Source organism: Dendrobates tinctorius, unplaced genomic scaffold (genome assembly GCF_039654945.1).
Source record: "Dendrobates tinctorius isolate UK_male_01 unplaced genomic scaffold, ASM3965494v1 ptg000103l, whole genome shotgun sequence".
In the NCBI taxonomy this organism is placed as follows: Eukaryota; Metazoa; Chordata; class Amphibia; order Anura; family Dendrobatidae; genus Dendrobates; species Dendrobates tinctorius.
Window position 1 is genome coordinate 44,566,147 of NW_027361771.1, and position 276,140 is coordinate 44,842,286.

The 276,140-nt window shown below is 46.9% G+C and overlaps 4 protein-coding genes and 1 long non-coding RNA gene across 13 annotated transcripts; 3 read left to right on the top strand and 2 right to left on the bottom strand.

The window, feature by feature from the left end:
- Positions 1-13,457: 13,457 nt before the first annotated feature.
- On the bottom strand, positions 13,458-14,727 carry LOC141100115 (uncharacterized). Its single transcript, XR_012234601.1, has 2 exons — positions 13,992-14,727; positions 13,458-13,560 (listed from the first exon to the last, which is right to left on the bottom strand). It is a non-coding gene; the product is annotated as an uncharacterized lncRNA (long non-coding RNA).
- Positions 14,728-15,185: 458 nt separating this feature from the next.
- On the bottom strand, positions 15,186-25,069 carry LOC141100114 (glutathione S-transferase P 1-like). The gene is made up of 7 exons (XM_073588354.1): positions 24,929-25,069; positions 21,120-21,155; positions 20,388-20,494; positions 17,040-17,127; positions 16,838-16,941; positions 16,645-16,752; positions 15,186-15,517 (listed from the first exon to the last, which is right to left on the bottom strand). Coding segments are annotated over exons 1-7 (633 nt in total). The 5' UTR covers positions 24,930-25,069; the 3' UTR covers positions 15,186-15,328.
- Positions 25,070-107,620: 82,551 nt separating this feature from the next.
- LOC141100116 (uncharacterized) lies at positions 107,621-159,086 on the top strand. 6 transcript variants are annotated; one of them, XM_073588355.1, is made up of 9 exons: positions 107,621-107,861; positions 113,819-113,907; positions 140,630-140,685; positions 141,578-141,872; positions 144,956-145,087; positions 145,171-145,377; positions 154,904-155,092; positions 155,178-155,307; positions 156,967-159,086. In XM_073588355.1, exons 4-9 carry the CDS (start codon positions 141,738-141,740, stop codon positions 158,106-158,108), a joined length of 1,935 nt encoding a protein of 644 aa, XP_073444456.1. In that variant the 5' UTR covers positions 107,621-107,861; positions 113,819-113,907; positions 140,630-140,685; positions 141,578-141,737; the 3' UTR covers positions 158,109-159,086. The 6 variants fall into 6 exon arrangements, with proteins under 6 accessions (XP_073444456.1, XP_073444457.1, XP_073444459.1 ...); XM_073588356.1 differs by lacking the exon at positions 140,630-140,685; XM_073588358.1 differs by lacking the exons at positions 140,630-140,685; positions 141,578-141,872 and adding an exon at positions 128,123-128,318 and having other exon boundaries at positions 107,623-107,861.
- Positions 159,087-182,474: 23,388 nt separating this feature from the next.
- On the top strand, positions 182,475-235,158 carry LOC141100118 (uncharacterized). Of its 4 annotated transcripts, none has more exons than XM_073588363.1 (8): positions 182,475-182,619; positions 187,994-188,087; positions 188,179-188,370; positions 195,389-195,512; positions 195,594-202,826; positions 217,828-217,884; positions 228,959-229,038; positions 231,181-235,158. In XM_073588363.1, exons 2-5 carry the CDS (start codon positions 188,016-188,018, stop codon positions 197,558-197,560), a joined length of 2,355 nt encoding a protein of 784 aa, XP_073444464.1. In that variant the 5' UTR covers positions 182,475-182,619; positions 187,994-188,015; the 3' UTR covers positions 197,561-202,826; positions 217,828-217,884; positions 228,959-229,038; positions 231,181-235,158. The 4 variants fall into 4 exon arrangements, with proteins under 4 accessions (XP_073444464.1, XP_073444462.1, XP_073444463.1 ...); XM_073588361.1 differs by lacking the exon at positions 182,475-182,619 and adding an exon at positions 182,670-182,722; XM_073588364.1 differs by lacking the exon at positions 182,475-182,619 and adding an exon at positions 184,319-185,636.
- Positions 235,159-261,647: 26,489 nt separating this feature from the next.
- Positions 261,648-270,411, top strand: LOC141100119 (uncharacterized). The gene is made up of 5 exons (XM_073588365.1): positions 261,648-261,791; positions 262,054-262,099; positions 262,187-262,226; positions 262,307-262,350; positions 267,552-270,411. The coding sequence occupies exons 1-5, from the start codon at positions 261,663-261,665 to the stop codon at positions 268,433-268,435; spliced, it is 1,143 nt and encodes a 380-aa protein (XP_073444466.1). The 5' UTR covers positions 261,648-261,662; the 3' UTR covers positions 268,436-270,411.
- Positions 270,412-276,140: the final 5,729 nt, after the last annotated feature.

Consider the following 276,140-nt stretch of genomic DNA (forward strand, 5'->3'; position numbering starts at 1 on the left):
TGCCTCTGTGCATCATACTGCATTATATTGCTTCATAGTTCCTTTGTGCATCATAGTGCCTCTATGCATCACATTGTTTCATAGTGCCCCATAGTGCTTCTGTACAGCGTAGTGCTTCTGTGCATCATATTGCGTCATAATGCTTTGGTGCCTCTGGGCCTCAAGGTGTGTCATTTGTGTCATAGTACCTCTGTGCTTCATAGTACCTCAGGTGTTGTGCCTCTGGCTTAGACCTTCTGACTTTTGCCTTGTTGCGGACTGCACCTTGTATGGTCCGCCTACCACTTCACATTTTGTCTCAAGCCCCAACTCCGGTCCTTGTGTTTCGGGATCCAGATCCAGCTTGTTGCTTCATTCTTTGCAACTGGGCTTAGCCAGACAAACAGCTATGCTCGAATTGGCCTAGTAACTTAGCATTTCTTCTGTTTGGAACAGAACTCTCAAGTGAGTTACTGCCTTGAGTGCTAAAGGCAGGTCTCTTTCATAGTTAGCTTTTAAAGGGCGACATATGTCTTTGGGGTTCATCCTATAAATGGACATACTACTATTCTGGGTGCAGGAAATCCCATGAGGTGGAAGAAAAGAATCCTTCCCGACTCCACATAGAGCAGTCGGACTAGTTTCCTTAATCGACACCCGGTGGACAGATTCTTTTCCCATAAATCCATTGTATTATGTTTAGCAGGGATGGCATCACTGCTTTTTGCACCTTGTGGTGAATCAGCAGCATTGCGTCATGTGGCAGAGGATCCCATACCCACTGCTCTTACAGCAGTGAAAGAAGCTGTATAAAGCTGTATACAGGACTTACAGTTGAGAACCCATAGTCCTTCTGCCTCGCAGTAGACAGTATCCTCTGTGATGGGAGGGAACCTACTTCCCTCTAGTTACAGTGTGGTTCCTCCCACCATGGCAGTCGGAGGTATAAATATCTCTAAGATTGCCTTTTAGGACTTAATATGTAAATAAGTTGACACATTTACAATGTCTGGACTAATGACTTGTATAGAGGCAGTTTCAAATAATAAAATATCTTGTGTCAAAGGATTCTTACCAACAACCAAAGTCCCCCCCCCCCTTCACACACACACCACTTACTCTCCTTATTTGCAGTCTCCCTGTGTCTAACATCCGTAAAACAGGAGGGAGGATCCACATTTCCCTTTCAACGCTTCTAACGAGAAGCCCGATGTTGGTAGTGGCAGGAGATATTACCTGCCAGATGTAGTATTTCCTTAGTTTCAAATAATATCTAACCCTTACTTGGGGTTTAGACATGTAAAGGATTCAGAATACACATGATCTCCTGAATGAGTAGGGTACATACGTCCCAATGTTCCGCTATTTTCCATGAAATAACTGTTATTGCTTTGATCTTCCAGCAGTCCAGGGTCTCTGTCCTGCAGGTCTCCTTGTAGAATGGTAAGCTGGTCTCTAACCAAGGTTTAATCAGAGCCTAGGAAGACTGATGACTAGTGTTGAGCGATACCATCCGATACTTAAAAGTATCGTATCGGATGGTATCGGCCGATCTAAAAAAAATATCGGGTATCGCCGATTCCGAAAGTCCCATTCAAGTCTATGGGACTTCCGGTATCGGAATAAGAAAAACCCTATTTTTGCCTTGTACAGCCTCTCTGGGGTCTGTACGGGCCTTTCGGGGGGCTGTGCCGGCCTGCCGGGGGGCTGTGCAGGCATCGTCCGATGGGACTACAAGTCCCATCGGGCGATGCCTGCTACCATGACAGTGATTGACACATTAGCCAATGATGGGACAGTAGTAGTCCCATCATCCGGCTAATGTGTTGAATGTAAAAAAAAAAAAAAAAAACAATACATACAATACATACAATACATACAATGAAATTCCCACGCAGCAATGGCATAAAGTGAGACTAGGGACTTTTTTTTTTTTTTTACAGTGGTGGAGGAATACAGTGCGGAAGGATACCTACCTTCCGTCATTGTATTCCTGGAGCTGGTAGAGAACGGTAGCATCAGCTGATGCTGCTGTTCTCCACGCAAGATGGACGTGGGACCCTCGAGGACTTCTGCGGATCGGGGTAAGTATATTGGTGTTTTTTTATTTTGATATTTATCCCTCAGGTGACAATGGCTTCGGGGATCAAAGTGACAAGTGACGGTAAGTATGTACTCTGTTATATGTACTGTATGTCTATATGTATGTATTGTATGTAGTATATATGTATGTTGCATGCATGTAGTATATATGCAGTATATATGTAGTATGTATGTATGTTGCATGTATGTAGCATGTAGTATATATGTAGTATGCATGTTGCATGCATGTAGTATATATGTAGTATGTATGTAGCATGTATGTATATATGTTACATGTAGTATACACTCACTGGCCACTTTATTAGGTACACCTGTCCAACTGTGTGTTAAGACTTAATTTCTAATCAGCCAATCACATGGCGGCAACTCAGTGCATTTAGGCATGTAGACATGGTCAAGACAATCTCCTGCAGTTCAAACCGAGCATCAGTATGGGGAAGAAAGGTGATTTGAGTGCCTTTGAACGTGGCATGATTGTTGGTGCCAGAAGGGCTGGTCTGAGTATTTCAGAAACTGCTGATCTACTGGCATTTTCACGCACAACCATCTCTAGGGTTTACAGAGAATGGTCCGAAAAAGAAAAAAAATCCAGTGAGCGGCAGTTCTGTGGCCGGAAATGCCTTGTTGATGCCAGAGGTCAGAGGAGAATGGGCATACTGGTTCGAGCTGATAGAAAGGCAACAGTGACTCAAATTGCCACCCGTTACAACCAAGGTAGGCAGAAGAGCATCTCTGAACGCACAGTGCGTCGAACTTTGAGGCAGATGGGCTACAGCAGCAGAAGACCACACTGGGTACCACTCCTCTCAGCTAAGAACAGGAAACTGAGGCTACAATTTGCACAAGCTCATCGAAATTGGACAGTAGAAGATTGGAAAAACGTTGCCTGGTCTGATGAGTCTCGATTTCTGCTGCGACATTCGGATGGTAGGGTCAGAATTTGGCGTAAACAACATGAAAGCATGGATCCATCCAGCCTTGTATCAACGGTTCAGGCTGGTGGTGGTGTCATGGTGTGGGGAATTTTTTCTTGGCACTCTTTGGGCCCCTTGGTACCAATTGAGCATCGTTGCAACGCCACGGCCTACCTGAGTATTGTTGCTGACCATGTCCATCCCTTTATGACCACAATGTACCCAACATCTGATGGCTACTTTCAGCAGGATAATGCGCCATGTCATAAAGCTCGAATCATCTCAGATTGGTTTCTTGAACATGACAATGAGTTCACTGTACTCAAATGGCCTCCTCAGTCACCAGATCTCAATCCAATAGAGCATCTTTGGGATGTGGTGGAACGGGAGATTCGCATCAGGGATGTGCAGCCGACAAATCTGCGCCAACTGTGTGATGCCATCATGTCAATATGGTCCAAAATCTCTGAGGAATGCTTCCAGCACCTTGTTGAATCTCTGCCACGAAGAATTGAGGCAGTTCTGAAGGCAAAAGGGGGTCCAACCCGTTACTAGCATGGTGTACCTAATAAAGTGGCCAGTGAGTGTATATGTAGTATGCATGTTGCATGCATGTAGTATATATGTTGTATGTATGTTGCATGCATGTAGTATATATGTATTATGTATGTAGTATGTATGTAGCATGCATGTAGCATGTATGTAGTATGTATGTTACATGTAGTATATATTGTATATATGTAGTATGCATGTTGCATGCATGTAGTATATATGTTGTATGTATGTTGCATGCATGTAGTATATATGTATTATGTATGTAGTATGTATGTAGCATGCATGTAGTATGTAGCATGCATGTAGTATGTAGCATGTATGTAGTATGTATGTTACATGTAGTATATATAGTATATATGTAGTATGCTATATATGTACTCTGTTATATGTACTGTATGTCTATATGTATGTATTGTATGTAGTATATATGTATGTTGCATGCATGTAGTATATATGCAGTATATATGTAGTATGCATGTAGTATGTATGTATGTTGCATGTATGTAGCATGTAGTGTGTATGTTGCATGTATGTAGCATGTAGTATATATGTAGTATGCATGTTGCATGCATGTAGTATATATGTTGTATGTATGTTGCATGCATGTAGTTTATATGTATGTAGCATGTATGTAGTATGTAGCATGCATGTTACATGTAGTATATGTTGCATGCATGTAGTATGTAGCATGCATGTAGTATGTAGCATGTAAATTTTTTTTTTTTTACATTCAACACATTAGCCGGATGATGGGTCTACTACTGTCCCGTCATTGTCTAATGTGTCAATCACTGTCATGGTAGCAGGCATCGCCCGATGGGACTTGTAGTCCCATCGGACGATGCCTGCACAGACCACCGGAGCCTGCACAGACCACCGGCAGGCCGGCACAGACCACCGGAGCCTGCACAGACCACCGGCAGGCCGGCACAGACCACCGGAGCCTGCACAGACCACCGGCAGGCCGTCACAGACCACCGGAGCCTGCAGACCACCGGAGCCTGCACAGACCACCGGCAGGCCGGCACAGCCCCCCGGCAGGCCGGCACAGCCCCCCGGCACAGACCACCGGCAGGCCGGCACAGACCCCCGGAGCCTGCACAGACCACCGGCAGGCCGGCACAGACCCCCGGACAGTCGGCACAGCATGATGACGTCATTTCGGCAGCCAATCAGAGCCACAAAAGTGGCTCATTGCATTTTGGACTTCTGATTCCGGTATCCGATACGGAAAAAGTATCGGTACTCTGTATCGGAATTCCGATACGGCAAATATCGGCCGATACCCGATACTTGCGGTATCGGAAAGCTCAACACTACTGATGACGGAAGAGTCCTGTTATAAGGACATACAGCCGATTACTGGTCTGCACAGTCCTCATTGTATTGTGGCTGTGGTTATCACCATACTTTCGCTGGGCAATAAGGTTTTCTTTATCGCCTCACTGGGGGACACAGATTACCATGGGTGTATGCTGCTGCTAGGAGGCTGACACTATGCAAAACAAGAAAATTAGCTCCTCCCTGACAGGCACCAAGTACCTTAGTTAATGCTTAGTGTCTGTACGAGGCGGACCGGGATCTCCCCAGATCCGCATTTAACTTCCTGTTTTCCTTTTCAGGGTTTTGTTGTGTGTATTAATGTTTTCCATTGATTTTTCAGATTCAGCATTGGGAAACAGGGTGTAAGTTCATCCTGCTTTCCCATATCAGGTGGCTGAGCGAGCAGTGTGGTGTTACCCACATCGCAACTCTCAGGACCGCAGGCTGGACCTTTCCCCTATCACCCTCGGGTGATAGGGCTGATGACAGGTGGCGGTCCTAGCCGATTCCCCTCCTCACCCCTCTCCCGGGACAGGACTGAGAGGAAGACGGCGGTCACCAGCGGTGACGTTTCCCCTCCTAACAAGAGATTGGCGCCGTCTTCTGCACCATGCGGACATGGTGCGGGTACAGAGGATTCTCTCTCCCAGCGGCCTGCTCTCTACTCGTGGGCCCCTGCGGTTATCCTCTTCAGGGACATCAGGTAAGCTGTCTGAATGTCCCCGCCAGCCCCGATTCAAGCATGGACCAAATCTGAATCCCTGCAGCGTCCACAGGCACCTCTAGTAGTCCCCCACCCTGCATTCATTCCACTGGCTGGGGGGGGGGGGGGGGGGGTTCAGCGGTGGGGTCTGCGGGTAGCGGTGGTCCCGTTGTCTTTATTAGCTCTGCGGCCTCGCGGGCCCCGGGTGCGTCGCCGGTTATTGGACTCTGGTAGGAGACGCGGTGTTCACTTTCGCTTTCACTTTGAAAGCTCCCTCCTCCCGCTCTGTGTGCGCTTCCTTCGCTCCTGTTTTAGGCCATCACAGGGCTTTCTCCTTGGCGCCGTCAGGCTTTTCCTCCTAACCGCGCCTCCTCGGGCCTTCATCCATTAACGCAGCGCTGCCACTAAGCCCCGCCCACCGCTATCGGTAACCTGGTGCTCGGCAGATATCGCTCTCTCCCTTCACGGATCTCTGCTTGGGGGACACAGCGGCGTCCTGCTGCACATCTGAACCTCGGTAGGCCCTGCTCTGCTATTTTCCTGAGGCCACTATTAGCTCCCCACGGCAGTTCCTTATCAGATTCTTGCGCACATACTGCCTCAGAGTACACATATACCCAACCCTGCAAGGTGGCTCTATTCCAGACCCACCGCTATTCACTACGCCTGAGCGCGCTGTAAAAAGTGGGCATCAGGTCAGTCTCCCTTCTGTCCGTCCTGCAGCCCTTCTATTATGTCTGCCCCTCAGGAGCACTCCCCCTCTCCCAGAGTGGGCTATTGCTATGTCTCAGTCAGTCTCTGACCTGACTAAAGTTTCTCAGTCCCTGGTCCAGGTCTTAGAACGTTTACCTCAGCTATCTACAGCCACCTGTGCGCCGACCGCCTCTCACGGTGAGTCGCCCGCACCTGACCGCGACCTTCAGACGGACAGACCGGGTAGGAGTTCTAGGAAGCGGGCTCTGTCCGGCTCTTCTTCCAGCTCACAAGGTCCTTCCGCTTCTCCCAGGCTACGTTCCTCGTCTCCTTCATCAGAAGGCGACCTTAGGTCAGACGATGATTCCCAATCGGGATCTGACTCAAGAGGCAGACAACATGTCTAAAACATGAGACATGGTTGATAGTCTCATATCGGCTATTTTCCAAACCCTCAAAATAAAACAGGAAAAAGCACCGCTTCAGGAATGCTCTGTTTCCTTTAAGCGAGCGAAACCTCCCTCTCGAACCTTTCCTAATCACAAGGAGTTCGATATTTCCCAATCCAAACACTAGGAACACCCCGAGAAACGTTTTTCAGGTCGCAAGTACTTTTCATGTGCTATATCCTTTCGATGAGGATCTACTCACAAAATGAACTAAAGCTCCCAAAGTAGATCCACCAGTTTCCCGTCTCCCCTCTAAGACGGTTCTGTCCCTTCCGGACGGGGCTTCACTTAAAGATCCAACAGACAGACAAATAGAATCGCTGGCGAAGTCAATTTTTGAGGCATCTGGCGCCTCTCTCTGTCCCATTTTCGCCTCTGTCTGGGTGGCGAAAGTCATTTCAGCTAGGGCCAAAATTCTTTGCAAGGATATCTTAGCTGCAGCCCCGCAGGATGAGCTGGCAGATCTAGCAGACCAAATTGATCATGCGGGTAAATATCTTCTGGCCGCCTCCTTGGACGCGGCCGGGTGCTTAGCAAGAGCTAACAGCAACATAGTAGCCATACGCCGCATCCTTTGGTTGAAGTTCTTTGGTTCTAAGAAGTCGCTCACCAATCTGGCATTTCACGGCTCTAGGCTCTTTGGCGCCAAGCTGGATCAGATAATTTCGGATGCCACTGGTGGTAAAAGTACCTCCCTTCCTCAGTCCCGGCCTAGAAGGTTTTTCAACAGGAAAGCTTCTCGGCCGTTTAGGTCCTTTCGCCCCTTCTCTTCCACAGAAGGTTCATCCCAGCAGGACCGGTCCTCCGCTTCCAGAGAAAACCATCACATAAACCCGCTCCCCGCTGGAGATCAAGAGGTCAGCCCTCAAGGTCTTCAGGCTCCCAGTCCGGCAGATATTCATCCAAGTGACGGGTCACCCCCAAGTGGAAATTCTTCCAGGGTGGGAGGCAGACTTTCCTCTTTCAGGGACGCATGGCTATCCGTGATCGACAACACTTGGGTCAGGGAAATCATCGTATCCGATTACAAGATAGAATTTTCCTCCCCCCCAAACAGACGCTTCTTTCTGTCTCGTCCCCCAAGACAGCGGTCCCAGATTCCAGGGTTCCTTCAGGTCATCTCCCTTCTTTCCGCCGGAGTTATCGTTCCCGTTCCTTCGAACGGTTTTCAGGTTTTTACTCAAATCTCTTCGTAGTCCCGAAATAAGACGGCTCCCTTCGTCCAAACTTGGACCTCAAGTTGCTCAATCTCCACGTGAGAATCATCCACTTCAAAATGGAGTCCGTGCGCTCAGTGATAGCCTCAATGGAACCCGGAGAGTTCCTTTGCTCTGTGGACACTCAGGATGCCTATCTTCACATTCCTTTTTGTTTGCAACATTAAAGATTCCTCCGCTTCGCAATTCAGGAAAATCACTATCAGTTCACGGTCCTTCCCTTCGGCCTAGCCTCCGCTCCCCGGGTTTTCACGAAGGTGATGGCGACAGTCATGGCCATCCTTCGCTCCAGGGGGATCCTCATCATCCCTTATCTGGACGATCTCTTGATCAAGGGCTCTTCTCACCAAGACTGCCTGCAGAGTCTTCAGATAACCCTGGATACTCTCGACCGCCTCGGATGGCTAGTCAACAAAGAGAAGTCCATCCTGCTCCCTACTCAGCGTCTGACCATTTTGGGCATGGAATTCGACACGAATCTAGCCCGGGTGTTTTTACAGAGGGACAAAATTTTCAGCCCTTTGCAAGGGAATCCGATCTCTGAAACCCTCAAGGCCCATATCCCCTTCGGTCCTGCATGAGGACCCTGGGTAAGATGATAGCCTCCATGGAAGCAGTGCCTTACGCACAATTTCACACTCGCCCTCTCCAGCGGTCCCTTTCAACCTGGGACAAGACCTCTGCATCTCCCCGTTCTCCTGCCTCTCAGAGTAAGGCAGTCCCTGACTTGGACATTACCGACGTCAGTTCTCCAGGGAAGGTCCTTTCTACCGCCTCAGTGGCAAGTCATCAACACCGATGCCAGTCGCCTAGGGTGGGGGGCGGTTTTCCATCGGAAAACGGCCCAAGGGCGCTGGTACGCCCAGGAGTCTCTGCTTCCCATCAACCTTCTGGAGATCAGAGCGATCTTCCTTGCCCTACTCTGCTGGCAGCCTCTTCTCATGGGCAAACCAGTCCGCATTCAAATCGGACAACGCCACGGCCGTGGCGTACATAAACTATCAGGGTGGTACTCACAGCAGGCAAGTAATGACAGAAGTGGCGAAGATTCTGCGTTGGGCAGAGCGTTATGTTCTGGCGATCTCCGCCGTCCACATTCCAGGGGTGGAAAATTGGGCAGCCAATTTTCTAAGTCGCCAGGGCCTAGCGTCAGGCGAGTGGTCCCTTCACCCCACAGTCTTCAATCAGATTTGCCAGCGTTGGGGCACCCCGGATGTCGATCTCATGGCATCGCGGATGAATCACAAAGTTCCTTGCTTCGTAGCCAGGTCCAGGGATCCTCTAGCCGTCGGTTGCAATGCCCTAGTAATTCCGTGGTCTCAGTTCCAATTTCCTTACTTGTTCCCGCCCCTTGCCATGATCCCAAGGGTGGTCAAGAAGATAAAATCAGAAGGCATCCCAGTAATTGTAGTGGCTCCAGCCTGGCCAAGACGCCCTTGGTACGCTGAACTGGTGAACATGCTCGCGGACATCCCCTGGAGGCTTCCAGATCTTCTCTCTCAAGGCCCCCCTTTACCACCAGAATTCTCAGTCTCTGAGTTTAACGGCATAGCCGTTGAGGCCGCGATTCTGAGAGACTCAGGTTTTTCCAGCCAGCTTATCCAGACCATGATTAGAGCTAGGAAACCAGCCTCCTCTCGCATTTACCATCGGTACTGGAAGGCTTTTTTCCGTTGGTGCGATGACAATAATGTTTTTCCATTGTCTTTCTCCTTTCCATCCATTCTTGGCTTCCTCCAGTCCGGCTTAGATGCGGGCCTGTCCCTCAGTACCCTCAAGGGCCAGGTATCGGCGTCGATCCTTTTCCAGAGGGATCTGGCCCCCTTGCCGCAAGTTAAAACATTTCTCCAGGGTGTCGCCCACGTGGCGCCTCATCATTCTCCGATAAATCCGTGGGACCTCAATCTCGTTCTTGGCACTCTTCAAAAGGCGCCGTTCGAGCCTATTCAGGACATCCCTCTGTCCCTTCTCTCATGGAAGGTAACCTTTCTGATTGCCAATACATCCATTAGGAGAGTTTCTGAGCTGGCGGCTCTGACCTGTCGTTCCCTGTACCTAATCCTCCATCAGGATAAGGTCGTTCTCAGGCCAGTTCCTTCCTTCCAAAGGTGGTATCCCCTTTCCACATTGATATCGCACTTCCTTTTTGTCCTGTGCCGGTCCACCCTCTGGAAAAGTCGCTCCACAACCTGGATGTAGTGAGAGTCTTGCGGGTCTACCTTGCCAGGACCGCTTCGTTTCGTCAATCCGATTCCCTGTTTGTCATCTCTGAAGGTCGCCGAAAAGGGCTTCCGGCATCCAAATGCACAATTGCTCGCTGGATTCGTTCTACCACTCTGGAAGCTTACCGCCTTCAGGAGAAACGGCCCCCTCCGGGAGAGCCCACTCCACCCGGGCTGTAGGGGCTTCTTGGGCAGTTCGACACCAGGCTTCGGCTTTACAACTTTGCAGAGCCGCGACCTGGTCGTCTTTGCACACGTTTGCGAGGTTCTACAGGGTTCATACCCATGCCTCATCTGATGCAGCTCTTGGTAGGAAGGTGCTGCAGGCGGCGGTAGCTCATCGGCCGACCTAAGCCCTTCCTTCTCGTTCCTTATTGCTGTTCCCACCCTCGGGACTGCTTTGGAACGTCCCATGGTAATCTGTGTCCCCCAATGAGGCAAGAAAGAGGGATTTTTGGGTTCTTCGCAAAGGATTACTGGGACCGGGAGCATGGAGAGAGGCGCGAAGGCTGCGCGGGACGTTGGAAGGCGAGTAACTATTTTTATTTTTTACATTCTTTTGCTATTAATGCCGCATAGGCAGCCTCAATAGTAAAAGGTTGGTCACACTCGTCAAACACTGTTTGACGCGTGACCAACCTGTCAATCAGTTCTCCAAGCGATGCTACAGATCGCTTAGAAAACGCTAGCAATTCTGCAAGCTAACAACACTTGCAAAATGCTAGTTTTTCCGTGGGCATTTAAAATGCTAATTTTTTTTTTTTCCCCATTTCCCCCCCCCCCCCCCCCCCTCCTGCAGAATGGAATTCTTGCAGTAATTTCTGAGTTCCGCTACGTCTGAACCCAGCCTTAATCTAGTTTTTATATTTCCACCCCACCGGGTGGTATGTAATCTGTAAAAGGGAATCAATTTTAATAAATTTTAAAACTATAGGGTGGATATTGCTCTTAGGATTGTCCTAAATGTGGTATGAATATTTTCCCATTGGGTGCTCACATACTTATTTCAAGTAAAAGTGTTTTATTGCTCACTGATCCCTAGTGAAGACCCCTGCTTTTTTTTTTTTTTTTTTTTAATATATGGACAGAATACATTTTTTCCATCCTCTGGAAGTCATCCCTCTCAAGAGGAGTCTCCTGCAGTAGTGGTGATGTAAAATCATCATGGTCTTTGTGGGCAGCATAGCCCCCTTAACATTCCAAGGTGATAACTTGCATAGTTTTCTTCCAGATGATGCACTTAACATATTACTCTAAGCAATATAGCTTTCTGATTAGAACACCTTTTTACATTAGTTTGCCTCAATATGTCACTTAGGCCAGTGTCACAATTGCAAGATTCTTGCATCTCAATACCTGGCACTGACACCGGCACTCAGGACCAGAGTGTGCAGCTGCATGTATTTCTATGCAGCCACACACTCCATTCCTGAGTGGCAGTGCTGGGTATTGAGATGTGAGTTTCTTGCAATTGGGACCCTGGCCTTAGTTTGTGGAAAGCTATTCATAGCAAGCCCTGTTTATCCAACTATTGGCTAAAAAAATAAATGTAGCATCAACTAACTTTAATGTGAACTTTAACCCCATTCTGATCTTAGATGTAGCCATACATCCCTATGGCCTGGTACTTTATTGACTTTGGAAACCCATGTGGTTTTGAGCACATAGATACTGTGCAAGCGTGATGGCCACCAGGTCTCAGCTGACTTCTGACAGCTTACTACCATTAATCTGTGCCAGGAGCTCTTGACATTTTAACACCCTAAATGCTGCAATTGAACTTGATCGCAGCATTTTGGGGGTAGGCAGAGGGAAGTAAGGCCCTTTGAGCAGAGACCCTGCAACGCATTCGCAGGGTCCCGATCTTTACTGTGGTGACCTGGTGTTGCCATGATGACATCTGGGTCACCAGAGCTAGCAAAGTTGCTCAGCATGATGAATCAAGTTTGACTGTCACTGCAGCACTGACAGCTCGCATAGCATAGGGATGTTCCTGCAAAAAAATTAAAGTACCATAGTGGGACAAAATTAAAAGTGTATATATTAGTGCGCATATTTGGTACCGCTGAGTCCATAATGACTAGACCTATAAAACTGTCCCACTTATTAATATCTGCACCAAACTACACTAACAATCTCCTTTCCCTTATTTCATGCATTTCAGATGTGAAGGTGTGTTTTTTTTTTTTTTTTTTTATTTATAGTGCAGAAAAGCTTTGATTCTACAGGGTTTTTTTTCTTTTCAACTCTACATAGAAGGCATGAGAGTACCAAAACGCATAGTTCAGCAGCATCTTTGGGCTTACAGTGGGCACAGGTTCATGCACTTTGCTTGGACAGTTGTGCGATGATGTCGCACGAATAACCGCAAGACTTCGCGAGAACGGACGTCATCGCTTGCAAAGGCTTACTGGGACTGGGAGCATGGAGAGGTGGGAAGGCTGAGCGGGATGTCGGAAGGCGAGAACAATATTTTTTGTTTTAAGGTCTATTTTTTTTTTTTTTTTTTACAGAGATATGGTGCCCACAGCCCAGAGGACAGTCTCCTCTCCTCCAGACCGTGGGTACCATCCGCAAATGTTCCGCTTACTTTTCGCATGGTGTGCACAGCCACATGCTGAAAGTAAGCAGAACAATGCATTCCTATGGGTGCGGGATGGCCGTGATTCTGCGAAATTAATGAGCATGCTGCGTTTACCGCAAAGCAATTCCACCGTGGTAAAAACTGCAGAATTAGCACAGCGGAATCCCATAGGAATGCTTATTTTTTGTGGTAAAATCCGCCGTGGAAATGTGAAAAAAATGCCACGTGTGAACCCAGCCTTAAGCTTAGAGGGTATGAAAGTGCCATTTTAAATGCAGCAGAGAAAAGAAAAAGGCATTGTATAGAACCTGTTCTTGCCATAACATGAAACCCAAAGAGAGAGGAGAAGAAAAAAAAAAAAAAAAAAAAAAAAAAAAAAAAAAACTGATCTGCTTAGATTTCTGCTATGTACACAATATGCAGAAGATTCCTGCCTGAAAACCGGACTCCTTCCTTCGCAAAAAAAAAAACGCGTGTTTTCCGGAGCGTCCCCCAGTCTCATAGAAAAATCGCTAGAAATGCGGATTTTTCTGCAAAATTGATGAGCATGCTGTGTTTTTTTCCTGTGGAAAAAAAAAAATAAACACATCCATATGCACAAAGTGCAGAATTCATTATGAATGGGATACTTCTTTTAAGCGTTTGTTTCGGTAAAAACGTGAAGAAATGCTTACGTGTGCACATAATCTACAACAAAGTAAAAGAGTACTAAATATGCAGGTTTTTCACTTTAATCACATTGTTTAATAAAAAGGCGTTGTATATTTTGCACAATCTGTTGTATTTAGGCTACTGTAGTTTTTCCATCACCCTGAAAACTGGCACCCCCCCCCCCCAAAATGTACCGAAGCTGGCATGATATGTCCACTGCTTCTGAATGCTTAATATGGCTAGTGAGAGCTTTTATGATAATATGAATGACAAATAACAGTCTGCAAAAGGATAAACTAACTACATGTGCATTTGTTTGGTTTCTGAATGCAAGTAGAGAGCCCATGTGTTAGATTTCTCTCAGTTCCATCTTTGTGTCCTTTCCAATTATTGCTTGATGCTCTTGAGGACCGACTTTCCTGGCAAACAGAACCCTTTATTTCTTACATAAGGCATAGTTTATGCTTACCTACTTTCTTAATAGAAGGTTGAACTAGACTTTTCTTAAGTAGGTCACATTTCCATATGACTGGTTTAGACATTGTGAGAAGGGGTAAATAACCTACCACCCACTAACAATGGCCAACCAGAAAGAAACCTACTAGGCTGGGGGGGTCCATGCTAAGTTCTGCACTTCCAAGATTGACAAGTCACCCTCACTCAAGTTCAGCCATGATGAGACAATTAAACACAATACCATCCTACCTTAAAAGGTTTTCTGCAGACAGAGTCATTTATAGGCAGTGTTGCCAGATGTACAGGAATTACAGGTCAAAAATACACCACAAGACAAAGTTGGCAACCCCATGTCCAGGTAATTGGGATTTGCTGCCCCAAGTGAGTTAACTTGTGCCAACTCATTGCATGCAATTCAGTTTTCACCATGTCGTTTACTAGGAAAGCCACTCCATAGTAGCATTTGGATACAGAAAACTACCATCCTCACCATTGCAGGACAGGAACAGTGCTCCACTTTGAGCTGAATGGCAAGATGGAAAAAAAAAAAAAAAAAAAAAAAAAAAAAAAAAACCTGGAAGCACATCTGGGACCTTGATCCATACTAAATGGAACGCAACTGGATGTCACATCCAGGACGATTCCAGTGTGGGCCAAGGTGGAGACCATATAAGTGGACTCCACCATGGAAAGCAAGGAAGGCATTTGAGCTCCTAGCCAGTGGTCTGCTCTAGGAACAAAAAGCCAATTAACCATCTCAGCACTAACAAAGGCACAGGAGATGGAAAATATTTTTTTGGAGCCCAATGAGACAAGATCAGCTGGAAAGAAGGAAGGAGAGTTGGTTCCAGCCACCTGCTAAAGGGGGGGGAGAAAAAAAAAAAAAGGGGGGGGGGGAACCTGAACCCCACAAGACTATCTGCAACCATCTATCCACATGCTTGATTAATAACCTCAAGCCCAATAGATACAGAAAAAAAAAAAAAAAAAAAAAAAAAAAAAAAAAAATGAGCCTTGAAATACACACACTTGACATCTCACCAAAACACTGTCTTAGAATGTACCATTATTTGATTCTACAGCTTGAGTCTGTAGCTAGAAACCCTTTAGTTGCTTTATACAGTTACTAGCAGCTTACACCACTAGGATGAGTTACTGCAAACTGTTTCTGGGTTGAAGGCATGAACAGTAGGTAATAGCTGCTGAAGCACCCCCTAGTGGTGACTGCTGGAATACAGCTGTGTAATACAGATTTAGTTAGGAAATTGTATCTGACAGATACCCCCCCAGCCACTAAATTTATATTGAGGCATGAAATAGACTTACAAGACAGTGCTCTGCTCAAAACTATTTACTTTTGAATAATTCAGGAGTAACCATTTTACAGAACATATATCTAGTTGTGACCTACAAAAGGCATCAAAGTTATTGATAGTGGCAACATTGTCAGGTTCACTTCTAGCTTCTGCTTTTCAGCACTCACTGCTTGCCATTTCCATTGATTGGTCTGTTCTTGTGGGCATCACTGGAGAGATAGGCTTCGAGTTTGGGACGGCTGCTGATGCGCTTAACGTAGGCAGAGAGGAGTGGAGAGCCTGAAAGGCAGTCAGGAGCCAAGACAAGATGGTTGCGCAGAAGATCCACCAAGTTATAATCGGCAAAGGAAATCTAAAAATCAGGGAATAATGACCATACCTGTTAGTCTAGTCTTTAAGTAAACATGGATGTGGCACACAACTTCCAACATGGAAACAGACTGTGTAGTCTGGTCTTGGATGTCTCATTTGTCCCCTGCACCCCACTAAACTACTGAACGCATGTCAGCAAGAGTTAGGCCTGACAGTCGGGTCAGACTACACAGGGTTTACATGTCATAGATCATGAGCACATTACTTGGGGGAAACAGTCAAAACAGGTTTGATAAAGATTTACAGGGTCAGATCATCCTTCATTTCAGAAACCTTAAAGCCATAAAAACAGATGCCTCTTCACTAGAAACGAGTGGATCCACACTGGTCCAGTGCCCAGATCTGTTGTATTTGGCAACTGGACAGGAGGCCTGCAAATCTTTTACCTACTGATGTGGTTTGATTAGTCAGGGCTGGTGTAACATTATCTTTGTCAGGTTAGCCTTGACAAGTCAGAAGCTGTGCTGGGGACACCAGAAGGCAGTTGTATGTCTAGCCACAAGGTAACATTTACTTGGATCGGCTCATCTCTACTTTTTACCCCTTTAAGAATTCCCTCTCCTCACAATCTGAAAGCCAAAAACATTGCTTTTCCATTGAATAGTTGTATAAGCCATTTTATTTTGCATAAGACATTGTCAATACCACCATTTTAAGTTGCATATAACATTTGTATTAAGAGGTAAGGGTTGCTGGAAAACAGCCAAGGTAGTATCCCAGCATTTGCACCAGGAGTCTGCACCTTTACCTGCACATGACAGCTGACCTATATTTGGTATCTGCATACTCACACTGACTTGGAGAATCATTGGCTGGTCAGTTTAATAATTTAGTGGACATAGTTAAAAATAAATAGCACAAGAAAAAAAAAAAAAAAAATATTGCACAGTGGTGAAGGCGTTAAAGACTTATCTAGCTGGAGACTAGTCCAGCACTGTCACTTGATTGACTGGTTTCTCCCATGGGCAAAGACTTGCTACAGTACCTTTCAAATGTCCGTGACTGGATTAAATTGGATGTTACATAGCACTTTAAAACAGGGCCCCCCCCCCCCCCATTAAAAAAAAAAAAAACACAACATGATAACTTTAACAAATCAAGTCTCACCTCCCCTCCTACAATGAAACCCTTCCCCTCATCATTGGATGCAAGCAGACATTCAAAGTGACCAACTTCAGCAGCCAGAGCCTTAATGTACTCATCTTTCCCATTTTCCTGAAAAAGTAATTATATAGGAAGTCACATGTAAATCAATGAAGAGCAAGACAGATTGTAATCCAGACTTCTGGCTGCTACTCACGTAGTTCTGATAGATTAGTCGTGCATATTTAATCCGAAGGTCTTCCACCCCATCATTTACCATGTCTATGAGTGTTGCCTCTCGATTATTTTTTCCATAGAGACCTACAGGTAAGTTATAGTTAAAGGAGTAAATAAATAGAAAAGGCGATTAGGGAGTTCAGTGTATCACCAAGCTCATGACTAGAAGGACATGCAGATACCATGATTCCTCGCAAGATGGCGCAAAATGGCGTTGGACTGATATAGGGTTAGATCTCCGTCTTTAAATCCTGGAAGTTGGCCAAACACCTAAGGAAGAAAAAAGGAAGTCAACTATAGGTTCCTATTAACTCCATAAAATCAGAGCTAAAAAACAAGCTAACTATAGTGACATGGAGACTTAGCAAGTGCAGATTGTCAGATATGAAGGACTAGTAAACAAAAAGAAAAAAAAAAAAAAATTAAAAGCCAAACTCACATGTACAACCACCATTCTGGGATACTTAACAGGGCCAAGGATATTGTGGGACTGAAAAGCTGCTCAGAATTACTCAACTGTACATCTCAAGTTAACAGGTGGAGAGATGAGACAGTACTTTATACAGTATAGCCTTCAGTTTAGTTATAAGAGAATACTAACATATCCTCATTTCATGGAAGATACTATTCTGTGAGGTTCTGAGCTCAGGGAGGCAAAAAGGGAAAAACCCTGGGATATAGTTTATCACAGCCTCTTAACACCAAATCTTATCGGTATACTTGGCTCAATTGTAAAGGCTTTTTCAGATATGGAGAAAAAAAAAAAAAAAAAGTCTGTAGAATCTGTGAATTTGTACAAGTGACTAAGAATTATGTTAATTCAGATGGTTCAAAACACTGCAATCAAGCAATATCTGGACTGTAATAGGGATAATGCACTACATGCAATAAGACTGGATATTTACAGCACTTCATTCTTTCCAGGCATCCAGACATCTTGTTCAACAGCAACAAACGGGACACCACATCACTTTGGATACATGCAATTGAAAGTTCCATCTTCAAGGGGAGGTGATCTCAGGAGGTGCCTCTGTGAGAGAAGCATCTTGGATGTTCAACTTAAATCTATGCATTCCCAATGGACTAGGCTTGCGTAGAGAACTGCCATTTCACCATTAACCTAATAATTCAGAGTATTTCCTGCTAGTATGTTGCAGGGTGGTGTCCCTGTGTGAATGCCATTTTATCATAGTTTATACGGATTTGCCTACAGTGAGGAAATTGGCGGGTTGGTTCGGTGGGCACCCAAAAGTCTGCTAGCGGAGACTGCATGGTCCTGGGATCGTCCCACCGAACACATGCTCGGCTGTTATCGTGGGCATAATGCTACTCAGACAACGCAGGGGTGAGGGTAAAAATAGTATGGCAATGCTTTATTGAACCACAAAACAGGCAGATAACAGACCAGTCACAGCACAGTTCCCAAGATGGTGCGAATTACAGAGTCTCACCCTTCTGCTGACTTGCGGGGATAATGGCAGATGTTACGTCAGTTGCCAGGGTCAGCTACCCCACTTGTGACACAGGAGGTAACGACAAGCCTAGGAAGATAATACATACAAGGTCCAAAGCCAGTTGACACGAGAGTCACCTACTGGCTTATCCAAACATCACCATGGAACCAGCAGGTCTCAAACCAGGCTCTCGAAATGTATCCATGGTTCAGTGATGGTCAATGAAGTAGATCTGTATTCTTCCAACCAGAGCCGAAAACCCCTAGGTTGTTTCCTACAGAATGATGGCGCCATCATGAGGGACATGGATCTATTATAAATTGGCTGCAGTCCTGTCTCGTTATTTGGGTGTTTTGCAGAATGTCTGGCTGTGTCGCTCTCCTTGTCTGAGTCTCTTTATACCCGAGGCATGTAAACTATTTACATTTACCCAGTGGCCTTCAGTCCAGCATCAAAATAGGGGAAAAACGGTGATGACATCAAGTAGCATTACTCAAGCATTCAATTTGCAGTCTTTTACCTCTCTGCTTTCACAGTCAAACTGGTTCCATAATACAATGTACAATTAGCATATCAGCAGTCATCAATAGTCAAAGATAGGCACACACTGTTATATGAGATAACAGCTTACAAGTCACTGTTAAGGTACTGTCACACTTAGCGATGTACCAGCGATCCCGACCAGCGATATGATGCGGTCAGGGTCGCTGGTACATCGCTAAGTGGTCGCTAGTGAGCTGCCACACAGGCAGATATCACTAGCGACATCGCTGGGGTCGCTACTTACCTGTCACACCAGGCGATCCTGCGTCCTCCCGCCCGGCTCCACGCGTCGCTCGTCCTCACAGCAGGAAGCGCCGCAAGAAGCTGACGACGAGAAACAGTCCTGAACGTTCTCGCGCGATCAGCGATAACCAGCGGGGGAGCCGGTTGTAGGCAAGTATCAGACACAGCGATGTCGCTAGCAATATCGCTATAACGTCACTAGTTATAGCGATATCTCTTAGTGTGACAGGCCCAAACAAAAATCTGTTTTCTTGACCCACCACAAATCACTTAAATCCAAAAGCCAACATACAGATAAGAGTCAATTCTTCTTAGTTTGCAAAACAGTTGTCTGGGTAATTAAGATACAATCTGGTTTCTTCACACCTGTGTTCCCTTAATCTTAAGAAAATGCAATTAGTGTATTTGTATATACTAATTTTGCTTGTGTTTTTAACTCATCTGTGGAGTTGGTTTTAGAAGGCCATGTTACTTTTGGGAGGGGTGTCCTTTGTGTGCAAGTTGTTAAAAGATCATTGGGAATGCAGCTTTGACAAAGAACACTGGCAATGTTCAAAAGGTGCTGCTATGGTCATCGATACCTTGCCATTTTAAATATTTTTCAATAAGTTCAAGCAGGACACTTCATTTTCATTTCTTCATGGGTTTCCTCTCAGACAGTCCCTTGGAGTCCTTGCTTCCCTTATACAGGGGGAGCTGCTTCTCTTATACAGGGGGAGCTGCTTCTCTTTTCCCCTGTCCCCATTTTGGATTTGTGTTCCTAAATATTACATGCAGGATTACTTATTTCTTTAAGTCACTGACTTTGTGCCAAATTAACCAAAGTGGAGCAGTTGCGCATGGTTTATAGATTTTGCAAAAATGCTCTTGATTTTGATCTGTTCTGGGACTTACTAGCATGTTTTGGGCCTTAAATGTGCAGCTACAGAATTGTATAAGCGTCTAGGCTGAGAGATTGTAACCTCTTTATGGAGGTCAATACACGTACCCAAAACACTGGCGGGGAAATCCTGACCACATCACTAATTGAGAATTTGCCACCTGAATTCACATTACAAGAATTGTATACATTATAAAAGATATCTGATGCTGGTGTACTTGTAGAGTCCATGCAAGAATGATTGTTTAATACTTCAAAGAGTTTTCAAGCCAGATATTAAACATTTTAAAATGAGTTCTGTTTTATCAGGATTATACAAGACACAAGTACACCAGCCTCAAAAGGTCCAAGATCTACTCAATGTTTGTGGGTTATTTTGCAAGATCAGGCGATGAGGAATTTCATCTCACCGCCTTGCTCTTCAGCTCTCCCTTAAGCCAAGTGTCATGTGTTACAACTTCCTCTTTCCACTCTGCTCCTTGGTCAGCCATGAGCATACGCATGGCTTCACAACGACCTGTTGAGAACATCAAACAATTTTATATACAGTTTACCCCCAAAATCCCCCTTACAGTTCCTAGCCACAGTGTAGTTCCTCACCTCCCCCAACTCTAAAGGGAATCTGTCACCCCCTGGGACATATACAAGTGACAAACCAGTGCTATCTGTATGCCTCTGCCTACTTCCATTGCAATGACCTCTGGCATGTGAGATAAGGTGCTCTCACCACCATGCATACATGGGTGACAGGAGCATGTAAAGTTCTTAACTATATTGGGGGGGGGGGGGGGGGGGGGGGGAGTGGATAGAGCACCTTAATAGCCATGCATGCTGGCACAGAAGAACATTAACACCAATACCTATAGAAGGGTGTAAAAGGTACTGCAGGGCACAGGCATGGGATTCAAGGACCACCATTACATGCCACAGGCACTGGTAATGGTGGTATGGTATAATGAGGATGGGAGGCAGAGATTTCTTCCAGGCACCACTAACCCCAGAAGAAGTTGTTAGCATACAAATTTCACAAGACCATTAATATGAGGCATACAGGTATAATTAGTTTAACATTTCTATCACCGGTATGCCAATATTGATAGTTTATATACATCCATCCCCCTTAAAGAAAAAGCTCTACTTACCTCTTACATTAAAATAAGTGATAGTGTATTCAGGCACTAGGGAGAGAAAAAAAAAAAATGCAAATTGTTAAGATGGTGTATATTAGATTTATTCTACCGTCAATGGTCTCATACTGAGGACAGAGGTAGAAGTTTAATATATGTATCGTAGTGTATGGGTCTCTGAAGAACAGCAAGTAATGAACATGAAGTTGAAGCTTGCAACAAGGACAAAGGAGGGGGGGGGGGACCCATAATGTAGTTGTGTGCAGTCATGCTAGTCTGGTCCATGATCTAAGTGGCATAGCAGTGGCATAACTTGGCAGTACCTCTGTTATCCCCATATTGCCCTCACACTTATGTAGTAAATTGGATTCAGAGAGTGCCCTTCAGTGACTGCTCCCAAGCAGTTTCCATGCCAGCAGAAAAGGACCACAAACACCTCATCCTTAATTTTGCATACATTTCTTCTTTAACCTTCTTTGAATATGAGTTATACAGTAAACACAAAAAGATATCATGCTATGGCCTCATGCACCATCCCACAGGCAGATCACAAGTGTCAGATATGAGTGGGTTCACCCATCAAAATATCATACGGTCACCATTTATGGCCACCTTGCCTCCATCACTTTGAAGACAAAAAAAAAAAAAAAAAAAAATAGTGAGCAGGAGAGTTCTCATTGGGTTCACAGTGTAGCCTTCAGTCCAAAGACAACCTAGCCATATGAGCAAAGCAGTGACACCTCAGTAACATCTCAGACATGACATCAGAGGATCACCATCCTGTGACATTTAAAAGGGTAGAAACACATGGCTACCTTGCTCCAGATTCAGCCCCTTGCCAGTTATAAGCCTTGTGCGTTAGCCTCCTGTAAGGCCAATCACCTCTGGCCTATTCTTCTTACAGCATTGGGGATTAACATTTGTGGGGCAGAGTGACCCCGCCAAGGCTCAGGAACCTTCCAGCACACAGAAACTGCCCACATAAGTGTTTAATGTAACTGTTAGAAGTCTGTAGGTTCCACATAGGCTGCCCTCCAGTACAGAAGTTAAAGGCAGGGGTGGTAGCAATACTTGCCTTGCAGTTACTCTTCTCCCAGCTTGCGTAGCAGGTCCTAGTGGTGGCTACATTTGGCAGAATTCCACCATGTTTACCACTGTGTAATATGCAAACTTTCCACTTACAGAATAACTACCGCAGTAACATTTTTACTGCAAATCATTCTTGCCAATAAGCGTAATGAAGATATTCACGCACAGTTATGCCAGAGGTCACTCTCCTGTAAGGTTAATCTTCAAGTGAAAAAGGCAACACATTACTTTTAAGGGCTCTGGTGCAGAACGACTCATTTACAGACTGTAGAATCCTAGAGACTCTGCAACAAATGAGACAGGGCAACTGTACAGAACCACCCTCAGCACTATCTATAGTAATATCCAACTAGACCTACAGCCCAAATCCGCTAATTCAGAGGAATCTATCATTAAAAGCGCCACCAAGTCTGCAGACAGTATTTTAGAGCAGATTAGTATATTGATATATAGTTTTGAAAGAAAAGATTCAGCATAACTAGAGCTGTAATCTTTAAATCTTCTGCTCCTTCTGGGATGTCGGGTCCAATGGGCAGTCCCATCAGTGACTGACAGCACTCTTCCCAGAAGTGTTCTTACCTAGAAAGCTGTCAGTCACTGACAGGACCCAAAACCCCAGAAAAAGCATTCTTTGGCAGGGGGGGGGGGGGGGGGTCACACTTGCATGTGTAATGTGAGAAACTCACATCAATACCTGGCACTCAGGACCTGAGCACTCAACTGCATAGAAATACATGCAGCCGCACACTCTGATCCCGAGTGTCAGCTATTGATGCGCAAGTTTCTCGCATTACACACGCGAGTGTGACCCCGGCCTTAAAGTCATTGTTTCCCCTAACTGAGGTGCAGCTGGAGGGGGCAGTATTCACAAACGGGATCATAAGCAGAGGAGTCCTTATTTCACTCTTCAGCAGTCTGGTGTTGCTGTAATAGCAATTCATTTTCTACTTCATTCCGACCTTGAGATGTTTTGGAGTCCTAGCTTCTGACTAGGAGCGCGACCAGTGGCGTGCACCTCACCACAGATCCTACTCCAGTCCCTGTTGGAGTAAGGTTTGTGGCATAGCGAATGCTGCAGCTCGTCATACCACAGCTCCATCCAATTTGTTGGAGCTGGGCGAAAAGGAAATGAGAATATGAAAATTAGCAGTTTGAAGACTCAATATAGAGCTAACAACTTGAGGTTACTCAATAGATGGCGCAAGTCTGATGACTTCCCTTCTCGCAATCTCCCACTCACAGCTGTACGCAGGCAAAGACTAGGATTACTAGTTCATATAGCACAAACTATTCAGCATAAAACAGCTTTGCCCACTTTGATGCCAGTTCTAATGCCCAGAACCCACTTGGGCCAGGCTGGAGTGACCTCAATTTGATGTGGGCCATCAATATTTTTGCAATGTCGTGAGATGGGTGGCCCAAAGACATTTAACCCCTTAAACCAACAGTTATTCAAATTGTTAAAATTGACTGTCCACTTCAATGCCCAGATCCCATGTGGGCCAGGCTGGAGTGACCTCATGTGGGCCATCAGTGTCTGCAGTGGGAGATAAGTGGCCCAATGTCATTTAAGGGTGTGCGCACACACTGTGGATTCTGCTGCGGTTCCGCAGCAAAAATTGCTGCGGTGTACAGTACCATTATTCCCTGTGGGAATAAAAAAAAACTGCAGTGCAGATTTTTCTGCGGTTTTGAAACTGCAGAAAGAATTGACATGTCAATTCTTTCTGCGGATTCCGCTGTGGTTTGCCATCTCCTCCACTGAGATGAAAAACCGCAGGGCAAAACCGCAGAGCAATCCGCAGGTCTTTTGACCTGCAGATTTACCAGCGGATTTTACGAAATCCGCACGGCCAAATCCGCACTACAATCCGCAGCGTGTGCATGTACCCTAACCCTCTTAAACCTGCCAGTTTCAGTATTGTAGTTTACTGTATAGTAAGCATCACATACCAGAAAAAATAAGAGGCTAACAAAAAGTGGGCACTGCAGGAAAGGGGTTAGCTCATTGATTAAGCAGGTCACGACTCCGCAGCCAGGATTAGGCGCCAACTGTGCCCCAGCAATCCCGGCCAGCTTCAGGGCAGAGTTACAAGCTCTATAGAGCTTTTGAGTAGTGGCAGATTATGCACAATGCAAGTAACAAGAGAAGGGTGGGGGAGGGGGAATAAAAAAAAAAAAGAAAACACCACACCCCATTAGGGATAACTTTCATCTCAAGTGCAGTGCAACCTGCGGTCAACAGCAACACAGATGGTGGGGCATTACTATGGAAGCCTGCGAATGTGGCCTCACAGGTCGCTCAGAAGCACACAAACGTCTGATATAAGAAACAGAAGTAAGACATACAAAAGGCCACAGATACTGATGGCACAAGGATGAAGAGTGGTTTTCTTGACGTAAACCAGCATTGTGCACATGCATGTGTGAACGCGGCCTTACAAGCGCTGCCCTCAGCCTTTGGGCTCACACAGAGCTGACAGGTAGGATACAGACATTTATCAGTCAGCCATACAGGATAGGAAGGCGATAAGAGACCAGGTAACAATCTGCCCATCAGTCACACATACGGTACTGCAGCTCCTCAGGAAAGCCTCCAGGATCAGGCGTCATCCTCCTGGCGCCCTGCCTGCTATGGCTGACACCGTTATAGACACAGTGCACACACGCCGCCCGCCAGCGAGAAGAGCAGACACCGTGCAGTCGTGCACACACACACACACACAATGGCCTACTTTTGTCTCCAGGTGCAACGGCAAAAGACCAAGAACCAGTCACAAGTTCACCGAGACGGAGCAAGTGTGGCACAGCCCAGAGAACTGAGGCTTTATAGGTCGTGTGACGCGATGAGCTGACTGGAAGCCCCTCCTACCACTAGAGCCGGGGAGGGAGGTGGACACTGGGCAGTGTGAGACGTGTGCACTGCGTCAGTCACAGAAATGGCGGCAGCGGGCGTGTGATTTCGGTTGGCGCTTCTCTGACAGTGGCAAGAGACCAAAATGTGCCTGCCGTGTGGTCTGGCCCCCCCAGAGATTACATTTTGGCAAAGACCTCTTAGTACCTTTTAATTATAACAAGTAAGAGGCAAATGCGGTTTTTACACAAAATATAAAAAATGTCTCGTGAATACACCCACAAGAAATAGCGGGTGAGGAAAGTTCACCAGCTGTACACACTGCACAGAACGCTAGGTGTACATGAGATATATATATGTATTCTTATTTTACAAGCTATGTAGCATGCGCCGGTGTCTGAGCAGAGCTGGTCTTTTTAGGGGGCACAATACTGGGGCGAGGGGCACAATACTGGGGCGAGGGGGCACAATACTGGGGCGAGGGGCACAATACTGGGGCGAGGGGGCACAATACTGAGGCGAGGGCTTCTGTGTCACCTCAGAGCATTAAAAGATTAGGTCTCTTTCTTGTCAGTGTGTCCAGTACGTGGTGCCGGTTTTCACACATACCGGAGACAATTACATAGGCTGGAGTCACACGACGTATAAAAAAATCAGTCCGTTTTCACAGACCAGAATCGCACAAATGTTTCATGAACAGTGATCCATATGTCATCCGACTGTCATGCGAGGATGCGATTTTCTCACATGTAAGCATCCGTGTGACATCCATATGACAAGATTTTCTCGCAGGCTTGCAAAATGGACATATATTGGATCCTAATGACAGGTTAAAACACAAATGAAAGAATAGCTATATACACATAGAATACATATATATATATATATACATGTCATTGACACACATATATATATATGCCGTATATATATATATATTATAGTTCATAGAGTTCTACAAAGCATAATAGCCGCTAAATCAATTGCTGGCTTCTGTAAAATCATTACAAAACCTGACATGAAATGAAACATGGCTTACATACAGTAAACCATTTCATTTCATTTACTTTTTATATGTCTTTGATTAATAATTAGATTACGGTATTTGTGTAAAATTTTGGACATGTAGGTGTTAAATTAATGGGTAAATTTGTTGAAAACAATTGTGTGGGCTCCCGCGGTAATTTCTCCACCAAAGAGGGAAAGTGAGTGAGGGCAGATATTAATAGCCTAGAGAGGGACCATTGTTGCCTCCCCCCGGCTTAAAAAAATCTGCCCCCAGACACCCCAGAAAAGGCACTTAGCCTCTCTATTCCCATTGCCTTTAGCAGTGGCTCATGGGTTAATAATAATGGGTTACTGAAAGGTGACATTGAGCCGGGTTAATAATGGAGAGGTGTCCATAGGACACATATCCATTATTTAATTCTATAGTATTGTTCTGTCTCCGACATTTAATTCATAATCCCTGATTAACTGCTTGTTAACGTTTACAGTGTTTTCTGGCTCCATCTAGTGACCAGAGTCATAACCACAGTTATTGTGTGTTTTACTTTCACTTTCTATTTCCCTCCGTTTACAGTGCATTCAGGTAAGGTTGCAATGCATCCTGGTAGCCTTTTGCAAAGGATTATGGTTAGTTCAGCCCCCATTTTCCCTCCAGTCCACCATTTTCCTTCTGCCTGCATTCAGGAAGCATCTCATTTCTCTTCTCCCCTTGTGACAGCATCGCTGGTATGTATTTATGTTTCCTGTATCCAATTTTTATCTCATATTAGCCTGCTTAGTTAGTTCTCCCCTGGTTAGCTATTAGTGCAGATGATGTATTATGTACAGTGGGGCAAAAAAGTATTTAGTCAGTCAGCAATAGTGCAAGTTCCACCACTTAAAAAGATGAGAGGCGTCTGTAATTTACATCATAGGTAGACCTCAACTATGGGAGACAAACTGAGAAAAAAAAATCCAGAAAATCACATTGTCTGTTTTTGTTTCATTTTATTTGCATATTATGGTGGAAAATAAGTATTTGGTCAGAAACAAAATTTCATCTCAATACTTTGTGATATATCCTTTGTTGGCAATGACAGAGGTCAAACGTTTTCTGTAAGTCTTCACAAGGTTGCCACACACTGTTGTTGGTATGTTGGCCCATTCCTCCATGCAGATCTCCTCTAGAGCAGTGATGTTTTTGGCTTTTCGCTTGGCAACACGGACTTTCAAATCCCTCCAAAGGTTTTCTATAGGGTTGACATCTGGAGACTGGCTAGGCCACTCCAGGACCTTGAAATGCTTCTTACGAAGCCACTCCTTCGTTGCCCTGGCGGTGTGCTTTGGATCATTGTCATGTTGAAAGACCCAGCCACGTTTCATCTTCAATGCCCTTGCTGATGGAAGGAGGTTTGCACTCAAAATCTCACGATACATGGCCCCATTCATTCTTTCATGTACCCGGATCAGTCGTCCTGGCCCCTTTGCAGAGAAACAGCTCCAAAGCATGATGTTTCCACCACCATGCTTTACAGTAGGTATGGTGTTTGATGGATGCAACTCAGTATTCTTTTTCCTCCAAACACGACAAGTTGTGTTTCTACCAAACAGTTCCAGTTTGGTTTCATCAGACCATAGGACATTCTCCCAAAACTCCTCTGGATCATCCAAATGCTCTCTAGCAAACTTCAGACGGGCCCGGACATGTACAGGCTTAAGCAGTGGGACACGTCTGGCACTGCAGGATCTGAGTCCATGGTGGCGTAGTGTGTTACTTATGGTAGGCCTTGTTACATTGGTCCCAGCTCTCTGCAGTTCATTCACTAGGTCCCCCGCGTGGTTCTGGGATTTTTGCTCACCGTTCTTGTGATCATTCTGACCCCACGGGGTGGGATTTTGCGTGGAGCACCAGATCGAGGGAGATTATCAGTGGTCTTGTATGTCTTCCATTTTCTAATTATTGCTCCCACAGTTGATTTCTTCACTCCAAGCTGGTTGGCTATTGCAGATTCAGTCTTCCCAGTCTGGTGCAGGGCTACAATTTTGTTTCTGGTGTCCTTTGACAGCTCTTTGGTCTTCACCATAGTGGAGTTTGGAGTCAGACTGTTTGAGGGTGTGCACAGGTGTCTTTTTATACTGATAACAAGTTTAAACAGGTGCCATTACTACAGGTAATGAGTGGAGGAAAGAGGAGACTCTTAAAGAAGAAGTTACAGGTCTGTGAGAGCCACAAATCTTGATTGCTTGTTTCTGACCAAATACTTATTTTCCAACATAATATGCAAATAAAATGAAACAAAAACAGACAATGTGATTTTCTGGATTTTTTTTTCTCAGTTTGTCTCCCATAGTTGAGGTCTACCTATGATGTAAATTACAGACGCCTCTCATCTTTTTAAGTGGTGGAACTTGCACTATTGCTGACTGACTAAATACTTTTTTGCCCCACTGTATATATGAATCCCTGATGAACCCCGTATTGATTGTATCCATATATGTTTTTGTTTGTAGTTTCACTGCATCAATATACCATCACGTTCAATAAAGCACAGATTCAACCTACAGTCTTCTTATTGGACCCCGGTATAGCGGTTTAGCTGCCTGTATAAGCTACATGAATTCTGCTTCATTTAGTGAGAACAGAACAGTGAAACAGCGGCTATCCAGCTAGTGGGAACTCAGAGAAAGAAGAGTCTTCCATCCTGCAAGGGCCAGTGAAACAGCGGCCATCCAGCTAGTGGGAATTCAGTGAAAAGACAGTCTTCCATCCTGCAGGAACTAGTGAAACTGCAGAAATCAACCTAGTGAGTGTCACGGTCCATTTTTGGAGCCGTGGCAGAATGTGGATTCTTATAGAAACCTTTTTCCCCCGGTGGCCGCTGGGTTTTACTACAATTGTAGTTGTTTTGGTGCTGGTATTGCCCCCGGTGGCCGCTGGGGTTATAACACTTTTGAATTAACCAACAGGTGATGACTACTCCCCCCTCCTTCCTATAAAAGGTCGTCATGTGCAGTAAATCACTGTTGGTAATATTATTTTCCTTTGTGAGTTATTGGGTGCAGTTCACTTTATTCCCTGTCTCACCTCCTGGGGAGGGGGTTGGTGGTTTAGCTCAGGGCTAAACAGGAGATAGGGACAGGTCGGAGACTTGGGCCTCACTAGCTTCAAGTGTACCCCCAAGTTAAGGTGAGTCAGGGCCCCCCTTAGCCTGAGGGGCAGTTCAGGGGCCCAGGTTCCATGTCTCCTGCTTTGTCCCAACTTCCCCGTGACAGTGAGATTCAAGTCACCGGCTACACAGAGACAACACAGTTGCAGCAATCTCTGCACAGCCAAGCGTTTCCCCCAAGGCACCATGTCCCACAAATCACACAGGACAAAATCTGTTACTTCCATCTCCTCAAAGACTATCCATTAGCAGCACGGTCGCCATTGCCCGCGCAAATGCTGAAGCCGCCAAAATGCGGGCAAGCTATGCTGAAGAAGAAATGCGACTTAAGTTAGAGAAGGCACGCTTGGATGCTGCCTTAGAGAGCCTAGCAGCAAAAAGAAGCTGCTGCAGCCCTAGCTGAAGCAGAATTGCTAGAAGCCGCGCACAACCCTGAGGCGCATAGCTGAAGCAGTATGTCAAGTCTGAAGTTGCCACTGCAAGATTCGCCACAACGCACATCTCAGTATGTTAATGAACTTCCTGATCCAAACTATAACCAAGAACACGACACATCCAGTGAAGGGAGTGAGAGTCATCATGAGGCTCAGCTCCAGGAAAACGTGGAGCAAAACAACTCTGCTAATGACCACCTTGCCCCTCGCAAGGTAACCAACGTGAATCACCTTGCTGACACACCGCACGTCAGACCGAAGCAATATGACACCGGCTGGCGCCACCCTGAGGATACTAACAGGTATGAACGCACATCACTATCAGGGTGACCCATCACCAGTATACTCTGCTGACAACCGGTTCACAACAGAATTTGCTATGTTCTTCACACAACGTGATCTGGTTGCCAAGGGACTCATGAAATTCACTGACCACACTGAAGGTTACAGAGCTTGGAAAGCTTCCTTCCAAAATGTCACTAGAGACGTGGGGCTACAACACAGGGAAGAGATAGACCTCTTAGTCAAATACCTGGGAGAAGAGTCAGTCAAACACGCAGTAAGGATCAGAGACATTAATATAAACCACCCTCAAATTGGCCTCAAAGAGATCTGGAAGAGGCTGGATGAGTGTTACAGCTCAGCAGAGGTAATAGAGAGAGCCTTGTTCAAAAGAATCGATGACTTTCCTAAAATATCTAACAAAGGTCTCCAGAAACTTAGAGAACTAGGTGACCTGCTAAAGGAAGTCCTAGTTACCAAATGTGAAGGTGACCTACAGTACAGACCAAAAGTTTGGACACACCTTCTCATTCAAAGAGTTTTCTTTATTTTCATGACTATGAAAATTGTAGATTCACTCTGAAGGCATCAAAACTATGAATTAAGGCCGGTTTCACATTCGCGCTTTTGAGTGCAGCGACGGCCTGCGCACGGCCGCCGCTAAGCCCCGCCCCCTGCCCCGCCTCCACCAGTATCTCCGCCTCCGGGCGCATGACGTTGCATGCGTCGTGCGTCCCCTATCTTCATCACAGAGGGCGCAGTCTGCGCACAGTCTGCGTTTGGCGGCGCATGCGTCCTTTTGACGGTGCGCCGAGCACAACCAAAATGCAACAGGTTGCGTTTGGCGCTGCTCGGCACACCGTCAAAAGGACGCATGCGCCGCCAAATGCAGACTGTGCGCAGACTGCGCACGGCCTGCGCCCTCTGTGATGAAGATAGGGGACGCATGCAACGTCATGCGCCCGGAGGCGGAGATACTGGTGGAGGCGGGGCAGGGGGCGGGGCTTAGCGGCGGCCGTGCGCAGGCCGTCACTGCGCTCAAAAGCGCGAATGTGAAACCGGCCTAACACATGTGGAATTATATAATTAACAAAAAAGTGTGAAACAACTGAAAATATCTTATATTCTAGGTTCTTCAAAGTAGCCACCTTTTGCTTTGATTACTGCTTTGCACACTCTTGGCATTCTCTTGATGAGCTTCAAGAAATAGTCACCGGAAATGGTTTTCACTTCATAGGTGTGCCCTGTCAGGTTTAATAAGTGGGATTTCTTGCCTTATAAATCGGGTTGGGACCATCAGTTGTGTTGTGCAGAAGTCTGGTGGATACACAGCTGATAGTACTACTGAATAGACTGTTAGAAATTGTATTATGGCAAGAAAAAAGCAGCTAAGTAAAGAAAAACAAGTGGCCATCATTACTTTATGAAATAAAGGTCAGTCAGTCCAAAAATTTGGGAAAACTTTGAAAGTGTTTCCAAGTGCAGTGGCAAAAACCATCAAGCGCTACAAAAAAAACTGGCTCACATGAGGACCGGCCCAGGAAAGGAAGACAAAGAGTCACCTCTGCTGCGGAGGATAAGTTCATCCGAGTCACCAGCCTCAGAAATCGCAGGTTAACAGCAGCTCAGATTAGAGACCAGGTCAATGCCACACAGAGTTCTAGCGGCAGACACATCTCTACAACAACTGTTAAGAGGAGACTTTGTGCAGCAGGCCTTCATGTTAAAATAGCTGCTAGGAAACCACTGCAAGGACAGGCAACAAGCAGAAGAGACTTGTTTGGGCTAAAGAACACAAGGAATGGACATTAGACCAGTGGAAATCTGTGCTTTGGTCTGATGAGTCCAAATTTGAGATCTTTGGTTCCAACCACCGTGTCTTTTTGCTACACAGAAAAGGTGAACGGATGGATTCTACATGCCTGGTTCCCACCGTGAAGCATGGAGGAGGAGGTGTGTGTCAGGAACACCGCACTGAACTTGCTCACTGAGCCAGTGCGCGTGTCCTGAGTAAAGCAAACTGCTCAGAGATACCTGTGGAGCGGGCAGCAGCAGAGAAGGTGCGTACTTCAGAACAGCAGGACCTGAAGCACGTGACTACTAGGGGCGTGGCCTAAACTTCAGAGAGCTAGGAGCTGCAGGAAAACTTCTAGCAGGGTAACTGCGGGACAAAGTTACCAAGGGGCATAGACAGGGAGGATAGTCAGGGTGTAGCCAATTAATCATACACGGAGATAGCTGCAAAGTACAAGAGGGGCGAGCAGAGAGTAGTCAGATCACAGGCAATGAGTCATACACAGAGAGGGTAGCGCAGTACAGAATCAACAGGCAAACTCACAACGGGGAACAGAACAGGGTCAGAACCACATAAGCAAGCTATAAGGCAAAGAACAGGCACAGTCAGGCACACGGGTCAACGCACTCGGCCAAAGGCAAAAGTATAATTGACGGGGATTGGAGTTTCCCAGGGGTTTAAGAAGCTCTCCCTGAACCAAAGTGAGGCCAAAATAATTAACCCCAGGCGTGCAGGTCAAAGTCTGCACTGGGCTCCAGACATTAACCCATTGTCACGTCGCCGTCAGACTCGGGGCCTGCTGTTCCGGCCTTGGCCACTAGGAGGCGCCGGCCTGTCACGTCGCCGTCAGACTCGGGGCGTGCTGTCCCGGCCTCGGCCACTAGGAGTCGCTGGACTGTCTCATCGCCGTCAGACTTGGGGCCTGCTGTTCCTGCCTCAGCCACTGGGAGGCGCCGTGGTTCGCCCCCGAGTGATGGTGGCGACAGAGAAGGGGCTCCTGCGCAGACATCTGATGGACGCAGGCTCCGCTCCTCTGTCGGTCATGGAGGGGTTGGTGCATCGCCATCTGGCCTGGTCCTGGGGGGCGGTCCTGATGACATCATCAGTTCGGGAGCCTGTGAGGGATGACCTGATCCCTCAAATTCCTTGGGACTGGTCTTGCAAGCCACCAGATATATTCTTGGTTCCCCTATGTGCTACTGTGTGATTTGCTATTGTTTGACTCTGACCTCAGCCTGAATTTCTGACCCCTCTACTGGCTGACGATTTTGCACCTCTGCTATTCTCCTGGTTTGTGACCTTGGCCTGGATATTCGACTCTGCTACTGCCTGCCGTTTTTGTACCTTTACCGCCCTCCCGTTTTGTGACCTTGGCCTGGACTCTCGACTCTGCCACTGCCTGCCGTTTCTGTACCTCCGCTGCTCGCCTGGTTTCTGACTACGTTTTTGGTTCCCTGCCTTCTTCCCTATTGGCGACCGTCCTGCTCTGGCGCACTGCTTCTAGACAGCCACCCCCTGGGCCTTGCTACAATTCCAGATCCCTGTATAGGGGTTAAGGGTCTCGGGGTTTCTCGGAGTGCTGTCCCTACTGCAGCCCAGATCCGCGGACGGACGTCACACCCATGAGGTGCAGGTCAAAACCTGCACTGGGATCGTGACAGTGTGATGGTGTGGGGGTGCTTTGCTGGTGACACTGTTGGGGATTTATTAAAAATTGAAGGCATACTGAACCAGCATGGCTACCACAGCCTCTTGCAGCGGCATGCTATTCCATCCGGTTTGCGTTTTGTTGGACCATAATTTTTTTTTTTTCAACAAGATAATGACCCCAAACACACCTCCAGGCTGTGTAAGGGCTATTTGACCAAGAAGGAGAGTGATGGGGTGGTACGCAAGATGACCTGGCCTCCACAGTCACCAGACCTGAACCCAATCGAGATGGTTTGGAGTGAGCTGGACCGCAGAGTGAAGGCAAAAGGGCCAACAAGTGCTAAGCATCTCTGGGAACTCCTTCAAGACTGTTGGAAGACCATTTCCGGTGACTACCTCTTGAAGCTCATCAAGAGAATGCCAAGAGTGTGCAAAGCAGTAATCAAAGCAAAGGGTGGCTACTTTGAGGAACCTAGAATATAAGACATATTTTCAGTTGTTTCACACTTTTTTGTTAATTATATAATTCCACATGTATTAGTTCATAGTTTTGATGCCTTCAGAGTGAATCTACAATTTTCATAGTCATGAAAATAAAGAAAACTCTTTGAATGAGGTGTGTCCAAACTTTTGGTCTGTACTGTACAAGGACTTGCATTCAAAAGTTGCCCTACAATCTACAGGATAGGTGGCTCACACATGGTTCCACGTACAAATACAAACACAGTGTTACATTTCCTCCCTTCTCCGTTTTAGTAGACTTTATACACGAACAAGTGAAAATCAGAAATGATCCCAGCTTTGATTTTGCAATGTCATATTCCACACCGTCACCAGCTGCAAACCCACGCAGAACATCTGTGGCAGTACACAAGACTTATGTTTCTTCTGAAAGTTCAAATTACAGGTCTGCTGGCCGCTCTCAATCAGAGACAAAGGTACAGGAACCTGACAAGCAGTGTCCGCTCCATCAGAAGCCTCATCCTCTCCTGAAATGCAGAGCCTTCAGGGGAAAATCTATGCCAGATCGCAGAAGCTTCCTGAAAGAGAATAGCATCTGCTACAAGTGCTGCTCATCCACAACTCATCTCGCCAAGGATTGCAAGGTCAGTGTAAAATGCAAAGTGTGGCACCACAGATTATAACACTGCTCTACACCCTGAAACTGCTCCATGGAGTGCACAAAACACGCCAGCTGACAGTCAGCATGGCGGGGAGGAAAGGAGCACCGATGCAGCTATGCCAGAGATCATTTCACAATGTACTGAAGTCTGTAAAGGGAAAATAGACAGTAGGTCCTGTTCAAAAATATGCCTCGTCAGTGTGTATCCAAGACTGTATGCTATCTTGGATGATCAAAGTAATCGATCCTTGGCTAGATCAACATTCTTTGACCTATTCAACATCAAAGGACCAAGCACCCCCTACTCATTAAAGACATGTGCAGGTACTATGACAACAGCTGGCCAAAGCCATTTACTACCAAATTGAGTCCTTCGACAGTCAATTCTGCCTACCATTACCTACAATCATCGAGTGTAGCCAGATCCCAGACAATAGATCTGAAATACGTACGCCAGATGTGGCAATTCATCACACTCACTTGAAACGCATAGCACACCTTATACCGGAATTCGACCATCAGCCAAAGATAATACTGCTGTTGGGAAGAGACATCCTACAGGTTCATAAAGTGAGACGTCATATCAATGGACTCCACAATGCTCCCTATGCCCAAAGGCTAGACCTAGGATGGGTCATAATAGGAAATGTATGCTTGGGACATATGTACGCCCCATCTTCTGTGACAAGTATGCTAAAAAATACATTGGAGAAAGGACGCACATCTCTGTTTCAACCTTGCAAGAACGAGTTCCATGTCAAAGAACTACCACACAGCATCCAACTACCCAATCATTTAATTAGACTTTACTCATGACAGCAGTATGGTGTCAGGAAGGTATGAGGATCAGTTGGGGTTCACAGTCTTCCTGAGAACTAGGCAAAACAACCAAGTAGCAATGTCGGTAGAGGACAAGATGTTCTTAGAGGTAATGGACAAAGGACTTGTAAAAGATGAGACCAACAGCTGGGTCGCAACTCTTCCCTTCAGAACCCACAGACCACGTCTACCGAACAACAGAAATCAAGCATTAAAACATTTCTCCTCTCTCAAACATAATCTTCAAAAGAAACCGGAAATGAAAGATCACTTTTTATCCTTCATGTCAAAGATGTTTGAGAACTGCCATGCAGAACTAGCTCCCACTCTCAAAGCCTCTGAAGAATGCTGGTTCCTACCCGTGTTTGGAGTATACCACCCTAAGAAACCGGGCCAGATTAGAGTGGTGTTTGACTCCAGTGCAAAGTTTGATGATGTCTCCCTGAATGATGTTCTACTGACAGGACCAGACCTCAATAACAAACTGCTGGACTTATGCGCTTCCGTAAGGATTCCATTGCCTTCATCGCTGACATCCAGCAAATGTTCCATTGTTTCCTTGTGAGAGAGACAGGAACGTCCTAAGATTCTTCTGGTAGAGATCCTACTAATGAGGTCACAGATAGAGTTGAGTGAAACGGGTCGGTCAAATTAAAAAATCACCGACTTTCATGAAACGAAACCCGACCATAGCGTGAGTTCGGCCATGAGGTCGCCGATCCGCGCGCCTAAGTCGCGTTTCAAATGATGCGTCCAGCGCCTTTATTCAGCCAATGATGGAGGACGCACACTGTGGGCAACGCGATGACATGTGCAGCGGCCACCACCATCTTAGAGAAGGGCATTGAAGTGATTAGCTGGCTTTGTGTGGGGTCACAGGGGCTATAAAAGGCAGTGACCGCCGACCGCCATCTTACTTCTGCCGATCTTAGAACAGGGAGAGGTGCTGCTGCTGATGCTGAATAGGGAGAGCGTTAGGCAGGGAAGAAGAAAAAAAATAGCTTCTGCAGCTAGCGCTTTTCACTTTACAGTTAGTGTGCAGTGAAAGTGGAGGATGTTAGTCGTGTGCAGCAGCGCTGGTGGTGATTAGGCTGCCTTTTAAGGCTACCTGATAGCTGCATTGGGGTGTGCAAACTGCTGTTCAAACTGCTGTTTTCAAAGCACTCCAACTTTTATTATTTTGTTCTGCTCATTTACCGAGCGTTCATTTTTTCACACACCGTATAGCGGTGTACGCTCCTCACACAGTACCGTGTACCGGCTGGGATCACAGACAAATACAAGCTATCTGGGTGTGACTCTGGAAAACCAAGCCGAGGCGATATGCCAGTTTTCCAGACCTACACCGTATAGAGCTGTCGGCTTTGCAAACAGTTTAGTATATGTGCTCACACCTATCCTCAAAAAGCCCTCTCTTGACCCATCCTCTGTATCTAGCTATCGCCCTATATCACTTCTCCCATACGCCTCCAAGCTACTGGAACAACACGTCTACCTTGAACTGTCCTCCCATCTCTCTTCTTGCTCCCTCTTCGACCGCTTACAATCTGGCTTCCGGTCACACCACTCCACTGAAACTGCCCTTACTAAGGTCACCAATGACCTCTTAACTGCCAAGAGCAAGCGACACTACTCTGTCCTCCTCCTCCTGGACCTGTCGGCTGCCTTTGACACAGTGGACCATTCCCTATTATTACAGACCCTCTCATCCCTCGGCATCACAGACTTGGCCCTCTCCTGGATCTCATCATACCTAACAGACCGGACATTCAGCGTCTCCCACTCACACACCACCTCCTCACCTCGCCCCCTATCTGTCGGAGTCCCACAAGGTTCAGTCCTAGGGCCCCTGCTGTTCTCTATTTACACCTTTGGCCTGGGACAGCTCATAGAATCTCATGGCTTTCAGTATCATCTTTATGCTGATGACACACAGATCTACATCTCTGGACCAGATATCACCTCCCTACTAACCAGAATCCCTCAATGTCTGTCCACTATTTCATCCTTCTTCTCCACTAGATATCTGAAACTCAACATGGACAAAACAGAATTCATCATCTTTCCCCCATCTCACGTGACCCCCCCTACGAACCTATCAATTACAGTAAATGACTGCCCACTCTCCCCAGTCCCACAAGCTCGCTGCCTCGGAGTAATCCTTGATGCTGATCTCTCCTTCAAACCACATATCCAAACCCTTTCCACTTCCTGCCGACTTCAACTCAAAAATATTTCACGCATCCGTTCATTCCTCACCCAAGAATCTGCAAAAACCCTAGTCCATGCCCTCATCATCTCTCGCCTTGACTACTGCAACCTCATGCTCTGCGGCCTCCCCTCAAACACTCTCGCACCCCTCCAATCTATTCTAAACTCTGCTGCCCGACTAATCCACCTGTCCCCCCGCTATTCCCCAGCTTCTCCCCTCTGTCAATCCCTTCACTGGCTCCCAATTGCCCAGAGACTCCATTACAAAACCCTAACCATGACATACAAAGCCATCCACAACTTGTCTCCTCCATACATCTGTGACCTCGTCTCCCGGTACTTTCCTGCACGCAACCTCCGATCCTCACAAGATCTCCTTCTCTACTCCCCTCTTATCTCCTCTTCCCACAATCGCATACAAGATTTCTCTCGCGCATCACCCCTACTCTGGAACTCTCTACCACAACATATCAGACTCTCACCTACCATCAAAACCTTCAAAAAGAGCCTGAAGACCCACCTCTTCCGACAAGCCTATAACCTGCAGTAACCACCGATCGACCAAACCGCTGCACGACCAGCTCTACCCTCGCCTACTGTATTATCACCCATCCCTTGAAGATTGTGAGCCCTCGCGGGCAGGGTCCTCTCTCCTCCTGTACCAGTTATGACTTGTATTGTTTAAGATTATTGTACTTGTTTTTATGTATACCCCCCTCACATGTAAAGCGCCATGGAATAAATGGCGCTATAACAATAAATAATAATAATAATAATAATAATAATGTGCTGTTTGATAACGGTCCAAACTATACAGAGACAGCGTGTGTCACTCCGTATAAACATAGCCTGAGATTTACAATCTTCCATACAGACACCGGATAGCAGTGTACGCTCCTCACACAGTATCGTGTACCGGCTGGGATCACGGACGAATACAAGCTATCTGTGTGTGACTCTGGAAAAACAAGCCGAGGCGATTTGCCAGTTTTCCAGACCTACACCATATAGAGCTGCCGGCTTTGCAAACAGTTTAGTATATGGGCTGTTTGATAACGGTCCAAACTATACAGAGACAGCGGGTGTGTGTGACACTCTTTAAATACATATACGGAGATTGTTAGTTACACAAAAAACGTATCCAGCTGTACACTTCTGATACAGTACCGTATATCTGCTTGTTGTATTACGGTCAAATACATACTAGGAGAGCGTCTGTGACTAACAAAAATATGCGTAGATTTAATTTTTTTAATACACCTTACACAGCTGGATGCTCCTCATACAGTACCATCTCTCTGCTGGTATTTTGGGTACATTTTCCCAAACATGAGGAAGTATGGTGGAAGAGGCCGCGGACGTGAGCAGGGGGGCGCGTCTGGTACTGATGGTGGTGGTGCATCGGCTGGTTCTGGCAAAAGCACAATAGCAGCTAAGGCAGGAGGTGTTGAGGCTGCGTCATCATCTGGCCCAAGAAGGCCTGTAAGGTTACCTTTTCTTGGAGTAGGAAAACCGCTTTTAAAGCCGGAGCATCAGGAACAGGTTTTGGCGTACATTGCCGAAACAGCCACCAGCTCTATTGCCTCCTCTTCTGAACGTTCCAAACCTGCAAGCAGGGAGTCGTCAGTGCAGGGTTCTGGTCAGGAAAAACACCTTTCCTTGTGTTCTTCACTCCCACCAAAAGTGAAGGATGCGGCAGCCGACACTTCAGATTACTCTATGGAGCTCTTTTCGCATACCATGCCTGGGTTATCCAGTCAGATCCTGAATTCCCCAGTCCAAGGTGAATCTGACATGGAGGGCACTGATGCACAGCCACTGCTAGATGATTCTGCTGGTACATTGACCCAGAGCACTACATTGCCCTCGCACTCTACTAAGCCAGAATCTGACCCTGACAAAACTCAGGTGCCCCTTCCCGCATACTATACCACCTTACACGGTGACACAGAGGAAGGTAAATAGGAAGGTGCAGATGACTTTGAAGAGGAAGTGATGGATGACCCAGTTCTTGACCCGGATTGGCATCCATTGGGGGAGGAGGGTGGCGCTGGCAATAGTTCAGATAAGGAGAAGGATCCGCAGCAGGCATTGACATCGCAGCAGTGGTTATCTGGCAGGCCCGTAGCTGTCCAAAAACGTGGACCAAAAAATAAAAGAGTTGCAGGACAGCTTGGCCAGAGGGTCAAGTTACCAGAGCGTGCAAGGCCAAAAAATGTCTACCATAGTAGGAAGAGTGCAGTGTGGCACTTCTTTGTCCAAAATCCTACTTATGAGGCAAAGGTTACCTGTAAGAAGTGCGGAAGGACCTTTAGCCGAGGTAAACAACTCAGAAATTTGAATACCAGTTGCATGCTTAGACATTTAACCAACATGCACTTGTAAACGTGGACGGACTACAAAACGTCAGGTAGCACATGTGCACCTGCTCCAACTAAAGGAAGCCAGCAACGCTTCATCACTTCCCCCACTGTAACACCACTGCCACCGTTAAGCACACCACCAGCACAAAATGTTGAGGTGTCGTCGCAAGGCCAAAGCACTCAGGGAATCACAATGGTTTTGCAACACAACACTCAATCTAGCCCATCAACACCAATAACATCACCAACCCCCTCTCACTCCGTCCGGTCCACCGCTAGTTCCCCCATATGCAGCTTTCCAGTACAGCTCACCCTACCAGACACTCTGAATAGGACAAGAAAGTACTCATCCTCTCATCCGCGTACACTGTGTTTGAACGCCTACATTGCCAAACTAATCTCGTTAGAGATGATGCCCTACCATTTGGTTGAAAGCGAAGCTTTCCGCGAGCTCATGGCCTACGCTGTCCCACGCTATGACCTACCCAGTCGGCACTTCTTTTCTCGAAAAGCCATCCCAGCCCTCCACCTGCATGTGAAAGACCGCATTGTTCATGCCCTCAAGCAATTGGTGAGTGGAAAGGTGCACCTCACAACAGATGCATGGTCCAGTAGGCATGGCCAGGGCCGTTACGTGTCCATCACTGCGCACTGGGTTAATGTGGTGGATGCAGGCTCCACAGGGCACAGCGGCAGTGGAACAGTGCTGCCTAGCCCACGGTATAGAAAACAGTTGCCTGTAGGCTTTCGAGCCTCCTCCTCCTCAATAAGCGAAAGCTCGTCCACAGAGCGCAGTCGCACGAGCACTCCATCCGCAGTTGGCAGTGTTGCACACGAGGTGTCGCACTATTGAACAGCTAGTGGTAAGCGTCAACAGGCTGTGTTAAAGATGATGTGTTTGGGCGACAACAGACACACCGCGGAGGTACTGGCCGACTACTTGCAGCAAGAAACTGAGACATGGCTGGGCAGTCTACATCTTGAGGCAGGCAAGGTAGTGAGTGATAACAGCCGTAATTTTGTGGCAGCCATAGGCCTTGCAAAACTCACACACATACCTTGCCTGGCTCACACTTTGAACCTGGTGGTGCAGTGTGTTAGGAACGGCGGAACGCACTAAATAAAATTAATAATAAAGTGCGTTCGCCGCTCGGGGTCCACCGTGCAGTAGGTGATATACCCACTGCTAAGTGGTGGCAGGAGCAAAATGGCGGTAATGCGCACAGGGTTAAACGTCACCCAGGTGCGCAGAGCAATCTCGGTTAAGTCACAGAGATGCCAAATAAACACAAATACAAAGACTGAGCCTGTTGAGGTCACAGTACTCAGTATAAATACACACACGGTATCAGGTCACAGGAGTAGCCCAAGACGGCGGCACTACGTCCGTCTAGACCTACCTTGTGTGCAGCGTCGTGGCTGCGGACTCTAAGGAGGGCTGCTACTGCAGCGCGGCGTGGACACTGCCGCCAAGCGACAAAGCTATGACACAAGCGCAATGTCGGACGCTAGCAGCTGTGGATGTTGCAGCAGAGGACCGCTGGCGCTGATTCTAAACTCAGTCCCTAACCACTTACGTAATATCAGAGGGAAGGGGTTTTATAATGAGTCATTCACCAGAATCATACATCCGTCCTCATACACACAGCAGCAAGTAAGTCTATACTAGCGCATGGCGGAACAGCCATACGCGCCTTTTATAGCAGCCGGGACCTTCCGCAAGCTTCCAGATCTCTGAGATGGACCAAGGAGACCTGGAGTGGGACCTGAGCACATGACTCACGATCTCCAATGTGAGATCGTCTTATGAGCATGCTCAGTAGGAGGACAGAAGGACTTAGCCTCAGGAGAGATTTGCTGCAAGGCAATCTCCTCTGCAATCTCCTCTGCAGTAGATAAACAGCAGGAGACTGCAGAATGTGAGGGTTTGGATCCCTGCGGAGTAAGCGCAGAAATCCGACGCCTAACACAGTGCTTCCTCAATAATTATCCGGAGTTAACATCCCTGCTCCATAAGGTGCGAAGACTGTGCTCGCACATCCGTCGCTCGCCTGAACACTCCAGTCGTATGCAGAAGCTGCAGTGATTGCTCCACCTCCCCAAGCACCGCCTAATCATAGACGTTGCAACAAGGTGGAACACCCTGCACATGGTTGAGAGGCTGTGCGAACAGAGGCAGGCTGTTATGCATTTGTGGGAGGATACACGGGCAGGCAGTTTGAGGGCAGACATGGAATTGTCGGGTGTGCAGTGGTCAAAGCTGAAAGACCTCTGTAAAGTCCTTCAGTGTTTTGAGGAATACACACGGCTGGTAAGCGCTGATGATGCCATCATTAGCATGAGCATCCCACTTATGCGTCTGCTCATGCAAAGTTTGACGCACATTAAGGAACAGGCGTCTACAGTGGAGGAGGAACAGGAGGAGGAGGGAAGCCTTGCTGGCAGTCAGCCATTGTCTGGTCAGGGAACTGTCCTGGACGAGGTGGAGGAAGAAGAGAAAGAGGAGGAGGATGAGGGGGATGATTATTTTGGGCAGGAGGATGCTTCTCATGGGGCAAGAGAAAATGTTGGCGTGCCAAGGTCAGGTACAGGGTTTGTGCGTGACTGTAGGGATGTGGATTTTCCAGAAAGTGCTCCTCCACCCAGCAGTGGCAGTGCATTATTGACACCTGGAACATTGGCCCACATGTGCGATTATGCCTTGCGGATCCTTAAAAGGGACCCCCGCATTGCCATAATGATGAAGGATGACGACTACTGGCTGGCCAGCATCCTCGATCCACGCTATAAAGGCAAATTACACAACATCATGCCACAGGAGAACCTAGAGATAATATTGGCTAACAAACAAGCAACTCTGGTAAACCGTTTGTTTGAGGCTTTCCCAGCACACAGCAGCGCAGCGGTGCTGTTTCTCCCACGAGCCGTAGTGGGCACAATGGAAGAGGTGTTCGTGGTGCACACAGCCGAAGTGGCGTTGGAGACAGGGGTTTCATGACCATGTTGTGGACTGATTTCTCAAGTACCACTCACAAGACAGCTAATACAGCATCGATTCAAAGTGACAGGAGACAGCAGTTGTCAACTATGGTTACAAACTACTTATCCTCCCATATCGATGTTCTCCCTCACAGGTCATTCCCCTTTGACTATTGGGCCTCTAAACTGGACACCTGGCCTCAATTGGCAAAATATGTCTTACAGGAGCTCGCTTGCCCTGCTGCTAGTGTGTTATCTGAAAGAGTCTTCAGTGCTGCTGGATCAATCCTGACAGAAAAAAGGACCCGACTGTCGACACAAAATCTTGATGATCTAACCTTTATTAAAATGAACCATGCATGGGTTTCCAAGGATTTTGTCCCACCTTCCACTGATGACACCTAGATTGCCAGAAAACTGCCTCGCTTTTGTTCTCCTCTTCCTCTGACTTGCCCAATTCTGCCATTTACAGCTGCTGAATGTCCAGCCTACACATCAACATATGCCATTTTTTAAACCTCCCTAACTGGGCTGCCCACCCCCTCCCCCAAGGGCTGGGGTCAACACCTGGCGCACCCGGGCAAGTGCCATTGTTCTGAACAGGTGGATGGGCCCACTGATGGCCGACTGCCCTGGCACAGGGCCCCTCATAGTACAACAATACAGACACACCAGCATACTATGAAGGACCCTGTGCCAGTACCGTCACCCACGAGTGTGCCCCCCCTGCTTGGTCATGGTCACAGCACTTGCAAGTTGCAATACTTACCTCTCTGTGCTCCACCGCTGTGTAGTCTGGGCAGTTAAATCCTTCACAGGGACGGCCAATAGAAATTTGGTGTATTGATCGATGATGGTTAAGATGTAGCTATGGCCTGTCCTGCTGGCCTCTACCTTCAGATGATCATTGGCTACCATTTGTAATGGACGTCAACTCACAATCGGATGCAGTGGTGCTTTATGATCAGCTTTCACAGTTTTCCTACTCACAGACGTGTGACATTCCTGCCACCATTTTCGAATGTCTCCTGTGATGGTGTGATATGTTATGTGGATGTCATTTTTTGTATATTCCTATTTTTACCAATTCCAGTTATTTTCATAGTGTTTTTCTTATTACATTGTAAGTCTACAGCCTCACTGTATCTGTCTCTTGATGACCCCCTGTAGTGCATTAATCCCTAAGGCCCTTTGTTCTCTTCTGGGAGGCAACTTGTTTGACTACCCCTGGGAAGGAAGGGGGTGGGGGGAAGAACGGCAGCTGGACAGGTCAGTTCCGGTAGAGACAAGATGGTGAAAAGGCTGCATTTCAGAGAGAAGGATCCATTTTTATCCTCTGGTGCTAGACTTTGGGAATCTCGTTTCCCTGGACATTTTATCCTGATACTGGACTGCATTCTTATTCTGGACTATCTTATCCTTTGTGTGGTGGACTGAATATGGACCTTTTCGTATTTTTGCCTGAATAAAGGTCTTGGAATTGTTCACTCTTCGCTTGCTCTGTTGATCGTGTGATACCAGAGAAGGACCCCGTGACGACTGGTGGCAGCAGTGGGATCAACAGAGCGTCACCCAATGGAGAACCACCCACAGAGTGAGTACAGAAATTGGACTGTATGCAGTTTACAGGAGAGAGCCAGAGACCTGGGCCTGAACTACCAGGGACTGACTAAAGAGGCCTTAATCGATCTACTGGTGGGCGCTAGCCCGGCCACCTCCTCCCAGATGTCTGAAGGACGAGCACTGGAGACAGGGATCCCCAACCAGAAAAGCCAGTGGTTGGTGTGGTATGAAGAAGAGATGGCGGTTCTGGGCCCTGGCGTCTCTCAGGAGTACAAGGAGGAGGCTGCCCGCCGGGCACAGCGGAGACAGGAAGCAATGGAGCTTGAAAGAGGGAGTAACGCAATGTGGAGTGTAACCCCAACAATCCGGGAGCCTGTACGGATCACCCGGACAGAGTTTAAGCCATTTGATGAGGCTTCTGGAGATGTGGAGGGGTTCTTCAAAGACTTTGAGCAGCAGTGTGCTGTGATGGAGGTGCCCCACTCTAGCTGGATGCGTTTGTTAGTGGGGCTCCTGAACGGAAGCTTGGCAGAGGCTTACCGAACCATTGATGCACTGCGGAATCGGGATTATAACATTGTAAAGCGGACTATCCTGGATTACCATGCTATCACCCCTGACTCATATAGGGCCAAGTTTCGAGACCTCCCGTGCACCACGGGGGGATCGTTTAGGTTGTATGCACATAAGATGTCCGAGGCATGTCGGAGATGGCTGGAAGCAGAAAACGCCTTTACTGTGGAAGATGTTATACAGGCGTTCCTTATAGAACAATTTCTTGCCAAGTGCCCTGCAGAGGTACGGGAATGGGTCCGGGAGCGCAAGCCGTGTACCGTGGATAGAGCTGCGGCCCTGGCCGACGAAGCCCTTACTATCCGGCCGCAATGGAGGAGGCTTCTGGACAATGAACCACGGCCTGTTCCCGCGCCCCGTCCCCCTCCAATTATATCTGCCCTTCCACCTAGTCGCAAGCCGATGACAATCACGCCTCACAATCCTAGGCCCCAACAGTTCCGACCACGACCTGGGGGTATCACAGAGAGGAGGTGTTATGAGTGTGGGCAACCTGGACATTTGCAGTCTGGCTGTCCCTCCAGGATTCGGAGGGAGCCCCACGCAGCCCCACCTCGTCCAGTGCATCTTGTACATTCCACCACACCTGAGGAAGAGCTACCACCACCCCCACCAGAGTGGACCACCGACCACGGCACCATAGATACCCCTCCTGGAGTGTACGGACTCTGGCCTCTGTCCTTTAGCTACTCAGAGCAACGGCAACGCCACCTGCAGGATGTCTTTATTGATGGATACAAAGTGTCAGGATTTAGAGACACGGGGGGCATTCTTGACTATTGCTGACCCCCGTGTGGTTCGACCCGAGGCAATTTACCAGGGTCCGGGAATTCCCATTGTCCTGGCGGGGGGTGCCCGCAAATATATACAGCAAGCTTCTGTGCGTTTGGATTATGGTTGTGGAGAAAAACTGTGTTGGATTGGAGTTATGGGAGGACTTCCTGCAGATATCCTCCTTGGGAACGACATTGGGGAGTTACAGTGCCAGTTTGTGGGAGCAGTCACCCGACTACAGGCCCTTCAAGCACTACGTCCTCCGGACCCCACCGGGGAGCAACCACCACGAACCGCATCAGAGTCGGTAAGCAATACTTTAGTTGCTACTACATTGGGAGAGTCTTGGGACAAAGAGGAGTTTAGGAGAGAAATAGAGGTGACACTACCTTAGCAGCCCTTAGGCGAAAGGCAGAAACTGGGCACATGGGAGATAATGGGGATGGCTTCACTCGAGAAAACGGACTGTATTATCGTGTAACAAAGGGCAGTGACCAGGGCAACCCTGACGCAACGACCAGGCAACTCATTGTCCCTCAGAAGTACAGGGCACAGCTACTTCAACTGGCCCATGACATCCCCTTGGCTGGGCATCAAGGGAGAAAAAAGACTGAAAAGAGACTCACCCAAAGTTTTTACTGGCCGGGCGTCTCGCAGTCGGTAGCCCATTATTGCCGCACCTGTGATGTGTGCCAGCGAATGCGGCATCCAGGAGCTCGACATAAGGTACCCCTGCAATCCCTGCCCATAATTGAGGAACCATTTCAACGTGTAGCCGTCGACATCATAGGTCCTCTGGCCCACCCCAGCAGGTCGGGGAAAAAATATATCCTGACCGTGGTGGACTATGCCACTAGGTATCCTGAAGCTGTGGCCCTGTCCAGTATTACAGCAGTAAAGGTAGCCGAGGCCCTTGTTACCATCTTTACCCGGGTAGGGTTTCCTAGTGAAATATTGTCGGATCAAGGCACTCAGTTCATGTCAGATCTGGTCCAGTCCCTATGGCATACCTGTGGTGTTCTAGCCATTCGCACCACCCCTTACCACCCTCAGACCAACGGACTATGTGAACGCTTTAATAGAACCCTAAAAAATATGCTGAGGGCTTTTGTTGACGTTGAAAAAGACTGGGAAAAGTACCTGCCACATCTCCTCTTCGCCTATCGGGAGGTTCCCCAAGAGTCCACAGGGTTCTCTCCCTTCGAACTACTGTTTAGCCGGAAGGTCCGTTGGCCTCTCACTCTTCTGAAAGAACATTTGGAGGGAGACATCTCAGATACCGGAATGCCCATCGTTCCCTATGTTCTAGAGCTCAGTGACCGTCTCGCCCATCTAGCTACCTTCGCTAAAGAACATCAGCGAATGGCCCAGTTCAGACAAAAAACCTGGTATGACCGTAATGCCAGGAACCGGAAATTTATGGAAGGACAGCAAGTGCTCATGATTACTGCTTCCCCTGCCAACAAGCTTCAAGCAGTGTGGGAAGGCTCTTATCAGGTTGTCAAGAAAATTAATGACACTAACTATGTTATTGCCCTGGACTCTAGTGGTCGACGACAGAAAACCGTCCACATTAACATGCTGAAAGACTACCACGACCGATCTCTGCCTGTTCTAGCTGTCTGCCACCCCCCTAGTGATACCGCCGACGACGAGTATCTTCCAGATCTCCTCCAGGTTGCCCAAGTAGGAGGATCACTGGAACAAGTGCCCCTGGGCTCCCATTTATCGGATATACAAAAGGACGATATTGTCGCCGTACTAAGGTCGAGGGCTGCTGCTTTCTCCTCAAAGCCGGGGAAGACTACTCTCACCAGTCACCATGTGGAAACCCCCGGACAACGCTCCATCCAGCAGGCTGCCTACCGGGTTCCAGAGGCTGTTCAAGGCATGATAAAGAACGAATTGGAGGAGATGAAACAACTGGGAGTTATTCAGCCATCTCACAGTTCTTGGGCCTCTCCTGTCGTCCTGGTCCCCAAGAAGGATTGTACAACACGATTCTGCGTAGATTACAGACTAAATGATGCCACCAAGAGTGATGCTTATCCCATGCCCGGGATTGATGACCTATTGGATCGTCTGGCCAGTGCCCAATTTGTGACCACGTTAGACTTGAGCAAGGGATACTGGCAGATACCCCTAACGGAGGAAGCTCGTGAGCGCTCAGCCTTCATTACTCCATTTGGGCTTTATGAGTTTCTGGGAATGCCCTTTGGGATGAAAACTGCCCCTGCTACTTTCCAGAGACTGGTGGATCGACTGTTACAACAATGTCAGGACTTTGCCTGTGCTTACTTAGACGACATCGCAATTTTTAGCACAACCTGGGAGGAACATCTTAAACACTTGGGCATAGTGCTGAACTGTATCCTTACTGCAGGACTGACCATTCGCCCTGATAAGTGCCAAATAGGGATGGCTGAGGTGCAGTACCTTGGGCATAGAGTAGGGGGTGGGACACTAAGGCCTGAGCCTGCCAAGGTGGAAGCCATTAGCAACTGGTGTAGACCCCAGACTAAAAAGCAGGTACTTGTGTTTTTAGGAACTGCTGGTTACTATCTCAAATTTGTTTCTAATTTCAGCACCTTGGCCAAGCCCCTAACTGACCTGACCCGCAAGAACATGCCTAGGAATGTAATGTGGATGACGGCATGTGAGGATGCCTTTTCAGCGTTAAAGACTGCCCTCGTCACTGCTCCTGTCTTGGCTGCCCCGGATTATAAACGCAGGTTCCTCGTGCAGACAGATGCATCCACCTTTGGGATTGGGGCAGTACTTAGCCAAGTGAACGCCGCCGGAGAACATCCTGTTGCTTTTGCCAGTCAGAAACTACTGGATCGGGAAGTTGCCTATGCCACTATTGAAAAGGAGTGCCTTGCCATCGTATGGGCACTAAAAAAATTGCAGCCTTACTTGTATGGCAGAGACTTCACAATTGTTACAGACCACAACCCCCTCACATGGCTGAATCGCGTATCAGGGGACAATGGAAGATTGCTGCGGTGGAGCTTGTCCTTACAACCCTACAGCTTCTCCATCCAATACAAGCGGGGAAGCCAACACCAGAACGCCGATGGACTGTCTCGACAAGAAGAACCATAGGCTCCCCAGGCCGACATACCCCTGCCACTGTACAAGGAATTATAAATAACTGAGCAATGTGGACTAAAGTGAGCAGGACAGAGGTCTGTGTAGACCTCATGGCGTGCTCACTTATTATGGGGGGGAGAGGTTGTGATGGTGTGATATGTTATATGGATGTCATTTTTTGTATATTCCTATTTTTACCAATTCCAGTTATTTTCATAGTGTTTTTCTTATTACATTGTAAGTCTACAGCCTCACTGTATCTGTCTCTTGATGACCCCCTGTAGTGCATTAATCCCTAAGGCCCTTTGTTCTCTTCTGGGAGGCAACTTGTTTGACTACCCCTGGGAAGGAAGGGGGCGGGGGGAAGAACGGCAGCTGGACAGGTCAGTTCCGGTAGAGACAAGATGGTGAAAAGGCTGCATTTCAGAGAGAAGGATCCATTTTTATCCTCTGGTGCTAGACTTTGGGAATCTCGTTTCCCTGGACATTTTATCCTGATACTGGACTGCATTCTTATTCTGGACTATCTTATCCTTTGTGTGGTGGACTGAATATGGACCTTTTCGTATTTTTGCCTGAATAAAGGTCTTGGAATTGTTCACTCTTCGCTTGCTCTGTTGATCGTGTGATACCAGAGAAGGACCCCGTGACATCTCCTCTCATGCCAATCTAATAGAATCTCCTACGGCCTGTTGTTTCTGTCTTTTGCCCTCCAAAATGCCCAGACACATCATGATAGGCAGTGAGGACCATGTGTACATCTCTCCAACAATTTGAAGGAGATGAGTAACGGTGATGTGATCCACGCTACTGCGATAAAGCTATCCTTTCTTCTCAAAGAAGCGTTTTCACTGTCTCCACAGACACAGAAATTGAGGGCCTGCATTGCCTCTGCAACATCTACCGTGAGGTTTTCCCGCGATGAGTAATTCCCAAATCTCTGCAAACAATCGACTTTCCGTCTGTACTTTTATCCACATAGTTTGCAGTAGCGGAAAGTCTGGACTGGCTTACTGAAATTGAAACATATACGAAGAAGTACCACAACACTGTATACTGGTGTACGCCTCAAATACCTTTCCCTTTTTCTACTTTTTAAATTATGGTGCAATACATACTGAGCCTGTGAGAGTCTGTGTCTGACTCCGGAAGTGTAGACGGAAATTTACAATTACCCCTAGACTGGATACACCTGGCATGTGCTGATACAGTACCTTTGTTCAAAATGTTTTAGTACGGTATCCTCCATAGTGAGTGAGCACGTGTGGTTTCCGCCTTCTATATAGACGGTGAATCGGAGATACCAATTTTTACTCTATACTCGATACAACTTGTTTCTTGTTATACAGTACCTTTGGTCGACATTTAGTGTTAGGTCACATCCATACTGAGTAAGCGTCTGAGAGTGACTACGGGACTATGTATACGGAGATTTTAATTGTACCCTATATTATATATACTTGATATCTTGGTATCCAGTACCTTTTTAACAACATTTTTTATTATGGTCAAACCCTGACTGAGTGAGCGTGTGAGGGTGACTCCGGAAATATATACGGAGATTTCAAATTTGGCCAACACTGATTACAGCAGTACACTTCTGATGCAGTAACCTTTTTTGCTATTTAGTTTCAGGTTACTCCGAAAATATATTTGGAGATTTAAGATGACCCCAACAATGTATACAGCTCTACACTGGTGTTAGATTACCCATTTACAGCTTTTCATATTCTTGTGTCATCCATACTGGGCCTGAGAGCGTTTGTGTCTGCCTCTTGAAATATATACGGAGATTCAGAATGTTTACACTATACTATATAGACCTTGTATCTGGTGATACTGAACCCTTTTTCAACATGTTATTTTATTGGGTAATCCATACTGAGCCTGTGAGCGTCTGTATATGACTCATGAAATATTTACGGAGATTTACTGTTATCCGTTGACTGTATAGAGCTGTACGCTTCTGATACAGTACCATATATCTGCTGGTATTTTTGGTCCATTTTAAAAAACATGAAGTATGGTGGAAGAGGACACGGACGTGGGGGTCACCTGTTAGTGATGATACATGTTAGGCGTCTGATTTCTGTCGCTGAACAGCGAGAATCCCGACCCTTACTTCCAGCGGTCTCCCATTCCTCTCCAGCCGCAGAGGAGCTTGCTCAGCAAACTCGTCGGTCCCGGCGCTCTGCCCAGACCAGCTCAGTGGGTTTGCTTGCTGCTGCCACCTCTGGCACAGCTATGGCAATGCATGCTGCTCAGCAGCTAGATTCTCCAGGGACTAAGTCCTCATGTCGGGCCACTGAGCATGCCCGTGGTGTGATCTCCCATTGGAGATCGAAGGTTACATGCTCAGGTCCTGCTCGTGTTCAGATTGGCCCATCCGAGAAGCCAGGAAGGTCCCGGACGCTCGCGGCTATAAAAGGTTCGCATGGCCGCTCGGCCATGCGCTAGGATAACCAGTATTTTCTGACTATAAGGAGTGAGTGATGGATGAACGTATGAATGTCTCTGGTGACTGACTCATTATGAAACCCCTACCCTTGGTACGCATGTGTTGTGCAGCCTAGCCTGCTAGCGCCCAGGCTTAGACGTAGGTAGGACAGAGTTGAGTCCGATATTAGTCACTATCAGTGACTCGGCACGCCTCAGAGCAAGTGCTCCGCACTCCTTAGCCAGCGTCTATAGCGGCGTTCGTGGCAGCGACGCCGCGCGCTCAGTGGCCTAGAAGGACTCTAACCCCCTGCCTTGGGGTGGAGTTCTGTGGCTGTTTGCTGTGTGCTCTGTGGCCGGGCTCTGTGAGATTAACAGGCTCTGGCATTCACTTTCAAGCGGCTGTGCTGTTCTGTGAAGTAACAGAATCCGCTCTTGTTCACACTGGGTGACGTAACCCACGTGTGACTGTTTTCACGCCGCTCTTCCCTTCCGCCATTACCTAGCAGCAGTGTACCACCTCTGCACGGTGAACCCCGGGCTGCAAACGCACTCTCTACTATTTTATAATCTGGTGCGTTCCGCCAGCTCTAACATTATCCTAGCGCCAGGGTCTGGCTAGTAATGGCGGATGAACAGCGACTGCATAGATACATCCAGCAGCTGGAGGGTAGGTTGGCAGCGCTAGAGCGTTCCACCTCAGCTGCGGATGTTACTTCGGTCGCCGTCCAAGCAGCTACAGAGGCTGTCGCCCGTGTCTGCACAGCCAGTCCTGCCCCGACCTTGTCCCGCCTCCCGCTGCCCGAGAAGTTCTCGGGCGATAGTGCTTCATGCAGGGGTTTCGTGAGTCAGTGCTCCATTCACCTGGAGTTGCTGGCCACACGATTCCCCTCCGAGCGGGCCAAGGTGGGGTTTATCATCTCCCTCCTGTCGAGCAGGGCCCTGGAGTGGACCACCCCACTGTGGGAGCGCGGGGATCCCCTGGTACAGAGTGCCACCCATTTTCTGGTCACTCTGAAGCAGGTGTTCCTGGGTCCTCGGGTCACGCACGACACCGCACTTCAGTTGCTGGCTCTGACCCAGGGTGCGTCTTTGGTCAGCCAATATGCCATCCTCTTCAGAACTCTGGTCTCGGAGTTGGAGTGGCCAGATATGGTTCTCATACCCATATTCTGGAGAGGCCTGGCTGATCACGTCAAAGACGCCCTGGCCACCAGGGAGGAGCCCATTACGGTCGCTACCCGAATAGACATTCGCTTCACGGAGCGAGGGTTGGAGCGCTCCAGGTCCCGCTAACGTTATAAGTTGGCTCCAAATTTCGCGAGACCTCTGGAACCTTCCGGTCAGCCTCCCGAGCCTCCAGAGGCCATGGAGGTGTCCCGCACGGGGTCCAGGACCCGGTCTGCATGGGTACCTTCAGTCCGCTTCCGCTGTCGGCAGTCTGGGCATCTTGCTAACCAGTGCCCACAGCGCTCGGGAAACGCTCCCGTCTAGTGATTATCGGAGGGGACCTACTAGACACCGCGACTTTCTCCTCCAAGCTCCTGTTTAAAGGGGCATTAGAATTTAATTCCTCCACTCTGATGGTGGAGGTTTGTGTGGACTCAGGGGCGGAGGGCAATTTCATGTCATCTGCCTTCGCTCAACAACACGCAGTCCCCCTGGTCTTGCTACCTCAACCAGTCACCATCAGAGTGGTGAATGGGGTGACACTCCCGTCCCAAATCACCCACCAGACGGCTCCATTGAGACTCTCTTTGTCCCCTTCTCATCAGGAGATGCTGTCTCTCCTTGTGATGCCCGAAGGGATCGATGAGGTCCTCCTAGGGGTTCCCTGGTTGCCATCTCACTCTCCCCATATAGAGTGGTCTTCGGGAAAAATCCTCAGTTGGAGCAAGGCCTGCGAGGGTAAGTGTCTGAGGGACTGCGTACAGGTCGCCACTTCTGAGGTTCCTGCAGATCTCTCCTCGCTTCCCAAGCCATATCGACAGTATGCAAAAGTATTCTCCAAGAAGGCGGCAGAGACCCTTCCACCGCACCGCCCATACGACTGTCCTAATGACCTCTTGCCCGGTGCTGAGCCTCCCCGGGGTCGAGTATATCTACTATCTCTCCCAGAGACAGAGGCCATGTCTCAGTATATCAGGGAGAATCTGGCAAGAGGATTCATTAGGAAGTCGGTATCTCCGGCGGGTGCGGGATTCTTCTTTGTCCAAAAGAAGAATGGAGAATTACGTCCATGCATCGATTACGGGGGTCTTAACGCTATAACCGTTAAGAACAAGTATCCTTTGCCACTGATATCGGAACTGTTTGATAGGCTATGGGGAGCGAGATTGTTTACTAAGCTCAATCTGCGGGGAGCCTATAACCTGATTCGCATCCGTGAGGGGAACGAATGGAAGACGGCTTTTAACACCAGAGACGGGCACTATGAATACCTAGTGATGCCCTTCGAGCTATGTAACGCGCCAGCCGTCTTCCAAGACTTTGTGAACGACATCTTCCGGGATATGCTTACCACCTCGGTTGTAGTCTATCTGGATGATATTCTCCTTTACTCTCCAGATATTGACTCCCACCGGAGAGATGTTCGCAAAGTTTTCGATCTCCTGCGGGCCAACTCTCTTTATGCCAAATGTGTGCTTGAGCAGGAGTCCTTGCCTTTCCTGGGCTACATCATCTCAGCCCAGGGTTTGGCCATGGATCCTGCCAAGCTACGGGCAGTGATGGATTGGCAGGAACCCCATTCTCTCAAAGCGGTGCAGCGCTTTATGGGGTTCATAAATTACTATCACCAATTCATTCCCCATTTCTCAACTTTGGTCGCGCCCTTGGTTGCCCTCACCAAGAAGGGTGCAAATCCCAAACTGTGGTCGGAGACTGTCTCCTAGGCCTTCGCCTCCATTAAGTCCCACTTTGCTAGCGCTCCCATTCTACATCTCCCTGATGTAGATAAGCCCTTCATCCTGGAGGTGGATGCCTCCTCCGTCGGTGCTGGAGCGGTCCTTTTTCAGAAGGACTCGCAAGGTCGGAAGCACCCATGCTTCTTCTTCTCTAAGACCTTCACACCGGCGGAGAGGAATTATTCCATCTGGGACAGGGAGTTGCTACCAATGAAGCTGGCCTTCTCAGAGTGGAGACACCTCCTGGAGGGGGATCGCCACCCATTCCAGGTGTTCACCGACCAAAAAAATTTGGTCTATTTACAGACAGCCCAGCGGCTGAATTCTCGCCAGGCCAGATGGTCCTTGTTCTTCTCCCGATTCCATTTCTCGCTGCATTTTCTCGCCGGGGAGAAGAACGTCCGGGCCGATGCTCTTTCCCGCTCCGTGGTGTTATCGGAGGAGGAGGAGCCTCGGTTGATAGTCCCATCAGAGAGCCTGAGGACCGTGGTTCCGGTTGCTCTCGAGTCTGTACCTCCGGGAAAGACTTTAGTTCCTGCCCATCTGCGACCGGAGGTCCTCTCTTGGGCCCATTCATCCAGGGTGGGTGGCCATTTTGGGATCAGACGGACCTCTGAACTCCTGGCGAGGATGTACTGGTGGCTGCATATGGTCCGTGACGTCAGGGACTATATTCCGGCGTGCGTCTCTTGCGTCCAGAATCGGTCCTCTCGGCAGCGGCCCGCTGGGTTACTCTATCCTCTTCCGGTTGTGGACAGGCCCTGGGAGATGGTCGGTATGGACTTTGTGGTGGGTCTGCCCAAGTCCAGCGGCAGCACTGTCATTTGGGTGGTCACCGATCATTTCTCCAAGATGGTGCATCTGGTACCACTCTCTCGGCTACCATCGGCACGGGGTCTGGCAGCGTTGTTTATTAAACATGTTTTCCGCCTGCATGGCATGCCGGATAAAATTGTCAGCGACCGGGGTCCTCAGTTTGCATCTCGGTTCTGGAGAGAGCTCTGTTCTCTGCTCAGCATTGAGCTAAATCTCTCCTCGGCCTATCATCCCGAGACGAATGGGTTGGTTGAGAGAGCCAACCAGACCCTGGTGACATATCTGCGACATTTTGTCTCGGCCAAGCAGGATGATTGGGCATCCTTGCTGCCATGGGCGGAGTTTGCCTTAAACAACGCTGTGGCCGACTCCACCGGTCAGACCCCATTCCTTTTAAATTACGGTCAACATCCGTGCGTCCCCGTGCCCATGCCCGTGGCAGACTGGGCGGTGGAGGCACGTGACATTTGGGATCACACGCAGGATGCTATCCGGGCCTCCAAGGAGAGAATGAGGTCCTCCGCTGATTCTCGCCGGCGCCCTGCTCTGACCTTCGCTCCTGGCGACTTAGTGTGGCTCTTCGCTCGAAACATCAGGCTGCGGGTGGAATCTGCTAAGTTCGCACCGCGCTATATTGGCCCTTTCAAGGTTCTCGAGCAGGTTAACCCTGTGGTCTACCGTCTGGCCCTTCCACCACATTTGGCTATCTCGGACACGTTTCATGTGTCTCTCCTTAAGCCGGTTCACATGTCCCGGTTTTCTGAGCCATCTGCCAGGACATCAGACCTGTCGTCTGACGAGTTTGAGGTCAATGCCATCGTGGGAAGCAAGGCAAAAAGTTTTACTTGGTGGATTAGAAGGGTCATGGTCCAGAGGCTCGGACCTGGGAGCCAGTGGAGAACATCCACACTCCTCTTCTCATTGCAGAGTTTGAGCGGAGTGAGGCTCAGAGGATGGGGCCCTAGGAGGGGGGTAGTGTTAGGCGTCGGATTTCTGTCACTGCACAGTGAGAATCCCGACCCTTACTTCCGGCGGTCTCCCATTCCTCTCCAGCCGCAGAGGAGCTTGCTCAGCAAACGCGTCGGTCCCGGCGCTCTGCCCAGACCAGCTCCGTGGGTTTGCTTGCTGCTCCCACCTCTGGCACAGCTATGGCAATGCATGCTGCTCAGCAGCAAGATTCTCCAGGGACTAAGTCCTCATGTCGGGCCACTGAGCATGCCCGTGGTGTGATCTCCCATTGGAGATCAAAGGTCACATGCTCAGGTCCTGCTCGTGTTCGGATTGGCCCATCCGAGAAGCCAGGAAGGTCCCGGACGCTCGCGGCTATAAAAGGTTCGCATGGCCGCTCGGCCATGCGCTAGGATAGCCAGTATTTACTGTCTATAAGGAGTGAGTGATGGATACACGTATGAATGTCTCTGGTGACTGACTCATTATGAAACCCCTACCCTTGGTACGCATGTGTTGTGCAGCCTAGCCTGCTAGTGCCCAGGTTTAGGCGTAGGTAGGACAGAGTTGAGTCCAATATTAGTCACTATCAGTGACTCGGCACGCCTCAGAGCAAGTGCTCCGCACTCCTTAGCCAGTGTCTATAGCGGCGTTCGTGGCAGCGACGCCGCGTGCTCAGTGGCCTAGCAGAACTCTAACCCCGTGCCTTGGGGTGGAGTTCTGTGGCTGTTTGCTGTGCGCTCTGTGGCCAGGCTCTGTGAGCTAAACAGGCTCCGGCATTCACTTTCAAGCGGCTGTGCGGTTCTGTGAAGTAACAGAATCCGCTCCTGTTCACACTGGGTGACGTAACCCACGTGTGACTGTTTTCACGCCGCTCTTCCCTTCCGCCATTACCTAGCAGCAGTGTACCACCTCTGCACGGTGGACCCCGGGCTGCGAACGCACTCTCTACTATTTTATAATCTGGTGCGTTCCGCCAGCCCTAACAATGCATCTGCTGGTAGTGCCAAAAACACAATAGCAGCTAGGGCAGGAGGTGTTGAGCCTGCGTCATGGTGTAGCTCCGGAAGGCCTGTAAGGCTCCCTTTTATGGGAGTAGGTAGACTGCTTTTAAAAAAGGAGCATCAGGAACTGATGTTGCCTTACATTGGTGAAACAGCCTCCAGCTCTATCGCCTACTGTTCTAAAGTTTAAAAAAAAACAAGCACTGAGTCGTCAGTGCAGGCTTCTGGTCAGGAGCAACCCCTTTCCTTGTGTCCTTCACCCACAACAAAAGTGAAGGATGCGGCAGCACACCCTTAACTCCATGGAGATCTTTTCACATACAATGCCTCGGTTCATTAAAAATGGGGCCCATCATATCCTGGAACATTCCAAATGGGGGACATCAAACACTGGAGCAGCATTTACAGGGCCCATTATGCACTGAAGAATTAGAAATGGAGCACATTATATATGGAGCAATAGTAGGGCCCATCATACACTGGAGCATCATCCATGAGGTACATCATATACTGGAGCATTCCAAATGGGGGACATCAGACACTGGAGCAGCATTTACAGGGCCCATTATACACTGGAGAATTAGAAATGGAGCCCATTATATATGGAGCATTATTAGGGCCCATCATACACTGGAGCATCATCCATGAGGCCCATCATATACTGGAGCATTCCAAATGGGGGACATCAGACACTGGAGCAGCATTTACAGGGCCCATTATACACTGGAGCATTACAAATGGAGCCCACTATATATGGAGCATTATTAGGGCCCATCATACACTGGAGCATCGTCCATAGGGACCATCATATACTGTGGCATTATGTGGAGCTCATCATATACTGTATGGAACATTATATGTGACCAATTATTCTGTATGGAGAAATATATGGGGCTCAATATTCTGTATGGCGCACAATGTGGTGGCCATAATACTGTATGGAGTAATATACTGTCCTTTTTTTGAGCTATTGTAGAATTTAAAATAGATCAGTCATGTCATGTAAGCAGTGAAGTATTTGTCATTGTACTATACCTATATTTCTGTGCCGTATCGGAGCATCATGAGTTGTGGTATGTGTTAAAGGGGCGCACTGACACTCTTTGGCCCAGGGCACACGAAAACCTGGAGCCAGCCCTACCCCCCCACATCTTTAGCCAAATAACCCCCAGTTTTCAATGCGTAACTATTATTATGAAGTAAATTAAGGTTGACAAGCTTCAGTAATAAGAATTGATGTTTTTGGCATTGAAATGGGCACTGTAGGTGTGTTTACTGTCCTTCACTCCCTGCCGACTTTGCTTCCCCATTTACTTACATTGGGTTTCGTGTTTCAGTCGGACCTTTTCCCTATAGTCGGCCGATTTCGTTCGACCCGACTTTTGCGAAAGTTGGGTTTCATGAAACCCGACTCGACCCTAAAAAAGGCAAAATCGCTCATCTCTAGTCACAGAGTATCGCATGAGAGTGCACATCTTTGGCAATAGTCCTTCACCTGCAGTCACCATTTATGGGCTCAAAAGGTCGGCTCAAGAAGGAGAAACAGAATACGGATCAAATGTCAGATAATTCATAGAAAAAGACTTTTATGTTGATGACTGTCTGAAAGCCATGCCTTCAAATGAGACTGCCATCAGTCTTCTCAGGAGAGCCCAAGAGATGCTTGCTTGCTCTAACCTCAGGCTTCACAAAATAGCCTCAAACAGCCAAGAACTCATGAAAGCATTCCCTTCACAAGACTTGTGTAATGGTCTCAAAGACCTGGACCTGGGGTCAGACCCCACACCAATGCAACGCAGCCTCAGACTTTGGAATCTACAGTCAGACACTTTTACCTTTCAGGTCAGCCAGGAAGAAAAGCCTTTCACACGCAGAGGTGTCCTGTCTACCATCAACAGCCTGTGCGATCCCTTGGGTTTTGCAGCTCCTGTTACTATACAAGTCAAAGCCTTACTAAGAGACTTTACTAAGGAAACATCTGACTGGGATGCACCTCTGCCACCTGATAAGAGAATACAGTGGGAAGTATGGAAGAACTCTTTTGCAGCCCTCTCCAACCTGAATGTGCCACGACCATACACCCCTGTGCCATCCACAGAAATACAAAGCCAAAGACTGTACGTATTTGTAGATGCTTCTGTCAAAGCAATTGCTGCTGTTGCCTTAATCTGAACTGTAGACTCCAAATGTCAGAGCCACATTGGATTCATTATAGGGAAGGCCAAACTTGCTCCACAACCAGAGCACACTATACCCAGGTTAGAACTTTGTGCAGCAGTTCTAGCCGTCGAGTTAGAGTTCATCGCATCCGAGATGGACATCGACCTGACACAGGCCAAGTTCTACTCATACAGCAAAGTAGTCCTGGGATACATCCACAATGAAACTGTTAGGCGTCGGGTTCCGGGCGCTGCACAGTGGGAATCCCGAGCCTTGCCATCAACAGTCTCCCATTCCCCTCCGGCCACAGTGGAGCCTTCTCAGCAGACTTCTCCCGGCGTTCTGCCCACACCAGCATTGTGGGTTCGGTTGCTGCTGCCAACTCTGGTCCAGCTATGGCAATGCAGCCTGGCCAGCAGCAAAAGACTCCAGAGTCTAAGTCCTTCCTTCGGTCCACTGAGTATGCTCATGAGACGATCTCCCATTGGGGATCTGGAGTCACATGCTCAGGTCCTTCTCCAGTTCTGATTGGTCCATCTGGAGGATCAGGAAGGTCCCGGAAGGATATGGCTATAAAAGGTTTGCATGGCCGCCCCGCCATGCGCTGATAGACTCTGAGGCTACAGTATTTAGTGTATGTGTGATGATGGATGAATGAGCATGGTGACTGACGCATTATAATTCCCCCTCCTTGGATATTACGCATGTAAGGGTTAGAAATTGGAGTCAGCACTGCAGCTCTGACACTGCATAGCGCCACAGTGTTCCTCATCGTTTTCCTCTTGTGCCTTGGGCGTCGGCCAGTGCAGGCCTTCTGGACCACCGCTACTGCAGTGTCCGCCTAAGTAACGCCGTGCGCCTCTGGATCGCTTCCCAGCTCAGTTGTTAGGCTGGTTAGTGTCGTCCGTCAGGGCGGACAGTGCACCCGTACAAAGCGGTGGTTCACACTACCGTGACTTGTTGCGCTAACAGGTTGCGGTTGTTTGCCGGCTGGCATGCGCCTCGTGAAGTAACAGGGTTCGTGCCTGTTTGCACCAGGTTAGTGTTTTCTCACTGGTGTCCGGCTCTCTCCTACACGCTGTTAGGAGTCAGGTTCCTGCGTCTGCTCTGCAGGAATCCAGACCCTTACATTCTGCGGTCTCTTGCTCTTTATCTACCGCAGAGGAGATTGCCTTGCAGCAAATCTCTCCAGGGGCTATGTCCCTCTGTCCTCCTACTGAGCATGCTCATGAGACGGTTTCCCATTGGAGATCGGGAGTCATGTGCTCAGGTCCTGCTCCAGATCTCATTGGTCCATCTCGGAGATCTGGAAGCTTCCGGATGGTCCCGGCTGCTATAAAAAGCGCGCATGGCCGTTCCGTCATGCGCTTGTATAGACTATACTGCTATGTGTGAATGGTGACGGATGTATGATTCTGGTGACTGACTTATTATGAAACCCCTTCCCTCTGATATTACGCATGTGGTTAGGGAATTAGTTCAGTAGTCTGCGCCAGTCTGAGGCAAGCCTTAGGCCACTGTGCACACCGCACCTCTGCGCTTGTAACACCTACTGCACGGTGGACCCCAAGTGGCGAACGCGCTTTATTATTATTTTTATTTAGTGCGTTCCACCGTTCCTAACACACGCTGTGGTGTAGTGACCACTGTGTCCACTAGGGGGTGCTGTATGGAGGTCCTAGGAGAGAGGATGAATGGCAGAATCCTGAATGACCGTTATGTATCTCAAGGTGGGTGGCCTTGAGATGGAGACTTATATGTGTGTTGATCAGCAGTGATACTGCTGAGGTGCTGTTTCAATGTGTCAGGGAGAAGTCTCCAGGTAACTGGGGAGACAGGCAGCCCAAGTTACCTACAAACCCACCCAGGGAGTGTGTTTAAGAACGTTATTGTAAAGTTTGCATGAGTGGTTGAAGGACCTGTGATGAGGTCATAGCCATGTGACCCGGTGGGCGTGGCTACGGACCATATAAGGTGGCCAGGGTAGGTCACATGAAGTGAATGCAGGGACCTGGTTGGTCCGTTTTGGAAGGTGCCGTCTGAGAGAGATGGGGCTGCCTTATGACAGCAAGTGAACGCTGTGTGTAATGGCTGCACGTGCCTGGTAGTTCCCTGGAGGGAGTGGACGTCTGCAGCGTGGTGAAGGAACCATGAGTGAACCCTGACGGGTGAGATAACTGAGGCTGAAGAGCCTGTGTATGCACAACCTGTGTGACCACAGGGATTACAGAGCTGAACTCTGTCATGGACGCTATGCTGAATCTATGAAGTTTATGTTACTGCTGTGGGTTTATGACGCCTAATAAACCGCATGGACTATGCTTGTTTTATGGAAAACCCATGCCGGATCTGGTTTTGTGGCTGCTAAGCGAGTATCCCCTACTTGAATGACAGTGCTACAATTGGTGGAGAATGCTATAGACAGTGTTGTAGCCTTGTTGCTAGGAGCAACAGAAGAGGACTGCAAGATTTGGTTGCTAAGGGCAACGGTTTCCAAAAACGCATGTTTCGGTGCTGGCAACGCTGAGCCAGGAGGGTGACTGCCGTAAAAGCCGTGTTGTACTAACCGGGGTCAGTAAGAAAGAGACTGGTGATTGCAATAGGGTGCCTCTGTGGAGAAGAGGTACCCAAGGACCTGTGTGGCCGACACAGGTAACGGACAGGTGTTCGTGTTGTACTGACCTGGGTCAGTGAGAGAGACTGTGTACCTGGAGGGTTCAGTGAGCAAGGTCCTGGAGGGTCAGTGTTGGGAGGTTCTGGGAGAAGAATCGGATCCCTGGAGCACGTGGTATGACCTTGGACCTGGTGAGGTGTGAGTGTTGGGCAGTCTCAGGCGGAGACAGATGTCCTGAAGAGCACCCGCTGAGCCCCTGGACCTGGTGAGGCCGGTGTGTTGGGACACCCTGGGAGGAGGGTCACTCCCTGAATAGCACTAGATGCGCTCTGTGTGTTGGACGGTCTCAGATGGAGACGGAACGTCCTGAATAGCACACAGACAGGACACGTGAGTTTTGTGTGGTGTGTTTTTTTTCTTTTCTCAGCTTAGCCTGCTGTGGCTCAGTGGGAGTCAAGAAGGTGACAAGCGGCTTGCTGTAACTCGGCGGGGTTACGAAGGGGACAAGCGGCTTCCGGTAACTCGGCGGGGTTACGAAGGTGACACCAGCCACTGTGTGTGAACGGCAGCCGATGGGGTCGAAGACCGGTGACAGCAGGAGCTGTGGTGGTGCCAGCAAGGACTTGTGTGGTATCGTTAAAAGGACATAACCTGTGTTGTGTGAACTGTGGTCTGAGAAGACCTGTAGAACGGACATGGGGAGATCCCGAAAGGGGGCGGTGGCCCAAATCGGGGTGGTAGCCCAAAAGGGGGTGGAGTCCCAGAGGGGGCGTTACCCAAATCGGGGTGGTAGCCCAAAAGGGGGTGGAGTCCCAGAGGGGGCGGTGACCCAAATCGGGGTGGTCCAGAAAGGGGCCGGTGTGTCAAAAGAGGAACAGCAATGTTCATGTATGTTGTTTTCTGAATGTGGAATATTCTTTCCGGATAATGACGGGCCACAGGTGTGTACCGTAATGTTGCACCGAGAAGGAGTCTCGGGTTGGCTGGACTCAAAGTGTCAGGTGACTCTGACAGGATCTCCTCTCACTTTCTGTCTGACCGAGAGAATGGTCCAGGTTCGCTGTAAACATGGGGTCACGGTGAACTATACGGTAGACAGAGTGATGTTTGAGGGGCCTATAGGTGGTGAGTGCCAAGGGGGCGGGATACCACGGGACTTAGTCTATGCCTTGGAGAGGGGCCGGGACTTTGTCGTGTTTGATGACATATGGCAGGAGGTTGGAGACGTTTCTACTGTTGGGCTAACAGGTATTGAGACGGTGACTGCTCCTGACGTGGACAGAGGTAGATGTGACCGGACGAAGGGGTATGTTTGCCCAACGAAAGGATCTGACGTTTCATGACAGGACTGACGGTGACCTGATTGATAAGACATCTGAAGTATTCACACGGTTAGTGGGTAACTGGAAGGATTACTCGACAGGCCGGGATGACTCAGACTCTGGGGGTAACTGTGGCTCTGAGAGAGAAAGGGAGCACAGAATAGAAGAGCTAGAGAAAGAAGTCTCTGAGCTCAAAGGTCACCTGTCAACGTGGCAAAACGTGAACAAGACCCTTAGGGAAGAGATGGAAGAACTCAGAGGAGTAGTAAAAGGTCTTCTGCGGGAGAAGAGCTTGGACAGAGATGTACAGCGGCCGGGTCCGACTGGTGGTGGGACGGTGCTGCCGGTGCCCGTCTTGGTAGAGGGTCGTGAAGAGATAAAATCTTGTGAAGTTGATGAGCTAAGAACTGAAGAAGACAGTCGGGTCAACTGTAGTGAGGGGAGTGTCCGTGGTAAAGCCGGAGTCTCCTGTCCAGGAGGAGAGCAAGACCACGACCTTCAACTCTGTGATTGATGTACCAGAAGACATGCAAGAAGCCTGTGCTGAGGAAGGTGTGCATGAGGCTTTCAAAGAGGCGGCCAAAGCGTGTAAGGTGCAGGCCAAGTGACCTACAAACGCACCCAGGGAGTGTGTTTAAGAACGTTATTGTAAAGTGTGTATGAGTGGTTGAAGGACCTGTGATGAAGTCATAGCCATGTGACCCGGTGGGCGTGGCTACGGACCATATAAGGTGGCCAGGGTAGGTCACATGAAGTGAATGTAGGGACCTGGTTGGTCCGTTTTGGAAGGTCCCGTCTGAGAGAGATGGGGCTGGCTTCTGACAGCAAGTGAACGCTGTGTGTAATGGCTGCACATGCCTGGTAGTTCCCTGGAGAGAGTGGACGTCTGCAGCGTGGTGAAGGAACCATGAGTGAACCCTGACGGGTAAGATAACTGAGGCTGAAGAGCCTGTGTATGCACAACCTGTGTTACCACAGGGATTACAGAGCTGAACTCTGTCATGGACGCTATGCTGAATCTATGAAGTTTATGTTACTGCTGTGGGTTTATGATGCCTAATAAACCGCATGGACTACGCTTGTTTTATGGAAAACCCGTGCCGGATCTGGTTTTGTGGCTGCTAAGCGAGTATCCCCTACTTGAATGACAGCGCTACCTTACAACGCCTTCTCCCCATTGTTTTAGCTGCAGTTGGTCACCTCTGCACAGTGGGCCCTGGGCTGTGAATACACCTTACTGTATATATTATTATATTATTTCATCTTTATTATTTGGTGCGTTCAGCCAGCCCGTACCATTATCATAGCGCCAGGGCCTGGCTAACAATGGTGGATGAGCAGTGCCTACAGAGATATGTCCAGCCGCTGGAGGGCAGTTAGTCCGCTCTCGAGCACTCAACTTCAGCTGCGGACATCACTGCAGTCGCCGTCCAGGCGGCAGCGGAGGCAGTCTCCCGCGCCTCCATATACAAGTCTGCCCCGACATTGTCCCGTCTCCCGTTGCCCGACAAGTTCTCGGGTGACAATACCGCCTGTAGGGGTTTCGTGCACCAGTGCTCTATTCAGCTTGAGTTACTGGCGACGCGATTCCCTTCAGAGCGGGCTATGGTGGGGTTCATCATCTCCTTACTGTCGGGCAGGGCTCTGGAATGGGCCACTCCACTATCGGAGCGTGGTGACCCTGTGGTTTTGAGTGCTGCTCAGTTCCTGACATCTTTAAAGCAGGTCTTCTTGGGGCCGACACATCTCTCCAGCTATTGGCATTAGCACAGGGTTCCCTCTCGGTCAGCCATTATGCCGTCCGTTTTTGGATATTGGCTTCCGAGCTGGAATGGCCTGATAAGGTACTCATCCCTGTGTTCTGGAGAGGTTTGGCGGGGCACGTTAAGGATGCCCTAGCGACCAGGGAGGTTCCTGTTAGTCTGGAGAAGCTGATTACCGTCTCCACCCACATTGATCTCCGTTTTACGGAGCGCGGGTTGGAGCGTTCACACTCCAGACCGAGGATTAGGTTGATTCCCGCCTTCTCTAGACCTCTGGACCAACCCGATCTGGGAGTCACGCCCCCGGAGGCCTTGGACGTGTCTCGCACCGGTTCCAAGTCTCGCCCGGTGCGAACCTCCACGCTTTGTTTCCAGTGTCGACAGCCTGGTCACCTGGTCAGCAGGTGCCCTCTGCGGCCGGGAAACGACCGTATCTAGTGGTAGTCGGAGGAGGTATACTAGACACTGGAGCTTTCTCCTCCAAACTGTCCTTCAGAGGGACGTTAGAGTGCGGTATTTCCACCAGGGAGGCAGAGGTTTGCATGGACTCCGGGGTAGAGGGAAACTTTATGTCCTCTGCCTTCACCCAACGGCACGCAATTCCCTTGGTGCCACTTCCTCACCCCGTGACCATTAGGATGGTGAACGGTTCGACCTTACAATCCCAAATAACACACCAGACAGCTCCTCTGGGGCTCTCGCCGACTCACCATGAGACGTTGTCTCTCCTCGTTATGCCCGAGGGAATTGACCAGGTCCTCCTAGGAGTTCCTTGGTTGCGTTGCCACTCTTCCCATATAGAGTGGTCCTCGGGGAGAATACTGGGTTGGAGCAAATCCTGTGAGGATAGGTGTGTGAAGGACCGCGTTCAGATAGCCTCCACCGAGGTTCTCGCGGATCTCTCCGCACTCCCAAGTCACTACCAGCAATAAGCGGATGTGTTCTCAGAAAAGTCCGCTGAGACCCTTCCGCCCCATCGTCCTTACAACTGTCCTATAGACCTCTTGCCAGGCACGGAGCCTCCTCGAGGTCGCGTATATCCTCTGTCCATCCCGGAGATGGAGGCCATGTCACAGTACATCCGTGAGAACCTGGCAAGGGGGTTTATTAGGAAGTCGGTGTCACCGGCGGGGGTGGGATTCTTCTTCGTACAGAAGAAGAGTGGAGAGCTGCGTCCTTGCATTGATTACAGAGGTCTCAACGCAATAACCGTCAAAAACAAGTATCCTCTTCCCCTGATCTCTGAGTTGTTCGACAGGTTACGTGGGGCCCGGATCTTCACTAAGCTAGATCTACGGGGGGCTTACAACCTGATCCGCATACGTGAAGGGGACGAGTGGAAGACAACCTTTAATACCAGGGATGGCCACTATGAGTATCTGGTCATGCCCTTCGGCCTCTGTAACGCACCAGCTGTCTTCCAGGACTTCGTGAATGATGTCTTTTGCGATATGCTCTCCACCTCGGTGGTGGTCTATCTGGATGACATCCTCATCTTCTCTCCACATTTGGCCTCTCACCGTAGAGACGTCTGCAAGGTCTTCGACCGCTTGCGGGCGAATTCTCTCTTCGCCAAGTTGGAGAAGTGTCAGTTTGAGCAGGAGTCTTTGCCTTTCCTGGGCTATATAATCTCGGCCCAGGGATTGGCTATGTATCCTGCCAATTGCAGGCAGCAATGGACTGGCAGGAGCCCCACTCTCTTAAAGCAGTGCAGCGCGTTTTGGGGTTTGTTAATTACTACTGTCAGTTCATCCCCCACTTCTCCACACTGGTAGCTCCTTTGGTTGACCTCACCAAAAAGGGAGCCAATCCTAAGGTTTGGTCGGAAGCGGTCTCTGCGGCCTTCTCTTCTCTTAAGACCCATTTTGCTGGCGCTCCTCTCCTCCATCGTCCCGATGTGGATAAACACATTATCCTAGAGGTAGATGCCTCGTCTGTCGGTGCAGGAGCAGTCCTTTTCCAGAAGGATGCTCAAGGTCGGAAGCATCTCTGCTTCTTTTTCTCCAAGACCTTCTCACCAGCGGAGAGAAACTACTCCATCAGGGACAGGGAGCTGCTGGCAATGAAGTTGGCCTTTTCCGAGTGGAGACATCTCCTGGAGGGAGCCCGGTTCCCCTTTCAGGTGTACACCGACCATAAAAACCTGGTCTACTTACAAACGGCCCAGCGGTTGAACTCTCGCCAAGCCAGGTGGTCGCTCTTCTTCTCCCGCTTCACCTTGCACTATCTGTCCGGTGAGAAGAACGTCCGGGCTGATGCTCTCTCTCGCTTGGTGGTGTCAGCGGAGGGGGAGGAGGCTGAGCCTCCGCTAATCGTCCCCTCTGAGAGTCTGAGGACCGTGGCCCTGGTCGCTCTTGAGTCAGTGCTGCCGGGCAAGACCTTTGTTCTTCCCCGCCTGCGGCCAGAGGTTTTCGCGTGGGCGCACGCATCCAGGGTGGTTGGTCACATTGGTACTAGGCGGACCACGGAACTCCTGGAAAGGACTTATTGGTGGTCGTACATGGCTTGGGACATGAGAGAATACATTCAGGCAGGCGTCTCCTGTGCCCGGAACAGATCCTCTAGGCCAGTGGTCCCCAACCTTTTTTTGCACAAGGGACCGGCTTCAAGCAAGACCATTCTTCCATGGCCCAGCAGAGCGGGGATGGAGGTGTGTCAGGGGAGGGGCTATGGACAGGGTTGTAGTTTAGTAGTGCATACTTATCATTTAATTATAACATTTATAATGTGAATGTGACTCAAATCACCATAGGTTTTGAATGAGTGGGAGCACCGGGCTTGTTTCCCTGTATCAGTGGGAGCACTGGGCTTGTTTTCCTGCAACAAGACGGTCCCATCTAGGGGTGATGGGAGACAGAGACACCCTTGTATGCATGGCTCCACTCCCACCCTTGTATGCATGGCTCCGCTCCCACCCTTGCATGCATGGCTCCGCTCCCACCCTTGTATGCATGGCTCCGCTCCAACCCTTGTATGCATGGCTCCGCTCCCACCCTTGTATGCATGGCTCCGCTCCCACCCTTGTATGCATGGCTCCGCTCCCACCCTTGTATGCATGGCTCCGCTCCCACCCTTGTATGCATGGCTCCGCTCCCACCCTTGTATGCATGGCTCCGCTCCCACCCTTGTATGCATGGCTCCGCTCCCACCCTTGTATGCATGGCTCAGCTACCACCCTTGTATGCATGGCTGGGCTCCCCCCGTCCTCCCCCATCAAACTTACCCTCACACCATCACTGAACTTCCCTACATCTCTTTCCTGACGCGTCAGATTCTTCCTGTGCGAAGCGGTCACGTAGTACCGCTCATTAAGGTCATGAATATGGATGCCACACCTGTGGGAGTGGAGTCGCGTCCATATTCATGTCCTTAATGAGTGGTACTACTTGACTGCTCAGCACTGGATGAAGCTGCTGCACCCGACAGGGATGCTGGAACTGAGGGTGAATATCGATGTCTTCTTGAAGCCGGTGGTTGCAGCTGTCACTACAGTGCTACAGCCGCTGGTTCCCTTTGTGTCCAGCATTCTGAGCCGTGGCTCCGCAGACCGGCAACAGAACTGCAATGGCCCGTTCCTGGGCCGCGGACCGGTGGTTGGGGACCCCTGCTCTAGGCAGAGGCCGGCTGGGTTACTGTACCCCTTGCCGATGGCAGGCAGACCCTGGGAGATGGTCGGCATGGATTTTGTAATCGGCCTGCCCAAATCCAGTGGCAGCACGGTCATCTGGGTGGTCACCGATCATTTTTCTAAAATGGTGCATCTGGTGCCACTCGCGCGGCTGCCTTCTGCCCGTGGTCTCGCCGCGCTGTTCATAAAGCATGTATTTCGTTTACACGGTATGCCAGACATGATAGTTAGTGTCCGGGGTCCCCAATTTGTGTCTCAGTTTTGGAGGGAGCTCTGCAGTCTGCTCAGCATTGAGCTTAACTTGTCCTCCGCCTATCACCCCGAGATGAACGGGTTGGTTGAGAGAGCTAACCAAACTATGGTCACATACTTGCGACATTTTGTCTCGGCCAGGCAGGATGACTAGGCATCCTTACTCCCGTGGGCAGAATTTTCTCTGAACAACGCGGTAGCTCACTCCACTAGTCAGACCCCGTTTCTCCTTAATTACGGCCAGCATCAGCGTGTCCCCATCCCGATGCCAGTGTCTTCCACGGATTCCAGGGTGGCAGACTGGGCAGTGGAGGCTCGCAACATTTAGGATCGCACTCAGGATGCCATTTGAGCCTCTAAGGCGAGAATGAGGGCGTCCGCCGACCCGCATCGGTGTCCCGCTCCAACTTTTGCCCCTGGCGACTTGGTGTGGCTCTCTGCCCGGAATATCAGGCTGCGGGCTGAGTCCACCAAGTTTGTGCCGCGATACATTGGTCCCTTCCAGGTCCTGGAGCAGGTCAACCCTGTGGTCTATCGCCTTCCTCCCCACTTGGCCATTTCTGACAACTTTCATGTGTCCCTCCTTAAGCCTGTTCACTTGTCCCGGGTTTTCCGAGTCATCTGCTGGGATGTCCGACCTTTCTTCGGACGAGTTTGAGGTCAATGCTATCGTGGGATGTAGGGTGGTGCGTGGCAAAAATTTTTATTTGGTGGACTGGAAGAGTCAGGGTCCTGAGGCTCGGACCTGGGAGCAAGTGGAGAATATCCACGCCCTGCTCCTTATTGCTACATTTGAGCGCAGCAGACTCCAAGATCCCGGCATTCTGCCCACACCAGCATTGTGGGTTCGGTTGCTGCTGCCAACTCTGGTCCAGTTATGGCAATGCAGCCTGGCCAGCAGCAAAAGACTCCAGAGTCTAAGTCCTTCCTTTGGTCCACTGAGCATGTTCATGAGACGATCTTCCATTGGGGATTGGGAGTCACTTGCTCAGGTCCTTCTCCAGTACTGATTGGTCCATCTGGAGGACCAGGAAGGTCCCGGAAGGGCACAGCTATAAAAGGTTCCCACAGCCGCTCTGCAATGCGCTATGATAGACTCTGAGGCTATAGTACTTAGTGTATGTGTGATGATGGATGAATGAGCCTGGTGACTGATGCATTGTAATTCCCTCTCATTGGTTATTACGCATGTGTTAGGGTTAGGAATTGGAGTCAGCACAGCCGCTCTGACACTGCATTGCGCCACAGTGTTCCTCATCGTCGTCCTCTTGCGCCTTGGGTGTCGGCCAGTACAGGCCTTCTGGACCACCGCTACTGCAGCGTCTGCCTAAGTAATGCCGTGCACCTCAGGAGCGCTTTCCATCTCAGTTGTTAGGCTGGTTAGTGGCATCCGTCAGGGCGGACAGTGCACCCGTACTAAGCGGTTCACACTACCGTGACCTGTGATGCTAACAGGTTGCGGTTGATTGCCGGCTGGCACGCGCCTCGTGAAGTAACGGGGTTCGCGCCTGTTCGCACCGGGTTAGTGTTTTCTCACCCGTGTCCGGCTCTCTCCTACACACCATCTCCCCATTGTTTTAGCTGCAGTTGGTCACCTCTGCACGGTGGGCCCTGGGCTACGAACGCACCTTATATATTATTTCATCTTTATTATTTGGTGCGTTCCACCAGCTCGTAACAGAAACTAGACGATTCTACGTTTATGTCAACAACAGAGTGCTACGAATTAGGAGATCAGTTCATCCAAAACAGTGGCATTACATTCCCAATGACCAAAATCCTGCAGATCATGCAACTAGAGTAGTTGACGCAAGTTGAATAGGAAGCAAAACATGGCTCTCAAGACAAAAATTATTGCACATTAAGGAACGTTTTGCAGACACCTTTCAACTAGTGGGAAAGGACTCAGATGCTGAAATCCGCCCTCAGGTGTCTACACTTCATACAATGACTCCAGCTACTCTCCTCACCCAGAAACCAGGACTATCCAGTGCTCCTCCAGGAGGATTCCTCGCTAAGGACCTCTACAAGCGCCAATGGAGACAGATATAAAGTCTTGCAAATACTTTCTGGGACAGGTGGCGCAAACAATATTTGTCTACCCTGCAGCCACGGACAAAGTGGCAATCTACCAGGCCTAATCTGAGGATTGGTGACATACTCCTTGTGAAAGACTGTCAAGCCCATCAAAACCAGTGGACACTTGGTCTAGTGACCGCGACATTCCCGAGTAAGGATGGCAACGTCCGCAAAGTCGAATTGAGTATAGCCAAAGGGAATGAACTTAAGACATTCTCCAGACCAGTAACTGAACTGGTCTTATTTTCTTCGGAGAAAAAGAATAGTGACATCCGTTTGATGCCAAACGGGGAGTGTTCTGTCTCCAACATTTAATTCATAATCCCTGATTATCTGCTTTTTAATGTTTACAGTGTTTTCTGGCTCCATCTAGTAACCGCAGTGTTATTGTGTGTTTTACTCTCACTTTCTATTTCCCTCCTTTTACAGTGCATTCTGGTAAGGTTGCAATACACCTGGTAGCCTTTTGGAAAGGATTATGGTTAGTTCAGCCCCCATTTTCCCTCCAGTCCACCATTTTCCTTCTGCCTGCATTCAGGAAGCATCTTATTTCTCTTCTCCCCTTGTGACAGCATCGCTGGTATGTGTTTCCTGTATCCAATTCCTGTCTCATATTAGCCTGCTTAGTTAGTTCTCCCCTGGTTAGCTATTAGTGCAGATAATGTATTATGTATTATGAATCCCTGATTAACCCAGTTTTGATTGTATGCATATATGTTTTTGTTTGTAGTTTCACTGTGCCAATATACCATCATGTTCAATAAAGCACAGATTCAACCTACAGTCTCCTTATTGGACCCGGTATAGCGGTTTAGCTGCCTGTATAAGCTACATGAATTCTGCTTCATTTAGTGAGGACAGAACAAGTATTAAAGGGTTAAAAAAACACACACATATTAAAAATTATTTTAATTAAATAATCACACAAAGTTTTTGACCACATTTATTATTCTGCTAATCCAACAGAATCCCTTGTTGTCCTGAAAAAAAAATAAAAAAACAACTATATCCATACCTCTCAGTCAGGTCCCCCGCTGTAATCCATCACAAGGGGTTAACAATAGGGACCAGTGCTAATGCTATCGGCCCCGCTCTAAACCACTGCAGACAGTATTAATTCATCTCTGCGCATGCGCCCCGGCTGACTAGGGATGAACTAATAAGCGTGGGAAAGTTTCAGATCTTTTTCCCACTCTCCTGAGTTCACCTCCGGTCAGCCAGGGACTCCGCACAGCCTCACTGACGTCAGCGGCTGACCGGAGGTGAACTCAGTAGCGTGGGGAAAAGTTCAGAAACTTTCCCACACTTATTAGTTCATCTCCAGTCACCCGGAGCGCCTGTGCAGACATGATTTAATTCATTCTGCAATGGTTTACAGAGGGGCCGTAGCATTAGCACGCCGGCCTCAGACTTAGGCTGGTTTCACAATAGCATTCGGCAGAGCTTCGGAGGGCTGCATAGTTCCTCCGTGAAGCTCCCCCCACTGCCGCACCTCCTCTGGTGAGCTCCTCCTATGCCTATATGCGGCCTACGTAACCTATCTTTAACTTTGGGTACACAGGCCATACGGATGTATGCGGATGCGTCCACAAGCATCGTTTTGACGATGCGGTGTCCGCAACAAATTGCAACACATTGCGTTCAACGCGGGTCACCGCATCGTCAAAACGACACATGCGGACGCATCCGCATACATCCACATGGCCTGCATACCCAATGTTAAAGATCGGTATGCAGGCCGCATGCAGATGTTGGCAGATCTGACCGGAGGAGATGCGGCAGTGGGCGGAGCTTCACGGAGGAAGTCCGCAGCCCTCCTTAGCTCTGCCAAACACTAGTGTGAAACCAGCCTTAGTCAAGTGTATGAATCTGTGCTCATATCAAGTGTTTCCAGGGACCATGTGTCAGGTGACAAAATACGCTGACATGTCCGTTTTTAGCAGCAGCATGGGCCGCAAGACATCCCGCACATGTGCACACAGATGACACACAGGGATGTCATCAGTGTGACACACAGCAGTGCTGGGAACAGCATTAACTACCACTGATTCCCAGGCATCAGTGCGTGTCACACTGATGTGTGTTAGCGCTGTTCCCAGGCACCAGGTGCTGAAGACGGCTCGCATCATTGACCCCTGCTATCAGTGTGATGAGGAGACAATGGTGAGAGTTGTAATCAAGTGTAGAATTAAGAAAATAAGAAATCACATTATACTCACCTTAAGGGCAGAGAGACACTGCCATATTTCTCGTACGAGAATCACATCGTAAAACTTGTCCTGGCTGTCGGCTCTCCTGACCTGAGCTTGACAGCTGCATAGTAATCCATCATGCTGTCATGCTCAGGTCAGGAGAGGTGCCGGGCCAGTCCGTGCAGTGCGATGCGATTATTGCACGAGAAATACAGCAGTGTCTCTCTGCCCTAACACCAGGGTCGGACTGGGGTGTCTGGTGCCCACCAGGGGAATGGACTCTAGGGGCCCACCCTACAGCTATATGCAAATATCTGTCAGTCGTTATCCCCATTATAGTGGAGTCGGCTGTAAAACACAGGCAGCTCCTGCACATCTACTGTGTGCCACTATAACTGGGATGTATAATTACGGTAGTTTACATTAATGGGGTTCTTTGGTTAAAACAAGTTATCACCCATCCATGGGCTTCACAGGATAGGTGATCGCTTAGGTCCGACCATTAGAAACTGCACCGATCGGAAGAATGAGGACGTTTTATCGTTGATAGGACACTTATCCCCATTTTAAAATGCAGCAGCAGGTGGGATATCTGACCGCAGCTCCATTTACCCTCTTTGGGGCTTCCATAAAAAAACAAGTGCAGACACTTTTAGAATGAATGGATCAGTGGTCAGAGTTGTACATGCCACTCCAGTCTAATGGGGATAAAAGCTCCACATTCTGCCGATTTGGTCCCAGCAGTCAGACCCCCACCAATCAATACCTTATCACTTATCCTGTGGAAAGGCAATTACTTTATTCCACAGGAAAACCCCTGTAAGTGCATCTCTGCCTCTATGTTCCAAGTATCTAATTTCTAATGGAAATAAGAATCTTCTAAGTAATATCAGAGAGAACAAATGACCGCCATACACAGCACAATCCCCTATACTAAGACCAATAATACCACATACAGGGAGAAATACCACCACACCATGACCAGACCACATAGTGACTGAATAATACCACATACAAGGAGAAATACCGCCACACCATAACTGGACTACATATTCCACCTCATAGTGACCGAAAAATACCACATACTAGGGGCAAATACCGCCACACCATGACCAGACCACAAATTACCACCACACAGTGATTGAATACTACAATACTGATAATGAATACAAACCACAATACTAACAACACTGTTATTACCACCAGTGCCATTATACACAGAAGCTCTGCATATAGTGTATTGGTAATACAGTGATCACCAGTGACATTATACACAGAAGTTCTGTATATAGTGTACAGGTAATACAGTGTAATACAGTGAGCACCAGTGACATTATACATGGGAGCTCTGTATATAGTGTATAGTGTACAGGTAATGCATGAATCACAGTGACATTATACACAGGAGCTCTGTTTATAATGTACAGGTAATACAGTGATCATCGGTGACATTACACATAGGAGCTCTGTATAATGTCAGTGTTCAGGTAATACAGTGATCAACAGTGACAATATAGACAGGAGCTCTGTGTATAGAGTCAATGTACAGGTAATACAGTAATCACCAATGACCTTATACACAGAAGCTCTGTGTATAGTGTCAGTGTACAGGTAATACAGTGAACACCAATGACATTATACACAAGAATTCTGTAAACAGTGTAAGTGTACAGGTAATACAAGAATCACCAGTGACATTGTACACAGGAGCTCTGTTTATAGCGTGTAGTGCACGTGTACATGTAATACACTGAACTCACCAGTGACGTCTGTAGTTGAAGTCCTTCGTTTTCACTTTTCTTCGTCCAGCACAGACCATCACTTCTTGCAGCCAGGGCTCATCTCACCACCCCCGGTATTCAAAAAACTAACCCCCCACCTCCCCCCCCCAATATCTTGGGAACGAAAGGAGATGTAACGTTAATTTTTGCTGATCAAATCGGATCTAACGAATATCTATCAGAATCCATCCAAAAAACGGCAAATTTCATAGTTGGGGGGGCTAGCTACGGGTTAGCCCCCCCTGGAAAAGATCGTAAATATCTCATTTTGTAGGGGTGATCTAACGTTAGTTTTGGTTGATCAAACCGGATCTAACGAATGTAATCATTTTTTACCCAAATTCTCACTAAGGGGGGGGGCTAACCCAGGGGTGGTGCTCGTCTCTGCAAAATATAGCACACAGTTATTAATAGGTGATCGCTTCCAGAGCACTTTCACAACTTTTTTCCCCGACTTCAACACTATGTCAGATGAAAAAAAAAAAAAAGTGACATAGTGCTGCACTGTACAGTAACAGGACCCCCATTTTGCTCCCTCCATGGAAAACAGTTTCCTAAAAAGTAAATTATATGACAGTAGTAATAATATCCCTAATTGGATCCTAAAGAAATTATGTTCTCCACTTGTAACCATAAACTAATACAGCATGTTCCTCATTCTGGCCCCTTAACAGTAATTAAGTCCTTCTTTATTTAATAATCTCGCCCAGCCTCGCCACCCTTTATTTTATAATATGCCCCATCCTGGCCCCCCATGTCCCTTGTCTAGCCTGGCCCCAATATCTGCAGCCTGGGCCCCAGATATCCATCCTGCCCCCCAGCTATCCATACAGGCCCCCATATATGTCCATTGTCCTTGTTCTGTCTCCGACACTTAATTCATGATCTTTAATTGTCTATCAGATAATATTACTAGTGAATATCCAAAATGTTCAGTTTCTTCCATAGATTTAATGTTTTCATTGTTTCTGGCTCCATCTAGTGGCCAGAGTCATAACTGCAGTGTTATTCTATTTTACTTTCATTTTTGCTTCTATTTTCCCTCCATTCACAATGTATTCTGGGAAATTTGCAAGGCACCCTGGTAAGTTTTTCAAAGGATCATGGTTAGTCCAGCCCCCATTTTCCCTCCAGTTCTCCATTTTCTATCAGTCTGCATCCTGGAAACATCTCATTTCTCTCCTCCCCTTGTGTCAGCATCGCTGGTAAGCAAACAAGCTTCCTGTGTCTAATTCCTGTCTCAGATCAGCCTGCTCAGTTAGTTTCCCCTCCTCAGCTAGTAGTGCAGATGTTGATTCATAATGTATTATGTATGATATGTATCCCTGATGTACCCTGTATTGACTCAGTGTATGTATATGTTTTATTTGTAGTTTCACCGCATCAATATACCACCACGTTCAATAAAATACAGATTCAACTTACAGTCTCCTTATTGGACCCCGGTATAGCGGTTTAGCTGCCTGTATAAGCTACCTGAAGTCTGCTTCATTTAGTGAGGACAGAACAGTCTTCCTCCCCCCAATATATATGTCCCTTGTGCTGCTCCCCCCCATATATCAATCATGGGCCCATGTGCTGCTCCCCTTATATATACATCCTGGTCCTTTGTGCTGCTCCCCCCCGTGTAACAATCACAGGCCCATGTGCTGCTCCCCCCAAATATCCATTTTAGTCCTTTGTGCTGCCACCCCCCATATATCCATCCTGGTCCCTTGTGCTGTTCCACCCCATATATCAATCATGTGCTCTTGTGCTGCTCCCCCCATATATCCATCCTGGCCTTTTGTGCTGCCACCCCCATATATCCATCCTAGTCCCATGTTCTGCTCCTCCATATATCCATCCTAGTCCCTTGTGCTGCTCCCCTCCATATATCCATCCTGATCCCTTGTGCTACCACCCCCCCAAATATCCATCCTGGTCCCTTGTGCTGCCACCCCCTGTATATCCATCCTGGCATTTTGTGCTGCTCCACCCCATATATCCATCCTGGTGCCATATATATTTAATATATTTATTAATGATCTAGTGGATGGCTTACACAGTAAAATATCAGTATTTGCAGATGATACAAAACTATGTAAGGTAGTTAACACAAAGGATGACAGTTTGCAACTACAGACAGATTTGAGTAAATTGGAGAATTGGGCTGAAAAATGGCAAATGAGGTTTAACACAGATAAGTGTAAGGTTATGCACATGGGAAGGAGAAACAGATGCTACAATTACTTACTAAATGGGAAACTGCTGGGGAAAACAGACATGGAAAAAGACTTAGGCATCTTAGTCAATAAGAAGCTAAATTGGAGTGCCCAGTGTCAGGCAGCTGTCACCAAAGCAAATAGGGTCATGGGATGCATTAGAAGAGGTCTGGGGACACAAGATGAAAACATAATTCTCCCTCTGTACAAATCACTCGTCAGACCACACTTGGAGTATTGTGTGCAATTTTGGACGCCGGTGCTCAAGAAAGACATTACTAAACTTGAAAGGATTCAAAGGCGGGCTACTAAAATGATAAACGGAGTTGGTTCACTACAATACCCAGAAAGGTTATCAAAATTAGGTCTATTTACTCTAGAAAAGAGAAGATTTAGGGGAGATCTAATATATATGTACAAGTATATCAGAGGGCAATACAGAGATCTCTCCAATGAACTGTTTGTACCAAGGACTGTGACAAGAACAAGGGGGCATTCTCTTTGTTTGGAGGAAAGGCAATTTCTGCACCAGCATAGAAGAGGGTTCTTCACGGTAAGAGCAGTGAGGCTCTGGAATTCTCTTCCTGAGGAAGTGGTGATGGCCAACTCACCGAATGAATTTAAGAAAGGAATGGATGCTTTTCTTGTGAGTGACAGTATGGAAGGTTACGAATAACATAATATTATAGGTAGATGGTTGACGCAGCTTAGGGGAAGGAATTCTTTTCCCTATGGAGAAAATTGGCTTCTACTCTGTGGATTTTTTGCCTTCCCCAGGATCAACAATGCAGAACAGCTGCACTAAAAATAGTTTGAACTAGATGGACATAAGGTCTTCCTTCAGCCTTCAAAACTATGTTACTATGTTATATATGCATCCTGGCTCTGCCATATGTATGCATCCTGGCTCCCCCATACGTCCATCTTGGCCACCATATACCCATCTTGGTCCCTTGTCCTGCCCCCCATATGTATCCATACTGGCACCTTGTCCCACTGCCCCATGTGTCTCCAGCCTGGTCCCCCCCCAAGTGTCTCCAGCCTCGTCCCCCCCCAAGTGTCTCTCAGCCTGGTCACACACATGAGAAAAAAAAATCCTCTTACCTTCCTGCGCACCCAGCGCTGGGCGGCATCCTCCTCCTCCTTTCTACAGGTCCGGCGCGCACAAGGTAAAATGGCCGCCGGTGAATGTGTGTGCCCGTCGCACGACACTGACCTCATACGCCGTTCGCACACTTGCTGGAATACATTGGGATGCGCGACGCGGCGGCTTAGATAATGAGCGCTGCGTGCGCGCGCCCCTGTACATACGCGGCCTGTGCTTTTAAAGGGGCTGCGCCCCTTAAAACCGTAGACCTTTTTTTTCTCCTCCTCTTCTCCTTTCCTCAGCCAAGAGCCCATCGGGAGAATCCCCGGTACCCCGCCAGGCCAGACCGACTCTGGATGGGGCATTAATTGCCCCAGACTAGTCAGCCCTCTTTTTATATTATCACGTCCATGTGGGCGTGATAACATATTTTGCATGAGCGGTATCATCGCCACTCATGCAAATCTGGTGCATGCACGCTGCTCTCTGAAGCCGGGTATATGCTTCACAGCTTCAGAAACGCACTGCGCATGACCGGAAGCTACTTTTTAAACTTCCGGACATGCACAGTGCGCTCGTCTGAAGCTAGTTAGCTGCTCCTCTTCCCGCTGCGATTCATGTGACCTGAGATTGTAACGTGACCCAAATACATAAGCTGAAGAGTGGAGGAAATATCTGATGGCTGCCTGTTACACCATTATATTGAGCTATATCTGTGACCTTATGCTAGTCAGTGGGACAGTCTTGATTTGAGGGAGCTGTCCTGGGAGGTCAAAGCTATGTTTCAACTTTTGCTCACTATAGGTCTTCGTTAGCTCATCTCCTCCCCATAGGTGTTTGATTGGGTTCAGATCAGCAGACATACTTGGCCACCTACTCACTTTCACCCAGTTATCTTCTTCAGAAATGCAACAATGGCCTTAGATGTGTGTTTTGGATCATTCTCATGTTAGAAAACGGCACGTCTATCAAGTGTTTGGTAACATCTTCTCTTTCAATATAGAGCAGTACATCTGTGAATTCATGATACCATCAATGAAATGTAACTCCCTGGCATCAGCAGTACTCATGCAGCCCCACATAAGGACACTATCACCACCATGTTTTACTGTAGGCACCATGCATTTTTCTTTGTAATCCTCACCTTTGCGACACCATCCAGTTTTGAACCATCAGTACCAAAAACATATTTTTTCAGCATGGGCCCTAGAAAATTGTATATGGGCTTTTTTTGTGCATGGGCTTTACGAGAGGCTTCACTCTGACACCCATACATGCCATTACTCTGCAGTGTATGCCGTATTAAGTCACATGAAACACTCACCTCAACTTTGCTTTCTAATTTTTTAGCTAACTGCAGTTAACTTGCATGTTGATTTTCTTCAACCTTTCGTGGTCAGCCTGGACGTCACTGTGAGATGGTTTCAGTTCCATCTTGGTTAAATTTTTTTTTTTTTTATTTAACTGCTTTTATTAAATTTTGTAACATGAAAGAAAAAAGCATATACAGTTATAGTATGCTCATGACATTGAATAATAGTCCCACCCTCCCCCTATTGCCTCACCTCCCTTCCCTGTGTGTGTCATCATTTGAAGAGTCTCCTTAAATTGGTGCATGTCCTCCAATGCTTTGTAGTATGTACCAATTGGTGCCTTCGAATTGCTTCTTAAGTCTATTCTTAAGGGCCTGTCACACTAAGCGATATTGCTAGCAATATCGTTATAACTTGTGACGTTATAGCGATATTGCTAGCGATATTGCTGTGTGTGATATTTACCTACGACCGGCTCCCCCACTGGTTATCGCTGATCGCGCGAGAATGTCCTGGGCCGTTTCTCGTCGTCAGCTTCCTGCGGCGCTTCCTGTGGAGAGACGAGCGACGAGCGTGGAGCCGGGTGGGAGGACGTCAGGATCGCCTAGTGTGACAGGTAAGTAGCGACCCCCGACCCCTGCGATGTCGCTGGTGAGATCTGCCTGTGTGGCAGCTCACTAGTGACCACTTAGCGATGCACCAGCGATCCTGACCGTGTCATATCACTGGTCGGGATCGCTGGTGCATCGCTAAGTGTGACAGTACCTTTAGACTCTGTGTCTATAGAGGGAATAAAGAATGACCATCTAGTGAACAATTTCACTATCAACTTTTCTTTGTTGGTCAATGTCTCCAACCAGTCCATTTTAAACAGAAAATGAATTTTTGTTAATATCAATGAATTCAACAGAACATTTGAATTTAACCATTGATGTAATATATTTTTCCTTACCGCTGAGGCCCAAATCACCAACATGGCCTTAATGTGCTTAGGTAATGCTCTTTGAGTCTCCACCAAGACATTAAAAATTGCCCATTGTGTGGTAATGTGGTAAAAGAGGGAATTCAATCCCACGTAATTGTTGCAATCCAGATTATATATAATTCCATAACTTTTGAATTTTAGCACAACCCCACATATGGTGAAAAATGTCAGTATTATATAAACCACATATTGTACATTGATAAGAATTCATGGGAGACATTCTGGATTGGACGTAAGGGGTAATATAAGCCCTAGGTAATAATAGTAAAGCCATATCGGTATAACTATTATATGGAATAACTTTCCTTTGTGCCCTAGTAGCTTCTAAGATATCTCTAACCTCCAAGCCCCCATGTCTTTTATCCATATCGCCGGACCTGAGATTTTAGCATACCAAGACCAATCCTTACGCAAAGTGGAATATATGGTACTAGTTGACATCAATTGAGACCTGCCTGTTCTAAGGAGAATGTCTAATTTATCACCCATACCCCCTCCCTGTCTTCTAGATATATATTTAAGAACTAAACTGGGTGCCTGCAGAAACAGGAACGGTCGTCCGCCAAACAAGGGATAACGAGGTACTGCCTCGTCAAAAGTGATTATAGAGAAACAGGAAAGATGTATATCTTCGTACCGTGTTAGCCAGTAGATGGAAAAATATTCAGGATTGAGAGTCCTAAGTAGTTGATACCTTTTAATGGCTAACTGAAAAGATGGTAATACATTGCAAGCTTTCGAGACTACTCAGGTCTCTTCATCAGGCTAGACTAATCCAAAATCTGAAGTCACATATTTATGCACAATACAGCCTAGAAAAAATGCAATAGATAAGACAAGTGACATGAAGCAGAACTATCAATATGGGAGAGGGAGAAACATAAATATAAACATTGGACCAGTTCATACATAAGGAGTCCGGATGTTTTATGGTCCTCTGATTGGGGTCTAGTTCTGTGTTGTGATGCCCCACAAGATTTTAAAAGGAAATTCCTTAATTGATGTAAAAAGACATAAATCCATGCGACACATGCATTCCAGCACTGAGAGTGTCAAAGTTCGTCATAAATTTGTACTCCCAAACTCGTCTCTCTCTCTGAGAATTGAAGTTACCTTTCAATACCAGTAATTTCATATCCACGTTGCTGTGATCAGGGATACAGAAATGTTTGGCCACAGGTAGATCCATTCTTTTTTCTCTTATTGTGTGACGGTCAGACTGAAAAGGTGACAGTTTACCTCCCAGATTACACAGTTTCCTTCCTCTTCTCCAAGACAAAATAGTTTGTCATAGTATCGGATGATCTCTGATTTCACCGGGGAGTTCCTCATTAGTCAGATGTAATGGCAGCATCTGATGAGCTGAGCTCCCCACACGCAGTTCACGGGCAGGTCAGCTCCTCAGACGCTGCCGAGGGAGGAAAGAGAAAGAGAAGGAGGGAGATGGGGCAGGCACAGCTATAGATGCTCACTGCGCAGGTGCCAGATTCCCAGCCCTGGAGTGTGAATATACAGTGGGGCAAAAAAGTATTTAGTCAGTCAGCAATAGTGCAAGTTCCACCACTTAAAAAGATGAGAGACGTCTGTAATTTACATCATAGGTAGACCTCAACTATGGGAGACAAACTGAGAAAAAAAAATCCAGAAAATCACATTGTCTGTTTTTTTTTCATTTTATTTGCATATTATGGTGGAAAATAAGTATTTGGTCAGAAACAAAATTTCATCTCAATACTTTGTGATATATCCTTTGTTGGCAATGACAGAGGTCAAACGTTTTCTGTAAGTCTTCACAAGGTTGCCACACACTGTTGTTGGCCCATTCCTCCATGCAGATCTCCTCTAGAGCAGTGATGTTTTTGGCTTTTCGCTTGGCAACACGGACTTTCAACTCCATCCAAAGGTTTTCTATAGGGTTGAGATCTGGAGACTGGCTAGGCCACTCCAGGACCTTGAAATGCTTCTTACGAAGCCACTCCTTCGTTGCCCTGGCGGTGTGCTTTGAATCATTGTCATGTTGAAAGACCCAGCCACGTTTCATATTCAATGCCCTTGCTGATGGAAGGAGGTTTGCACTCAAAATCTCACGATACATGGCCCCATTCATTCTTTCATGTACCCGGATCAGTCGTCCTGGCCCCTTTGCAGAGAAACAGCCCCAAAGCATGATGTTTCCACCACCATGCTTTACAGTAGGTATGGTGTTTGATGGATGCAACTCAGTATTCTTTTTCCTCCAAACACGACAAGTTGTGTTTCTACCAAACTGTTCCAGTTTGGTTTCATCAGACCATAGGACATTCTCCCAAAACTCCTCTGGATCATCCAAATGCTCTCTAGCAAACTTCAGACGGGCCCGGACATGTACAGGCTTAAGCAGTGGGACACGTCTGGCACTGCAGGATCTGAGTCCATGGTGGCGTAGTGTGTTACTTATGGTAGGCCTTGTTACATTGGTCCCAGCTCTCTGCAGTTCATTCACTAGGTCCCCCCGCGTGGTTCTGGGATTTTTGATCACCGTTCTTGTGATCATTCTGACCCCACGGGGTGGGATTTTGCGTGGAGCACCAGATCGAGGGAGATTATCAGTGGTCTTGTATGTCTTCCATTTTCTAATTATTGCTCCCACAGTTGATTTCTTCACTCCAAGCTGGTTGGCTATTGCAGATTCAGTCTTCCCAGCCTGGTGCAGGGCTACAATTTTGTTTCTGGTGTCCTTTGACAGCTCTTTGGTCTTCACCATAGTGGAGTTTGGAGTCAGACTGTTTGAGGGTGTGCACAGGTGTCTTTTTATGCTGATAACAAGTTTAAACAGGTGCCATTACTACAGGTAATGAGTGGAGGAAAGAGGAGACTCTTAAAGAAGAAGTTACAGGTCTGTGAGAGCCAGAAATCTTGATTGCTTGTTTCTGACCAAATACTTATTTTCCACCATAATATGCAAATAAAATGAAAAAAAAACAGACAATGTGATTTTCTGGATTTTTTTTTCTCAGTTTGTCTCCCATAGTTGAGGTCTACCTATGATGTAAATTACAGACGCCTCTCATCTTTTTAAGTGGTGGAACTTGCACTATTGCTGACTGACTAAATACTTTTTTGCCCCACTGTATCATAACACACCGCGGGGCGGGATCTGGGGCCTCCACAACACGCAGGCGCGATAGCCTGATGTCAGTTCCCGGGCAGCGCACACTGCGCATGCCCGAGTACTGTTGGCACAGTGCAGGCGCCGGGCATGTGTCACGTCGCCATCAGATACAAGGACTGTTGTTCCTGCTTCGGCCACTAAGAGGCACCAGACTGGCACGTCGCCGTCAGACCCGAGCTCTGCTATTCCGGTCTCGGCCTCTGGGAGGCGCCTGACTGTCATATCACGGTCAAACTCGGAGACGGCTGTTCCTGCCTCAACCACTGGGAGGCGCCGTGGTCCACCCGTGGGTACTGCTAACAGGGAGGAGGCTCCTCTGCAGGCATCTGGCGGTCGCAGGCTGCGCTCCTCTGTCGGTCATGAAGGGGTTGGTGCATCACCATCTGGCCTGGTCCTGGGGGCGGTCCTAAGGACGTCATCAGACCGTGAACCTGTGAGGGATGATCTGATCCCTCAAATACCTTGGGGCTGGTCTTGCAGGCCGCCAGATATAGTCTTGGTTTCCCCAGTGTGCTAGTTTGTTATTTGCTATCTTTGATTCTGACCTTTGCCTGGATTTCTGACTCTGCTCCTGCCTGATGATTTTGTACCTCTGCCGCCCTCCTGGTTTATGACTCTGACCTTGGCCTGGATTTGACTCTGCTACTGTCTGCCGTTTTTGTACCTCTGCTGCCCACCTGGTTTAGACTTGGATTCCTGATTACGCTTTTGGTCCCGTTTTTTAACCCCTTTCTGGAGACCGTCCTGCTCTGGTCCGCTGCTCTTATTCAGACAGCTACCTCCTGGGCCCTGCTGTAAATCCAGATCCCTGTATACGGGTAAAGGGTATCAGGGTTGCTCGGGGTGCTGTCTCACTGCCGCCCAGACTCGCAGACGGAAGTCACATTATATCTGGCCTAAAAAATAAAAGAAAAAACGTTTTTGTATATATACAACCTATATAAAAGCGGTGTCCCTGAACTTTTTTTTTCTTCTCCCTTCTCCTGCCTGAGCTGATTATTTGACCTAACACCTGTTACCTGCTTCAGTGCACAGCCTGGAGGAACACTCCTATCCTCCTTCACAAGCATGCTGCAGTCTGGAGACTTCAGGGAAAATGCCAGACGTCAGAGATCCACAGTCCTGGGACATCGCCCCTGGGCAGCTCTGGTCAAACCTGCCCGGGGTCTCAGGTATTGCCCGAAAATGCGGCTAAAGTTTTGTTACCCGTCTCTCTCTCATTTTGTAAGAAATCTCTGTGTTTGAAGGCTTATGTGGATAGTGGCTCTGAGGGAAATTTCATGGATTCTTTGGTTGCCAGGAATCTTGGTATACCGTTACTGAGGCTTAATGCCCCTATTAAAACCACTGCTATCAATGGCACATCTATTCTCCAGGGTGGAGTGGAATTTGTTACTCCAGGAATTGCAATGTCAGTGGGGGCATTACATACTCAACATATGTCATTTTTTGTGATTGATAATTTATCAGACGCAGTTGTTTTGGGTATGCTATGGTTACGCAAGCACAATCCTGTAATTGACTGACACTTTGGTGATATTTTGCGCTGGAGTCCACAGTGTCAGGATAACTGCATTTCGCTTGCAGTAAACCGGGTTAATGTTAAAACCCCCTGCATACCTTATGCTTTCAGGGACTATGAGGATGTCTTTTCTAAAGTGGAATCTGAGAAATTACCCCCTCATAGAGAATATGATTGCCCTATAGACTTGATTCCGGATGCCCGTCTCCAAAAGCGGAGAATATTTAATCTCTCCGGTCCAGAGCGTCAGGCCATGAATGACTACATAGCGGACAGTTTACGAAAAGGCTTTATTAGATCGTCCACTTCACCAGTTGGAACCGGGTTCTTCTTTGTGGAAAAGAAAGATGGGGGTCTCAGACCTTGCATTGATTACCGGGAATTGAACGCAATCACTGTAAAAAAACAGTATCCGCTTCCACTCATCACTGATCTTTTTAATCAGCTTACGGGGGCCCGTTGGTTTACTAAACTTGACCTCCGGGGGGCATATAATCTAGTCCGCATAAGAGAGGGGGATGAGTGGAAAACCGTGTTAAACACCCCCCTTGGCCACTTTGCGTACCTTGTAATGCCGTTCGGACTCAGTACCGCACCTGCCATGTTTCAAAATTTTGTGAATGATATTTTCAGAGACATTTGTGGGGTGTATGTAGTCGTGTATTTGGATGACATCCTGATTTACTCTGCTGACCCTGTGACACACGCTCAACACGTCTGTTCTGTGCTCCAAAGACTGCGAGAACATTCTTTATTTGCTAAACTAGAGAAATGTGTTTTTTTTTGTTGAGGAGGTACAGTTTCTGGGGTACATGGTCTCAGGCAAAGGTTTCCGCATGGATCCTGACAAGATCCAACCCATTAAAGCATGGGTACAACACAAATCGCTAAAAGCGCTGCAGCGATTCTTAGGGTTTGCCAATTACTACCGCAAATTTATCAAGGGTTTCTCAGAGATTGCCAAACCACTCACGGATTTGACCCGGAAGGGGGCAGACGTGGCTAATTGGAAACCTGAGGCACTTCAGGCATTTTCTACTTTAAAAGAGTGTTTTGTGGCTAATCTGGTACTAATCTAGCCTGACCTGGATCGGCCGTTTGTGGTAGAAGTGGATGCCTCTGAGGTTGGAGTAGGGTCAGTGCTTTCACAAGGCACGGCATCCCTTATGCAATTTCTTCCATGTGCTTTCTTTTCCCAAAAGTTCTCTCCCTCGGAGAGAAATTATGATATAGGGAATCGGTAATTGTTGGCCATAAAATGGGTCTTCGAGGAATGGCGTCACTTCCTCGAAGGTTCTAAACATAAAATTACAGTGATCACAGATCACAAGAACTTGACCTACCTGGAGTCAGCCAAAAGACTGAATTCTAGACAGGCAAGGTGGGCCTTGTTTTTCTCGAGGTTTGACTTTGTAATCACCTTTCGTCCAGGTACTAAAAACGTAAGGGCTGATGCCCTCTCTCGCAGTTTTTGCCCCTCACAAGCCGAGGACTCTGAACCAGTTCCAATATTGGCCAATGGGATTGTTGTTTCGGCTGTGTCATTGGACCTTCTGGAGGCGATCCGTAGGTCCCCAGAACAAGCCCCTGACATGACGCCCCCCCAAAAATTGTTCATTCCGGCCACATTTCGCCTGCAGGTTCTGAAGGAGTCGCACGACTCTGTTCTGGCAGGCCATCCTGGTGTCAATAATACCACCAGACTGGTGACTAGGAATTTTTGGTGGCCGACGGTGGTTAAGGATTGTAAAGATTATGTGTTAGCTTGTGAAATCTGTGCCCGCGCCAAGTCCCCCCATAATCGCCCTGCCGGCTGGCTCCAGTCCTTGCCCACCCCTGAGAGCCCATGGACCCACATCTCCATAGATTTCATTACTGACCTGCCGCCCTCAGAAGGGAAGACGTGTATCTGGGTGGTGGTGGATAGGTTCAGTAAGCAATGTCATCTTGTTCCCATCTGGTTGACCTAATTCTGAAACTTTGAGTAAGCTCTTCATTGTTCATGTTATACGATTGCACGGCGCTCCGGTGAATATTGTGTCCGACAGGGGTACCCAGTTTGTTTCTAAGTTCTGGAGGGCGTTCTGCAAACGCATCGGCGTTGAATTGTCCTTCTCCTCTGCCTATCACACTGAGACCAATGGTCAAACTGAACGCACCAACCAGGCTCTGGAGCAGTATCTCTGCTGTTACGTATCGGAGCATAAATCCGATTGGGTGGAACATCTGCCGTTAGCTGAGTTCGCCCTGAACAACCAATACCAGGAGTCCATCAAAACTACCCCTTTCTACTGCAATCACGGACTGCACCCACGCTTTGGTTCATTTTCGGCCAGGTTGTCGGAGCTCCCGGGGGTAGAAAAATCTATACATCGGTTAAAGACTATCTGGTCGGAAGTAAACACAAACTTGAAGGGGTCCCAGGTTAGACAAGCTTTGGCTGCAAATAGACGGCGATCCAAGGGACCGCACCTGAGAGTTGGAGACAAGGTCTGGCTTTCCACCAAGAATATCAAGCTTAAAGTGCCGTCTGCCAAACTGGGTCCCAGATTCATTGGTCCATATGAAATAATGGAAGTGATTAACCCGGTAGCTTTTCATTTAAAACTCCCTCAGTCTTTCAAATTGCCCAATGTTTTCCACAAATCTCTCCTCAAGTTGTACCGCTCCCCAATCCATCCTGTCCGGTCCTCTCCTCCAGTTTTGGTCAGGGGCACCTTGGAATACAAAGTCCAGGGTGTTCTTGACTCCCGCTTAGTGAGAGGTTCCGTGCAGTACCTGGTGCACTGGAAGGGCTACGGCCCAGAGGAGAGGTCCTGGGTTCCCGCTAGTGACATCCACGCCAAAGGTTTTATTAGAAAATTTCACCTCCTTCACCCTAACAAACCCGGTTTTGAGGGTCCGGAGGCCCCTCTTAGAAGGGGGGTACTGTCACGTCACCATCGGATACAGGGACTGTTGTTCCTGCTTCAGCCACTAGGAGGCACCAGACTGGCACGTCGCCGTCAGACCCGAGCTCTGCTATTCCGGTCTCGGCCTCTGGGAGGCGCCAGACTGTCATGTCACGGTCAAACTCGGGGATGGCTGTTCCTGCCTCGACCACTGGGAGGCGCCGTGGTCTGCCTGTGGGTACTGCTAACAGGGAGGAGGCTCCTCCGCAGGCATCCGGCGGTCGCAGGCTGCGCTCCTCTGTCTGTCATGAAGGGGTTGGTGTATCACCATCTGGCCTGGTCCTGGGGGCGGTCCTAATGACATCATCAGACCGTGAACCTGTGAGGGATGATCTGATCCCTCAAATACCTTGGGGATGGTCTTGGAGGCCGCCAGATATAGTCTTGGTGTCACGCCGCCGCACGCTCCTGTCGCGCCGCCGCCTCCCGTGCCCCGTCATACTCACCAGACCGTGGCTTCCCGGCACGTCCCCGTTCCCGTCCATTCTCCTGCCCTGACGATGGCGCTTGCTTCCTCTCGGGCGCGCGTTCACTGCAGGCCCCGCCGCGCACGCGCACTTTCTCCCTTGTGAGCCGGCCGCTCCTCCCGATCCACTCTATGGCTAGGAGGACCCTGACCCGGAAGCTCCTCCTCACTCTCCCTTATCAGGCTGCTGCTCCCTAGTAACGCTGCCTGATCGTCACTTGTATTTCCTGTGATTCTGGCCCCATACTTGCTGGCGTACTCCGCTGCCTCCTCCGCACCCTTCGGTCTTGTATTTACTCCCATCCGTGTGACCTTTATCATCCTGTGTTTCAGTGTTCCAGCGTGACATCCTGTGTCTTCATCCAGCCTGTGTTCCTGTCGTGCCATCCTGTGTCTCCATACTGCCTGTGTTCCTGCCGTGCCTCCCTGTGTCTCCATCCTGCCGGTGTTCCAGCCGTGCTATCCAGTGTCTTTGTCCAGACTGTACTCCGATGTTCCAGCCGTGCCACCGTGTGTCTCCGTCCAGCTCGAGTTCCTGTTTTTCCCGCTGTGCCTGCCCATATCTCCACATTTCCTGATTCTGGTCTCACCGCTCCTTCTGGCTGCCTAGCCTACCACCTGCTTGGTCTCCCCTGTCTGCCCGGGGTACCAGCTGCCGCGGTAATAGTTTATCCTGGGCCTGTCCCTAACACTCCCTGTATAGGGGGTGATCCACCTGGTCCGCTCGCCCAGGGGAGGTTCGTTGCCGTAGTCCAGTGGGTTCACCCTTGGGGATCCTTACAGTACGATCAGGCCATGAACCCCGCTGGTACCTCAGCGACCACCCAGAAGGAACTTGCGATCCTACGAGACAACCAGGCCCGGATCATGGCTTTCTTAAAGACCATGAAATCCCGGCTATAAGCACTACAGCCCTCTGACCCTGGAAGTGTATCCCAGCTGGCCAGTCTCCAGCAGGAACTCGCCCAGCAACGCGACACTCAGGGTCATATTCTAAACTATATGGCCTCGGTGGATAACCGACTCCTCTCTCTCCAGTCTGCCGTGGCTGCCCCTGTTCAGGCGCCGGTTCCACATTCGCCGCCCCGTTTAGCTAAGCCAGGGTACTCTTTCTGTGGGCCAATAGGCCATTCAGTTTCGCACCCTGTCCTCGGAGCTCGGGTGGAACAACGAGGCCTTGGTGGGAGCATTTTGGCGGGGTTTGTCTGCTCGTATTAAGGACGAGCTGGCGGGTCGGGATACACCAACGTCCCTGGAGGATCTCATTTCCCTGGCGACTCGCATTGACTTGCGCTTCCAGGAGCGCTCCCGCGAGTCTGCCAGGGAGAGAAGACTCCCCCGCGTTCCCCTAGCAACACGCAGTTCCTCCGGTTCGCGATTTGGCTCTACCTCCGCTGCCCCGGCGCATGAACCTATGCAGGTAGATCGCCTCAAACCAGCAGAACAGCGCCGCCAGGAGAGGTTTGACAAGAGTCTCTGTCTTTACTGCGGAAGTTCCTCCCATCTTCTGAGCTCATGTCCGGTGAGGCTGGGAAACGCCTCCGCTTAGGACAGGTAAGAGAGGCCTCCCTAGGTGTTAGTGATACCTCTCTACCCTTGACCCTTTCTGTCCTATTGAATCTTGGTTCCACCCGCGTCTGTGAGCTGGCCTACATTGACTCAGGAGCCACCGGGAACTTCATCCAGCTCGAGGCGGTCAAAAAGTTGCGGATACCTGTCAGATCCTTGGCGTCTCCTCAGCAGTTAGCTTCTGTCGATGGCGCTCCCCTGTGGGAGGTCGTTACCTTGGTCACCGAAGAGGTAGAATTACAAGTCGGAGCTCTACATCGGGAGAAGATTGCCTTCTTTGTATTGCCCTCGCTGTCCCATACGCTCCTGTTGGGTCTTCCGTGGTTAAGGACTCGTGAGCCCGTCCTCGATTGGCGAGCTTAGGATATTCTTCGATGGGGTCAGTCGTGCCACTCTACGTGCCTACTTCCCGTTCTGCCAACCAAGTCACCTAGGACTCCTGCGGCGCCCATGGGTTTGCCTTCAGCCTATTGGTCCTTCGCGGACGTTTTTAACAAGAAAGAGGCAGAGAGTCTACCCCCGCATCGTCCATATGACTGCCCTATCGATCTTGTTCCAGGCTCTACTCCACCCCGGGGCTGAATTTCCTGTGTTCCTGCCGTTCCTCCCTGTGTCTCCATCCTGCCGGTGTTCCAGCCGTGCTATCCAGTGTCTTTGTCCAGACTGTACTCCGATGTTCCAGCCGTGCCACCGTGTGTCTCTGTCCAGCTCGAGTTCCTGTTTTTCCCGCTGTGCCTGCCCATATCTCCACATTTCCTGATTCTGGTCTCACCGCTCCTTCCGGCTGCCTAGCCTACCACCTGCTTGGTCTCCCCCGTCTGCCCGGGGTACCAGCTGCCACGGTAATAGTTTATCCTGGGCCTGTCCCTAACACTCCCTGTATAGGGGGTGATCCACCTGGTCCGCTCGCCCAGGGGAGGTTCGTTGCCGTAGACCAGTGGGTTCACCCTTGGGGATCCTTACAGTACGATCAGGCCATGAACCCCGCTGGTACCTCAGCGACCACCCAGAAGGAACTTGCGATCCTACGAGACAACCAGGCCCGGATCATGGCTTTCTTAAAGACCATGAAATCCTGGCTATAAGCACTACAGCCCTCTGACCCTGGAAGTGTATCCCAGCTGGCCAGTCTCCAGCAGGAACTCGCCCAGCAACGCGACACTCAGGGTCATATTCTAAACTATATGGCCTCGGTGGATAACCGACTCCTCTCTCTCCAGTCTGCCGTGGCTGCCCCTGTTCAGGCGCCGGTTCCACATTCGCCGCCCCGTTTAGCTAAGCCAGGGTACTCTTTCTGTGGGCCAATAGGCCATTCAGTTTCGCACCCTGTCCTCGGAGCTCGGGTGGAACAACGAGGCCTTGGTGGGAGCATTTTGGCGGGGTTTGTCTGCTCGTATTAAGGACGAGCTGGCAGGTCGGGATACACCAACGTCCCTGGAGGATCTCATTTCCCTGGCGACTCGCATTGACTTGCGCTTCCAGGAGCGCTCCCGCGAGTCTGCCAGGGAGAGAAGACTCCCCCGCGTTCCCCTAGCAACACGCAGTTCCTCCGGTTCGCGATTTGGCTCTACCTCCGCTGCCCCGGCGCATGAACCTATGCAGGTAGATCGCCTCAAACCAGCAGAACAGCGCCGCCAGGAGAGGTTTGACAAGAGTCTCTGTCTTTACTGCGGAAGTTCCTCCCATCTTCTGAGCTCATGTCCGGTGAGGCTGGGAAACGCCTCCGCTTAGGACAGGTAAGAGAGGCCTCCCTAGGTGTTAGTGATACCTCTCTACCCTTGACCCTTTCTGTCCTATTGAATCTTGGTTCCACCCGCGTCTGTGAGCTGGCCTACATTGACTCAGGAGCCACCGGGAACTTCATCCAGCTCGAGGCGGTCAAAAAGTTGCGGATACCTGTCAGATCCTTGGAGTCTCCTCAGCAGTTAGCTTCTGTCGATGGCGCTCCCCTGCGGGAGGTCGTTACCTTGGTCACCGAAGAGGTAGAATTACAAGTCGGAGCTCTACATCGGGAGAAGATTGCCTTCTTTGAATTGCCCTCGCTGTCCCATACGCTCCTGTTGGGTCTTCCGTGGTTAAGGACTCGTGAGCCCGTCCTTGATTGGCGAGCTTAGGATATTCTTCGATGGGGTCAGTCGTGCCACTCTACGTGCCTACTTCCCGTTCTGCCAACCAAGTCACCTAGGACTCCTGCGGCGCCCATGGGTTTGCCTTCAGCCTATTGGTCCTTCGCGGACGTTTTTAACAAGAAAGAGGCAGAGAGTCTACCCCCGCATCGTCCATATGACTGCCCTATCGATCTTGTTCCAGGCTCTACTCCACCCCGGGGCTGAATTTACCCTTTGAATCCTCTCGAATCCCAAGCCATGTCCAAATACGTCCAGGAAAATCTAGCTAGAGGCTTTATCCGGAAGTCTTCTTCACCCGCAGGCGCAGGCTTCTTCTTCGTGAAGAAGAAGGATGGGGCTCTTCGCCCTTGCATTGACTACCTCAATGATATCACTATCAAGAACAAGTACCCACTCCCTCCTATTCCGGAGCTGTTCGATCGGTTGCGGGGGGCACAAATTTTCACCAAACTGGACCTTCGTGGGGCCTACAATCTCATCCGTATTCGCCATGGTGATGAATGGAAAACCGCTTTCAACACCAGGGATGGCCACTATGAATATTTGGTCATGCCCTTCAGCTTGTGCAATGCCCCCGCAGTATTCCAGGAATTCATGAATGACATTTTCCGAGACCTCCTGTACTCTTGTGTGGTAGTGTATCTGGACGATATTCTTGTCTTTTCCCCGGATTTGTCTGCCCATAGAAAGAGTGTCCGGCTAGTCCTGTCGCGCCTGAGGGAGAATCACCTGTATGCGAAACTGGAGAAATGCTCCTTTGAACAAACCTCTCTTCCGTTCCTGGGATACATCGTGTCTGATTCTGGCTAAAGCATGAATCCAGAGAAAGTGTCAGCCGTACTCAACTGGCCACAACCTCATGGAGTCAAGGCAATTCAACGATTCCTGGATTTCGCCAATTACTACCGGCAGTTCATCCCTCATTTTTCTTCCTTGACCGCTCCAATCTCCTCTCTGATTCGTAAGGGGGCCAACCCTCACGTTTGGTCCTCAGAGGCCGAAGGATCCTTCCTTGCCCTGAAACAAGCCTTTGCTTCCGCCCCCGTCCTTCACCGCCCAGTGACTAACAAACCTTTCATTTTGGAGGTGGATGCCTCTGCCTTCGGGGCCGGAGCCGTACTCTCTCAGAGATCTCCTTCCGGGCGACTGGTCACCTGCAGCTTCTTCTCAAAGACGTTCTCTACTCCAGAGCGAAATTATTCCATTGGTGACAGGGAGCTCTTGGCCATCAAAATGGTGTTGGAAAAATGGCGGTACCTATTGGAAGGAGCTGTGCATCCTTTTAAGATCTACACGGACCATAAGAATTTGGCATACATTCGATCGGCACAGAAACTTAATCCACGACAAGCGAGATGGTCTTTATTTTTCGCCCGTTTCGATTTTGAATTGCACTTTTGCCCGGGTAGGAAGAACCTCAAGGCTGATGCGTTGTCCAGATCCTTTCTTGCCGTCGATTCAGAGGAGGTTCCTACGCATATCCTGGACCCCTCCAAGATTATCACGGTGGCACCCCTCAGTTTGTCTACCCTACCTCCGGGTAAGACCTTCGTCCCAGAGACCAACCGGAAGCGAGTCTTGCATTGGGGCCATGCCTCCAAAATTGCAGGCCATGTGGGTTTTAAAAAGACCCTTCGTCTTGTGTCACGCTACTATTGGTGGCCTACTCTTCCTTAAGATGTTTGAAGTTTTTTAGCCTCGTGCCCATCCTGTGCCAAAAACAAAGTCCCCAGGCAATTACCTTCTGGACTCTTGCACCCGCTTCCAGTCCCTTCAGCTCCCTGGCAGCACGTAGCTATGGACTTTATCACTGACCTGCCTCGTTCTTCTGGATGCACTGCAATCTTAGTAGTTGTGGATAGATTCTCCAAGATGGCTCATTTCATTCCTCTGCCTGGATTACCCTCGGCTCCTGAATTGGCGAAGATTTTTATCCGTCATATTTTTCGTGCCCATGGTTTCCCTCAAAGTATAGTCCCCAATAGGGAAGTCCAGTTCTCCTCCCGATTTTGGAGAGCGCTCTGCAAGTTTATGAACATCACGCTGGATTTTTCCTCCGCATATCACCCTCAGACCAACAGTCAAGCAGAGCGTACTAACCAAATTTTGGTTAATTACCTCCGATATTTCTCCAACGCTCACCAGGACGACTGGTCTGATTTACTCCCATGGACCGAGTTTGCGTATAACAATCACGCCAACGAATCTGCTGCCAAGTCTCCCTTCTTTATCGTCTACGGCTTACATTCAGGCATGCCTCTACCGGTCCCTCCTGTCTCGGGTGTGCCGGCCGCTGATCTTCTGTCTGGGGAGTTCTCCAGGATCTGGCAGGAGACCAAAACCGCCCTCAAACAAGCACGTATTAAGATGAAGAAACACGCAGACAAAAGGCGTTTGGATTCACCTCTCTACCACCCTGGCGACAAAGTGTGGCTATCCTCTAAGTACATCTGCCTTAGGGTCCCTTCGCACAAATTAGGTCCCCGGTATATTGGACCCTTTGAGGTCTTGACTCACATCAATGACGTCTCTTACAAGTTAAAGCTCCCTGCCTCGCTTCGCATCCCCAATTAGTTTCATGTCTCTCTTCTGAAACCAGTGGTCCTCAACCAATTCCATGCCACTACTACCCGTACTCCCCAGCCTGTTTCTGCCAATGATGTCTTTGAAGTTAAAGACATTCTCGCTATGAAAAAGCTAAGGGGAAAGACCTTTTTCCTGGTGGATTGGAAGGGTTTTGGCCCAGAGGAGAGATCTTGGGAGCCTCGGGAGAACATTCAAGCTCCCCGGATTCTGGCAAGATTTCTTTCCAGCCTTAGGAGGGGGGCACGTAAGGAGGAGGGTACTGTCACGCTGCCGCTCGCTCCTGTCGCGCCGCCGCCTCCCGTGCCCCATCATACTCACCAGACCGTGGCTTCCCGGCGCGTCCCCGTTCCCGTCCGTTCTCCTGCCCTGACGATGGCGCTTGCTTCCTCTCGGGCACGCGCTCACTGCAGGCCCCGCCGCGCATGCGCACTTCCTCCCTTGTGAGCCGCACACTTCCTCCCTTGTATTTACTCCCATCCGTGTGACCTTTACCATCCTGTGTTTCAGTGTTCCAGCGTGCCATCCTGTGTCTTCATCCAGCCTGTGTTCCTGCCGTGCCTCCCTTTGTCTCCATCCTGCCGGTGTTCCAGCCGTGCCATCCAGTGTCTTTGTCCAGACTGTACTTCGGTGTTCCAGCCGTGCCACCCTGTGTCTCCGTCCAGCTTGAGTTCCTGTTTTTCCCGCTGTGCCTGCCCGTATCTCTGCATTTCCTGATTCTGGTCTCACTGCTCCTTCCGGCTGCCTAGCCTACCACCTGCTTGGTCTCCCCTGTCTGCCCGGGGTACCAGCTGCCGCGGTAATAGTTTTCCCTGGGCCTGTCCCTAACACTCCCTGTATAGGGGGTGGTCCACCTGGTCCGCTCGCCCAGGGGAGGTTCGTTGACGTGGTCCAGTGGGTTCACCCTTGGGGATCCTTACACTTGGTTTCCCCAGTGTGCTAGTTTGTTATTTTCTATCTTTGATTCTGACCTTTGCCTGGATTTCTGACTCTGCTCCTGCCTGACGATTTTGTACCTCTGCCGCCCTCCTGGTTTATGACTCTGACCTTGGCCTGGATTTGACTCTGCTACTGTCTGCCGTTTTTGTACCTCTGCTGCCCACCTGGTTTAGACTTGGATTCCTGACTACGCTTTTGGTCCCGTTTTTTAACCCCTTTCTGGCGACCGTCCTGCTCTGGTCCGCTGCTCTTATTCAGACAGCTACCTCCTGGGCCCTGCTGTAAATCCAGATCCCTGTATAGGGGTAAAGGGTATCGAGGTTGCTTGGGGTGCTGTCTCACTGCAGCCCAGACTCGCAGACGGACATCACAGCATGTAACAGCATTGCTTGCTTGCTTTTACATCATGCATGTCATTCAAATCTACTCCAGTTCAGTTTTTTTGTTTTTTCTTCATCATTTTTGTATTCAGTACAAATAGGGTGTGGCCTCCTTTCTACTGAGCTGTGTAGTTTACTTATAGTCCCACTGAAGCTGGGTGTCCATTTGGGACCCAGAGACTCTGCCACTATTCACACTAGGTAGGTTTTAACCGTTAGTGTAGTTACTGTCTCAAATGGGTACACCTTGCCATGGTGGGACAGCTTTATACTTTTTTGATCAAAATAGTGTTTACCAAGTACCCTATGTTATTTAATGCACTTGCTTTTTTACTTATTTATTTTCATTAGGGTATATACACACATTGTTTTTTCCTTTGGTTTTGCTTGCTTTTATGGCCAGTGTGAACATGCTTTTACATCATGCATGTCATTCAAGCATTCTGTATTGCTGTAGATAAGCCCCCGATGTAACCTAAAAGATAACAAAAACACGTTAGATTATACTCACCGGAGGGGGCGGTCCGGTCCGACACCTCCCATTTTCATACAATGTCGTCCTCTCCTTCCCTTCCTGTAGTAGCTCCGGCGCAGGCGCATTGCTCTGCCCTGTTGAGGGCAGAGCAGAATACTGCAGTGCGCAGGCGCTAGACCTCTCCCGGCGCCTGCGCACTGCAGGACTCTGCTCTGACCTCAACAGGGCAGAGCAGTGCGCCTGCGCCGGAGCCACTACAGGAAGGGAAGAAGAGGACGGCATCGTATGAAGATGGGAGGCACCGGACCGGACCGCGACACCCATCGGTCCGGACCGCCCCCTCTGGTGAGTATAATCTAACGTGTTTTTCTTATCTTTCAGGTTACATTGGGGGCTTATCTACAGTATTACTGAATGCTGTAGATAAGCCCCTGATGTCAATGCCGGCAGCTGATAGTCAAAAAAAAGGTGACAGATTCCCTTTAATACCCGACAATACATGAAATACATGCAGCCACACGCTTCTCTCCCAAGTGCCAGCGGCAGTGACTGGTATTAACCCCTTCCTTACATTGGACGAACTATTACGTCCATGTGACCTGGGACTTAAGTCCCATGGACTGAATAGTACGTCACACGCAATTTGGCCAGGTGTCAGCTGATTATCACAGCTGACACCCTGCACTATGTGCCTGGGGCGGTCACGGACCGCCCCCGGCACATTAACCTTTGGCACACTGCGATCAAACATAATCGCAGTGTACCGAGGGCATAGGGAAGCATCGGGCAAGGAGGGGGCTCCCTGCGTGCTTTCCTGAGCCCCTCAGAACAGCACTGTTCCGAGGACCTCCTCCTGCAGGGAGGCGACTTTCTCAGTGCCGGCTGAAAGCAGGCGCTGAGAAAGCCTCCTCAGTGCCTATCGGATCACTGATCTGACAAAGTGCACTGCAAAGTGTCAGATCTGACAATGTAGTAATGTCCCCCCGGGGACCATATAATAAAGTGAAAAAAAATGTGTAAAAATAATTTTTTTTAAATTCCTAAATAAATAAAAAATTCCCCTAAAACTGTCCCACTAGTTAACCCCTTTAGTGAACCCCTTCAAAAAAAATAACAAGGCAAAAAACAATGCTTTATCATCATACCTGTCACGTCGGCGGCGACCACCGCTGTTCCATCAGCGGCGGGGCCCGCTGCCACCTCCACTTACCCACCCATGGTCCGGCGCGCTGTGCCCACCTCCTCCTCCTCGCTCCCGTCCTCCCGGCGCGTGGCTGTCCCTCACAGGCGACTTAGGCCGCGGGCGCGCGCTCTGCAGGTTTCTTAACCCTGCAGTGCCCGCCCAGTGGTTCTGGCCACCCAATCATCCAGCGGCCTATGGTATATCAGGCGTCTCCAAGATAGTGGAGATGCCTGATTATCGTGTGCTAACCTTTGCGGTATTCTGGCCGAGTTGTAGGGGTTCTCCCTACAACTTCTTTCCTGTACTCCGTCCTGTACTCCGTACCCCATCCTGTACTCTGTACTCAGTTCTGTACTCTGTCCTGTACTCTGTATTCCGTACTCCGTCCTGTACTCAGTCCTGTACTCCGTCTTGTACTCGGTACTCTGTCCTGTACCCCGTACCCCGTCCTGTACTCTGTACTCAGTCCTGTACTCCATCCTGCACTCCGTACTCTGCCCTGTGTTCCTGATCCGTCCTGTATCTCCGGTCCTTCCTGTGCTCTGGTTCCTCCAGTTGTTCTCTGGTCCTTTGAGACGCCCCTCTTGGTTCTAGCTGTCGCGGTATCTGTCTTCTGAGGGTCTGCCCCTTACGGTCCCTGTATAGGGGTCGGCTCCACCTGGCGCGCTCGCCCCCGGGAGCTCCAGTTCCGCGATCCAGAGGGTCCACTCTCGGACGTTGCCTTCCTTGGTCGTCACAGCATAATCAGGCCATAGACCCAGCTAGTGCCTCGGCGGACACGCAGAAAGAATTGCTCTTTTTGCGGGAGAACCAGACTAGAATAATGTCCTTCATGAAGTCCATGGACACCCGGCTTTCCGCCTTACAAACTGTTGACCCTGGGAACGCCTCATTGCTAGCTGGGCTCCAGCAGGAGCTCGTGCAGCAGCGTGATGCTCAGTCCCACATTCTGAATTACATGGCGTCCGTAGATGACCAACTTCTGTCTCTTCAGTCCTCTGCGGCCGCTTCAGCTCCACCTTGGGACCCCATATCTCACCAGCCACCACGCCTAGGAAAGCCCCCCAGGTATAGTGGTGATCCCAAGTTATGTCGGGGGTTTTTAATTCAGTGCCAGTTACACTTAGAGCTCCTGCCCCAGCAATACCCCTCCTATCGAGCCAAAGTATCGTTTATTGTGTCCCATCTTGAGGAGGAGGCCTTGGCTTGGGTGAATACCCTGTGGGAGAGAGATGACCCGGTGGTATCTAGCATACAGAACTTCTTGGATACCTTCCGCAGGGTATTTGACGAGCCTGGACGCATGGCCTCTACCACTGAGGCTCTTTTCAACCTCCGTCAGGGATCTCTCACCGTAGGACAGTATGCCATCCGCTTCCGACACTATCCTCTGAGCTAGGGTGGAATAATGAGGCCTTGGTTGGGGCCTTTTGGATGGGACTCTCGGGCAAAATAAAGGATGAGCTTGCTGGCCGAGACACTCCAACCACCCTGGAGGATCTCATATCACTTGCCACCCGTATAGATTTACGGTTTCAAGAACGCTCCCGAGAGTCGGTTAGGGAGAGGAGACCCTTTAGGCTATATCAAGCGCCCATTCCCCGCTCCTTGGCATTCCCTCTGCTAGTAATTCTGCTCCTGAGCCCATGCAGGTGGACCGAGTAAAGTTGTCCGAGCAATGACGCAGGGAGAGGATGACGCAGGGGTTATGCCATTACTGCGGCAGCCCAATCATTTTGTGCATACCTGCCTGGAGAGGCCGGGAAACGCCTCCACCTAGGCCAGGTAAGAGAGGCCTCCCTAGGTGATACTGATTCCTCTCTGCCCCTTACCATTTCAGCTCTAATTGTTTTAGGTCGGGAGCGTAGATCTGTGGAGGCGTATGTGGACTCGGGTGCGGCTGGTAACTTCATCCGGCTCAAGGAAGTGGATCAGTTCCGGATTCCTGTGGTTACTCTAGAGAATCCACGCACAATCGCCTCTGTGGATGGCAAACCGCTATCTGAACCCATCACCATGGTCACCGTCGAGGTGGAAGTTGGAGCACTTCACTGGGAGAAGATTGCTTTTTACGTCCTGCCTAAATTGTCCCACGCCGTGCTCCTCGGTCTACCCTGGCTACGCTTACATGAGCCCGTTCTGGACTGGCGCTCTGGGGAGATCCTACGCTGGGGACACTCCTGCCATGAACACTGTTTGTTGTCAGTACCTCGTCCTGGATCACTGCAAGCTCCGGTCGATCTTCCTGGACTTCCTACGTCTTATCATCTGTACGCTGATGTCTTCAGCAAGAAAGAGGCAGAGACCCTGCCGCCGCATCGGTCCTACGATTGCCCAATAGAGTTGATTCTGGGAGCTACTCCTCCCAGGGGGACAACCTATCCAGTATCTCCAGCAGAGACCTTGGCCATGTCTGAGTATATTCGGGAAAACTTTGCCCGGGGTTTTATTCAGAAGTCTTCCTCTCCTTCTGGAGCTGGGTTCTTCTTCGTCCGGAAGAAAGATGGATCCCTGCGGCCGTGTATTGACTACCGAGGCTTGAACAGTATCACAGTCAAAAATAGGTATCCCCTCCCGCTAATCCCTGAACTCTTTGACCGTTTGAGAGGGGCCCTTACCAAATTGGATCTACGGGGAGCCTATAACTTGATCCGAATCCGTGCCGGGGACGAGTGGAAGACAGCCTTCAATACTCGGGATGGCCATTACGAGTATTTGGTCATGCCTTTTGGTCTCTGCAATGCCCCGGCGGTGTTCCAGGAGTTCGTTAATGAGATCTTCCGAGACCTGCTGTACTCGTGTCGTCGCATATCTAGATGACATCCTCGTCTTTTCACCTGACTTATCCTCCCATCGGAGGAGTGTTCGGCTGGTCCTGCAACATCTACGGGAGAAACGACTCTATGCTTAACTGGAGAAATGCCTGTTTGAGCAGACTTCATTGCCCTTCTTAGGGTATATTGTCACAGACGGGGTGAAGAAGGACCCTGAGAAATTGTCTGCTGTTCTCAATTGGTCACGTCCGGTCGGAGTAAAAGCCATCCAACGGTTCCTGGGTTTTGCCAATTACTACAGGCAGTTCATCCCTCACTTTTCTTCCGTGACCAAGCCCATCTCCGCTCTGACCCGAAAAGGGACAAAAGCAAACGTTTGGCCTTCTCTTCGTCAAGATGTGACAGATTTAGTAGCCTCCTGCACGACTTGTGCACGGAACAAAGTACCAAGGAGTCTGCTGTCCGGTCTACTTCACCCTCTGCCTCCCCCTGAGGCCCCTTGGCGACAGATCGGTATGAACTTCGTTACTGATTTACTTCGCTCTTCCGGGTGTACTACTATCCTGGTAGTGGTTGATCGCTTCTTCAAGATGGCCCATTTTATCCCGTTGCCCGGATTACCTACGGCACCTGAGTTGGCCAAGGTCTTCATCCACCAGATCTTTAGACTTCATGGACTCCCTCAACGAATTGTCTCTAATCGAGGGGTCCAGTTTACCTCCCGATTCTGGAGAGCACTCAGCAAACTCATGGGTATATCGCTGGATTTCTCCTCCGCCTATCATCCTCAGTCCAATGGGCAAGTGGAACGGACCAATCAGGTATTGGCAGCCTACCTACGTCACTTTTCTAACGCCCATCAAGACAACTGGGTATCCCTCCTGCCGTGGGCAGAGTTCGCCCATAACAATCTTCCTAATGAGTCCACCACTAAAACACCATTCTTTGTGGTTTCTGGCCAGAACCCTGGTGTTCCGCTACCTCTCTCCACGCCTTCTGGTGTGCCCGCAGCAGATGCCCTCGCTTCTGAGTTTTCTCTGGTCTGGAGGGAGACCAGAGAGGCACTTGAAAAATCCAGTATCCGGATTAACAGACATGCTGACAAGAGACCTGGCGACAAAGTCTGGCTTTAGACCAAGCATATCCGCCTAAAGATGCCTTGTTACAAATTGGGGCCCCGGTACATCGGCCCGTTTGAGGTTCTTGGACGCATTAACAACGTGGCTTACAAATTGAGGTTACCAGTTTCACTCCGGGTCCCTAACGCCTTCCATGCCTCGCTCCTTAAACCTGTAGTTCTTAATCTGTATCGCCCTGTACCACCTCCTTCCCTTCAGCCAGTAGGGGCCGATAACATCTTTGAAGTAAGAGATATTCTAGCCATGAAAAGAGTTCGGGGGCGAACCTTTTTCCTTATCGATTGGAAGGGTTTTGGTCCTGAGGAGAGGTCCTGGGAACCTAAAGAGAATGGTAATGCTCCACTTATTTTAAGGAAGTTTTTGTCCAATCTCAGGAAGGGGAGACATAAAGGGGGGGTACTGTCACGTCGGCGGCGACCGCCGCTCCTCCTTGCTCCCGTCCTCCCGGCCCGTGGCTGTCCCTCACAGGCGCCTTAGGCCGCGGGTCCGCGCTCTGCAGGTTTCTTAACCCTGCAGTGCCCGCCCAGTGGTTCTGGCCGCCTAATCATCCAGCGGCCTATGGTATATCAGGCGTCTCCAAGATGGTGGAGACGCCTGATTATCGTGTGCTAACCCTTGCGGTATTCTGGCCGAGTTGTAGGGGTTCTCCCTACAACTTCTTTCCTGTACTCCGTCCTGTACTCCGTACCCCATCCTGTAATCAGTTCTGTACTCCGTACTCCGTCCTGTACTCCTCAGTCCTGTACTCCGTCTTGTACTCCGTACCCCGTCCTGTACTCTGTACTCAGTTCTGTACTCCGTCCTGTACTCTGTACTCCGTACTCCATCCTGTACTCCTCACTCAGTCCTGTACTCCGTCTTGTACTCATACTCCGTCCTGTACCCCGTACCCCGTCCTGTACTCTGTACTCAGTCCTGTACTCTGTCTTGTACTCCGTACTCCGTCCTGTACTCTGTACTCAGTCCTGTACTCCGTACTCCGTCCTGCACTCCGTACTCCGTCCTGTACTCCGTACTCCATCCTGTACTCCGTACTCTGCCCTGTGTTCCTGATCCGTCCTGTATCTCCGGTCCTTCCTGTGCTCTGGTTCCCCAAGTTGTTCTCTGGTCCTTTGAGCTGCCCCTCTTGGTTCTAGCTGTCGCGGTATCTGTCTTCCGAGGGTCTGCCCCTAACGGTCCCTGTATAGGGGTCGGCTCCACCTGGCGCGCTCGCCCCCGAGAGCTCCAGTTCCGCGATCCAAAGAGTCCACTCTTGGACGTTGCCTTCCTTGGTCGTCTCAGCAGCACCGATCAAAAAGTGCAATAACACGCAATCAAACAGAAGGATATAAATAAACATGGTACCACTAGGAACGTCATCTTGTCCCGCAAAAAAACGAGCCGCCATACAGCGTCATCCGCGAAAAAATAAAAAAGTTATAGCTCGCAAAAAACTCGTCCACGGACTCTAATGATGGAGAATCGTCCGGTAGGGAGAAGGCCTAGGATTGGGGATCCCCTTTAAGAAGGGACATAATGATTCCCACCCGTTGCTTTTCACTCCCTGATCAACAAGGGCGCAGCCTGAAATATAATTTACAGGCTTGCTGGAATACCAAGATTTGATCTCTCCAACCAGAAAATCTGTCAGGGAGGGATATCTTGGGTTCCGGCTGAGCCTGTTCCTGAACCAAGCCCCCAGAGCCCACCAACAGCCGCAGCTGCCGCACCAACCCTCCGCGCAGCCCCCTAATCTCATTAGTAAGGGTCTGCAGGATTTGGGCAACGGGCTGAACTGGGTCCATGGCTCAGCAGAAAAAAAAAGTTGTAGGTTGGTGATAATGTTACGTGGACCTGTCCTGTGTGACGCGACCCGCAGGCCGGTAACTGAAACAACACGACGCGGCACGTGAAGCTGTCCTGTGTGACACGGCCCGTAGGCCGGTAACTGTAAACAACAAGACAAGGGGGAGGGACAACAGTAACAATGGTGGGCCCTGCGATAGGGAAAGGGGACGTGGAGACCTCCTGCACTCCCCTGAGTCAGTGTCCCTAACGCTCCTAACGTTCCCTATGCCGGTTCCGCACCGGGCGTCGCTCAGGATACCTGTCGCCCTAGCACACCCTACACCTATCCCTTGCTAGGGAGCTGGGTGGCGCAGGCACTGGCCCCACCGCTGTACTAATACACACGAAGGGAAAACACAAACAGGGGAACACCACTTAGCTTTACTCTGTGCACTTTCTCCCGGCAAAAGAGTCCACCACCAGAATGCAGCTCTCCTCCTGAAATGCTGCCACAAAGCTCTGTCAGAGCTGCAAGGAAATCCCCTTTGACTCCTTCCACTCCAGGGCTCAGACCATGCTGCAAGGAGCTCTCTCCAGCTCCTTCCTCCACCAGGGATGGTTGGAAATGAATACTATCACCAACGCTGATTGCAACACCTGTGACTCTTTTATAGCAGAGCAGCAATCACACCTGCATTATAAATGTGCACTTAACTAAAGAAACAGAGTGCAATGACGCTCACCACCACCGGGGCAAACTTAGAACAAACGACACCACGGTGCAATAATCCTAATGGACACCGGGGGCAAAAACCAAACCTAAGCACAGAAAAAAAAGGTTACCTGTGCTTTTATCTGTCCTGATCCCGCATGGATCATGACAATAAAGTGATGCAAAAACAATTATTTTTTATATAAAATTGTTTTTATTGTATAAAAGCGCCAAAACATAAAAAAAATATAATCAGGTATGGCTGTATTCGTACTGACCCGAAGAATAAAACCGCTTTATCAATTTTACCACACACGGATCGGTGTAAACGCCTCCCACTAAAAGAAATTCATGAAATGCTGGTTTTTGTTTATTCTGCATCTCAAAAATCAGAATAAAAAGTGATCAAAAAAGTCACATGCCTGAAAATGGTACCAACAAAAACGTCAACTCGTCCCACAAAAAATAAGACCTCACATGACTCTGTGGGTCAAAATATGGAAAAATTATAGCTCTCAAAATGTGGTGATGCAAAAACTATTTTTACAATAAAAAGCGTCTTTTAGCGTGTGACAGCTGCCAAACATAAAAACCCGCTATAAATAGTAAATCAAACCCCCCTTTATCTCCCCTTAGTTAGGGAAAAATAATAAAATAAAAAAAATCTATTTATTTCCATTTTTTCCCATTAGGGCTAGGGTTAGGGCTAGGGCTAGAGCTAGGGTTAGGGCTACGGTTAGGGTTAGGGTTGAGATTAGGGTTAGGTGTGTGTTGGGGTTAGGGTTAGTTAGAATTGGGGGGTTTCCACTGTTTAGACACATCAGGGGCTCTCCAAACGCAACATGGCGTCTGAGCTCAATGCCAGCCAGTTCTACGTTGAAAAGTCGAACGGTGCTCCTTCCCTTCCAAGCACATATGGGATATCAGCCTACTCAGGACAAATTGCACAACAACTTTTGGGGTCCAATTTCTCCTGTTACCATTGGGAAAATAAAACATTGGGGGCAAAAATATCATTTTTGTGGAAAAACCATATGATTTTTTTATTTTTTGGCTGTACGTTATAAACTTCTGTGAAGCACTTGGGGGTTCAAAGTGCTCACCACACATCTAGATAAGTTCTTTTGGGGGTCTAGTTTCCAAAATGGGGTCACTTGTGGGGGGTTTCCACAGTTTAGGCACATCAGGGGCTCCTCAAACGCGACATGACACTCGCAGACCATTCCATCAAAGTCTGCATTCCAAAACGTCACTAACTCCCTTCCGATCCCCGATGTGTGCCCATACAGTAGTTTTTTCCCCACATATTGGGTATTGACGTACTCAGGAAAAATTGGACAACAACATTTGGGGTCCAATTTTTCCTGTTACCTTTGGGACAATCAAAAATTGGGTGCTAAAAGATCATGTTTGTGGAAAAAATATGATTTTTTTTTATTTTCCGCCCAGGCATTATAAACTTCTGTGAAGCACTTGGGGGTTCACAGTGCTCACCACAAATCTAGATAAGTTCCTTGGGGGGGTTTAGTTTCCAAAATGGGGTCAATTGTGGGGGGTGTCCACTGTTTAAGCCCATCAGAGGCTCTCCAAACGCGACATGACACCCGCAGACCATGCCATCAAAGTCTGCGTTACAAAACGTCACTACTTCCCTTCCGAGCCCTGACTTGTGCCCATACAGTAGTTTTCTCCCACATATGGGGTATCAGCGTACTCAGGACAAATTGGACAACAACTTTTGGGGTCCAATTTCTCCTGTTACTCTTGTGAAAATAAAAAAATTGGGGACTAAAAGATCATGTTTGTGGAAAAAATATGATTTTTTTTATTTTCACGCCCGGGCATTATAAACTTCTGTGAAGCCCTTGGGGGTTCAAAGTGCTTACTACACATCTAGATAAGTTGCTTGGGGGGTATAGTTTCCAAAATGGGGTCACTTGTGGGGGGTTTCCACTGTTTAGGTACATCAGGGGCTCTCCAAACGCGACATGACACCCGCAGACCATTCCATCAAAGTCTGCATTCCAAAACGTCACTACTTCCCTTCCGAGCCCCGACGTGTGCACATACAGTAGTTTTCTCCCACATATGGGGTATCAGCGAACTCAGGACAAATTGGCCAACAACTTTTGGGGTCCAAATTCTTGTTACCCTTGGGAAAATAAAAAAATTGGGGACTAAAAGATCATGTTTGTGGAAAAAAAATATGATTTTTTTTTATTTTCACGCCCGGGCGTTATAAACTTCTGTGAAGCACTTGGGGGTTCAAATTGCTGATGTAAAGTAAACATGTGGGAAATGTTACTTATTAAGTTTTTTGTGTGCCATATCTCTGTGATTTAGGGGCATAAAAATTAAAAGTTGGAAAATTGCGAAATTTTCACAATTTTTGCCAAATTTCCGTTTTTTCCACAAATAAACGCAAGTTATATGAATGAAATTTTACCACTAACATGAAGTACAATATGTCACGAGAAAACAATGTCAGAATCACCGGGATCCATGGAAGCGTTTCAGAGTTATTACCTCATAAAGGGACAGTGGTCAGAATTGTAAAAATTGGCCCGGTCATTAACCTGCAAACCACCCTAGGGAGTAAAGGGGTTAAAATGCGAGACTTGTCAGAGTTTCTCGCATGTGTGATTCCAGCCTTACTCTTCACGTTCAATTCAACAGGACTAGGGGATAGTGACGCCAGTGCAGATTGGGTGCCAGGGTCATGTGTCACAACAACAGCTCAGGGAGCCCCGAGAGAGCAAGTGCCGACAACGCAAAAATAGCGCTAACACGGGAGGTGAGTATAAGCCTTATTATTTTATCGGGGTCAAGCGAGGGGTTTGAGAAGTTGCCCCAGTAGTGGACGACTTGATTTAAGATTTTGTATTCTAAACTTAGATTTGCTCCTAATGCTTTCATTGGGGTTTACTCATTTTTGCAACATGGTCTTGAATGAATTTGTTAGGAAGATTACTTTTAGGGTGTGCAAAATAATAAATCTTGTTTGCAATCAATGTCCGGCATTTGTGGGAGTATTTTGTAGTACTGTATCCCATAGAAAATGTTGATTCTAAGTAAGCTAAGATCTCATTCACATCAGTATTTTGCATCAGTGTTTGTATGACAAGGGCAGGAGTGGAATTTCCAGAAAAAAATATACTTGAAAGATTGGCGCCTGTTCTGTGTTTCGGATACACTCCTCCTACTGATAAAATTCTGATGTAAAAATACTGACATGTGAATGAGGCCTACACGCTGGCAGACAAATCTGTTGGGGTGTACTCATTTATGCTGGACATTGAAAAATCAGAAAATGGATATATAGGGAAAAAAACACAGCAAGGTTTGGATTATTGATCATACGCTGGAACATCACACCCCACTGTGCAACAATCAATTGAGAACAGGAGTCAAGAGTTTGTGTGGGTTGTAAAAAATGGACACATAAAGAGGTTCTGGGAGATTACTGGTTGGTAATCACCAACCTAGGTCCTTGTTCAGGCAGACAAAAAGTAAAGATAGCAAAGGGCACAGCTCAGGTTCAGAGCTCCCTGAAGGTGATCAGTGAGGACAGGACACAGGACTCCACCTCACAAGATTGCCAGTGGCTGTGATGTTGGAGCAGACTGATCGGCACTCTATTGCTCCGGCTTTGCTGCAGTGCACACAAGTACTACACAGGACAGACAGTGGAGGGCAGATCGCATCGTCAGACATCGCTGGTGACTTGTCTCTGGTTTGCAGCAATGTCCTGGGGAAAGTTCTCCAGAGCTTCAGGTGGGTCTGTCTGTCCTGTCACCTTTTCCCCAGACATATCCCAGCTTCCTACATGTACCAATATTTCACTACACATGCCAGCACCCCAAGGAATGGCAACTTTGTTGCCCAGCATTGTGTGCCTACTCCTTACCTCCCACTCGTGCACTTTCCAGAATGCTGTAGATAAGCCCCTGATGGCGGTGGCCACATCTCATAGGGCAAAAGAGAGGAGACAGATTCCCTTTAATAGCGTTACAATACTGTCCTGCCGCCGTACAGAAAGTGCGGCTACCTGGAGAAAATGAACTTTATTCCTCCCGGAGCCACTGGCTTTCAGTCATGGAGGATAGCCCGTGGTACCGCAGTCGCCACTTACAGCAGTATAAGCACTCCAGTGCTGTGATCGACATCTTGCTCTGCACAGATGTGCCACAGAGGGCTGTCAGAGTGCCGGGACATGCGTGCAACTGCCGCCTACTGTGCGGTGACTGTAATTGCTTCATCCTAGGAGAGGATTCACATTAGATAGGCTTCCAAAAAACGGAAATCGCCTTGTTGTCTGCTGGGAATGCATGAATTGACCAAATTACCTGCTAAGCGTCTCCATTTTTTTTCTATTATCTAGGGCAGTATTGCTATTCATAGTTCATTTTTACAGGCAATAGCACTACAGAGTGAAACTTTTTTGCTTATGTATAGAGATGGCTACTCCTAGTATGCACGTGTTCACACCAGTTTTTCTGTTTGAAAGTGACAGTCAGACTTTTGTTATTTTTAATTGCTCTGGTTATACATGTACTAGCTGCTGGCCTGATTCTAAAGCATCGGGTACTCTAGAATATGAACTACTAAAGTATGTCACCCAAATGTGAATAAGATGCATAAAAAATGCCAATCTGATGGGTGGCCCCTAGAAACAAAGGGAACCACCTAGATGCATAAAGGATATAGATTGTCACCTGATAATCTGTTGCATAGGTGAACAAAATATCTAAAAGGTACAGCAATGAATAACAATTCAACACATAAATGCCATAACCTAATTGCACATATATAAGATACAAAGTACCAAAAGGGTCTTTTATGACCACATAAACATGCAATCAGGTGAGATGGTAATAAAAGAGGAACAATCTCACCAAATAAGATGATGGGTCGGGAGTCTCCAAAGATCCTCTGTTCGGTCAATGGAAGACAATACCCTGTCAAATCCCTAAGGGGCTAGCAATCCTCTAATCCCCAAACTCCCACCCTAACAAGGGCAGTCCACAGCTCACCCTAAATTGCACATGCCCTGCACTTTCCCTAAAGGCCCTTTTACATTTAGGGATGCACCAGCGATCCGACCCGGTCAGGATCGCTGGTGCATCGCTAAATGATCGCTAGTGAGCTGTCACACAGGCAGATCTCACAGCGATGCAGCAGCGACGCAGCGCACGATACTCACCTTTCACACACAGCGATCCAGACGTCCTCCCGCCCGCCTCCACGCGTCGCTCGTCTCACACAGCAGGAAGCGCCCGACGAGAAATGGAGCCGCCCGATCTCGCGCGATCAGCGATGGACAGCGGGGGAGCCGGTCGGAGGTAAGTATCACACATAGCGATATCGCTAGCAATATCGCTATAACGTCACAAAACCGGTGACGTTTTAGCGATATTGCTAGCGATATCGCTTAGTGTAAAACCCCCTTAAGGGTGTTAGGGTGAGATTGTTCCTCTTTTATTACTATTTCGTCTGACAGGTAAGTAACGACCGCCGACCGCTGCATCGCTAGTGAGATCTGCCTGTGTGGCAGCTCACTAGCGGCCACTTAGCGATGCACCAGCGATCCTGACCGGGTCATATCGTTGTCGGGGTCGCTGGTGCATCGCTAAGTGTGACAGTACTGACAGTACCTTGAGACTAGTAAAGCCTGGGCTGCCACTAGGAATTTCAGGAATTTATTTACCCTTCATGTGCTTCACCGGAATTTTTGGAATGTGGGGAAAAAATTAACATTTAACTTCTTCTTTAAATTTTTTACTTTAGACGTAATTTTTTATTTTACAAGGGTATCAGGAAAAAATTAGTCCCAAAATTTCTCCTGAGCACACCGATACCCCATATGTGGTGGAAAACCACTGTTTGGGCGCACGGCAGAGCTTAGAAGGGTTAAGAAGTTGATCAGCAATTTGTGAAAATAACGGAACATTTTGAAAATGTTGAAATTTTCAAAGTTTTTATGCCCTCAAAAGAAACGTGCCAGCAGGTTTGTGCACAGTATCCTACAGACAGTGTCAGGTTGGCGCTGTTATACTGATTAAAATTATACCTTCGTTGATGAAATCCGTCTTGTGGTTGTTGTTTAATCTGTATTTGTAGTTTTTAGTTAATGATATGCTTGTGTTTCGGGGCGGCCTGTGGGGGGCTTCATGTGGTGCTCTGATTAGATATTCATCAGTATGGGCTTGGGCTTATGACAGGTCAGTGATCCCTCAGCGGCCTGCCCCTTAGTTTACATAATGAATATTATATGTACATACTGGAAAAAAATACATATATAAAAATCTTCTTTCTGACGTTGGGCATAATAGTACGCCCACGTCGGAATTCCCTCCCTTTGATGTGGGCTCCGGCGCCGAACCCACATTTTTCCCGACACATGTCAGCTGTTTTGTGGTTAATAGGCGCAGGTGGAATTGCAATCCACCCACAGCTGTTAACCCGTTAAATGCCGCTGTCAATCTAACAGCGGCATTTAACTCGCACTTCTGGCAAGTGCGATGGAAATCCCGCCCAGCGGTGATCGTGATCACCGATGAGTTGGCATAACAACCAGAGGGCTCCAGCAGACCTCTATGGTTGTCATAGCCAAATTGCTATTAGCGCCAACCGGTGGTCGGCGTTCCAGAACGTCCACATTATGTGGTGACTACGTTGTAAGGATGAGTCAAATGAGGCTGGTTCCCATTTTTGCTTTTCTTTTTTTTGTTTACTATTGCAGCTTAATTTGACCTCTACCCCGGGAGGTAAATATGCATTAAAAAACAGGGAAAACAAGTCTCTGTTCCAGCTCCTTGGATAAAAATCCAATCAGAATGCTGTAGATAAGCCCCTGATGGCGGTGGCCACATCTCCTATTGGAAAAATGAGGTGACAGATTCCCTTTAAAAAAGGAGGGGACCTCTCTCTGTACTTTCCTCCACTTTCTGTGTCGTGTACTTCTGGCTGTGTCACAAGATTCACCATTACGTAAATTAGTACACATGCGTAGTAAGCTGCGTTCCCGCACTTAATACGCATGTGATTAGGAAGATAATGCGGTTTTACTGCATCTATTGAAAGTCTATGGGTAATTTACGCAGTGCCTGCTACATAAATTAACATGCTGCAGTCTGGAAAGACGCCACATGTCCGTCTCTGCGGGTGAGCCGTGGGCGTCTGTGTACGCATAGTGGGCATGGGATTTCTTGAATACCATATTAAAAGCCAATAATTAGTATGTCTTCACCCCCAATCAGATTATTTTTTGGGGTTAGGGGATGGGCTTATAGGGTTGGTGTTGGGGTTAGGGTTTTTTCAAAAGTAAAAAAAAAAAAAATGACGATATGATGGCTATTGTTGAGCACAAGTGCTCGCTACTCGAGTTTCCATTGGGGTGTTCGGGTATGCACCAAGTCTGGCGGGTAATTGAGTGACATGCTCGAGTTGCATGTTTTGCGGCTGTTAGACAGTCAAAAAAAACATTTGGGGATTGCATGCCATAAACGGGCAATCCCTGCATCTTTTATTTTTCCTATTTTGGGGGGGGTGTCTTAACAGCCGCAAAACATGCGGAACGGGGACTCGAGTACGTCACTCAAGCACTCGCAATACTGTGAACCCATCTAAATTCCTAACAAAAAACAATTACCATATATACTCGTGTATAAGCCGAGATTTTCAGCCCATTTTTTGTTAGTGCGCTCCGCGCCCTCTGCTGGCTGAACAGTCACTGACAGAGGACACGCAGAAAGTGGTGAGCAGCGATGGACCCCGGACCGGTGAATATCACAGGTCCTGAGCAGGAGAGGGGAGTATGGCTTTTTTTTTCTTTTTTTTTGCAGCAGCATATGGGGGCATAATCTATGGGGCAGCATACATATGGGGGCATATTCTATGGGGCAGCATACATATGGGGGCATATTCTATGGGGCAGCATACATATGGGGGCATAGTCTATGGGGCAGCATACATATGGGGGCATAGTCTATGGGGCAGCATACATATGGGGGCATAGTCTATGGGGCAGCATACATATGGGGGCATAGTCTACGGGGCAGCATACATATGGGGGCATAGTCTACGGGGCGGCATACATATGGGGGCATAGTCTACGGGGCGGCATACATATGGGGGCATAGTCTACGGGGCGGCATACATATGGGGGCATAGTCTACGGGGCGGCATACATATGGGGGCATAGTCTACGGGGCGGCATACATATGGGGGCATAGTCTACGGGGCGGCATACATATGGGGGCATAGTCTACGGGGCGGCATACATATGGGGGCATAGTCTACGGGGCGGCATACATATGGGGGCATAGTCTACGGGGCGGCATACATATGGGGGCATAGTCTACGGGGCGGCATACATATGGGGCATATTATTCTATGGAGCATCTTATGAGACCATTATTAACCTTTGTGCAGCATTATATGGGGTGTATTTTGTATGGAGCATCTTATGGGGCCCATCATGAACTGTATGAAGCATTATATGGGGCTCCTGATTCAATATGGATATTCAAAAACATTTAACCTACTGATGTCTCAATTAATTTTACTTTTATTGGTATCTATTTTTATTTTTGAAATTTACCAGTAGCTGCTGCATTTTCCACCCTAGGCTTATACACGAGTCAATAAGCTTTCCCAGTTTTCTGTGGCAAAATTAGGGGGGGTCGGCTTATACACGAGTATATACGGTATGTTGTAAAAATTATGCAGACGAAAAAGTAGACGTGGGAATTGTTAGTTATATTACACACAATTGCTAATATAAAGGCATAAAACTTACAATTTTGAAAATTATGAAAATTTTCACTTTTAAAAAAATTTTTTTTATATTTTTAATAAATATATGCAAATCACATTAGCCAAACTTTACTATTAACATGAAGTGAATGTCACAAAAAACAATCTCAGAATCACTGGCATCTATTGAAGCATTCCAGAGTTATTACCACAAAGTCACATTAGTCAGATTTAAAATATTTAGCCTGGTCATTAATGTCAATATTAGCTCAGTCACTCAGGGGTTAAAAACTCAAATTTTTTGAAAATCGGGAGGATCTTTAATGAGAGAGCTTGAAGAGTTGATTGTTTGTTACAGCACCTTTTGATATTGTAACGATTTCACTTGAAGCAACCCTATCCGTATTATTTATTAATAAACTAGACTTCTAACTTAAAGAAAATCTATCACCAGGTTCTTGCTATGCAATCTGGGAGCAGTATTATGCAGGGACAGAGACCCTGATAACAGCAATGTGTCACTTACTAGACTGCTTGCTGCAGTTTTGATAAAATCACTGTTTTCTCTGTTTCACCTCTACCTGTTCTCTGAATGCTGACTTCTGTATAATCTCACCCACATCAATGATAGCTTGTACAGAAAGCTGGAAATCAGTGGTTGGAGCATGGCTACACAGGAGGAGGACTATATGACAGGAGACAACTAGTACTCTAATGAAATTTTCCTGCTGATAAAACTGATTTTATTGAAACTACAACACATAGCCCAGTGAGTGATACATTGCTGGAATCCGGCTCTTGTATATCATGCTACTTTCAAATTCTAACGCAAAGATCTGCTGACAGACTTCCTTTAAGACCATGATGCCACTTCAGCAGAATGTTTTACTCTGTGATATTGGTTTGTCGTTAAGTGGGAAATGCTTTTTTTTCTGTTTTTGAGGCTTATTATTCATTTTATCTCTTTCTTGTAGTTGTAACGATTTGCTAAAGAATGAGGAGTGACACAACTAAGAGGATACTAAACCTCATCTTGGAAATAACCCATCTGCTGACTGGAGAGGTGAGGCATTCTAGTAAAACTAAGTAATTAGACCTCAAATGAACAACAGCACATGACAAATTACACATGCCATTATTTGTCAAAAACAAGGCCAAAATGCAGAACCAGTGGGTGAAAAAAAATAAGTACCGTATATACTCTAGTATAAGCCGACCTGAATATAAGCCGAGGTACCTAATTTTGCCACGGAAAACTGGGTAAGCTTATTGACTTGAGCTTAAGCCGGGTATGCATTGTCCCCTCATCCCTGTCCTGGTATGTGTTTTTTTTTTTTTTTTTTTTTTTTTTTCCCTCGCTGTCCTGGTATTCGTGGCTCCCCCCCCCCCATCACTGTCCTGGTATGCATGGCTCCCCCCATTACTGTCCGGGTATGCATGCTTTCTATTGCAAAAAAATAAAAAAATCCTACTCGCCCTCGTAGCATCTCTTTGGTCCTGGTGCTTTCGCAGCATCTTGTTGGTGCCGGCTTCCTGCAGCTCTTCCTGTGCCGAGCAATCATGTGGCACCGCTCATTAAGGTAATAAATATTTCCTCCATGCCTATGGGAGTGGAGACGCGTGCATATTCATTACCTTAATGAGCTGTGTCACGTGATCGCTCAGCACAGGAAGAGCTGCAGGAAGCCGGTGTAAAGAGAAGAAGCAAGCCAGGCTTGTCTCATCTGTAACGTGTCCAAAACCGTCGGGTCTGTCACCTAAGTTACAGGGTGGAGCGCTTAGAGTAACTGGATGTTCCCTGTGCTTGAGAAAATGAGGCTAAGCAGGCAGAAAATGCACGCCCAGAAATTGAAACTGTTGAGGCGGAAACGCTGAGCGCTTATCAGTCCTGTGAGGTAAAGTTAGCTGTGAGGCGAGGGGGCGGAGCTAAGAAACCAGGGACGAGAGGACGCGCTGACAGGAACTGACGACGGGGTCCCGCTGACACACCACATGTACCGCTGTCCCCGCCTACATCAAGGACCTTAACAAGACTGCGAACTTGGCTGATGACTCTGACACAACTGCCCTGGCCAATCAAAAATTATAAGTTAAACCGCACTTCATATAGCCAAGGTCCTACGGGACACTAATTAAGACGCACGTCACACTCAGGGAGTTCGTCCCGGAAAAACGTCCATACCAAATAGTAGAAAAGACAGCGCCTCAAACGTTGGTGAAAAAGAATTCACATTTTATTCTGTCTCCTGTGGCAACGTTTCGATCCAAAGATCTTTCTCAAGCTTGAGAAAGATCTTTGGATCGAAACGTTGCCACAGGAGGCAGAATAAAATGTGAGTTCTTTTTCATCAACGTTTGAGGCGCTGTCTTTTCTACAACTGCCCTGGCCGACGGTACTGACCGGGGAATGCAAGGTCTGTGTAAGGCTGGTTTCACACTAGCGTTTTTTAGTGTAGTGCATTGTGCGCGTCCATGCGCATGCGCCATGCTCCCCTTTGTTTGACATGGGGGCGCATGGTCTAGCGTTTGTATGCGTTTTCGTGCACATGCGTTTTCTGTAGTGTGCGCCGGATGCAACCTGTTGCATTTTTGGTCCGTCCAACGTGTCAAACGCATCTGCACGGTATGCGCCAAAAAATCACATTACAGTCTATGGGAACGCAAGCGTGCGCATGGACATGCACACGCCTGCGTTTAAAATCGCATGCATTTTAAGAGTTAACATGGCTCGAAACTGGTTAAAACGCATGCGCCTAAAAAAAGCAAACGCATGCAAAACGCATGATGCATTTTTTGCATGCGTCTCTATTGCGCACAAAGCGCTGCGCTAAAAAACGCTAATGTGAAACTACAGTCATGGCCAAAAGTATTGACACCCCTGCAATTCTGTCAGATAATACTCAGTTTCTTCCTGAAAATGATTGCAAACACAAATTCTTTGGTATTATTATCTTCATTTAATTTGTCTTAAATGAAAAACACAAAAAGAATTGTCCTAAAGCCAAATTGGATATAATTCCACACCAAACATAACAAAGAGGGTGGACAAAAGTATTGGCACTGTTCGAAAAATCATGTGATGCTTCTCTAATTTGTGTAATTAACAGCACCTGTAACTTACCTGTGGCACCTAACAGGTGTTGGCAATAACTAAATCACACTTGCAGCCAGTTGACATGGATTAAAGTTGACTCAACCTCTGTCCTGTGTCCTTGTGTGTACCACATTGAGCACGGAGAAAAGAAAGAAGACCAAAGAACTGTCTGAGGACTTGAGAAACCAAATTTTGAGGAAACATGAGCAATCTCAAGGCTACAAGTCCATCTCCAAAGATCTGAATGTTCCTGTGTCTACCGTGCGCAGTGTCATCAAGAAGTTTAAAGCCCATGGCACTGTGGCTAACCTCCCTAGATGTGGACGGAAAAGAAAAATTGACAAGAGATTTCAACGCAAGATTGTGCGGATGTTGGATAAAGAACCTCCACTAACATCCAAACAAGTTCAAGCTGCCCTGCAGTCCGAGGGTACAACGGTGTCAACCCGTACTATCCGTCGGCATCTGAATGAAAAGGGACTGTATGGTAGGAGACCCAGGAAGACTCCACTTCTTACCCCGAGACATAAAAAAGCCAGGCTGGAGTTTGCCAAAACTTACCTGAAAAAGCCTAAAACATTTTGGAAGAATGTTCTCTGGTCAGATGAGACAAAAGTAGAGCTTTTAGGGCAAAAGCATCAACATAGAGTTTACAGGAGAAAAAAGAGGCATTCAAAGAAAAGTACATGGTCCCTACAGTCAAACATGGCGGAGGTTCCCTGATGTTTTGGGGTTGCTTTGCTGCCTCTGGCACTGGACTGCTTGACCGTGTGCATGGCATTATGAAGTCAGAAGACTACCAACAAATTTTGCAGCATAATGTAGGGCCCAGTGTGAGAAAGCTAGCTCTCCCTCAGAGGTCATGGGTCTTCCAGCATTACAATAACCCAAAACACACTTCAAAAAGCACTAGAAAATGGTTTGAGAGAAAGCACTGGAGACTTCTAAGGTGGCCAGCAATGAGTCCAGACCTGAATCCCATAGAACACCTGTGGAGAGATCTAAAAATGGCAGTTTGGAGAAGGCACCCTTCAAATATCAGGGACCTGGAGTAGTTTGCTAAAGAAGAATGGTCTAAAATTCCAGCAGAGCATTGTAAGAAACTCATTGATGGTTACCGGAAGCGGTTGGTTGCAGTTATTTTGGCTAAAGGTTGTGCAACCAAGTATTAGGCTGAGGGTGCCAATACTTTTGTCCGGCCCATTTTTGGAGTTTTGTGTGAAATGATCAATGTTTTGCTTTTTGCTTCATTCTCGTTTGTGTTTTTTCATTTAAGACAAATTAAATGAAGATAATACCAAAAAATGTGTGTTTGCAATCATTTTCAGGAAGAAACTGAATATTATCTGACAGAATTGCAGGGGTGTCAATACTTTTGGCCATGACTGTAGGCTAAGAAATACCGGTGCTCAATGGTACAACACAGCAGACCGAACAGGCCGTTGTGAACTGTGTCGGAACCGTGTGCAAGGATTCTTACGCTGACGGAAGAATCTATCCTCCCTTCTTCCCTGTATCCGTTGGGGCCAGTGCCCGTGCTAGAACCACGGGCAATCATCGCCTTTGTCAGGATCGAAAGAAGACACCGTCATCGCCAGTATTAGGCTAGTTTTACACTAGCGTATGGAGGAATGCAGACTTCCTCAGTGAAGCTCCGCCCACTGTCGCGCCTCCTCCGTTCAGTTCCGCCTTCGTCGGCATGTGGCCTGCGTACCCTATCTTTAGCATTGGGTACGCAGGCCATGTCGATGTATGTGTATGCTTCCACATGCGTCTTTTTGACAGTGCGGCGACCGCAACAAAATGCAACACGTTGCGTTTGGCGCCGGTCGCCGCACCGTCAAAACGACGCATGCAGAGGCATCCGCATATATCGGCACGGCCTGCGTACCCAATGCTAAAGATAGGGTACGCATGCCAACGGAGGCGGAGCTGAGCGGAGGAGGCGCGGCAGTGGGCGGAGCTTCATTAAGGAAGTCCGCATCCCTCCGCAGCTCCTCCATGCGCTAGTGTGAAACTAGCCTTATAGAGGCCATCGACACCGTCAGGACCACAAGAGGACATTCTCAACGCCAGAAAAGATTCCCCCATTTTCCACAGGACTGTAACAGATCCCCGTTGTGGCTCATTCCAAGTGGCCCCAGTTAAAGAGAGGGACACTTATGTAACTGGAGTCCAAAGGGATAAGTGTATAATTTACCGTATTTTTCGCTATATAAGACGTTCCGGATTATAAGACGCACCACAAATTTTGAGGAGAAAAATAGGAAAAAACTTTTTTTAATAAAATGGTGGTGCCTCTTATAATCCAGGTGTCTTATTGTTTACTGGGGGTGGTGGCTGCGGTGAAGTGGGGTCCCAGGGTCGCTGCTGGAGGAGGCAGGAGTGGGGTGATACTGCAGGCCGCAGGAAGGGATGAGAGGGTGCTCCGATGTGCAGCGCGCTGCCAGGGGGGGGGGCTCGTGCTGCTGCCAGGGGGGGGGGCTCGTGCTGCTGCCAGGGGGGGGGGCTCGTGCTGCTGCCAGGGGGGGGGGGCTCGTGCTGCTGCCAGGGGGGGGGGCTCGTGCTGCTGCCAGGGGGGGGGGCTCGTGCTGCTGCCAGGGGGGGGGGGGCTCGTGCTGCTGCCAGGGGGGGGGGCTCGTGCTGCTGCCAGGGGGGGGGGCTTGTGCTGCTGCCAGGGGGGGGGCTCGTGCTGCTACCAGGGGGGGCTTGCGCTGCTGCCAGGGGGGTGTGTGCAGCAGCCCGGGGCTCTGCCCACATTTACCGGGTGTCCGTCGGCGCTGTGGGTGTCTCCGGGTGCCCAGCCGTGTCTCCACGTGCCCATCGGTGTCTCCGGTTCCAGTCCCGGGACTGTGGCGACATTTTGCGACAGGCCAGAACCCCGGGGCTCCCTCTCGGTTCCCTCTATTTTGGGCTCCGGCAATATGGCGGCCGCTGCCGGGGGCGGCGCATGCGCTGATGGTGATCTCGGGACTGAGATCTCGAGAGATGAGATTTCAGCGAGATCTGTCCCGAGATCACCATCAGCGCTTGCGCTGCCCCAAGTTTGGGGGGAAAAAAGTGCGTCTTACAAAGCGGAAAATACAGTATATTATCTTCCCCTATTTGTTCTTCCCTAATACAAAGAATACTTCCAAGTGGGTTTTAACTATCTCCCTCATTTAAATATCTCCCTGCGAGGAGTAACCTCCTGTTAATTGAACCCTTTGTTAACCCTTGGTCTGCCTCTTGTCCGTTACTGCATCCCGCTACCTGCTTACACTTGGCGTAGTCGGCAGGATGCAGTCCACACATATGAACATGGCAGACCAAGCGTCTGGGGAGGGTCCTAGATCTAGCATTTCTTTGGGGACAATGTTGAATAGCCTCCCAAAGTTTAATGGTATTAACACCATGTTGTGGAGCTGGACTGAGCGTATAAAGGGGATGATGAGAATGCACCTTATGGTTCCAACCTTGCAGGCGGAGGTCGCTGTGATGGCCTTAGACGGGGAGGCAAGAGATTGTTATATTGCGGACATCCGGTGAATGAGATACCCTTGACAAAGTACTGCAGATACTAGAGGGGACCCCCCAGAGACGTAGGGAAACTACGCATGCGGCTGTTTCGCGGGGGCAAATAGATGGGGAGACAGTGACCCAATATATGAATGCGTTGTAAGGAATCCATACCGTCATAGTCAGAAAAGACGGCTTGGGAGTATGGCCTACTGATGTGGTATTGTGCGACCAATTAGTGACTGGGATGAGAGATGCGTAGCTTAAGCAGGCTCTACGAGAGTGCTTCCGCGTGAATCCACATTTGATCTTTGCAGAGGTGGGAAGTGAGGCACGCGAACAGTAACAGGGGGTGACAGTGCCGGCAGCACAAGTCCGGAGTCAGGAGGCGGCCGTGAAAGCAACTGCTGAACCAGGATGGGTGGAAGATTTAAGAAAAGAGATCCAACTAAAGAGGAAGGATCTGATTGAGACTAAAAAGGTGACCTTGATAAGTACACCCAGTAACAAAACCCCCTCAGTGCCACGTTGGGATGAAAGAGGGTCTCGTCGGAGAGAGCCCCTAACGTGCTATCTTTGTGGAGAATTGGGTCATATGGCCGGTTGCGGCCCCCAAAACATCCCCCGTTAAACAAAAAGGCTCCGAGGCTGGGGGACGCTGTCCAGAGCAAGATCAGCCCGAAAGGAATACCGATAGTCCCACCAATTTAGTGTCAGTGAGTCCATTGGTATGGGCCGAAATAGATGGACGGGCCGTACACTGCCTTGTAGACACGGGCTCTCAAGTAAGCATGATGCCCGAGACATACTTTAAGACACTTTCCAAAAGATGTGAGGCCAGAGTGGGATCCAGTGATTAAGTTGACGGCCGCCAATCAACTACCCATACCAGTCGCATGTGATGCAGATTAAAGTAAGATCTGGGCCGTAAAGGAGTAGTGTTGACCGCTGGTGACCCCGTACAGGGACATACCATTACACCTGGAATGAATGTACTCAGAGTTCGGAAGTCTTCTGATTAGAGCATCTCCGAACGCATTCCTGAAACAATGGGGCCCGCATACTCCACAAAGGAAAGTATTTCAGCAATTGATCCGGATGGCCCAGGCACAAGAGGTCTTTTGTGAAGGAAAGGTGTTGGGGAAGGTGATCATACCAGCCACCACCAAGCTTGACTTACCTCCGGGTCAAAGTGTACTGTCACTACCTGTCCGAGCGTGTACCCCGTTAGAAGGGGTTGAAGTTCAACTGGAACTAGCGACTGTGGAGAATCTACCATCGGGGCACTTAATAGCCAAGACATTAGCTACCGTGTGTGAAGGTAATACCCGTGCCGTGTGTGAACCAAGGGAAGACACTCTGACGCTTACCCCCAAAGGTGAAATCAGGAAAATAATAGGCATGTCAGAGGAGCTTATACCATCACAGGTCGTCCAATTAAAGGTAAAAAAGGAAGACCCCTGGACTGTAGCTGTAGAGACAACACCTGTATTCGAACGTCAATCACAAAAAAGGGGACGCCACATCCTAGAACAAACTCGTGCTGAGTTGGCAGAGTTCACACCGCAGCAGGTGAAACAAGTCGAGACCGTGTTGGAGTGTTATCAGGAAGTGTTCGCTAGACACGAGGATGATTTCGGTTGTGTGACTGCCATCACCCATGAGATTCCGACAGGTAACGCTGCACCTGTGAGAGAACGTTACAGACAGATTCCCCCGCAAATGTACAAGGAGTAAAAAAACAGGAGAATACCAGAGTCCAGAACTATTTTAATGAATATAAATTTTTATTAGTGCAAAAAGACACACATGAGAAACAGGATAAGTATGATTGTCAATAGATAAGGTACTCTATGGGTTAGTAGCCCAGAACCATAAAAAGAAACAGACCAGCAACCAAATAGTTAAAAGAGCCAAGTGGAACAATATTCCTGTAGATGTCCAATGAACAATGAGGGGTTTTAATCGAGCAAAAAGGACAAACCGATTAAATCTCCTGCATCCAACACCCAATAAAAAACAAAAGGGCACCGTTAGGTTTATCTCGACATTTAATGGGGAATGGGACAAGATGAGGGACGTTCTCAATAAACATTGGAACATTCTAAAAACAGAACCCTGACTATAATTAACCTTTTTTTGTGAGACAATATCTTGTAATGTGCATTTCTTTTGTTTGTTTTTTTTTTATGACTTATGCAATTCTATCTTATGCATGTTTATATTAGTATAGGATTTCATATATCGGAGCCATTCAATAAGTGTTCACATTTACTTACTTTTTCTATGACTTGTTGCTGCCCCTTATTGATTGCCGTGGTGTTTCCCCCCTTGCCCGGGTGATGGCCAGGCGACGGCCGTCCCTTCGTGACGTTGGCACACTCTGGTTGTTTTCCTCTGTGTCTCTGGTGTTGCCAGGGAGATAGCTAGGCGCCGGCTGTCCCTAGATGACTTCAGCACACTTTGGATCAACTCAAGGGAAGCTGTTTCCCCCACCCGCGGTACACATGCGCTACTCCTCTCACTTAATTGGTCTAGCTTTACCATGTGAGTGGACTTGGCCGGATATATAATTGGGTTCAGTCTACATCTTAACCCACGCCCCCGAGGAAGCAACATTCATACCGCGAAACGCGCGTTGGGGTATCCAGACCAGCGCACCTCTTAGACTACGTCATGATGGGTATGTTCTTGTAGCGGTCATTCTACTTTTTTGTGGGCTTTGTGCAATACACATACAGTATGTAGATTTATTCTGTGGAGTCCCGGTTTCACATGTTGCCATTTGGCCTCTAATGTTGTACATTAGTTCAGGGGTCCCCAACCACCGGTCCGCGGCCCAGCACCGGGCCGTTTCAGTGCCCTTGCTGGTCCGCGGACACAAGGGGAGCAGGCGGCGGTGCAGCAGCTGATACTCACCTAGCGGTCCCTGTCGGCGCGGCGGCTTCATCCAGCGCTGAGCGGTCAAGTGTGCCGCTCATTTAAGGTCATGAATATGGACGCCACTCATCTCCCATAGGCGTGGCGTCCATATTCATAGACCTTAATGAGCGGTAGCACGTGACTGCTCCGCACAGGAGCTGAAGCACCGCGAGATGCATGGAGGGAAGTTCAGCGACGGGAAGGAAGGTCAGCGATGTGAGGGTAAGTATGATGGGGGGAGGATGGGGGAGCCGAGCTGAGCCATATATATACAAGGGAGGGAGAGTGGGAGCGGAGCCATATATACAAGGGAGGGAGAGTGGGAGCGGAGCCATATATACAAGGGAGGGAGAGTGGGAGCGGAGCCATATATACAAGGGAGGGAGAGTGGGAGCGGAGCCATATATACAAGGGAGGGAGAGTGGGAGCGGAGCCATATATACAAGGGAGGGAGAGTGGGAGCGGAGCCATATATACAAGGGAGGGAGAGTGGGAGCGGAGCCATATATACAAGGGAGGGAGAGTGGGAGCGGAGCCATATATACAAGGGAGGGAGAGTGGGAGCGGAGCCATATATACAAGGGAGGGAGAGTGGGAGCGGAGCCATATATACAAGGGAGGGAGAGTGGGAGCGGAGCCATATATACAAGGGCGGGAGAGTGGGAGCGGAGCCATATATACAAGGGCGGGAGAGTGGGAGCGGAGCCATATATATATATATATATATATATATATATATATATATATATATAAATAATATACACTCACTGGCCACTTTATTAGGTACACCTGTCCAACTGTGTTTTAAGACTTAATTTCTAATCAGCCAATCACATGGCGGCAACTCAGTGCATTTAGGCATGTAGACATGGTCAAGACAATCTCCTGCAGTTCAAACCGAGCATCAGTATGGGGAAGAAAGGTGATTTGAGTGCCTTTGAACGTGGCATGATTGTTGGTGCCAGAAGGGCTGGTCTGAGTATTTCAGAAACTGCTGATCTACTGGGATTTTCACGCACAACCATCTCTAGGGTTTACAGAGAATGGTCCGAAAAAGAAAAAAAATCCAGTGAGCGGCAGTTCTGTGGCCGGAAATGCCTTGTTGATGCCAGAGGTCAGAGGAGAATGGGCAGACTGGTTCGAGCTGATAGAAAGGCAACAGTGACTCAAATTGGCACCCGTTACAACCAAGGTAGGCAGAAGAGCATCTCTGAATGCACAGTGCGTCGAACTTTGAGGCAGATGGGCTACAGCAGCAGAAGACCACACTGGGTACCACTCCTCTCAGCTAAGAACAGGAAACTGAGGCTACAATTTGCACAAGCTCATCGAAATTGGACAGTAGAAGATTGGAAAAACGTTGCCTGGTCTGATGAGTCTCGATTTCTGCTGCGACATTCGGATGGTAGGGTCAGAATTTGGCGTAAACAACATGAAAGCATGGATCCATCCTGCCTTGTATCAACGGTTCAGGCTGGTGGTGGTGGTGTTATGGTGTGGGGAATTTTTTCTTGGCACTCTTTGGGCCCCTTGGTACCAATTGAGCATCGTTGCAACGCCACAGCCTACCTGAGTATTGTTGCTGACCATGTCCATCCCTTTATGACCACAATGTACCCAACATCTGATGGCTACTTTCAGCAGGATAATGCGCCATGTCATAAAGCTCGAATCATCTCAGATTGGTTTCTTGAACATGACAATGAGTTCACTGTACTCAAATGGCCTCCTCAGTCACCAGATCTCAATCCAATAGAGCATCTTTGGGATGTGGTGGAACGGGAGATTCGCATCAGGGATGTGCAGCCGACAAATCTGCGCCAACTGTGTGATGCCATCATGTCAATATGGTCCAAAATCTCTGAGGAATGCTTCCAGCACCTTGTTGAATCTCTGCCACGAAGAATTGAGGCAGTTCTGAAGGCAAAAGGGGGTCCAACCCCTTACTAGCATGGTGTACCTAATAAAGTGGCCAGTGAGTGTGTGTGTGTGTATATATATATATATATATATATATATATATATATATATATATATATATATATATGAGGGTGGGAGCGGAGCCATACATATATATTATATATGGGAGGGTGGGAGCGGAGCCATACATATATATTATATATGGGAGGGTGGGAGCGGAGCCATACCTGCTGTTTACCATGGATACCAGCGTGCAACTAAGAGCCGCGCGGCTCTTAGTTACCCGCTGTTTACCCTGGATACCAGCTCCCAGCATCGCTGATCGTTGGTCTCTCGCTCTCACAGGCAGCGATGTGTGCTACCCAGCGGGAGACCAACGACAGAATTATGGCCCAGAGCATTAAGCAACGAATAGCCATCTGATCGTTGCTACATGTCACACGCAACGATGTATGTTATGATTGAGTGACCGAAGGAGGAAAAAACAAAAATACAAGCTAAGTCCAGTAAACCGGAGAGGTTGGTAGCTATCGGATTGCAGACCCCTGATCCTATCCACAACAACTAACAGTAGCTGTGGGGGGTTCCTACGATGCCCTAGACCCCTCGATCACAGCCGGAGAACTAAATAGGCCTAAAGAAATAAAGGGGAAATCTAAACTGCCCCAGAGCAGACCCCAAAGCAATAGGCAGCCCCCAACATATAATGACGGTGAAGCAAGATGAAAACACTAACACAGATAGAAAGATAGGTTGAGCAAACGATGGGGCCCAAGCTAACTAAAAAGGACAGGATAGAAAAGCTGCTGTCTGCAATCCGCAAAAAACCCTACCAAAAAATGTCCCAACCGTCTGATAGGAAAAACAGGCCCTGAAGTCGCTAGGACTTCAAAATGACTATATCAGCACTCTGAATTCTGAAGACAGAGCAAAGAGACAAACTGATCAGAGACAAAAATGGAACTCAGCACACCCCGACCGGGGATGGCTGAACTCCAAAAAACAAGGTAAACAAAACAAAACTAATAAGTTCAATAGCAGAGCAAAAACTTATCTTTGGGAAGCAGGAATCAGACTGGTCTCCAAGAATCCAGCAGAGAAATCACCAGCGACTCAGAAGGGCGTCGGCTGCCTTATATCCAGTCAGCAGTTCCTGTTACCCAGTCATCATCTACCAGATCAGGTGTTTGGTAATCATCCTCACTACCTTCCTTCACCAGAAGAGGGAGTTCATCAGACATCGACGGTGAAGGGGAAAATGAACTCACAACAGATGTAGTTTCGACATCGCTGCAACGTCACCAAACTGGCGACGTTGCAATGATATCGTTCACAATATCGTTGTGTGTAACGGCCCCCTTAGGGATCCCTTTGTGAGATTATTGTTTAGCCCTATTGTTCATTGGACATCTACAGGAATATTTACCTTTCATGAGGTTGTTCCACTTGGCTCTGTTAACTATTTGGTTGCTGGTCTGTTTCTTTTTATGGTTCTGGGCTACTAACCCATAGAGTGCCTAATCTATTGACAATCATACTTGTCCTGTTTCTCGTGTGTGTCTTTTTGCACTAATAAAAATTTATATTCATTAAAATAGTTCTGGACTCTGGTATTCTCCTGTTTTTTATTACAATTGAGATTCGTCTCTATTGATCTATATTTGATGAGGAATAATTAATATATTTATATGTAAAGGAGTAAAAATGTCTTTTTGGAGATTTTTCTTCAAATGTACAAGGAGGTAAAAGGAATGTTAGCTCAAATGTTACAGAATGGTGTCAGCCGAGAAAGTCAGAGCCCATGGGCTGCGCCCGTCGTCCTCGTACGGAAAAAGGATGGCACTCTACAGTTCTGTGTGGACTATCTCAAATTAAACGCCTGTACGGTGCGAGATTCATACCCAGTGCCCCGTATTGAAGTGCCCCGTTGTCTGCTCTGGGAAACCCCAGATACTTTTCCACCTTAGATCTGACTAGTGGGTACTGGCAAGTGCCAATGTCCGAACACGATCGAGCAAAGATGACCTTTATACTAGCTATGGGCCTGTACAAGTTCAACAGAATGCCTTTTGGATTTGCTAATGCTCTCGGTACTTTTCAATGACTCATGGAGAGGTGCTTGGGGGATCTGAACTTTGAAGCCACTCTCATCTACCTGGATGACCTAATTGTATTTGCCCCCACTTTCGATGAACACTTACAGTGTTTTGAGCAAGTACTCAGCCAGCTACAGAAGCATGGGCTTCGAGTGAAACCATCCAGATGTCACCTTTTCCACACCCAGATTGGTACCTGGGGCATGTGGTCTCTGCAGAAGGTGTACGTCCATCTTGTGAAAAGATTGCAGCAGTGCAAGACTGGCCAACCCCGAAAACTGTAAAAGATGTTCGAGCCTTCTTAGGACTGACTTGATATTATCAATGGTTCGTGAAAACTTCACCCACATTGCGAATCCGTTACTAGAACTGTTGAAAGGAATATCAGCAGGAGCAAAAAATTGAAAGATCCAGTGGGGAGAGTGCCAGGAGAAAGCGTTCCAAACCTTGAAGATGGCTCTGACAAAGGCCCTGGTCCTGGCCTATGCCGATTTCTCTCAACCCTTCATTTTTCATACAGATGGAAGCTTACATGGACTTGAAGCCGTGCTGTCGCAGATCCAAGATGGGAAAGAGAGGGTGATTGCCTATGCATGCCCCACTTCTCAGTTTTTGAATTTCCACAAAAATTTAAAATACCGTATATACTCGAATATAAGTCGAGATTTTCAGCCCAAAAAATTGGGCTGAAAGTCCCCCTCTCGTCTTATATTCGAGTCATATACAAAGGGGGTCGGAGGGGGAGGGGGGCGGGGGTGTCAGGTCATACTTACCCGTCCTGACGCTGTTTCTTGAGCCCCCAGCTTCTACACGTGCTCTCTCTTCCTGCCTTCAGCGGTCACGTGGTGCCGCTCATTAAAACTCATGAATATGCTCATATTCATGAGTTTTAATGAGCGGTACCACGTGACCGCTGAAGGCAGGAAGAGAGAGCGCGGAGAAACTGGGGGCTCAAGACACAGCGTCAGGACGGATAAGTATAGCGATACTCACCTGTCCTGCGTCCATGGCTGCTTGCTGCTGTCTGTGTCTGTCATCGGTCAGTGACTTCAGACAGCAGAGGGCGCGGTGACGTGGTTAGTGCGCGCCGCGCCCCCTGCAGTCGAACGTCACTGACTGATGACGTGGCAGATAGCGGTGAGCAGCCATGGACGCAGGACAGGTGAGAATCTGACACCCAGCGACGGAGAGGTGAGTATGTCATTTTTTTATTTTTACATGCAGCGGCAGCACATGGGGGAATAATCTTAAGGAGCTTCTAATGGGGGCAGTATATGGGGGAATAATCTATGGAGCTGCTTATGGGGGCAGTATATGGGGCAACAATATGGAGCTTCTAATGGGGGAATAATCTATGGAGCTTCTTCTGGGGACACCATATGGGGAAATAATCTATGGAGCATTTCCCACCCTAGACTTATACTCGAGTCAATAAGTTCTCCCAGTTTTTTGTGGCAAAATTAGGGGGGTCGACTTATACTCGGATCGACTTATACTCGAGTATATACGGTAACCAATAAATTTCATTCAACTTCACAATTGTGTCCCACTTGTTGTTGTTTCTTCACCCAAAATTTACATTTGGTATCTTTTATGTTTGACGCATGATCTGTGGGAAAAGGTTAAAAAGTTCCAGGGGGCCGAATACTTTCGCAAGGCACTGTATGTAGCAGAGCTCATATGGGTGTATAACAATCGGGTACATAGCACCACCGGATACATGCCCTATACTCTACTTTACTTTTCAGCGGGCCAGGTCAAGAGATCACCGAGTTGGAGTTGGACCCTGAGGAAGACTACCCACGGACGGGGGTGTCAACCTGGGTCTGAGAACATCGTCATCGACTACAGACTCTACATCGTCTGGTGCAGACCTGTTTCCGAGAGTTGGAACATCCAGGGATGACTCTTTTACGAGGGACAGCTCTACAGGCCGGAGACTGGGTACTAGTTAGAGAGAAGCGTCCTCGACACAAATTAGATCATCAATGGGAAAAAACACCGTACCATGTACGGCGACGAGTCAATTCTGAAGGACCTGTTTACGAGGTTCAGCTCAAAGGGGAAAACGATGCCCCTACTCGTGTTATGCACCGAAACATGTTACGCTCTTGAGGATTCTTTACCCTTTGCTAGTGATGAAGAAGATGACGAGTACTCTGAGTCTACATGTATAGAATCAGAAAAAGAACAAAGATCTGAGACTTCTGAGATTCCTACAAGGGTTGTTTCTCCAGGGTGGAGTGAACCTTCACCTTTGCTTATTCAGCCGGATTCGGGTACCCAAACAGAACAACTGAAATCCCCAGTTTACAACGTTCTGAACGTTCAACAGCAGGAAAACCCCTTAACCGATTTGACCAGGATAATTTTATTTGGCAACCAGTTGTTCGAAACTTAAAAGAATGTCAACGCATATTGCAAGAACTCTCACCTGTGGAATGGCGAGTACAAAGAGGGGGGGAATGGGGGAGGGGCCTGGAGGTTGAGGGGAGCAGACGTGCAGAGGAGAGCAATATTCCATCCACCTCTAATCATAGAATCGTAGAGTTGGAAGGGACCTCCTGGGCCATCTGGTCCAACCCCCTGCTCAAAGCAGGATTCGCTAAATCATCCCAGTCAGATGTCTGTCCAGCCTCTGTTTGAAGACTTCCATTGAAGGAGAACTCACCACTTCTCGTGGCAGCCTGTTCCACTCATTGGTCACTCTGTCAAAAAGTTTTTTCTAATATCTAATCTGTGTCTCCTCCCATTCAGCTTCATCCCATTGCTTCTAGTCTTTCCTTGTGCAAATGAGAATAAAGTTGATCCTTCTACAATGTGACAGCCCTTTAGATATTTTTAGACAGCTATTAAGTCTCCTCTCAGTCTTCTCTTTTGCAAACTAAACATTCCCAAATCCTGCAACCTTTCCTCATAAGACAGGGTTTGCAGACCGGTCACCATTCTGGTCGCTCTTTTCTGAACTTGCTCCAGTTTGTTGATGTCTTTTTTAAAATGTGGTGCCCAAAACTGGACACAATATTGCAGATGAGGTCTGACCAAAGAGGAGTAGAGGGAAATAATGACTTCACGTGATCTAGACTGTGTGCTTCTGTTAATACATCCTAGAATTGCATTTGCCTTTTTTGCTGCTGCATCACACTGTTTACTCATATTCAGTCTGTGATCTTAGTATACCCAAGTCTTTTTCACATGTGCTGTCACTTAGTCCTATTCCTCCCATTTTGTATATGCTTTTTTCATTTTTATTGCCCAGATGTAGTACTCTGCATTTCTCCCTGTTAAAAACCATTCTGTTAGTTGCTGCCCACTTCTCCAGTTTATTTATATCTTTTTGAATCCTCTCTCTCTCTTCTCTAGTATTAGCTATCCCTCCTAGCTTTGTGTCATCAGCAAATTTAATCAGTTTACCCTCAATTCCTTCATCTAAATCGTTGATAAAGATGTTGAACAATACAGGGCCCAGGACAGAGCCCTGTGGTACCCCACTTGAGACATTCTTCCAACTGGATGTGCAGCCATTTACGACCACTCTTTGGGTCCGATCACTAAGCCAGTTATGAATCCACCTAACAGTTGCCTTGTCCATTCCATACTTAGTCATTTTTTCAATATGGATTGTATGAGAGACTTTGTCAAATGCTTTGCTGAAGTCAAGATATACTATATCTACAGCATTTCCTTGATCCACCCAATCAGTGATTCCGTCATAGAAGGAAATTAAGTTAGTCTGACATGACTTATTAGTTACAAACCCATGCTGACTCTGTTTAATCACTTCATTCTTATCCAGGTACTGACATACATGTTGTTTAATAATTTGTTCAAAGATCTTTCCTGGTATAGAAGTCAGACTCACCGGCCTATAGTTGCCTGGGTCCATCTTCTTCCTCTTTTTGAAGATAGGAACAACATTTGCTCTTCTCCAGTCTTCTGGCACTTCTCCTGTTCTCCAAGAATTTTCAAAGATTATGGAGAGGGGTTCAAATATTTCTTCTGCTATCTCCTTCAGTACTCTGGGGTGTAATTCATTTGGACCTGGAGACTTGAATTCATTTAGGTTAGCTAAGTGTTTCCTCACTATCTTTCTGTTTATAGATATCCTGGATTCTTATATTCCCTTAATAGGACAGTGAATAACAGTTGATGTTACATTTCCTTTCTGAGAGAAAACAGATGCAAAATAGGAATTTAAAAGTTCGGCCTTCTCAACATCCTGTCTTACCATTTCATCATTTTCATCCTGTAAAAATCCTATAGCATCTTTGACTTTTCTTTTACTTTTGACATATCCCCAAAATCCTTTATTATTGCTTTTGACATCTCTTGCAAGCCTCAATTCATTTTCAGCTTTAGCTAATCTGATGTGCCCTGCAGGTTCTGCAGACAGCATTATATTCTTCTTTAGATATGCCTCCCTCTTTCCATTTTATAAACATTTTTTTCTTCCTTTTTAGCATGTGCTTAAGTTCTGTGTTCATCCATCCTGGTTTCCTTAAATGCTTCCTATTCTTCCCTCTTTTCGGAATTGTTAACAACTGTGCTTTGAGAATTTCATTTTTCAAGATTTCCCATCCTTCCTGGACATTTTTGTCTTTAAGGATATCCAGCCATTGGATCCCTCCAATTCTCTTTCTGAATCCCTTTAAAATCTGCCTTTCTGAAATCTAACCTTGACGTCTGAGTCTTCACAGGTCTTCCGCCTCTAGTTATCCAAAATTCTAAAATAGCATGGTCTCTACCTCCTAGGGTCCCAGCCACTTTTACCTCCTCAACCCTTTCCTCCCTGTTTATAAGGATTAGATCCAAGGTAGCAGTTCCCCTTGTTTTCTCCCCTACCTTTTGGAAGATAAAGTTGTCAGCAAGAGAGGATAAGAATTTCCTTGACCTGTTAGTTTTGCCTGAGAGAGATTCCCAACAAATGTCTGGATAGTTGAAATCTCCCATGACAACTATGTCATATTTTTTGGAGAACTTGGCCATTTGATGCATTAAGAGTTCATCCATATCTTCTGCTTGCACAGGCGGCCTGTAGTAAATGCCTACAATGGTGTCCTTTCCATTGTTCTGTCCTTGTATTCTTACCCAGTTTCCACAGAACTCCCAGGCTCTCAGGCATCCGTGCAGATTTTACAGCCTGCAGTCCAGATACCTCAGGATCCTGACTGGTGGGACCTGGGTGAGCGGTCGGGAGGGGGCTAGAGCCCTTCATCGCCTGTTCTGAGATCTTACTTCTGGAGCACGTGAGCCTGTGGCCTAACCAGGACGGGCGACCTGCCCCACCACTCCATCATTTTCTGGTTATCAATGGTGACTGTGGTGTATGGGAGGACTGACAGGAGGCCGAAGGGGTGAGAAGTGAAGCCTGCGGACTGCTGCTATCAGTGGGTGAGTGCTGGAAACAAGCAGGAGGGGAGAGTGATTTGCGGCCATCTTGCTGGCTCCCTCCCCCCTCTGGTGTGAGTACCTGAACCCCGGAGTTACATAATCTCTCATTGATTAATTAGCAATCTGCCATCCCCCAGCTGAAGAAACATACTTTTGTTGCATGTAAATATATTCCTGGTATTTATAATTGCACATGGTGAAAATTACACACTGAAAGGTTATGGGACTTGATGCTCTCCTCCTGGACTGCACGCCACCTGAGAAATATGGTGTGTGACTGCCATCTACTGGTGCCTTCAGGAATCCTAGAACATTAATTACCACTTTTCTTCCTCCATCAATCCGGATGTGTCTTGGATAAATCCTATACCCCAAATAACAGGTGGCAAATCAGTTTGTCAACCGAGTCTTTCTACTATGCTAATATCATAATGTGGTAGCTCCAACCTCGCAGACCTCCTTAGAAGCGGCACTAAGCAGTTCTAATCTCAAAGAAAAAAAGGGCAGTAGAGACATTTATCGCAAGCTGGACTATATATAATATACGATCTCTCTACTCTTTGTTCATTGAAAGAGCAAAAATGACCAGGGGCAGGCCACGCAAAACGACCTCACCTGCTAAGCTGACTGAATTTTTTTCGCGAGGCACAGCCCATACACTAGCTACTAGTGGTGAAACACAAACTGGTTTACCATCGCCCTCGGGACGCTGCTCCCGCAAAAGCTCAATAATGGGAGACGAGCCCAAGACAGAAGACACCCCATTAACTAAAAATATGTTGCAAGAATTATTGGGTACCTTATAGAAATCCCTAAAAGATATGAAGCAGATAGTGAATGCTTTAAAAAAAGATTAAAGGAATTTAGAAGAACGTACATCTCGATTAGAAGATAAAATGGTGGAATTTGCGGCCTCCCACAATACCCTGGTCGATGCATACTATGAGATGAAAGACACCTCTGAATACCTAAGAAATAAAATTGGAGATCAGGAAGATAGATCTCGCAGAAACAACGTGAGATTACGCGGGATACCCGAGAGTGTTAAACTCTAAATTGGCTCAATTTTTTTCAAAATCTATTGCGGGCTGTTTTGCCGGAAACCTCCGCAATCGAATTGATGGTGGACAGAATCCATAGGGTACCTAAACCCAAGTCCATAAATCCCTCGCTACCCAGAGATACCTTAGCGAGGATTCATTTTTTTTCTCCATCAAAGAAAAATTTCTACGCTGTATTAGAGAATCTCCGAATCTTCCTGCTCCTTTTCAAGGCATTAGTCTTTCAAGATTTATCAGCAGCCACATTAGCGAGACGCAAGGAATTTGCCCCATATACGAAAATTCTGAGAGACATCAATATTCCTTACCGCTGGGGATTTCCGGTAAAATTACTAATAAATAAAGTCGACGAAATTGTTGTTTGCTTGTCACCCAGACATGCAGAATCCCAACTCAGCAAATGGAAACTTCTCCCGGAGGGGTTTGTCTCCTCCCTTCCTACGGATCAGCAATATAAAAAAAAATTCCAACTGATTGGACCACTATAAATTGATGAGGTCTGCGATTCTTTTCTTTTTGGAGATCACCTTTGGTTATTTTCTCCGTGCACTTGCTTCCTCTTAGCGCCTCCCGGCATAGAGTTGCAGATTTGATAATTTTTTTTTTTTTCTCTTTAACTTCCCATCCGTATCCTCTACGCTTCCCCTACTTGGTAGCGTATATCCAGATGGTTCGCTATCATTTGGGCGCTACCAAAATCTACATGGTTTTGACTGTTTTTTACCTGTTTTTCTATGTTTATTTTTTGTTTTCTAACCTTTTTTCACAGGGTCCCTACTCTCCAAGTAACCATAATTGTATTTTAAGAGTCATCTCTCTGTCAGGATTATGCAGAGCCGATCAAATTTTTCTTTTGAGTGTATTTAAGATTTTTGGTATGAAGCAATGGGTATTAAGTTCTTATCTCTGAATGTGAGGGGATTAAACTCCCCTTTTAAAAGGTCTCTTCTCTGGAAGGAAATATGCTCATCTAAATGTGACGTGATTTGCCTGCAAGAGACGCACCTACTTCCCAAAGATGCGTCATGCCTAACTAATAAACAATTCCCTATAATACTCCAGGCCAATGCTCCACACAAAAAAGCAGGCGTAGCTATACTGATAAAACACACTATTTCATTCTCTGTGTTATCCCAATTTACAGATCCCAATGGGAGGTTTTTGATCCTCTCTTGCCTTCTAAATAACTCTCCTTATACGATAGCGACCTTGTATAGTCCTAATAATTCCCCTAAAATATTCTTCACTAAAGTTCTCAAGAAAATTCGTTCTATGTCACAGAGCCCATTGGTGATTTGCGGAGACTTTAACACCCCTATATCTAGAGATTTGGATGTTGATTCGGCACGGACAACCATCCGGGAGGAATTGAAGGGAATTATAGCGGAAGAGGCTCTCCATGATGTTTGGAGATACCACCATGCCAACGAGAGAGGATATATGTATTTTTCCCCTAGGTTTGCATCTCTGTCCTGAATAGACTATTTTTTGGTGGATAGGACAGCCTTATCACTCTGTAAATCCTCCCAAATAGGCTCAATTACCTGGTCAGATCATGCCCATATTGTGTTAGAACTCAGGGGTGACGGCACACCACCCTCTGCCTTCTCCTGGCGCTTGAACACTTTCCTTTTGAAATCCGTTCAAAACGGGGAATATTTATCTAATGAATTGAGAGAATTTCTCGATTAATGATAACGGAGAAGTTTCTGATGAGACCCTGTGGTTATCGCACAAAGCCTTCATGAGAGGTTTATGTATAAAACTAGCTTCAGGGGAAAAAAAGCGCAGAGAGGGTGAAGTGTGGTCAGTCTTAAACCAGATAAATATTCTAGAAGAAAAACAAAATAAGACCCCTTCAATTAGCAATGATCTATTGAAGAGTAGAAATGAGCTACGGAAGCTCTTATTATTCAAATATGAACATAATCTAAAGCGAGTTAAAGCAAAATATTATGCCATGGGAGATAGAGCAGGCGCACTGCTTTCCCGTAGAGTGAAGAAATTGACAGCTAAGGGGAGGATTGATCATTTACTCAATACAAAAGGGGAAAAGATATATGACCCAACAGATATAGCAAATGCATTCGCTGATTATTACTCCCACTTATATAATTTAAACTCAGATCTTAGTATCCATCATCCCTCCACTTTACAAATAGAGCAATTTTTAAATTCTATTAATCTACCTAAGATTACACAGACCCAACTGGAATTTTTGAATTCTCCTCTCCAGGTCAAAGAAGTGATAGAAGCAATTAGATCATCTAAATTACAATCTACTCCAGGCCCAGATGGCTTTGCCAATGAGTATTATAAAGTATTTTCAGAACAATTATCTCCATACCTGCAACGGCTATTTCTGGACTGGAGAACTAAAAAGCAAAATTAATTCACTGTTCTTAGAAGCAACAATAGTGACTCTTCCAAAACCAGGCAAACCTCCTAACAAGACAGAGAATTTTAGGCCCATTTCCCTTTTGAATTGCGACCTGAAACTGTATTCTAAAATCTTGGCCCAAAGAATCAACACAGTCCTTCCTCAGCTGGTTAAGCCGGATCAAATGGGCTTTGTAATGGGGAGACAAACTAGAGATGCAACCCGCCGCATCCTGAACTTGATTCACGGAGCGGAGAGATCTGGGATCCCCAGTGTGCTGGTCTCGCTAGACGCAGAAAAGGCGTTTGATCGTGTGCACTGGGGATACCTGGAGGCGGTGCTGACTAAATTTGGGCTCACTGGACTTATCCAGAGAGCCATAATGGCGCTATATTCTTCCCCGAGTGCAAAAGTAATGGCAGCAGGTTTTAGTTCGGACTGCTTTTATATTTCTAACTGTACCCGTCAGGGGTGCCCCTTATCTTCTGCAATTTTTGCATTGGTGATGGAGCCTCTGGCGGAGAAGATACATAACTGCGAAGCTATCACAGGAGTAAGGATAGGAAAAGTGGCCTACCCGGTCGGGCTGTACGCAGACGATGTAATTGTTTCTGTGACAAATCCCGAAAATTCTCTTCAAGCGCTTTTATCTATTCTCTCTATTTTCTATGATATCATTTTACAAATTGAACTCCTCAAAGTCGATGGCCCTTCCGATTGGTTGTCCTCCCGGATTGATTACTAGATTAAAAAACTCCTTGCCGGTTACTTGGGCTAAAAATTCTGTTACCTACCGGGGAATTCACCTGGTTTCCCCTTCCAACGACTTAGTATCCGAAAACATTGCGGAATTAATACATTCCATTAAGCCTGAATTAAATAGAATAAGCGCCCTAGAAATTTCATGGATGGCATGCATACAGACTTGTAAGATGATAACTTTGCCAAAAATTTTATACATTTTAAGATGTATCCCACTACCCATACCTAGAAAATTGCTGGATGAGATCCAGTCCCTGCTACTCCGCTTCATTTGGGGTGGTAAAAAGTCTAGATTTCAGAGTTCTTTGCTATTTTATAAGACGGGAGAGGGAGGTTTGGGACTGCCGAATATCCATCTTTATTATAAGTCATGCATGATTGATGCCCTTAAAGAGTGGTGGGATACTACATCCAAACACTCTTGGGTGCAAATGGAAAAATCCAACGCCAAACTCCACTCTACTAGACTAATGATGGAGGCGGAGTTCTTACACCCGGGATCACAGTCTTGCTCGCTTCCCGTGATGGAACACGCCCTCAAAATGTCGAAAGAGTTGATCTCTAAAAAGCTGATACACATCCCATTGAAATATGTCTCAATTAAAAGCTTTGATTTGGTGGTCCCATTTTCCCAATTCCATCGCTGGGATGATTATGGTGTGCCTAATTTGCAAGCCATACTTTCAGGAGTCTTCCTCAAAACTTTTGAGGATCTAAGATCATCATACCAACTCCCTGGTAATTTTTATTTCTCCTATGTCCAATTGAAAAGTTTCCTATCTACTCATCCAGCAATTTTTTCCCAAGTAGCCCCGTCTTCAATCCAACATTTTATCCTGGGGAAAAAAGGATTTTCTAGAGGGGTCTCAGTTGCCTATAATTATCTTAACTCTCCCACAAATGATAAGCTTCAATACATGGTCAAATGGGAAAATGACCTTGGCACTTCCTTTACTCAAGAACAATGGCAATTAGCCATATCCTGGCCCCTTAAAAGCTCATCGTGTATTAACCACATGGAGATTGCAAAAAAAATTCAACTTCTCTGGTACCTCCCCTCCTAATCGTATAGCCCATTTCTTTCAAGGAACTTCCCCTCTTTGTTGGAAAAACTGTGGCAAAATAGGCACGCTTTTACACTCTTGGTGGTCTTGTTGTAAATTAAAACCCTTTTGGGATGATATATTTCAGATACTATCAGCTTGTACTGGATGCGCAGTTCCAATGAGCCCTGCATTAGCTTTATTGAACATAGGCATCACTGATCTTCCTTATGCTAATAGATGGCTCTGTTCTTCTGTACTTACTGCTGCAAGACAAGCCCTCGCCTCCAATTGGAAATCACAATCAATCCCATCACTGGATGGCATTTGGCGGAGAATGGATTCATTCTATTCACATGAACTAATTCTATCATGGGACATTTCTAAAAAGGATAAAACTCAACAAAGATGGAGCGCGTGGCCTGACATAAAAAAATTATTCTGTATTTAACAAATCTATGTATAGCAAGTACACCTTCCACCAATGAGGGAAACGATCTGATAGTCTGTGGAGTTTTGAATTAGCCAATTTACTTGGTGGATTCCTATAGATTTTTACACTTGAAGAGTATACCCTTTCATATATATATATTTTTTTCTCCCCCCTTTGTTAACTTACTGTTTTGATGTCCCTGTTCTTTCCCCTACCCCAACCGAGAGGAAAGTTTCAACATTTTCAGTTTATCCTCTCTCATTCCCTGGTTCATTACTTCAGTGTATTTTTTGTTATATTATTTTTCAATGTATCAATACTGTACGCTTTATTGTACTTATGATGAACCTGTTAATTTACCCCCCCCCCTTTGTTACACCTGTTATTTCCAAAAAATCCTTAATAAAAAAACTATTGAATAAAAAAAAGAGGGGGGAATGTAAGGAGAAGAGGCAAGTCAGGCTTGTCTCGTCTGTAACGGGTCCAAAACAGTCGGGGCTGTCACCTAAGTTACAGGGGGAGCGCTTAGAGTAACTAGATCTTCCTGTGCTTGAGAAAAGGGGGTGTGGCTAAGCAGTTAGAAATTATGCGCGCAGAAATTGAAACTGTTGAGGCGTAAACGCTTGGTGGTTGAGTCCCAAGAATCTTCACCGAGGCGTAAGCTGGTCTCAATCTCCCCTGGTTACGGTAACATCAGATGCCAGCAAAAAAGGCTGGGGGGCCATAATATCTCATACTCCATTCCAGGGATGCTGGAGTCAAAGGATAAGTGCCAGATCCTCCAATTTCAGGCAGCTGAAGGTGGAGGAGGAAGCTCTTCTGGTAGCAAGCAGTCTAATCTCCGGATGTCACGTCACTGTACGGTATACTCGAAAAACATGACTTACAGTAGCCCACCTCAAGCATCAAGGGAGCCTGAGGTTCCACAGTCTAAAGGACATTTCAAGGCAAATATTCTGTTGGGCCGAAAAACACCTCTCCCTGACAGCCGTCCACCTAAGGGGTCCTCCAACCTCCAGGCAGATTTCCTGAGTTGCCAGGACATACAGCTAGGGGAATGGAGCTGGAAAAAAATAATTTTCAGGATGCTGGTAGACAGGTGAGTCCTACCAGAGGTCAATCTACTTTCTTCATGCCAGAACGCACAGGTCAAAGCTTACTTTTCCCTAAACCCCAGGGACAAATCTTTGGGAGTGGATGCCTTCTCTCAAAACTGGAACTTCCGGCTAGCATACACCTTCCCTCCGATTCCAGTGCTGGCAAAGACTCTTCGGAAGATTCGGGAGGATCGAGTACCAACTATCCTAGTAGCTCCTGTGTGGCCAAAAAGGAGCTGGTTCAATTTCATCGTAGAGCTCCAGATAGACGGACCAGTCCACTTGCCGTCAGAGGCCGACCTTCTTTTGCAGGGGGCCTCTTCACCATCTGAATCTTCAAGGGCTAAATCTAGCTGCCTGGTTACTGAAGCCCAAGTGTTGAGTGCTAGAGGGCTTTCGGACACAGTAATTGCAACCCTACAGAGATCCAGAAAACCAGTCACCAATGCTATCTATAATAAAGTGTGGAAGAGATTTTCATCTTGGTGTCTTCCTAATCCACTGACCTGACCCCTTCCACGCAAATATTTCTCAAATATTGGACTTTTTGCAGAAGGGGCTTGAATTAGGCCTTAAACCCAGTACTCTGAAGGTGCAGGTCTCTGCCTTGAGCTCTGTATTCGATCAGGATTTAGCCAACCATCGTTGGATCAAGAGATCCATGGTATCCGCTCTTAGGCTAGTTTCACATTAGCGTTTTTTAGCGCTGTGCTTCGTGCGCAATAGAAACGCATGCAAAAAATGCATCATGTGTTTTGCATGAGTTTGCGTTTTATAGGCGCATGCGTTTTAACCAGTTTTTAGCCATGTTAACTCCTAAAATGCATGCGATTTAAAACGCAGGCGTGCGCATGTCCAAACGCACGCCTGCGTTCCCATAGACTGCAATTTGTTATTTTTTCGCATTCCGTGAGCTAGCGTGCGCATGGGTTTTTTGACGCCGTTGGACGGACCCAAGAATGCAACAGGTTGCATCGGGTGCGCCTAGGCGCACACTACAAAAAATGCATGCGCACAAAAACGCATACGTGCGCGTGCAAACGCTAGACCGTGCGCCCGCCATGTTAAACATAGGGGTGCATGGACGCGCACGATGCGCTGCGCTAAACGCTAATGTGAAACCAGCCTTAGACAGCATCCCAGAAAGCAAGTTGTCGTCTCTTCTTGGGATCTAAATTTGGTCCTTAAAGGTCTCACACATCCACCATTTGAGCATCTGTCTTCTTGTACTCCTCAACTCCTCACCTACGAAGCAGCCTTCCTAGTTGCCATAACCACAGCGAGGCATGTAGGGGAATTGCAGGCTTTATCCATTAGAGAACCTTATTTAACAGTTAGAGATGACTCTATAGTTCTCCATCTTGATCCGTCCCTTTCTTCCTAAGTTAGTGTCTGATTTCCGTCAGTCGCAGGACATTGTCCTCCCCTCCTTCTGCCAGAATTCAGTGAATCCAAAAGAGGAGAAATTCCATACACTCGATGTTTGGTGCACAATCTTGCACTAGGAACAAACCAAACCCTGGTTAATTGACAAATTTATTCATACATCCATCAGGTTGGAATAAGGGGAAGAAAGTGTCAAAGAGTACCATTGCGAATTGGATCAAGAGGGCCATATCTGAAACATAGCTGGCCCAGAACATGATACCCCATGCTGGGATCAGGGCTCACTCCACAAGGTCTACCACAGTCTCCTGGGCTGAAAGGGCAGGCGCATCCACCGAGCAGATCTACAGGGCTGCTGCAACATGGTCTTCACTACATACCTTTACCAGGCACTATAGGTTAGACTTGTTGTCCAATAGGGTTCTAGTCTTTGGCCGAAAAGTACTCCAGGCCGTTGTCCCCCCCCCAGTGCAGAATTGGTTGGTATTCCTACTATGCTGTTATGGAAAGTGACTAGAGAAAATAGAATTAGACCTACCGGTAATTCGGTTTCTAGGAACCTTCCACAACAGCACTAATTCCCTCCCTATGTTCTTGGATAATTTCTGAGAATCTAAAGGTATCAGTGCTATGGTGTTGGTTATAAGTCACTGGCGAGTGGGAGGTATTTTTAACCTCTTTGTGCTTCCTGTCCCCCATTAGGGCGTGGACACAACCTCCTATGATGTCGTGGAAGGTTCCTAGAAACCGAATTACCGGTAGGTCTAATTCTATTTTTCAGTCTTTTTCTAATTGTGCTATAATGAACTTGAACATTTAACAACTTGATTGAGTCATTTAAGTCTGAGCTGTAGTTCTTAGTTGTTTTTGGCTCCTGCTTACCCTCTTAAATCTCATGGAAGCAGTGGCATGGAGGCGATGAGCCTGTAGCACTGCTGAGGTGTTATGGAAGCCCAGGTTGCTTTGATAGCAGTCTTCAGCTCATCTGCATTGTTGGGTCTGGTGTCTCTCCTCTTCCTCTTGACAATACCCAATAGATATTATGGGGTTAAGGTCAGGTGAGTTTGCTGGCCAATCAAGCACAGTGATAATGTTATTTTTAAACGAGGTATTGGTACTTTTGTCAGTGTGGACAGGAGCCAAGTCCTGCTGCAGAATGAAATTTCCATCTTCAAAAAGCTTGTTGGCAGAGGGAAACATGAAGTGCTTTAAAATTTCCTGGTAGGTTGCTGCGCTGATTTTGGTCTTGATAAAACACAGTGGACCTACACCAGCAGATGAAAACCATCATTGACTGTGGAAACTTGACATTAGACCTCAAGCAGCTTGTATTACCTGCCTCACCACTCTTCTTCCAGACTCTAGGACCTTGATTTCCATTTCCACAACACCTCAGCAGTGCCACAGGCTGGTCGCCTCCATGCCATGCCACATCGATGCAGTAATTGATGCAAAAGGATCCCCGACCAAGTATTGAGTGCATTTACTGAACATACATTTCAGTAGGCCAACATTTCGGATTTTAAAATCATTTTTTTTAAGCTGGTGTTATAAAGTATTCTAATTTACTGAGATAATGAATTTTGGGGTTTTATTGGCTGTAAGCCATAATCATCAACATTAACAAAAATACCGTATTTTTTGGATTAGAAGATGCTCCGGATTACAAGACGCACCCCAAATTTTTAGGAGAAAAATAGGTGTCAAGACCTCCATCTGTGCTTGCGCCGCCCCCTGACGGCCATTTTCCCGGAGTCCACCGCACAGGAGGAAACCATGGAACTGCCGGGGGACTCTGGCCTTTCATAAAATGTCGGCAGAGCCCCCCGCAGCACCCCTGGACACAGGGCAGGTCAACGACAGCACCGGACACAGGGCAGGTCAAAGACAGCACCAGACACAGGGCAGCGGCAGCACTGGACGCCCACAGCGGCTCGCCGATGAGGTATATAAGCATTATAAGACTCGCCCCCATTTTCCCCCAATCTTTGGGGGGGGGAAAGTGTATAAGTATAATCTGAAAAATACGGTAAACACTGGAAATAGATCACTCTGTTTGAAATGACTCTATATAATATAAGTTTCCCTTTTTGTATTGAAGAACTGAAATAAATTATCTTTTTGATGATATTCTAATCTTGTGAGCTGCACCTGTAATTACCTCATTTCGAATCCTTAAAATTAATAATTTCTCTTTTCGTATATACTGATATGTAAAACAATATAATCCAGAAACATATTACTGTATTTTTCAGACTTTAAGGCTAGTTTCACACTAGCGCTTCTGCCGTCTGCGCACGGCCGTCGATAAGCCCCGCCCCCTGCCGCACCCCTCCTGACATCACCGCCTATTATCGCACATGGCCGCATGCGATCTGTGCACCCTATCTTTAATATAGTAGGCTAGTAGGATTTTTGAGTGCACTGCGCACTTTTGAAGGTGCTCCGAGTGCGCCAAAATGCAACATGCTGCGTTCGGCGCACCTACAAAAGTGCGCAGCGCACTCAAAAATCCTACTAGCGCACGGTCTGCGCACCCTATATTAAAGATAGGGTGCGCAGATCGCATGTGGCCATGTGTGATAATAGGCGGTGATGTCAGGAGGGGGCGGGGCTTATCGGCGGCCGTGCGCAGACGGCAGAAACGCTAGTGTGAAACTAGCCTAAGACCAGACTTTTAACCCAAAAAAATTTAAAAGGAAAAGGGGGTGGCGTTTTATAGTTTTTATGTTGCTTACTGGGAGTGGGAGTGGCAGCAAAGCGGCGTCACAACAAGACGCAGAGTCGCCACTGCAAGAAGCTGGCGGCAGGAATGATGTGATGCTGCAGGCGATGGACTGGAAGGAGGGGGTGTCTTGGTGGTGAGAGGCAGGAGCCATTGATCTCTGGTGGTGAGCTTCAGGAAAATGTCAGCAGCAGTATGAGGCAGGTGCGGAGTCCCTGCTGCGCACATTGATATCCCAGTGGTGGGCTTCAGGAAAATGGCGCTGATGTCGCACAGTTTTAGATCTTGGCTCATTTCTGCAGTGGCGACCATGGTCCTGACTCAGGTGACCACGCTCCACCACCGCCGCGCTGTAAGCTAAATTCGGACTAAAGATGGAATCCCATTTTCACTATATATACAGTCATATGTTAAAGTTTGGGCACCCCTATTAATGTTAACCTTTTTTCTTTATAACAATTTTGGTTTTTGCAACAGCTATTTCAGTTTCATATATCTAATAACTGATGGACTCAGTTATATTTCTGGATTCAAATGAGGTTTATTGTACTAACAGAAAATGTGCAATCTGCATTTAAACAAAATTTGACCGGTGCAAAAGTATGGGCACCTCAACATAAAAGTGACATTAATATTTCGTAGATCCTCCTTTTGCAAAAATAACAGCCTCTAGTAGCTTCCTGTAGCTATTAATGAGTTCCTGGATCCTGGATGAAGGTATTTGTGACCATTCCTGTTTACAAAACAACTCCAGTTCAGTTAAGTTTGATGGTCGCCGAGCATGGACAGCCCTCTTCAAATCATCCCACAGATGTTCAATGATATTCAGGTCTGGGAACTGGGATGGCCATTCCAGAACATTGTAATTGTTCCTCTGCATGAATGCCTTAGTAGATTTGGAGCAGTGTTTTGGATCATTGTCTTGCTGAAATATCCATCCCCTGCGTAACTTCAACTTCTTCACTGATTCTTGCACATTATTGTCAAGACTCTGCTGATACTGAGTTGAATCCATGCAACCCTCAACTTTAACAAGATTCCCGATGCCTGCATTGGCCACACAGCCCCAAAGCATGATGGAACCTCCACCAAATTTCACTGTGGGTAGCAAGTGTTTTTCTTGTAATACTGTGTTTTTAGCCTCCATGCATAATGCCTTTTTGTATGACCAAACAACTCAATCTTTGTTTCATCAGTCCACAGGACCTGCTTCCAAAATGTAACTGGCTTGTCCAAATGTGCTTTTGCATACCTCAGGCGACTCTGTTTGTGGCGTGCTTGCAGAAACGGCTTCTTTCGCATCACTCTCCCATACAGCTTCTCCTTGTGCAAAGTGCGCTGTATTGTTGACCGATGCACAGTGACACCATCTGCAGCAAGATGATGCTGCAGGTCTTTGGAGGTGGTCTGTGGATTGTCCTTGACTGTTCTCACCATTCTTCTTCTCTGCATTTCTGATATTTTTCTTGGCCTGCCACTTCTGGGCTTAACAAGAACTGTACCTGTGTTCTTCCATTTCCTTACTATGTTCCTCACAGTGGAAACTGACAGGATAAATCTCTGAGACAACTTTTTGTATCCTTCCCCTGAAAAGCTATGTTGAATAATCTTTGTTTTCAGATCATTTGAGAGTTGTTTTGAGGAGCCCATGATGCCACTCTTCATAGGAGAATCAAATAGGAGAACTACTTGCAAGTGGCCACCTTAAATACCTTTTCTCATGATTTGATACACCTGGCTATGAAGTTCAAAGCTCAATGAGGTTACAAAACCAATTTAGTGCTTCAGGAAGTCAGTAAAAAGTAGTTAGGAGTGTTCAAATCAAGAAAATGATAAGGGTGCCCATACTTTTGCACCGGTCAAGTTTTGTTTAAATGCAGATTGCACATTTTCTGTTAGTACAATGAACCTCATTTGAATCCAGAAATATAACTGAGTCCATCAGTTATTAGATATATGAAACTGAAATAGCTGTTGCAAAAACCAAAATTGTTATAAAGAAAAAAGGTTAACTTTAATAGGGGTGCCCAAACTTTAACATATGACTGTATGTGTATATATATATATATATATATATATATATATATATATATATATATATATATATATATATAATTTTTTTTATTTTTTTTGTTTCCCCCTCTAAATTTGGGGTGCGTTTTCTAGTCCAAAAAATACAGTACTTAATTTTTCTCTGCTACTGTATATGACCTCACTTATTTATTACTAAAACAGGGACATGACAGAATTTGTTTTTGAAGATTTATATAGATAATTAGGTTAGTGTCTTTCTCTCTACACAGGATTGTACAATAGTTAAGAAAACCTATGGTATCATAAAGGAGTCTCTACTTCACTTGTCCTTAAATGAAGCAAGCAATGATCAGAAGATCCTAGAATTTACTAACAAGATCACGGATCTGTTGACCGGAGAGGTGAGCACTGCTGGGAATACTGGGACATTATACATTAACACAAGGGATGATGTGTCTGGATGATGACTGTATCATTGTGTCAGGTTCCTATAAGATGTGAGGATGTCACTGTTCATTTCTCCATGGAGGAGTGGGAGTATTTAGAAGGACAAAAGGGTCTGTACAAGGACGTCATTATGGTGGACAGTGTCAAAGGCGCACGTGGCTCACAGGTGAACAAGAATAGGACTCACCTGACAAAGCAGATATTAAATCTCACCTTGGACCTCTTTGCTCAGCTCACAGGGAAGGTGAGGCTTTAATGGTCATAACATAGTTATAAATCTTATAGCGACATTACCTAAAACGTTAGTAGCTCTGACATATAGGACCAGTAAATTTATCCATTCTCATTGGACCCAATTTACCATCTGTGGGTTCCTCTACTCCAAACTGATCATTCTTTATGGGTTTTTGTAAAGACTGAAAATATAAATGAAGATGTTTATTGCTATCAACTTGGTCTAAATAACAATGGGATTACTTTTATTGAACAGAAATTTAGGACTTCTTTTATCCATTTTGTCATTCATTTGCAAACCATATGCCATCCGTGTGTCCATTTTTTTTATGGGTGTGTGCACCATCAGGATTCAGGAGTCTGCAGTCACCTAGAAGAACTGCAGACTTTTAGCACCACACCGGAAACCCCTTTAATGGTTATCTGAGGTATGTTCTGCTATACTGAAAGCACTGGAACACGCAAATCGTCAAAATATAATAGTGGTTTTAATTTCGTACCAGATGTGCTCAATGGGAGACAAGTCCTTTGATGCTGCAGGCCACGATAGCTTGATCTATATGTGGCCTGCCGTTATGTTGAAAAATGGCTCTTTGAACACTTTGGAGAAATGTTCGTACCACTGGTTCTACCACAAAATCAATGTAATGTCCAGCTGATAGTGTACCTGCAATGAAGGCTAGATGAGTCTGGCTACTTTCCATTATTCCACCCAACACCATGATCCAGGGAGTAGGACATATGTGACGTTCCCTCGTGAAGGCTTCTTTATTGCATTGACCACATGGTCTCTAGACCAATCTCCAGCTATCATTGATTCCAAGATAAAAGCAGGACTCATCCCTGAAGAGGATAGACCTCTATTTCAGACTCCAGTATGCATCTGGAGACTGTGGTCAACACCATGAAAAGGCCTTCACAAGATAATATCACACCAGTCCAGCTACCAGGTTTATGATGGTGTGAAGTGGCACAGTTGCACAGTTACAAATTTGTACGTCCAGCAAGTTTTGGCCCAAAGCACCACTAATTTATTTTCTAGCTGGACCCCTGTAGACACAGAAGTAATGAAGACGTTTTAGGGCCTTATGGGCTAAGTGAAGAAGCCAGATCTTCAGCAATATTGGAGTGTTGATGTTTTATACAATACTCCACTGTTCCACATGGCTATGACCCGTAAACATTTTGAGACTGTCCACAAAATCTTGCATTATAACGATAATGCACGGTGCCCTCCACAAGATGATGCCAACTTTTCAAAGTTCAGCCAGTCATTAAGCACTTCAGCAACTTGTTTGCCGAGATAAATACAAACACATGGGCCATGCACACAGTGAACAAGAATGTAGGACAACGTTCACACCACCAAAGACTGAAACACAGAAAAACACAATAAAACATGTAAAAATACTCTGTTGTAAAAAAGTAACAGTAAACAGCAAGTGCTAGTAAAAAGATGATAAAAAACAGGGTATTTGGTTGATACGTTTTTTGCAAAAAATGTATACTAAGCCTAGGGCAGTTTCTAGGGAATTTTGCCAACAGGGCGAACATCGAAAAAGCCCCCCCCGAACATTAACATGCTGAATACTTTAGATAAACTTAGATAAACGTGTCCTCATGTCACTGTTATTAGTGGAAGCAGGTGTATGTTGATAGGAGTAATAGTCCCAAAAGCCTCCACTTGCTGTCATTGTTCTCACCTTAATATAATGCTCCTCATTCTCCCCTGCTCGCGCCGATCGCTGGCAGAGCAGGGGAGAATGATGAGAGCAGTCTTCGGCACCCGCGGCCGGGGAACAGTGCTTACTGTAGCGCTTCTTCCCCGGCGGCCTCCTGTGTTGTACTGTTGTGGCACACGGGCGGCACACGGTTGCCACACGTGTGCCGCAAGTATTACACACTCAGTTACCGATATCTCCGGTACCGGTTTTTCCGGTACCAGAAATATCAGGACGTGTGAAACCGGCCTCACACACAGTGACTCACAGACCTTGCGCTATCAATCTGCAAATTGCAAAGATTACAGTGTGTGAACAATGTATGTAAGACATCCATCTCTATTCTAGGAAACAATGGTTTTCAGTTGGGATGATAACGTATGAGAATAACGAGAGTGGCTCCCGTCCTCACCGAACATCTGTGAGCCGGTAATGGTCCATCATCATCTATAGGAGCCGGCGCAGACTTCTGTGTGCAGCCTCCGACCCTCTCCTGTGCCATTACATCTCTCACCCCCCCCCCCACCAACCAGGACATGACAAGTGACATCAGTGAAGCCTCCCAAAATCACTGGGGTATATACATATCACTGGGTTATATACACATCACTGGGGCAGACACTGGGGTATATACACATCACTGGGGCAGACACCGGGGCATATACACATCACTGGGGCAGACACCGGGGCATATACACATCACTGGGGCAGACACCGGGGCATATACACATCACTGGGGCAGACACCGGGGCATATACACATCACTGGGGCAGACACCGGGGCATATACACATCACTGGGGCAGACACCGGGGCATATACACATCACTGGGGCAGACACTGGGGTATATACACATCACTGAGGCAAACATTGGGGTGTTTACATCACTGAGGCAGACACTGGGGTATATACACATCACTGGGGCAGACTCTGTGGTATATACACATTACTGGGGTATATACAGATCCCTGGGGCAGACACTGGGGTATATACAGATCACTGGGGCAGACACTGGGGTATATACACATCACTGGGGTATATACAGACACTGGGGCATATACACATCACTGGGGTATATACAGACACTGGGGTATATACACATCACTGGGGTATATACAGACACTGGGGTATATACACATCACTGGGGCCGGGACTGTGCATACAGTAACAGATGCTCCATGTCTGGACTCACCCAGATCCTGATGAGGGGAAGATGAAAGGCGGGAACGCAGAGCAGATTCCATAGACAATACAGGCATAGAGCAGACTCCATAGAGACTACGGGACAGAGCACAAACTCCGCCCACAGAAAAACTTCCTTGCCGGAGTCAGACCTGTGACACAGCAGGAGTTACAGGGAGAGTCGGCACCACGTTATCTGACAGGGGGGCCGCTCTGCCGCCCCCTGTCTTCAGGAAGCACTGCCGCCTGAGGCAAATAGCTCAACTTGGCTCAGGATAGGTGCGGCCCTGCAGGCGCCCCCTGGCTTGGGTGGCGCCCCGGGCGATCGCACCCCCGTCCCCCCCCCCCCCCTAAAAACGGCCCTGACTAACCCGCTCTACCAATCTCCAAGGTAACCCATGTCAGAGCAGTCCCTAACTGATGTATTTAAAAACCTGATCATGTGTATAGTACCTATATGAGCAGGATTCAGACAGGTAATGTCCGATGTGGACACGCTTCAGAGTTCGGCTTTCATGTACATGGCCCACAAGGAAGGGGTGGAAACCTGCCTAATCTTGTAAAAACAAGAAATCAATCTGAAGCGTGTCCACATCGGACATTACCTGTCTGAATCCTGCTCATATACAGTAAGTACTGCTCTGACACAGGTTACCTTGACAGTTGGTAGAGTGGCTTAGTATACTGTACATATTTAGCAAAAAACATAACAAAAGACCCTGTTTTTTTATCATCTTTTTACTGTTACTTTTTTACAATAGAGTATTTTTACACATTTTATTGTGTTTTAAGTTTGCTGAGTTGTACATTCCCCAAAGGGACAGCTGCGTGGATGAGTCCTTAATACATTTCAAGGGGAGGCTCAAATTCTGACAGTTCTGCCCAGTAAGAGGGCCATGTACGGAATTAAACTGTACAAGCTGTGCTAGAGTACCTCATGGTACACCCACAGGTTTAAGGTCTACAAAGGGAAGGACACACAGATTCAACCCCCTAAATGCCTACCTGTCCTGGGAGTAAGAGGGAAAATTGTGTGGGATTTGGTGCACTCACTGCAATGTCAAGGTGATCACCTTCTACGTAGGTAAAGGCCCCGACTCACATAACGAGATCGTTAGCGAGATCGCTGAAACGTCACAGATTTTGTGATGCAACAGCGACCTCGCCAGCTATCTCGCTACGTCTGACACATAGCAGCGACCGGCGCCCGCTGAATATCGCTGATCGTGCTCAAATGTCGTAGACCATTTTTTTATCGTTGGTGTCCCGCTGGCCAGCATGCATCACTGTGTTTGACGCCGACGAGTGACCTCGTTGTGGCTGATCGAGAGGATGTTACAGCTATTCTTCAAGAACTCTTCTTGCCTTTGCTGGACCCGGAGGAGGGAAAGATGTTGATACTTGAGAGAGCACACAGAGCGCTGAAACCTAACCCTAAAAAAGCAGAATTTCCAAGAGATATAATTTGCAGAATTCTTGACTTCCGCATAAAAGAGAGAATTCTCAAAAAATCAAGGACAATAACTTTAGAATATAAAGGTTCAAGAATCCGTGTTTTCCAGGATCTGGCACCATTAACCTTGTCAAAAAGATACTTGTTGAAACCCTTTACAGATGCTCTCAAGCAGAGACAATTTCTCTTCCACTGGCTTTTTCCATTTGGCATATTTATCACAGCAGATGGCAAGAGTTATACAGCCAAATCATCTTCTGACATCGCCAAAATATGTGCAGAACTAGATATTCAATTTGACCCGCTGCCTGACCTCCGCCTTGCCCGCACCAACTTCACTCTTCCGGACCTGTCAACTCAGGAACCCTGGAGAAGAGCGGACAACCCCAAAGAGCAAAGAAACAGATAAAGACAAGCTGGAAAGCAACGTACCTCCAGTGATTGAATGGGGGACCCTAGTCCCTTATACATTTTTGCAATAACCTTTTCAGCTGGTCCGCAATGACTGCCTGGTTAATAAGTGGAACGATTTGAAAAACTGAAAAAATTATCATTTTTTTCTTTTGTTACATTCCCCGATGGGTACTATAGTCTTGTTTGTAATTTTGCTTACTACAATGAAAGTTGTTGATGTTGGGCAACAAGCCCCTATCGTTGAACACATGTTAATGTTCTTATCTTTTGTCTTTCTCTCCCACCCCCCACCTGCCCCTTGTCCATCGGCGAGTCATCTCTATTTGAGTCCCGACGTCCACTAACCTGACATGGCTGACCGAACACAAGAGACGACAATAGCATCATACAACATAAGAGGTTTGAATGCACCAATTAAAAGAGCCCAGGTACTGGCACATATCAAGAAGCTGGGGATTGACATTGCGTTCCTGCAGGAAACCCACTTCATACTGGAAAAAAACCCATGCTTTGAAAAACATTACTACAACACATGGTTCCACTCGTTCTCCTCTTCCAGAAAGGGGAGGGGAGTGGCAATCTCATTTGCAAAAAACACACTATTTCAATATCTGGATATGCTCCACGACAGGGAGGGTAGATTTATTTTCATAAAGGGGAAGCTGGCACACAAATTGGTCACAATAGGAAGCATCTATGCCCCCAACACAAAACAGGACACCTGGTTCTCCAGAATCATGAGAGAGGCCAGCCAATTCGCAGAAGGCACTTTGATCCTGGGAGGGGACCTTAATGTCCCCCTTGAACCACCAATATGCATTAAAACGCATCTGTTCAACCCTACACTTAAATCAGCTGATTGATGCTTGGAGATTTCTCCCATTTCTCACAGGCACAATCTTCATACAGTAGAATTGACTATCTTTTTATTACATTTCAGATGTCCTTACATCTGAAAGACTCACAAATAATCCCGAGCGTTCACTCCGACCCCTCCATTTTGATAAATAAACTCACGATAGGTCATAGACCAAACAATAACCCATTGAGGTTGAATGAAGCTTTAATAGCGGATGAACCTACCAGAAATAAATTAAAAGAGAAACTTAAAGAATTCTGTGAGATCAATACAAAAGACAACATTCAATTCTCAACTATTTGGGAGGCCCACAAGGCTGTAATAAGAGGTGAATTGATTTCTATGGCCTCACATAAAAATAAAATGAGGAAAGAAAAAGCTAACACTCTTTATAAAGAAATCGAAGCTTTAGAACGAGACCATAAAACAACTTTCGACCCTAATATCATAACTCTGCTCTCGCAGAAGAGACAATCACTTAGAGACCTACTAAATAAAGACTCAGTAAAAATCTATACTAGGTGGAAACACAGTATTTGCTCATGGAGATAAAATGACAAAATTTATGACATCCATGCTCAAAAAACGTAAGGCTAAGTCGCTTATCTATACGATAAAGGGTCCGGATGGAGCCAAAATTACAAACCCAGATGAAATAGCTTCTGCCTTCAGGGAGTATTACTCCACTTTGTATGACCTACGACCGGGAGAGGGCGCAGAACATTTGGGAAAAAGGCGTATCAGCATAAGGGATTTCCTACAAAATATAAATCTCCCTACTCTATCCGAAACACAGCAGCAAGAGCCAATTGCCCCTTTCACAATCAAGGAACTCCAGTCTACCCTATCGGACTGTCCTATGGGCAAGAGCCCAGGCCCAGATGGCCTCCCGGCATCCTACTATAAGGCTTTCCGGGACCTGTTGTGCCCTTATCTACTGAGGCTGTACAATGATATATTGGGTGGGTTGCCTTTCGCGAGACAGACGCTGGAAGCGCATATCTCCTTAATACATAAAGAGTGTAGAGATCCTGAACTATGCAGCAATTACAGACTGATTTCGTTATTAAATAATGACCTAAAAAGTTTTGCAAAAATGATAGCCACAACGGTTAGCTTGATCTTAGATACACTTATCTCCCCTGAGCAAGTGGGTTTTGTGAGGGGTAGAGAGGGGAGAGATAACTCCTTGAGGGTGCTATACCTGATGCAACAGGCGCATAACCAACATAGACCTCTAGTTTTAATGGGCACCGACGCAGAGAAGGCGTTCGATAGGGTGGACTGGATATTCATGCATGAGACTGACGAGATTTGGATTCCCTCCCACAATTATAGACGCCATCTTTCAAATGTACACATCACCTTCTGCAAAAGTGAGGGTAAATGGGGATTTCTCCCTGCCCTCGCCAGGGCTGCCCTCTCTCGCCAGCTCTGTTTGTCCTAACCATTGAGACGTTAATTCAGAGCATTAGACAGCACCCAGCTATAGGAGGTATTAAAATTTCGAACTCGTCCCATGTTGTAGCGGCGTTCGTAGACAACCTTCTCTTACTCTTATCAGACCCTGAGAAAGAAATACTGGCGGTGTTGGAAAGGTTTGAGGCATTCGGAGAGTTATCAAACTTTAAAATTAATCTAGAGAAATCTGAGGCGATGGGGATAAATATACAACACACAACTATTCAGAACCTGAAGACTACATTCCCAATAAAATGGAATTCTAAATACATTAAATACCTAGGCATTAAACTGAGCCCACACTGGAACTCCCTTTTCTCACTTAACTTCTTACCCCTTCTTGATAATACACTAGAAGCCATAAAGTCGTGGAAAGCACCCTACATATCCTGGATAGGGCGAAAAAATCTTATTAAAGGGTTCATCCTACCCAAGTATAGCTATATAACTAGAATGTTGCCCATTAAGGTCCCATACACGTTCAACCATAGGGTCCGATCTCTTTTTGGGAAATATATATGGGGCGGTTTAAATCCCAGAATAAGATATAACACAATTGCCCTACCTAAACCTAAAGGAGGCATGTGAATCCCTGACCCACAAAAATACCATTCTGCAGCAACTCTATCACTACTAATCGACTGGGTGAGAAATAGTAACAATAAACTATGGACAGGGATTGCAATCGAGTCACTAACGGTACCAATCTCCACTGTCCTTCACTCGTCTACGGATTTTGCAAAGAAAGTTCTCACCCCGAACGCAATAACAAAAATTTTTATCAGGACTTGTGTTAGAGTCTCCTCTTCACTAATGCCGCTCCCATCACCTTTTAATAAAAATAGGAGACCTACCTGGGCTTTATCTGGACCGCCCTTTGGACAAGAGCACAGGCTTGTTACATAAAATAAACGATAGTCTAGAAGCATTCATGGAGGATGGTGTAGTCCTCCCTCTGCAGGGGCTGCAAATTAGATTCCCACAATACCATATCAACTTCCTTCAGTATAATAGACTCAAAAACTCGATCAGATCTTATTTGCAACATGGACTCCCGCTCAGAGAGTTAACTGCTTTTGAAAAGTTGTTGACTCAGAGGAATAAACCAAGGGGGGTGTTGGGTAAGATTTACCAAATGCTCCTAGCTCACTCGACCTCTGTTAAACGAGTGTTCATATTGAAGTAGGAAAGAGACCTTGAGGTTACATTACAAGATTGGGAGGTCGATAAGATATATAAAAATTCTCATGGTCCATCAGGTTGTGTAAGGGTCCAAGAAAATTCATACAAGGTCCTTACTAGGTGGTACACCACCCCTGACTCAAGAAAGATGTGGCAGCCCCACGCATCCTCTAATTGTTGGAGATGTCTTGGCGAGAGAGGCTCCTTCTTGCACATATGGTGGCAATGCGACAAAATTCAACCGTTTTGGGAGGGGGTGCTTAAAGTCTCGATAAGACTTTGCCAGCTTCAAAACCCTCCATCCCTGAAAATGATCTTTCTGAACTGGTCAATTGACTTCGAACAAAACAAACACAAAAAGCTTCTCATGCATTTAATAGCAGCAGCTAAAATGCTCATCCCCTTATATTGGCTATCTCAGAACTGCCCTACTCTGTCAGAATGGTTGCACAAAGTAAATCAAATATACTATATAGAATAAATAGCTAGCACGACCTTTAGGCTAGGTAAATTTAGTTCGACCTTGGCGCCATGGATACTCTTCAGAGAAAACGACGAATACATAGAGCTGTTAAACGCTCAGTAAATATTTAAGTTTGCCCTAAATCTGAAGCTACGACGGCTGTTTAGCCAAACTATTAGGGCAGAATTACCGCTGAATGGACATCCCCCACTGATGGGAATATAGACCCTTTCCCCAGACATTTCCCCCTTTCCCTCTCTCCACCCTCTTCTTCTCTTTTATTTCTGTATTTTCTCTTCAGTTAAAAGTTTTGTAATTGGATGCGATTGATGTGCATAATTTACCGGCTGAGCTACGGCAAAGATTATATCTCTGGCTCATGATTATAAGCAGTTGATTATGACTAGATTTCGCCTGTCTTTCTATTTAGAATAATGCTACGAGTTACACTAAATGAGATGATATGATGTGTATAGAAGGACTGGTACGGTTATTCATGGAGCTATCGATGCTTTTTGTACTTAATCACATGTAAGGTTACAATGTATTTTTCTGGTTAAAATAATAAAAAGATGTTTAAAACAAAAACAATCAAAACTACAACTAGTTCCTGCAAAAACAAGCCCTCGTACTGCTATTTAGATTGAGAAATAAAAAAAAGTTATGATTCTTTGAAAAAGGAAAGTAAAAATCACCATGTCAGAAAGGGGTTAAATCTTAAGACCATGCTAAATGTTTGGCTTCTTGTTTCAGTTTCGCATATAGGAAATTAACACCTTTTTTTTTCCCTCTCAATGCACAGCAATATCTAATATTGGAGAAAGACAGTAAAACTTTGAAATCAAGCATCCACCACCGAATATCAGAAAAACAAAGGAAAAAATTAAGGTCCATTGCTAAGCCTGAACTTCACTCAATAATTCATGACAAAACCAACAAACAGAAGATCCTAGATCTCACCAACAAGATCACTGAGCTGCTGACCGGAGAGGTGAGCGCTGCTGGGAACACTGGGGCATTATAGAGTAATGCAAGTGATAATATGTCTGGGTGATGACTATATCATTGTGTGTCAGGTTCCTATAAGGTGTCAGGATGTTTCTGTCCATTTCTCCATGGAGGAGTGGGAGTATATAGAAGGACACAAGGATCTGTACAAGCAGCCCATGATGGAAAATCACCAACCCCCTATGTCACCAGATAAAAGCAAGTATTTAATTACAATGCAAATTATGATCTGTTGTATTTAAAGGGATTGTCTCAAGATTTAAATGTTTGGCAATTGCTTTGGAATAAACATTTATTAATGTTGGCAAACACATTGCTTTGTAAAAAATAAAGCAGTAATGAGTTTTCGCCTCCACTAGAGCACAATCCCCAGGCTTTGCAGCTCTTCTGTACTTCCTACTGTAGATATGGTGATACAGTGGCTCAGTGGTTAGCACTGCAGCCTTGCAGCGCTGGGGTCCTGGGTTAACTCCGTGTTTGCGAGGGTTTCCTCTGGGTACTCCGGTTTCCTCCCACATACCAAAGACCTAGTGATAGAGAATTTAGATTGTGAGCCCCATCAGGGACAGTGCTAATAATGTCTGTAAAGCGCTGTGAAATTAATGGCACTATATAAATGAGTAAATAAATATGACCTGTAGTAGTTTTAATTTTAACAGGTTGAGGAACAACCTCTTCCCTCTCATGCCCCCTCTCTATGTTCAGGCCTACACAGAAGCATTTGTATTTTGTACTAATATGTTCTTTTCCACTGAGCAGTAAGAAAGCGCCTAAACGTTTTGTCCAGCCTCAGTGCTCAGACTTTAAGTACGTGCAGATTCTACTGCTGCTGCATCGCCACTAATACATAGTAGTTAGTTATGGGTGAACCCCTGGATGTTCAGGTTTGGCAAGTTTGATCAAACAGTTAAAAAAAAAAAAAGTTTGGTTTGGATACCAGAACAGTACAGTTCATTTGAATGGGGAGCTCAAACATCCAGTGTTTGCCATGCTGTCATGTTCATGACAGCCTCTAGTTGGTTGTAAAATCATTAAATGACAGTGAGAGCCTGCTGCTGTGACCGGAGAAAAAAAGTTTACCTCCGGTCACTGGCGTCGGCTGATGGGACTACTACTCCCACAGCTCAAACCTGCTGCCGCAGCGAGAGCGGCCAGCAAGTGATGGAGCATTCATCAGCTGGCACCTGCACTCTGAATAAATAATTTAAAAAAACAAACAAACTGCTTGGTTCCATTTTTGATGATCAGCAGGCAAAACTGACAGCTACAGGCTGCAACTCACAGCTGTCAGCTTTAGCAAGGTTAGTTATCAAGAATAGAGGGATCCCCATGCCGTTTTTAAACTATTTAAATTTTAAAAGAACAACGTGGGGTCTCCCCCCACATTTTTGACAACCAGCCAAGCTAATGCAGACAGCTGGGGGCTGGTATTCTCAGGCTGCCCAACCCCATCAGCCTAAATACAGCAGCTTGTAGCCACCCAGAAAAGGTGCATCTATTAGTTGTGCCAATTCTGGCTTTTCCCACTTGCCCTGTGACATCAAAGCCCATGGCTTAGTAAAACGCCTGTATTGTAAATAAACACACAGCCAGAATAAAGTTCTTTATTTGAAATAAAAAAAAAATTGTTAGTAAAAATTAGAGTTGAGCGAATATGTTTAGTTCCCCGCTCATTCGGCAAGCTATAGCGCTTGCCGAATAAGCTACAGCGGGAACCCGGCTTCCTGGATCGCTCCGGCTGAACAGCTGATCGCCAACGCAGCTGCATGTGTCGCGTCTGTGTCACAGTCACAGCACATGCATGGAGATCCTGTGTGTTGAGTGTTTGAGTGAGATTCTTTTTATTTTTCTCCCCAGATTTTCCTAACTATGCTACAACTGGAAAACATCAAAGAACCAATGTGAAGGAGAAAGAGTTTTCATGCCCAGTATGCGGGAAGTCTTTTAAACAAAACTCCAAACTTTTAAGACACCAGATTATTCACACTGGGAGAAAACCGTACAGATGTCCTGAATGCCAGAAATCCTTCATTTCTAAGGCAGATTTAACTCGACATCAGAAGGTCCACACAGGAGAGAAACCATTCATTTGTCCTAAATGTGGTAAAAGTTTCAGCCATGAATGGAACCTCACTAAACACCAAGACACTCACATAAAAGAGAAATCCTTTAAATGTTCTCTGTGTACCAAATGTTTTCCTACTAACATTGCTCTTCAAAATCATCAGAAAATTCACAGTAAAGACTGTTTATTCTCTTGCAGTGAATGTGGCAAAACTTTCATGGATAAATCACATCTCATTCGTCACCACAAAGTTCACACCGGAGAAAGGCCATACCTGTGCGTTGAATGTGGGAAGTCTTTTTCTCTTAAACATCACCTTGGCAGACACCTTAAAATTCACAAGGGTGAAAAGCCATGTTCTTACTGGGAATATGGGAAAACATATGTTAGTAAATCATCCCTTGCTGTACATCAGAGCAGTCACATGGCTCAGAATTTACCTCAATGCTCTGAATGTGGAAAGATTTTTAAGAATCAAGCAAATCTTGTTGATCATCAAACAATCCACACTGGGGAAAAAGTGGCATTCTGTCATAAATGTGGGACAGCTTTTAGGACCAAATCAGAGCTTTCTGCGCACAAAAGACAGACAAAACTGTACTCTTGTTCCTGCGATATGTCATTAGTAAGCAAAGAAGAACTTGAGCATCATCATAAAAAAACCACAACGGATAAGCCTTATTTCTGCTTAGAGTGTAACAGGTCTTTCTTCACAGAAGAAAGGCTGGAGAAACATCAAAATGTGCACTCAGGAGATTGGCCTTATACTTGCTCAGAGTGTTATAAGACTTTTTGTACAAAGGGCGACCTAACAAAACATCATAAAGCTCACACACGGGTTCTATCATATGTCTGTATAGAATGTAGCAAGACCTTTAGTACCAAGCGTGAACTAACAAAACATCAAAGAGTTCACACAGATGAGGCCTTATAGCTGCTCAAAGTGTGACAAGTGCTTTCTTAGAAGAAGCGACCGCTCAAGATATCATGGAGTTCACACAGGAGACTGGCTTTATTCCTGATATGAGTGTAACAAGATTTTTTTGTTCCAGGAATGAACTCAAAAAATACATCACAGAGTTCACATAGGAGAGAGGCCATATAGCTGCCAAGATCAATTTGAAGAACCACTGCACAGTTCATATGAGAGAGGTCCTATAGCTGCAGTGTGAAAATTGCTTTGTTAAAGAAGCACTCCTATCAAAGTTTTATCCTCTTAATATATTGCAATCATCATATTGTATGGCAGTGTTCACTTACAATTGCTCATTTTGCCCTTCTACCAAGTTAATTATTCAGTTTTCCCTGCTCAATATAAAAACAGGAAGTTTCTTGTCCCTTCAAAAATCATCCCCCATCTTCAACTCCTACCCCAGCTGCTAAGGCCCTCTTCCTGCCATTTGACTTTTGCAGTAACTCATGAGCTTGATTGACCTCCTTTCTACATACAGCTCAAATAGATTCAGCTTGCCCATTTTTAATCACGTGATGTCATAGACCTAATAGAAAAGAGAAGAATTAGCTGGGTAGAAAGACAAGATGAGCAATTGTAAATACAGGGTGCCATATTATATGATTGCAATATATTAAAAGGATACAAAATTTGTTGGGAGTGCTTCTTTTACAATGGCGACTTCACAAGCATACTGATGAGTGTGAAAGATTCTTTCATTTGTAGGCAAAGCTGAATGACAAGAAACTTGATTATACAAAACCATTATAATGAAATGTATCAAATCCTACAAATGTAAAAAAAAGTTTTTTGTTTTTTTTTAATGAGTAATATATAGGTCCTATATGTAAGTGGCCTAATTTTATTCACAAATTGTATAAATCTAGTAAGATATAATGATAAACGTTACAAAAAATATATATCTTCACTGTGGTACAATAAAGATTTATGTTTTCATGGCTTTAGATATTTCATTCATGCAGAACATTACAAAGTGAAAGGTAGACAACATAGAAAACAAAAATGGCTTGCAGATCTGACAGATTTTCTGCACAAATTGAGCACTGAAATAAAGTACAGTACAATATATGGTAATGGAGTTTTCAAAACCCTAATCATGTGTGTCACGGGGTCCTTCTCCAGTATCTCACAATCAACAGAGCAAGAGAAGAGTGAACAATTCCAAGAGCTCTATTTAGGCAAAAATACGAAAGGTCCATATACAATCCACCACACAAAGTATAAGATAGTCCAGAAGCCGAATGCAGTTCAGTACAGGATAAAGCCCTGGGAAATGAGAGTCCAACAATCCAGCAGAGGATAACATAGTCCATATACTCTTCTTTCTCTCTGAAGTGCTGTGATCAAATCCTATTCCACACACGATCTTAGATTGTGTCTCACCACACTGATATTTTAAAAGTCCCCCTCCTCATTCACAGATCAGGGGTGCAGGCCACAGAGGCTCATTGTTTCAACAACCTAGGTCAATATGTCATTAGCATATCAGCAAACAATACAGTACTGTGGGGGCTAATATCAGATGGCAACAACAGTCATTCATCCATTAGCAAATGACAACTCATCCTACAAGAGAACACTATGAAAATAAGTAAAATATTAATACAAACAAAATGATAACCACATACCATATCCCACCATCACAATATGTTATGGATCTTTGCAAGATTTCACATTTGAACATGTGGTTAATATAATATTGCTTTACTGCAGGAAACATCTGTGCTGCCTTTACCTCTTAACGACCAATGACTGACATAGCACGTCATGAGCCGGTGTCAGTTCCCGCATCATGATGTGTTATAGCCATCGTGCATTTAAACCAGGGGTGGGGAACCTTTTTCCATCCGGGGGCCACTTGGAAATTTCTGCCATCATTCGAGGGCCACACAAAAATTATCACCTTGAAAATTACCCTGGTATATTTAGTCAAACAATTAATTATGGTAACTCACCCTTAATGTGATGGCTGGAGCTGCTTCTCCATCACTGGGGGCTATATATATCACAGGTGGTAGGATATACAGTACTCGGGGGGGGGGGGGGGGGGGATATACGCGCTTTCGGGGTAAATGCAGCACTGGGAGATATACACATCACTTGGGGGGCACATACAGCACTGGGGGGACAGGGATCGTCGGGGAGGCTCATAGATCACCGGGGGGGGACAGATCACAGAGGGGTGACACGAAGATCACAGGGGTGCATATAGCTGGGGGGCACATAGCTTTGGGTGACATCACAGGGGGCACATGGGAGCACAAACATCACAGGGGGTACATAGCAGGGGGGCACATAGATAACATGGGGCACAAAGCTGGGAGCCACAGATATCACTGGGGTGCACATAGCTGGGGGCACAGATCACGGGGGGGAATATAGCTAGGGGGCACAAATCACGGGGAAAAAAATCACGGGTGCACATAGCTGGGGGCACAGAGATCATGGGGGGGCATATAGCTGGAGGGCACAGATCACAGGGGGCATAGATATCACATGGGGAAACAGCTGGGGGGCACATTGATGGAGGGCACAGATCACGGGGCATGTAGCTGGGGTGGCACAGATTACAAGGGGGCACATAGCTGGAGGGCACAGATCACGGGGTATATATAAGTGGGGGCACAGATCACATGTGGAAACATAGCTGGGGGCACAAAGATCACGGGAGGCATATAGCTGGAGGGCACAGATCACTGGGCATAAATATCACATGGGGAAACAGATGGAGGGCACAGATCACAGGGGGGTGTATAGCTGGGGTGGCACAGATCACAGGGGGGCACATAGCTGGAGGGCACAGATCACGGGGTATATATATATAGGTGGGGGGCACGGATCACATGTGGAAACATAGATGGGGGCACATAGTTGAGCGGCACAGATTACTAGTAGAAAAGCACACAGCTGCCAGCACAGAGATCCCAGGGATGCACAGAGCTGCGGGCATGCACAGGGATCGCTGTGGACTCACTGGCAGCATCTCTTCCAGGATATGTGGACGGGAGAGCATTGGGCGCTAATCCCGCACACCCAGACGACGTCATCATTCATGTGCAGGGCAGGCAGCGTTTTGTAATGAACGCTACGTGCCATGCACTTGGGGGTTAAATGGCCGGCAGCTGACAGGATACAGCTGCTGCCCGAGCATTGGGGACTCCAGGGATCTGCCCGAGGGCCGCATGAAAAGCCACTGAGGGCCGGAGGTTCCCCACCCGATTTAAACGGTCACTGTGTGAAAGTACACAGTGACGGCTCCGTGCTGACAGCTGTCACTGACAGCTGTGCAGCACGGGCAGAGATGAAGGGACCCATTTCATCAGTCCCTGCTCTCTGATTGCTGCACTCGGTCAATCAGTCTGACCAATCACAACATGATTGTTCGGGAAGTGCTGACAACTGAGCTTCCGAGCTCCTGCGGTAACAGCCTGGGCCGGTGCCTGCACCCACCCTGGCTGATTAACCCTTCAGATGCACTGATCGTTAGCGATCACTGCATCTGTAAGGTTGTGAGAAGTAGTTGGCTCCCTCTCTCACCCCCATTGACACCCCGTGATGAAATCATGGGTAGCCAATGATTGTCATTGCACCCAGAGGTCAAACAATGTGCTCCTGATGTTCCAGGTACGGTGGCATGTTAGACATAGGCAAGGTGCAGCAGAAGAACTGCCTATGTAATAACAGGACTCTTGCATTGCGGTACATCTGTATTGCAATGCATGCGACCAGTGATCAGACTAATAAAAGTTATTGTCCCATAGAGGGAATAAGGAAAAAAAACGTAAAGATGATTGAAAAAAATTATTAAAAAAGACTAAAGAACAAAAAATATAACACCAATAAATAAACACATTATGTAAAAACAAAATAAAACAAAAAAAAAAAGTTTGCCGCATCCGGCATAACCCTATCTATAAAACAATCACTTTAATGCCTACAGTGAAAGCCATAAGAAAAAAAAACTGAAAGCATTGCAAAAAAAAACTATGGTTTTTCATCATACTGCTGGAAAAAAAAAGTGGAATAAAACACGATCAAAAAGACCAATGTAAATAATGGTGTTGCTAAAAACGTCATCTTGTCCCGCAAAATTCAAGCCGCTATACAACTGCATCAGTGGAAAAATAGTTATAGCTCTCAGACTAAAGCGATGCAAAGCCAATAATTTCTCAATAAGTTTTTATTGTGTATAAGCGACAAAACATAAATTATATAAATATGGTATTGCTGTAATTGTATTGATCCTAAGAATAAAGTTGTCTTATCACTTTTCCCACACAGTGAACAGCTATAAAAAAGCATTCGCAGAGTTGCTGGTTTTTGCTCATTCTGCCTCCCAAAAATAGGAATAGAAAGAGATCAAACAATGTTATGTACCCGAAAATAGTATCAATAAAAACGTCAACTTGTTCCGCAAACAACAAGTCCTCACATTACAGAAATATAGAAAAATTATAGCTCTCAAAATATAGCGATGCAAAAACTTCTTTTAGCATGTGATAGCAGCCAAATACAAAAACAATATAAATCTGGTAATCGCACCAACTCGAAGAATAAAGTGGTCTAATCACTTATACCGCATGAGGAACAGCATAAAAAATAAATAGAACAAATATTTCACCTGATGTTGATTTGTTCATTCTTCCTCCCAAAGATCGCAGTAAAGCTTGGCACACATTTATCTTGCACTGTACGCTGTTCACTTACACTGGGATTTCTGCGTAGATCTCTCTCAAATATGTGATTCAGACGGAAGCCCCTGCAGAAGATTCCCTATAATGAGGCAGATGGGGACTTTGTGGACGCCGTCTGGCCTATAATCTGGCGGTGGCAGTCTTTAGGCGTGCATAAAAGCAGGGTTGGCCGCAGTTTTGTGCACCTCTTAAAAGCCATATACCCCTGAACAGAAACTACACCGAGTGTGAAGTACCACTGCTATCTCATTAGAGAATGGATCCCTCGGGTGTTTCATCTGAATCACATATTTTGTAGATTTAGATGGAAACCCCGGTGTATGTGCTCAGCGTAGAGCAAACTATAAATGTGATCCAAAATGCCACCAATAAAAGCTTCTGCTCAACCCACAAAAAAAAAAATCATCAATCAGGTATGTCATCTGTTAACAGAAATGTAGGGGGTGTCCACATTACTGGTAGCACAAAGGCTCCACAAAAGTGACATGGCTCCCAACAAAAGAAATACAGCGATATCTGCGCCCCCAAATGCAAATGCTCCCCTCCTGAGCCTCACAGTGTGCCTAAACCACAATTAGCGTCCACATGTTTGGCATTACTGTAGCGAATAGAACCCACTTAATTTATGGGGTGTGTCTCCAGAAGCACAAGCTGGGTAAAATGTACGGGCACTACAATGGCCTATTTGCATTTTTACTTACCATAGAATCATAGAATGGTAGAGTTGGAAGACACTTCCTGGTCCAACCCCCTGCTCAAAGCAAGATTCACTTAATCATCCCAGACAGATGTCTGTCAAGCCTCTGTGTGAAGACTTCTATTGAAGAACTCCCCACCTCTCGTGGCAGCCTGTTCAACTCATTGATCACCATAACTGTCAAAATGTTTTTTCTAATCTGTGTCGCCTCCCATTCAGCTTCATCCCATTGCTTCTAGTTTTTCCTTGTGCAAATGAGAATAAAGATGATCCTTCTACAATGTGACAGCCCTTCAGATATTTGTAGACAGCTATTAAGTCTCCTCTCAGTCTTCTTTTTTGCAAGCTAAACATTCCCAAAGCCTGTAACCGTTCTCCATAGGACATGTTTTGCAGACCGGTCACCATTCTGGCCGCTCTTCTCTGAACTTGCTCCAGTTTGTTGATGTCTTTTTTAAAATGTGGTGCCCAAAATTGGACACAATATTCCAGATGAGGTCTGACCAAAGAGGAGTAGAGGGAAATAATGAATTCACGTGATGTAGACTGTATGCTTCTGTTAATATATCCCAGAATTGCATTTGCCTTTTTTGCTGCTGCATCACACTGTTGACTCGTTCAGTTTATGATCTATTAGTATACCCAACATCCATTGCTAGCAAAATCATCACCAAACATGTAGATGAATCCCCAGAGGTTTGTAATTTCCAAATTGGGGTCACTTTATGGGGGATTCTGCTTTTCTGGCACTTAGGGGCTCTGTATATAGTCCAGGAAATATTCTGTGAAAATGTGTTCTCCAAGAGTCAAATAGCACACCTTCCCTCCTGAGTCTTACTGTGTAGCCAAACAGTACTGTACAGACACACATGGGGTATTGCCACGTTCACAAGAAATTGTGTAACAAATTTTGTGGTTATTTTTACCAATTTAGCCTGGTGAAAATGTAAATCTGAGGCTAAAACATTATAGTCATAAAACTGTAATTTTGTTTTTCTTCACCACTCAATGGTATAAAATTTTGTGAAACACATGTGATGTCAATATGCTCACTGTACCCCTACATGATTTCATTAAGAGGTGTTGTTTGTCACTTATGGGGAGTACTGAAGTCCTGACACCTCAGAGGCTCTGCCAAAGTGACGTGGCACCCTCAAAGCTACTCCAGTCAAATCTGCACTCCGATATGGCACTCCTGTTTTGAGCTTTGCACTGTGCCTGAAAAGTAGTTTTTGACCACATATGGGACACTTCTGTACTCGGGAGATATTGTGTTTTTTCCTATTATCCCTTTTGAAAATTAAAAACTTGTGAGTAAAACATTTAAAAAAAATTTTTTTTCATTTTCACAGCCCCAGTATATACAATTTGTGACATAACTGATTGTTTAAAATGCTCACTACACCCCTAGAAGAATTCTTCAAGAGGGGTAGTTTCCAAAATTCAGTCACTTAGGATTTCTGCTGTTCTGAATCTTATCAGTTCTCCAGATGTGACATGTGTCCACAATCTATTCCAGGCAATTTTGCACTCCAAAAATCAAATGGTGCTCCTTCCCTTCCAAGCCCTGCCGTATGCTGGAGCAAGAGTTTCTGACCACATATGGGGTATCCATATATATACTCAGGAGAAATTGAACATCTCATTTTGTGGTTCGTTTTCTCCTGTTACCTTTGTGAAAATGAAAAATTTGAAGTCAAACAACATTTCTGGAGAATAAACATCATTTTTAATTTTCCCAGTCAAATGTTTTAAAATTCTGAGAAGCACTTGTGGGTTCAAGATGCTCAACACATGTCTAGATAAATTCCTTGTGGGTTGTAGTTTCCAAAATAGGGTCACTTGTTGAGGGTTTTCATTGTTTTAGCAAATCAGGGGCTCTGCAGTGTCAGCTATCTATTCCATATAATTTTGCACTCCAAAAGTCAAATGAAGCTTGTTCCCTTCTGAGCCAGGCCGTGCCCCCAAACAGTTTTCCATCATATATGGGGAATCTGTGTAATCAGGAGAAAATGCACAACAAACATAATGGTCCATTTTCTCCTGTTACCCTTGTGGAAATGAAAAATTTGCAACTACTGTAAAGCAACATTTTTATGGGAAAAATGTATTTTTATTTAGTCGCCATGACAGCACCACGAGAAAGGGGATCCGCCCTTTGGGGACAGGAAACCTACAGACATAAAAGGGCGGCACCTCTCTTCTGCATCAGTTGGTTTCCTGTCCGTGACAGGGGGACCCCTTTCAGACATACCTTATGAAGAGGTGAAGACAGAAGACGTGCCCAGGCTCGGCAGGCCAGTCCAGGTAGCGGGGGTTCCCTGACTCGGCCTGTGTGGGGTGCTGGAAGCGCTGCACTGCAAGGGAACCTCTTGTGGAGGCGACAGCAGGAGGAAGCAGCCTTCAGAGGGATTGCTGTCTTCTGGTGTTCCGTCGCCGCGGGTGCTGGTAAGTATGTATAGTAGAAGAAAAAAAAAAGGCACAAATCATGGTGCACTCAACTGGTTTTATATATAAATGTGAAAAAGACTATTGATAACAAAGAAGTGCACATACACAGTTAAAAACACTGCAATAAGAAACAAAGAGGCTGCAGGGATTCAAATAACATGTAAAGCTCCTTGCAATGAAAAATGGTGCCTAGCAATAATTGCTGACCAGGTGGAAGACAAATATTTATTAATATGACATAGGTTAAATACACGTAGCAACAAATGAATCATGCAGAAGAACTAACAGACATAATGAAAAAAATCCCACTTGTACAAATACCAGCATGATAAATGTTAATAAGAAACAAGTACTGAGAATCCCTGCTTGCCCAGCAGCCATATGGAAGCCCCCAATATCACCCAAGAATATTAAGTGAAGACATGCATTTGGGTACAGTAATGTATACTCACCGGGTGCTTACTCCAATGCCGCATGGACCATCCCTACGCGTATCGCTACTTGTAGCTTCGTCAGGGGAGGATGGTTTAAAATGTCACAAGTCAGGTATGAATAAAGGTAAGTGCACTTACTGTTGTTACCAGGATAGCCAACACCTGAGTTGGAAAGCCAGAAACAACATTACTGCGCCCTGCTAGGCTAAATTTGCTGTCTATGAGCCATTTTACCAGTGTGAAATTAGGTTCTGGCACGCATTTGCAGGGTACGTATCCCTGCGGGGAATGTAGCATATGTGAATTTGTGCAGCGAGGACCATCTTTTTTTCAACCCAGTTGACTCCTTGATGCTTACTCTTAGGGATTACATCAACTGTTTAGTCTAGCCACCTTATTTATGCTCTTGTGTGCTCCTGCCCCAAAATTTATGTTGGACAGACTTCACAACAGTTGCGCAGGCGCACACAACAGCACATTTCTACCATCAATTTGGCTAGACAAGACTTGACTAAAGGCAAAACTTTGTCTACGATAGCTGCACACTTTTTGCATGTACAGTCAGGCAGTCAGTGGGGTTTACATGTAATTGGTCTGCAAAAGTTATCCAAAAACATACGCAAACATGATAGACAGGGGGAATTACTTAGATTGGAGGCGAGATGGATCTACAAGCTCAACTCGGTGGCTCCTCACGGCATTAATGAGGATTAGTGTTGAGCATTCCGATACCGCAAGTATCGGGTATCGGCCGATATTAGCGGTATCGGAATTCCGATACTTAGTTCCGATACTTTTTTCATATCGGATTCCGGAATCGGAATCGGAATAGGAAGTTCCCATCATGCTATGAGCCTGCTTGCTTTGATTAAGCCAATGGGAATCCTCCGAAGTGTGGGCACATCCTGTTAGGCATGTAGGCATGTTAACTATTGGCATGGCTGTGATTGGCTGCCGAAATGATGTCATGATGCACTATAAAAGCCACCGCAGCCGCCATTTCTGGTCACTCTGCTGTGAATTCAGTTAGGGACAGGCTGCTGTAGAAGACTGTGAGGGACAGTTAGAAATAGCGATTCCACCAAACATCTAGTGCTTTACCCAGGCTACATAAACCACCACTGTAGCCTTCTTTGCCCTAGCAGCAGTGTTCACAGCTGTCTGCAAGGGCTGTGTGAGTGCAGCTCACGCTGTGGAGTGGGTCCTGCAGCCACGTCAGGCTGTAGGCCACCCAGTGTGATCACTGCTGCCTCATACATCTTTTATTTTTTGAGCTGCATTTTTTACATAATTTCAATCTAGTGTGCTTCCATCCGTATCCATATACGTTGGTTGCAAACACTAGTAGTAGACAGCGGAGCCTTTCTGCAGCCTTTCAGTGCTAGTGTCCACTTTGCTGCACTGTTCACGGCTGTCTGAGAGGTCTCTGACTGTGTGTGAGTGCAGCTCACGCTGAGTAGTGTGTCCTGCAGCTACGTCTGGCTGTAGGACGCTCAGCGTGCGTCAGTGCCTCACACATATTTTTATTTGAGTGCAGCTCATTTTTTCTTCTATTAGTGTGCATCCATCCGTCTCCATCTACGGTGGTTGCAAACACTATAAAGGAGTACACAGCGGAGCCTTTCTGCAGCCTGTCAGTGCCAGTGCCCACTTAGCTGCACTGTTGACGGCTGTCTGAGAGGCCTCTGACTCTGTGTGAGTGCAGCTCACGCTGAGTAGAGTGTCCTGCAGCTACGTCTGGTTGTAGGACGCTCAACGTGCGTCACTGCCTCACACATATTTGTCTTTGAGTGCAGCTCATTTTTTCTTCTCCTATTAGTGTGCATCCATCCGTATCCATCAACATTGGTTGGTTGCAAACACTATATAGGAGTAGATAGAGGAGCCTTTTTTTCTGGCTTGTGCCCTGCCGGCGCAGCCAGATTAGTATTACCCAATTTTTTTGGAGCCTCATCTTTTGCATTGTAGGTTACCTGCCTGCATTGTAATAGCTCCAAAAAGTTGGTGATACTATCAGTTTCAATTCTTTGTTCACATACTTTGAGTTTGTTTCCAACAAAGAAACCACAAAAAAAGTTCACCAAACACTACATTTTGAACTTGTGTAGGCCACATCAGCTCCTATTAAAGTCTAGTCCACACACACACACACTTCATAAAATTAGTGTTTCTTGTACCTGTAACCAGCTGTTCAGGAATAAGCACACTAAGACCCCCCTTTGTACTTTTTTGCCTATCTTAAGCAGTCTTGCAAGATGAAGAAGGCAGGGAGTAAGGCGCGTGGGCGTGGGCGTGGAGTTTCAGCAGGGAGAGGACGTGGGGATTCTGCAGGGAGAGGACGTGGGGATTCTACAGGTAGAGGACGTGGGGATTCTGGGCCTGCTGCGGGCACCAGTGGATCAGCATCCCCCAGTTTTAGCAGGCAACAGTCCTTTATGCGCAGCTTTGTAGGACCTCAACGTACCCCACTGCTGCGGGAGGAACAAATTGAAGCCGTTGTCGGATGGATGGCAGCTAACGCATCGACTTCAATTACTTCCGCATCCTCTCAGGGTCAGAGCACCGAAGAGCAACCATCTGTCTCTTCACCACCTGCCAAAGTGCCCAGGCAGTCAGAGAGACATGGACAGGAGCCATCACAGTCTCTACTTCTGTTCTCGGAATCTGTTGGCTTGGAAAGAGGGGGCCAGCCAAGCAGCATTCCTGAATGTGAAGAAGAGGGAGTATGCAGTGATGCGCAACTTCTTTGTCCCTCTGAATCTGAAGAGGCGAGTGGGCCAGTGCCTATGGTCAGCACGCCTCAGTACGCATCAGATGATGACGAGACTCAGTTGCCACTTTCTGGTGCGTACGGTGCTGGCGAGACAACCCCGGAGAAGCAGCTGTTTGAAGAGGGGAGGGAAGATGATGAGGTCCTTGACCCATCATGGCGTGAGCAACAGGAAGGTGGTGGGAGCAGCTCGGAGGAAGAGATTCCCCTACCGGCCAAAACAGGAGGCAGAGGGAGGGGGAAGACTTGGTTGCCTGTACCCTCCACTTCGGCACCCGTTAGGAGCATTCCTCCTTCCAAAGGCAAACCGGGCGCTCACAAGAGTTGCAGTGCGTGGTCCTTTTTTGACACAGTTGCAGATGACATTTGCTTTGTCAAATGCAAGCTGTGTCATCAGAGAGTCAAAAGAGGGAGAAATGTCAGCAACCTCAATACCACAAATATGTGGAAACATGTGCGCACCAAGCACGAGTTGGAGTTGCAGAGACACCCTGAAGACGTAGGCCAACGTACAGCACCACCTACCACCTCTTCAGTTCGTGTTGGGCCCTCTTCCTCCAGCTCACACACTGCTGGTTCGGCTTCCTCACAGGATCGCCAAGGAAGAACCTCTGCCACTGTTGTCCGGAGACCCTGTCAGATTACACCCATAGCAGCACGTTCCCATCCATCACAGCCATCGGTAGCACAGGCATGGGATAAAAGGCGCCCTTACTCGGCAAACCATCCCCGAGCACAGTCTCTGAATGCTGGCATTGCCAAACTTCTGGCAGTTGAAATGCTGTCATTCAGGCTGGTGGACACTGACACCTTCCGGGACTTAATGGCATTGGCAGTCCCCCAATACAACGTGCCCAGCCGCTTTTATTTCAGCAGGCGAGCCGTCCCTGCCCTGCAGAAACATGTTGAGGGCAAAATAAAACATGCGCTACTAAACGCCGTTAGTAGCAAGGTCCACCTGACCACCGATGCGTGGACCAGTAACCATGGACAGGGATGATACCTTTCCCTCACTGCCCACTGGGTCAATGTTGTGGAGCCGGGTACGGATCTGGAGAGTGGCGCTGTACGTGTTCTTCCAACGCCACGGATTGCAGGACTCCAGTCTGTACACATAGACTCCTCCTCCTACTCAAGTTCCTCAGAAACAGCAGAGCAGGAGCCTGTTACGACCGATATGAGCACAGCCGTGGCCAAACGTCAACAGGCTGTACTCAAATTAATTTCTTTGGGGAATCGAAGCCACACAGCGCAGGAGCTCTGGAATGCTATCAAGCTGGAGAGCGATGTGTGGTTTGGGCCAGCGAATCTCCAGCCGGGCTTGGTAGTGTGTGACAATGGCCGAAATCTGGTGGCAGCTCTTGGCCTAGGCAACCTCACACACATCCCATGTCTGGCACATGTTCTTAACTTGGTCGTGCAGAGCTTTCTGAGGGACTATCCGGATCTTGCTGCACTGTTGCACAAGGTCCGCATAGAGTGCGCTCACTTGCGACGTTCCAGCACGGCAAGATCGCGCCTCGCTGCTCTGCAGCGACGATTTGGCCTTCCGGAACATCGCATCATATGTGACCTACCCACCCGGTGGAATTCAACGTTACATATGTTGGAGCGGTTGTGTGAGCAGCAGGCAGCAGTCATGGAGTACCAGCTGCATCAGGCGCAAACAAGTCGCACTGTGCGCCGTTCACACTTCAGCACCATTGAGTGGGCCTCTATGAAGGACATCTGCCTCGTTTTGCGTGCCTTCGATGAATCCACGCGGATGGCGAGTGCAGATGATGCACTAGTCAGCATGACTGTCCCCCTTATCTGCCTGCTTCAACAAACACTGCAAGCACTAAGGGATGAGGTTTCAGAAGAGGTGGAGGATGAGGAGTCCCAAATGCCATCTGCTTCTGGACAGTCTGCGCTACGTGTTTCCTCACAAAGGCCTAGGCAGGGGACACTTTGTGAGGAGGATGAGGAGGAGTCGATGGAGGAGGAAGACATCTCTCCAGAGGAGGGAGGTACACAAACCTCTACTCAGTATGTACAGCGAGGGTGGGGTGATGCAGAGCAGGCCGAGGTCACGCCTCAAACAGGGGACAGCGGTTCTTTGGCAGTTGGGAGTCTGCAGCACATGGTTGATTTCATGCTGCAGTGCCTGAGAAACGACCGCCGCATCGCCCACATTCTCGTCTCGGCTGATTATTGGGTGTACACCCTCCTAGATCCTCGCTACCGGGACAGCGTACAAAGGCTCATACCAACGTTGAACCGGGAGCGTAAAATGCGGGAGTACGAAGAGTCACTGGTGCAGTCCATAATGTTTTCCATTCCACCCGACAGCATTGTTGCTAGTGCTTTACAAAGCAGCTCTGTGCGTCGAGGCAGTGGAGGAAACTCTGCACAAAGAGGGAGCAGAGGCAGCGCCGCAGCACAAGGCAAGACCACTATGGCCCAAATGTGGCAAAGTTTTGTGTGTCCACCACAATTGTCTACACCATCAGCGACGCCTCGAGTCAGCAGGAGGCAACGCTTCCGTCAGATGGTGTCAGACTACATGTCTTGCCCTGTCGCTGTACTCCCAGATGGCTCTTCCCCCTTCAAGTTTTGGGTCTCTAAGCTGGATACATGGCCAGAGCTTAGCCAGTATGCATTGGAGGTGCTGGCTTGCCCTGCTGCCAGTGTATTATCGGAACGTGTCTTTAGTGCCGCAGGTGGTGTACTAACAGACCGTCGCACGCGACTATCTTCCGATAATGTTGACCGGCTGACTTTTCTGAAAATGAACAAGGCCTGGATCTCCAAAGACTTTGCCATTCCTCTTACAGACTAAATTAGTGGTTGGCAACTGTATCCAGGTCTGCTGGTGTGTTCATTTTTCTACCACCTGAACTATAATCCCTTTGCTTCAACACAGCCAGTTGTCGCTCAGATGTGTCGTCTGCACAGAGAAACACACTAGCTCCTGTGTTAGTGGGGTTCAGTAATGCCAGCTGATCCCCTGCTGTGTGGACGGCAAAGTCACCAGCTCCATCAACATTCAAACCACTACTGATTTTTAACCGTGCCCAACTTAGGTCTCTGGCTCCACTGTCTCTACTATTTCCCCTGACCTCCAACCCCGCCATCTACATCTCTGAAGTGGCGTCAGCACAATCTACACTTGTTCCTGTGTTCCTGTGGCTCAGTCCCATCAGTTTATCCCCTGATGTGTGTCCGGCAAGGTCTCCTGCTCTGTCCACATTCCCATAACCAGTAGTGGGAATGAGGACAGAGCTGGCAAACTTGCCGGACAAACATCAGGGGATCAACTGACGGGACTGAGCACCAGTAACACAGGAACAAGTGTAGATTGTGCTGACGCCACTTCAGAGATGTAGCTGGCGGGGTTGGAGGCCAGGGTAAATAGTAGAGACAGTGGAGCCAGAGGCCTAAGTGGAGCATGGTTAGAATCAGTAGTAGTCCACAACCTCCATAAAAACCGCTGCCCATTGGCCTCTGCATGCGGCATGCGTAATCCTGGGCTCCAACAGCTTCAGTTGGTGTTCAGAAGTGTCGTCTCCACAGAGCCAAACACATTCGTTAGAGTGTTAGTGGGGTTCAGCACTGCCAGCTGTTCCCCTGCTGTGGAGATGGCAAGTCTCCTGCTGCCTTCACCTGCCAAAATCCAGTAGGCCCCAGCCTGCTCCTCGCCTAATCCTGGGCTCCAACAGCGTCAGTTGGTGTTCAGAAGTGTCGTCTCCACAGAGCCAAACACCTTCGTTAGAGTGTTAGTGGGGTTCAGCACTGCCAGCTGTTCCCCTGCTGTGGAGATGGCAAGTCTCCTGCTGCCTTCACCTGCCAAAATCCAGTAGGCCACAGCCTGCTCCTCGCCTAATCCTGGGCTCCAACAGCGTCATTTGGTGTTCAGAAGTGTCGTCTCCACAGAGCCAAACACCTTCGTTAGAGTGTTAGTGGGGTTCAGCACTGCCAGCTGTTCCCCTGCTGTGGAGATGGCAAGTCTCCTGCTGCCTTCACCTGCCAAAATCCAGTAGGCCCCAGCCTGCTCCTCGCCTAATCCTGGGCTCCAACAGCGTCAGTTGGTGTTCAGAAGTGTCGTCTCCACAGAGCCAAACACCTTCGTTAGAGTGTTAGTGGGGTTCAGCACTGCCAGCTGTTCCCCTGCTGTGGAGATGGCAAGTCTCCTGCTGCCTTCACCTGCCAAAATCCAGTAGGCCACAGCCTGCTCCTCGCCTAATCCTGGGCTCCAACAGCGTCAGTTGGTGTTCAGAAGTGTCGTCTCCACAGAGCCAAACACCTTCGTTAGAGTGTTAGTGGGGTTCAGCACTGCCAGCTGTTCCCCTGCTGTGGAGATGGCAAGTCTCCTGCTGCCTTCACCTGCCAAAATCCAGTAGGCCACAGCCTGCTCCTCGCCTAATCCTGGGCTCCAACAGCGTCATTTGGTGTTCAGAAGTGTCGTCTCCACAGAGCCAAACACCTTCGTTAGAGTGTTAGTGGGGTTCAGCACTGCCAGCTGTTCCCCTGCTGTGGAGATGGCAAGTCTCCTGCTGCCTTCACCTGCCAAAATCCAGTAGGCCACAGCCTGCTCCTCGCCTAATCCTGGGCTCCAACAGCGTCAGTTGGTGTTCAGAAGTGTCGTCTCCACAGAGCCAAACACCTTCGTTAGAGTGTTAGTGGGGTTCAGCACTGCCAGCTGTTCCCCTGCTGTGGAGATGGCAAGTCTCCTGCTGCCTTCACCTGCCAAAATCCAGTAGGCCCCAGCCTGCTCCTCGCCTAATCCTGGGCTCCAACAGCGTCAGTTGGTGTTCAGAAGTGTCGTCTCCACAGAGCCAAACACCTTCGTTAGAGTGTTAGTGGGGTTCAGCACTGCCAGCTGTTCCCCTGCTGTGGAGATGGCAAGTCTCCTGCTGCCTTCACCTGCCAAAATCCAGTAGGCCACAGCCTGCTCCTCGCCTAATCCTGGGCTCCAACAGCGTCATTTGGTGTTCAGAAGTGTCGTCTCCACAGAGCCAAACACCTTCGTTAGAGTGTTAGTGGGGTTCAGCACTGCCAGCTGTTCCCCTGCTGTGGAGATGGCAAGTCTCCTGCTGCCTTCACCTGCCAAAATCCAGTAGGCCCCAGCCTGCTACTCGCCTAATCCTGGGCTCCAACAGCGTCAGTTGGTGTTCAGAAGTGTCGTCTCCACATAGCCAAACACCTTCGTTAGAGTGTTAGTGGGGTTCAGCACTGCCAGCTGTTCCCCTGCTGTGGAGATGGCAAGTCTCCTGCTGCCTTCACCTGCCAAAATCCAGTAGGCCACAGCCTGCTCCTCGCCTAATCCTGGGCTCCAACAGCGTCAGTTGGTGTTCAGAAGTGTCGTCTCCACAGAGCCAAACACCTTCGTTAGAGTGTTAGTGGGGTTCAGCACTGCCAGCTGTTCCCCTGCTGTGGAGATGGCAAGTCTCCTGCTGCCTTCACCTGCCAAAATCCAGTAGGCCAAAGCCTGCTCCTCGCCTAATCCTGGGCTCCAACAGCGTCAGTTGGTGTTCAGAAGTGTCGTCTCCACAGAGCCAAACACCTTCGTTAGAGTGTTAGTGGGGTTCAGCACTGCCAGCTGATCCCCTGCTGTGGAGATGGCAGTCTCTCCTGCTGTCTCCGCATTACAAAGACAGTAGGCCTCTGCCTACACCCTCCTATTTCCTGGGCTTCAACACAGCCAGTTGTAGTTCGGAAGTGCCGTCCACACGGAAAGAGATACTTGCTCCCGTGTCTCAGTGGGGTTCAGTAACGTCAGCTGATCCCCTGCTGTGTGGATGGCAGTCTCTCCTGCTGTCACCTCATTCAAAATACAGTAGGCCTCTGCCTACACCCTCCTATTTCCTGGGCTTCAACACAGCCAGTTGTAGTTCGGAAGTGCCGTCCACACGGAAAGAGATACTTGCTCCCGTGTCTCAGTGGGGTTCAGTAACGTCAGCTGATCCCCTGCTGTGTGGATGGCAGTCTCTCCTGCTGTAAACTCATTCAAAATACAGTAGGCCTCTGCCTACACCCTACTATTTCCTGGGCTTCAACACAGCCAGTTGTAGTTCGGAAGTGCCGTCCACACGGAAAGAGATACTTGCTCCCGTGTCTCAGTGGGGTTCAGTAACGTCAGCTGATCCCCTGCTGTGTGGATGGCAGTCTCTCCTGCTGTAAACTCATTCAAAATACAGTAGGCCTCTGCCTACACCCTCCTATTTCCTGGGCTTCAACACAGCCAGTTGTAGTTCGGAAGTGCCGTCCACACGGAAAGAGATACTTGCTCCCGTGTCTCAGTGGGGTTCAGTAACGTCAGCTGATCCCCTGCTGTGTGGATGGCAGTCTCTCCTGCTGTAAACTCATTCAAAATACAGTAGGCCTCTGCCTACACCCTACTATTTCCTGGGCTTCAACACAGCCAGTTGTAGTTCGGAAGTGCCGTCCACACGGAAAGAGATACTTGCTCCCGTGTCTCAGTGGGGTTCAGTAATGTCAGCTGATCCCCTGCTGTGTGGATGGCAGTCTCTCCTGCTGTCACCTCATTCAAAATACAGTAGGCCTCTGCCTACACCCTCCTATTTCCTGGGCTTCAACACAGCCAGTTGTAGTTCGGAAGTGCCGTCCACACGGAAAGAGATACTTGCTCCCGTGTCTCAGTGGGGTTCAGTAACGTCAGCTGATCCCCTGCTGTGTGGATGGCAGTCTCTCCTGCTGTAAACTCATTCAAAATACAGTAGGCCTCTGCCTACACCCTACTATTTCCTGGGCTTCAACACAGCCAGTTGTAGTTCGGAAGTGCCGTCCACACGGAAAGAGATACTTGCTCCCGTGTCTCAGTGGGGTTCAGTAACGTCAGCTGATCCCCTGCTGTGTGGATGGCAGTCTCTCCTGCTGTAAACTCATTCAAAATACAGTAGGCCTCTGCCTACACCCTCCTATTTCCTGGGCTTCAACACAGCCAGTTGTAGTTCGGAAGTGCCGTCCACACGGAAAGAGATACTTGCTCCCGTGTCTCAGTGGGGTTCAGTAATGTCAGCTGATCCCCTGCTGTGTGGATGGCAGTCTCTCCTGCTGTCACCTCATTCAAAATACAGTAGGCCTCTGCCTACACCCTCCTATTTCCTGGGCTTCAACACAGCCAGTTGTAGTTCGGAAGTGCCATCCACACGGAAAGAGAAACTTGCTCCCGTGTCTCAGTGGGGTTCAGTAATGTCAGCTGATCCCCTGCTGTGTGGATGGCAAAGTCTCCTGCTGCCTACACAGTCGTACCACTACTGATTTTTAACCGTGCTCCAATTAGGCCTGTGGCTCCACTGTCTCTCGTATTTCCCCTGTCCTCCAAGCCTGCCAGTTACAGCTCCGAAGTGGCGTCTGCACAATCCACACTTGTTCCTGTGTTACAGGTGTTCAGTCCGGTCAGTTAATCCCCTGATGTGTGTCCGGCAATGTCGCCTGCTCTGTCCACATTCCCACATTCCGGGTGCCAGCACTGTCAGCTGGTCCTCGCTATTTCCATTTGCTCTTGCAGTTTATGCTACCCCTCCGGGTTCCAGCACCGTCAGCTGGTTCTCGTCAGAGCCTTTGACCTAGGTGCCTCCATCTCGGTATCCGAGTTCCGGCAACGTCTGCTGGTCCTTGGTAGTGCTTTGTAGCACAGGTACCTCCTGCTTAGTAACCGGGTTCCAGCACCGTCAGCTGGTCCTCGGTTGTGCCATTGGCTCTTATTCCTTCTGCTGCCCCTCCGGGTGCCAGCACTGTCAGCTGGTCCTCGCTATTTCCATTTGCTCTTGCAGCTTATGCTACCCCTCCGGGTTCCAGCACCGTCAGCTGGTTCTCGTCAGAGCCTTTGGCCTAGGTGCCTCCATCTCGGTATCCGAGTTCCGGCAACGTCTGCTGGTCCTTGGTAGTGCTTTGTAGCACAGGTACCTCCTGCTTAGTAACCGGGTTCCAGCACCGTCAGCTGGTCCTCGGTAGTGCCATTGGCTCTTGTTCCTTCTGCTGCCCCTCCGGGTGCCAGTACCGTCAGCTGGTTCTCGTCAGAGCCTTTGGCCTAGGTGCCTCCATCTCAAGAGGACAAAGAACAGGAAGACAACCACCAAGATGCAGAACAACAAGAGAGAGAAGACAAAGAAGCATAAAAAAAACAAAGCAGAAGAACATTAAGCATAAGACTAATACTCTGAGCAAATGATATTATCTTATTTATAAGCAGAAGAAGACTAAGCAGTGTATGGGGGTGAGTCCGTTCCTCCTCGTGGTGCCCCTGGAAAAGGCCTGCTGCTGCAGGCCAAACTGAACGCGGACAAATCCTGTTGTAAATCTTTTGTGACAGGCAGAACGGAAGGTGTAAACTTCTAACTTTTCTAGATAACAACTACAGGAATGCCTGACACAAACAAGAATATGATGAAGAAGAATAGGAAGAAGATGAAGAAGCTGAATATGTAGAATAATAATTGTTGAATAAGAAGAATATGAAGAATGTAAGAAAAGGAAGAAGAAGAAGAAGAAGAAGAAGAAGAAGAATGTAAAAAAAGGAAGTAGAAGAAGAAGAAGAAGAATGTAAAAAAAGGAATAAGAAGAAGAATGTAAAAAAAGGAAGTAGAAGAAGAAGAAGAAGAATGTAAAAAAAGGAAGTAGAAGAAGAAGAAGAATGTAAAAAAAGGAAGTAGAAGAAGAAGAAGAAGAATGTAAAAAAAGGAAGTAGAAGAAGAAGAAGAAGAATGTAAAAAAAGGAAGTAGAAGAAGAAGAAGAAGAAAGAAGAAGAAGACATACATGTCTGGCAAAATATAAATGAGGCTAACATAGTCAATATCTTTGTAACTCCTAACATCTTTAAAAAAAAAGTTTAATTCCTGCTATTCCATTTGATTGGGCTAAACCTCTATGGTTTTAATGTCTCCTCCACCTCCCACAATACATTCTACATTATTCTTAGTTGTTTTTCTTCATGTAGAATTAACCTACAAGGAAAGAAAGGTTTTTTTTTAATTCCGATATTTTGGCCCCATTGACTTGCATTGGTTCCCGGTATCGGAATCGGCGATACCGATACTTTTTTTTAAGATCGGCCGATCCATTCCGATCCGATATTTTCAAGTATCGGCTGGTATCGCTCAACTCTAATGAGGATCTGTCATATACAGGATTCTTGATGCTGTAATGTAGCTAAGAAGTGCTGGCTTTGGATTTGGCTTTACTCTATATGAAAATGCTCGGCAGTGTTTAGCCCTTCAGTATATTTGCAATAACCCAGGATGACATGGCTATAACGTACTGCCTGTTAGTCAGTCAGCTAATACATAGCACCTGATGATCAGTCAGTCAGTGTGCAGCATCTCTATACTGTAGGTGTGGGGGTTTATTGAGGCCAATCAATTGTGCTTGGCCTCCTTAACCTCAGGAGCAAGTAATATGTCACACACTGTGGGATGTATAGTGGTAATTTTTCACATCGTGATATTAATAATTTATGTGCGTATGATTAGAGCTATGCTTCCGGTGTCTGACATGTACAGTATATTTGACTACATACTGACTTAAGATCTACTTAACCTATCAAGATAATATACTCAGGGAGTATCAGTGTACAATATAATATATAGGCATTTTTTATTTGATATAAATTACTCAGTATCTTTTACACTGTGATAGTGCTGTTCTGTATCTTTTATAGGTTCCTTAGCGCATGCACATTGTACCTGCCTAGCGCAAGTGAGATCCTGCAGTGAGGTGTAACTATCACATTCCACGCTGCTTTATCCTTAGCGCGTGCGCATTGTATTTGCCTAGAGCAAATGAGATCCTGCGGTGAGGCGGAACTATTACATTCCGCTCTAGTTTATTCTCGGCGCACGTGCAGTTGTTTTCTGCTGGCTGCTGGAACACACAATGACACAACATAACGTGATGACTGGTGCTTTTTGTGGGCTACTGTGCGCATGCTCCACGGTCTATTTCCGGAGTTTGACACGCACAGTGACCCGCAGTTATTAGCAAAAAACTCGATGACTGGCGCCTCCTGTGAGGCACCAGGGGAAAGTATTGATCCATTTCCGTTTTTTTTACACGCACAGTGACCTGCACGCTGACTGATATAGGGGTGATGTATCTATTTAGCCTATTAGGGCGCAGTAATGTTGTTTCTGGCTTGCCAACTCAGGTGTTGGCTATCCTGGTAACAACAGTAAGTGCACTTACCTTTATTCATACCTGACTTGTGACATTTTAAACCATCCTCCCCTGACGAAGCTACAAGTAGTGATACGCGTAGGGATGGTCCATGCGGCATTGGAGTAAGCACCCGGTGAGTATACATTACTCTACCCAAATGCATGTCTTCACTTAATATTCTTGGGTGATATTAGGGGCTTCCATATGGCTGCTGGGCAAGCAGGGATTCTCAGTACTTGTTTCTTATTCATTTATCATGCTGGTATTTGTACAAGTGGGATTTTTTTCATTATGTCTGTTAGTTCTTCTGCATGATTCATTTGTTGCTACATGTATTTAACATATGTCAAATTAATGAATATTTGTCTTCCACCTGGTCAGCAATTATTGCTAGGCACCATTTTTCATTGCAAGGTGCTTTACATGTTATTTAAATCCCTGCAGCCTCTGTTTCTTATTGCAGTGTTTTTAACTATGTATGTGCACTTCTTTGTTATCAATAAAGTCTTTCACATTTGTATATAAAACCAGTTGAGTGCACCATGATTTGTGCTTTCTTTTTTACTTCTACTATTTATCCTTGATGATGGGCACAAAGGTAGCACCCTGGTTAGTTGATGTATGGGTCTATATTTTTTTCATTTTCACAAGGTTAACAGGAGAAAATGGACCAAACAATTTGTTTTTTAATTTCTCCCCAGTACATTGAAAACCCATATATGGTGAAAACTACTGTTTGGGCGTACAGCAGAGCTCGGAAGGAAAGGAGCGCCACTTGACTTTCGGAGTGCAAAATTGGCTGGAATTGTTAGCAGGTGCCATATTGCATTTGGAAAGCCCCTGATATGACTAAACAGTGGAAACCCACAAGCGACCCCATTTTGGAAACTACACCTTTCAAGGAATGTATTTAGACCTGTGGTGAGCAACTTGTATCCCCAAGGTACTTTACAGAATTTTATAATGTTGAGCAGTGAAAATTGAAGTGCATAACTACTTACCGGTAGCGGTGTTTTTCAGGAGCCCATGACAGTACCACGAGAGAGGGGATCCTTCCTTCAGGGACAGGAAACCTACAGACATAAAAGGGTGGCATCTCTCTCCCGCATCAGTTGGATTACAGAGCATGAGAGGACCTCCACGGTTATTCGCAAAACATACAATTTAACTAAAAATACTCTGCACACGTGACTAAACATAACGCCTGGAAAAGGTGCCAACCCACACGTGAAAGGGAGGGAATATAAGGGTGCTGTCATGGGCTCCTGAAAAACACCACTACCAGTAAGTAGGTATGCATTTATTCAGTCGCCATCACAGCACCACGAGAGAATTACAGAGATGTACAGAGTCTAGGGACTAGGCAGGGACCACTGCCTCAAGCACCCTTCTCCCAAATGTGAGCTCGGAGGAGCCACCCAGATCCAGTCTATAATGCTTAAAGAAAGTGGACGGAGAGGACTATGTAGCCACCTTACATATGTCCTCAATCAACACCTCCGACCTCTCTGCCCAGGATGTCGCCATGGCTCCAGTAGAGTGAGCTCTTAAACCTTCCGGGACTTCCACACCACCTGTGGTATAAGCCAAAGAAATTGCCTCCCTAATCCATCTAGCTAAGGTGTTTTTGGACACTCTAAGGGGAACTTCACACTAAGCGAGATTGCTAGCGAGATCGCTGATGCGTCACCGATTTTGTGACGCATCAGTGATCTCAATGTGTGTGGCACGCATCAGCGACAACACCTCCCCCCCGCTGGGTATCGCTGATCGTGCGGGAACGTCCTGGGCTATTTTTTGATCGCTAGTCTCCCGCTGGCCAACACGCATTGCTGCGTGTGGCAGTGGGAGACCAACGAACAGCGAGCTCCCAGCACTGTAAGCAGATGCTGGGAGCTGGATTCCAAGGTAAACAGCGGGTAACTAAGCACCGTGGATGGACTGGAGAGGTGCAAGGGTGTTAGCAGGGAGGCCACAGAAAAGGATGTTGCAGTAGTCGAGGCGGGAGATGAGGGCATGCACAAGCATTTTAGTAGATTGAGGGTTGAGGAAAGGACGGATTCTGGAGATGTTTTTGAGCTGGAGATGACAGGAGGTGGCGAGAGCTTGGATATGCGGTTTGAAGGACAAGGCAGAGTCAAGGGTTACTCCGAGGCAGCGGACCTCTGGTACGGGGGAAAGCGTGATGTTGTTAATTGTGATAGGTCAGGTAAGGAAGATCTGTAAGATGGGGGAAAGATGATGAGTTCAGATTTGTCCACATTGAGTCTGAGGACGCGAGAAGAGGAGGATATGGCTGATAGACACTCAGGAATTCTGGACAGCAGAGAGGTGGAGTCTGGGCCAGAGAGGTAGATCTGAGTGTCCCTTTTGTATTTTTGAAAATACTGGAGTGCTGCCTCTTTTTTCTGAATTTATGTAATATATATTCATGTGTGTCACTGACATCTATATATCCTATGTGTAGATATCCTATTCTAACCTGTCAGTGTGATTTTACTGTACGCTGCACATGAATTGCCGGCTTTTATTCTATTGTCTATCCAACCATCTAAATATTTCCTTTGAAAACAATGTGTAAATGACAGAGAATTGCTGCATGTAAAAGCTCATGTTAACATCGCATTGCAGTCTGATAGCAATCGCACTGCGTTTGGATGAAAATCGGATGCTAGATGTGAAAATTGCATTGTACTCGCATTACGCTCGTGTGACTCTCTGCAGGAAGACTTGTACTGATTTTTCATATGTTTAGTGTGACTCCGGCCTTATACCCTCGCTTTCACAGATTACACTTCATGGTCCTTTGTGCATCACAGACTGTTTCCCATGGTCGCATGTTTCTTAGGCCATGTTCACACATTTAGTATTTGGTCAGTTTTTTAAAGTACACTTCTGGGATTTATTGCGGTGTTACACTATTTGTTGCATTGAAAAACAAAAAATAAAAATTACAAAAATTACAAAGATTCTTCAATAAGCCCAAGTCTTTTTTGAGTGCGACTGTCTATTTAGTGAGTATTGTAGGCTATGATTCGGTCAGGGTTCCGTTTGAAACCTATTTTTCAGAGGTACAGATGGAAATTCCTGTCACACTAAATAGACCTCCGCTGGTACTGACTGCTGCGCTCTGGCGCCCCCTGCTGGCACAGGAGGAGTGACGCTTACCAGACACGACGAGCGGAGTGGAACGCATGAGGCGGAAGTTTACAGGTGACGTGTTTCTGGTGGCTACAACGTACCGGGAGGCATTCAGAGGAGATGCAGGTGAGTGTGTACCGGTGGTAACGCCTCATCCCCATCATTGTGTCCAGTCATTCTAAGGCTGGCACATGCCTGTGTGCACTACTACATTCCCTGCCATGTACAGGTACTTGCCCCAGCATATTGTAATAATGACAAATAAAGGTCCAATCAGCTTTTGGCACTACAGTTCTCATCTACATGTATCCACAGCTACAAGTCCCAGCCTCCCCTGCCACTACAAGTCCCAGCCTCCCCTGCCACTACAAGTCCCAGCCTCCCCTGCCACTACAAGTCCCAGCCTCCCCTGTTACTACGAGTCCCATCCTCCCCTGCCACTACGAGTCCCATCCTCCCCTGCCACTACGAGTCCCATCCTCCCCTGCCACTACGAGTCCCATCCTCCCCTGCCACTACGAGTCCCATCCTCCCCTGCCACTACGAGTCCCATCCTCCCCTGCCACTACGAGTCCCATCCTCCCCTGCCACTACGAGTCCCAGCCTCCCCTGCCACTACGAGTCCCAGCCTCCCCTGCCACTACGAGTCCCATCCTCCCCTGCCACTACGAGTCCCATCCTCCCCTGCCACTACGAGTCCCATCCTCCCCTGCCACTACGAGTCCCAGCCTCCCCTGCCACTACGAGTCCCATCCTCCCCTGCCACTACGAGTCCCATCCTCCCCTGCCACTACGAGTCCCATCCTCCCCTGCCACTACGAGTCCCATCCTCCCCTGCCACTACGAGTCCCATCCTCCCCTGCCACTACGAGTCCCATCCTCCCCTGCCACTACGAGTCCCATCCTCCCCTGCCACTACGAGTCCCAGCCTCCCCTGCCACTACGAGTCCCAGCCTCCCCTGCCACTACGAGTCCCATCCTCCCCTGCCACTACGAGTCCCATCCTCCCCTGCCACTACGAGTCCCAGCCTCCCCTGCCACTACAAGTCCCATCCTTCCTTGCTACTACAAGTCCCATCGTCCCCTGCTACTACATTTTTTTTATTTTTTTTTAAAATTTGTTCATTGAACCTCGGTGCAAGAAAAATGTACAACATACATATTTGCTTATGGTGGTGAGCATTATACAGAGCATACACATGTCATATACTGTTAAATACAAAGAAAAAAAAAGCACACTCATTGATTTACAGGGTGATATATACATAGCCCATCAAGCACACGTAAAGAACAACAGGCTGTATACTATGAAGCATGTATGTCAGTCACATCTCACAAGCCTGTATTGTGTTACTCAGATAATAGAACCTAATTGTGAGTTCCTAAACTACAACTTCAACTATAACTACATCAACTGCTATTTTCTGTTTCACAGCCTAATATCATACATTATATTGTCTTCTATGCGATGTCTCCACCTTGCAAAGTAAGATGAGAGGAATTCCACCTCTCCCAGATCTTTTCAAATTTACCCGGGCATCCCCTGTTCTGATACAATGTGCGTTCGAATCATGACATTTTTGTTCATTTTCCTGGTGCATGACCCATGTGCGCTTCAGCTTGAGGTCACGAACAAATGTCCGAACATGCTCCTTTAGGATTTTTTGTTAGACAGCAGAATTCATGGTTCCATTTACCACAGCAAGTCTTCCAGGTCCTAAACCAGTACAACAGTCCCAAACCATCACATTCTCACCAACATATTTTACTGTTGGTATGATGTTCCTGTTCTGAAATGCTGTGTTACTTCTATTCCAGATGTAATTGGACATACACCTTCCAAAAAATTCAACTTTTGTCTCGTCAGTCCACAGAGTATTCTCCCAAAGGTCTCGGGGATCATCAAGATGTTTTCTGGCGAAACTGAGAGAAGCCTTTGTGTGCAGGGGTTTTCATCTTGGAACTCTGCCATGCAGGCCATTTTTGACCAGTATTTATCTTATGGTGAAGTCACCATCACGAAACAATCACTGACCTCAGGGAGACCAGTCAGAGAAAACACTGCAGCAGCTGGCAAAGGCGCTCAATCAGTGAAATCCTAGGTGCATTGCTCCCTGGGAAATACGAATATGCAAATAAAGTCCGTGGAGCCTCATTTAACAGTCTCAAGCACGGGACTAGCCAGATCTTCCTCCAGGGAAGGACCCAGCCAAGGAGCGGCTCCTTTCGGAAACCACCATTACCACCATATTAAGTGGCCCTTTAAGTCAATATACATCTCTTTACGAGTTTACAGATATGACAAGGGAAATACCAAGGCCAGGTATCCATCCACAGACAGCTGTTTCGGGGTGTTGCCCCTCATCAGTGTGGAGTAGGATTCTGGTTAGGTGGTGAAGTCAGAAACATTGACCTTAACCGAGACAAGTGAGGCCTGCAGTTTTTTGGATGTTATGGGGTCTTTTGTGACCTCTTGCATGAGTTGTCATTGCGCTCTTAGGGTAATTTTGGTCTGCCAGCCGCTCCTAGGAAGGTTCACCACTGTTCCATGTTTTTGTCATTAAAAACGCCATTAATGGCTTTCACTGAGGTCCTGTTAGGATGCAGTCCATGCTCCCTCGGCCCCTGTCCGCTCTCAGGACCTGCATGCATCACGCAGATCCAGCGCGCACACTGCTAAAGCTGTCCCCTTGCAATAGCTGAGATATGCCTGGTATATAAGGCATCCTCCCCTATTGGGAGGTGCCTTAGCTTCTTAGTTATAGTGTTACCTGCTAGTAAGTTGTAAGGTCCCCATGCATCTGATCTGATCCGCCCTGTCCGTTCCTGTCCCGTCCACCCTGCTATTCCCATACCCAAGTTCGGCCTGCTTGTGCCTAGTCCTAATCCTGATCCATCTGCCCTGTTCCTGTGCCGCTTTCTACCTTGTCTGAACTTACACCTGAGAATCTGCATGATCCCGTATTGTGGCCGTCATATGTTCCTGTTCTGCTTGTGCCGTACCAACCCGCTAATCATTTACTTGCCGGTCCTGCTTCCCTGTCCTCCATCGGGGTCAGCTGCTACAGCTCCGTGGATCTGTCCTGGAGAAGCACCTGGAGCCAAGTCTAACCCCAACATCAGGGGCTCTAGCAAAGAGTCAGGTGTGTGCTTAGTTACTCCCCCTCCAGGTTCTCTCGAACTGTGGTACAGCAGTTCCACAACCACGCACGTAACAGTTCACTGGAGTCCCATAATTTTAGAAATGACTTTATAACCTTTTCCAGATTGGTAGATCTCAATTACTTTTTCTCATTAGTTCTAGAATGTCTTTGGCTCGCGGCATGATATCTAGCTTTTGAGGATCTTTTGGTCTACTTCACTTTGTCAAGCAGGTCCTGTTTAAGTGATTTCTTGATTGAGAACAGGTGTAGCAGTAATCAGGCCCTGGGTGTGGCTATTGAATTTGAACTCCGCTTCCCAAATAATGAATAAACCACAACTAATTTATGTTTTGGAACGGGGGTAACCACTTTTTCACACAGGGCCCTGTAGGTTTGAATTCCTTTTTCCCTTAATAACATAAACCTTAATTTAAAAACTGTATTTTGTGGTTACTTGTGTTATCTTTGTCTAATATTTAAATTTGTTTGGTGATCTGAAACATTTAAGTGTGACAAACATGCAAAAAAAAATAGGAAATCAGGAAGGGAGAAAACACTTTTTCACAAAACTGTATCTCTACGAATGAGCCCACCTATGCCTGTATATGAACTGTTTATTTTGTTCCTTTACGCCGGAAAAGGGCTGTTTGTTTTAGGTTCTTCTGGAAGTTTATGCACTTCAATAAACCTGTTTATTTGACCAAGGAACTACCTGCCAGTAACGCTACCAGCTGCCTAAAAGCTAGAGAGTCCCTACAAATGATTTACAGTGATTGGATAAACCAAGTTATCATCTATCTGCTTCATTCTTAATAACTTACTGTTTGCTTGGGGTCTGACTGCTTGGGGCACGCGGAAAAAGACAAGTGTAGCACTCGGCAGCCCCATAAAGAATGAATGGAGCACAGATCAGGTATGCGTACTGCCAATCCATTCTAAAGGTACTGTCACACTTAGCGATGTACCAGCGATCCCGACCAGAGATATGACGAGGTCAGGATCGCTGGTACATCGCTAAGTGGTCGCTAGTGAGCTGCCACATAGGCAGATCTCACCAGCGACATCGCTGGGGACGGGGGTCGCTACTTACCTGACAGATGAGGCGATCCTGCGTCCTCCCGCCCGGCTCCACGCGTCGCTCGTCGTCACAGCAGGAAGCTGACGACGAGAAACAGTCCAGCCTGTTCTCGCGCGATCAGCGATAACCAGCGGGGGAGCCGGTCGTAGGTAAGTATCAGACACAGTGATGTCGCTAGCAATATCGCTATATCCTCACAAGTTATAGCGATATTGCTAGCGATATCTCTTAGTGTGACAGACCCTTAACAGAGATCAAAATTCCTCATTCTGCCTATCAGTGCGGATACCAGCAGTCGGACCCCAATGATCAACATGTTATTTCCTATCCTGTGGAATGTTGATCACTTGCTTTCACTGGACAACATTGCAATAACTTAGTGGTTAACAATAACAATTGTAAGAGGTGAGGAATCGCCACCGTTGAGCATAAATGGTGTGATAAGGTCATACACATTGTGAATATGCTAGGCATGTTAAGTGGGACACCAAGACACTATTTCTGATACTTTCAGGCACATGCTACCGTTTGGTATGTATTCATAATAACATGAAATGTGTGACGATCCACTAGTACAGGATTCGGGCTTCTACTGCAGTATTGAACCCCCATTGCTAATTAGGTTTATCAGCAAAAAGTACAAGGGTTCTGCTGTTTGCAAAACGACGAGGGATGGAGGCCATATCCCATCAGGATTTTCACTACTGCGTACTAAAGACTCTTCTTGTGAAAGGATTGCACAGTTCTGAGACTGCAGTAGTCATTAAAAGTGTCATTTTGTGCTGAATTTGGAGAAACCTCATTATATTAGATGTGTTCAGCTACTTAATGGTTCTTGTTTGTTTGTTTTTTGCAAACAGGTTTATTACCAAAATATTCTACTAACTTGCAATAAGGGGGTGAATAATTTTGATTGCAGCTGTATGTACCCTGTGCACATAAAGATATTCTATTCCTGTCTTTTTTTTAATCAGATACATTTTTATTAATTTTTTCAACTTACAACAAAAGACATCACCCACCTAAACCCCCTCTCCCCCTCCTTGTTCCGGACCACATAGCAAATAGCAATTACCTTATTACATTTATTCAATATATTTTGGCTTAATACGGCAATGTGTACGCTCATGTGCTAATAAACATTATAAAATATAAGTCCCAAATCTCCAAGTTCTTTAGCTTTCACCTGAAACAGGAAGGACATTGTGAAACAGATTTTATATGCATCACATACGGTAATCAGACATATTTCGCTATCTATTCCTGTCTTGGTTTTTAGTCTTCCTGTAATCCAACACACCATGGAGGAGAGTCTAATGACAGAAAAGATACTGGACCTCACCCTGGATATCGTCTGTATTCTGATAGGAGAGGTGAGGGATTCTAGGCATTATTCCATTCTTAAGACTGGAGAGACAACATTCTGGAAATGTTTCTAATCATATATTTATTTCCTATCCACAGGATTGCACAGTAGTGAAGAAGACATCTGGTGAGTGTGTGACTCCCAACAACTGTCCGCATGTGTCAAGAGGATGGGGCAGCATGAAGAGTCCCATCATGGAGCCTCCTCCCCACTTTCTCATACGTCAGAGGAAAAAGGAGCAGAAGATCCTGGACATCACCAACAAGATCATTGAACTGCTGACTGGTGAGGTGAGCGCTGCTGGAAACGCTGGGACAATTATATAGTAACTAGCTATGACCCCGTTCTACGCCCAGGTGGCAGGCATTTTTATTGGTATATGGTCTCCTATCCTGCTATGTGCTGCCACCCTCCTATCCTGGTACGCATGCCACCCCTCATCCCTATCCTGGTATGCATGGCACCCCTCATTTCTATCCTGGTATGCATGGTACCCTCACCCCCCCAATCCTGGTACACATGGCACCCCATTCTTCATCCTGGTATGCATGGTCCCCTCACCCCCCAATCCTGGTATGCATGGTACTCCCTCACCTCCTATCCTGGTATGCATGGTCCCCTCACCTCCTATCCTGGTATGTATGGTACCCCTCATCCCCCAATCGTGGTATGCATGGTCCTCTCACCCCCCAATCCTGGTATGCATGGTACGCCCTCATCCCTATCTTGGTATGCATGGTCCTCTCACCCCCCTATCGTGGTATGCATGGTCCCCTCACCCCCTATCCCGGTATGCATGGTCCTCTCACCCCCCTATCCTGGTATGCATGGTCCCCTCACCCCGTATCCTGGTATGCATGGTACCCCTCATCCCCCAATCCTGGTATGCATGGTCCTCTCACCCCCCCTATCCTGATATGCATGGTCCCTTCACCCCGTATCCTGGTATGCATGGTCCCCTCATCCCCTATCTTGGTATGCATGGTCCTCTCACCCCCCTATCTTGGTATGCATGGTCCTCTCACCCCCCTATCGTGGTATGCATGGTCCCCTCACCCCCTATCCTGGTATGCATGGTCCTCTCACCCCCCTATCGTGGTATGCATGGTCCCCTCACCCCGTATCCTGGTATGCATGGTACCCCTCATCCCCCAATCCTGGTATGCATGGTACCCCTCATCCCCCAATCCTGGTATGCATGGTACCCCTCATCCCCCATTCCTGGTATGCATGGTACCCCTCATCCCCCAATCCTGGTATGCATGGTACCCCTCATCCCCCAATCCTGGTATGCATGGTACCCCTCATCCCCCAATCCTGGTATGCATGGTACCCCTCATCCCCCAATCCTGGTATGCATGGTCCCCTCACCCCCTATCCTGGTATGTATGGTCCCCTCACCCCCTATCCTGGTATGCATGGTACCCCTCATCCCCCAATCCTGGTATGCATGGTACCCCTCATTCCCCAATCCTGGCATGCATGGTACCCCTCATCCCCCAATCCTGGTATGCATGGTACCCCTCATCCCCTAATCCTGGTATGCATGGTACCCCTCATCCTCCAATCCTGGTATGCATGGTACCCCTCATCCCCCTATCCTGGTATGCATGGTCCCCTCACCCCCCCAATCCTGGTATGCATGGTACCCCTCATCCCCCCAATCCTGGTATGCATGGTACCCCTCATCCTCCAATCCTGGTATGCATGGTACCCCTCATCCCCCTATCCTGGTATGCATGGTCCCCTCACCCCCCCTATCCTGGTATGCATGGTACCCCTCATCCCCCAATCCTGGTATGCATGGTCACCCTCACCCCCTATCCTGGTATGTATGGTCCCCTCACCCCCCTATCCTGGTATGCATGGCACCCCACATCCCCCAATCCTGGTATGCATGGTCCCTTCACCCCCCCAATCCTGGTATGCATAGTCTTCTCACCTCCCCTATCCTGGTGTGCATGGTACCCCTCACACCCCCCTATCCTGGTATGCATGGTCACCCTCACCCCCTATCCTGGTATGTATGGTCCCCTCACCCCCCTATCCTGGTATGCATGGCACCCCACATCCCCCAATCCTGGTATGCATGGTACCCCTCATCCCCCAATCCTGGTATGCATGGTACCCCTCATCCCCCAATCCTGGTATGCATGGTACCCCTCATCCCCCAATCCTGGTATGCATGGTACCCCTCATCCCCCAATCCTGGTATGCATGGTCCCCTCACCCCCTATCCTGGTATGTATGGTCCCCTCACCCCCTATCCTGGTATGCATGGTACCCCTCATCCCCCAATCCTGGTATGCATGGTACCCCTCATCCCCTAATCCTGGTATGCATGGTACCCCTCATCCTCCAATCCTGGTATGCATGGTACCCCTCATCCCCCTATCCTGGTATGCATGGTCCCCTCACCCCCCCAATCCTGGTATGCATGGTACCCCTCATCCCCCCAATCCTGGTATGCATGGTACCCCTCATCCTCCAATCCTGGTATGCATGGTACCCCTCATCCCCCTATCCTGGTATGCATGGTCCCCTCACCCCCCCAATCCTGGTATGCATGGTACCCCTCATCCCCCCAATCCTGGTATGCATGGTACCCCTCATCCTCCAATCCTGGTATGCATGGTACCCCTCATCCCCCTATCCTGGTATGCATGGTCCCCTCACCCCCCTATCCTGGTATGCATGGTACCCCTCATCCCCCAATCCTGGTATGCATGGTCACCCTCACCCCCTATCCTGGTATGTATGGTCCCCTCACCCCCCTATCCTGGTATGCATGGCACCCCACATCCCCCAATCCTGGTATGCATGGTCCCTTCACCCCCCCAATCCTGGTATGCATAGTCTTCTCACCTCCCCTATCCTGGTGTGCATTGTACCCCTCACACCCCCCTATCCTGGTATGCATGGTCACCCTCACCCCCTATCCTGGTATGTATGGTCCCCTCACCCCCCTATCCTGGTATGCATGGCACCCCACATCCCCCAATCCTGGTATGCATGGTCCCTTCACCCCCCCCAATCCTGGTATGCATGGTCCCTTCACCCCCCCCAATCCTGGTATGCATAGTCTTCTCACCTCCCCTATCCTGGTGTGCATGGTACCCCTCACACCCCCCAATCCTGATATGCATGGCCCCCTCACCCCCCAATCCTGGTATGCATGTTCTTCTCAGCCCCCCTATCCTGGTATGCATGGTACCCCTCATCTCCCAATCCTGGCATGCATGGCCCCCTCACCCTCCAATCCTGTTATGTATGACCCCCCTATCCTGGTATGCATGGCCCCCTCACCCCCCTATCCTGGTTTGCATGGTCCTCTCACCTCCTCCCCTATCCTGGTATGCATGGTCCCCTCACTCCTATTAAAAGTACACCAAAAAAAAACAAAAACAAAAAAAACATTTATACTCACCCTTCTTTCCTGTGCTCCAGCGCTGTTCTGCTGGAGGCTGGGGCAGGAGTGCGGCCGGAATCGCGCATGCCCATAGCACTGTCCGGCGCCATATTGCTGAAGACACACTGCAAGTGTGTCTTCAGTAAAATGGCACCGGATTGCGCTATGTGCGTGCGCGATTCCGGCCACACTCGTGCCCCAGCGCCATATTGCTAAAACTTCAGTAAAATGGCTCCGGATCGTGCATGCGCAGCGCGATTCCGGCCGCACTCCAGCCCCGGTCTCCTGCCCCGAAGAGAAGCGCCGCGGCAACGCTCCTCCCAGTCAGGTAAGTATGTAAGTATGGCGTTGGAGATGCCGGTATGCAGTGTGTACGGTACCGCCATCTCTAGCGCCATACACACTCCTCACCACTGGCTGCCTCACTCTGTCTGGAGCCAGACTGCGCAGGCGCGTCGCGCTTGCGCAGTCTATGAAGGCTGCGGACAGAGTGACGCTTACAGCGTTATATTATAGATATCAAAGATACCCATATTCATTCTGTAGTTGTCAGCTAAATGACAGCTATTTTTCCTGAGAGCCAATCATATGTACTTCAATAAGCACAGAAAATTAAGCCTTAAATGAGTATTCAAAAACTCAAAATATAGTCTTATAATAATGTACATAATATGTGCCAATATAACCCGTAATTAAATCTACCCCATTCTGCACTTATCATCCACCAACCAATCCCCTCCAGGCTCTATTTACCCTTCAGCTGCCATTGGAACCGTTTTGTAGTTCCAGTGCTTATTGTCAATCCGACACAGTGCAGTCTTTCAGCTGGCATCCTGCCAGCATAACTGTGGCTCTGCCTAGAACAGAGTTTCTGCAGGAATGTATACAGGGACCTGAGAGGCAGATATACTGTAAGAAGGGCTGTATATAGAGGGGACAGAAAGGAGAGATATACTGCAGGATGGGCTATATTTAGAGGGTACAGAAAATAAAGATTTACTGCATGATGGGACTGTTTGTAGCAGACTGAAAGGAGTGATATATTGCGAGATAAGCTATAAGAGGCTGAATGTATTGATATACTGAAGGATGGGGTTGTATATAGCTCGGACAGAAAGGAGAGATGTATTGCACATGGGCGTAATAGTACGCCCATGTCGGACTCCCCCTGTTTGGTGCGGACTCTGGCGCTGAGTCCACACCTTTTCGGGCACATGACTGCTTATCAATACAGCTGACATGTGTCCGCAACAGCCATGGATGGAATCGTGATCCCCCTGCGGCTGTTAACTCGTTAAATACTGCTGTCAATCTCTTGACAGTGGCATATAACTTGCACTTACGGGAAGCTCGTCACTAATCCCGCCCATCGATGAAACTGTCCCATAATCACGGGTCACCGATGGGTTGACATGACAACCAGAGGAGACTTTTATGGTTGTCATTGCCAGACTGCTATGAGTGTTGCCCCATCGTTGGCGCTTATAGCAAGTGAGAATTTCTGCTACAAATAGACGATTTGATCATCGCCTGTGTGTAGCAGATCGAAGTACTGCAGCTTTTAGTCTCCCTTGGAGACTATTGAAGCATGCAAAAGTAAAAAAAAAAAAAAAAAAAAAAGTTTTTAAAAATATTAAAAAATAACAGTTTAAATCACCCCATTCAAAATAAAACAATAAAAAAAATCAAATATAAACATATTTTGTATCACCGCTTTCAGAATTGCTCGATCTATCAATATAAAATAAAAACCAGATCTCTAAACGGCGTAACGAGAAAAAAATTCAAAGCATCAGAGTTAAGTTTTTTTGGTCGCCGCTACATTGCATTAAAGGGTGTCCAAAATATCGTATTTGTACCAAAATGGCATCAATAAAAACGTCAGCTTGGCGTGCAAATAATAAGCCTTCACACCCAGCCCCAGATCACGAAAAATAGAGACGCTAGAGCCTTGGAAAATGGCACTTTTTTTTTTTACAGATTTTAGATTTTTTTTCACCACTTAAATAAAGATAAGAACCTAATGTTTGGTACCTACAAACTCATAATGACCTGGAGAATCATAATGGCAGGTTACTGTAGCATTTGGTGAACATGGTAAAAAATAAAAAAACTGTGGAATTGCACTTTTTTTTTTTTTTGCAATTTTCACTGCACTCAGAATTTTTCTCCCATTTTCCAGTACACAATATGTTAAAACCAACGGTGTTGTTCAAAAAATACAACTTGTCCCACAAAAAACAACATACTGACTGAAAAATAAAGTTGTTAGCGTGGATGGTCAGGAGCCGGATTCTCCAGGAGTGGACCCTGTGGACCGTGGCTCCGAGCTGCCAGGTGGAACCGACCCCTATACAGGGACCGTTAGGAGCAGGCCCAGGGGTTCGAGTACCACGGTTGCCGGTACCGAGAGGGGCGGCTCAGGATAGGCTGGAGTAGGAAAGTGGGTCTGAAGTGTAGATGACAGAACAGGGCTGGCACACAGGAGACAGGAATGGAGTAAGATTATAGACTGGAACGTGGAGGAACTGAAGTGTTGGATGACCCGTTGGATGAGCCCGTCAGAGGTGGCCGTTGGGTGGAGAGAAGCTGCGGCGTGGGAGCTGAGGCCGGGTGAGTATGACGGAGCGGTGTAACAAAAGTTATGGCTCTGGGAAGAAGGGGAGCCGAAAATGGAAATTCAAAAACTGAAATACCCCTGGTCGTTAAGGGGTTAAAGGGAGCTAAAAAGATAAATTTACAGCACTATGGAGCTCTGTGTACATCGGCTGAGATTAGTTGAGATATGTTTGTCTGCTGTTGAGATACCAACGATGTGATGCTGCAAATGTTGCTTTATTGATACATATGACAGAGCATTACCTTCTGCTACATGCATTAACAGAGCAGCAATTGTAGCGTCACAAAACTGACCTGTTAGCAGGCAACAAACACATCTCTGCACTACCGTTGTGGGGGGGGTGCAGGACAATTGAGCTCTTCTAGAACCAGATGATGTAAAACCACACTGCAGCTGCGTGGTTGTAGAAGACAGAAGATAAAATTGACCAGGCAGGGTACTGCAGACAATGCCCAGAAGCATAAGGTGATTTGTATGCTTAGTTTTTTAGCTTGATGATAGTGCAGAAAGGTGGAGCCAGTCAGACGTACACACAAGAGGGAGGGCATCTGCAGCACTGAGGAGAAGCAGAAGCAGTGTAGTAGGACCGCCCATGTGAAGTCGGATGCACAGAGAAGCAAAGAGATGATAAAAGACACAAAAGTGCAAACAAGAAACATTATTTTGGGCTTAGGCAAGTTTCACATTAGCGTTTGGAGGCGCAGCGGATGCTCGCCGTGAAGCTCCGCCCCCTGCCGTGCCTCCTCCGGTCAGCTCCGCCTATGGGCACATGAAACTGTATGCGACCTGCGTACCCTATCTTTAGCATTGGGTACGCAGGCCGTGCGCCGGCCTGCGCCAAACACAACGTGTTGCATTTTGGTGCTATTGCCGCACCGTCAAAAGGACGCATGCGGCGGCAAAAGCATACCTGCGCACAGCCTGCGTACCCAATGCTAAAGATAGGGTAAGCAGGTCGCATGCAGCGTCATGCGCCCATAGGCGGAGCTGACCGGAGGAGGCGCGGCAGGGGGCGGAGCTTCATGGCGAGCATCCGCTGCGCCTCCAAACGCTGATGTGACACTAGCCTTAGTCTGTATATTAACATTAAGTATGCACTTACTGTACTTTGTGAAAAATAATGTGATTTTGACCCCTTAACTCCTGTGGAAACAAACAGACATATCTGTTAATTTTTCCCCTAACATCTGCAATGGGAAGAGACTTAGGACAGCACATTACCTTGGCCTACTTTATTATGTGACTGTAGGGATAATCCATCTGTATCATTGTGTGTCAGGTTCCTATAAGGTGTCAGGATGTCGCTGTCTATTTTTCCATGGAAGAGTGGGAATATATAGAAGAGCACAAGGATCTGCACGATGGTGTCATCTTGGAAAACAGCCAGTCCTTTACCTCAAAAGGTAGGAGCTATACTAATCACCACAAAGTATAGTGGAGAAACTGAAGTTTTTAAAATATATAACTGTGTGCTTTTTCTCCAGGTTTACCTAAAGGTAGAACAAATGAATATCCATCAATGCAGATTAAGGAGGAACCATTCTTGTGTGACTGTGGAAACCTTACAGGGTCTGACATTTATATAACCACAGATATACAAAACATTCCATATTCTCATATTAAGGCGGAAACTGCTTCATGTTATAAAGGAAACATGGAAGATCTCAACAGTTTTACATCCATAGATCATAAACAGCTATTTTCTATTAATATGAAGGAGAAATCAAACTCGCAGCAAGAGAAAGGTATCACAGACCCCATCATTTATACACACACAAACCATACAGAACAATATCTCTCTGTCCATATAATAGAGGAAACCAACTCATGTGATCAAGGAAATTTCACAGTCATCAGATCACCAGATCATACACAACAATATAGTTCTCCTGATAATAATGAAGAGCTAGCCTCACAGGAGAAGATGCAGTTGACCGTTCCTAACATGTGTATGCTCACAGATGATCCAAGACATTCGCCTACACTTATCAAGGAAGAGTCTGTTTCATGTAATAGTAGAAATTCTACAGCCATCAGCATTTCTACACCCTCAGCTTGTACACATCAGTATCCATCTGCTCATAGTATAAATGAACCATTCACATGTGAGAGAAGAAATCTGTCAGCCGCGTGTCACGCCGAAGATCTCACTGAAGCTTCCATTTGTTCTTCCATGGATCAACTAGTCTCATTTAGTAAAGAAAACCAATATAACAAATATGGATATATCTTCACAGAACATACATATACACATCTCAATAGACATGAATTGAATTTAGGGGATGAAAGCTTTCTAGAAGACATTATGGATTCCTTGCCCAACGTGGTTGGATCTTCAACCTCAATAGATGGATTATCTACAGAATCGGGACTTTCAGAACTACAGTTTGTTTCCAATCATGTTACTTCTCCGGACTGGTGCCCAGCTAAGGAAAAGAGGCATAATGTATTCTTATCAAAATGTATAGAATATGAAAACAACTTCTGCAAGGCATCATGTGCCAGTATCTGTGGGACCCATCTTACTGAATGGTCCTTTAATTGCTCTGAATGTCAGAATTGCCTAAACACAACCCTAAAGCTCATAAGACAAAATGTGATACATCAAGAAGTTCAGGATAAGTCTGTTAAAAAGATTTCATCGTTTGCTAAACGACAAGCAGAGAAAAAGGAATATGCCTGCCTCGATTGTGGCAAACATTTTCCCAATAAACGTTACTTTCTTACACACAAGAGAGTCCACTCTGAAGAAAACCCTTTCCATTGTCCAGCCTGTGCTCAAAGTTTTGCAAATCATGAAAGTTTTGTGGCTCATCAGAAGAATCCTGCCTGTGAGAGGCCATTTTCCTGCTCCGAATGTGGGAAGCGATTTAAAAGTAGATACAATTCAGAGTATCACAAAAAAATTCATACTGAAAATAAAAAGTATTTATGCCCAGTATGTGGGAAAAGTTTTCAGAAGCAATCTTGTTTCATGGTCCATGAGAGGACTCACACTGGGGAAAAACCATATGCATGTCTTGAATGTGGACGTTGCTTCAGCCAGAATGCATCACTGATTTCTCACCAGCGACTACACACTGGGGAAAAGCCATTCACATGTCTTGAGTGTGGACGAAACTTTACACAACGGATCAGCCTCGTGGTACATCAGAGGGTTCACTCCGGAGACAGACCTTACAAATGTCAAGAGTGTGGGAAAGGATTTACCCAACGTATTGGCCTGGTCCAGCATCAGAGAATACACACTGGGGAGAAACCGTTTACTTGTTCAGAATGTGGAAAGTCATTTACGCTGCATGATAGCCTAGTGAAACACCTGAGGACCCACACTGGGGAGAAACCATACATCTGTTCAGAATGTGGGAAACGCTTCTGCCAGAGTTCACAGCTAACGGCCCATAAACGCTTTCACCATGCCACCCAACATATCTCTGAAGACAATGTGTAGCCGTATTTTCAAAATAGGAAGTAAATAGAGAACAGATTAAGTGGGTGGCCGAATAATTCTTTTATTTTTATTGTATTTGTTATTTCTTTTTATATTACAAAAATTATTTAAGGAAAATATACTAAGAAGAAGTGATGGCACCCTAAGTTAAAGGGAATCTGTCCGCCCATTTTTCGCCAATCAGCTGCCGGCACCGCCATCAGGGGCTTATCTACAGCTGAGTGATCATGTGGCACCGCTCATTAAGGTAATGAATATGCACGCGTCTCCACTCCCATAGGCATGGAGGGAATATTCATTACCTTAATGAGCTGTGCAACGTGATCGCTCAGCACAGGAAGAGCTGCTGGAAGCCATAGCGAGGTGCTGCGCCTGCGAGCGCATGCTGGAGAACAGTGAGTAGGATGTTTGTTTTTTTGTAATAGGAAGCATGCATATCAGTATGGGAGGGGGTGAGCCATGCATTCCTGGACGGGTTGGGGGTGAACCATGAATACCAGGACAGGGATGAGGGGACAATGCATACCCGGCTAATACTCGAGTCAATAAGTTGACCCAATTTTTTGTGGCAATATTAGGTGTCTTGGCTTATACTCGAGTATATGCAGCATCTCTAGCTCAGTGAGATTGGGTGGAGAGCTGTGAACAGCAGTTTTCAAGTCTTGACACAGATTCTCAATGAGATTTAGGTTTGGACTTTGAGCCATACACACACACAAAATTCTGTGATCTAAACCATTCCATTTTAGCTCTGGCAGTATGTTTAGAGTCGTCGTTCTGCTGGAAGATGCCTTCTTCCACATGCTAGCTAAATTTACTGGTTTGCATTCTCTTTGGGCAGTACATACTACTACCTTAGTAATTGCATATGAGTTGTGCATGGTATTACTTTTGTTTCTCTTTATGTATAAATAGTGCACAGTACCACTTCTCCCATTCTGTAGGTATGGACAGTGCACAGTACCACTTCTCCCATTCTGTAGGTATGGACAGCAGTGTACAGTACCACTTCTCCCATTCTGTAGGTATGGACAGTGTACAGTACCACTTCTCCCATTCTGTATGTACAGTGCACAGTACCACTTCTCCCATCCTGTTGGTATGGACAGCAGTGCACAGTACCCCTTCTCCCATTCTGTAGGTATGGACAGTGCACAGTACCACTTCTCCCATTCTGTATGCATGGACAATGCACAGTAGCATTTCACCCATTCTGCATGCATGGTCAGTGCACAGTACCACTTCTCCCTTTCTGTATGTATGGTCAGTGCACAGTACCACTTATCCCATTCTGTAGGTATGGACAGTCCACAGTACCACTTCTCCCATTCTGTATGTATGGTCAGTGCACAGTACCACTTCTCCCATTCTGTAGGTATGGACAGTACACAGTACCACTTATCCCATTCTGTAGGTATGGACAGTACACAGTACCACTTCTCCCATTCTGTATGTATGGACAGTGCACAGTACCACTTCTCCCATTCTGTAGGTATGGACGTTGCCCAGCACTACTTTTGCTGGTCTATACAGAAAAGCTAATTAGATCTACCAAGATTTATGTGTAAATACAGTTACTGTGCTTGGATTGTGGAATTAAACTTTTGTGACCAGTATTCTATAAGAAAATTGAAGAAAATATATATAAAAAGGCTATTGAACCTCTTGACCTGATATCTACATCTGGATGGTTGCATAGTACCACTTGTGTCAGCCTGACTAGCTTCATAGTTAAACACTGCATTCATGACCTGGCCGTGCACAGTACTAGGTCTGTCATTCTCTATAGTCTATAAGTTCCTTTCTCTGTGCCTGGAGAGTTGTGCAGTACCACTTCCTTCAGGCTGTATATATGGCCATTGCACAGTACCACTTCCTTCAGGCTGTCTATATGGCAATTGCACAGTACCACTTCCTTCAGGTTGTCTATATGGCCATTGCACAGTATCACTTCCTTCAGGCTGTATATATGGATTAGTGCACAGTACCACTTCCTTCAGGCTTTATATATGGTCATTGCACAGCACCACTTCCTTCAGGCTGTATATATGGATAATGCACAGTACCACTTCCTTCAGGCTTTATATATGGCCATTGCACAGCACCACTTCCTTCAGGCTGTATATATGTATATGGACATTGCACAGTACCACTTCCTTCAGGCTGTATATATGGCCATGGCACAGCAACACTTCAGGGTGTATATATGTATATGGACAGTGCACAGTACCACTTCCTTCAAGCTGTATATATGGACATTGCACAGTACCACTTCTTCCAGGCTGTATATATGGCCATTGCACAGTACCACTTCCTTCAGGCTTCATATATGGCCATTGCACAGCACCACTTCCTTCAGGGTGTATATATGTATATGGACAGTGCACAGTACCACTTCCGTCAGGCTATGTGTATATGACCATTGCACAGTACCACTTCCTCCAGGATGTATGCATGACCAGTACACAGTACCACTTCAGGCTATATATATGGACAGTGTACAGTACCACTTCAGGCTGTATATATGGCAATTGCACAGTACCACTTCCTTCAGGCTGTCCATATGGGAATTGCACAGTACCACTTCCTTCAGGCTTTATATATGGACATTGCACAGTACCACTTCCTTCAGGCTGTATATATGACCATTACACAGCACAACTTCCTTCAGACTGTATATTTGGTCACTGCACAGTATCACTTCCTTCAGGCTGTATATATGGCCATTGCACAGTACCACTTCCTTCAGGCTGTATATATGGTCACTGTACAGTACCACATCCTTCAGGCTGTCTATATGGATAGTGCACAGTACCACTTCCTTCAGGCTTTATATATGACCATTGCACAGCACCACTTCCGTCAGGCTGTATATATTTATGTATATGGACAGTGCACAGTACCACTTCCTTCAGGCTGTCTATATGGCAATTACACAGTACCACTTCCTTCACACTGTATATATGGATAGTGCACAGTGCCTCTTCAGGCTTTATATATGACCATTGCACAGTACCACTTCCTTCAGGCTGTATATATAGACAGTGCACAGTACCACTTCCTTCAGGCTATATATATGGATAGTGCACAGTACAACTTCCTTCAGGCTTTATATATGACCATTGCACAGCACCACTTCCTTCAGACTGTATATATGACCATTGCACAGCACCACTTCCTTCAGGCTGTATGTATGGCCAGTGCACAGTATTACTTCCTTCAGGCTGTATGCATGGCCAGTGCACAGTATCACTTCCTTTAGGCTGTATATATGGCCATTGCACAGTACCACTTCCTTCAGGCTGTATATATGGTCACTGTACAGTACCACTTCCTTCAGGCTGTCTATATGGCAATTGCACAGTACCACTTCCTTCAGGCTGTATATATGGATAGTGCACAGTACCACTTCCTTCAGGCTATATATGACCATTGCACAGCACCACTTCCTTCAGGCTGTATATGGACACACAGTACCACTTCCTTCAGGCTGTATATATGGACAGTGCACAGTACCACTTCCTTCAGGCTGTATATTATATATAGACAGTGCACAGTACCACTTCCTTCATCTGTAGATATGGACAGCATATGTACAATACCACCCATCTGCCAGTATATAACAGCAGCGCTAAGTACAATTTCCCTCATTCTGGAACTGGGGGTTGCACAGTATAACTCCTCTCACCCCATCTGGGAGTATTACATCCGGCTGTCTGCGCAGCACCGTGTCCCACCCTCTTGGACATTTGCACAGTAGCTCTCTTCTGGCTCAGTACTCAGTATATACACACAGTGGGCATTCTCAGCACATGACTCAGATTACGCCCACCCTGTGCCCCCCCCCCCTTCTCTCTCCCTATGCACTGGCCTCACCCTGCCTTCAGCTCCAGAAACAAGTGAGATGGGGATGTGTTTGCAACACCAGGGAGGGACGGTGACTGAGAGGGTCCCTGCAGCCCGCCATCCTGTGAGTAGCCCACTTGTGTGTGCCGTACTGATGTCATATGCATGGCCAGTGCACAGTATCACTTCCTTCAGGCTATATATACGAACAATGCACAGTAACACTTCCTTCACACTGTATAGATGGACAATGCACAGTACAACTTCCTTCAGGCTGTGTATATGAACAGTGCACAGTACCACTTCCTTCAGGCTGTATATATGGACAGTGCCCAGTGCCACTTCCTTCAGGCTGTATATAATATATATTCAGTGCACAGTACCACTTCCTTCACACTGTATATATGACCATTGCACAGCACCACTTCATTCAGGCTGTATATATGGCCATTGCACAGTACCACTTCCTTTAGGCTGTATTTATGGCCATTGCACAGTGCCACTCCCTTCAGGCTGTATATATGGACAGTGCACAGTGCCAGTTCCTTCAGGCTGTATATATGGTCATTGCACAGTACCACTTCCTTCAGGCTGTATATATGGACAGTGCATAGTACCACTTCCTTCAGGCTGTATATATGGACAGTGCACAGTACCACTTCCTTCAGGCTGTATATATGGACAGTGCACAGTACCACTTCCTTCAGGCTGTATATATGGTCATTGCACAGTACCACTTCCTTCAGGCTGTATATATGGACAGTGCACAGTACCACTTCCTTCAGGCTGTATATATGGACAGTGCACAGTACCACTTCCTTCAGGCTGTATATATGGTCATTGCACAGTACCACTTCCTTCAGGCTGTATATATGGACAGTGCACAGTACCACTTCCTTCAGGCTGTATATATGGACTGTGCCCAGTGCCATTTCCTTCAGGCTCTATATATGGACAGTGCACAGTACCACTTCCTTCAGGCTGTATATTATATATAGACAGTGCACAGTACCACTTCCTTCATCTGTAGATATGGACAGCATATGTACAATACCACCCATCTGCCAGTATATAACAGCAGCGCTAAGTACAATTTCCCTCATTCTGGAACTGGGGGTTGCACAGTATAACTCCTCTCACCCCATCTGGGAGTATTACATCCGGCTGTCTGCGCAGCACCGTGTCCCACCCTCTTGGACATTTGCACAGTAGCCCTCTTCTGGCTCAGTACTCAGTATATACACACAGTGGGCATTCTCAGCACATGACTCAGATTACGCCCACCCTGTGCCCCCCCCCTTCTCTCTCCCTATGCACTGGCCTCACCCTGCCTTCAGCTCCAGAAACAAGTGAGATGGGGATGTGTTTGCAACACCAGGGAGGGACGGTGACTGAGAGGGTCCCTGCAGCCCGCCATCCTGTGAGTAGCCCACTTGTGTGTGCCGTACTGATGTCTTATGTAAAGTTCTCCAACTTCACTATGTAACGAGACTAATTGTTCTTGGAAAGATTGGTGACAGATGAATAATCTAGGTACCAGTAGGGCTTGAAGAAGGGGCATCAGCTATAATGTGCCTATAGAAGTAGAGGGTGTGTTGAGTCTGGACTCATTTTGTGACATCTGCAGTGGAAGCAGCCAGTTATAGGGACAGTTAAAGGGGTTTTCTGAGCTTCAGCTAAATTTCTGCAGCCACTCTATGTGCCTGCAAATTGGCAAATACTGCATGATAAACATGGTCTGTATTCCTCTCTATTAGCAGATCGAGTAGCTGTCACATGACTGCCGGTATGCCGTTAGCATACTGGTGGTCACTTGACGACTAGATTCTCATCCACGTCTCTCAAACATGGATTCACCAATCTGCAGTTACATAAAGTGCAGAAATTTAACTGAAGTTCGGAAAATCTGGTTGTCCACTATTTGGACAACCCCTCCTTAAATGTTGTAGTCCCCGATGTAAAAGTCAGAACACGTTACATTCAAATCCCATACCTGCACATAACAATGTCACCCATGTGCTGGGAGACTCCACGCCAAAACCACTGTACTACACCAGTGCTGGAAGTGGGAACACAGCATTTCAGAAGATGTTGTCCAGGTCATGAACAACTTCTTTAAGAATTAGGGCTAGTCCCACTGTTGGGTTAATAACAGTTAGGGGGATGCTAAGGTTAGGTTTGTACTTGGTAATAATTAGGGGTATTTATAATTTTCAGGTTAGGTTAGTATTAGATTACAATTAAAAGAGGACTATACTTTCAAGCAACTTTTCAGAGCTGGTGGGAGGAGGTTAGCTGTTATGGTGTTAGAAAGCTCAGCATGATCTTTCGGTGTCTCTCTCTGCCTGTTCTCTCACTCTGCTCCTCACACCGCCTTCTCCCTCTCATCTCCATAGTGTATTATAGCCAGTAGACCTTCTTGTCTTTAACAAGACAGAGTTGAGCTGTTTTTCTCCAGCTTGGATGGTTAGTTCACGAGGCAGGTGGGAGGAGAAGAATTGGCTGATAAGTTGAGAAGGAAATAGATTTTTCTGATCATATATTGGCCTGCACTGTTGAATTATGCCAAGTGTGTTGAAAGTACAGTTCCAATTTAAAGCTCCTCTCTAGCGTTTTGTGGTGTCACTAATTTAAGTTCCCTACTCTTAGTATTACTCCTACCAGTCACTGTCTTTATGTGTTATCAGCGCCACTTCTGTCGGTCTTCTACAGGTTGTGACCTACTGGAATGCCCCAGTGTTTGCTGGAGGATCCCGAGGTTACTTCCAAATGTAAGTCTATGAAAGCCAGAATCAGTCCTGAACTGGGCTCTCATAGACCTACATTAAGAGCTTGTGACTGTTATCTCTTACTTCCGGTCAGTCAAAAGTTGCGGTCAGAAGATGGAGGTGAGAAACCTAAGTGACTTGGAGCATCTGAAGACAGCAGCTAGTAACTATAATAATAGGGTCAGGGAACTTAGATTAGTGGTGTCACTCCAGCGCTGAAATAAAAAATTCAGCCGAGTGGTGCTTTAAGGTGTTATGTAAGTGGTAGGTAGCAATTAGGGATAATCCCAAAGTTAGGTTAGTAGCAGGAAACAATTAAGGGAAGTCTCTGGAATTAAGTAAGGTATAGATCATTAGGTATAGTATCAGGGTTAGGTTAGTAATATAATTATGTATAGCCTCAGAGATAGGGTAACAGCTAGTGATAAGTAGGGGAAGTCTAAGGACAGAGTCACACTGGTGTATTTCTCCTGCGATAATCGCATCGCACTGAACGGACTGGCCGGCGCCTCTCCTGACCTGAGCATGACAGCATGATGGATTACTATGCAGCTGTCAAGCTCAGGTCAGGAGAGCCGACAGCCAGTGCAAATTTTACAATACGATTCTCGGACCAATAATACGGCAGTGTGACTCTGCCCTAAGAGTCAAGTTAGTAGTAAATAGCATTAAGTAGTCTCATGGTTAGGTTAGTACTACTAAATAATTAGGAGTAGTCTCAGGGGTAGGTTGGTAGTATGTAACAATTAGAGGTAGCCACGGGGTTTAGTTAGTATATAACAATTAGAATAGTCTCAGGGTTTGCTAAGGCCGGAGTCAAACTAGCAAGAAATACGGACGAGTGCTATGCAAGAAAAAATCGCATAGCACTCGTCCCAATGGTAATCTATGGGGCAGCTCCCATCAGCCGATTTTTTTTCTCGGCCGTATTATACGTGCTGAGAAAATCGCAGCATGCTGCGATTGTCAGCGTATTACGCCCGTAATACACCAATGCTAGTCTATGGGGGTGAGAAAACTACGAATTACACACGGACCACACGTGTGACTTGCGAGAAATACGCACCGGTGTCCTTTAGCTAAAGCCGGCAATTCAGTGCTCGATACAGTAAAATCATATTGACATGTTTAATAAAGAATAGGAAGAATAGATATATACACATAGAATATATATATATATATATTGGTACAGTAAAGGGTGTTTTACTGGATGGGAAATATATTTCTCCCAGCAGATTAATGTTTGGCCGGGTTTTTCCCTAAAGACAGGACCTGCGATGATGTCATGGTCACGTGATCAGCCCACGTGATGTCTACCTCACTTGTGGGAGGGGTTATGGGCTATATAATGGAGGTTGGTGTTTGGCACATGGTGAGAGTGTGTCTGGAAGTTACAGGAACTTGGCTGGATCCCCGTGCTGCAAGACTATAGCAGCAAGACTCTCAACAACCCTGGGAATGGCACCTGGTGGATGCCGCGGACCTGGCAGGCTCTTAGTTAAGCCTGTCCCGTGCAAGGGGTGAGTCTGGGACCAGTGGTTCTCCAAGCTGGAGTATATTTATGTTTTTCCTTACTTTCTGTTAACCGGCTGTTTGCAACGTGACATTAAATCACTGAAATTGGACTTTAAGCCGGTGTGTTGCCTCGTTACTGCAGCCATGCCATTACCTACCAGGGCAAATCCCTACAATTGGTGGACTGAATGCGGGCATACGCAGTGAGGCCAGGTTGTTTTTGCTTATTTTTTATCTGTTCCTCAGCCTATGTCCTGGGTGAAACAAGTGGCACAGACCCAGGCGGGGAATTTTTCAGAAATGGAGGCCCCGGTAAAAACACTCATAGAGGCCATGCGACAGCAGCAGCAGGCTATGCAGCAGCAGCAGGAGGCCATGCGGCAGCAGCAGCAGCAGGAGGCCATGCGACAGCAGGCTATGCAGCAGCAGGAAACCAATCAGCTGTTGATACAGCATATCACGACAGCGCAGATAAAAGGAACTAACCGGGGAATCCATGATGTCCGGAAAGCTGTTCGTACAGCGGTTCCCAAAATGGAGAAGTCGGACGATGTGGAGGCATACTTGGAGATGTTCGAAGGAGCCGCTGAGAGAGAAGCAACCCCGGGGGACCAGTGGGCAGAAATCATCGCTCCGTTTCTGGCCCCAGGACCTTTGAAAGCGTATCAAGACCTACCCACAGAGCAAAGGGCGGACTACACGGTCATCAAGGGTGAGATACTGGCACATCTTGGGGTAAATGTGTTAGTTCGGGCCCAAACAGGTACACCAGTGGGAGTTTACCCCCTCCAAGCCAGCTCGGTCCCAGTATTTTGACCTGATGCACCTGTTACGAAAGTGGTTGGAGCCTGAGGTGTTGTCCTCCATGGCAATGCTGGACCGCATAGTGACTGATAAGTTTTAGAGAGCTTTGCCCCCTCCCTCCAGACATGGGTCGGACAGGCATCCCCTACTAATGCCATGCAGATGATAGACCTCATAGAAAGGCATGGGGCTACCAAAGAGCTACAGGGAGGGACTCCCCAGAAGGTAACAGGAAGGTTCCCTAAGTCTCCACCCCTGGTTCGGCGAGCGGAGCCCAGTAAGGCCGCTCAGGACTTATCTGGGGAAGTAAGTAACCCCATAATCTGGCGGTGCCAGGAACCAGGTCATATGAGAGCTGATTGCCCCCACCTGGCTGAGCCCATGGACACAAACTTTGGGTACCGCCAGTCTCACTATGCCAAACCGATGTGTGCAATGGGCACCCCGAAAGGTCCCAATATGGAACATTTGTGTCGGGTTGAATTGGAATATTTGTTTGCCGTGCGGGAGGTGCCTCAGGCATCTACGGGGTTCTCGCCCTTTGAACTATTGTACGGCAGACATCCACGGGGCTTACTCGATATAGCCAAAGAGGCCTGGGAGAATCAACCTACCCCCCCACAAAAGTGTGATAGAACATGTTGCACAAATGCAAGAAAGAATGGAGACAGTCCTACCCTTAGTCCGGGAACATATGGAGGCGGCACAACAGTCACAGAGTCAGGTCTATAACCGGGAGGCTCGGGTAAGAACCTTTAGCCCTGGGGATCGGGTGTTGGTACTTGTGCCTACCGTAGATAGCAAATTTTTCGCAAGGTGGCAGGGACCCTATGAGATAATGGAGAAGGTGGGGCCAGTAGACTACAAGGTACACCAGCCAGGACGGAGAAAGCCAGAACAGGTTTACCATGTTAATTTGCTTAAACACTGGAAAGATAGAGAGTACCTTGGTGGGGATAGTCCGCTGCCTGCATTTCAGATGGAGAAGGCTCCGTTACCTCGGAGTGAGGCAGGAGAAGCCCAACCCACGGTCAAAATTGCAGATATTTTGTCTCCTAGACAGGTTCAGGAGGTCCGGGAGTTCATTAGCCGAAATACAGATCTTTTTTCGGAGCTCCCTGGATGCACCTCCCTAATCCAACATGACATTGTCACGGAGCCACAGGCCAAAGTACGACTAAAGCCCTATTGGGTACCTGAGGCCCGACGACAAGCCATCTCGGAAGAGGTAAAAACTATGCTTCAGTTAGGGGTCATAGAAGAGTCCCAAAGTGAGTGGCCCAGCCCAATAGTCTTAATACCCAAACCTGATGGGCCTCTAAGATTCTGTAATGATTTTAGAAAACTTAATGACATTTCAAAGTTTGACGCCTACCCCATGCCCCAGGTTGACGAGTTGATAGAGCGATTTGGGCAGGCATGGTATTTTACAACTCTGGACCTCACAAAAGGTTATTGGCAGGTACCCCTAACAGAGGCGGCGAAGGAAAAATCGGCTTTTGTAACACCCGAGGGGCTGTTCCAGTATAAGGTGTTACCTTTTGGGTTGCATGGCGCACCAGCAACGTTCCAGTGGTTAATGGATATTGTTCTCCGTCCCCATCACCGTTATGCCTCAGCCTATCTAGAAGATATCATTGTGTACAGCACCGACTGGGAAAGCCACTTAGCAAAAGTACAGGCAGTGATAGACTCTCTGCGACAAGCAGGGCTAACTGCCAATCCAAAGAAGTGTTCCATAGGGTTGGAGGAAGCTCAGTACTTGGGTTACGTTATTGGGAGAGGAGTTCTCAAGCCTCAAGTAAACAAAGTGGAGGCAATCCAGAACTGGCACCGTCCTCTCACAGCAAAACAGGTAAAAGCTTTTTTAGGTTTGGTGGGATATTACAGTCGGTTCATTCCCAACTTTGCAACCCTGTCCGTGCCTTTAACAGACTGCTTAAAAGGGAGGAAATCTGTGATGGTCCACTGGAATGATCAGTTAGAGGAGGCCTTTAGGGTACTGTGTGGTACACCAGTCCTGATCACTCCAAATTTCAAAAAGGAGTTTGTTGTGCAGACGGATGCCTCTGAGATAGGGCTCGGTGCCGTGCTGTCTCAGGAGGTTAACAGGGAAGAGCATCACGTTAGTTTCCTAAGCCGGAAGCTTACCCCAGCTGCAACCAGGTACAGTATTGTGGAGAGAGAGTGCCTGGCCATCAAGTGGGGACTGGAGTCATTGCGCTACTATTTGCTGGGGAGAACATTTCGGTTGGTGACAGATCATTCTCCTCTTACGTGGATGAGTCAAGCTAAGGAGAGGAATGCTCGAGTCACCAGGTGGTTCCTGTCCCTGCAAAATTTTAAATTTTCAGTAGAACATCGGGCAGACTACAGGGGAATGCAGATGCCCTGTCCAGAGTTCACTGTATGTCATGTGTCCACCCCCTTAGGGTTGAACATAGGAGGGAGGTATGTGGTACAGTTAAAGGTGTTTTACTGTATGGGAGATACATTTCTCCCAGCAGATTAATGTTTGGCCGGGTTTTTCCCTAAAGACAGGACCTGCGATGACGTCATGGTCACGTGATCAGCCCATGTGATGTCTACCTCACCTGTGGGAGGGGTTATGGGCTATGTAATGAAGGTTGGTGTTTGGCACATGGTGAGTGTGTCTGGAAGTTACAGGAACTTGGCTGGACTTAGCCTGAACTTGTATACAGGATCCCCGTGCTGCAGGACTATATCAGCAAGACTCTCAACAACCCTGGGAATGGCACCTGGTGGATGCCGCAGACCTGACAGCCACTTAGTTAAGCCCGTCCCGTGCAAGGGGTGAGTCTGGGACCAGTGGTTCTTCAAGCTGGATTATACAGTGGGGCAAAAAAGTATTTAGTCAGTCAGCAATAGTGCAAGTTCCACCACTTAAAAAGATGAGAGGCGTCTGTAATTTACATCATAGGTAGACCTCAACTATGGGAGACAAACTGAGAAAAAAAAATCCAGAAAATCACATTGTCTGTTTTTTTTTCATTTTATTTGCATATTATGGTGGAAAATAAGTATTTGGTCAGAAACAAGCAATCAAGATTTCTGGCTCTCACAGACCTGTAACTTCTTCTTTAAGAGTCTCCTCTTTCCTCCACTCATTACCTGTAGTAATGGCACCTGTTTAAACTTGTTATCAGTATAAAAAGACACCTGTGCACACCCTCAAACAGTCTGACTCCAAACTCCACTATGGTGAAGACCAAAGAGCTGTCAAAGGACACCAGAAACAAAATTGTAGCCCTGCACCAGGCTGGGAAGACTGAATCTGCAATAGCCAACCAGCTTGGAGTGAAGAAATCAACTGTGGGAGCAATAATTAGAAAATGGAAGACATACAAGACCACTGATAATCTCCCTCGATCTGGTGCTCCACGCAAAATCCCACCCCGTGGGGTCAGAATGATCACAAGAACGGTGAGCAAAAATCCCAGAACCACGCGGGGGGACCTAGTGAATGAACTGCAGAGAGCTGGGACCAATGTAACAAGGCCTACCATAAGTAACACACTACGCCACCATGGACTCAGATCCTGCAGTGCCAGACGTGTCCCACTGCTTAAGCCTGTACATGTCCGGGCCCGTCTGAAGTTTGCTAGAGAGCATTTGGATGATCCAGAGGAGTTTTGGGAGAATGTCCTATGGTCTGATGAAACCAAACTGGAACTGTTTGGTAGAAACACAACTTGTCGTGTTTGGAGGAAAAAGAATACTGAGTTGCATCCATCAAACACCGTACCTACTGTAAAGCATGGTGGTGGAAACATCATGCTTTGGGGCTGTTTCTCTGCAAAGGGGCCAGGACGACTGATCCGTGTACATGAAAGAATGAATGGGGCCATGTATCGTGAGATTTTGAGTGCAAACCTCCTTCCATCAGCAAGGGCATTGATGATGAAACGTGGCTGGGTCTTTCAACATGACAATGATCCAAAGCACACCGCCAGGGCAACGAAGGAGTGGCTTCGTAAGAAGCATTTCAAGGTCCTGGAGTGGCCTAGCCAGTCTCCAGATCTCAACCCTATAGAAAACCTTTGGAGGGAGTTGAAAGTCCGTGTTGCCAAGCGAAAAGCCAAAAACATCACTGCTCTAGAGGAGATCTGCATGGAGGAATGGGCCAACATACCAACAACAGTGTGTGGCAACCTTGTGAAGACTTACAGAAAACGTTTGACCTCTGTCATTGCCAACAAAGGATATATCACAAAGTATTGAGATGAAATTTTGTTTCTGACCAAATACTTATTTTCCACCATAATATGCAAATAAAATGAAAAAAAAACAGACAATGTGATTTTCTGGATTTTTTTTTCTCAGTTTGTCTCCCATAGTTGAGGTCTACCTATGATGTAAATTACAGACGCCTCTCATCTTTTTAAGTGGTGGAACTTACACTATTGCTGACTGACTAAATACTTTTTTGCCCCACTGTATTTATGTTTTTCCTTACTTTCTGTTACTCTGCTGTTTGCAACGTGACATTAAACCACTGAAATTGGACTTTAAGCCTGTGTGTTGCCTTGTTACTGCAGCCCTGCCATAACCTACCAGAGTGAATCCCTACAGTGTGTGTATACATATATATATATATTGTAGGGATATTTTTTTATAAGTCTTTGACTAATAATTCGATTAGAGTATGCGTGTAAAATTTGGGACATGTAGGTGTTAAATTAATGGGTAAATTCGTTGAAAAAAATTGCGTGGGCTCCAGCGGTATTTTCTCTGCCAGAGAGGGAAAGCCATTGAGTGAGGGCAGATATTAATAGCCTAGAGAGGAACCATTGTTTTTGGGCCCCCCTGCCTAAAAAAACTGCCCCCAGCCACGCCAGAAAAGGCGCATCTGTAAAATGAGCCAATTCCGGCAATTAGCCTCTCTATTCCCATTGCCTTTAGCGGTGGCTCATGGGTTAATAATGAGTTAATGTCACATTGGTATTGAAAGGTGACATTAAGCCGGGTTAATAATGGAGAGGTGTCAATAAGACACCTATACATTATGAATCCTATAGTAGTAAAGGGTTAAAAAAGACACACACACATTAATTACAAATTCTTTTAATGAAATAATTACACCAAGTTTTTGACAAAATTTATGCTGCCAATCCAAAAGAATCCATTGTTTTCCTGTAAATAAAAATAAAAAACCATCAATATCCATACCTCTCTTCAGTCTGGTCCCACGCTGCAATCCATCACAAGGGGGTAACTAGTTTACAACCAGGACAAGTGCTAATGCTACTTGCCCGGCTGTAAACCACGGAGGAATGAATGAAATCATGTCTGCGCAGGCTCCCCGGCTGACCAGAGATGAACTGATTAGCGTGGGAAAGTTTCTGAACTTTTTCCCACGCTCCTGAGTTCACCTCAGGTCAGCCGGGGATGTCAGAGGTAGTCACTGCGGCTGCACAGACTCCCCGCCTGACCCATGGTGATCTGACAGCGTGGGAAAGAGTTCAGAAACTTTCCACGCTAATCAGTTCATCTCTGGTCAGCCAGGGAGCCTGCGCACACATGATTTAATTTAATTCTGCAGTGGTTTACAGCCGGGACGGTAGCATTAGCACTGGTCCTGGTTGTAAACTAGTTAACCCCTTGTGATGGATTACAGCGGGGGACCTGACTGAACGGCGGAGAGGTATGGATATTGTTGGTTATTTTTTTTATTTTTTTTGCAGGAGAACAAGGGATTCTTTTGGATTGGCAACATAATAAATTTTGTCAAAAATTTTGTGTAATTATTTCATTAAAACAATTTGTAAATAATGTGGGTGTGTCTTTTTAACCCTTTACTACTATAGGATTAATAATGGAAAGGTGTCTTATTGACACCATTATTAACCCGGCTTAATGTCGCCTTTCAATAGCAATGTGACATTAACCCATTATTAACCCATGAGCCACCGCTAAAGGCAATGGGAATAGAGAGGCTAAGTGCCAGAAAAGGTGCATCTTATAGATGAGCATTTTCTGAGGTGGCTGGGGGGAGATGTTTGTAGCCAGGGGGGGAGACAATAACCATGGTCCCTTTCTAGGCTATTAATATCTGCCCTCAGTTACTGCCTTTCCCTCTCTGGTGGAGAAAATACCACGGGAGCCCACTCAATTTTTTTCAACGAATTTACCAATTAATTTAACATCTACATGTCCAAAATTTTACTCACATACCCTAATCTAATTATTAGTCAAAGACATATGAAAAAAAATAAATGAAATGAAATGGTTTACTGTTTTTAAACCATGTGTCATTTCATTATGGGATTTATAATGATTTTACAGAAGCCGGCAATTGATTTAGCGGCTATTATGGTATGTAGAACTCTATGAACTATAAATAAATATATGTCATTGAGATATATATATGCATTGTATGTTGCTATATCTATTCTTTCGTTTGTGTTTTAACCTGTCATTGGGCTCCATTATATGTCCATTTTGCAACCCGGCAAGAAAATCTCGGCATACGGATGTCATACAAATGCTTACATGCGTAAAAATCACATCCTAGCCTTGCCAATGGATGACATACAGATCACTGTTCATGAAACATTTGTGTGATTCTGGTCCGTGAAAAATAGATCGTATTTTTATACGTTGTGTGTGACTCCAGCCTTAGGGCCCCGTCACACATAGCGACTAAGGCCTGTTTCACACTTCAGTTTTTTTCCATCAGTCAAGATCCGCCGTTTTTGTAAAAAAAGGATCCGCCATTTTGTTTGGCAGATCCTTTTTTTTTCCCATTTACTTGCATTACTGGCTTCTTGACGGATGGCCATCCGTTGGAACCGTTTTTATGCGGATCCGCCAATTTATTTGCGTCCGCCGACATGCCCGGACGGAGCTTGTAACTTTTTTTGGCTGAAGGATCCGCATTTCTGTACTGTGCATGCCAGGAGGAATGATCTCAGCCGGAATATCTCTCTCTCTCTCGTCCCCGGACTGCGGTTCCTTTAAAATTCTTCAGACAACGGATCCATCAAAAAACCGAACCGCTGCCATCCGTTCACTTCAGTTAACAACGGATCCGCTTTCCGCCATTTTGGCGGATTTTAACTGACGAGAAAAAACTGAAGTGTGAAACAGGCCTAACCAGCGATCCCAACAACGATATGAACGTGACAGGATTGCTGGTGAGTCACTACATGATCGCTGGTGAGCTGTCAAACAGGCAGCTTCACCAGCGATCAGCACCCAGCGACGCGCCCCTTAGAAACCCGATGTGTACCTTGGTTACCAGCTCCCTGCATCAGCGCGCTGGTAAGTAAGGTACACATCGGGTTTCTAGGCGCCGGGCGGAACCTAGAAACCCGACGTTTACCTTAGTTACCAGGCTCCTGCTCGCTGGTCGTTGCTCTCCCGCCTGTCACACGCAGCGATGCGTGCTGGCCAGCGGGAGAGCAACGACCCCAAAAAAGTCCAGACATTTACCCAGCGATCAGCGATACCCGGCATGGGGGCCGATCGCTGTCACACACAGAGATCGCTATGTGTGACGGGGCCCTTAGTTGTAGATAATTAGAGGTAGTGTCAGGATTAGGTTAGTATTAGATAAAAATTAGGAGTAGGCTCAGGGGTAGGTTGGTAGTAGGAAACAATTAGGGTGGGGTCACACTGGCGAGGAATACGGGAGAGTGAAAGGCGCAAAAAGCACGCATTAGACACGGACCAATGATTTTCTATGGGGTCACTCGCACCAGCCGTATATTTCTCATCCGTATTTTGCGTCAGGCAAATGTTCCTCAACTCTGAGGACTGTTTTTTCCAGCATGACAATGTGCCATGCCACACAGCTAGGTCAATCAATGTGTGTATGAAGGATCACCACATCAAATCCCTATCATGGTGTCCCGGTCACGTGTGTCTGGGCGCAGCGAGTACCGCAAGACGAACCCATATGACACGTGACCCTGGATACACCACCTCCAGTGGGGCAAATTTAAATAAGAAGACGTGCAGCTGGATACACCACCTCCAACTGGCGAATTTAGGTATTACACATATTTATACAATAATCTGGAAACCCCGCCTCCAATAAGGCGAATTTAAATAATAAAGGGGAAACCTGGGTAACAATAACAATGGTGGGCCCTGCGATAGGGAATAGGGACGTGGAGACCTCCTGTACTCCCCTGAGCCAGTGTCCCTGCACTCCTAACGTTCCCTATGCTGGGTTCCGCACCGGGCGACGCACAGGAACCTTAAAACACTGACTCGCCCTGACCCTAAACCCTCACTAGGGAATTGGTCGGTGCCGAAACTAATCCCACCACTGCACTAAACACACACATGGGAAAATGGCAATACAGGGGAAACACCACTTAGCTTTGCTCTGTTGCGTACGCTCCTAGCAACAGAGCCCACCACCTGCGTGCATCTTCCCCTCCACCCGGATCCATCACCATAACCGGATCCATCACCATAGTGCAGCCTTGGAGCAGAGTCCACCACCAGTTGCAGCTGCCCAGTAAACAGAGTCCCAAAGATGAGTCCAGCTTCTGCCAAAAAGTCCAGCATGCTTGAGTCCAGTTTTCAGCAACCAAGTCCAGCATGCTGAGTGCAACTCTGACCATCGTCGCCACTCCACCAAGCCATGCAAACACCTCCTGCTGACACCATAAACTGCGACTCCACCACGCCATGCCAGCCCTCCATGCAGACTCCATAGCTGACTCAACCCCTCTGGCTGGGCTGCCCAGGACTCTCATTCAGCTCCTTCTTTCACCCAGGCTTCCTTGAGAATGACTAACTCACAATATCACCAACCGTGAACAAACACACCTGAACTCTTTTATAGAGCCTCACACCTGATTTGTAATTAAGTGCACATTAAACCAAAGAAACTAAAGTGCACTACCGCTCACCACCACCGGGGCAACTTAGAATGAACTACACCACGTGTAATAATTCTAATGGCCACCGGGGGCCATCAACCCACTTTGGCACCAAGCCAAAGGAAAAAAAGTTCACTTTGTCCATTTACTTGTCAGATCCACCTTGGATCATGACACATGGCCAGCCCAATCTCCAGAACTGAACCCCATTGAAAACCTCTGGAATGTAATCAAGAGGAAGACGGAGAGTCACAAATCATCAAACAAAGAACTGCTTAAATTTTTGTACAAGAAGTGGCATAAGGTCACCCAAAAGCAGTGTGAAAAACTGGTGGAAAGCATGCCAAGACGCATGAAAGCTGTGATAAAAAATCATGGTTATTCCGCAAAATATTGATTTCTGAACTCTTCCTGAGTTAAAACATTAGTATTGTTGTTCCTAAATAATTATGAACTTGTTTTCTTAGCATTATTTGAGGTCTGCAAACACTGCACTTTTTTGTTATTTTGATCATTTCTCATACACTGCGTGCAGAATTATTAGGCAAGTTGTATTTGAGAGGATTCTTTTTATTATTGAACAACAACTATGTTCTCAATCAACCCAAAAGACTCATAAATATCAAAGCTTAATATTTTTGGAAGTTGGAGTGTTTTTTTTAGATTTGGCTATCTTAGGAGGATATCTGTTTTTTCAGGTAACTATTACTGTGCAGAATTGTTAGGCAACTTAATAAAAACCAAATATATACCAATCTTGTTTATTTTCACCAGGTAAACCAATATAACAACACAAAATTTAGCAATAAACATTTCTGATATTCAAAAACAAAAAAAAAATCAGTGACCAATATAGCCACCTTTCTTTACGATGACACTCAAAAGCCTTCCATCCAAAGATTCTGTCAGTTGCTTGATCTGTTTACGATCAACATTGCGTGCAGCAGTCACCACAGCCTCCCAGACAATGTTCCGAGAGGTGTACTGTTTTCCCTCCTTGCAGACCACAGGTTCTCTATGGGGTTCAGATCAGGTGAACAAGGGGGCCATGTCATTATTTTTTCTTTTAGACCTTTACTGGCCAGCCACGCTGTGGAGTATTTGGATGCATGTCATGGAGGATTGTCCTGCATCAAAATCAAGTTTTTCTTGAACGATACTGACTTCTTCCTGTACCACTGCTTGAAGAAGTTGTCTTCCAGAAACTGGCAGTAGGACTGGGAGTTGAGCTTCACTTCATCCTCAACCCGAAAAGGTCTCACAAGTTCATCTTTGATGATACTAGCCCATACCAGTACCCCACCTCCACCTTGCTGGCATCTGAGTCGGAGTGGAGCTCTCTGCCCTTTACTGATCCAGCCTCGGGCCCATCCATGTGGCCCATCAAAAGTCACTCTTATTTCATCAGTCCATAAAACCTTAGAAAAATCAGTCTTAAGATATTTCTTGGCCCAGTCTTGACGTTTTATCTTATGTTTCTTGTTCAAAGGTGGTCATTTTTCAGCCTTCTTTACCTTGGCCATGTATGAGTATGGCACGCCTTGTGCTTTTTGATACTCCAGTAACGTTGCAGCTCTGAAATATGGCAAAACTGGTGGCAAATGGCATCTTGGCAGCTTCACGCTTGATTTTCCTCAATTCATGGGCAGTTATTTTGCGCCTTTTTTTATCAACACGCTGCTTGTGACCCTGTTGACTATTTGCCATTAAACGCTTGATTGTTCGGTGATCACGCTTCAAAAGTTTGGCAATTTCAAGACTGCTGCATCCCTCTGCAAGATATCGCACAATTTTGACTTTTCAGAGTCCGTCAAATCTTTCTTCTGACCCATTTTGCCGAAGGAAAGGAAGTTGCCTAATAATTAAGCACACCTTATATAGGGCGTTGATGTCATTAGGCAACACCCCTCCTCATTACAGAGATGCAAATCACCTTATTTACATAATTGGCAGTTGGCTTTCAAGCCTATACAGCTTGCAGTAGGACAACATGTATAAAAAGGATGATGTGATCAAAATACTCATTTGCCTAATAATTCAACACACAGTGTATTCTGAAAATAAATACAAAATTTAGTGCTTGAAAATTTGAAGACATGTTGTCAGTAGTTTATAGAATAAAAGAGCAATCTACATTTTACTCAAAAATATACCTATAAAGAAAAAAAAATCAGACAAACTGAAAATGTTGCAGTGGTCTCTTAATTTTTGCCAGAGCTGTATGTATTAGACAGAACGTGAGCTTTTCTGGGCTTGGTGGTGACATGAGTTTTAAGTGTCCTTGTAATTCTTGTGTTTGGCTTAAAATAACCAAAGCTACTCCACCCTTCTCCGGAAAGGAAGTCTGAGATACAATGTGGCAACAGATTACCCATTGTAGGACATGAAGCATTGTGTTAGTAGGTCTGAAGGCCTAGGCGATACAACATTACATGACCATTAATTATAAAAGTAATTTTTTTATATGTTCTTCTAGAAATTGAAAAGTAAACATCCGGTTACCTCAACCTCCAGAGGGAACAAGAAGATGGAGGTTAGTCATTTATGTCACCTTTAAGACACAGTGATCATCGTGGTCCTCAAGTGGCAGCACTATGGAACAGGGTCAGATTATAATAAGGGCAGCCATCTAAGGCACATGAGAGTAAGTGTCCATTTGCTCTCATTAGATCCAGATCCATGTAATATCGAGTTCTCTGGATCTTCCATACACGGTCAGTGATATCTGCTAGTGATGAGTCATTCGCAAACGAACGGAGGCAAAAAGCCGGCTCTCTATTGTGAACGATGGGAGCCGACACCCCAGTGAGAGCCACTAAATTCTCTTAATGGCTCCCATTTGGTTGGATTTTAAAATCCTGCACACCCAAAACCAAACCCCATTCACCCATCAATTTAATTGGCTATTTGCAAGTGGGCGTGGTTTCAGTCGCAAGTGGGTGTGGTTTCGGTCATATTAATGTAAACCTCAAATATGTGTTTACCTAGGGCGAAAACATATTTAATAGGGATAGGTGTAGGGTCGGTGGGCCGAGCTGGGGGGTGGTCCCTCAATATACCGCGCAGTGACGTACAGACACAAGATGAGGCAGGTCTCGGTGCAACAGGTCCAAGTTTATTTTCCACCGTCCAACTGACGGCCCTCACAGCACACCGCAATATCTTTCCCATGGCCCTCCATGTCCAGGGCCGCTTCACACACCGTACTTAACTCCAGGGACGTATTTATACGTACTGCCCCTTTTTCACTCTGTGATGATCCTGTCAGCTCAGTCACTGTGGCCGCCTTAGGCCCGTACACCATCAGCACTTTACTGGTCAGCTTCGTCGTTTCAAATACGGTGTCCTTCACCCCGTGCCTCGTCTATACTGCGGTTCTTCCCGTCAGGACCACCCCCCTGACGTTCTCTCTCCTCAATCCCCCTAGTTTGGTTCACAGAAGTTTATAACGTACAGCCGTACAATTAAAAAATCATTTTTTCCACAAAAATGATCTTTTCACCCCCAATTTTTATTTTCCCAAGAATAACAGGACCCTAAAAGTTATTGCGCAATTTGTCCTGAGTACGCTGATACCCCATACAGTCATGGCCAAAAGTATTGACACCCCTGCAATTCTGTCAGATAATACTCAGTTTCTTCCTGAAAATGATTGCAAACACAAATTCTTTGGTATTATTATCTTCATTTAATTTGTCTTAAATGAAAAAACACAAAAAGAATTGTCCTAAAGCCAAATTGGATATAATTCCACACCAAACATAAAAAAGAGGGTGGACAAAAGTATTGGCACTGTGCGAAAAATCATGTGATGCTTCTCTAATTTGTGTAATTAACAGCACCTGTAACTTACCTGTGGCACCTAACAGGTGTTGGCAATAACTAAATCACACTTGCAGCCAGTTGACATGGATTAAAGTTGACTCAACCTCTGTCCTGTGTCCTTGTGTGTACCACATTGAGCATGGAGAAAAGAAAGAAGACCAAAGAACTGTCTGAGGACTTGAAAAACCAAATTGTGAGGAAGCATGAGCAATCTCAAGGCTACAAGTCCATCTCCAAAGACCTGAATGTTCCTGTGTCTACCGTGCGCAGTGTCATCAAGAAGTTTAAAGCCCATGGCACTGTGGCTAACCTCCCTAGATGTGGCCGGAAAAGAAAAATTGACAAGAGATTTCAACGCAAGATTGTGCGGATGTTGGATAAAGAACCTCCACTAACATCCAAACAAGTTCAAGCTGCCCTGCAGTCCGAGGGTACAACGGTGTCAACCCGTACTATCCGTCGGCATCTGAATGAAAAGGGACTGTATGGTAGGAGACCCAGGAAGACTCCACTTCTTACCCCGAGACATAAAAAAGCCAGGCTGGAGTTTGCCAAAACTTACCTGAAAAAGCCTAAAACATTTTGGAAGAATGTTCTTTGGTCAGATGAGACAAAAGTAGAGCTTTTAGGGCAAAAGCATCAACATAGAGTTTACAGGAGAAAAAAGAGGCATTCAAAGAAAAGTACACGGTCCCTACAGTCAAACATGGCGGAGGTTCCCTGATGTTTTGGGGTTGCTTTGCTGCCTCTGGCACTGGACTGCTTGACCGTGTGCATGGCATAATGAAGTCAGAAGACTACCAACAAATTTTGCAGCATAATTTAGGGCCCAGTGTGAGAAAGCTGGGTCTACCTCAGAGGTCATGGGTCTTCCAGCAGGACAATAACCCAAAACACACTTCAAAAAGCACTAGAAAATGGTTTGAGAGAAAGCACTGGAGACTTCTAAGGTGGCCAGCAATGAGTCCAGACCTGAATCCCATAGAACACCTGTGGAGAGTTCTAAAAATGGCAGTTTGGAGAAGGCACCCTTCAAATATCAGGGACCTGGAGTAGTTTGTCAAAGAAGAATGGTCTAAAATTCCAGCAGAGCATTGTAAGAAACTCATTGATGGTTACCGGAAGCGGTTGGTCGCAGTTATTTTGGCTAAAGGTTGTGCAACCAAGTATTAGGCTGAGGGTGCGAATACTTTTGTCCGGCCCATTTTTGGAGTTTTGTATGAAATGATCAATGTTTTGCTTTTTGCTTAATTCTGTTTTGTGTTTTTTCATTTAAGACAAATTAAATGAAGATAATAATACCAAAGAATTTATGTTTGCAATCATTTTCAGGAAGAAACTGAATATTATCTGGCAGAATTGCAGGGGTGTCAATACTTTTGGCCATGACTGTATGTGGGTGTAAACGACTATTTGGGCGTATGGCAGAGCTCGGAAGGGAAGCAGCGCCATTTGACTTTTTTGGCTGGAATTGAGATCGGACACCATGTTGCGTTTGGAAAGCCCCTGATGTACCAAAACAGTGGAAACCTCCCACAAGTGACACCATTTTGGAAACTAGACCCCTCCCCCCAAGGGCTTCACAGAAGTTTATAATGCCCGGGCGTGAAAATAAAAAAAATATTTTTTCTGCAAACATGATCTTTTAGTCCCCTTATTTTTTTATTTTCCCAAGGGTACCAGAAGAAATTGGACCCCAAAAGTTGTTGTCCAATTTGTCATGAGTATGCTGATACCCCATATGTGGGAGAAAACTATTGTATGGGCACACGTCGGGGCTCGGAAGGGAAGTAGTGAAGTTTTGGAATGCAGACTTTGATGGAATGGTCTGCCGGTGTCATGTTGCCTTTGGAGAGCCCCTGATGTACCTAAACAGTGGAAACCCCCCACAAGTGACCCCATTTTGGAAACTAGACCCCCTAAGGAACTTATCTAGATGTGTGGTGAGCACTTTGAACCCCCCAGTGCTTCACAGAAGTTTATAACGCCCGGGCATGAAAATAAAAAAATCATATTTTTTACACAAAAATGATATTTTTGCCCCAAATTTTTTATTTTCCTAAGGGTAACAGGAGAAATTAGACCCCAAAAGTTGTTTTGCAATTTGTCCTGAGTAGGCTGATACCCCATATGTTGGGGTAAAACACTGTTTGGGCACATGGCAGAGCTTCGAAGGGAAGGAGCACCATTTGACTTTTTCAACGCAGAATTGGCTGGAATTGAGATCAGACGCCATGTTGCATTTGGAGAGCATTTGATGTGCCCAAACAGTGGAAACCCCCCAATTATAACTCCAACCCTAACCCCAACACACCCCTAACCCTAATCTTAGCCCTAACCCTAGGCCTAACCCTAGCCCTAACCCTAATGAGAAAATGGAAATAAATACATTTTTTTTTAAATTTCATTATTTTTCCCTAACTAAGGGGATGATAACGGGGGGTTTGATTTACTATTTATGGCGGGTTTTTATGTTTGGCAGCTGTCATACGCTGAAAGACGCTTTTTATTGTAAAAATAGTTTTTGCATCACCACATTTTGAGTGCTATAATTTTTCCATATTTTGACCCACCGTGTCATGTGAGGTCTTATTTTTTGCGGGACGAGTTGACGTTTTTATTGGTACCATTTTCGGGCATGTGACATTTTTTGATCGCTTTTTATTCCGATTTTTTTGGACGCAGAAAAAAAAAACAGCATTTCAAGAATGTCTTTTGGGTGGTGCGTTTACACCGTTTCGCGTGCGGTAAAATTGATAAGGCGGTTTTATTCTTCGGGTCAGTACAGTTACAGCAATAACTCATTTATGTCTTTTTTTATGTTTTGTCGCTTTTATGCAATGAAAACAATTTTATATAAAAATAATTATTTTTGCATCGCTTTATTCTGCAAGCTATAACTTTTTTATTTTTTCGCTGATGATGCTGTATGGCAGCTTGTTTTTTGCGGGACAAGCTGATGTTTTCAGCGGTACCATGGTTATTCGTCTTTTTTATTGCGCGTTATTACACTTTTTGTTCGGCGCAATGATGATAAAGCTTTATTTTTTGCTTCGTTTTTTATTTTTATTTTTTAAGGGGTTCAATAAAGGGGTTAACTAGTGGGACAGTTTTATAGGGCGGGTCGTTACGGACGCGGCAATGCCAAATATGTGTCCTTTTATTGTTGTTTTTTTTTTTTTCCAAAAAATGAATTTATTAGGGAATTTTTTTTTTTAATTATTTAGCGATTTTTTTTTTTTATAAATTATTTTTACACTTTTTTTTTAACTTTATTACAATGTCCCAGGTGGGACATAACTGTCATGTGACAGATCGCTGATCTGTCACATCACAGATCGCTGTGACAGATCAACGATCTGTCACAGGCAGTGCAGAAGGCTTCCTCGTGCCTGCGCTTTGCAGGCACTGAGGAAGCCGGCTCCCTGCAGGCCCCCGAAGGTCCCCGCCGCCATTTTGGATCCAGGGACCTGCAGGGAAGGAGACCCCCGCAGCAACGCTGCACATTGCGCTGCTGTGGGGGTCGCAGGGAATAATGGAGGGAGCCCCCTTCCTCCCGATGCTTCCCTAAACCCCCGGTACACTGCGATCGTGTTTGATCGCAGTGTGCCAGGGGTTAACGTGTCAGGGGTGGTCCGTGACCACCCCTGACATATAGTCTGGGTGTCAGCTGTGATAATCAGCTGACACCCGGCCGCGATCAGCAGCGCTCACCACGTGGGCGCCGCTGATCGTTATGATGTACTATCCCATCCCTGGGAATTAAGTCCCAGGGCACATGGACGGGCTAGTAAGTCATATGGCAGAAAGGGGTTAAATCCCCTATCCCCACTCCAAATCTCCCCACACAATAAACAACCCCATCTCCACTCCAAATCTCCCCCCACACATTAAATCCCCCATCCCCTCTACAAATCTCTCCACACACAATAAATAACCCTATCTCTACTACAGATCTCCCCTCACACATTAAATCCTCCATCCACACTCCAATTCTCCCCACACAATATTCCCCCCATCCTCACTCAAATTCTCCCAACACACATTAAATCTCCTCCCCATCTTCACTCCAAATTCCCCCCCACACACATTAAATCTACCCCACCCCATGCACTTATCTTCGGTATCTTTAGCTTCACTGGAGCACTTACCTCCCGTCCTGCTTCTCTGCGGTGCCGGTGAGTGACGTCAGCAGCGTGATCACAAGATCTGATCACGTTGCTGGCATCGCTCTGCCCGGCTGTCAGAGCTTCAGTTGTACTTGCATCTCTAAGACGCGAGTACAATTGATCCTTGACAGCCGGCACAGAGAATGGCCGACTTACAGTCCGGGGGCAGCAGAATGCAGCCACCGGGAGAGACACTGTGGACCGCTGCATTAGGCGCCCCCCCTGCCGGCTGCCCGGGGCACATGCCCCAGCTGCCCCTGCTAGATCCGCCTCTGCTCGCCCTCCACAGCGGTGACAGAGTGGGATCCGAGACCCCTGCAGCAGCCGGAAGACAGGTGGGTAGGCGGTCCGACCCCAGACTAAAAAAAAAAACCTTACTCAGGTGCCGCCCCCCCCCGCATCCGGGCACCCTAGGCACGTGCCTCAAGTGCCTAGTGGCAAATACAGCCCTGTATATAATGTTAGTACAGCAGCATTGTTCAAGTCCCACCGAGGATAACATCTGCAAGGAGTTTGTATGTTCTTGTTTGCTTGGGTTTCCACCAGAATCTCCAGTTTCCTCCCACACTCCGAACACATACTGGTAGGAAATTTAGTTTGTGAGCTCCAGTGGGAACATAGATTAAAACGTCTGTAAAAGCGCTGTGGAATTACCGTAATAGCGCTATATAAGTGAGTAAAATATATTATACTGTGTTTGCCCCATCCCGACTTCTCATTCTTTTGCATGTTTGTGATACTTAAATGTTTATATAGTGAAATCTGCCATCTTGTAGGCTTTTTAAATACCTCTGCACACTTGACAGCAGCATTTAAATGGTTAAATTGATGCAATTAGAGCCAAGCCTGGTCACATAATTTACTCCCAGGTGTCGGCATCCACATTGTACTGTGTGGGCTCAGCTTCTGCCCATTCCATACAGTGATGACGCATGGCCGCTATGCATGTTCAGATGCCATCACCAAGGAGTTAATATTATATAATGAGTTTATTAAATTTATAAGAATATGTAAACATTAATATAAATAGATTCCATGTTCTGTCTATTTTTGCAGATCGAATGGTCTGCATCAAAACACAGAGACATGTCCAATTTGATGCAAGTCACGGATCAAACTTGTGAATGCAAGTCTATGAATCCCCCAAAAATGCCATCCATGTGCTTGCTGTCTGTGTTTAACTGGCTGATGGGACAAACTTGACAAACCTCTATTAGTTTTATTTTTCAATTCAGAAAAACTGATGAAGCTCTGATGATAAAACTCGTGAAAATCTGATCCAAAACACTGATGAAAATTGGTCAGATTTTGAATTCTGAGAAAAATCACTGACATCTGAATGAGGCCCTAGGGTATATGGACATAATGTCTGGTTCATCACTACTTTTTAGGCTTAGAAACAAAGTTAGGCTATGTGCACACGTTGCGGATTCTGCTGCAGATCCGCAGCGGATTTGGCCCTGCGGATCTGCAGCAGTTCTGCTGACGGTACAGTACCATGTTAGCCTATGGATTTTAAACTCCGCTGTGCCCACGCTGCAGTTTTTCCGTGCGGATTTGCCGCGGATTACAATCCGCAGCATGTCAATTGCTTGTGCGGAATCCGCAGCGGTTTCACACCTTTAACATTGTAGAGGTGTGAAACCGCTGGGCTAAACCGCAGCTAAACCGCAGCCCAATCCGCAACGTGTGCACATAGCCTGAAGCAATTTGACTATGCAGACCCAAAGAGTTAACAAACAGCAGGGAGGCCACATGTTCAGTTCTGTCAGTGCAGTGTTTATCTGTCCCAAGGAACACAGCCCACCCCTCCACACAAAGCAACCATGGGAAGTGTGTAGAGCTCAAGGTCACAGAACAGACTGGTTCATTTAGCTGTGTCCACAATTGGGGGCTGACTGCACAGTCTGCTGCTCACAATACTGGATGTCACCCAAGACCCCAGCGTTCTATGCCTGAGAGCCACATTCAATTACAGGGTGTGTATATGAAAACAGACATTTATCTTAAAGCACCACTCCAGCATTTTTTTTTAACTACTCATTGGAGTTATGCCACTAATGTAAGGGTACTGTCACACTTAGCGATGCACCAGCGATCCCGACCAGCGATATGACGCGGTCAGGATCGCTGGTGCATCGCTAAGTGTTCGCTAGTGAGCTGCCACACAGGCAGATCTCACCAGTGACATCGCAGGGGTCAGGGGTCGCTACTTACCTGTCAGACGAGGCGATCCTGACGTCCTCCCGCCCGGCTCCACGCTCGTCGCTCGTCTCTCCACAGGAAGCGCCGCAGGAAGCTGTCGACGAGAAACGGTCCAGGACGTTCTCGCGCAATCAGCGATAACCAGCGGGGGAGCGGTCGGAGGTAAGTATCAGACATAGCGATATCGCTAGCAATATCGCTATAACGTCACAAAAACCAGTGACATTATAGCGATATTGCTAGCGATATCGCTTAGTGTGACAGGCCCTTTAGTTTCCTGCCTCTAGTATCATACTCACCATTAGGGACACACATAGGAATCATAGGGCCCCATAGCAGAAGTCCTAGTCGGGCTTACCCCCCCCCAGAAAAAAATGGTAGGGCATAGAAGAGCCAACAAAACAGCACCCCAAACACAGTAAGATACCCACACAGTGAATTCCTACACAGCACCCTCCAGATGCACAGTATATTGACCCTACTGTACCCACCCAGCAAAGTATGTGGTGAACATAACGCAGTATGATGCCCCAATTGTGAACTCAACACAGCCCTTCACCCAATATAATGTCCCCCACAGTATGATGGCCCCGACACAAACTTCCACACTGTATGAGGGCCCTCGCATAGCCCTCCAAACAGTGTAATGGCTCCCCACATAACCCTCTATACAGTATAATATAATGAGCACCACATTTACTTTCTTATAATGTAATGTGCCCCACTTTGCCTTCCAAATAATATAATGGCCCCATTTTGCCTTCCATATAATGTAATGAGCCCCACATAGCCTTCCATACAATGTAATGTGGCCCACACAGCCTTTCATATAAAGTAATGTGCCTCACACATAGCCTTCCATATAATGTAATGGGCCCCACATAGCTCTCCATATAATATAATGGGCCCCACATAACCTTCCACATAGTATGATGGGCCCCACATAGCTTTCCATATAATATAATGGCCCCCACATAGCCCTGCATATAATATAATATGCCTCACATAGCCTTCCATATACAGTAGTATGATGGGCACCATATAGCCATCCATATAATGTAATGGGCCCCATATTGAATTCCATATAATATAATGGGCCCCATATAGCTTTCCATATAATATGACGGGCCTCACATAGCCTTCCATATAATATAGTGACCCCAAAAATGGTCTCATTCAACCTCTGCCTGTTCTCTGCTGCCCTGGTCTCCTCAGCATTTCTCCTGCAGCTCTGGACTACACGACACTGCCGGCGTGCTGTTGTAACTTCAAGAGAAGTCAGGCGCAGAGGTAGAATGATGGCGCCGTCATTGCTTCCAACTGTATTGGCTTATAGACTTCTGATACAGATGGGGTGGGGCCAGTGCCATCACCGTGCCCCCCAAACTCACGGGCCCCATATAGGTTTGGTGGCCTGCCACCATTGGTGGTACACCACTTCTCACCAGCCACCGTCTTCATCTATTATATCAGCGCTGCTCCTGTCATCTTCTACAGGTTATGACCTGCCAGATCGCTCCAATGTTTACTGGGAGATCCGGATGTCACTACTCAATGTAAGTCTATGAGAGTCAGAATGAGGCCACAAAGATGGCTCTCATAGACTTACATTGAGAGCTTGTGACCGTTACCTGGCTTTCGGTCTGTCAGAAACTGCGGTCTCAAGATAGCGGCCCAGGACCTGAGCAGAAGAAGGCGGCTGGTGAGTATAATGAGACTATGGGCAGGGACCTTACATTAGTGCCTCCATTCCAGCACTTAAATAACTTCATCTTTACGTCATTTACGTGTTTTAGTTAAGCAGTTTTTAGCCTCCACAAAAATAATTAAATATCTAAATGTAACTTACCGTAATAAAGAATGTAAGACATGTAAATGTTTGTGTGCGCCTAATGTAAATGAGATATATTTACAAAATTAGCTGTTGGGATCATCATCTTCTCGTTTAGATGGTTGGTACAGGAATTATTTTGGTTGGTACAGGAATTATTTTTACTCCACCATCTCTTTTCTTACACATCAACAAATAAATACCTTGCCTATTAAGCTGCTAAATAAATATTCAGGTTTCCCCTTGGGTTTACTCATGTCTGTGTGCTGATGCGGTATTCACTTAGATGCATTTTAGTCCTTCCCCTCCCTCCATATGTGTTGTCATTAGAGATGGGAGAACCTGAACAGTAAAGTTCAAGGTCTGTACCGAACACCTACTATTTGGGAACGGACCCCGAACACAGACTTCACCAGGCAGTCTGTGTTATTGTTCGGATTTAGCAGCCCGAACATTGGGTGTTTCCTATGCTGTCAACTGCATAACAGCGAGAGAAACATCGGCAGCTCTGATCAGCGGTAATATTATTACCACCGGTCAGAGAGCTGCGGCTCCCACGCTGTCAGGTAGTAGGTAGTAGCGTGAGCCCGCAGTTGTGACCGGAGGTACGGAGGTAAAAACTACTACTATTACTCCCATCAGCCTACTCCTCCTGCCACTAATAACAGCGAAAGCAGGCGGCAGATGGGAGTATTCAACAGCCAGTGTCTGTGCTATAAATAAATAAATATAAAAAATGGCATAGGTTCCCACAGTAATTTTGATAACCAGCCAGGCAAAACTGACAGCTGCAGGCTGCAGCCTCAGCTGTCAGCATTAGCAAGGCTGGTTACCATGAACAGAGGGGTCCCCATGCCGTTTTTTAAATCATTAAAAAAAAAATTGACAACCAGCCAAGCTAAATCAGACAGCTGGGGGCTGGTGTTCTAAGGCTGGTAAGGGGCCTTGGATATTGACCCCCTACAGGCTAAAAATAGCAACCTGCAGCCACACAGAAAAGGCACATCTATTAGATGTGCCAATTCTAGCGCTTTGTCCAGCTTTTCCCACTTGTGGCAGTAGCAAGTGGGGTTCACCTTTATGGGATTGTTGTCACTTTTGTATTGTCCGGTGACATCAAGACCATGATTTAGTAATGGTGAGGCATCTACGAGACACCTCTCCATTACTAAGCCTATAGCTATATTGTAAATAAACACACACACAGAATAAAGTCATTTATTTTAAATGAAAACAAAAATTTATTTTTTAATTTTTGCACATGACAGCATGGAAAACACTGGATGTTCGAGCCCCCCCATTCATGTGAATGAGGTCCGGGTTCAGGTACTGTTCTGGTACCTGAACCAAACTTTTTTTTAACTATTCGGCCGGACCCCAACATCCAGGGGTTGACCCATGACTAGTTGTCATACATCTCTCCCTCCTTAATCTTCCCTTACTTTTCCTATCTTGTTTTTATTTTTTTACCACATCCCCAGGCTGACATACCTTTTTAAATAGACAGACATTCTAGGAGAAGATAATAATATGAGCTTGCCTTATTACATGTACTTACTATATGTGGTCTTTTTAAGGTTCGCACCCATCTAATGTGGAACCGGAAAAAACAAGGAAGGAATAGGAGATGACAGCGCCCACATGTAGAGGATGTAGGGTAGGTGGATACATAAGCTTGAAGCAGAGGTGGAGAAGGTTTGGATATGCATACCATCATTCATGGGCCAACAAAATTATCAACTTTAAATTTATCCTGCTATGTCTGGTCTAGCATTTAAGTAACTCACCTTTAATGTCGCCCCTGGAGCTGCTTCTCTTTGGTGAAGCTGTGATGTTAGATAGTATTGATGATGTTGCTACTCGCAACTGCTTTTCCAGGTTTGTATCAATCTGGAGTGCAATTGACTCTTTGTGACAAGTTTTGTAAAGAACTGCTCACAGCGGTAAGTTATTCTGAACACAGACGTATAGTACACTGCATGTCTCCCCAAAGTTGGAACTGCATTGCTGCTCATGTTACATTTACAGAACTCAAATGGTGTTTTGCTGTATGTACACTGTATGTCACATGTCACATAGTATACACTAAGACTGCTGTATATACTTCACAAAGGAGACACTGAGCCTCTGTATATACATCACATAGGAGACACTGCGACTGCTACATGCATTACATAGAATACACTGAGACTGCTGTTTACATTTCATAGTATATGCTGAGACTACTGTAGTTACATCACATAGCAGACACAGAGATTGCCTTATGCATCACTTAGGAGACACTGAGGCTGCTGTATATACATCATATTGGAGACACTGGAACTGGAGTATACACATCACGTAGGAGACGGTGGGACTGCAGAATATATATAAAATGGGAAACACTGGAGCTGCAGCATATCACATATGAGACACGGGGCTGGAGCATGTACATCACATAGGATACACTGGGACTGGAGTATATACAATAGAAGACATTGGGGCTGGAAAATGTACATCACAATGGTAAGACAGGAGCATATCGCGCACTAATTCCGCCCACAAATTACATCCAGACGCTTGCACTGGCCAACATCAGGACGTAAAACCTTCATTATTTGTGCTTCAGCGTTCAGTAGTGAACACTGCATGAGTGTGCTCACAGGACAAGAAAGAATTAAAGGGCCAGCGGCCGGCTCGAGTATTATGGTCCCCAGAAAATGGTTTACAGCCCGCAGGCAGGATGTTTCCCACCCCTTACTTGGAGAAAAAGGAGCAGTGTCATTTAGGTCATCTATAAAAAGAACCCTTTACTGTAATGTTCAACTGACCTCTACAAGTTCACTGTCATCAGCCCTTAGCAGAGCTTGTTTACCCAAAAGTCCCAAGGTAGCTGTTCCCATTTTCACCTGATGTCTCCCTGGAACCATTTCTTATAATGAAATAACCCTTAAAAGCTGAAAATGGGCCAGGTCTGTGTCTTCATGTGGTCCCACCATGCTTTGGTACAGTGAAATGGCAAAATAAACTAGAATTTAAAAATGGTTTACTTATTTGGTATACATTTTTTAATATTAAATATTATATCTTACTATTATATTTATCATGCTTAATATTAACCTCTTAATCAAATATTTTTATACTTAATGACTAGACGCGCTATAGATTTTCCAACACATGCTATGTAAAGGGCTATACCTTTTACTACATTGTTATAGCACGGTCACATCGTCACCAAGATCACTAGAGGCAGTGGCACTCAATGAGCACTGTGTGTACAGTGATATATAAAAATGTAAGCAATAAAAGTAATACATTGTGGCCTTCTCTCCCGACTGTCCATTACAATTATATGGGCAACGGCTATTCTGTAGAACCTTCTTGATCTCTGCCAAGAACACTGTGTGGTTAACAAATACAGTTTAACTATTATTTTTTGTTATTAAGTGATATCAGTTATTTTAATTGAAAAAGTTAATTTTTAATGATTTTATTCTGTATTTTTTTACTGTGTATCATTATTTTTAATGATTTTATTATTGTGTATTTTATTAATGTGTATCACTATTTTTAATGATTTTATTCTTGTGTTTTTTATTAATGTGTATACCATTTTTAATGATTTTATTATTGCGTAATTTATTACTGTGTATCATTATTTTTCGTGATTTTATTATTGCATATTTTATTACTACAGTATGTATGAATATTTTTTATGACTTTATTATTGTGTATTTGTATTAGTATAATAATTAATGTCATTAATATTATTGTATTTAATTTTAATATATATTTTTTCTTTTTCTCATTCGTTTCTCAGACTCTCAAGATTTTGAAAATGTTACCATTCCACAATTTGTCTATATTTCTACTCACAAATTGCTTGTACTTGCTGTGAGAAATCGGAATTCTGAGTTCTCCAATCTCTATTTCATCAAAAAGTGAAAAGGAGATGCCTTAATGTACATATTTCTGTCTTGTCCTCTGCCAAACAGGACATGAACTTCTTAGCTTAGCTTATTAACCAAAAAATTCCAAAGATAGCACCTGCTAAATGATATGTACCATGTGCCTTATTAATGTATTATAGATTAAAGTTGTTGTTCAGGACTGAGATATTAATCACCTATCCTCATCTGTTCTTGAGTACTCCAACTCAGATCACATGCAGTTTACTGAGACCTGGAGGACCCAAGAGTACGGTGTTGTACTCCATACTGTGGTCTTCTGGCTCCATACTCTGTGCAATTCCAGCTCCTGCAGGCCAAGCTGTTGGTTGATCATCGGGTTGCCAATCTGCTGAGCTCAATCTATATAAACCCTTTTTTATTGTATAATATTAATAACCCTGAGACCCCCAATGCTGTAATATCCATCACAATGACCTCTATGTGAGTCTGGCTGGTCCTTATTACTGAGTTCAGAGCTTTCAAGTGAATAGTACTGAACATAGTTGGGCTAAAAAAAGAGGCAACACCATACCAGTATATACAAGACTTAGTTACCCCTGAGTATTATTGATTGCGTTAGATTGTTGGGTTAATATCAGCATTTATTAAATTCTGTAGTTAGGACACCTAATCAAAAGAAAAAGGCAACAGCCTTGATTTGTCATTTCCTTTGTTTTTGTTTTTTTGTCTAATTTTGCGTTTCGTGCCTTTTTGTTTTGTACCCAATTCATTATTCTATTTGCGTCTTTTTTAAGTCTATCTTGTACGTGCTTGCCTTTTTTTTATGTCTTGCACTTTAAGGGTGGCGCTTAGTGATTCCAGATGTTTTCTTATGATTCATTCATTTTTAACTTAAAATTGTAAAATTTGTTGCAATTTCACTTCAGTTCCTTACAAAAATCAAAAATGTCGTTCAAGACAGGAAAAAAGTCCATTTTTTTTTTACTTTGCACCAAAATGATGAATCACATGCGCCATTCTGATGAATTCAGAACCAAAAACGGCAACTAATACCACAAGACATAAAAAGGAAAGTTACTTAAAAAAAACCCCGCAAATGATGAATTGGGGCCAAAAATTACGTAACGGGCTGGGTGGTGGAACCATTGTGCCAAAGCCCAAGGAAGACCTGGAGGGGCGTGACTAGGAGCCTCACCCAATCTGACCACAGACACACAGCAGCTAACGACACCGAGGTCCATGGAGAGACAAGCGAGGTGATCCAAGTGCTACTCCAGGACTGACCTTGAGTAGATGGCAGCTGACCCCTAGGAGCGGATAGCTGGAATGGCCTGTGTGAATGTCCAACAGACACAGGCAGGTAGAGAAGATGACAGGAACCGCAGGTGCAGACAGGACAGTCTGATGGAGAGATGAGCTCAGGCGGGTGCAGCTGGCTCAGCTGCCATTGAGGTGAGCACTGGTGGGTGCAGCAGGCTCTGCTGCCATTGAGGTGAGCACTGGCAGGTGCAGCTGGCTCTGCTGCCATTGAGGTGAGCACTGGCGGGTGCAGCTGTCTCTGCTGCCATTGAGGTTAGCACTGGCAGGTGCAGCTGGCTCTGCTGCCATTGAGGTGAGCACTGGCAGATGCAGCTGGCTCTGCTGCCATTGAGGTGAGCACTGGCAGGTGCAGCTGGCTCTGCTGCCATTGAGGTGAGCACTGGCAGGTGCAGCTGGCTCTGCTGCCATTGAGGTGAGCACTGGCAGGTGCAGCTGGCTCTGCTGCCATTGAGGTGAACACTGGCAGGTGCATGTGGCTCTGCTGCCATTGAGGTGAGCACTGGCGGATGCAGCTGGCTCAGCCGCCGTTGAAGGAAGCACTGGTGGGTGCAGCTGGCTCAGCTGCCGTTGAGGTGAACACTGGCGGGTGCAGCTGGCTCTGCTGCCATTGAGGTGAGCACTGACGGGTGCAGCAGACTCAGATACTAGTGCAGGGACCTGAGAACTGACAAGCGTGTTAGGAACAAACTCACAACATTGCACAGGCACCTCCATGTTGGAGGAGGCGCTTTAAATAGTAAATGACCTCCAGCTATTGGCTGGGGACACTTTAGAGGATCACGTGCGGCTCCTTTAAGAAAGAGGAAGTGTGAGCGTGCGCGCTCTGAGCCCAGTGCCTGAAGACCTGCTAGGAGTGTGTGCACCCCGGGCAGCAGCAGACCCGGAAGGGGCATGATGGGATCCTTGGCGGTGAGTACGCTGATGTCTCTGCAGGGAAAGAGGGACTGCAGGCAGAGATGCGGGTGCTACAAATTATTACTAACTGCGCCTCAAAATTTTTAATTACCATAAAACAAATAAGCAACAGACACAATTAAAAACCACAAAAATTTCCCCTGCTTTTGTCAGTTAATCCATCAAACATTGGGGCCATGTTACTAAAGCTGTCTTAAAAATTAGATTACTAAGAATTAGACTAGATGTGCCAATTTCACACTGGTTCATGCTAGATGATAAATACGCCACAATTTTCCACTGTTTAGTTTTATTTTATGCCACCTCCTGGGTAACTTACCGGTACCTTAATTTTGTGCCAAAAAAGTCATGTTCTACAATAAATGTTTAAGAATTCTTGTTCAGTTTAAGCTAGAGTTCTATTAATAATAATGTTATTACACAATAACCCATACTTTTACCCATCAAACGAAAAGTGAGGACCTTGCTCACAGGCTTACAATTTATAACAAACTAGGGAGGACACAAAAGGTGCAAAGCTTGTGTTTTATGTTCCAACCATCTTTTGTAATAAACAAGGGAACACATACAAAGCTGCATAAACCAGTCACCTGCCAGTATCTGTAGATGTCCAGATACAAAGTGCTACTGAGTGCATGAGGGGCGAGGGAAACAAATGATACCAGGGACCAGATTCTGGGGCGAAATGTAGGAAGGGGAAAGTTAGATTAGCAAAGTAGTGTGATATGCCTGCCTAAAAAGATGTGCTTGCAGGGTACTCATGAGATTTAGGATGGTGCAGCAATATAAAGAGGTTTGTGGATGAATGTTTGTTATATTCAATGGCAGATGGGCAACCAGTACAATAGCTGGCATAGGGTGCAACCATTGGTGAAGAGGCTGGACAGACATATGAGCTTAGCTGCTGCATACACAATAGATTGGAGAATTTATCAACAGGAAGACAGATTAGTAGTGAGTTATAGTAATCAATATCATTCACACTGAAAGTAAGCAATTTCCAAGATAAGAAAATATTAGATTCTGGAGAAGTTTTTGAAGTTCAGGTGACGTGAGTGATTGTATATAAAAACGGATGGAATTATCCGAGACAAATATAACCTCGAGGCAGTGAGCATGTTGCTTGGGAGTTATAGTGTCACACATGTAAATGGAAGTACTGTATTTATTTTAGCTAGGTTAGTTGAGTGCAAAAACACAAGGACCCCCTATTAAGGTGTTTTTGTCAGCTTTCAGGCATAACATTCTTCAAAAAAGTTTCTGAAGTTTTGCGGTTTCACACTACAGTAGTCCTGGACATCTTTGCCAAGCGGAGCAAGCATTGGACGTGGCATAACTTTACTGGATCAACTAATTCATGAAAAATTACGGCACTTTAGTGGCCATAAATTTAAGCAGAGGTGCACAGCACTTGTAAGATGCGCCTACTTCATTAAGTGGCGTGCATCTCTTAATGAATTAGGCAGGTATTACTCTGGCATATCCATCTACGGTCTTAATGAATTGGGCCCAATGAGTGCAGTGTTAGAAAAATTCATTTTCAGAAAAATGACAAGAGTCTGGAGACCAAAGACAACCACTGGTATTTTGTATGAAAAAAAACCCCTGATGTGCAAGAAATGCCTATTTGTAATAAAGATATTTGGATGGCATTTGGCAAAGTTGTCTTTTCCTTTTGATTTGAAATACTTTTATGTGCATTAGGCCGGGGTCACACTTGTGAGAAACTCGCACGAGTCTCACATCTCAATACCCGGCACTGCCGCCGGCACTTGGGACCAGAGTGTGCGGCTGCATAGAAATACATGCAGCTGAGTGCTCCGATCCGAGTGCCGGTGGCAGTGCTGGGTATTGAGATGCGAGACTCGTGCGAGTTTCTTGCAAGTGTGACCCCGGCCTTACAAAGACACAGCGAAGGAGCCCAAAGGCATTTCCTTTCCATATACTGTAGATGCTGCAACTTGCTGGAAATCCGCAGCACATCCACCAAACTTTAGCCCATTAGTAGATCTTTTTTTCACCTACATAAAAATAACAATAAAATAAAAAATAAAAATAACAAAAATGTTTTATCTTGTGACAATGGTTCCTGTCAAGGGATGGGATATGATAGACAATTCTTGAACTGTTTGTGTTAGAAGCAAGAAAAGTGGATCTAAAAGACTTTGATGAGAGTCAAATTGAGATAGGGTATGTGCACACGACACCTTTAAAATGCCAGTGACACCACCGGGTTTATCAAAGCAAAAAAATCTTCTGGAAAACACCAGCAGCTGTATTGCTGAAGCATGAACGGCGGTGACTTTTCAATCATTTTTCTGACATCTTTTCTCTATATTTTCAAGTGTATAGAGCAAGTGGCTTTCAAACAAAGCCACACAAAGAATGAACATGTTACTTCTTTTAACAGTTTCAAGGTTTCCAAATCCTGAAGTGACATAAGATGGAACATGATAATCTAATTTTGTGAGAAGCACCTGTATTAGTTTCCATTAGTGATGAGCGAACGTGTTTGGATAAGGTGTTATCCTAGCATGCTTGTGTGCTAACCGAGTGTCTTCGGCGTGCTCAAAAAATATGTTTGAGTCCCCGCACCTGCATGTCACGCGGCTGTTCAACAGCTGTAACACATGCACGGGTTGCCTAACAATTCCTGCATGTCTTGCAGTTGTCGAACAGCCGCGTGACATGCAGGCGCGGGGACGCAAACATGGTTTTTGAGCACGCCGAAGGCACTCGGTTAGAGCATGCTCTATAGATAACACCTTATTGAAGCATGTTCGCTGATTACTAGTGTCCATCAATCACGGCAAGGTGACCATTCTTTGATGGGTCCCTAAACCTAAGGGCCCCGTCACACATAGCGATCTCGCTAGCGAGATCACTGCTGAGTCACAAGTTTTGTGACACGACAGCGATCTCACCAGCGAGATCGCTGTGTGTGACAGCGATCAGCGACCGGCCCCCCTGCCGGTATCGCTGATTGCTGCAAGAAACCTCTGGACATTTCTTTCATCACTGATCTCCCGCTGGCCAGCACGCATCGCTGCGTGTGACAGGCGGGAGACCAGCGATCAGCTGGTAACTAATGTACACATCGGGTATCCAAGGGACGCGCGTCCCTTAGATACCCGATGTGTACGTTAGTTACCAGCGCGCTGATCCAGGGAGCTGGTAACTAACATACACATCGGGTATCTAAGGGACGCACGTCCCTTGGATACCCGATGTGTACGTTAGTTACCAGCTCCCTGGATCAGCGCGCTGGTAACTAACACGAACAGAGCGACGCCGCACGCTCGGCGTCGCTATGCTGATCGCTGGTGAAGCTGTATGTGTGACAGCTCACCAGCGATCACATAGCGGCTTACCAGCGATCCTGACACGTTGATATCTTTGTTGGGATCGCTGGTAAGTCGCTATGTGTGACGCGAGCTTAATACTTATCAAACATGCCTCTCTCGGGCTATACGAGATTAAAAAAACAAAGCGCAATATGGTCTTATCTGTTTTACAGTGGGTGGCCAATAGCAATGTGCTCACCTGGGTTGTGTGTAACGCAAACACTGATTTTGCGAAAATGCCAGCTGCTGCATCTTCCACGAACATGTATGAGATATACAGAATAACCATGGGATGTGGATTTCATCTCAGTGTCAGTACATGAGACTCATAGACTTATGCTGAGAACACAGAATAGAGCAGGAACAGTGCTGGGAATGGAAGATATTGTGATCAATAAATATTTTAATACATGCACTGTGCACATAATAACTACCGTATGGGGTAAAGGTGTAGCTGATTAAACAATAAAATGCTGGCATACTACTTCTATGTTATGGCTGATTAGCAGGCACCAGAGATGTAGCTAGGGGATGAGCACAGGGGTCTGAGGGGATAGAATACATCTGAGCCGACCCCTAACCTAGGTAACTATGTTTACATGGTAAAGGAGAATCTCAGCAGATGACCATGCCCTATTACTGCACCTGCTGTGTGGCACAAAACCAGTGACCCTCTTAGTGACATACATTATACTAATGCTGACTACTTTATGCAACCATTTATCACATACAATCGAATACATACATTTTGCACGTAAATTCTGACAGAATTTGCAGATATTTCTTTAGCAATGCATGTACTTAGGGTATTTTTGACAATATAAAAAATAATAGTAAAATATTTAAGAGGTTTTACAGTTTCGTAAAAAAAAACCCTGTTCCCTGTGTCCAGATCTGAGCATCCTCTGCTGCCTCTGGTGTCTGTTATAGTCTTCAGCGATGATGTTGGGCACTCACCGACTCTGCCCAACTTGACGAAACAAGGTGCTTGGAGCCATTGAGCTCATTGATTGGCTGCAGTGCTGTTGACATAATGTCAGTGCTGCAGACAATAAAAGAGTGGGAGCAGCGGTGGAGACTCCGCATTGGACCCAGCTAGGTTGAGTAATGCACAGCCACTGAAATATGAGTTATAACCTCAGAGGTTTTGAAAAATCTATGCCAGATGTACCTGTGAAAAAAAAATCACAGCATGCATTAGTTACTGTACCTCCATAAATCAGATGAGACTCACCCATTTAAGTCTATGGGTGCGTCAAAAAAATTTGCATGCCATGTAAAGGAGAGAGGTTCGTTGGATGCAGTGGAGAGCCGGAGACAGAGAAGGGGTTAACATGATTTACTGAACAGGCAATAGAACAAGAACTACACCACACAGGGAGACAAGATTAGTAACGTCAATGACAGGTAACTTATCGCTTGCAGTTCTTGCAGGGGAAAGGCAGGAAAATCTCCTGACAGCACTGCAAATCGTGAACAAAGTCTCTGGCTCTATTACGGAGGAACAAGAAGCACTGTTTCCCGTTGGTGCTGATGCATCCAGTTTGGCTTGGCTTGAGTGCGCTGGAACGTGGAAACTGTCCTTTGTGAAGATTCCTCAGGAATGGCATCGGACAAGAACCGTGGGCACACTCACAGACCATGTCAGCAGGTGGTCTTCCGGAGTAGTCTCTACTAATGGAGCGGGTAAGCTTATCTGCAACTGCAGACAGGACAGAGCTGTCCAGGAAAACAGGGTCAGGCGGTAACTCAGTAGCGTTACAGTCAATCTTAGAGTCAGTACGCTGAGGGATGAATGGCGTGGAGTTGTCAGCTGGAGGAGCAGAGAGGGAGTCAACCTGCCGTTTTCCCACCAAGTCTGACCCGTTCCCGCGCTCTGTCCTCTATATTCCCTGCGCCCCCTGCTGTCCAGCATGAAAGTCTTTCCCCCCAGGAAAAACCTCCCCGTCAACAGTTGTGACAGTCACGATCGTTTTGGCCTTAAAGGGCACTGGAAACCGCTGACTGTCTCAGCTCATCTTCTTATACCCCCCTCTCTCTTTTCACTCGCCATTCCACGGGCAAGGCAACATAAGTATTGATAGAGAATCTTTTGACTGTTTTAGCGGTTTGCCAACAAATAAACTGATCCTGATTGTAACAGTTGGGGGGTTGTCCAGCCGTTGTGCGTTTGGAGAAACATAGATTGGAAGGAATAGTGGAGTCTTCCAGCGGAAGCAAAGTTGGAACTGTACCTGCTGTGATGTTTTCTTCTGGGGTCTCAAGGCCCTTATCAACAGATGAATTTCCAGATGGCTGTTAGAAACTTTTTCCTCTTCATCCTCCACGGCCACGGGAGGCACTTCTTCTGGAACCTCAGGGGTTTCTTCCGTTTGCATGGGGTCCTCGGAGAGGCATGGCCGAAGCATATTCCTGTGGACCACTCGGGTGGGCATATTCTCTTCCCCTTCTGGATAGATCTTGTATACGGGCCCTTCCATATTGACCCGACGCTTCACTCTGTATGGCCTACTCTCCCACCGATTTTCCAGATCAGATTGTCACGTGGACATTTCTCCCGCACCAACACTCGATCACCAACCTGAAGATCTGTCCCCCGCAGAGGAGGCTTCTCAGGGTGCTCCAGTTCCCAGAACTGTGTCTGAACTAGACGATGTAAGGTCTGTATTTGATCCAGCATGGACGCCACTGTCCCAGCAGTCATTTGGAACCGGGGAATCTCCTCTTCCTCCAGCATCTCATCTTTACTCTTTCCTGGCGGTGCATGCTCTGGATAGGTGTCACGGGGGCTTAGTTCAACTAAGGCTGAAATACCCGGGGCCCCTGTGGTGTCCCTTTACTAGGGGAAACCCTGTCTGACCCTCAACCCAGGGTTTTTGCTGAAGGTGCAAATGCCTGAGCCTCCGACCTTTCCTTATCTCCTGCTCAGCCCTGCACTTAACCCTCCACCCTCCACCCAGTGAGAAGTCACCACCAAAGCTCCCACACAAATAATGACAGACAGGGAGAACTTAAACTGCACTGCGCCGCACACACACAGGAATAAACAGTAATGTGAACAGGGCACAACTAAACACAAATATGGGAAGGAGAAAGGATAACGACGGATCATACGACACCAGATATGAATCTCTCTCTCTTGAACACCTCCACTCCAGACCGGAACCACTTGGTATGAAACACAAGCTATAATCGGCGACGCCCATAGGCCAGCATGACTATTTAAAGACCGTGGGCGTGACTAACCATCCAACCTGGTCTCCAGCAGGATTAACCCCCGAGAGCCTGAAGATCAGGCCGGCGCCACTGAGGCTATAGTGGCTGGAGGTGGAACTACCTCTGCCTGCCGGATGCTGTGGTGTGAACAGCGTCCGACATGACAGTACCCCGTCTTCTACGAGGGACCCCAGGGCCCTCAAGACTCATAGGACCCGGCTTGTCCGGATGACGACGGTGAAAAGAACTGACCAGCCGATCCGCATGTATGTCTGAGGCTGGAACCCAAGACCTCTCCTCTGGACCATACCCCCGCCAGTGCACCAAATACTGAAGAGTACGGCGTACTACTCGAGAGTCCACTACCTTGGCGACCTCGAACTCTAACTCGCCATCCACCATGACTGGAGGTGGCATCGGCGTCGTGTCCACCAAGCCTACCACCTTTTTCAATAAAGCCCTGTGAAACACGTTGTGTATCTTGTACACCGCGGGAAGTTCCAAGCGATAAGCTACTGGGTTAATGATGGCAGAAATCCTAAAAGGCCCAATAAACCTTGGACCCAGTTTTAAAGAAGGGATTTTGAGTTTTATGTTCTTCGTAGCTAACCACACCCATTCACCCACACACAGGTCCGGACCTGGCACGCGTCTACTGTCAGCCACCCGTTTGTACCTGGCACTCATGCTCAACAAACGCTGTTTCACCCGCCTCCAGACTGATAACAATTGGGCTCCTATCTGATCCTCCTCCGGGACACCCCCGGAGTCACCCTGACGTAAGGTACAAAACTGAGGATGTTGACCGTACACACAAAAGAATGGAGACTCTCCTGATGACTCTTGGCGGTGATTATTTAATGCGAATTCGGCCAGAGGAAGGAAAGTAGACCACTCCTCCTGGTTGTCGGACACAAAGCATCGTAAATACTGTTCTAGATTTTGGTTCATGCGCTCAGTTTGTCCATTAGACTGTGGATGAAACGCCGATGAATGTGACAACTTGATCCCCAACCTTGAGCAAAAAGCTTTCCAAAACCTCGCCACAAATTGCGTACCCCTATCAGATACTATGTCAGACGGTACTCCGTGGAGTCTGACCACCTCCTTCACAAATACCTGAGCCAACGTCTTAGCATTGGGCAAAGAGGACAACGCCACAAAATGCGCCATCTTTGAAAAACGGTCAACCACCACCAGGATGACCGTGTTCCCTGCTGAGGCTGGCAAGTCAGTGATAAAATCCATGGAGATTTCTGTCCATGGCCTATTGGGTACCCCCAGAGGCTGTAGCGTGCCAGCAGGACGGGTTCGGGGTGACTTAGCCCTAGCGCACGTGATGCAAGCTGCCACGTACGAGACCACGTCCTGCCGGATTTTGGGCCACCAGAAACGACGCGATACCAGCTCTAAGGTGCCCTTCACCCCTGGGTGACCAGCCAGTACCGAATCATGGTGTTCCTTCAACACCTTAGGCCGAAGATGCAGGGGTACAAATGATTTGTTGGCGGGAAGTCCTGGTGGTACCTCCTCTTGGGCCTCGGCAATCTCCGCCTCTACCTCAGTCGTGAGAGCCGAGACCACTACCCCTTTCTGGAGGATGGGTACCGGCTCTTCCCGAGGTTCTCCCCCCGGAAAACACCTAGACAAAGCATCCGCCTTGGTGTTTTTAGCCCCGGGACGGTACGTCACAAGAAAATTGAAACGAGTAAAAAACAATGCCCAGCGAGCCTGCCTAGGAGACAGACGCTTGGCCGACTCCAGGTAGAGCAGATTCTTATGGTCGGTGATAACTGTGACCTGGTGAGCCGCCCCCTCCAAGAAGTGTCGCCATTCCTCAAAAGCCAGTTTGATGGCCAACAACTCCCTGTTGCCGATATCATAATTCCGTTCGGCCGGCGACAACTTCTTGGAGAAGTAGGCGCATGGATGCATCTCGCTCAAGGACGAGCCTTGAGACAGTACTGCCCCCACTCCCACCTCCGACGCATCAACCTCTACCACAAAAGGTTTAGACACGTCTGGTTGCACCAGAATGGGGGCTGAAGCAAAACTATTCTTCAGACGCTCAAATGCACGTATAGCCACCTCAGGCCAGTTCGCCAGATCGGCACCCTTTTTTGTCATGTCCGTGAGCGGTTTGGCGACAGTCGAAAAGTGTTTTATAAATTTCCTATAATAATTCGCAAACCCAAGGAACCGCTGGAGTGCTTTCAGACTCTCCGGCCTCTCCCATTGCAACACCGCTTGCACCTTAGCGGTGTCCATTTTAAAACCAGCTGCGGACACAATATATCCCAAAAAGGGCAACTCCTGGACAAAAAATAAACATTTTTCCAGCTTAGCATAGAGCTGGTTCTCCCGGAGCAACTGTAACACCTGCCTAACATGCTGCAAATGAGTGTCCCGATCGCTAGAATAAATGAGGATATCATCCAGGTATACAATCACAAATCTCCCCAGGACATGAGCAAAGACATCATTAATAAAATGTTGGAAAACGGCAGGCGCGGTGGTCAACCCAAACGGCATAACCAGACTCTCAAAATGACCCTCAGGAGTGTTAAACGCCGTCTTCCACTCATCCCCCTGACGGACCCTTATGAGGTTATACACCCCCCTGAGGTCCAGCTTGGAAAACCATTTTGCCCCCGCTACCTGGTTGAACAAATCCGGGATCAACGGCATTGGGTAGGGATCACGGATAGTAATCTGGTTTAACTCTCGGAAATCCAGACACGGGCGTAACCCCCCATCTTTCTTCTTAATGAAGAAAAACCCCGCGGCTACAGGCGAGGACGAAGGCCGGATGTGACCTTTGCTCAGACTCTCCGCGATGTAGTCTTTCAGAGCTTGTCTCTCAGGACCAGAAATATTAAACATCCTGGCCTTAGGTAATTTGGCCCCGGGTTTTAACCTAATAGCACAGTCATAGGCTCTATGTGGAGGCAGTTCTGAGCAACCCTTCTCAGAGAAAACATCCGCGAAATCCTGCAAAGCCTCCGGCAGGCTGGGCGTCACGGCGGACACACATGTGGCCAAGCAATTGTCTTGGCAGAAACCACTCCATTGTACTATGTCCTGAGTTTTCCAATCAATTACCGGGTTGTGCCTGGACAGCCATGGAAAACCCAGGACCATTTGAGCTGGGAGATTACGGAGGACCCTACATGTAACCGACTCAGAATGTAGGACCCCAATGTGGAGTTTCACCTCTGCCACAAACTCAGTAATCTCCCCTTGAGGGAGGGGAACAGCATTAATGGTCACCACCTGTATGGGGTGAGGAAGTTTTTCAATCTTAAACCCGGCGGTGTGTGCAAACTCCTCATCTATGAGATTGGTGGCGGAACCGCTATCCACAAACACTGATATAGGTAGCTCTCTGCCGGCGACAATAACCTTGGCAGGGAGCATACATTGAGATACCATCATGGAGGATATGCATACGCTCAGTTGGGTCTCCTCCATACCCTCTGAGCTTAACAGTTTTCCGCCGGTGTGACCCTCTTAGGTAGTACCGGGCAAACGTTAACATAATGACCTCCTTTACCACAGTAGAAACATGCTCCGGACTTCCGGACTCCCGGAGCGCGAGGCTGAACCTGTGCCACGCCAGCAATCTGCATAGGTTCAGGGGACTCATCTACTTCAACCACACCTGCACCTCTGTTTTCCCCCAGAGGTAGCGTCTCCTGTGCCCCCTGACGAAAACGGCGATCAATACGTATCACCAAACTCATGGCAGACTCCAATGATGCCGGAGTCTCATACATCAGGAGGGCTTGTTTCACCCTCCCTGATACCCCATGAATAAACTGGCTCCGCAGTGCTGGGTCATTCCACTGTGTGTCTACAGCCCAGCGGCGAAATTCCGAACAATAGTCTTCTGCCAAGCGCTCCCCCTGGCGGAGGGCGCGGATTTTAGATTCCGCTAGAGCCAGTCGGTCAGGGTCATCGTAAATGAGCCCGAGGGCAGAAAAAACATTATCGACCGAATGAAATGTAGCAGAGTCAGGTGGTAAGGAAAATGCCCATGCTTGGGGGTCACCACTCAGTAATGACAACACCAGCCCTACTCGCTGGGCCTCATTACCTGAGGATATTGGCCGCATGCGGAAGTATAATTTGCAGGCCTCCCGAAATACGACAAATTTGCTGCGATCGCCTGAAAATCGTTCTGGCAGCGGAAACTTCGGCTCTGCACCGATACCTGCAGATGCCGTTTGCACCTTTGCTACTACCAGGCCCTGCTGCTGAACTGCCCCATTCAACTCGGAGACCTGTATGGACAGCGCCGCCAACTGGCGGGTTATGGAATCTAATGGATCCATGGACTCCTGAAAAAATGTGGGCCGATTATAATGTCACGGGGGCTTAGTTCAACTAAGGCTGAAATACCCGGGGCCCCTGTGGTGTCCCTTTACTAGGGGAAACCCTGTCTGACCCTCAACCCAGGGTTTTTGCTGAAGGTGCAAATGCCTGAGCCTCCGACCTTTCCTTATCTCCTGCTCAGCCCTGCACTTAACCCTCCACCCTCCACCCAGTGAGAAGTCACCACCAAAGCTCCCACACAAATAATGACAGACAGGGAGAACTTAAACTGCACTGCGCCGCACACACACAGGAATAAACAGTAATGTGAACAGGGCACAACTAAACACAAATATGGGAAGGAGAAAGGATAACGACGGATCATACGACACCAGATATGAATCTCTCTCTCTTGAACACCTCCACTCCAGACCGGAACCACTTGGTATGAAACACAAGCTATAATCGGCGACGCCCATAGGCCAGCATGACTATTTAAAGACCGTGGGCGTGACTAACCATCCAACCTGGTCTCCAGCAGGATTAACCCCCGAGAGCCTGAAGATCAGGCCGGCGCCACTGAGGCTGTAGTGGCTGGAGGTGGAACTACCTCTGCCTGCCGGATGCTGTGGTGTGAACAGCGTCCGACATGACAATAGGGTGTCAGCGTGGGTGTTCTCCACCCCCCTTTTATAAGCAATTCTGTATCGGAACTTCGCCATCCGGGCCACCCAGCGTTGTTCCAAGGCCCCTAACTTAGCATTCTCCAAATGCGCTAACGGGCAGTTATTGGTGTGCACCAGCACCTCTGAGCCGGACAGGTATTCTGTGAATCTCTCCGTCATAGCTCACACAAACTCCAGCAACTCCAGTTTGAAGGAACTGTAGTTATCCGGGTTGCGTTTGGATTCGTGAAGGGACCGGCTAGCGTAGGCGATCACCCTTTCTCTCCCATCCTGCACCTGTTATAACACAGCCCCAAGTCCGTGCAAGCTGCCGTCAGTGTGGAGAATGAACAGTTTAGAGCCGTCCGCATAAGCCAGTACCGGAGCTTCGGTCAGCGCCTTCTTTAAGTCACAAAACGCCTTCTCTTGCCTCCTCTCCCAACAGATGGAATGACCCTTGGCATTTGGGGGTACCCCTTTTAGGAGTTCGAGCAACGGTTGCACCACCCCTTGGGGCAAAATTCTTCACGAAGCGACGGTAGTACTCCATCAATCCCAGGAAAGCCCGGACATCTTTTATGTTCTCCATGGTCGGCCCATCTTGGATCACCGCAATTTTCTCCTGTGACGGCTTCACCCCTTCAACGGAAGCGACATGACCTAGGTACTCGATCTGGGTCTGGAACAAGTGACATTTTTGGGGTTTCACTTTTAGCCCATACTTCTGTAAACGGCTCAACACTTGCTCTAGTCTCTGCAGATGATCTTTAAGCGAAGCAGCGTATATGATGTCATCCAGATAGATGAACGTGGCCTCAAAGTTCAAATCACCTAGTCACCTCTCCATCAGTCGTTGCAATGTACCGGGGGCATTGGCCAGGCCGAACGGCATCCTGTTGAATTCAAAGAGGCCCATGGGAAGTATAAAGGCCGTTTTCGCTCTATCGTTTTCTGACATGGGCACTTGCCAGTAGCCAATAGCGAGATCCAGCGTCGAGAAGTACCTGGCATTTCCCAACGCGGACAGATTCCTCAATTCGAGGCAGAGGGTACGAATCCCGTACAGTACAGGCAATAAGCTTGCGGTAGTCTACACAGAACCTCAGTGACCCGTCCTTTTTCCGCACCAGCACAATGGGAGCTATCCACAGACTCTGTCTCTCTCTAATGACACCAGCCTCTAGCATCTGACCGAGCATTTCTTTCACTTCCTGAAATAACTGGGGGGGATCTGCCGGTAACATTCTCGTATGGGTGCTGTCTCTCCTGTTGGTATCTCGTGAGCAATCGCCGTGGTGCAGCCGAAGTCACCCTCATGATTCGCAAAAACCGACTGATAGCGCTTCAGTAACGCTTCTACTTGATGCACCTGGGTGGGCGTGAGTTCAGACAGTTCAGACCACATCTGTTCCAGAATGCGCCAACCCTCTTGGATGTATTGCGGTTCAGCTGTCGGAGAAGTAGTGATTTTTACCAACCACTGGTCCTCCGGATTCACCGCCAACTGTATGACCTGGGGCGGTATGACTTCTTCGGGCATGCCCACTACCCATGCGACTTCAACCCTGCGTGGGACGACAATCTCCTGGTCAGTCAAATTCATGCAGCGTACAAACACCGTTCCTTCTCTTACCACAGCCAGTGTTCGGGCCACCAAGAGTCCTGCAGGCAGTTGTTCCATCACCGAAGGTTCCAATTGGACTTCCACCCCTTCCAGCGGGGCATGTGCCCAGATGGGCAGGGTTAGAATCATAGAATCGTAGAGTTGGAAGGGACCTCCTGGGTCATCTGGTCCAACCCCCTGCTCAAAGCAGGATTCGCTAAATCATCCCAGTCAGATGTCTGTTCAGCCTCTGTTTGAAGACTTCCATTGAAGGAGAACTCACCACTTCTCGTGGCAGCTTGTTCCACTCATTGATCACTCTAACTGTCAAAAAGTTTTTTCTAATATCTAATCTGTGTCTCCTCCCATTCAGTTTCATCCCATTGCTTCTAGTCTTTCCTTGTGCAAATGAGAATAAAGTTGATCCTTCTACAATTTGACAGCCCTTTAGATATTTGTAGACAGCTATTAAGTCTCCACTCAGTCTTCTCTTTTGCAAACTAAACATTCCCAAATCCTGCAACCTTTCCTCATAAGACAGGGTTTGCAGACCGGTCACCATTCTGGTCGCTCTTTTCTGAACTTGCTCCAGTTTGTTGATGTCTTTTTTAAAATGTGGTGCCCAAAACTGGACACAATATTCCAGATGAGGTCTGACCAAAGAGGAGTAGGGGGAAATAATGACTTCACGTGATCTAGACTGTATGCTTCTGTTAATACATCCTAGAATTGCATTTGCCTTTTTTGCTGCTGCATCACACTGTTGACTCATATTCAGTCTGTGATCTATTAGTATACCCAAGTCTTTTTCACATGTGCTGTTGCTTAGCCCTATTCCTCCCATTCTGTATATGCTTTTTTTCATTTTTATTGCCCAGATGTAGTACTTTGCATTTTTCCCTGTTAAAAACCATTCTGTTAGTTGCTGCCCACTTCTCCAGTTTATTTATATATTTTTGAATCCTCTCTCTCTTCTCTAGTATTAGCTATCCCTCCTAGCTTTGTGTCATCAGCAAATGTAAACAGTTTACCCCCAATTCCTTCATCTAAATCGTTGATAAAGATGTTGAACAATACAGGGCCCAGGACAGAGCCCTGTGGTACCCCACTTGAGACATTCTTCCAACTGGATGTGCAGCCATTTACGACCACTCTTTGGGTCCGATCACTAAGCCAGTTATGAATCCACCTAACAGTTGCCTTGTCCATTCCATACTTAGTCATTTTTTCAATAAGGATTGTATGAGATACTTTGTCAAATGCTTTGCTGAAGTCAAGATATACAATATCTACAGCATTTCCTTGATCCACCCAATCAGTGATTCCGTCATAGACGGAAATTAAGTTAGTCTGACATGACTTATTAGTTACAAACCCATGCTGACTCTGTTTAATCACTTCATTCTTATCCAGGTACTGACATACATGTTGTTTAATAATTTGTTCAAAAATCTTTCCTGGTATAGAAGTCAGACTCACCGGCCTATAGTTGCCTGGGTCCACCTTCTTCCCCTTTTTGAAGATAGGAACAACATTTGCTCTTCTCCAGTCTTCTGGGACTTCTCCTGTTCTCCAAGAATTTTCAAAGATTATGGAGAGGGGTTCAAAAATTTCTTCAGCTATCTCCTTCAGTACTCTGGGGTGTAATTCATCTGGACCTGGAGACTTGAATTCATTTAGGTTAGCTAAGTGTTTCCTCACTATCTTTCTGTTTATAGATATCCTGGATTCTTCTATTCCCTTAATAGGACAGTGAAGAACAGTTGATGTTACATTTCCTTTCTGAGAGAAAACAGATGCAAAATAGGAATTTAAAAGTTCGGCCTTCTCAACATCCTGTCTTACCATTTCATCATTTTCATCCTGTAAAAATCCTATAGCATCTTTGAGTTTTCTTTTACTTTTCACATATCCCCAAAATCCTTTATTATTGCTTTTGACATCTCTTGCAAGCCTCAATTCATTGTCAGCTTTAGTAATCTGATTTGAGCCCTGCAGGTTCTGCAGACAGCATTATATTCTTCTTTAGATATGCCTCCCTCTTTCCATTTTATAAACATTGTCACGCTCGCGCCTTGGCTGAATGGCGCGAGCCGGGGGTTGTGACCCCACTGTGCCACAGACCAGACTACCCTGAAAGGGGCGTGACTGCGACAGCTACCTTGGTCTTCACTGGAGCCTCTGAAGGTGAGGTCAGGCTGGTGCGGCAGATAGCTGTCGGGTGCCTCTCCAGGGTGGTGTCTGGCTGTGGCTGCTGATCCCACTTGGAGACAAGTCACTTGGACAGGTGTGACTGACAGGCAGACTGAGACACAGGGCAAGAAGGTACGACAGATACAGGGCAAGCAGGCGTGGCTTGGAGACACTGGGCAAACAGGCACGGCTTGAGACACAAGACAGGTGGGCACGGCTTGAGACACAGGACAGGCGGGCACGGCTTGAGACACAGGACAGGCGGGCACGGCTTGAGACACAGGACAGGCGGGCATGGCTTGAGACACAGGACAGGTGGGCACGGCTTGAGACACAAGACAGGCGGGCACGGCTTGAGACACAAGACAGGCGGGCACGGCTTGAGACACAAGACAGGCGGGCACGGCTTTAGAAGGAACAGGTAGGGACCTGTTCACACAGCAGGTGCAGGTATGGATGCAGGCAGGCATGAAATATGAAGGAACAGGTTTGGACCTGTTCACACAGGAGGTGCAGGTATGGATGCAGGCAGGCAGGAGTGAAATATGAAGGAACAGGTTTGGACCTGTTCACACAGGAGGTGCAGGTATGGATGCAGGCAGGCAAGAGTGAAATAAGAAGGAACAGGTTTGGACCTGTTCACACAGGAGGTGCAGGTGAAGGCAGGAGTGGAGAGAGAAGCTGCAGAAAGAGGTTCTGCAGCAGCAGCAGGAGTGGAGCAAAGCTGAACCACAAGGTCTGTGGAGAGAAGCTGCATCAAGAGGTTCCGCAGCGGCAGCAGGAATGGAGCAAAGCAGAGCCACAAGGTCTGTGGAGAGAAGCTGCAGCAAGAGGTTCTGCAGCGGCAGCAGGACTGGAGCAAAGCAGAACCACAAGGTCTGTGGAGAGAAGCTGCAGCAAGGGGTTCTGCAGCAGCAGCAGGAATGGAGCAAAGCTGAACCACAAGGTCTGTGGAGAGAAGCTGCAGCAAGACGTTCTGCAGTGGCAGCAGGAATGGAGCAAAGTTGAACCACAAGGTCTGTGGAGAGAAGCTGCAGCAAGAGGTTCTGCAGCGGCAGCAGGAGCCGTGCAGACAGAGCGGCTAGAGTGCAGACACACAGATAAAGCTGCGAGAGTGCAGACGCACAGATAAAGCTGCGAGAGTGCAGACGCACAGATAAAGCTGCGAGAGTGCAGACGCACAGACAGGGAGGACACAAGGAAAGACACAGCAAGGAAGGGAGCCGCGGACAAGGAGAAAGGGAGACTGATTGACAAAGGTAAGACTGAGTTCAGACAGAGAGACAGGGACAAAGACACAAGGACCAGGATATTCTGCCTCCTGGCAGGCGGACAGAGAACAGACAAGGCACTGGGAACAAGACTCAAGGGCCAGGATATTCTGCCTCCTGGCAGGCGGACAAGGTACAAAGCGAGACAAAGAGTATTCCTACAGGGAAGACGATACACAGAACAGGGCCTGGCTTCCTCAGCAGCAAGATACTAACTGAGAATAGACATTGCACAGGCAAAGGTCAGTGGGTGTGGCGAAACTAAATAGTCAAGGGCTCTAGGCGATTGGTCAGGGACATATTACACAGGTGCACCCTGACTGCATAAGAACCAGAGAGTTCAGGCGCCGCCCCCCTATACACACAGTCTGGAAACATGGAGAGCAGAGGCACAGAGCTGCTAACAGACAGAATTCACAGCATGGCTTGAAGCAGAAAGTAAGTTGGTGTGCGGGGGAGGGGAGGCCATGCAGTGATGCCAGCAGGGTTGTTACAGTACCCCCCCCTTTACGGCCCCTCTTCCTCAAGCCTGCCAGAATGACCAGAAAAAGGAGTATGGGACCACACACAGTCCAGGTTGACACGACATCCTTCTGGTAGGGTGGAATAAGTGTGCCATCAGGAATCCCAGAGTGCCAAGCTTCTTGGTGCCTGATGGAGTCATCTTCCAACACAGAGGGTATAAGGACTTTGATTTCTTCCTCCTGGGTAGCAGAAAGCAGGGACCTGGAAGCCTCAGACTTGACCCCTACATCAGCCGGCCAGCTGGAAACAGAAGAGACCTTCCCTGAGTCCAACTTCAACCTGATATCCCAAGTAAATTGGACCTCCTCCTTAGTATCTTCATTAGCCGGCCAACTAGAAGTTGAGGGTACCCACACTGGAACCATCCTTCACCCGTTATCAGAAGAGAACTGGACCTGTTCCTCTGGGTTGGTAAAAAGCAGACGTACAAGAGCTTCTGCTCCAACTTCTTCATCCACCTGCCACATGGAATCTGAAGGCATCCGTACAGGATCCATCTTCTGCCCATGGCCTGAGGAAAAATTTTCAAGCGACAGGGATGCTTCTGGGAACTGGTCACAGGAGGTGTGTGGAGAGGGCGCCACTGCTTCCTTTTCTTCAGTGACATCAGCACACCATGACCCAATAGCCAGCAGAACAGACGGGGAAGGTAACACTGTAGCCTGACCTTGTAACATTGGAACTAGATACCTTTGGTGACTAGGTAGCTCCAAATGCGGCACCACACTGGGTCTTCGGACCGGAACGGGCAGTAGAGTATCCGGCTCAGAAGGACCGATGGGCAAACTGGTCAGTAAGTGTAAAATAAACTTCTCCAAATATAATGCTCCGATTTGGAGCTGTAGTTGTCCCTTCGACTGTTCATAAGTAGGGCACGACCATCACCAAACACCGTCACCGGATTCTGGAGCTGTGGAACAGGAACCCTACACAGACTCCGTCTGGCTTGCAGCTTTAACACATCTGCAGGGCCGAAGCTCCCACAAGGCACACGAACAGTCACCGATCTTAGTGAGGAGGAGGGACTCTTACCGAGGGCAGCCTCTCCCACTGACCCAAGGTTTTGGAGCTTGCGCTCCCTCGGACAGAAGCCGTCCGGGTGTTCCACACAACCGCAGCAATACTGTATGCCCATCTTACGACTGGTTTCAGGCTGCTGCTTTGCCAGCCCACTCTTAACAGTCTTCTTGGGTTCAACTCGAGTCGCTGCTTTAACAGGTGGAGGAACTAGAGGGTTTCGGATGGCGGTCGCGGTCTGACAAGGCGGTTTCTTCACTGGTTTCGCCCGTCTGGCGCGCCTCTCAGATCTGGAAAGGGAAGACTTGGCAGACGTAGCTGGACTGGGTACTTCAAAGGCTTTACGGAAGGCCACTAGGAAGGCCTCTAAGTCGTGATGATAGGATCCCCTGCTTCCCAGAGGGGACAGATCCACATCAAAGCTTCTCCTGCTAAGTAGGACATTATATATCCCACTTTGACCCAATCAGAGGTGAAGCAGGCGGAATTCCACTCAATGTACTGCAGGCACTGCTCCAGGAACCCTTGGCACTCCTTAGGATCTCCATAGAATCTTGGAGGATCTTCAGGGTCAAGCCTCTCATAAGCCAGGAGCTGGTTGTAGATGGCATTGGAGACAATGATGGGTTCAGAAGTCTCAACAATCGGAACCACACAGGGCGGAACAAATTCTTCCAGACTCTCATACTGGCAGAGAGAAAGTCCCTCATGCTCTGCAAGCAGAGGGACATGGGACTCAGCGGGGACCATGGCCTGTGCAAACTGTCATGCTCGCACCTTGGCTGAATGGCGCGAGCCGGGGGTTGTGGCCCCACTGTGCCACAGACCAGACTACCCTGGAAGGGGCGTGACTGCGACAGCTACCTTGGTCTTCACTGGAGCCTCTGATGGTGAGGTCAGGCTTGTGCGGCAGATAGCTGTCGGGTGCCACTCCAGGGTGGTGTCTGGCTGTGGCTGCTGATCCCACTTGGAGACAAGTCACTTGGACAGGTGTGACTGACAGGCAGACTGAGACACAGGGCAAGAAGGTACGACAGATACAGGGCAAGCAGGCGTGGCTTGGAGACACTGGGCAAACAGGCACGGCTTGAGACACAGGACAGGCGGGCACGGCTTGAGACACAGGACAGGCGGGCACGGCTTGAGACACAGGACAGGCGGGCACGGCTTGAGACACAGGACAGGCGGGCACGGCTTGAGACACAGGACAGGCGGACACGGCTTGAGACACAGGACAGGCGGGCACGGCTTGAGACACAGGACAGGCGGGCACGGCTTGAGACACAAGACAGGCGGGCACGGCTTGAGACACAAGACTGGCGGGCACGGCTTGAGAAGGAACAGGTTTGGACCTGTTCACACAGGAGGTGCAGGTATGGATGCAGGCAGGCAGGAGTGGAATATGAAGGAACAGGTTTGGACCTGTTCACACAGGAGGTGCAGGTATGGATGCAGGCAGGCAAGAGTGAAATAAGAAGGAACAGGTTTGGACCTGTTCACACAGGAGGTGCAGGTGAAGGCAGAAGTGGAGAGAGAAGCTGCAGAAAGAGGTTCTGCAGCGGCAGCAGGAGTGGAGCAAAGCAGAACCACAAGGTCTGTGGAGAGAAGCTACATCAAGAGGTTCCGCAGCGGCAGCAGGAATGGAGCAAAGCAGAACCACAAGGTCTGTGGAGAGAAGCTGCAGCAAGAGGTTCTGCAGCGGCAGCAGAACTGGAGCAAAGCAGAACCACAAGGTCTGTGGAGAGAAGCTGCAGCAAGGGGTTCTGCAGCAGCAGGAATGGAGCAAAGCTGAACCACAAGGTCTGTGGAGAGAAGCTGCAGCAAGACGTTCTGCAGTGGCAGCAGGAATGGAGTAAAGCTGAACCACAAGGTCTGTGGAGAGAAGTTGCAGCAAGAGGTTCTGCAGCGGCAGCAGGAGCCGTGCAGACAGAGCGGCTAGAGTGCAGACGCACAGATAAAGGTGCGAGAGTGCAGACGCACAGATAAAGCTGCGAGAGTGCAGACGCACAGATAAAGCTGCGAGAGTGCAGACGCACAGACAGGGAGGACACAAGGAAAGACATGGCAAGGAAGGGAGCCGCGGACAAGGAGAAAGGGAGATTGATAGACAAAGGTAAGACTGAGTTCAGACAGAGAGACAGGGACAAAGACACAAGGACCAGGATATTCTGCCTCCTGGCAGGCGGACAGAGAACAGACAAGGCACTGGGAACAAGACTCAAGGGCCAGGATATTCTGCCTCCTGGCAGGCGGACAAGGTACAAAGCGAGACAAAGAGTATTCCTACAGGGAAGACGATACACAGAACAGGGCCTGGCTTCCTCAGCAGCAAGATACTAACTGAGAATAGACATTGCACAGGCAAAGGTCAGTGGGTGTGGCTAAACTAAATAGTCAAGGGCTCTAGGCGATTGGTCAGGGACATATTACACAGGTGCACCCTGACTGCATAAGAACCAGAGAGTTCAGGCGCCGCCCCCCTATACACACAGTCTGAAAACATGGAGAGCAGAGGCACAGAGCTGGCAACAGACAGAATTCACAGCATGGCTTGAAGCAGAAAGTAAGTTGGTGTGCGGGGGAGGGGAGGCCATGCAGTGATGCCAGTAGGGTTGTTACAAACATTTTTTTCTTCCTTTTTAGCATGTGCTTAAGTTCTGTGTTCATCCATCCTGGCTTCCTTAAATGCTTTCTATTCTTCCCTCTTTTCGGAATTTTTAACAATTGTGCTTTGAGAATTTCATTTTTCAAGATTTCCCATCCATCCTGGACATTTTTGTCTTTAAGGATATCCAGCCATTGGATCCCTCCAATTCTCTTTCTGAATCCCTTAAAATCTGCCTTTCTGAAATCTAACCTTGACGTCTGAGTCTTCACAGGTCTTCCTCCTCTAGTTATCCAAAATTCTAAAATAGCATGGTCGCAACCTTCTAGGGTCCCAGCCACTTTTACCTCCTCAACCATTTCCTCCCTGTTTATAAGGATTAGATCCAAGGTAGCAGTTCCCCTTGTTTTCTCCCCTACCTTTTGGAAGATAAAGTTGTCAGCAAGAGAGGATAAGAATTTCCTTGACCTGTTAGTTTTGCCTGAGAGAGATTCCCAGCAAATGTCTGGATAGTTGAAATCTCCCATGACAACTATGTCATATTTTTTGGAGAACTTGGCCATTTGATGCATAAAGAGTTCATCCATATCTTCAGCTTGCACAGGTGGCCTGTAGTAAATGCCTACAATGGTGTCCTTTCCATTGTTCTGTCCTTGTATTCTTACCCAAACAGTTTCCACAGAACTCCCAGTCTCTGAAGCTTCAATCTCTGTGCAGATATACGCGTTTCTAACATACAATGCGACACCTCCTCCTCGTTTATCAAGTCTGTTTCTTGCAAATAAGTTGTATCCTTCTAGTCTTGTATTCCAATCATGTGTATTGTCCCACCAAGTTTCAGTGATTCCAATGACATCATATTTCTTTTCCTGTGTTACTAGTTCCAATTCTCCTTGTTTATTGCCCATGCTTTGTGCATTAGCATAGAAACATTTTAGTTTGTGATTGGTTTCTCTTCCTCCAATATTTTTATTAATTAGATTCTTTTGTCTTTGTTCTTCCTTTCCACTTCTAATAGCAGAGTTCTCAATAGCATTTGTCAGGTGTATGGCTTTTTATGGTCTTTTGCTTCCCTTCCCATGTTGTTCTAGTTTAAAGCTCTCCTTACAAGTGTAGCAAGGCGACTTCCAAATACATGTTTTCCAGTCTTCGTAAGGTGCACCCCATCTCTAGCAAGTAGTCCATCGTACGTTAGTACGGTCTGTCCCGGTGGTAGGATGAGTTGGGTGGAGGCCTGCACAACTACTTTTCCTAACGTTTCCCTTTGACAGGAGACTTCCTGCACCCGAACTGTACAGATTAACTGTTGGACCACCCGCCGCTGGGGGGTGTGCAGACTCTACTGGTTTAAAGACAAGTGAGATGACTCATCACTCAGCAGTTTTCTGAATTCTTTCAAGCTATTCATCCACAGCGTAACGATATGACCGTGGCCAGCCTCCCCCTGGGTCGGCACGATACCCCTCTGTCCAAGATCCTTCCCACACAAGGAGACCTGCATTCCACACCACCCCTGCGAACGGGATGGGCAGTTGATTTGCCGCCATCAGTTTTACTACCGGGCCCCACTCAGGCCTGAGAGTCTCTGGGAAGTGCCGACGGAAATACGCTTCCGGCATCATGGTCACTTGAGACGCGGTATCCACCAGGCAACGCATGGCCCGGCGATCGAACTCAGCCCAGACCAGCGGGCGTGCAGACACCAGATTCGTGGGACTTTCACTACTCCTTCCTTTCTATTCTAGCTCTGGGCGACGTCCCCCAGGCTCGGAGCCCTCTAGTTTAACAGGCAGCGTGGCCGGGGGCTCGCCCGTCGTGGACATTCCTTAGCCATATGTCCTATTCTTCCGCAGTTATAACAATCTAAGGACCTCTGCCAAAGGATCCTTCGGGCCTCGTTACGGACATTTGCTTCGCCTTGGCTACTGGCCATGCACTGGCGGGACTCAACTTTCTCTTTCACCTGAGCCAGTTCACCTTGAATATGCAGTTCTTTTCTCATCTCTTCATCCCATTGGGGTTCAGCTACCAACTGCACTGCTGCTTCACCACTCTGGACCTTCCCTACCGGGACTGTCACCTCCTGCTACTGTTCACGTGAGCGGGCCTCTTTCCCTATGTCAGCAAAAGTGATACGAGGGTCTTCCCGCACCCGCTCTCTCAGGGTGTGCTTGGTCATTGAAGTCCCACAGGCCAGTGACCAACAGGTCAAGCAACACAACATGTCGGCCCTATCCCCATTCCATCTTTTCTGACAATGGCGGTGTGTAATTCTTGTAGAGCATTCATATATTGCGTAACCGTCTCCCCCTCTTTCTGCATATGGCTAAACAAGCGAGTCCTAAGTTCTCCTACATCTGTGGGGTCCCCATGGGTCTCCTCCAGGATTTGGAGCACTTTAGTAAACGTATAACGGTCTCGGGGGGAAGCAGCATCACAGAGTCTCGAGCCTCCCCATCCAAAGCCATAATAGCCACCTCGGCCTCGAGTGCGGGGGTCATAGGGTGCATTTTCATCATGCCCCTCATACGTTCCGTCCAACTCCACAACATGGTATTAGACCCCGTAAATTTCGGCAAGTTACTCAGCATGGCCCCCAGAGAGAGACTGGTTCTGGGCCCAGCTGCCTGTTCTACCGCCTCCGTGCTATCAGACTGCATCCTGCCGACTACGCCAAAATGTAAAAGAGAGAGGTTCGTTGGATGCAGTGGAGAGCTGGAGACAGAGAAGAGGTTGACAGGATTTACTGAACAGGCAATTGAACACGAAATACTCCACGCAGGGAGACAAGACTAGTTACAGCCATGACGGGAATCACGCACAAACACAATGCATGAGAGAAAGATATACAAAAAACAAGGTAACTTATCGCTTGCAGCTCCTGCAGGGGAAAGGCTGGAAAATCTCCCGACGGCACTTCAAATCGTGAACAAAGTCTCTGGCTCTATTACGGAGGAACGAGAAGCACTGTATCCCGATGGTGCTGATGTATCCGGTTTGGCTTGGCTTGAGTGCGCTGGAACGTGGAAACTGTTATTTGTATAGACTCCTCAGGAATGGCGTCGGACAAGAACCGTGGGCACGCTCACAGACCACATCAACGGGCGGTCTTCCAGAGTAATCTCTAGTAACGGAGCGGGTAAGATTATCTGCAACTGCAGGCAGGACAGAGCTGTCCAGGAAAGCAGGGTCAGACGGTAACTCTGTAGCGTCACAGTCAATCTTAGAGTCAGTATGCTGAAGGATGAATAGCGTGGAGTTGTCAGCCGGAGCAACGGATAGGGAGTCAACCTTCTCCTGTCGTTTTCTCGTCGAGTCTGACCTGTTCCCACGCTCAGTCCTCTTTATATTCCCCGCGCCCCCTGCTGTCCAGCATGGAGGTCCTTCCATCCCCCCCAAAGAAAAACCTCCCCCGGCAACAGTGGTGACAGTCCCGATAGTTCCAGCCTTAAAGGGCACCGGAAACCGCTGACTCTGTCTCGGCTTATCTTCTTACAACCACATGGAGCCAGAGTGTAACATCAGCTTTTTTACAGATATATTGCAATTCTATAGCATAGGAAACTGTAATGATTAATAACTGCTGTAATAAAACAGACAGCACATGGCTGACAAGTGTGGAAAAAATTGTTCCACTTTCCTAGATGAGACTCTGATTTTTTATATGCTCATGTGACCCCCGGTGTCACCAGTTCCTACTCTAGAATCACATAATCAACGGAGCGAGGGACTCAAGAACCTTTATTACATGGAAACCAAAAAGTCCGTACAACAATCCACCACACAGAGGATAAAATAGTCCATGAGCACTGACCCAGTCTAGTAACAGGATAAATTCCCAGGGGGATGAGAGTCACAATCCTCCAGCAGTAGTTTCCAGGGTAATCAGGGTTTGGCCGGGGTTACACTTGCGAGAAACTCACACGACTCTCGCACGTCAATACCCGGCACTGCTGCCGGCACTCGGACCGGAGTGTTCAGCTGCATAGAAATACATGCAGCCGCACAATCCGATCCAAGTGCCGGCGGCAGTGCCGGGTATTGAAGTGTGAGACTGTTACGAGTTTCTCGCAAGTGTGACCCCGGCCTTTCTCCAAGTCTCTACGGGTTTCTGGCCTGATCATCAGCATTCCACAAAGGAGCTATTTTACTGGTCTCTCTGTCCTCAGGCCCCCTCCTTATATCCAGGGGTAGGCAGACATGTTCAAAGGTTTTCAGGCCCCCTAGACATGGGAAAAGTGCCTCAGAGATCAAGGCACCATATGGGGTAATTTGCGGCATTTGGAGAGCAGAGGAGTCATGAATGAACAGTCAGAAAAAGTCAATAGGTGTTCTTCATGGACACATTCAGGCTGCAGATGGTAACTGACTTTACAGCTGCTGGCATAGACATCGGGGGCTTATCTACAAGCAACAGAGCAATGCGCCTGCGCCGGAGCCATTTCAGGACGGGAGAAGAGGATGTCATCGCATGAAGAAGGGAGGCGCCAGACCGGACCGCAACACCCATCGGACCGGACCGCCCACCCCGGTGAGTATAATATAACGTGTTTTTCTTCTCTTTCAGGTTACATCGGGGGCTTATCTACAGCATTACAGAATGCTGTAGATAAGCCCCCGATGTCTATGCCGGCAGCTAATAGGGGATAAAAAGGGTGACAGATCCCCTTTAATTCAGTTATTGGATCTTTTGTAAAGTAATTAAGACTCCGGACAAGACTGGGGAATACACAGAACAATACAGAGCCACAAGACAACACTCCTAAAATCAGCAACAAAACGAACATAGACAGGATAATACCCCACATACCATATCACACCTGGCCTGTGAAAATCAATATTCAGTTAATACAGCTTACAGAGAGAAAGATCAATCCAGGACAAAAGGGAATCGGATTTTTCTGATAAGATACATTGCAAAGTTTATACTTTCCACTTGAACAACTGATTTAGGAAATATAAATGTAAATAACAGCTATTTTTTAACCCCTTTACTACATATGATGTATATTTACAGCATATGTCGTATTCCCGACTTTGATGTGGGCTCCGGCGCTGAGCATGCATATTTCCACCGATATGATAGCTGATTTAATCAGCTGTCATGTGCCTTTAACAGCTGCAGGTAGATCTGAGATACACCTGCATCTGTTAACCAGTTATATACCGCTGTCAATATCGGACAACGGCATTCATAGGAGATTGTGATTTTTGCTATACAATCAAATCAAATTAAATCAAATCAATCAAATCAAATTTATTATCGCCAAGTACATATTACATATATACAAGGAATTCTTTGTGGCAAAGAGGCAACATAATATATAACAACAGATACAACAAGTAACATCTAACAAGACAGATACAGTATATAGTCTACACATGACGATTTAATTGTTGAACAGAGAGTGGATAGAAGCTGTTCATATGGCGGTTGGTGCTGCATTTGGGGACTCTGAAGCGACGTCCTGAAGGGAGTAGTTGGAATGAGGAGTGTCCCGGGTGAGAGGGATCGGATGAAATTTTCAATGCGTGGGATCGAATACTCTTATCATAAAGATCCTGGATTTTAGGCAGGGGGGAATCTATAATTCTCTCTGCTGTTCTGAAAGTCCTTTGTAAGCGGAGTTTGTCATGCGCAGTGGCTCCCCCATACCAGACTATCAGAGAGGAACAAATCACAGATCTGATGACAGCATTAAAGAATAAGATCAGCAGATTCTTAGACAAACCATATCTTTTCAGCTGACGCAGGAAGAACATCCTCTGTTGTGCTTTTCTTATAACAGCATCCACGTTTTTCCCCCATTTAAGATCATGAGAGATGATAACACCAAGGAATTTGGTCTCTGTGACCCTAAGAACCACTTCGTCATGGATGTAGATTGGAAGTATCTCATGTTGATCTTTCCTAAAATCCACAACCATCTCAGCAGTTTTTTTAGTGTTGAGTACAAGATAATTGGCTTTACACCAGTCACATATTCTTTCCACCTCACTCCGATACAAGTCTTATACATAGCAATCGAACGATTGCTGCTTCAAGTCTCCTAAAAGGACCATTAGGCAATGTGCAGACGTGTGGAATTCAAACGGAAATCCGCATTTTAAATTCCCGCGTATTTACTGCAGAAAAACTAGCGATTTGCAAGCATAATTAGCTTGAAGAATACTAGTGTTTTCAAGCGATCTGAAGCATCGCTTGGAAAACTGATTGACAGGTTGGTCACACTCGTCAAACATAGTGTTTGGACGAGTGTGACCAACTTTTTACTATTGAGGCTGCCTATGCGTTTTCGCTGCCAAATCGCGTTTAAAAATGCCGCAAAAACGCAAAAAAACTGCTACTTGTGAACTCAGCCTTAAAGAAAGCAAAAAGTGAAAAAATAAGTATAAAAATATGAAAAAAATAAAAACACAAAAGTTCAAATCACCCCCCTTTCGCCCCAATGAAAATAAAACTATTTTTTTTTTAAATACACATATTTGGTATGGCCACGTTCAGAAATCTCAGATCTATCAAAATATAAAGTATGGTATATTAATCAGATTAGTAAACGACGTAATGAGAAAAGAAATCGAAACGACCGAATTAGGTTTTTTTGGTGGCTGCACATTGTAATAACATGCAATAACAGGCGATCAAACACATCGTATCTGTACTAAAATGGTATCAATAAAAACATCCACTCACGGACCAAAATAAGCCCTCACCCAGCCCCAGAACATGAAAAACGGAGACGCTGTGGATCTCTGAAAATGTCTGACATGCCTAAAACTTTTTTTCATACAAATTCTGGATTTTTTTTTGTAACCTCTGAAATAAAACATAAACTGCATGTTTGGTGTCTATGAACTCGTAATGACCTGGAGAATCATAATGGCAGGTCAGTTTTAGCATTTACCGAACATGGTAAATAAAGAGAAAAACCGAAACATTATGGAACTGCGCTTCTTTCGCATTTCTACTTTTTTCCTGTTTTCCAGCACACTATATGGTAAAATCAATGGCTTTGTTCAAAAGTACAACTCCTCCCTCAAAATACAAGTCATTTTACAGCTAGTGACTGAAAATACATGAGAACGGGAGGAAAAATACGAAAAATGGAAAATAGCCATGGCGCAAAGAGGTTACGCCGCAGCGTGATCCACTGTCTCCATGACAGCCATAAACTACTGACCAGCATCAATCTCACATTTACGGCTTATGCATTGTCTATACTCCTGTAATCGCTAGTGACGTCAGTTCCACGGTACTGCGCCGCGGCATATTGGTACACATCACATATGGGAACCATTATCGGTAGGACACTATGATCACGGTTCCCTGCTTCCAGGGAAGGAGTTTTCATGATCACAGAGCCAAGAATGAGCGTGGAACGCAAAAGTCAGGAAATCAAGCAATGCCGTGGAACGCATTCACAGGAAGAGAGGGGGGAAACTGGGCGTGGCCTTTGCAACCGGAAGTTGCAGCTCCGGCGGCGGCGGCGGCTCTGTCTCTACACAGCGTCAGAGAAGAAAGGTGCTGCACGGTAAGTGTGTCGGAAGGAGCCATGCATATTTATCTGCTGGGGGAGGGACGGCCGGCACTGACAGAGGAGAAATTTGTGTGTAGGATCCATTAATGCTATTATGCACTATTTACGCTTTGGTCAGAAGGGGTTGTAGGGGCAATAAATGAAGGTGTGGGGGCTTACTAATACCACAGAACCCACCTGAAGCACGGCCAGGCAGTGATAGGGAGCTTTATTGGAGGCCTCTTATTCACTGACAGCTTTCATTATTGTCATCAAGGTAGAAGAGTGTTGGACACCAATCATGGAGACCTCCCGGCTATCAGGTAGGAGTGCGTGTACCCACCCAGCAGCATGCAGCCCCCTAGATCGGTCCCTCTATTAACCCCAATGTTTGTGTTATTTTCCTGTAGGCTCTATGCAGAGGGGGCCAGCTCTGGAGCAGGAGGGCAGGTAATATGTCCTGGTGGGCCGGAGCTCTGCCACTGTGATGTCCTTGTATCACTCAATCATGTTTCTCTTTGTCTGAACAGGAAGGAATACGCTGGGATAAGTCAGGAATGGAGCCGAGCACTAGGTGAGACATCGACGGGCAACTTCACATTAGCCCTATACACAATCACAGTTTCTACCAGGGCTGAGAAAGCGACTCTTATTGCCCTGTTCAGAGTAGGCAAATTGCCCCCCCCCCCTCCATACAAATGAATTAATAAGTAAAAAGGGTCTTCTTATGTCTGGAAGTTATCCTCTATTCACATGATGGGGGGGATAACTTCCCAACCCCACTAGTCCCATGTGTGAATGGAATGGTGCTCGATCAGGTTCCCCCCGCTACTTCATTCGTTCTTAATGGGACTGCTATAAGAATGAATGGTGCTTATTATCGACTGTCGTTCCATTCATAGTCCCGATTCTCAAGATCAGTGGGGGTCCATGCGGTCAGACCCTTAGTGATCAGGGTTACTTTGCAAACTTGAGAATGCCACTTTAACCCCTTTACTCCCATGGGTGGTTTGCATGTTAATGCCTGGGCCAATTTTTACAATTCTGACCACTTTATGAGGTAGTAACTCTGCAACGCTTCCATGGATCCCGGTGATTCTGACATTGGTTTCTCGTGAGGTATTGTACTTCATGTTAGTGGTAAAATTTCATTCATATAACTTGCGTTTATTTGTGGGAAAAAACGGAAATTTGTCGAAAATTTTGCAATTTTCCAACTTCGAATTTTTATGCCCTTAATTCACAGAGATACGGCACACAAAAAACTTAGTTTTACTTGTTTACTTTACATCAGCACAATTTTGGAACCAAAATTTTTTCTTGTTAGGAAGTTATAAGGGTTAAAAGGTAACCAGCGATTTCTCATTTTTACATCACCATTTTATTTTTAGGGACCACATCACATTTGAAGTCACTTTGAGGGGTCTATATGATAGAAAATACCCAAAAGTGACACCATTCTAAAAACTGCACCCCTCAAGTTGCTCAAAACCACATTCAAGAAGTTTATTAACCCTTCAGGGTGCTTCACAGGAATTTTTTGAATGTTTAAAAAAATGAACACTTTTTTTCACAAAAAAAAATTACTTCAGGTCCAATTTTTTTTTTATTTTACCAAGGGAAACCAGAGAAATTGGACTGGAAAAGTTATTGTGCAATTTGTCCTGAGTACGCTGATACCTGATAGGTGGGGGGGAACCACTGTTTCTGCGCATGACAGAGCTCGGAAGGGAAGGAGCGCAGTTTGACTTTTTCAACGCAAAATTGGCTGGAATTGAGATCAGGCGCCATGACATGTTTGGAGAGCCCCTGATGTGCCTAAACAGTGTAAACTCCCCACAAGTGACCCCATTTTGGAAACTGGACCCCCCCCAAGGAACTTATCTAGGTGTGTGGTGAGAACTTTGAACCCTCAAGGGCTTCACAGAAGTTTATAATGTACAGCCTTACAATTAAAAAAACATATTTTTTCCACAAAAATGATCTTTTCACCCCCAATGTTTATTTTCCCAAGGGTACCAGGACCCCAAAAGTTATTGTGCAATTTGTCCTGAGTACGCTGATACCCCATATGTGGGGGTAAACCACTATATGAGCGCAGGGCAGAGCTCGGAAGGGTAGCAGCGCCATTTGACTATTTTGGCTGCAATTGAGATCGGACGCCATGTTGCATTTGGAGAGCCCCTGATGTGCCTAAACGGTGAAAAGCCCCCAACACACCCCTAACCCTAATGGGAAAATGGAAATAAATTCATTTTTTTTATTTTATTATTTTTCCCTAACTAAGGGGGTGATAACGGGGGGGTTTGATTTACTATTTATGGCGATTTTTATGTTTGGCAGCTGTCACACGCTAAAAGACGCTTTTTATTGTAAAAATAGTTTTTGCATCACCACATTTTAAGAGCTATAATTTTTCAATATTTTGACCCACCGAGTCATGTAAGGTCTTATTGTTTGCGGGTCGAGTTGACGTTTTTATTGGTACTATTTTCAGGCACGTGACATTTTTTGATCGCTTTTTATTCCGATTTTTGGGACGCAGAATGAACAAAAACCAGCATTTCATGAATTTCTTTTGGGGGGTGTGTTTACACCGCTCTGCGTGTGGTAAAATTGATATCGTGGTTTTATTCTTTGGGTCAGTACGGTTACAGCGATACCTCACTTGTCATTTTTTTATGTTTTGGCGCTTTTATACAATAAAACCAATTTTATATAAAAAATAATTATTTTTGCATCGCTTTATTCTGCGAGCTATGACTTTATTTTTTCGCTGTTGATGCTGTGGCAGCTCGCTTTTTGCGGGACAAGATGACGTTTTCAGCGGTACCATGGTTATTTATATCCGTCTTTTTGTTCGGTGATATGATGACAAAGCATTGTTTTTTGCTTTTTTTTTGAAAGGGGTTAACTAGTAGGACAGTTTTATAGGGTGAGTTGTTACGGACGCGGAGATACTAAATGTGTACTTTTATTTTTTTCAGAAAAAAAAAAGAATCTATTAGGGAATATTTTTTTTTTTTTCAATTTATTTAGGAATTTTTTATTTTTTACTTTATTATATTGTCCCAGGGCGGGACATCGCTGTCTTGTGTCAGATCGCTAATCTGGCAGTTTGGACAGCACTCTGTCATATCAGCGATCTGGCAGGCGCTGCTGCAGGCTTCCTCGTGCCTGCCGCCTCCCTGCAGGACCCTGAAGGCCCCCGCGGCCATATTAGATCCGGGGGCTTGCAGGGCGAGGACCCTCGGAGCGACGCAGCATATCGTGTCGCTACGGGGGTCTCAGGGAAGCACGCAGGGAGCCCCCTCCCTGCGCGATTCTTCCCTGTGCCCCTGGAACACTGCGATCATGTTTCATCGCAGTGTGCCATGGGTTAATGTGCCGGGGGCGGTCCGTGACCACCCTGACACACAGTGCCGGGTGTCAGCTGTGATAATTGGACGTACTATTCCGTCCTTGGGACATAGGTCCCAGGTCACATGGACGGAATAGTACATCCAATGTAGGAAAGGGGTTAAAGCTGCAGCCTTCTTACTGTTTTACAGTCTTACAGTCCCCATGCTTTTATACCCCAAACTAATGGCATCTATGTAAGAGCGCTGTAATGCTGATTACATCCATCCTTTTTATTTTAGAAATTTGGATTTGCGTTTTACAGCTCTGCTGCCTCTGTTCCCTAATCCCTGCTTGTCTCCAGTTAGTGACAGTCACGCATCTTTCACTGACCAAGATCCAGTGAGGTGGCATCATTCTGCGGGGTGATGCATGCACAGAAGACTGTCAGTGCAATCTGTATAGTTTGCAAAGCAAGCCAGACACAGACTATCTTCTTGACCAGGACGAGCAGCATCATTAAAATACAAAATATGCTTTGATTCTTACAAAAAAAAAAGCCTTATTGTGTTTTCTGGGGAGGAGGCCCAATTTCTATCAGGCATGCTTACTCCTCTCCTAACCCAGGCATCATTGATGAGATTGGGGGGTGTATGTACCATGTATACTTGAAGTTATAGCATCAGACAATGGATGCAATGTGCTAAAGATGGAGCAGAGCTCATGTTGTCACATAGTGCAGGCAAACCGTGCCTGATATAGTAGAGCTGTGTTTGTAAAATAGGGGAAAGAAAACAGCTTGGCGTCTTGCAAGTAGTAATGTTGATCTTTCCTTAAGATTATTATTTATTTATATAGCACCACTGATTCCATGGTGCTGTACACGAGAATAACAGGAAGATAACAGGACCCTCTAGCTGTGTTATTCAAATGTAGCAGAGCTTGTCAACTTCTCATTGAAAATGTCAGATATAGCAAACAAGACTTGCCGAATGTAGTAGAGCTGTGTTGAGGGCTGTATGAGGAGGACCAAAGAGAAGAGCAACTTTTTAGGAGGAAACGTGTGCATAGGGTCCTTTATGGAGCAGCAATGAGTAGAGATGAGCAAAACCCAAACTTAAAAGATCAAGGTTTGTACCGAACACTTAGTGTCCTGTGCTAAACTCCAAACACGGACTTTTCCCGGAAGTCCGTTTTAATGTTCGGCGTTCCTGGGGAAGTCTGGGAGCGGAGAGAGAGAATTTTCCAGGTCCAAAGTTCGGGTCTCCATTTGTTTTCGGTGTGGTTCAAGTTCGGGTACAGTTCTGGTACATAAAGTTTGGACCAAAGTTCAAGCCGGGTACCAGAACTGAACCTGAAATTCCACGGGTCCACTCATCCCTAGCAGTGAGTTATGTCCGCCTCTCCCACTGCTATCCTGTCCTGATGAGTGTTTCTCTCCTCACTCGGACTCAAAGCGCTAATTGTTTGATGACCGCTTTCATCGGTCAGAGGAGGGAGATGCTCATTGGACATCACTACAGGAAATTCATTTTCCCTTTTTTTAACATTAAGTAATTGGGCAACACTTTAGGGGTGTACCTACCTTCACCTACTCACCCCCCCCTTCAAAGTAGTCCTGATCTCTTCCCATTTTGATGCTAGTGGCCCAATTCACCTTCTCAAAAATAGTCACTGTATAACACATTTTTAGACAATTCATGAAGGACATTACATGATTCATGTAGGACAATTTATGTAGGACATTGACTTTCCATTATCAAGAATGGATCATAAATGTCATAAACTTACCAAGGACAGTCTGCATTAGGCTGTGTGCACACGCTGCGGAATCCGCTGCGGATTAATCCGCACGGATTTTGCAAAAACCGCAGATAATCCGCAGGTCCAAAGACCTGCGGATTATCTGCGGTTTTGCCTGCGGTTTGGTCCTGCGGATTCACTATCTCCACAATGGTGGAGATAGGAACCCGCAGCGGTTTCCGCAGAAAGAATTGACATGCAATTCTTTCTGCGGATTCAAAACCGCAGCAAATCCGCGCGGTTTTTTCCGCAGCGTCGGCACAGCGTTTTTTTTTTTCCATTCAAATGAATGGTACTGTACACCGCAGCTAAAACTGCTGCGTGTCCGCAGCGGCCAAAACCGCTGCGGAAACGCAGCGGAATCCGCAGCGTGTGCACACAGCCTTAGACTTAATCTTCGAAAAGAATGGGCAGTACAGAATAGTTTTATCACGAACCCACCATGTGGGAGAACTTATCCAGAAGACTCCATTTAGGAGATTCATTTTTTGATCCCTTTATCTGACCTAGACCGAAATGTTTCATTTCGAACCTTTCAAGAATGGAGAATGTAGGACATTTCTGTAAGAAAGACATGTTGTAGGAAGATGTATTATCACTTTTCATGAGTAATCTGGATGTTTTCTTCTATAGGTAAGGATAAAGGAGAAGCCATCTGGTGTGACCAAGGAAATATCGCAAATCACACTGTGTCCACAGGCCCAGTGCATCTTAGCAATACAAATGAGCTAGATGAACATACTGAACTCAGTTATAATTACACAGAGACCCTCAGTAACATGGAGCCTACCCCAAATGAAGATGGATCCTTCCTTAGCCAGACCTTTCAGCCCCCAAGAGAACACCTCCAGATGCAGTATATGGCAGGCATAAATAAAAGCAGCAGTTATATGATGGAACATAAACACTCCATAGGCAGAAGGTTGGGACAGCCAGACACCGGTCCTCCTTCTGTCCCTAGCCCCACGTACTGCTCCAAGTGCACAAAAATGTTTGCCACTAGTGAAGCATATGGCTGCCATGAACCAATGCACCTGGTAAACATTAAGCTATTTCCTTGCACAGAGTGTGGAAAGTATTATCGTCAGAACACTGCTCTTGTGATACATCGGAGGACACACACCGGGGAGAAGCCATACTGCTGCCGTGAGTGCGGGAGATGCTTTAATGCCAGGTCAAGCCTGGTCGCCCATGGGAAGGTTCACTCTAGAAAAAAGCTCAACTCCTGCTCAGAGTGCGGGAAAAATTTTGCTAAAACTGACGACCTTATCAACCACCAGCTGGTGCACTATCGCGAGAGAAAATACATCTGCAGTGACTGTGGCAAATGCTTTAAGGTTGAGGCAGAGCTAGTAGCCCATAGGAAAATTCATCCTGTGGAAGAACTGTTTCTCTGTTCCGTTTGTGGCAAAGATTTTACCCAATATCCAAAACTTCTACGGCATGAGAAGACCCACCCAAAATTACCACCGGTTTTTATCACTAGTGAAAGAATGTTAAAGGATCAGGATGCTTAATCTGGTTGGGTTAAATGTAAGAGCTAGAACTGGTAATCACACGTGTAAGTATTTCCACCCATTTTCAGATGAGTCAGGAGAATCGGGTTATGCAAAATACATGTGATATAGCAGAGGAACCTGCTGGCTCAAAGACTAGCAGTCATAATACTAATGATTTGTTTCTTCATGAACTTTTGGGATAAGCTGGCAAGCCTAGAAACGCTAATGAACCCCCAGCCTCTCCTTTAATATTGGCACAATCTCCAGATGTTCAGTCATGGAAGATAAGTCAGCGGAAAGAACCAAATTCTCCCAAGATGCGTATCCTCGTAGTTCTCATTAAGAAGCTGAAGACATTACCTATGATGTAGGTATGGGTGGTGGTGATGGCGTATGTATACTGGGCAAATTGTGTTTCAGTGTAACAGCCCTTATGAAGATTGTCTCATTGAGTGGTGGGGCAGTCTGGATATCTGAATTCTAAATCAGAAGCTGTTGAAATTGGCTTTTTTCTTTCATTAACCCTTTTGTGACCTGCTCCATACTAGTACTGCGCATGTCGCTTCTCTATCTTTGATGTGGGCTCCGGCAGTGAGCCCACATCTTTCCCGGCACATGTCAGCTGTTTTGAACAGCTGACAGGTGCCCGGAACAGCTGCGGGTGGAATCGTGATCCACCTGCGGCTATTAACCCGTTAAATGCAGCCATCAAACACTGACAGCAGCATTTAACACGCACTTCAGCCCATCGGGCCGGAAATCCGCCCATTGTGACCCCCGTCAGAATCACCCAATCTATCAATAAAAAAAGATTAACCTGATCGCTAAAAAAAGGGCGTAGTGAGAAAAAAAAAAGTCAAAATGCCAGAATTAAGTTTTTTTTGGTCGCCGTAGTATTGCATTAAAATGCAATAACGGGCGATCAAAAGATCATAACGTCATCAAAATGATATCATTAAAAATGTCAGCTCGGCACGCAAAAAATAAGCCCTCACCCAGCCCCAGATCCCAAAAAATAGAGACGGTACGGGTATCAGAAAATGATGCAATTTCTTTTTTTTTTTTAACAAACTTTGGATTTTTTTTTCACCACTGAAATAAAAAAGAACCTGACGGAAAATGTAAAAAGTTTATGGCTCTGGGAAGAAGGGGAGCGAAAAACAAACGCAAAAACGAAAAAGGGATCCATCATGAAGGGGTTAATATATGAACCCATCACCAAGACATCATTTTTTAAAATTAATAAATGCCCACTACATCTACCCCCCTCCACCCCATCAAAAAAAAATCTTTAAAGATATTAACAAAAACCTGTTTATATGCAGTGTGCCAATTGGGTAACTATGTTTAGTCCTATTTGAAGACAGCTCCTCTGGTCTTGTCTTACCTATTACTTTACTCATAAACCCCGGGGGCATAGAAAAGAAAAAAACTCGCCTGTTAAATTCTCTGCTACTCTGGCGGTTCTTTAGCCTGACTGCATTGATGATGTCACGTTCATCTACATGACCTCAGAAACTTAACATACATCATTACCGGCAGATGACGGCTGTGTTATACAGCCAACATCTGCCCAACAGCTGTGAGTGGATCTCTGACACCAGTATTTAAAGCAAAACCTGGGACCGGGCGGGCTGTTCCATGCACCCTTCAGGCTCCCGAAATGTGTGTGTGGGTTGCCATGGCAGATAAGTCCTTGCTGGGGTTACCACACCTGCCATGATGATGATCCTGTGGCCGGGCTTCATAGGAAACAAAGATTGTTACTATATACAGCGGTACTGTAATGTTTCAGTATAGAGCATAAGCGATCAGATGATGAAAGGAACCATAATTGGTAAACCCGTGAGGGCAGGGTTACCTGCTCCTCTGGACCAGTCTGTCATTTAAGTTTTATATGTAATATGTATGTAACCCTTTTCACATGTACAATACCCTGGAGTTAAGGGTTCTTTAAGAAGAAATAACTAAACAATAAAGCAAAAAAAAATGAATTGTTCATCTTTTCCACTAGTAAAAATTGTTAGGGTACCGTTACACCTAGCGACTCACCAGCGATCGCGACCAGCGATATGACGCGGTCAGGATCGCTGGTGAATCGCTAGGTGGTCGCTAGTGAGCTGCCACATAGGCAGATCTCACTAGCGACATCGCTGGGGACGGGGATCGCTACTTACCTGACAGACGCGGCGATCCTGCGTCCTCCCGCCCGGCTCCACGCGTCGCTCGTCGTCACAGCAGGAAGCGCCGCAGGAAGCTGACGACGAGGAATGGTCCAGCAGCTTCTCGCGTGATCAGCGATAACCAGCGGGGGAGCCGGTCGGAGGTAAGCATCACATGCAGCGATATCGCTAGCAATATCGCTGCTGCGTCACAAAATCGGTGACTTTACAGCGATATCGCAGTGTGTAACGGGCTTTATTCCCATGTGCATAAAATATAACATTAGAAAGAACCCATCAAATCTTTGTGCTCCCCTGATTCTTCTCCTATTAGCGCTGCGTCACTCCATTGCTGAGGTATTCTCAATGAGGTTTTGATCAATTTTACTTCATCTTACCATGATATTCACACAATGTTTAAAGGATGGGTCTAATAAATTTAGATTTCATATATCAGACGATTAAGGATGTGGTGATATCACATATTTTTGACCCTCTTCAAATGGGGAAAAAGGGTGTTATTTGAATTGTTAGGTTTCTTTGTATTTTTCTTAAAACATCCTTTTTCTTTTATAACATACAGTCGTGTGCTTGCTTGTTCTATGTACTGCAAAACTAATGTATTGCAGAATATAGCTAAAATAAAGGTTTCCTAAGAAGCCCAGATTGTAGATGGACTTCTCAGAAATACCAATATGATAGTCATAGGGTCTTCGGCAGCTCTCTGACTAACTTGGCGACCCATTGGTGTTAGACAGTGACATTTAGGCCACATTTACGCCATTCAGTATTCGGTCAGTATTTTACCAAGTATCTAAGTATCACCCAGGAGTGGGTGATAAATACAGAAGTGGTGATGTGTTTCTATTATACTTTTCCTCTCATTGTTCCACTCCTGGTTTTAGCTTACAAATACTGGCATAAAAAACTCACCAAATACTGAACGTGTGAACATGGCCTTAAAGGTAACCTGTCATCAGGTTTGAGCGATATGACATAAGACCATCACCAATGCTGTATATGTCCCCAACCCCTGACCTGCAAGACAAGAAAAACTGCTTTTATTATACTCACCTGCGGGGCGGTCCAGTCCAAGGGGCATCGCTGGTTTTGGTCCAACTGCTCCCTTCTTGGTTCATGTGGATGACATGTACCTGCATCATCCACAGTGTCTCTGGCATCACGCTCCTGCACAGGCATACTTATTGGTCCTGTTGAGGGCAGAGCAAAGTACTGCAGTGTTCAGATGCTAGGGTTCTTGGACCTTTCCCGGTGCCTGTGCACTGCAGTACATTGCTCTGCCCTGGTCAAGGTAGTAAAGTATGCCTGCACAGGACCTCTATGCCAGGGGAGACTGTGTGGATGACATAGGGATGCGTCATCCACACGAAGAAAGAAGGACGGCATTGCAAGAAGAAGTAAGGCACTGGACCAAGAAGAGCGACACCCCTCGGACCGGACCTCCCCGCAGGTGAGTAGAGTAAGAGGTCATTATCTTTCAGGACTGGTTTGGGGCTTATAAAACATTATACAATACTGTATATCAGGCCTGAAAGGTGGTGGCCTTATCTCATATCGGTCTAACCTGGTGACTGGTACGCTTTAACCCCTTAACGTCCAATGACTGACGTAGCCCGTCATTGGACGTCTCCCCCCGCTTTGATGTGGGCTCCGACGGTAAGCCAACATCAAAGCCGGAACATGTCAACTGTTTTGAATCGCGATCCACCTGCGCCTATTAACTAGTTAAACACCGCTGTCAAACGCTGACAGCGGCATTTAGCTGGAGCTTCCAGCCACGTGGCTGGAAATGCGTGCATCGCTGACCACCGTCACGTGATCGGGGATCAGTGATGCATTGGCATAACAACCAGAGATCTGGAGACCTCTATGGTTGTTGATGCTGCATTGCTATGAGCGCCACCCGGTGGTTGGCGCTCATAGCAATGCAGTAATTCAGCTACATATAGGTGATCTACTCATCGCCTATATGTAGCAGAGCCAATCAAGTATGGGAAGCTTCTAGCCTCCCATGGAGGCTATTGAAGCATGCCAAAATTAAACTTTTTAAAAAATATGAAAAAATAAAAGTAAGTTTAAATCACCCCCGTTTCGCCCCATTAAAAATAAAACAATAAAAAAAAAATCGCACATACACATATTAGGTATTGCCGCTTTCAGAATCGCCCGATCTATCAATAAACAAAGAGGATTAACCTGATCGCTAAACAGCGTAGCGAGAAACAAAATCAAAACGCCAGAAGTACGGTTTTTTGGTCGCTGTGACATTGCGTTAAATTGCAATAACGGGCGATCAAAAGATCGTATCTGCAACAAAAGTGGTATAATTAAAAACGTCAGCTCGGCATGCAAAAAATAAGGCTGCACCCAACCCGAGATCACGAAAAATGGAGACGCTACGAGTCTCGGAAGATGGTGCAATTTTTTTTTTTTTTTTTTTTTTTCACCATTTAGGCCTCTTTCACACATCAGTTTTTCGCCGTCAGGCGCGATCCGGCTTTTTTTTGTAAAACCGGATCCGGCGAAATGCAATGCTGGATCCAGTTTTTCCCCATTGACTTGCATTAGCGCCGGAACGCATTGCGTTTCATCTGTTTTTTTGCCGGATCCGGCTACTTGTCTCATTCCGGCGTCTGGAAAAAACGGCTACTGTAACGTTTTTTGTCTCCGGCGAAAAAGCCGGAAGCGCCGGATCCGACGCTTCCGGCTTTTTGCCACAATGAAAGTCTATGGGCGCCGGAATGCGCCGGATCCAGAAAAAGACGGATCCAGCCACCGGATCCGTTTTTTTAAGTCTGCGCATGCTCAGATCCAATTGGCCAGCCCCCTGGAAACAGATATAACCTGCTAGACGGATCCAGCAGAAAAACGGATCAGTTTCTACAGTTCTCCAAAATTTATGCCGGATCCGTTTTTTCTAAAAATAGCCGGATCCTGCCTGACGGCAAAAAACTGATGTGTGAAAGTAGCCTTAGATAAAAAGGAACCTCGACCTGTTTGGTGTCTGTGAACTCATAATGACCAGGAGAATCATAATGGCAGGTCAGTTTTAGCATTTAGTGAACCTAGCAAAAAACAAGTGTGGGATTGAACTTTTTTTGCAATTTCATCGCATTTAGAATTTTTTTCCTGTTTTGTAGTACACGACATGGTAAAGCCACTGGTGTCGTTCAAAAGTACAACTCCTCCCGCAAAAAACAAGCCCTCACATGGCCATATTGACGGAAAAATAAAAAAGTTATGGCTCTGAGAAGAAGGAAAATGAAAATGCAAAACCAAAAATACCCCTGGTCGTTAAGGAATTAAGAGCAATGATCAGAGCTTAGCGCCAATTGCTGCTGTTATTGGCAGATGTGGGCAGTTATCACGTGCAAGCTAAGCTTTTATGCCCATTCCTTACACTTGCACCTGACTTGCTGTAAAGACTGTGGTGCGCTCCAAATCTTATTCCAGCTAGGACTGGAATAGGAGTTAGGTCGGGATCACACATGCGAGAAACTCGGACGAGTCTTGCATCTTAATACCCAGCACTACCGCCGGCACTCGGGAGTGGAGCGTGCGGCTGCATAGAAATACATGTAGCCGCACGCTCGGGCCCCGAGTTCCGGCGGCAGTGGCAGGTATTAACATGCGAGACTCAGCTGAGTTTCTCGCATGTGTGATCCCGGCCTTATAGTGAGATGCATACCACTCGTCTGGTGCAATTGCTTCATGAAGAGACCTCTGACTACAGCACATCACCTCAGCAAGACCTGCTTGAACAGCACTGGTCTTGATGAATTGGTTCCTTTATTTTTGTAATAATAGATATATCTGTAGAATTGATTTTTAGGATCTAATAGTCAATTTAAAAATAGCAAGATGGTCCTTATTAAAGGGAATCTGTCACCTCATTTTGGTGCGGTATTTAAATGACTTGGGTCCGGCTCGATGGGTGGTGTTTCGGGTCCTTTCCTCCACCCCTCCTTGGCCGCTGTCCGCAACATTTCAGGGAATTTCCGTACTTGGCCTCCATATTACGCGCATGCAAACTGCAAAGCCGAAAAGCATTAGTGCGCATGCGCCAGTGAACTATGTCCCAGAAGTATTTCACTGTGTTCTGGGACATAGCTCACCGGCGCATGCGCACTAATGCTTTTCGGCTTTGCCCGCATTTGGGCAAAGCATACTGCGCGTGCGCGAGTCCAGATTGCAATGCGCACGCGTGTAATATGAAGGCATGTGTTTTTGCATGCGTTTCTACTTGCGCACGATGCGCTGCGCACAAAGATGCAAATGTGAAACTAACCTAAAGGTTTTACAAGGAAGACTCGTCAGCAGTCACCATTTTCAGTCCTTAACCATCCTCTTGTATTAACTGGTGAGTGTACACCACCTGAAGAATGGACTAGTCACGTTTTAAAACCAGTTTGAGACTTGGAATGGAAACCTGAAGAGATTTTTAGGAAGCTCAAAATCCAGGACATGCAGTCAGTTGCCTCTAGGGTATGTGCCCTCCATGGGCCGGCTTCATCCACATTGGTGGTGGTCACGCCGGTGTTGATGAGCTATCGCTGGAGTCAGATGCTCCCAACTCATAGAGGCACATGCTTATACAGGAATCGGGCTCCAGACTAAGACTGTGTGCACACGCTGTGGATTGATCCGCGGGGATTTTCCAAAATCCACACGTCAAAAGACCTGCGGTTTACCTGCGGATTGCTCTGTGGTTTATCATCTCTACAATGGAGGAGATGGCAAACCGCAGCAGAATTCGCAGAAAGAATTGACATGTCAATTCTTTCTGCGGATTAGAAACCGCAGCAAAAACCGTGCGGAAAAATCTGCACCGTCTGCACTGCGTTTTCCATTTCCCATAGGATATTATGGTACTGTACACCGTAGGGCCAAAACTGCTGTGTATCCGCAGCGTGTGCACACACCCTAAGGGTAAATTCACACGGCATTTTTTCTGCAGCAAAACCTGATTTCTTGGCAGGAAACAAGCTGCGGCAAAAACGCAGGTTTAGGTGCGTTTTTTGGGCTATCTTGTGTCTGTGCATGGTAAAAGTTGAGTGCCCCCATGACTTTTCTGCAGAAAAAAATGCTGTAAATAATGATACTTGTTTTTTGCAGCGTTTTTTCAACATCCATTCAAGCCAATGGGTGAAAAACGCAGCAGAAGCCCTGAAAGAAGTGACATGCTCTATGTCCAAAAAAAGCAGCAATGCACAAAATCCCGATGACACAAAACCAAAGTGAGCACCTCGCCATAGATCTTACTCCAGTCCGTTACAGTGCGATGGAAGGCGCAAGGAACGCTGCCGCTAGTCATGAATTTGACAAGCAGCGGGTGCCCCATCCCAGATCCACCCACGTTTTAGGAACTGGGTGAAAATGCCATAAGAACGCCAAAATTGTGATTTTTCAAAGCTTTTTCCACCGGAGTGCTGACGAATCGGCCCGATGTTCCCTGAAGCGCCAGTCTATATATGAGCTAGTAGTTCCCAAGTGGCAGCTGCCAGAACAGTGCTGTCATTTCTTTTAGCTGTTTCCCAACT

Excerpts from the sequence above, each read along its gene's own strand:
- LOC141100114 (XM_073588354.1), bottom strand. Across the intron at positions 20,495-21,119 it reads CACTTATTTTAATGTAAGAG|GTCGTTGTGAAGCCATGCGT; the intron begins GTAAGTAGAGCT and ends TGTTCTCAACAG. Across the intron at positions 15,518-16,644 it reads GTTTCATTGTAGGAGGGGAG|ATTTCCTTTGCCGATTATAA; the intron begins GTGAGACTTGAT and ends CCTGATTTTTAG.
- LOC141100116 (XM_073588355.1), top strand. The coding sequence starts at position 141,738 with ATGTCGGCAGAGCCCCCCGCAGCACCCCTGGACACAGGGCAGGTCAAC. Across the intron at positions 155,093-155,177 it reads CTGAGCTGCTGACCGGAGAG|GTTCCTATAAGGTGTCAGGA; the intron begins GTGAGCGCTGCT and ends ATTGTGTGTCAG. Across the intron at positions 155,308-156,966 it reads CCCTATGTCACCAGATAAAA|ATTTTCCTAACTATGCTACA; the intron begins GCAAGTATTTAA and ends TTTTCTCCCCAG.
- LOC141100118 (XM_073588361.1), top strand. The coding sequence starts at position 182,685 with ATGCCTGTGTGCACTACTACATTCCCTGCCATGTACAG. Across the intron at positions 182,723-187,993 it reads ACATTCCCTGCCATGTACAG|TCTTCCTGTAATCCAACACA; the intron begins GTACTTGCCCCA and ends CTTGGTTTTTAG. Across the intron at positions 188,371-195,388 it reads TTGAACTGCTGACTGGTGAG|GTTCCTATAAGGTGTCAGGA; the intron begins GTGAGCGCTGCT and ends ATTGTGTGTCAG.
- LOC141100119 (XM_073588365.1), top strand. The coding sequence starts at position 261,663 with ATGCCGTGGAACGCATTCACAGGAAGAGAGGGGGGAAACTGGGCGTGG. Across the intron at positions 261,792-262,053 it reads GAGAAGAAAGGTGCTGCACG|GTAGAAGAGTGTTGGACACC; the intron begins GTAAGTGTGTCG and ends ATTGTCATCAAG. Across the intron at positions 262,351-267,551 it reads GGAATGGAGCCGAGCACTAG|GTAAGGATAAAGGAGAAGCC; the intron begins GTGAGACATCGA and ends TTTCTTCTATAG.